This window comes from Dendropsophus ebraccatus, chromosome 10, assembly GCF_027789765.1.
Source record: "Dendropsophus ebraccatus isolate aDenEbr1 chromosome 10, aDenEbr1.pat, whole genome shotgun sequence".
Lineage (NCBI taxonomy): Eukaryota > Metazoa > Chordata > Amphibia > Anura > Hylidae > Dendropsophus > Dendropsophus ebraccatus.
In genome coordinates, this window is record NC_091463.1 from 68812829 (window position 1) to 69101186 (window position 288358).

Genomic DNA, 288358 nt, shown 5'->3' on the forward strand with positions numbered 1-288358 from the left:
AACTTGAGGAAGCAGTATGATCATAAACAAACACTAAGTATACAAACAACTATGAAAGGAGAGAAAATCGGTCCCATAAGAACTAATACAGTGTACAATTATATAGTTAGGGCCCATTCAAACTATGGAATCGGCTCCGAAATTCCACTCAGAACCTCCGTCCGCGGACTCCACGCCGAATTCCACCTGTTATCTCTTTGAATGGGAGGCCTCGCATCCCTCCTCTCTCCCCGCCTCTCTGATCAAAGAATTCACTTCACTGGAATTTTGGCGCCAATTCCGTAGAGTGAACAGGCCCTTACAGCTTGTAAATGCAGGAAGATTTCTCCCTGGGAACTAGTTACTGATCTGTATATACAGTACTCAATATATTAATACAGAGTGGCATTTTTAGCAATTTTCTATATCATCCTGTCATCTGACTTGCTCTTTTATTGCTGTTCCCTCCTGTTGCCTAAAGCTTTTGAACTCTAATGCAAGGCTAGAATATGCCATGTATAATACTGATGTCTTCTTAGTTGGCCGAGGGGCCATCTCAGGTACCAGGACCATGAAGAGGCCAGGGCTGTACAGAGGTAACCAAACAGACTAAAAAGGGGGGAATGGAACCTGTTCAGATTGATAGGGTTAAGGTAGTGGTGTGTATTTCTTTATTCTTTTTCCTATTTCATAGGATAAAAACACATCAGGACCTTCTATTAATCACATATCTGGGGAGATTACCCCAGCATGTACATAAAACAATATAACTAAATGTGAATTTAGTGGTATTTACTAAGTGTTCTTTGGCTCTCCTCAGCTTCTAGGGATCAGGTTCGGGTATGACTACAGCTATTACACACTTTATAGTCTATCTAGTCATACCTCAGCTATAGCTATACTCTTTTGAGACCAGGGCAGTGGCTTGAAACTTTGTGGTCCTAATGCGACCAGTCACAGTACACAGCTAATGAGAGAGAACACATAGGAGAGAGAGATACTTTTGGACTTCTAGAAAGAGACAATAAACTGTGGTCAGGGCCGGATTGGGGCTGAAAAGCAGCCCTGGCACACAAACCCCACCAGCCCACATATATATCCCCCACACAGTATATGAGCAGAGGGGCACAGTATAAGGGGACAGTACCACAGGATAGTGGGACACCATGCATTACCCCCATAGTAAGAGTCCCCCAGCATTGCCTCAACACAAAAGAAGGCGAAGCGTGTGTGTGTGTCCGCCGATAGTGCCGCCCGCCGATAGTGCCGCAGGCTGTCTGCTCCCTCCAGCAGGCGCAGTGATATGACGTCATTGCGCCTGCAGGAGGATTCGGCCTGCGAATACACACACACACTTTGCCTCCTTTTATGTTGAGGCAATGCAGGGGGACTCTTACTATGGGGGTAATGCATGGTGTCCCATTATACTGTGCTACTGTGCCCATATACTGTGCCCCTCTGCTCATATACTGTCCCTATGTGCTTGTATACTGTGCCACTGTCCCCTATACTGTGCTCCTGTTCCCATATACTGTGCCCTTGTCCCCATATACTGTGCCCCTGTTCTTATATACTGTGCCCTTGTCCCCATATACTGTGCCACTGTCCCTTATACTGTGCCCTTGTACTATGCAGCCCGGGCGGCCCAGCTGGCATTTGCCTGGCTTGCCAGATTACCAGTCCGGGCCTGATTGTGGTACAGTCACAATGAAGCTATTTTCTATAGGGAAAGAAATTAAATCTAATTGTGATAGTCACAAGTTTGCTTGCAGCCTTATTTCCCTTGAATTGGTGCTGCTCTCTGGAAGGCATAGTAAGGTGAGGTGCACCACAATGCAAAATAAGTCCAGAGAGTCGGAGTTCACAGTAAAGAGTGTGCATCTTTACTAAAGAAATTTCAGGTGCAAAACCATACGGGCAAAGCAGTGAGCTGGCTTCTCCAGTCTCCGACCCATAGTAGTAGAAGGTTTTTTGTGCAAGGGAAAGGCCTAAGCTAGCGGTCTTCTTCTGGGTCTCTGCAGGCCTATGCTCTGGTAAAAGGGCTGGAGACCCAGGGTCTGTAGAGTCAGTGTCTTCTTCCTTGTCTTCCGTGCAGTCTACCTTCTGTGCATAGTCTCTTTACTTCTCTAGTCTATCTGCAGAACAACAGGCTACTGACTGACTAAACTAAAATAGAGATGAGCGAACCGGGTTCGGGTTCGAGTCCATCCGAACCTGAACGATCGGCATTTGATTAGCTGGGGCTGCTGAACTTGGATAAAGCTGTAAGGTTGTCTGGAAAACATGGATACAGCCAATGACTATATCCATGATTTCCACATAGCCTTAGGGCTTTATCCAACTTCAGCAGCCACCGCTAATCTAATGCCGAAAGTTCGGGTTCGGATGGGCTCGAGCATGCTCGAGGTTCGCTCATCTCTAAACTAAAACCTTCTAGTGGGTGGGGTGGAGTGGAGAAGCACAGCCTTAACAGATACAATGTTTCAACTTTAGTCTGCCATATTGTCATTTTAAACGGAGCGATAATTCGCCCGATCGCACGATTAACGATTTTGAATGAATAATGTGTTTTTTATAACGATCAGCGTTTAGGCCGAATAATACATCGTACGGAAAAATCGTTTTTGGATCGTTTTGCGATCACTTAAGCCTATCTCACACATAGGTGAAATCAGTGAAAGACTGTTTACACAGAACGATCTGCGAATTTTTTGCGAACAAACAACGATGATTTGAGAACATGTTGAAAGATCAAAATGAACGATTTCCGGCTTGTCGTTTGATCGTTCGCTGTGTTTACAACGATTATCGTTCGAATTCGATCGTTATCGTGCAAATTCGAACGATAATCGTTCTGTGTAAAAGTACCAATAAACTTGTATTAGGTTTCCTTACAGGTCCATACCTCCCAAGTGTCCCTCTTTTGGAGGGACAGTACCTACTTTTGATCCTTGTCCCTCTGTCCCTCACTGCCGCTTACATGTCCCTCTTTCTGACCTAGCAATTAGATTGGTATTAATAAACTTTTTATGTTGCTCCAGAAAGTGTCTGGTGTCTTCCTGTATAATCGACCCAAAACCTGCAGTTAGTTCCCCCATGTGCTGCATGATGGATCCTAAACATTGTTATATCCAGAGGAATCATGTGACAATATGGCCGCTGTCACACATCATTTCACAGAATCAGACTCATTGATTTCTATGGCCCCATACACACATCTGTAGCTGTTACCAATCCTTATGGGGGCATGATCTGTGCTGCAAAACAATGATTAAGTCATTGTGCGTCTTTGTCACCTATATGACAGTGGTCCCTACAACTGTGGACACTTAGGGCCCTATTACACTGGACGATTATCGTGCGAAAAATCGTTAAATCGTTCATTTTTTTTAAATAATCATTCTGTGCGATTGCAGGCAACGATTGAAAAATCGTTCGTATGTAGTTAATTGTTGAATTAGATCAGAACCTAAAATTATTGTTAATCGTTCGCTAATCGTTCGCTGAAATTCCACATTCGTTCGCCCAAGTTCTGCGTTTTTCCACTAACTTCGTTTTTTCAGTGTAATTGCACATTGCCCATGGATTTGCTGGGATCAGAAGGAGTAAACGATCATAGTAACGATTATCGTTCTGTGTAATATGGTGAACGATTTCAGGTTAAAAATAAACAATCTCGTTTTGCGATCGTTTATCGTTAGTTGTTTATCGTAAAAAATCGCTCTGTGTAATAGGACCCTTACTGACACACATAGTAATCCTGTCTGCAGTTGCGGGTCCATAATCACATACAGAGTTACTGATGTGTGAATGAGACGTAAGGATGTATCACACATACAGGATCTGCTGCAGATTGATGCAGTCACACATACAGGATCTGCTGCAGATTTACAGATATCAATGTAACTAAATGCATCAATCTGCAGCAGATCCTGGATGTGTGACTGCGTCCTTGAATTAAACAGTATAGAAATGTTGGTAAAATTTTCCTAGACTGAACCACAAGTGTCCCTCTTCAGACGTCCGAAAAGTTGGGAGGTATGCAGGTTAATGGGAATGACAAAGCATTCTTTTATATATAAATAGCTTCATTATACTGTATATAAATAGTGTCATAGCTTGGCTTTATATTAACCCCTTCAGAGTATGGTTCAGGTACAATGCAATTATAGTGAACATAACAAAAACACAGTACATACCAAGCAAAGTTCAATACTACAACACAGTACAAGTGTGCACAGCAGAACAGCACAGTGCAAGTTAACCCTTGAAAGTACAATAAAGTGAGATGGTGATGACCTTCCATTATAGCAAATGCCCATGATCAATGGTACCCATACTCATGGGCACTATATTGGCATTGCACCATTGACTTTATGAGTCTGAAAATAGTAGCATAAACTACAATACCACACATGGTCAGGCTGCAGCATCCTGCATACTGTGAACAAGGCCTGCAGTATAGGGCCAGTGACATGAAGCAGCCATCAGGTGTAGAGCTCTTTACAGACAATGGCTCGGATGGCTGCAGTCTCATATTTGTATCTTGCTGAGGATGTCATAAAGCTGACAGCACACAATTCCCAGGGATGTCTTAGTAGTGCAGTGGCAATGAAAGACTGGTTGACCTCACTTTGCATTTAGCTCAAGTTACTGCCAGCAGGATGCAAACCATCTTCCTGTCAGCTGTTTTGACCCATTCTTCACTCAGAAGTTGCCTCTTGCTGATCTTTGCTGGAATCTATGCCTGCAATGCAGGGAATCTTTTTATGAAAGTCTTAGCAAACAACGTCAATCTGGAGCAGGAACTTTACTGATAAGAAACCATGGTTCTTCATAATAATATAAAGCTCCATTAGGACTTGTTCACACTTGTTTTGTTGTTGTATTTTTAGCCTCAGTCAGAAGCTAAACTAAAAGAGAGAAAAATTATCATGGAAAGATTTGTACCATCTGTGTTCAAATTTTTAGGTAAAAATTCTGACCAAATACTGACCAAACACTGCCCATCCAGCCCTACTCTAGTACTGTCAACTACAGAAAATGTCAGTACTAAACTGAATATTGATTATATGTCTTACTATAAAGATGATGAAGCTACATTTGTCACATAAAGAGCCCCAATTCCCTATGTTTCCTGTAGAAACAACAGCACAAAAAGTAAAAACTTGGGGAGGCCCATGGCCGCCACTAGGGGGCGCAGGGTGAAGACAGATTTAAACAGATTGTACTGGAATAAATAAATTGATCATGTAATGCTGTATGGGATTTGTTTGTAAAATAAATCTCTCTTTAGTGTACATTTACTATAATACATAACTGTATTACTGCAGCCGAGGCTTAAGCCCAAACTAGACTTACATTGCAGCCCCAGCTCAGTCCTTTCACTGGGCAATGAGCTGCAGTATCAGGCATAGTTTTAGCGAACACTGTAACCATTTGTTACGGTTAACTATTAAAAAAAAAAGTATTTATGTATACATATGTGATCAATAGAAAGACCTATAATTTTATTTTTATTTCTAAGGCTGGGTTCACGCTGCATTTTTGCTGCCCTATAAGGGTAGTTTGACACACACCGTAGCAGCAGATCCGCAGCAGATTTGATCTAAATAACTGAACACAGCATCAAATCTGCACCATCAAATCTGCTGCGGATCTGCTGCAGATCCGGCGTGTGTGAAGGCACCCTTAGGGCCCTATTCCACCGGACTATTATCGTTCGCATAATCGTTAATGATTAACGATCTCAAAGACCACTATTGAAAAAGACCTGAAAACGTTCACTTATTTCCATGGAACGATAATCGTTACTTATGATCGTATTTGCGATCGTTTTTTCTTCGCTATTTCTTCGCTATTGTGTTCGTATCTACTGCGAACGACGTCTTATTCAATGCGAACGTTTTGCAAACGAGCAATGATAAAAATAGGTCCAGGTCCTATAAAGCGATCAATGATTTCTTGTTCGGTCGTTAATCGTTAACTGCATTTCAACCGAACGATTATCGTTTAGATTTGAACAATTTAACGATAGTTTGAACGATAATCGTCCGGTTGAATAGGGCCCTTAGGGTACGTTCACACTTATCGGATCCGCAGCTGATCTTCTGCTGTGGATCCGTAGCGGATCTGCAGCAGATCAGCAGCAGATTTCATTTAAATAACTGAACACAGCATCAAATCTGCACCAACAAATCTGCTGCGGATCTGCTGCAGATCTGCTGCGGATCCTGTAGGTGTGAACGCACCCTTAATGGGAAAAAATGGATGCATGTGTGTGACTTCCATTATAGAAAAAAAGATCAAAACCAGTCAGTTTTTTTAGCATACACAAAAACATGATCAACCACAATTTATTGTACGATAAAAAAAGGATGCATTTTGATCCCTTTTTTTGTATAATACAAGTCAATGGAAAAACGGATACGCACACACACACACATCCGTTTTTTTCCCAGTAAACAGATGTCAGGCAGGGAGGTAGGGACAAGACACGACAGTGAGCCCTGATACTGAGCCCACCCACTGTCCCTACCTACTTGCCTCAAACAGCCCTAGGTAGCCGTGGACAACCACGAAGGCGGTCCCTGCACTATTATAGGTGCAAACACGGAACAAGACAGATGAACAAACACAATGGAAAAGTCGACATGCCAAAGTCCAAACCAAAAGGGTAACGTGGTACAAAGTCAGGTAACAATCGGATAGTCAGAGGTCAGACAAAGGGTCAGATAACAGGTCAAAACGAGCAGAGGAATTAGGTACGGGGAATGCAGGAATAGACAGGGGGTGCTGGGATCAGTGTATGAGCCTAAATAGCCAGCAGGGAAAGACTGGCTTCAGTTTTCATTTATGAGGATCAAGAGCCCGGTCTGGATCCCCATTGGACCGGCGCTCTGATCCTCCAGGTACAGAGAGGCAGAGAAGAACATCAATCAAACAAACTTTGCTCAGCTGCAGCAATGAAGGCTGGGAGAGTTCAGTGGTAACTCTTGCATTGCCAGAAGCAGAGAAGTAATCAGGTGTGTCACACAGAAGCAAAAACCCAGCCCAGTTCACACCAGGCTACTGCACATTCCTGACAACAGATCCATTAAACGGACAACAAAAATGCAGTGTGAACCTAGAACTAGTTTGTTTTGTGCCTGCTTCTGTATTGTTATGAGCACTAATGTAATTTTATATTTACAGCAGCCCTAATGCCAACAAATCCCAACCCGAAGGTTTATAAAGTGAAGATGAAGTAGACATAGTAGGCCATTGAGTATATACTGTGAAGGTAGTGAAACTGCACACGTAAATGGCAGACCATCTCAGATTAGCCCTATGTACCTCTCAAATTATAGCAATTAAAGGGGTTGTCCAGGGTTATCTTCTTTCTTTCACAAAAAGCGCCACACCTACCCACAGGTTGTGTGTGGTATTGTAACATGGCCCCATTCACTTTAATGTAGCTGACCTGCAATAGCAGAAATAAGACATTACAACCAGGGAGCATTTTCGTATGTGCTGTGGGGCTTCTTTTCTCCATGTCATTGTGTCATATAATTGAATCTCCAGGCTTAAGGCTTTGTCTTAGAATCAATGAAATGCTGGTAGATTAGCAAATGCATTTACAACACTGTACAAAACACTCTGGCATCAGCAAGGCCAGACACAGATGGCGGAGGCACCTAACCCATAACAGTATATAGGCCCCTTGCTTCCCCAAGAAGTGTGGTGCTGATCATATGGTTACCAAATGTTCTCAAGTCTTGTGCCTCAGAGCTGCGCTCAGTAAGAGCCGGGTCACACTTGTAAATACTTTTCCCATTTGCCTGTTGAAAGCTTTTTAGCACCACTTTTATGCTGTGCAGCCCTTGCTGTTAGTTATGAGGGAGTGTGCTGATGGTGTACAGCTCATGTTGTATGGGGCTTTTGGAAGAAAACATTTTTCTGACAAATCAAACTGATTTTGAGATGAGTTTTGCTGCTGGTGGTCACGCTTCAGATCTCACCCATTTAGAAGTAGATAGCAGAATAGTAATCACAGATGTGTGGACAGGTTGCAGGGGAAATATTTGCTGTATACATTGTGACATCTAGGGATTTTATGTTGCCCGTGCCCAGGGAAAAATGATCCCTCCGTTTCAACCTCCTCCAACCATTAACCCACCCCCAAAGTAAATAAAGTTACCGACCCAAGTCTTTGAAAAAATTTGGCCCCAGTAGACAATTTTATTAAAATAAATAACATACAAGATAATAAAGATCATATAAATAGCAATAAATATGCTACCTGCAAAAAACTATCCTGAACGGGAGGGGTCCTTGAAGATTAAAGGGGGGTGCACCGGTGGTGTCCCACCACGGGTGTTGCTAGTCTGTACTCTAAGTAAAGTGGTAATGAAGTTATGCCTAAGTTTTGCCGCTAGATGTTGCTAGTATGTTTCTTGTATATCGCACAGCTGTAGAAAACAAGGGGTTATTGTTTATTTGTGATCTGTGCACCAATAAGAGCTCTTCCTCTTCTCCACCTATCTCTAACCTCTTCTTTTTCTACACTTTCTTCTCCACCACTCACAGGAGTTATTACATACCCTGGAGGAAGTTGTCACATGGGGAGAGGAAGTACACACCCACACTTAGTGAGTCATATCCAAGTCTTGATAGAGAGAGAACGCAAGACAGGACAGTCCCAGTTATAGTCAAGCTGGGTCCTGGCTCTGCCAGGTCCCTTGTCAGGGACAGAAGAACAAGTCTAGTGTAGTCTAGTCTAGAGTGTGGTAGTAGACGGACACACATGGGAGATGCAGAGACTCTTTTCTTAAAAGCAACACTTCTAACCATGCAGTGCTAAACCACTCAAGAGAGCACAAGTCAGAGATCACCCCAACCCAATCTGTTGAACATCTTCAGGACAGTACCCTAAAAGCTAGAGGAACTGATCCAGATAGAGTACATAGGCATCTAGCAACTTTGCTCTATCTTGCAGAGCAGGTGTAACCAGGTAATCTTAGCCCCCTTGCTTAACTCAGGTAACAAGGACTGGGGCTTGTGTCACCTTGTTAGGACGGGTCACCCGACACTGCAGGGCAATAGGTAGTATCACGACAGAGGTCAAAACACAGGCACAAGTATACTTCTACTCTTAAGTACACTTAAAGCGTAACTGTCATGTTTTTTTTTATTGCAGAAATCAGTAGTATAAGCGATTTTAAGAAACTCTGTAATAGGTTTCATCAGCCAAAAAAGCCTCCTTCTGTACTCAAGAAGCAATTTCCCAGCCTCCCCCCCTGACTTCTTATCTGTGCATTATCAGGCAAACACGTCTTCATTACAGAGAAGCCAGTGAAGACGGGCTCTGCTCTCTCCATTGTAAGCCTATGAAGGGGGGAGGGGCTGAGGGAGATGAGGGAGCAGGAAGAGGTGACATGAAGGTCAGCTGTTTGTAGACTCTCTGGGCACCTAAAACGCTAAATTCAGGTGTCAGAAAGGTCAGTGCTTATCTATGAACTTACTGAGAGAAGATTGCAGGGTGTTGTGCTGTGCAGAAATCCTCCGTGCTTATTCACTCCTCTCAGCCCCCTCCCCCTCCATAGCCACATAATGGACACAGAAATCCTGCTTCTTGTGATGTGAGGGGGGAGGCTGGGAGATTTTTCAGTACAGAAGGAAACTCTTTTAGTACATAAAACCTATTACAAAGTTTCTTAAAATCGCTTGTACTGTTGATATTTAATGTTTTCAGAAAAATGACCCTGAAATGACAGTTACACTTTAAGTATTCTCCTTCTCACGGCAAACTCCTCTCCACTACTCTGAACTCTCTACTCTTCTCAGCACTATTAGTCTACCTATAAAGCTCTCAGTACAGATTTTGTCCAGTCAAGTCAAAAGTCTATTGTCAGCTGGTGTACTAAAGTGTCCCTTCAGTAAAGAAGAGTTTATTTATGCTAACAGGACTCAGTGGTTATTACTCAAGCACCTACACATTAGTTACACTGTCCTTGAGTCATCTCCCCTTTCTGTGGGTGGCGGTGCTGACAGTCCGGGTGGGTCATAGCTCCACTCCAGAGCACCGTGATAAGTACCCAAGGGACACCCTCATAGCCTGGCAGTTCACCGACCACAGGGGAAAGGGTATAGCCAGCCATCTTAAACTAAAAGCAGGTTTGCCTTCATACCTGTGTGCCCAAACGGGACTGGAGTCACAACAATCTACCATCTATCTACCATGTGGCTGAGCCATACTCCAACCAACCACCATAAGAGTGGCGTCACACAGCACCATCTGGCAAGTGATCAGTCGAGCACAGACCACACACCTCTTCTTGTGTACCCCTTCCTTTTCTTTTTTAGCTGCTATAACAATAACACCCCCCCCCCTCCCAACACACACTTTACTCAAGAAAATGACAGGTAAGCGCAAACTCAAATGACAGGGTGTCAGGGCTGCAGCGGCGTCCCGTGCTCCGGGGCGCCGCCGCACCCCCTCTCTGTCCTATGCAGCCGTCGGTGTCCCGCTGCAGGGACCCGGCGCTGCTGCTAGTTCGGCCCCCGGGGGCGTCTCACCTCGCCCCGCTCCTGTCTCCCTCTGTCTCGGCCGGCGCGCGCGTGTCACAGATTTAAAGGGCCAGTACACTCCTAATTGGTGTATGCACACAATCACTCCCTATAAATCCCAGCATGTCCTGTCCCTCGTGTTGGAGCCTCTACATGCTTCCCTTAGTGTTTTTGGCCCAGCTCCCTGTTGTTCCTGTCCCTTGCCCGTGTCCGTTTTTTCCTGTCTGCTGCCCGTGTCCGTTGTTCCTGTCCATTGCCTCTGCCACCTGCGGTTACGCCTAAGACCACCATCTGCACAGTCACCTGCCTACTGCTCCTGCTACACCTTGCCCGCCGTCACTAGCAAACCAAGCCAGGGGTAGTGACCTGGGGGTCGCCTGCCGCAGCAAGCCCATCCCGCCTTGCGGCGGGCTCTGGGGAAAACCAGCGGCCCCTTAGACTCCGCTCCCTGGTGCGGTTTATGCCATCGCTAGTGACGGTACAGGGGATCCACGACTCCCATCGTTACACAGGGAGGGCGCTACTCTTTGGCTGCTGCTCCACGTCTGGCTGTCTGTCCCCTACCAGAAGAAGCTTTTTTCTCCCCCGCACACACCCTTCCAGCTCTACCGCCTAACCAGTCTCCTGCTTAAAGGAAAAGTCCGGCCAAAATTAATTTTTGATATGTTGTTACTTATGAAAAGTTATACAAATTTCTAATGTACATTAATTATGGGAAATGCACATATAGGGCTATTTCCCTTAATTTAGTAGATCAGGAAGTGTTAGAATTCTCTCAGATCCAGTGACGTCACGAATAAAGGTGTAATTCCTATGGAGTGTCCAGCAGGGGGCGCTCTCTATATAGACGTCTATAGGACTTTATTGTTTCTATGGATTTCTATGTAATGTAATGTAATGTAGTATAGTGTACAGTGCTTTATTGAATGAATACATCTATGGAATACTTTGGGGAGCAAGTGTCCCTGCTCCCCAAAGTATTGCTTAAATGTATTCATTCAGTACATTAGGATATCACAGTAAGCCCGCCGATCCACCGCATTCCTGCCGCACTCCCGCAGATCCGCCGCATATACACTAAACTACGGCTCCCATCATCTGCTTATAGTATGAACAGGTGATGGGAGCTGTAGCTGGGTAATGGATATCACTTGCCTGCGGTGCCACTGCTTATGCCGCCGGGTGCAGCTGCTCAGTACACAGGAGCGCTCCCCCCTCCTCCTCCTCCTCCTTCCGGGAACCTTCTCCCTATAGCACTGCTGACTCCCCGCCTGGCCGCCGCTCTCCAATCTCATATACCGGCTCCCGATGCTTCCTGGTGTCCGCACTGAAGCATCGGGAGCCGGTATATGAGAGCGGCGGCCAGGCGGGGAGTCAGCAGTGGTATAGGGGGAAGGTTCCCGGATGGAGGAGGAGGAGGGGGGAGCGCTCCTGTGTACTGAGCGGCTCCCCCCTGCGCCCGGCGGCATAAGCAGTGGCATCGCAGGCAAGTGATATCCATTACCCAGCTACAGCTCCCATCACCTTTTCATACTATAAGCAGATGATGGGAGCTGTAGTTCAGTGTATATGCGGCGGATCGGCGGGAGTGCGGCGGGAATGCGGCGGATCGACGGGAGTGCGGCGGCAATGCGGCGGATCGGCGGGCTTACTGCGATATCCTAATGTATTGAATAAATACATTTATGCAATACTTTGGGGAGCAGGGACACTTGCTCCCCAAAGTATTCCATAGATGTAGTCATTCAATAAAGCACTGTACACTACACTACATTACATTACATTACATAGAAATCCATAGAAACAATAAAGTCCTATAGACGTCTATATAGAGAGCGCCCCCTGCTGGACACTCCATAGGAATTACACCTTTATTCGTGACGTCACTGGATCTGAGAGAATTCTAACACTTCCTGATCTACTAAATTAAGGGAAATAGCCCTATATGTGCATTTCCCATAATTAATGTACATTAGAAATTTGTATAACTTTTCATAAGTAACAACATATCAAAAATTTATTTTGGCCGGACTTCTCCTTTAAACTAACTGTCCTGTTTAACCCCCTAAGCTCCATTTTTCCTGTCATGCCAGCCTCCCGTAAACTGATGTGGCCTCTCTTTTTTTAAACGCAATGGTGTGTGTGTGTGAAACTTACACCTAGACACAAAGGTGCATTCTAGATGAATAGAGATGTGCAGTTGCAGTTTGAGCATGCTCAGGTCTGACTGAATTCTGAGTGTGCGTCATTTGATTAGCGGTGGCTGAGGAAGTTGGATGCAGCCCTAGGTCCTGAAAAACATGGATACAGCCTATAGCCTATGGCCTATTTTCCAGGCAGCCTTAATGCTGACCTCCTAAAGAATTTACATGTCATTCCTTTGGGCGGACGACGGAATCTGCCCAAGCATATAATGGAGCCTATGTGATGGGCGGGACTTTGAGTGGGAGCTAGGGGGAGCAAGCGGCGGATTCCCCACTGAGTTATCCACGATAATTACTCTGTGTGCATATACCCTAATAGAGCCCTTAGTGTACTCCTCCCCATGCCTTATATATGTCATTTAGGCTATATTCCCACACAATATTGTGGTTTCTTTTTAAGGTATAAATTGCTAAAGAAAACTGTGGGAAGGCCATGTTCTAATATTTGCGGCCAGAATACATCTCTTCACCAATAGCCACACAATGTTGCCGTGGTGCAGCTATTCGTGAAGATATGAGCCGTGGTTTTCGAACTATTCTTAACACATATGGGAACATGGGCTGTGGGAATAAATCTGAGCCAAATGCTGCTCCTAGCAACCAATCAGAGCTCAGGGAAAATGACTATTAGGGTGCCTTTACTGAGAGAGATTTATCTGACAAATTTTTGAAGCCAAAGCCATGAACAGTTTATAAACAGAGAACAGATCATAAAGAAACGACTAAGATTTCTCCTCCTCTCAAATCCATTCCTGGCTTTGGCTTCAAAAATCTGTCAGGTAAATCTCTCCGAGTAAAGGCCTGGGTCCGGGCTCTCCAGCTGTTACACAACTCCCATCATTGCCCTGACAGCAGACATATGCTGGGAGTTGTAGTCTTGCAGCAGCTGGTCAGTCACAGGTCGGAGAGCGCAGCTTTGAGGTAAATTCAAGCCAATTCCAGAACACAAAGGGTGAACGCAATCTCAGACTTCTCCCTAGCAACAGCAGCAGCAACAGCCGCCGTGCGCGACTCCCTCCGGCGCATGCGCAGCCCCGGGCGGACAGCGCGAGAGAGCGGCAACACCGGGGGAAGGGGAAGATGGCGGACGGCAGCGGTAAACTGAAGGGGCTGCGGGAGCAGATGGGTAAGTGAGTGCCCCGCTTCTCCGGGGGGTACAGAGGAGGCGGTGTGCGGGGCTGAGGACGGACATAAGGCGGCGGGAGGACAGGGAGTCACTTTGGTGGGCTGGAGTGTCTGGGAGGACGTGGCCTGTCATGGAGGGAGAGCTCAGGAGGGGCAGCGCTGGCCTGTTAGCCGGGGGTCCTGCGGGGAGGTGGGTCACCCCTAGTCCTCGGCCCCCTGCCCATTGTCTGTGTCCTCAGTCACCACAACTGATTGGAGCATCATGTCCCTGCTGGGTGCTGCTGTGCAACTGGTGGCTGCCCAGATGTTGTAGAACTACATGTCCCAGCATGCTCTGGGCCAGCTGTGCATTACAGCCCGGGTCACGTGGTACAGTGTGCTCCTGTGTCTGCTATATAGAGGCTTGTGGGCACAGTGCAGGGTTACACCACCACAGATACAGTAACAGTCCAGGTGATGTATACAGACTGTATCACACAGGGTAAGGGGTGGCAGAGGCCTGGCACATGGTGGGCAGCATAGAGGTGATGTATACAGACTGTATCACACAGGGTAAGGGGTGGCAGAGGCCTGGCACATGGTGGGCAGCATAGAGGTGATGTATACAGACTGTATCACACAGGGTAAGGGGTGGCAGAGGCCTGGGACATGGTGGGCAGCTATACAGACTGTATCACACAGGGTAAGGGGTGGCAAAGGCCTGGGACATGGTGGGCAGCATAGAGGTGATGTATACAGACTGTATCACACAGGGTAAGGGGTGGCAGAGGCCTGGGACATGGTGGGCAGCATCGAGGTGATGTATACAGACTGTATCACACAGGGTAAGGGGTGGCAGAGGCCTGGGACATGGTGGGCAGCTATACAGACTGTATCACACAGGTTAAGGGGTGGCGGAGGCCTGGCACATGGTGGGCGGCATAGAGGTGATGTATACAGACTGTATCACATAGGGTAAGGCATGGCGGAGGCCTGGCACATGGTGGGCAGTAGAGGTGATGTATACAGACTGTATCACACAGGGTAAGGGATGGCAGAGGCCTGGGACATGGTGGGCAGCATAGAGGGGATGTATACAGACTGTATCACACAGGGTAAGGGGTGGCAGAGGCCTGGGACATGGGCAGCATAGAGGGGATGTATACAGACTGTATCACATAGGGTTGGGGATGGCAGAGGCCTGGCACATGGTGGGCAGCATAGAGGTGATGTATACAGACTGTATCACACAGGGTTGGGGATGGCAGAGGCCTGGCACATGGTGGGCAGCATAGAGGTGATGTATACAGACTGTATCACACAGGGTTGGCAGAGGCCTGGCACATGGTGGACACAGTGCAGGCTTACACCACTGCAGACACAGTAACAGTCCAGGTGATGTATACAGACACACAGGGTAAGGGGTGGCGGAGGCCTGGCACTTGGGGGGCAGCATAGAGGTGATGTATACAGACTGTATCACACAGCGTAAGGGATGGCAGAGGCCTGGCACTTGGGGGGCACAGTGTAGGGTTATACCACTGCAGATACAGTAACAGTCCAGGTGATGTATACAGACTGTAACACACAGGGTAAGGGGTGGCGGAGGCCTGGCACATGGTGGGCAGCATAGAGGTGATGTATACAGACTGTATCACACAGCGTAAGGGATGGCAGAGGCCTGGCACTTGGGGGGCACAGTGTAGGGTTATACCACTGCAGATACAGTAACAGTCCAGGTGATGTATACAGACTGTAACACACAGGGTAAGGGGTGGCGGAGGCCTGGCACATGGTGGGCAGCGTAGAGATCAGTGCCAGCTGAAGTCAGGAAAACTTTCAACCAATCAGATTGACTCCAGTAGAGACCACCCCTCTTTATCCACATAAGAAAAAGTAGGGTGTCAAAGTTGCGGCACTACAAATCCCATCATGCCCGGAGAGCTACAGTTTTTCCTGTCCAGGCATGATGGCATTTGTTGTTTTCTTACAGCTGAAGGGCCGTAAGTTAGACACCTGTGTCTTTGGACATGTTGACATGATGCAGATTTCTGAGTTGCACACAGGTATACACCTAGAAATGGAGTAAACAGACATTGTAAGGGATCATGTGTTGTTTAATCTGCAGCATAATGTGAACATACCCTGAGTGTGCGCTCACATGTACAGGATCGGATATCACAGGTATCAATGTAACTAATCAGATCTGCTGCGGATCCTGAAGCTCCATTCAGTCTGATTAACTCACTGGATACACCACAGTATATGTTGGCATACCGTTCTGCTGGGGTATATGTTATAGGTGTGAACATGCTCCTAGTGGTGTAGTCGCTTATTATTGAAATTTACTCCTCCAAACATAAGCTGTCCTAGACATCTGTGCAGATCTGAAGCTCCAGTCAGTAGAACCACCGGGTCCTGCCCTCCAGGAAAGCTGGGTGCCGCCTGTTATCTGCCGCCATTGCTGCTCCCCGCTGAGTCCTCATCCATGTTTCCCTGACCTCTAATAGGACACATCTAGTTATCTATTCCTATACATTAGACTAATTCATTCAGGAGTCTAGTAATGGCTGCTATATTATCAGGGGCAGATATATAGCAGTCTAGTACAGAGCTGTGACTAGTCCAGGGCCTGCACTTCCTGTGTGTATGATGCGTGCAGCTCACAGTATTGTAGGTCTGTGCAGTGTGTCCGGGGTGTGCTCCTGGGACAGTCATATGAGTGCACACCAGGGACTTGTCCTGTGACGTCTCTGCAGCTTCCTCCTATAACTGGGAGCCTTAGTTCTGCATACTGCCCGGCCGACTTCCTTTCCATCACTGTGTGAAGCACAAATGTGACAGTCATTATATTTCTGGGGCTTTTATGGGCTTCCTATGGCATCCAATAACAGCACTCACTCCTCCGCCGCTTCCTCCATGGTTGTTTAGGTGGCAGACACTCTGTATTGTATAATAGGATGTTGTTGTGCTATAATAGAACAAAAGCTTCTATTACTTATAGGCAATTACAGCCAAGACACTGTGCACACTGGCGTCACTGCTTCTTCTATTACAGATTAATATTGATTTGTGGTGGATCTATCAGGTTTCTGTATTTTTTTTTTTTATTCAAGCGGGTTCAGATATTTGGGCATCTCAGAATTTCCTGTAATACGTGCATATTGAGGATTTGTATAACATTTGGGGGGCAATACAATACTTTAATAAAATATTTTGCTGGACTTATCCATTAATGAAAAGAATTGCACTTCTTGCAGTAATGTTTATTCTGCCAGTATGACTGATCCAAATGAACTCCATTATATTCTATGGGGTCTGTTTGGCGCCTTTGGTGCACATCATTTAAAGCTGAAACCACCCTCCAGGTGCGAGCAGAGCAGAAGGTGTATGGAAATACAAGGGTGCACATATTTTTTGCACTCACAATTGATTTGCTTTGTCATTTTAGACTTATTTCTATGTACGATATGTTTGGGGAAGTAAGTTGTTAATTATGTTTTGCAGCATGAATAGGAATCTGTGTGACTGATGTCCCTGTATGTGCATACAGTGTCATCCATTAGAGGTAAATGGATGTTAATTCACCATAAGAAGAGATACTCCAGAGTTGCTATTTCATCTTGTATACAGATTTTGTGTACAAAGTCCCAGAACGTGTTTCCCCATTAAAGATTTCCCCACCTCATGGGGATCAGAGGCTCAGTTGCTGGGATCTGCAGTCTCATGCTCAGTACCATGGAAGGAACCATATTTATAGTCTTTGCATTTCATAGAATTACAGCATTTTCCATTACTAGTAAGTGCTGCTTCAGAATACTGTTCTCAAGGGGAAAGATGGTTTTGTGTCTAATGACTTGAATGGTTGGTCCAGGAATACTCCTGCCTGATATGAAGATTACATCTGCATTACATGTGAACATACCCTGAGGGTGTAAACACAAGTAATGAATGGTCCAAAACTACCAACCACAGATCAGGGCTTGTCCGCAATGCTCATTCACAATGCTGGCACTGTAGCACTTTGCAGATTTTCCACAGTCAGAACCAGTGCGGAAACTCTGTGGCATATACAACCTATGTGTAGTGACCCTAACACAACTTTTATTTAAATTCCGTTTGAAAGCGACGCTGACTCACATGTCATGGAAGTGTGAACCCGGCCTTATGGTTATCGGGTTGTGTAACTACTTCTATTTGAAGTTACCTTCGCTCAAATATTTGCTTAGCACTTTGCTTGGAACACGTTATAACAAGTGCTGATCAGCTGTGGAGGAAAAGCGTTATAGTATTTTTGCAGTAAGATGTGTCCACAAAAAATGAAAATAAACTTTCTAATAATACTTGCTTTTCAAGTTCTTCCCTAACATTTATGAAGGCTTACTTGTACTTCTTTCTTTAATTAGGCCCCCAAATACCCTGCCAGATGCACACACCTCATTGTGAAACCGGCCTGACCTGGGCTGCCGGACGGCGGGCGCAGAAATGTACACCTGCTCCTAAGCAGCTGTAGATTTCTGCTGTGATTTATGTAAATCAAGGTAAATCTGGCATGGGAGGAGGCCACACCACCACTGGAGGCCACTGAGTGACAGCTGCTTCCAAATCTCGTACCTACACACAATTTCTATGCAGTGCACAGGAACAGGAGCAGGGCTCAACTGTGAAAGCTGATTTATTAAGCATGGAAGGGGAAGCGTTACAGCCCTTGGTACTTGGGATTTGGGAGTGCATCGTTGACACATTGCTCCAGAGAATAAGGCTGATTTCACACATGGCTGTTTTTTTGGAAACTACAATTGCAGTCTAAACTAAAAGTGGAATCAAAGTAATGGGTAAAATAAAAGAAACACTTATATATCTTCTTCCTGCCATCTCCACTCCTGGCTTTGGCTCAAAAAAAACTGTCATATGTGATTCCAGCCTTAGCGTAAAAATCTGCTGCGGATACCTGCCCATTCTCTTCAATGGAATGATATAGTATGTCAAAGTCAGCGCCCTTAACCCCTTAACGACATCGGGCGTAAATTTACGCCCTCGCGCCCTGGTACTTAACGCATCAGGGCGTAAATTTACGCCCGATGTTTCCCCGATCGCTGTGTGTTCGCACACAGCGATCGGGGAAGATGGCCTGCTATAAATCATAGCAGGCCATCTTAGCTTCTCAGCACAGGGGGTGGTTAACACCCCCCGTGCTTACGATCGCCGCTATTGGCTGATCAATTCAGATCAGCCAATAGCGGCGATCTGAACCTTTCCAGGTCATCGATGACCCGGAAAAAATGGCGGTCGGTGCTGTCCGAGCACCGACCGCCATTACTGTAAAAAGTAATGGTGGTCACGGTGCCACCGGCCCGTTCACGGCAATCAGAGTCCACAAAAATAGTAAATACCTGCTCTGGACCCCTCAGCTAGGTAGCTGAGGGGTCCAGAGCAGGTATTTGTACATTACTCACCTGTCCCGGGGTCCTGATCGGCGTCTTCCGGGTTCGCGGCGTCCTCCGTCTTTCTGTCGGGTCTTCGGCTATTTCCGGCGGTCCCCATTGGCTTTTTTCGGCTACAGCCTCGTCTTTTTCCGGATTTTGCGCTCTGCTGCCCTCTAGCGGCTGATATGTATAATACACTTATCAGCAGCTACAGGGATGTTCAGAATGTAGAAAAAGTTTTGGTTTTTTTTTCCAAATTTTTTTTTTCTATTTTCCGCACCCTATCGCCGCTGAGTGTTGATCAGCATTGCACGAAAGTGCGCTGCTAATCAGCAACTCCTCCTTTTTGGCGTAGGGTGTTTTTTTCCTATATTCTACTGCCACGGCCTGCTGATAAGTGCCGCACATAAGTGCGGCATTTATCAGCAACTCCTTTGTTGGCGTAGGTTTTTTTTTATACTAACTGTAAAAAAACACGTAAAAAACACTACATTACACCACACTACACTACATTGAATAAAGTTTGACACTACACCACTACATACCCCATATACCAATCCCCGTATAAAGATGGCCCCCAGGGTGTTTTCGGCGTCGGACGCATACGTTATTATTGCCTCCGACACCGAAACAGCCAGTGAGGATGAATGGGGGATCCTTCTTTCCTCCATTCATCCTCATCATCCGGTGACGTGTCTGGGGGTAGCATAGCGTACGCTGCCCCCCAGACACGTCTTTTCCGCTAGTACCGTCCCAATAAGAGATAACGGTATGAAATTCTCCAAACTCTGTGAAATTACCCCAGGGTACACTTACAGATTTAGGGTACGTGCACACTGTGGAATGGCGAAGGATAACACTTTGTGCATTCCGCAGCTGGCACCCGCCGGCGGACTAATGCGGGCGCGTGTCTCCACCCGTGTCATAGACTCCAGTGTATGGAGAGAATGGAGTCTATGACACGGATGGAGACGTGCGCCTGCATCACTCCGCCGGTGGGTGCCAGCTGTGGAATGCACGAAGGGTTATCTGTCGCGATTCCGCAGTGTGCACGTACCCTTAGAGTGTATGTAGGAAGGGACACCCGAATCCAGCCCCAGATGACCCCTCCCTCCCATCCTCGGAACAAGTGGGAAGATCGTCCGGGAACTGATCTTCCCACTGCTGGATAAAGGTTACCACCTGTACGGGGATAACTTTTATACCAGCACCCCCTCTTCCGGTCCCTCGCTGCCCGAGCTACTATAGCTTGCGGCACGATCCGAACATATCAGAGGCAGTAATAGAGCCCTAATATTTAGCAGCCATGGAGCGGACCCAGCGCTTCTGGATATGAAGGACCCCGTATCACACCAGGACAACATTTTCCAGGTGACGTCCCCCACACTCGAGAACGGGAGACCCCAGAAGAAGTGCAGAGTGTGGTGTAACAGGGGGATCAGGAAGGACGCCATTTTCCAGTGTGACGCCTGTCCTGATCCCCCCGGCCTCTGCATACTGGATCGCTCTAAGGCGCACCACACGTCATTGGGCTTCTACATTATCTAAATTCTGTCCCTTATTCCTATTTCAGGGGTCACGTTGATCCAGGGATTATTCTGATTGCCAATATGGAGTCGGGAAGGAATTTTTCCCCTGTGATGAGGCTACTGTCGTCTGCCTCACGAGGATTTTTTGCCTTCCTCTGGATCAACACAGATTGAGTTTGATGGACACCTGTCATTTTCAACCTTATAAACCAATAATTGGCCTAATACCCCCAAATAAATTAGAATTGTCCCTTTTCCCCAGCTAAATAAATATGGCCGCCATTCCCATTAGAGACTTGCCATGATGCAATTACAAAGCTTCTGTGCTGCCAGGACAGTATAAACCCCCCACAAGTGACCCCATTCTGGAAACTACACCCCATAAGGAATCTAACAAGGGGGGCAGCGGGGATATGGCCCCCTGGTGACGGCCACATTTGGGACGTGAAAATGAAAAAAATTGTATTTTTTATTTTCTCGGCACATGTTCTACGTAAGTGCCCGTCACCAGTGGGGTCCATATGCTCACTGCACCCCTTGTTAGATTCCTTATGGGGTGTAGTTTCCAGAATGGGGTCACTTGTCGGGGGTTTCTACTGTCCTGGCAGCACAGGAGCTTTGTAATTGCGACATGGCCTCCATCCTCCATTCCAGCCTCTAAATGGCGCTCTGTCCCTTTGGTGGCTTGCCCTGTGCCCATATGGCACATTATATCCACATGTGGGGTATTTTCGTACTCAGGGGAAACTACCCTACACGTTTTGTGTTCGTTTTCTTTTTTAACCCCTTGTGGAAATGGAAAAAATCAATGCTAGACCAACATTTAGTGTAATTTTTGTAAAATTTTTACTATTAATCATTAATCTTGTCATGATTTTTTCAATTTCACAAGGGGCTAAAAGATAAAAAAAAAACACTAAATGTGTAGCGCAATTTCCCCCGAGTACGAAAATACCCCACATGTGGACATAAAGCGCCATGCGGGTGCAGGGTAAGCCTCCGAAGGGAAGGAGCGCCATTTGGTTTTTGAAGGCTGGATTTGGATGGAATGGATTTCGAGGGGCCATGTTGCATTCAAAAGGCCTCTGTGTTGCCAAGACAGTTGAAACCCCCCACAAGTGACCCCATTATGGAAACTACACCCCTCAGGGAATGTAACAAGGGGTGTAGTGAGCATATGGACCCCACTGGTGACGGGCACAAATGTGGAACAATGTGGCGTGAAAATGAAATATTACATTTTTTACACTATAATGTTGGTTTAGCCTTGAATTTATCATTTTCACAAGGGGTTAAAAGAGGGGGAAAAAAAACAAAATGTGTAGAGCAATTCCCCCTGAGTCCGTAAATACCCCACATGTGGACATAAAGCGCCATGTGGGCGCAGGGCAAGCCTCCGAAGGTAAGGAGCGCCATTTGGATTTTGGAGGTTGGATTTGGCTAGAATGGATGATGAACGCCATGTCGCATTTACAGAACCCTCGTGCTGCCAAAACACTGGAAACCCCCCACAAGTGACCCCATTCTGGAAACTATACCCCTCAAGGAATCTAACAAGGGGTGCAGTGAGGATATGGACCCCTGGATGACGGGCACATTTGTGCCATGAAAGTGAAAAAATGAAAATATTCCCTTTCACGTCACATTGTTCCACATTTGTGCCCGTCACCAGTGGGGTCCATATGCTCACTGAACCCCTTGCTAGATTTCTTGAGGGGTGTAGTTTCCAGAATGGGGTCACTTGTGGGGGGTTTCCAGTGTCTTGGCAGCACAAGGGCTCTGTAAATGCGACATGGCCCTTGAAATCCTTTCCAGTGAAATTCAGCTTCCAAAAGCCAATTGGCGCTCCTTCCCTTTGGAGGATCGTCCTGCGCCCCCTTGGCGCTTTATCGCCACATGTGGGTATTTCCGTACTCGGGAGAAACTGCGCTAGACATTTTGTGTCTTTTTTTTCCCCTCTTATCCCTTTAAAGGGAACGGGGGGTGACAGGCTCCCGACCCCCCGTTAGAGCCCCATATACTTACCTAATCCCGCCGGGTCCCGCTTCTGGAGGTGGTCGGGTGACGGAGATCTCAGCCGCTGCAGCCCGGCGCGCGCGCTGAGAGATGAGTCCAACACCCATAGAGAATGACAGGAGAGTCCAGCGCTCCGTCATTCTCTATGAGCGTTGGACTCATCTCTCAGCGCGCGCGCCGGGCTGCAGCGGCTGAGATCTCCGTCACCCGACCACCTCCAGAAGCGGGACCCGGCGGGATTAGGTAAGTATATGGGGCTCTAACGGGGGGTCGGGAGCCTGTCACCCCGGCACGGGGGGTGACAGGTTCCCTTTAAGAAAATGAAAAATTGAAGGCTAGAACAATGTTTTAGTGTAAGAAATTAATTTTTCTTTTTTCACGCCATATTGTTCGGAAAATTTGTGAAGCACCTGTGGGGTCCAGATGCTCACCGCACCCCTTGTTACATTCCTTGAAGGGTGTAGTTTTCTAAATGGTGTCCCTTTAGGGGTGTTTTTTAGGTTTTGGCACCCCAGAGCCTCTGCCAACCTGAAGTGGTACGGTCAAAAATGACCAAATATAACGGAGGCGTTGAAATTCACTAGGCGCTCCTTTATATCTGAGGCTTGTGGTTGCGTCAAATAGCGCAATAGGGCCACATATGGGGTATTTCTATAAACTGCAGAAACGGAGCAATCAATCTTGGGGTGCATTTCTCTGGTAATAGGTTTATAATTATGAAAAATATTGGATTACAATAAAATCTCTGCACAGAAAATTAAAATTTTCAAATTTCTTACACACTTAGCTTTTATTTCTGTGACTCCCCTAAAGGGTTAAAAAACTTTCTGGATATGCTTTTGCAGAGTGTGGGGGGTGCAGTTTCTGAAATGGGGTGCTTTGTGGGGCTTTCTAACATACAGGCCCCTCAAATACACTTTAAACCTGAACAGGTCCCTAAAAATATCTGATTTTGAAATTTTGCTGAAAATTTGGAAATTTGCTGCTAATGTTTTAAAGGACAACTCCGGCGAAAAATTTTTTTGGCTTATTTAACACACATTACAAAGTTATATAACTTTGTAATGTGGTTAAATACCCGGCCTGGCCCCCTTCCCCCACTTTCCGACCCCCGACCCCCCACCCCGGAAGTTAAAGAATATATACATTACCTATTACGGTCGTCACGGTCCTCTTCTCTGGTGTCGGGTGACGTCAGAGCTGGGGGGCGGTCCGGGTCTTCTTCCTCCTCGGCGTCTTCATTGAGAGTGAATGGGAGAGAAAAGGCTGCTGGTGCACATGCGCACCAGCAGCCTTTTCATTGGCTGGAGCGCATCACATGGCTTCCAGCTTGCTCAGCCCTGATTGGCTGAGCTTGCTGGAAGCCATGTGATGTGCTCCAGCCAATGAAAAGGCTGCCGGTGCGCAAGCGCGCTGGCAGCCTTTTCTCTCTCATGGACCCGGAAGAAGGAGACATCGCTGGACGGCGGGTGAATGGAGTGGCGATCGTCACCGGAGGGATGGTGAGTATGGTGTCTGTGTGTGTCTGTGGTTTTTTTTTTTTGGGGGGGGTCCCGCCGGAGTTGTCCTTTAAGTTTCCTATTGTCTAAAAAAAATTAAAAATCGTTTAATAAATGCCGCCAACATAAAGTAGACATGTTGCTAATGCTATTTAATATATAATTTATGTGGTATAACCACTTTCTGTATAAGCAAAAAAGTTTCAAAGTTGGAAAAATGCAGTTTTTCACATTATTTGGGGTTTTTTCATAAAGATTCGTTATAAGTATCGACTCCAATATACCAGAAATGTAAAGTACAATATGTCACGAGAAAACAATCTCAGAATCAGCCGGATAGGTAAAAGCATCCCGAAGTTATTAATGAATAAAGTGACACTGGTCATATTTATAAAATTTGTCTGTCATTAAGGCCATTTCAGGCTCTGTCCTTAAGGGGTTAAAGGGGTTATCCAGCTCTCCAAAAACATTGGCCACTTTCTTCCAGAGACAGCCCCACTCTTGACAAAGACCTCAGTGGAGGTCGAAACGTATCTATGTGACTTGGACACCAATACAGTTTTGGAAATATACCCGTGGATGTTGTTGGACTTCACTTGCAGTATCACGTTATACCCACCTGGGGATCATGGGTTTCCCAGCGTGCATCCAGAAGAGAACCAAGGACTGGAATTAAAGGGACTATTGGTGCTGCTGAACCTACTAGTTTGTACAGCTCCACTCTTGTCTCCAGCTTGGGTGCAGGTTTTGCTGCTCAGTTCCTTTGAAGTGAATGGAGCTTAATTGCAAACAGCACCTGAACTGGAGACAAGAGTCGTGTCCTCTATTAACCCTTTGAGGACCAGGCCCAAAATGACCCAGTGGACCGCGCAAATTTTGATCTTAGTGTTTCCGTTTTTCCCTCCTCCCCTTCTAAGAGCTCTAGCACTCTCAGTTTTCTATCTACAAGCCATGTAAGTGCTTGTTTTTTACAGGAATAGTTGTACTGTGTAATGGCGTCATTCATTTTACCATAACATGTATGATGGAATTCCAAATATATTATTTATGAAGATATAAATTGGTGAAATCGCAAATAAGAATGCAATATGGTAACGTTTGGGGGGTTCCTGTGTCTACGTAATGCACTATATGGTAACAGCGACATGACACTATTATTCTATAGGTCAGTCCGAACACAACCATATGCAGGTTACACAGATTCTCTAATGTTATATATTTTTTTTTTTATGAAATCCGTTTTTTTGCCAATTAAATATTAATAAAATGGCCCTATTGTGACGCTTATAACGGTTTTATTTTTTCACCTACGGGGCTGTATGGGGTGTCATTTTTTCCGCCATGATCTCTAGTTTTTATTAATACCATATTTGTGAAGCTCGGACGTTTTGATCACTTTTTATAAATTTTTTTTAATATATAATGTAACATAAAATCGGTAATCTGCGCACTTTTTCCCCTCTTTTCGTGTACGCCGTTTACCGGTCGCAATGACGCTTGTTATATTTTAATAGATCGGACAATTACGCACGCTACGGTATATTATATGTTTATCTATTTATTCATTTTTATATGTTTTATTTATATAATGGGAAAGGGGGGTGATTTAGACTTTTATTGGGGGAGGGGTTTTGGGGTAGTGTGTGTGTGTTTTGAACTTTTTTTTTTTTACACATTTGAAGTCCCTTTGGGGGACTTCTACATTCACTAGTTTGATTTTTACACTGATGAATGCTATGCCATAGGCATAGCATTGATCAGTGTTATCGGCGCTCTGCTCATTGAGCCTGCCTGTGCAGGCTCAGTGCAGCAGAGCGCCGATCGGACCGCACGGAGGCAGGTAAGAGACCTCCAGCAGTCCGTTTTACCGATCGGGACCCCCGCAGTCACACTGCGGGGGTCCCGATCGGTAAGTGACAGGGGACTCCCCCTGTCACTTACACTTAAACGCTGCGGTCCGCGCCGCGATCGCGGCGTTTAAGGGGTTAATGACACGCGGCAGCGCGATCGCTGCAGCGTGTCATTACCGGTGAGGTCCCGGCTGCTCACTGCAGCCGGCCCCCACCTCCTATGAAGCGCGCTCCGCTCCGGAGCGCGCTTCATAGCGGGAATAACACCCATGACGTAAGGTTACGTCATGGGTCGTCTGGGGACAGACTTCCATGACGTAACCCTACGTCCAGGGTCGTCTAGGGGTTAAGAAAGTGGCCATGTTTTTGTAGCACTGGATAACCCCTGTGACCTGGGCACATACTTTACCCGGGTCCCTGCTCCGGTGTCCTGGCACTCAGCCAATCAGTGCACAGCCCCGCCGCAGCACACTGAGTGGCTGAGCACCGGGAGTTCGGTAAAGTATGTATCCGGGCCCCACCTGCCCTCAGGTTGTGTGTGCTGCTACACCGTGGCTCCATTCTCTTCAATAGAGCAGGACAATGTTTTTGGAAGAAAGCAGCTATGTTTTTCTAATGCTGGATAACCACTTTCACTTTGCAGTATTTTGCTTCAGAGTTTGCAAGTCAAAGCCAGGAGTGGAGCCTACATGTAAGAAACCAAAATGAAGCGTTCACTCGTGGCTTATTCACTGTGGAATTTTCCATGTAGAAATGATGCACTGTTTACCGTAGTGCATTAAAAAAGGACATTTGCATTCAAGATGGGTTCCAAACACTGATAAAACCACGCTTCCATTTCTTATCCAATAACCACACAATGTCTCCTATAAACCCGACCACATCTCTCAGCTATTGGAGAAGATATTGGGGTGGAGTTTTGACCACATTCGTAACCCATGTATATGGGTAAATGCTGTGGATTTGTATTGGGCCAGTCCTTTGTGTAAGTACCGATATGGAAATATTTGTTCTTGGAGACACTTCTGGTTTGGCTTACAAATACTGATGCAAACCGCTACCCCAAATATTACGGTCTGTTTCAGACAAGTGATATTCTTACTTCCGTATTACTTCTGCAAGTCCCAACCTTACTTCTGTTCTAATGACCAGAACTGACAGGGTGATAGTGAACTTAGATGCTGTCGCTTCTGTTCATTCCACCTGCGGACAGACGGCAACTTGCGGCCGTGCTAGAGCTTGTCCCTTTTCGTGCTTCATTCCTTTGTACCCTATTAAACTAAACAAGGTGTTTGTAATGTAAAACCTCTTTGCCTATGTCCTAGTCCTCATCTGTACACTCATGGCTCAGCAATGTGCATTGCAGTTATTTACTTTGCCTATTTTTACTATTAATCATCATAAAAGGGGGAGAGGGTGCCCTGGTCCCCATCTGCAATGACAATACAGAAGGTTGGGGGCCTCATACTAGTAATAGATGTGGTTTCCAGCTCTCAGATGTTTATGGCGTATCCTATGGATGTGAGATGGAAATACCCCTTTAATTGAGCAGCGTGTTTTAATTCCCTCTAATTTCCCATTATGTATACAGCAGGCCGCACATTACAGGCGGCAGGCGCGGGGAATATTTCATTAGCCTCATACTTTGTACTTTCAGTTCTTTCGGCTTACCTTGGGGAAGCTTGTTATCCTGACAATGGCAGTCACCATGGTGAAATGTCCTTCCTTCCTTCTGTGTGATTGCGTAGTTACTAGTAGTAATAGACTATTGAGGATAAAGTCTTGAGAGATTTGGCTGCTGCATGTAGGGACTGTATAACTGTGTCATAGAAAGCAGTGTCAGAAGCTGTGCAGTTCTTATGTCCTCTGTTCTGATTTACAAGCTTGTTTTAATTTTGTTCGGATTGGTAGGAATCTGTAGTGAAATTTTTGATGACGTTTCAGCCCATGTACTTATACATTGTTTATAGCCAACCTAATGTTGCACCCTTGTGTTTCTACCTATTAATTCTGCTCTCCATACTGACAGTGATTGTCGCTTTAAGCATGTTCTTTTTTGGGGGGTGTTCCTCATAAAGAGCATTTTGCTAAATGCTCCAGGATGTGTTGAAGCTAGAAAAAAAAAATAGGCACAGTCCCAGCACCAAGAAAGATGGTCTGGGATGAGACACATGGAGGGAAAGGAGCAAACAAGTGCTCAGAACACACATGAGCTCTCCTTCGAGACTGGGAAAGCATCTCTAGAGGCCATCTTTGTTGAGAATGCGAAGAGGTTTCCAAGTTGTTAATAAGATGGGAGGTGACTTTAAAGGAGAAGTCATGCTTATAAAGTGCTTTTTTCCCTGCACTTATTACTTGATGGCTTCACTTCCTGGATAACATGGTAATGTAACTTCCTGGATAAAATGGTGATGTCACGTCCCGACTCCCAGAGCTGTGCGGGCTGTGGCTGCTGGAGAGGATGATGGCAGAGGGATGCTCTTTGTCCCTCCAGTGCCCTTTGACCCTCAGTGTCCCCCTGGCATCATCCTCTCCAGCAGCCACAGCCCGCACAGCTCTGGGAGTCGGGACGTGACATCACATTTTTATCCAGGAAGTGACATCACCATGTTATCCAGGAAGTGACATCACCATGTTATCCAGGAAGTGACATCACCATGTTATCCAGAAAGTGACATCACCATTTTATCCAGGAAGTGACATCACCATGTTATCCAGGAAGTGAAGCCTTGATGCAGTAGTAAGTGCAGAGAAAAAAGCACTTTATAAGCATTTCCTGTAATAAGTGTATATTGGGGATTTGTATAACTTTTGGGGGGGGGGCAATACAATACTTTAATACAAATTTTCACCAGACTTCTCCTTTAAGAATTGTAAAATAAAAGGTAGTTTGAAATTTTCTAAGCTTTTTTGGTGACTGTACATTTCTATTTTTATCACTTTGTTTTATTGACTTGACTTATATTGTAAATTCTTTTTTAAAAAAGTGAAACTAGCTTAAACCCAACTATGAGTTGGTGCATCTCAAATTGTGACTGGTACTTAAAACCTCTACCTACCTATTGTATATCAATCTGTCTACAGCGATGTGGAACCTCAGGGCTGACTGTCTCCTTAGAGCTCTTTAGAAACACTTCCTGCCTGTATCTAATATTTCCTACTATGTAAAAACCTTCCATAAATGCATCTAGTGGCTCCATGTTATGCGTGAAAAAACTAACATAAAGAGGTTATATAGCGACCTTGTTCCTGGCTCCGCAGATGGGAGTTTCTATATATAACAGGCTCTTTGTAGATATTCTGTTGCCTGGGTGGACTCTTGTCATTTGCTTTCATAAACTAAATGGTCTTTTTGTTTGCCTTGCTTGTAAAGCTTATCCCAGCAATATAAGGAAGACATTTACTTATTCTGATGTCATTCTGACAGGACAAATACTGTGTAAGGGGATGAAAAAGCTGACAGTAAGCAAAGGCTACAAGGAGACTTTTTGTGGTGCTTCTGAATGATTTTAACTATCAAGTGGCAGCTGCAGTCTATGGGATTGCATACAGTTCAGCTATATTTTGTTAATTAAAATCCATCAGTCGGTTTCCAAAAAAGCTCGAAATTTAGTCTCCAGAAAGCTAAAATGGGAACATTTGCTCTTTTTTTTTTTTTTTTTTCTTTTTTTAGATCCATTCCTTATTTGGGATTTTTATTAAGTATTACATATGTATTTGGTGCCCCAAGGTGAGCCATGTATTATTCCTTTAATTAGGGTTTACATTGTGTTTTTTTTGTTTGTTTTTTTAAATATTTTATTTAGTGGCAGCAGCACAAGCAATAGCCGATGAGCGCAGAAGCCAGTCCGGATCCAGCCCCGTTCCCGTCAGTTCCTCAGTAACCATAAAGACGACTAAGCCAGGTAATCTTTATTTCCTTGTAACACGTTTGTGAGACTTTGTCGTTGTGCAGTAAAGTGATCATGTCATGTCTGTCTTTATATAGTAATTGATGGCTCAGCTTTAAGAACAGATGAGAGGCAAAGATTAGCTCGGGAACGCAGAGAAGAGAGAGAGAGGCTAAATGGTAAGCTCTTAGTCTGTGTCATTTGGGAAGTATCAGCTCGGTAATAAGATGTACGGTACATCCTGTGTCTGATATTGCATTTAATGGCCAGATACATCAGTATTAAATGACTTCATCTCATCGGCATTGTCTTTATGTAGCTCTTGGTTAACAGGTATTCTCTCGTGTTTTAACAATGCAGCTGCCAAAGAAAAAGAATTACTTGAAAAGGAAAAAAAGGCTAAACTTCAGTATGAGAAGCAAATGGAAGAAAAACAGAAGAAACTGGAGGAACAGAAGCTGAAGGATGAGCAAAAGAGAATAGCGGCAGAAGAAAAAAGAAAACAAAGATTACTGGAAGACAAGGTTGTTGTATTCCTGGAAGAGACAAGCATAAGTGCAAAGGATATGAAAACTAACCAGTCACCCTCCTGTCCATGCGGCAGCTCAGAACTGGCCTAGATTTCCACTACACTTTATGCCTTCTAGAACCTTGGGCATCCTGTAAAAAATACTTTAATATGGCACAATAAGTTTGACAAATGCTGCTGAGTTTACAAACTTACAAACCTTGAGTATGCAAGGAAGCATTTTGCCAGCAGGAAACTGATTTATTCAACATGGGCAAAAAAACACACTGCATTGTAATTACCAGTGAAACACATTCAAACAAGTTTCCCTGGTAATTAATGTGTAGAGCAGTGCTTCTCAATTCCAGTCCTCAGGCTTCACCTACAGGTTGTGTTTTGAGGATTTCCCATACAAAGAACGCCTGTGATACTACCTGATGCACTGAGTATAATATATATCACCTGTGAAATACTAAGAAAATCCTCAAAACATGACCTGTTGGTGAGGCCTGAGGACTGGAATTGAGAAGCACTGGTGTAGACTGAAAAAAAAAACACATAAATAAAAGTTATTTTCATTAAAACACACCTAATCCTCCGTGTTTTTGCCTGTGCAGCACACTTTCAGTGCCTACCACACACAAGCATTTTGTTGCCAAGAAGTAAGTTTAGAAACACTTAATCACCTGTGTAGATAATCTCTGTAGTGTTGTAGTTTCCCATTATGGCTACGTACATAGCCTATATATTGTGACTTTGTGGACTAAGCGTACACATTGCTATCTCGAGACATACATTGTGTGTCATGCAAAAAATTTTTGAGATTTTTGTGAGTCTGTTCTGCATTAAGTATATCTAAGTGAAGGATATTGCAGGTTGCTCTGAAATTGTATTCACATTTAAAAGCTTAACTTGACAAACCTAGATCTGATTGATGGCTGTAGACTTCCCATGTAAACTTGGGGTACTATTACACAGCCCGATGACGGCCCGATCAATACTGTTAACTTGTTTACTGGGCCTGTTGCATTACCTATTCATGTTCTCAGTGTTCTTCTGCGGTCTGCATGCTTCCTCCCTGATCCCGCACGATGCAGCTTTAGAGCAGCCCGTCGCAGCTGGCAGGCCACGCAGACAGGCCGAGCGGCCTGTCTGTTAAGACAAGCCTCTCTGAAGCTGCAGTGCACAGAATCGGGGAGGAAGCATGAAGAACGCAGTAGAACACCGGGAACATGGACAGGTAATGTAAAAACTGTTGAAACGTCAGCTGCCAGCTGTGCACGCAGAGATGCGCAGTCGGTGCCTGATGATTTTAGGTCTGGGCCTAAAGAAACAAGTAGCCAATGATCGGTTCATCGGCCAATCTTTGTTGCTATTACACAGAGCAATAATTGAATCGACAGATTATTGCTCCGTGTAATAGGTCCATTAGTCTGGCCTAGCTAATGCCGTTTACTGCCCCCCTTTAGACAGAGAGAACACACACAAGCAGTCTGATGAAAGTGTTTTTTTGCCTTCATCAACCTCTGTTAATAAAAAGAACTGATTGATTGTACTTCCTCTGATTCTCCTGGGGCACAATGTGTGACAGCTAAATGTTTGTTTGTTTGGTTTTTTTTTTCTTTAGGAACGCAGAGAAGCAAATGTTAGGCGAACTCTTGAGCGCAGCAGTCTATTGGACCAGAGGCAGAAACGATGGTCCTGGGGAGGATCAGCTGAAGGAGAGAAACAATGTATGTTTTCTTGTAAAGGTTTACTTAACTCATTGGTCTTAGTCGCTTTATCGCCAGGACAAAAAATTAAACCAGACTGGCTGCTGTATGGTAATACGTAAATATATATACTTATAACAGTTTCCCATATCCCTTTATAGCTATCACAATACTTACAGGTTAACAGTTACGATGACACAAGTGTACTTGACTTATTTATCACTGGCCTCTGAGATAGAGAGCACTGCACATGCACTCAGTGTATTTCTCCAAAGCAATGCACTGAGCACGGAGATGGTGATCTGGGACTGGCTAGTGTGCATGCAGATGCTACTGAAAGCCAAGCCCCGGACATTATATAAATGAATTGCTTGTCTCAGGTTGCGGGGGGGGGGGGGGGGGGGTTAGAGGACATTGCCACAATACAGATCTTGGGGTGGAAGCAAATGTGAAAAATATATTGTATATGTGTTATCGAAATAATGGGAATATAAAGTGACAGTATAAACACCCTGTTGATTTTGAATACAAAATAAGCAGTATTGTGCTTAAAGTGGTTTTAGTGTCTCTTTACTCAGGTCTGACCACTGTGACCTCCACCAATCATGAGAACAGGATCTCTGTGCCCCCTCTGGTTAAATGGAGCGGTATTGAAACATGTGCGCTGCAGTTCCATTCAATCTATGATCTGGACAAAGATAGCTGAATGGTGTCAGTATGCCAGTCTGACCACTGCTTCATTTAATGTTGGGGGTATGGGTCCCCCATTGTCATGATTGATGGGTATCCCAGCGATCAGACAGCAGGTGATTCTCTTTCATTGGTAAACCACTTTAAGCAAATGTATCATCTCACTTTGTTAATTATCTCATCTGAGAGCTACCTTTTAAAAGGTTTATAGCAGGGATGGGTAACCTTTGGCCCTCTAACTGTTGCAAAACTACAATTCCCATTATGCATGGAAAGCCAACGCTAAAGCTCAAGGCATGATGGGAATTGTAGTTTTGCAACCGCTGGAGGGCCAAAGGCTCCCCGTCCCTGCTTTATAGCCTATTGGCCTCAGTCAGACTCCATTGTTTAATTTCTCTCCAGTGCTCTTGGTAAATGGGTGCCTTTTGATGTGAGGCCAAGTACCAATTATTTGATTGTAATTCAGCTGAGATGAGATCGATACTAGTTATGTGCACTTTGTTAAAGGGGTTATCCAGTGCTACAAAAACATGGCCACTTTCTTTCAGAGACAACACGACTCTGTCTCCAGTTTAGTTGCGGTTTGCATTTAAGCTCCATTCACTTCAATGGAACTGAGCAGCAAAACCCCGCCCAAGCTGGAGACAAGAGTGGGGCTGTCTCTGGATGAAAGTGGCCATGTTTTTGTAGCCCTGGATAACCCCTAGGGTCTAAGGCTGAGTTCACACTGCGTTTTTGCAATCGGTTTAACGGATCCGTTTTTTTTAACGGACAAAAAAAATGTCAGCAACGTTTTTGTGTCCGTCAAAAAAAACGGATCTGCTTTGATCCGTTTTTTTTTTATAATGGAAGTCAATGGAAAAACGGATGCACACAACTGCATCCGTTTTTGCAATCTGTTTTTCATCCGTTTTTTTTTTTTTTTTCTTTTCAAAAATGGATGAAAAAAACGGATTGCAAAAACGCAGTGTGAACCCAGCCTAAGCTGTCAATTATGATTCCGAAGTGAATAAAGAAAAGTATTAATGTGTGCACTGGCCGAAGCAGACATATAAAATGTAACTTGTGAAAAGTCTATTACAGTTTTGTGTGCCCCTTCATATTGATACAGCGATGGTTGTATGGTGTTGTATGGTTTTCATTTATTTTGTTCTTGCATAGGTGCTTCGGGAAGTAGTTCTCCCAGCCATGTAGATTTATTAGGCAAAAATGCTTCCACCACAGAACCACAGCCTGAAGATGAAATTGGATCTGGCGGTATATATTCAGCAGTCCCTTGTATACTAACCTTCTGGCTGCATTATGACGTAGTGTACGATATCACACTAAGATAACCTATTATTGCATGGGTGTGATAATCACGTTGTGGAGCCCTGGGCTTTAAAGGGGTTATCCAGCGCTACAAAAACATGGCCGCTTTCTTCCTACTGTTTTCTCCAGATTGGGTGGGGTTTTGAAACTTAGTTCCATTAAATTAAATGGAGATTAATTGCAAACCGCACCTGAACTGGAGACAACAGTAGGGGGAAAAATGGGCATGTTTTTGTAGCGCTGGATAACCCCTTTAACACAAGGAACAGCATGCTTATAATGACTAATGCAATTATTTATCACACACCTTTATTGAAGTATTAACAATGGTGAATCTAGAACGCATGACACACTACTGCTTTTCTGCATGGTTTTAAAACCCTATTTATTGCCTGCCGCAGTGAATTCTTTCCTATGGTCTGCTAAAAGTGCTAGCATTTTATGTGCACTGAACAAAGTTCTGTATTTCTTTGCAACTGCTTATGTGTTTTTTATAGCCTACATGTGTGCTGAAAGAATACATGTGGGATGCACTGAGGAAAGGTTTCCAATGTAGGAAGTCACATAAACAAGTGAGAACATTTTTCAAGATAAGAATACATTGAAAAAAAAACAAAAACTAAAAAATCTGAAAGTTTATTGTAAGCCGTTATACTCTTGTTGGTATTTTATGAATGTCTGAATATTTAAACAGCCCACAAATAATGAATATTTGATATGTGGATTACTTTGGGGTGAGCTGAAACAGACTTACAGATGTGTCAGGATCCTGAGGGTCTCTTGACACTACTGTGCTTCAGTTTAAAATGCATCAAAAACACCAGAAATACCACCTCTTGTGAGCTATATTGTCACTGTCATTCTAAGGCTCTGTTCCCACTTCATATAAACAGCTGTTATTTGGCACGCAAAACCACTGTCGTTTTGAGTATGAAACAGCAGCCGTTGTTTTAAATAAAAAATAGCATTGAAGTCTATGGACAATGGCCAGCAATAAATGACATGATTATTATTCAACGGCCGTTGTTCAATACATTGTGTGAAACAGCCGTTTTTTTGCATTGACTTTAATGCAAATCATTGCATTATGAGAAGAATGGCCATTGTTTTAACTGAAAGCAACGTTCTTTTCATAAAAAGTAAGGCGTGTGAACATAGCCTAAATAAAACTTCTTACACATCACAGAGACATGTTGTTGTTCAGACCTCCACCAATCTTTAGACATAGCCAGGAGAAGTACAATTATGTTTTCCCCTGCTTTGCTTTCTTCCTTTTCCACCTTACTGCATCAGACAAGCTCTACGGGTTTATAATGGAGCTTGTCTCATGCAGTGACACTGAGATTACAGAGAGCCAGGGAAAGCAGCACTTGGCCATGTGCTTCTCCTGGATATATATCCTGAAACACTCAGACACCGACTGATCAAAACCTTTGACATGTCTCTGTGACAAGTAATGTAAAGTAAAAGATTTTTTTTTCCTTGGAAAAATGGGGCATTTTTTTTTCAACATTTCCTTAGGTTGTATCTGCTAAATGTGCACAGTTGCGGTACTGTTTCCTCCTATCCTGGATAGACCTTACAAGTCTGTACGGACATATTTTAAAAGCATTCTAAGCACATCATTTCCTGTGAGCTCACAGTCTAGCTTGATTGTTCTTTATGTTTATATATAGTTATGTTGACAAAAATAGGATTTGTAAATATTGGAGCCAAAGTGTTTTGTTTTTGTCATCCTGATCATCACATACACTGTGATGTGGAGCTTTGCTACCTCTATATAAGACTAGTTCCTATAATGCCCTTAGTCTTCTTACAGGGTCAGACTCCAGTGTTTTCTAGATTCAATTCATTTACAGGGCATATATAATTGCAGAATAGCATATTATTTCTGTTGGGTTTTATCATAAAACATTCTTATACCTTTTATGTCATCCATACAGAATGCCCTGTAATTTTCCCTTGTTAACACTGGGGATTAGAAGAGGCAGTAGGCTGTTTTCTGCAGCTCACTGGTCAGTTTTTCTGTGTAGACTGGGGCAGAGGGCAGCAGTGCAGCTCACACCGTGGTTCCCATTACACACAACCTATGGACTTGGATGCTTCACTTGCTGCTTTCATTATCCACCATCTGCAGAACTATTTTTGTTGAGAGCAACTCAGTACTGTACAGAAATCTGATCTCTGTGGGTCAGTAAAGCAGATTCATCAGCTGTTTTTTAGGAAGCTGTGTACTGGTTAGTAAATGATGGTCAGTTTCCTTTCATTGAGCATGTCTGCTTTTACTTTTGCTATGGCATGCTTCATATTTCTTGAAAGTCTTCTGTTAAGTCTGCAATGCTTAGAATTTCCACAAAAAATGGCCATACCTTATGGTGCGTTTACACACAGAGATTTATCTGACAGATTTTGGAAGCCAAAGCCAGGAATGGATTTGAAAAGGAGAAATCTGTCTTTCTTTTGAGACCTCTTCCCTGTTTATAGTCTGTTCCTGGCTTTGGCTTCAAAAATCTGTCAGATAAATCTGTCTGTGTAAACGCACCATAACCAATTCAGGAGCCAGAGCAGCAGCAGAAATTGTCTTTCGGTGCATCTCATTTAATTATAGAGATAGTAGCACTTGTCTGCTGCTCAGACTCCAGACTATACAAGTGTATGGCTTTTGTAGGAATCCTCCTTAACATGTACTTACTTGAACAAGGACTAACAACTTGATTAACACCTAACATAAAAATGCTGTATAGGCAAAGAATTCATTTTTGTATATAATTATTATTATTTTTTTTTTATTATAGCAGCAAATATACGTTCCACATCGGCATCGAATCTCAAGCAGGCAGAAAACACCATTCACAAGCGTCTATCGTCTTCATCTGCCACACTTGAAAAAGGTAAGTTTGTGTGGGTGACTAAGAGTTGGATGTTCCTTCTGAAAGCTAAAAAAGTGCAATATGTAATTTTCTAACATTCATTGAGGAATAAAAAATATCCACTCTGGGACATTGGATAGAAACAATCATTGTCTTCTTCCTGTGATGAGGTCCTGTGATGTGCGGACAGACACACTGCTCACAATAGAACAGTTATCAGAACTGTCTCTTGTATTGAGCCAGGAACCTATGTGATCGGCACATGACCAGTGCCAACAAGCACAGATCTTAATGAGGAAATTGAATGTGAGCTATAAGGGTCCATTTACACAGAAAGATTATCTACCAAAGCCAGGAACAGACTATAAACAGAGATCAGGTCATAAAGGAAACCCTGAGATTTCTCCTCTTTTCAGATCCATTCCTGGCTTTGGCTTCAAATCTTTGGCAGATAAGCTGTCAGATAATCTTTCTGAGTAAATGGACCCTTACAAAGTGCAATGAATAAACTTTAAACTTTATTTGCTATAATGTGGACACTACTTATATGAGGCTCGTTTTGCCTGATAACATAGGGCCCTGTTGTAGAAGCTTATTTGATTCCATTGCTTTTGATCTTGGTAGCGTATCCTGGAGTACAACTGCTAATGGCCTTTGTTCAAAAGCAGTCAAGACTGTCCTCACTCATGAGTAACCTAGAAATCTGCATCTGCAATCCTCATGTAATTGTATTGGAGGTTACTATTGTCACAAAGCACCTGATGCTTGTGCAGACCAAGAATACTAGCGAGTGAATACAATATTAATACTTCATACAACAAGGAAACGTACAGTTTCCTGCGATTCTTTTATTTTGGTATCTAATGCTCTTACTCTTCTTGTTTATTTTGGGTGTAACATACAAACTTCAATGAAGAAATAATGCCCTTAATTTATTATGTTTTATTGTTAGTTAAATTTAATCTGGCATTTGGTTGATTCTTTGTTATGAAATGTGCAGGATTATAAAAGTGTGCAGAAATTGCCATCTCATATGTGTGCAATGTTCCTGGTCTAGTATCTACATTAATTATACTGCGGTTTTCTTCAAGCATCAAAATATACAACTTTTGAATTATCAGACACCAAATTAAATGGATTTATAACCATCACTAGTTAAGGGGTAATTATGTTTACAAATATCCTGATTATTAGATATTTATATTATTCACTTAAATTGGTCTGTGGTGCAATAACAGATCACCTGCAAAGGGGCTTCATTGGCTCATCACAATCAAACATAGATGGACTCTGCGTTGCCTGTCACCAGACGACCCTGGACGTAACTCTACGTCCTAGGTGTTTCTCCCACTATGAAGCGCGCTCCGGAGCGGAGCGCGCTTCATAGGAGGTGGGGGCCGGCTGCAATGAGTGTAAGTTAAAGTGACAGGGGGAGTTTAAGTGTAAGTGACAGGGGGAGTCCCCTGTCACTTACCGATCGGGACCCCCGCAGTGTTACTGCAGGGGGCCCGATCGTTGAAACGGACCGCCGGAGGTCTCTCACCTGCCTCCGTGCGGTCCGATCGTCGATCTGCTTTACTGAGCCTGCACAGGCAGGCTCAATGAGCAGAGCGCCGATAACACTGATCAATGCTATGCCTATGGCATAGCATTCATCAGTGTAGAAATCAAACTAATGTATGTACAAGTCCCCCAAAGGGACTTCAAATGTGTAAAAAAAAAAAAAAGTTAAACACCAATACACTACCCCAAAGCCCCTCCCCCAATAAAAGTTGAAATCACCCCCCTATCCCATTATATAAATAAAACATATAAAAATAAATAAATAGATAAACATATAATATACCGTAGCGTGCGTAATTGTCCGATCTAATAAAATATAACAAGCGTCATTGTGATCGGTGAACGGCGTACACGAAAAGAGGGAAAAAAGTGCGCACATTACCGATTTTATGTTACATTATATATAAAAAAAACAATAAAAAGTGATCAAAACGTCCGATCTTCACAAATAAGGTGAAAAAATAAAACCGTTATAAGGGTCACAATAGGCCCATTTTATTAATATTTAATTGCAAAAAAAAAGGATTTCATTAAAAAAATATATATATAACATTAGAGAATCTGTGTAACCTGCATATGGTTGTGTTCGGGCTGACCTATAGAATAATAGTATCACATCGCTGTTACCATATAGTGTATTACGTAGACCCAGGAACCTCCCAAACGTTACCATATTGCATTCTTTTTTACGATTTCACCTATTTATATCTTCATAAATAATATATTTGGAATTCCATCATACATGTTATGGTAAAATGAATGACGCCATTACACAGTACAACTATTCCTGTAAAAAACAAGCACTTACATGGCTTGTAGATAGAAAACTGAGAGTGCTAGAGCTCTTAGAAGGGGAGGAGGGAAAAACGAAAACACTAAGATCAAAATTTGCGCGGTCCACTGGGTCATTTTGGGCCTGGTCCTCAAAGGGTTAAAGCTTGTAATGTAAGATGTTTAGTAATTTGGTCCTAACATTGAACAACTCACACTGTCCATGTATCCGAGGTGCTGGGGCTTTGTTCCCAGGGTTAGAGGAGAAGCAACACAACCTCCCCTGGACTAGCCAGTTAGTATGTCCGTATAAATAAGGCCACCTCCAGCCCACATAGACAGTGTAATAAAAGAAAACACAGATGCCGCACTATATATCCTCTGCTGATTCTTACTTAAATAAGCTACTGTTACCATGCAATATTTGAAGAAGGTAAATAGTGTGGCATCCATATTTCTTTTATTAAGCCTTTCTTCCTGGGACTGGATTATAAGGCATTATATAGGTGGTTATCGTTATTATTTGTAAACGTGCCATACTGACTGGAAGTAGGTATATATGTGTTATGTGTTCTTAGTGATAACATTCAGATTTTCATCATTTTTACAACTACACAGAATATTTTTTATTTTATTATTATAATATATATATATATTGTACTGACAGCTATTTTCCCTCTCTGTGTATTAAATTACCATGTACATTTACTTCTGTTTTGGGGCTTGTATTTGTTGGCGTTAACTTTGCACATTTTCCAGGTACCAAGCAGAGGAGCTCCTCCTTAAGCAGGCTGAGTAACAAAACTCCTCTCAGTCCACAGCCATTCTCGCCTAGGGTTTCAAACCAGGAGCAGAAAGGTGCAGCTTGTGAATAACGTGTTTTCTTTTTCTTTTTTATACTGCTTTGATGGAACTATATAGATTGAAATTATGTACTGCTTACTCAGTGGTATTTGCTTATTTCACATTGCAAAACATTTTATGTTGTAAAGCACATCCAATGAATGAAACACTACAAAGTTATGTATGTAAAAAAAATAATTACAACAAACTCATCTAGTAATGATGTGGGTTTCCATACCCTGGCACTGCTCTCCTGTCACTGCAGTATAATCTGAATTGTGTACATAGCACTGAACTGCAAATGTTTCCGTTGGGATCCATTGACAGCTATGGCTTTATTGTAGTCATATATGTTGGATTAGACATCAGAGGTATATGTCAGGAAATACTCCTAACATAATTGGCTGTTACCACTGGCGTAAGACTATATTAAAAAAGTAAAAAAGAAAATTAATTGCTAGCATTGTCTAGGGGATCTGTTCAGTGTCATATCTTCTTTATTGGTGCTAGCGGAATGTGCGCTGAAAATGGTGAAAATAAAAGAGCATGTAGTCATTTGCCGCAATCCCTCACTGCTCCCATTCTGATGCCACCTAGTCCCTGCTGCTCTACCCTGTTACATGTTTCCCCTTCAGGAACTACCCATTAAGGGTCGATGCTGTGACCAGTGACTAGCTGAGTGGGTAGTTTTAGGAAGCTTTAGGGATTGGAACAAATGAGTATGCTGTTGTGTTTTGTTTTTTTTATTTGACTGCTGGAATACCTTTTTAAGTCTGGGTTCACACTACGTTTTTGCAATCCGTTTTTTGCAAAAATAAAAAAAAAACGGATAAAAAAACGAATGGAGAAAACAGATGCATGTGTGTGCATTCGTTTTGATCCCTTTTTCTATTGAATTACATTATAAAAAAAGGAACAGTTTCTTTTTTTACTTACACAAAAAACGTAGTCAACCTCATTTTTGTGTTCGTTAAAAAAAAAGGATCCGTTTTTAACGGGTTTCCAAAACGTAGTGTGAACCCAGCCTAAGAGACACCTAGATGAATAAAGGATGGCTTATTGTAAATTGTTTTGCAATTGTTGAATACTTACAGGACTAAATCCTAAACGTGAAACTTTAAGCCAAAGTTGTTTGCTTCCTGCATGAAGCGGCTTCCTTTCAGCAGTGGCTGATAATACTAAACAGTAGCCTGCGCCCTGCACGTATTCATATAATGTCACATTTCTCTATGTCACCATAGTTCAGTATTCATTTTTTGTGAAAGTCATATTATCAGCTTTTTTTTTTAACTTGTAACCTTTCACGTAAATGTCATCTTGTAGACAATGGCATAATAGTACATAGTATAAACAGCTTGTTGTATTTTGGTCCCTTTTCACTTTGATAAGTTGTGTTCTGTTGGTTTAACATTTAGGCGGAACAGGCCACAAGAGAAGCTCCTCCCTCTCTAGACTGAGTAGTAAAAAATCACCACCTGCACATCTAGAGGGCGTGAAAAAGGAAGAAAAATCAGGTGTCTGTTCAATCTGCTTTATATGTGCCAGGCAGGACTCCGTCATAATAATTGCTTGCAGTATATGTATATCCATAGCTGCAATTCACTATATACATGGATTACATATTGCTGATCAAAGGGGGGAACAGGGTTCATATCGGAGTGTGTTCACACTGTTGCAGAACTGCAGTATTCCTTGCTACAGCTTTTAGCTTATATTTCACCTTGACATCAGTAGATGTCTGATGCAAGTGATTATAATGTGTCTGCAGTTTTTCTACTCTGAATCAATTTCAGAGCAAAAATGTGATTTCAGCCATATGGTTATGTTCATCACTAACAGCATCTCATGCATGCAATAAGCCTGCATTCTGCTATGTCATATATTAACTAAGCCGGACACTTCCATTAAAAATGTGTGATAAACTGCTTCGGTCACAGAACACCCCCTAAATAAGGTCTGCTATGTCACACAGGAACATATACCTAAAGGAACAGATCTAAAAATAAGTTGCAGTTATAAAAATAATGTCCACTCCTGTATACCGCATTTTTTTAATGAAATAGTGGTAAAATTCTGTACACCGTGCCAAATCCCCCTGCATACACATTAATCTGAAGTGGTTTCCTGGCTCTTTGAACTAAAGGTCTATCCTTAGAGTAAAAGTCTTTTACATGAGCTGACTTCTTGGCCACGCAGGGCTGCATGAACGATCCACATATTGTCAGTCATGCAGCCATGGAAACTGACAGCACGGATATAAATATATGCGTGCTGTCTGTTTTCCGATCATGCATTATACAGAAAGATGTGCGGTCAATGACTATAAAATTTTTAAGCATGTTCTAAACAGACAAGGGTCAGGTGATTTACCAGACCTCAGCCGATTAAAGTGTACCTATCCTTATAACTTTCAAAATCTAAATCAACAGTACATGTAAAATAAAGTTTGCAATTTAATTTTTTTTAGTTACAATGGAAAACGCTGGGCTTTCTATGTTTAGTGTTTTTTTTTTGTTTGTTTTTTTTTTAGTCCAAATACAGGAAGTCCCAGTCCTCTGATCACTTACTGGCCGATACTTCATGTGTTTAGTCTTTACACTGCTGATGGGATAGATCACCAGAAAACCCCTTAAGGGTGCGTTCACACCTACAGGATCCGCAGCTGATTTTTTGCTGCGGATCCCCAGCAGATCTGCAGCAGATTTCATTCTTCAGCGCGTACAGAGCAGGAGCGCGCGCCTCCCATAGACTCCCATTATGAGCGGGAGGCTAACGGCATTCCGCGGCGGACAATTCCGTTGCGGAATTCCGCTACCTTTGCTCAGTGGGAACGGGGCCTAAGGAGGACAAGTTCCTTTATCATAAATATACACTGTGACATTAGCTTAAGGCTGCTTTTAAGTGCGCTGGTAATATAGACTGTGGCTATGGCATGTCTTTAATCGCTGAAGTCTGTATCCAGAGTAGCACAGAGGCTAGTCCGGGGACCGTTGCAATTATGAGGGAATCTTGAGCACTATCTTCAGCTAGCCACTAGAATCCGTGATTCCCCAATAGTCACAGCTGGCACCTAGAACCACTGCCACTTAAACGACAACTCCATGTGCCACCTGTAATGATCAAACGTGTACAGCACCTGCAGACTATTACCACCACATCTAGGAGCAGCCTAAAGGATTATATTTACTATATGTACTAGTTTGGCACATGTGCTGTAACCCAACTAAACAAACCTGAACCAATTCCAGCAAAGTAATAAACGCCAAAGTCTGTTCTCCTTACTAAGGCTTTTCTGCACAGTAATAACCAGAAGCTGGTCTCTGCTGCCTCTTGTTATGCCCGAAGCTAATCCTTTGTCCTCGTTTCCTGTACAGGATGCTAACCATTTATTGTTCCTAACATGCAGTCCTGCTGTGTATCTCTTCTTAACCTTCTCACCTAACCGTCCAATATTGTAAAGTTGTTGGTTTTTTCTTTAGCCGTATCCTGACCGGAATATTATCTGTGTGCCTTAATGTTTTCTTTTTCTTACATGCACGTATAACGCTCCTATAGGTGTCACTACTGAACATAATGCTATAATAATTAATGAAATGTATTTAATGTGAAAAAGTGTTGACTCTGAAATGCCTAACAAAGTCTGCCTTTTTGGATGATGTGCCTTACCCTATTTTCTACTCACATCTAATACCCTTCCTTTCGGTGCCTTTTGCTTGTAATGTGGTTTCTGCACTTGTTTTTTCTGTATTGCAGTAGTCATAACGCAACCCATTTCATTTATCCATTTAGCTCATCGCCCCCCAAGCAGCCCCCTGGACAGTAGTATAATCAGTCGTCTCCTCGCCCCCACTCAGTCTTCCCTAGCTAGGAGTAAGAGTGCTGCCACATTGTCAGCCGATGGAAAAGAATTGCCAGGTAACACCAAGTGCTACAACCTGCACGTGAATCCGCAAAGTGGAGTGCTCTACGTCATGCAAATAATAAGTCAGTTTGTCATGTAATGTATAGCATCATGGAGAATTGACCCCAATTGTTTGATACATAAATAAAACTACAAAGGGCGTTGTAGTATGTAGATGCTTTTAGTTAAACAGGTTGTCGGAGTAGAAAAAAAAAGTCAGATTTTTTTTCTCTCCAGAAACCGCACCACTGAGTATTGCGGCATAACCCATGTGAAGAGAATGAGATTAAGTTGCCTAGGGGCAAGCAGACCAGTTTTTCTAATCTAAGACCAGGCCTGTTGTAGCACAAACATTTATATACAAATTGTGCTAGAAATAAAACCTTAATGAAGATTAGCTTCATGTAACAGATTTATATGTAATGTAAGGAATGGCATTATGTAAATCCTCTGACCTGTAGCTTTTCAGTGTTTCCTCATTTCTAGTAGGTACAGTTTAAGAAAGTATAGTTACCACGAAATCAGTGACAATGGGTAAAATTGACTAAACTGAGGAAATCACATGAATCCATTAAAAAAATAGGGGCCTTTCCTCCTGGTGCTATTGCTTCTGTACACTTTATATCGGGTGGTGGTGGTGGTTGTGTGATCTGCTGCACTGCACACTACCATTGGTGAGCTTCCTTGCTGTTTCTAACACACAGTCTCTTTCTCTCTCTTTCTCCTTTTCCTCTGTTATGCTCTGCACTTGGCTCTCTGTTTTGTCCTGTCAAATTCTTAACTTTATAGAATCTCACCTCTGTCCTCGTTCAGCTTCAGCCACTACCACCAGTACCCCACCCTCCATCTCTAAAGGTCCAATGCGCAGCCGCAGCATTGACAGAGGGAAGACTCCTAGCACGGCTGCATCTGCTTCCACCACTTCAGAAGCGAGCCAGGTAGGAATGCCCTTTTTGATTCATTCATCTCCTGCTCTAGTTTTTTTGGATTGTTTCTGAGGCAACATAATATAAGGTTTAACGTAAGTAGTGGATAGAGCTGGCAATATATCTCCTGGTATCTGTGAAAGCGATGAAGGGCACAGTTGATTTATCTGTGGTATTGTGTGTACATTTTGCACTTTGAAGTTAAGTTTGATAGACTCGCAGCCCATTCACTGCTGCTATTCCTCACCCTTGGTACACATGCATGCCCAGGGAGGTGTGTATATGTTTTTAAAGGGTATAGAGGGGTAAGCCACGGCCAGACCATTGTGGCAGACATTTATCTCCCTAGAGAACAAAAATATCAGGTGCTGAAAGTCAACATGCCAAACACATACCTGAAAGTAAACATCCCTATACACAGGATAAGCAGTCAGTATCAGATTGTCAGGCACCCTTGCTGATCATCTGTTAAAGTCAGTGGTAGCTGCACAATATTAACCCAGCATTGCAACTATATTGACTATGGAGCCAACAACTTCCGGTCCCGTTCACTGTGTAGTTGGGGTACCAATATGATAAGCCATTGGTTTTCCCTGCAAACCCCCGTTCAAGGAAGTTAGGTGACTTTCAGAATAGTTAAAAAAAAGTTTTTTTTACACTTACACTTTATACAATGTGTATAATACATTTATATTGCTTATAGAAGTTAGGCCTCGAAAAGTCTTCACCGCCATCTGTGGGGAAACGTCCACCATCTCCTACGGCAACTTCCCGGCGAAGATCTCCTTCACCTGCTGGTGTAACAAAGCGTGCTCCATCACCAACGCTAGAAAAGTAAATTTTTTGTTTTGCCTCTTTCCTAATAAATTTTTAAGTTACATTTTTTGCAAACTTATAATCGTGTGTGATGGATTTTTATTTTAATTATTGTATTGTCCCCAAAAAGTTATACAAATTACCATTATACACTTATTACAGGAAATGCTTACTACTTACTACTGCATCAAGGCTTCATTTCTTGGATAAAATGGTGATGTCATGAGCCAACTCCCAGAGCTGTGCAGGCTGTGGCTGCTGGAGAGGATGATGGCAGAGGGATGCTCAGTGTCCCTCCAGTGCCATGTGTCCCTCAGTGTCCCCCTGCCATCATCCTCTCCAGCAGCCACAGCCCGCACAGCTCTAGGAGTCAGGTCGTGACATCACCATTTTATCCAGGAAGTGAAACCTTGATGCAGTAGTAAGTGCAGGGAAAAAAGCACTCTATAAGCATTTCCCGTAATAAGTGTATATTGGTCATTTGTATAACTTTTGGGGGACAATACAATACTTAAATAAAAATTTTCGCCGGACTTCTCCTTTAATATTTTATGTTCTTTCCTTTTGCTGTAATGGAATTTCAGAAAGAACACTAGTTCATCGACACAAAGGAACCGTCCGCCATCTCCAAGCTTATTGAAGCAGAGACCTCCTTCACCAACTTTGACTCCAAAACCTGCTCCAATCCAGCGTCCCTCACTCACACCGACTGTCTTAAGCACTATTAAAAAGACTGCTGAACCAGAAACCAAACCAAAGGAGAAATCTACGGATGGAGCAAGCTCTGAGCCCAAAACCCAGCAGACCTCGGAAAAAGAGGCCGCAAGTTTAAAGACCAAAGATGGTAAATTTGTGTGTTTAATAATGAACTTTTCAATCTTTTTATTTCTTTTGTCACCAGTTTTGTGCATTTTGAACCATGGGCGGTATTAAACGCTGACAGATTTACTTTACAGTACAGTGATACAATATTCTATGCAAAGTGGTGTTTCTGAGGCATCATAGATATAAAGTTGGACATGAACATGTCTTACCAGGCAGGCTTCAGCAGCTTCTCCACCCCAGCACCATTGATTCATTGACTTATTTATTTATTTTTTCCCATTTTGAAAAATTTTTTTATTAGTCTGGGCCAATTGGGTTTGTAAAAGGTGCTGCGGACGACTTCCGTGTTCTCATTCCTGGGCACCATTATAACTATGATTCTTCTGAAAAAGCATTGAAAAATCAATCATAAAACAATGTACAGTGTGAGTATGTTAAAAAAAATAATTTTATTTTATTTATTTAAGGGTATTTTTTGCTATGTTAAAAGAGAAGTCAAGCACAATTTAACATTTTCAAGCACAGGCAGGGACAGGGAGGAACATAATAAATAAGTTTAACTTGCCTCTCCCCTTGCTCCCAAAGCACTAGGACCCCCGCCGGGCTTAGAGATCCCATGTTCCAGCAACGTCACAACCTGACTGATGGATTGCCCACTCAGCCAATTAGTGACGCGGGACACTGCTGCAGTCATCGACATCGGAAATCTCTCCAAGCACAGAAGCTGCTAGCCAGTAACAGATCATTTTTCTAGCTGGAGCACATAGTGAAGTAGTTACACCTCATATCCCTCCCCACTGCAGCAATGCTAAAAGGCAATGCTGCAGACTGAGGACCTACCATCCCAAAAGATGGTGTCCAGTTGGTAAAGGGAGTCAGACAGGGGATTTGTGCTGCCTGAATCCGGGATTGGATTTAAAAGGAATAGGAACTATAAAGGAGGCACTTATACTTCTTCCTCCTGCCGGGTCCACCTCAGTTTGGAATGAAAAACTGACATAAAAATATGTGCCTGAAACCCTCTAATGGAACCTGGAATGTCTCCAACGTAACATTATCATTGGTTTGATAATTTAATTTGTGCATGACCTGGTATCTAAGAACACAGTAATAGTGGTTATAGTCTTATCTCTTCCCATAAACAGTTAGAAATTATGTCTTTTGAAGAATCATTACAAATCAAGGAAAAATTTATTTTATTCCCAGAACCTAGTAACAAGACAATATCAGGGAGCACTACTGCTGAGGAAGCTGCTAAAATATTAGCTGAAAAGCGGCGTCTTGCACGGGAACAAAGGGAGCGTGAGGAGCAAGAGAGAATTCAGAGACAACAAGAAGAAAGGTAATTGGTTTAGTTTTTATAAAATTTTCAGACTGTGAATTGGAGTAGACAAAGGTATATTAAAAGAATTGATAATTATGGAGTCTTACCTTCACAGAGAAACACTTACTGCCATTTTATTTAGTAATGTATCCATCATATACCTTTTCCCATAATAGACTGCCCTTAACCCCCTGCCGCAAAATGACGTTGCCGGAACGTCAGGGAAAGCAGGTAGTTCCTGCAATATGACATTCCAGGAACGTCATGCTTTCACTGCGCCCCCCCCCCCTGCTGTCCCTAGTGGCAATCGGGTAGCAGGGGGAGGCTGTGTCACACAGCCTCCTCCTGCTGCCCCTGCCCAGAGGGGAGCCATGCTACCTGTAAGGCTAGGTTCACACTGCATTTTTGCAATCCGTTCTTTAAAAAAAAAAAACGGACTCAGCTGAGCAGTCTGAGTCATCTGTCAAAGGGAAGCTGGACTAACAGGGCTTAGACCTGCCTCTTGTTGATGTCATTGTCACAAAATGGCTTCCACAGAGCAGCCTGGGCTCAACAGTCATTAAGTAAGAATGAGTTTACTTCACTTCCTGGTGGGGGATGAGGGGGGAAAAGATGGGAGGGGGGGCAGAAAGGTGATTGAAGCATATTATAAAGTTATATCACTTTGTAATGTGTTTCAATTACTGGGAAAAAGCTTTTCGCTGGAGTACCCCTTTAAAGAGGCAGCACAGCTTGTTGACAGATCCTTCTTTAGGATTAGAAGGATGGAAGCGTTAAAGTGGCAGTATGGTTCACAATAGGCAAGTAGGGAGAAATTAATGATTGATAGATTTTTTTTTTTTTTTTTTTTTAAATGTAAAGGCTGTTGTCTAATTTTCCAATTGATATTACTCAGTAGAAGAAGCTAGGCTTTCTCTTGAGCACTGTGCAAGACACTGATTTCAGTTGCCATTTGGCAGGATAAGACAGGAAGAAATGGCTCGTAAAGCGGAAGAGGAGAGACTAAGACAAGAAGAGGAGTCAAAGCTGTTAGAGGAGAAGAGAAAGCTGGAAAAGGAGGAAGAAGAAAGACTTGCTCAAGAGGAGAAGATCCGCAGAGACCAAGAAGAACAAGAGCGCCTGGCTGAACTTCAACAACAGGTATGTAAAATGTTTGTGTGCTTGTAGGGACCAGTCTATCACATTGGTTAGGTTTTTACTAAATGTAATGCATTTTCTCACCATTTTCAAGATTGCTGTGTGTGAATAAAACCCTTCATGTTAAAATTTAACTTATTTCTGCCCAGCACGTGATTGGAGGCGCAGCTTTTCAAGAACTAAAACAGAGACCACAGTCTCTTTGTTGATGTGATCAGCAGAGGTTCCAAAATTCAAACCCCTATTAGTAATTATAAAATAACACCACAATGATATGCCATAACAGTATTTAATACAGTGCTTTAACAGTGTTTATATAAGTTGCTGTCTTTTTTACTGTAAGAGAGAAGAAGCAGAAGCCAAAGCTCTTGAAGAAGCTGAGAAGCAAAGACAAGAAAGGGAAAAAATCATGCAGCAAAACATGCAGGAAAGAATGCAAAGGAAAAAGGTATACAAGTTTGCTTTTTTTAAGGAAACATATTATATTATATATTTCGATACAATCCAGTAAAGGACCAGGATAACATTCAACAATGTTTTAGTGACTATGATCAAAATGTTTTATTTTATAACTAGTGAACTTTCATTATTTTACATTTCAGAAGCTGGTTTAACAGAACAGGCGTGTGTGTGTGTGTGTGTGTGTGTGTGTGTGTTACAACAAGAAATGTTTTTGTGTTCAGATTCGGGAAAGGCTGTCATTTATGGCCATATCATATCTGTTTGACATGTAAATCTTTTTATAGAGAATTCAAGAAATAATGAAGAGAACTAGGAAGAATGATGCTAAGGTAGGTGCCTCTGTTTCTAGATAATCTACTACTCTTATTAAACCACACAACAAATAATGCTGTGACAAACCCACCCCTTTGCTGCATAAATCTGCTGATCCAATGGCATACCTTGTCTGGGGCTATAATAATGGACATTTTGGTTGTCACCGCTGTCCACCGAGGATAGCCTCCTTTCCTATTTGAGAAATCATCCGTACTCTCTCCATGATTGACTGTTATCACTGGGTTTTTTGAGTAAATAAATAGCTGTTCTCCTTTTCAGTACCCTGTTCTTTTAGTGGAGAAAGGCTGCATAGAACATCCGCTGCTCAGTAGTACTTGGGGTTATCTGTGCTTTACATGGCCATTGGTCTCAGTGTCGTCGTGTAATGCTTCATTGAATAGTAGGAGAACTGAACACTTAGTGCCTGTGATCAGTGTACCATCAAAAGACAGGTCACACAGGATTGTTCTAAGTTGAGACACAAGAGTAATGCAACACCTATTGCATAAATAAATCTGCACTGTTTTAGGGTATGTTCACACTGAGTAAATCCCCGGCGGAAAGGTGGGACATGTCACTTCTCTGAGCGCTGCAGCGAAGGAGTGCAATCTCTCCCATAGACAGGCTATGGCACACTGAGGCAGACAGGATTCCGCGGTAGAAAGTTCCGCCGTGGAATTCCGCCTGATTCTCAGTGTTAACATACCCTTACAATGTAAAGAAAGAACATATCATTGTATCAACATTTAAAATAAATCATTTGTTCTCATTGATTGGAAGGGTGGAGACAAATCTGAAGAAGACGATGACACTGGTGATTTAGAGAAAAATCTGCAAGGTTGGTCACGTTTGAGTCCATCACATTAGAATGCATTTAGGTGCTATTTAAAATAGGAGTTTTGTAGGGTATTGGAGAAAACATAAAAATACAGAAGGATCATAGACTATGTATGTCAGCTTCACCAAATTCAGTTTATTAAGAAATAGTTACTGGATGCAGATACAGACCCCCAGCTATAGTGACATACCAAAAGTTGTGATTGGTGGGTGTCTGGGTGCTAAGACAAAGGGGCCGAAGCACCGAGCTGGGTGCTTAGATTTAGAACCTCTTATATATTAAATGTTTGTAGACACAATAGGTATTCAGGTGGATTTCTGGGTGAAGTATATTTGTTAATAAGGTGATGCTGAGAATTTGCCAACATTTACTGTGGAAACATTAGATATAAAATTCCAGGAGTAAAACCCCCATTATTCATTGCAGAATGAAAATAGGTTGCTTTCAAAGCAGTGTTTATCTAGTGGAAAAAGAGGATTTGTCATTGAAAACCAGATTCTGACACAGATGTAATTACTGTGCCACTTTTTTTTTGTACTCCATGCTGCTGTATTTTAGGAACAGTCAATGATGATGAGATGTGCGAGGATGCAGATATACCCAGCGAAATGGGAGAAGAAATCCTGAGCAGTAATTCTTTGCCTCAGAATGCTGAAGTGCTGGAAAACAATGAATTATTTATTAATGGAGACAGGCCAGACATTGAGAGGAATCTTAATGGTCACTCATCAGAAACTGCATCTGTATTACAGTCAAGGTCAGTGGGAAATGTATTTACGTATTACCATACCTTTCTGACACCTCTTCAGAACATGAGCCACTGGCTGTTACAACTAGGCAGGGGAACGAGATTTGGCATTGCTTATGTGCTTCTTTCTTCATCCATTTCTTTGGGACCAATACCTACCTGACCTTTATGTGCATACTTGCTTGTAATGGGAATAATCCTTTCCAAACACACTTTTTTTATGGCATGGACATGGAAAAAAGTACAGCAGACATTCAGATGACTTGAAGGCTAAAAACAGAAGGGGCAATTTTTACATTGCTCATGAACTCCATGTTTATTGTGCATGTCAGAAACTGGTACCATTGCATACACTGATGTGGCTATATGCTGAAAGAGACAGTGATAGACCAGCAGTTATGTGAGACCTACATGACAGGAACATATGTCACTTATAGCAAAAAATTATGGTAATTCTTCATAAATGGCTATGGGACACTAGACTTTGTAGAGCAAATCCGGATAACACACATGGTAGTTGTATGTTTTATAGAGGCTGCAAAATATAGTGTTCCACTTTCTGATCCTTGGTTTCTCCAGGTCGTCACAGTTGGTTCTTGTGTGGTGGCTTTCCGCTTGCGCAGAAGACAATCAGTGGCTGATCCTGTGTAGCATGTAACCCTTTATTAGCTAAATAAGCTGAAAGCAGATATTTGGAAAGAATTGCTATCTTTTTTTTTTTTTTTTTTTTTTTTTTTTTTTTAAGTCTAATAAACACATTTCATATAATTCCAGACAAGTAACAGATGACACGGCTGTTCTGAGTAAAGATGAAGTGCATCGTAATGAAGATGATAACACAGACGATAGCATACCAAAGCTGAATGGAAAATCTGCAACATGGACATTTGAGGAAATAATTGACTTGGGAATCCATTCCAAGACTAGCAATTTGTCGGTTGATTCCATTGCTATGGACAGCTGTAATCCGGACCTCATTGAAGCTGCTACAATTCCCCCAAAGTTAGCTTTTGAAGAAGGACAAATGAATTCTTTGTCAGCAACCATTGAAACTGTTGCAGGTATGTTGTTAGCAAGCACTAAGGATGCATAGAGTAATAAAACATCTATAGATTGGTCTCCAGGTTAATGCATTTCACTAATACATAAAAAAAATCCACAAAACAGTATAGATTTGTGCTCTTAAGGTCAGCTCACCTAGGAATAAGGAGTGTGAGGTTTGCATATTTTTTTCTATGGTAATAAGGCTCTTTTTAGACCCCTGTTATTTTTGCTCTGTGTTTTCGTATCTCACACCCTGATGGACCCTGTTAAAGTTGATGGTGTCTATTGGGATTTGCTGGCATCAGTTTAAAAACAGATTGGGCAGAGTTTCTGAGTTTCAGAGCTTTAAAACTTTGTGAACAGAGCATCAAAGGGCTTATCCAGGCTTACAAAGTCATGGCTGCTTTCTGCCCAAAAAGAGCACTATTCTTGCCCTATGTTTCGATGTTGTTTTGCAACTCCGTTCCATTTTATTTATTTTTTTATTTTTTTATAATTCTGGATAACCTCTTTAATTTTATGATACATGTTTGAAGGTTTTAGAGCACAGGCTTTCTGTAGCTGTAGTTGATCCCATGGGTATCTAAAGAAAACCAAGACATTTGTTCTAAAACATGGGTCTCCAAACTGCGGCCCTCCAGCTGTTGCAAAACCAAAATTCCCATCATGCCTGGACAGCTAAAGCTTTGAATTTGGCTGTCCAGGCATGATGGGGAATGTAGTATTGCAACAACTGGAGGGCCGCAGTGTGGAGACCCTTGTTCTAAAAGCTCATATTTTTTGGAAGTTGTCTTATAGAAACCATATACACATCCAGTGTCTATTCTAGCAATATTCTTTAATAACAGTCTTGTGTGTTTGGTCAGTAAACTAATTAAAGTCATTGTTTCCTCTGTCCCCAGAGATGTGACATCTGTGCAGCTTCCGTCCTGTTATTGCACTTCGCTCTCCAGTATTTAATAAAGCGCTGAAGCCTTGTCGTGAAAAGCTGCTACATTAACATATTACTTAAAGTTGAAAAAGTCATCTAGTAAAGAAGACACAAAGGTCATACGTTGGCACTTCTTCAGGGAGACTGGGCAGTTACACAGGGTCTCAAATGTTAGCCTTTATTTTCTCTAATGTTGACATAATTTGACTTTTACTCCTTATCTAGTAAGTTATTGTACCCTCATTTGTGTCGAAATCTCAACATGTCCATTAATGTCATTAGGTTTTCAGTTCTAGCACTTACAATGGAGAAGTCAAATGAATGGCTGCAACAATGCCCTTTACTAAAGCATGTTAGGACTAACCCTTCAAGAGCTGAAATCTGTTACACTTCCACCATCCCATTGGGGTTTTATTTCTCCAATACAGTCAGCACTCTGTAAGCTTACACCATTACTAATGTCATGTTATCCAGTTTTCTGCATCAGCTTATAGAGCAGGATAAGCCGATATTTTTAGTAGGAGAAGATTCGGTATATCTTGTACCTTTTTGTATTAAAATCCCTGCTTATTCTGGTATTATAAGTCCAGTGGGCGGTGTTTCTTAATAATTGACAGCTCTCTCTTTATGAGAACACATACAGCTGCCAGTCACTGAGTCGGAGTGCCCACTTGACTCCAAAGCAAAGAACAAGCAGGGATTTTAATCCGTAGGTCATACTGAAGTTTTTCCATGTTTAAAGGGGTTGTCCAGCGCTACAAAAACATGGCCACTTTTCCCCCTCTCATCTCCAGATTGGGTGGGGTTTGTAACTCAGTTCCATTGAAGTAAATGGAGCTTAATTGCAAACCACATATGAACTGGAGAAAAGAGAGGGGGAAAAGTGGCCATGTTTTTGTAGCGCTTATTAACCACTTTAAGTCTGCACTACTACCATGCTCTGTAACCTGTTGCTGACAGATCCACCTGTATGTTAAGTGTGACAGATTCCATTGAAGTCATTCTGAATTCATGCTACAGGTATAATGAAAGATCTAGTGATATCAATATGGGCAGTGCATGGATGGGCTGATTTGTAGAATAATAGTTTGGTTTCACAATGTTTGCCACTGTGTAAAAGTGATGAGGCTCCAACCAGTGTCCCTCAACTTTACTTTTTTTTTTTTTATTTTAAACATTTCATTTTTTTCCTATTGTTATGTATTGCTGATATATTTGTAAGTATTATTTTATTGTGTACATACGTATCAGTATTAGGCAACTACTTGATTATTTTGAGGTTTTTGTTGGTATTTTACAGTGATTTAGTCATAAGCGCTGCAAATCCCATTCAGTTTATGGGGCTTTACATGCAGCAGACCTTTTACATTTCAGAATACCTGACAACAGGCTCAACATCAGACATATCCGTATGAGATTTAAGTATGACTGCTCCACTGATTGACGTCTCTGTTAAGTCAGTGGTGTCTTCGAGGATTGTGGCTAAACCTCTCTTAAGTTCCTTATGAGACACACACTGCTTAATACCAGGTGACGCTGCCAGGTGCTGGTCGAGAAGAGTTGTTTGGTAGCAGAATAAGGATCTATTTAATTTACTAGTATAAGGACTGTTGGGTTATTATTGGTTACCCTTTTGGTTGGGCAATGGTTAGGAATTATCAGTCCTCGTATAATTTAAGCTACTTGACTAGGCAAAGGTGCTCCAGAGCCAAATATGTTTATCAATGCACAATGAATATACATGAATTGAAAATTTGCAAACCTAGTGTGGCAGGGGTTAAGGATTTCCAGCCCACTAGCTGTACACAGGGTTTCCATATGAATGTAGCAGGTCTCAGGGTTATATGTTCTCCAAACCATTACCTGTTTGTAGCAAAGGAATATGTACGATTGGCTTCAGGTTTACCATCTCCTTCCGCATAATGCCGGTAGTCACTTTCCAGATTCATCACAGTCAGTTATAAAGCAATTCCCTTACCAATTCATCCAGTGTCAATTCAGTCATATCCAAGTATCTGTGATGACAACTGCTTCTGACAGAAGGATTGGATGTGCTGCATTATGGGTATGTGACAGGTAAGCTTAGTAAGAGCCAGGAGACACTTTATTTAATGACATTGTGGAACTTATAGACTCATAGTCATAGTAGGTTTTGGATTATATGTTTGGTCTTGAATGGAATGGTTTCATCTGCTGAAATCCTAGTTAGTCTTAATCTTGTCATTGGCGTCCGCTTGCTAGCAGTTGTTGTTCAGACAGAGCAGTGCCTTAGGTAAACTATATATATGTATATGTATTTTTGTATAAACACTGTTTAATTCTAGCAGAGACAATCTAACCAGTAAAATGCTTATTTTTTTGCATACGAGTTACTTGTTAATTTCCTAGTTACAGCTACTTCTGTAAATATATGTGCACTGTTAATAAACTTTATAAATGATAAAGGGTGATTTCTTGTGCTGAATCGGGCTTTGTGCCATCACAGCCCTTACCTATTGAGACAATGATCAAAAAGCTTAGGAAAAGAGGAGCTTTACCTATATACCCAATTGCACAAGCATGGGCTCACATGTAATGATCACCAGCACCATGATATTCTACAACCAAGACTTGTCATTCACTAGTAGTGATATCCTGCACATTTGAAAGGTCTATTTATTAATTATGTTGCTTTTATTTTCTTACATTTATCCTGTGAATATCTAAGACTTTCCTGCCTATACCTAACATATACTGTAAACATGGCCACTTTGACCACTAGGTGGCGTGTGTGTATTAAAAACTAAATACAAATGTCAAGCAGAAAGTCCAGAAGCCTTCATGTGTATGTTGACACAGTTTGAGATCAGTTTGGTGGTAAGCAGTGTTTCTCACTTTAGGTTACAGGAAATCCCAGGTTCTTGGTAAAGTTTTTCCAAGATGTAAATGGATATTAGCTCATGCATGGAGCTGACACTATCTGAAACAGTTGTAGCGTCAACTTTTGCAACTGCATATCAGTTAGACAATGCTTTAGCACCTTCTACCCGTTAACAGCATTGCTTCATGGTGATTAAACCCGCAAGAACTGGCATTAGGTTTATGGCAATTCTTCAATTATCTGTACACCATTGTCTGGTACGCAAGAAATGATCCCATCCCCTGTTCTGTCTACATAAAATGTTGTATCACAAGTAATAGCAGCACAGTAGATGCAATATATAAGTTCATAGGGTGCTCACCTCACCCGACTGGACCAACCATCTGCTCACATTATCCAGATAAATATAAGGAGACAGCACTCCCAAAGTCTTTAATGCACACAGCAGAGCAACATTTTGGCATGAGCCGAAACGTCACTATGCTGTGTGGATTAAAGACTGGCGTTACTTTGGAAAAGCTGTCTCTTTGTGTTTATCTGGATACATAAAAGAATTAAAGAGACACCACTTTATCAGTCCATGTATATACTGCACTTATAGTGTATATAATACAAACCTAAAATATGTAGCATATGGGATAAGTATCTGATCAAGGGGAGTCTTACTGCTGGGAGCCCCAAGTACCTCTTGGGCCCTTAAATTGACACTGTTCCCCCCCCCCTTTTTTTGCATTCTGACATCTCTACACAGGTGTAGAGGGTAAATTTAGCAGTTTTCATACCTTATTTTATATCATACGTCATGGTGCTTGTTCAAGTAAAAAGTGATCTTTTATCAACTGCAGATTGTGTTAAGTGGGTGGGGCCTCGTGGCATTAACGCCTCTTGGCCCCGCCCACTGCGCCAAAATTGACCACACACCCTCGTCGGCCATTGGAACAGGCTGGCCTAAAGGTCTAGGCCCCACACCCTCTAGGTCAGCCCACCAATGGTCAAGGGGGCGGGGCCAACGGTGATGCCCACTCAACACAATCTGCAGTTGATAAAAGATGACTTTTTACTTGAACAAGCACCATGACGTATGATATAAAATAAGGTATGAAAACTGCTAAATTTACCCTCTACGCCTGTGTAGAGATGTCAGAATGCAAAAAGGGGGGCGACAGTGTCACTTTAAGTGAATGACGCAGCAGTGTTTATTCTTGGCTGCTACACCACCCAAGCTGTGCTGCTTAATTCCCTTGCAGATAAAAGATCTCCGCTCTCATGATCTGTGGTGGTCCCAGCGGTCGTCTTTCCACTAACCCATATACACTCACCGGCCACTTTATTAGGTACACCTGTCCAACTGCACGTTACCACTTAATTTCTAATCAGCCAATCACATGGCGGCAACTCGGATTTTCCCGCACAACCATCTCTAGGGTTTACACAGAATGGTCCGAAAAAGAAAAAACATCCAGTGAGCAGCAGTTCTGTGGGCGGAAATGCCTTGTTGATGTCAGAGGAGAATGGGCAGACTCGTTCGAGCTGATAGAAAGGCAACAGTGACTCAAATAGCCAACCGTTACAACCAAGGTAGGCAGAAGAGCATCTCTGAACGCACAGTACGTCCAACTTTGAGGCAGATGGGCTACAGCAGCAGAAGACCACCCGTTACTAGCATGGTGTACCTAATAAAGTGGCCGGTAAGTGTATGTACTACCTATCTTGTAGATTTTTGTAGGGTACATGTGTTAAAACTGTTGGGGGTTGTAGTAACCCTAATTGGCCGAGGAACACATTCAGAATGTAATGTAAAATGATACGGAATATGTTGACGCTATAGCAATTTTGTGCAAAAATGTTAATGTGAGTAGCTCCAAAGGAAAATTAGGAAAAGCTTAGCAGTGACAGAGTTGTACTACTTCTGTTTTGAAGAATAAGTTAGTCTGCTTTTTTAGGACTATGATGGTCTCCAGAAGTGACCAGTACACAATATCCTTTTTATTGAACTTGAAGACTTCTATAAAACATATGTACGGTATATTTAACATTGTTGCAACACATCTAAAATGTAAGTTATGCAATGTTACAAATAGTAATAGTAAACAAGTCTAATCCTTTTTAGTATACAGCTCCTATATGTCTCCATGATTACTTAACACATAACATCTTTGTGTAGGCTGATCCCACAAGCATGTTACTCCATTCCTCCTCCACTTTCTGTATACACAGGGTTTCTCTGTATTACGTAACCACAGAGATAAATTTATCTGTGTACACTAAACTATCATTTTTTAATCAAGGCTATTTGCAAAGTTGGTTCATACTTCATTTTAGATGCATAAACCAATAAAATAACACCAAACCTTAATTGCAGGCCTATTGGCTCAGCTGACATGTCTGTTTTAGTACATACTGTCACCAGGAATCTGTCACTAGGTTTCTTTCACCTTAAATGAGGGCAGCATAAACTAGTGACAGAAATGCTGAACAGATTGGTGTATTACTTACATCATTCTGTTCAGCTGTTCTCCTAATATGCAGGAGAATAGGATTCTTGCCACACCCCTGCCCTCCAGCTGCTGATTGACAGTTGAATGTGTATACCCAGCATAGATAGATAACTGCCAATCAGCAGCTGGTGGGCGGAGTTTTTTTTTTTGCTTCTCATGAATATCCAGAACTACCAGGCTCACCCACATAATGGAGAGAACTACTTATTGTCCATGTTATTCAGGAGAATATGTCCGAATCAGCTGCACAGAACAATGTAAGAGATACATCATTCTGTTCAGCTTCTCTGTCACTAGTTTATGCTACCCTGAGATAGGACACCATAAACCTACTGACTGAGTCTCTTTTAAAATTCCCCACCAGAAAACAGTTAGAGTACCTATTCTCATAACAGGTTTCTCTTATTCCTCCTGAATATTTTTTAATAACTCGACAACTGGGTGTTACCATTCCCCTTTTCAGAGTCCGCTCTGATCGGACAATGAACACACCCCAAATGTCAATTTATTCATACGTTTCCATGAGGAATGACAAAGTTCTAAGAAAAAAGTTGTTGCAGAATTATTATTTCATGGACAGTACAAGTAAAACAGACTATAAATTTAATAAAACAGACAGGCAAAAGGCATCAGTGGCGGTTTTATTGTTTATTCATACATATATATGTTCATAGCAGACATGCTAGTAAGAGATGTATAGCTGTCACAATCATCATAGAACTTTTTATAAACTTATGTTTATTTATTCTACAGGTTTGACATCAAACCTTCTACTTTGCTGTAATACATTGATTATAGTGCCAGTAATATAAAGTGTTGATACAGTTATTGAACAGGACAGTAGTCTGTAACCTGTGTCCCTCCAGCTGTTGCGAAAAAGGGGTTTTCTAGGATTATAAAAAGTGTCTTTTTTTATCTTAAATAATGCTATGGGTCAGGTCTGCCGTTCAGCTCTTCCAGCTTATTACAGCCTCACATCTTGGCCTGAAATAAAAGCAGCCTTGGTTGAATGAGGATGCAATACCAGACCTAGCTCTTGGATAAAGTGGTGTGTTTTTATTTTCCTAATCCTGTGTCCCAACAGCTGGAGAGCCACAAGTTTCACACAACCAGCACAAAACATTTCATATTTTTTTTACTGAAGCTAGAACAGATTTCGGCATGCATATATTGCGTATAGATAGTGATTGGCATATACATTGTCGGTTCGCTTATTGCATAAAGAGCTCATATAACAATGTCAAATGTCATGCATAGTCATACTAGTAATTTACTGATTTGTAAATCATATTCAGTGCAGATGAGGGTATCCGGAGCGCCCTCTTAGAGCTTCTTGGCACAGTCGGGGCAGTAGATCTGCTCATTTTGACATACAAAACGCTTGTTAGCCAAGGACAGAGAGCACTTCTTACAAGTGAAGCAATACTCATGCCAAGATTGCCCTTCATAATTCACCACATTGGATCCCTTTCCAAATCCTGTGAAAGAAGAGACTTTTATTAACATGTCACTGTCTCACTATATTCTCAACAATGTTGATCGTTTTGCACTTTCTTTTGGTGGTATAAAGTGTCATTTCAGGCTAAACAGATATAGATGGCCTATTTAGCAATACCCCATGGTTAGACCAATACGGCAAACAAATCCCTGATCTCAGGGAAACCACATAAAAAAAGAAAAAACTGTTTGCTGCTGGTTAAAGGGCTCAACACAGTGGAATCTTAGGTGCATTGCCCCCTGGGAAATATGAAAATGAAAAAAAAGTCAGCGGAGCCTCAGTTATGAGTCTCAAAACGGGACAAGCCAGATATCCCTCCAGGGAAGGACTTAGCAAAGGGATGGCTCCTTTACTGAGACCACCAAAACCAACATATTAAGTGGCCCCTTTCAGTCAACATCTGACTCGGTTACGAGTCTGATGATATGACAAAGGGAAATACCAAAGCCAGGTATCCATCCATAGACAGCTGTTTCAGGGTGTTGCCCCTCATCATTGTGGAGTAAGATTCTGGCTCGGTTGGAGCAATGCTTAATAGACTAATACAAAACAGCTGTCTGTGAATGGATACCTGATTTTGGTATTTCCCTGGTCATATCCTCTGACCCGTAATGGAGTCAGATATTGATCGAGAGGGCCACTTAATATGGTGGTTTTGGTGGTCTTACAGGAGCCACTCCTTGGCCAAGTCCGTACCTGGAGGGATATCTGGCTAGTCCCATTTTAGACTCATAACTGAAGCTCCACAGACTCTCTTCTATGGTTAGAACAGCATAGGTCTTTTAAAGATTTAAATAGTAGGTTTGTAAAGGGCAGATACACTGTGAATTTTGCTAGTTCTGCTATTTACAGCTGATTTTATGCCTGGGCAGTGAACTTTAGAGATGACTTCTGTAAAAAAAATGCATGAAATCCTCACAGGAGATTAATCTGGGGTGCAAAGTGTCCCTGTCTTTAAAAAATAAAAATCATTTGACACCATGTGAAGAATGTTCAAAATGAGTAATAAATGTGGTGCAAGTCACACCACACCCCAAAGTAAATTCCCGGATTTTGGACTCCTGCAGATTATGAATTTATGGTATAGCCTAACAAGATACAGTCGCTTACTAGGAAACCTCACTTAATATTTGCAGGATATTCTATATTTTTAATAAATAATTTAGTAAAGAAATTTGAACTTAAAGGGGTACTCCAGCGGGGGGGGGGACTTTTTTGCTGGGATCGGGGAGGAGATGGCTGATGGAAAAGACGTCCACTCACCTCGCCGGTTACAGCGGCGAGTCCCGCATCGTGGCGCTCTGGTCTCTCCGGTTCCCGGCCTCTTCCTGGTGTCTGCCGCGGGCCCGAGACGTGACGTCTCAGGTCCGCTCAGCCAGTCCGTGAAGGAGGCGGGATCCGTTTCAAGTCCGCTCAGATCCCGCCTCCTTCTCAGGTCCGCTCAGCCAGTCCGTGAAGGAGGCGGGATCCGTTTCAAGTCCGCTCAGTCCTTCGCTGAGCGGACCTGAGACGTATTGCCTCAGGCCCGCTTCAGACACCAGGAAGTGGCCGGGGACTGGAGCGCCGTGATGCGGGACCCGCCGCTGGAACCGGAGAGGTGAGTGGACCTCTTTTCCCTCAGCCGGTCCCAGCAAAAAAGTGCCCCCCCGCTGGAGTACCCCTTTAAACTTAAAAAAACAGAATCAGCATGTGTGCATGGCGCATGCATATAGTTCCTACCTGTTATAGGGTTCTTACAGCTAGAACACTTCTTGGCTACAAAGGTCTTGTAGCAATCCACACAATAGTAGTGATCCTCAACAGCAGTGAAACGCTGGCCAGCGAGTTTTTTGTGACAAGTTTCACACACAAAACAGTCACCGTGCCATGGCTGGTCTTGGTAGGTTATCCCTCCAGATGTTATTGGCTGGAAAAGAACACCCACACTGTTAGAATGCTGGGCAATGGATGAGAGGACATTTCATGGTAACAAGCTGCATTACTGATATGTCATCATGACTTTACGTCATTAAAGCTATTGGTTGTAATGCTGATAAATTTTGCCACAGCTAAAATACTGACATTCAGAGCCCTGCTTTTCCACAGTTTGTGTCCGGTATTGCAGCTCACCTCCAGTTTATTTCAATGGTGCTGAGCTGCAAGACCAGACAACCCACGAATGCGTCCTTCTATTTTTTGAGAAGAATGAAGAATTTTTGATATGCCACAGAAACATGTCAAAGGTTTTGATCGGTCCTGGTGTGAGTGTTCATCCTGCACCAATTAGAACAAGTCGGGAGCAGTTCGCACTTTAGGTGCTCTCTCTCTTAGCTCACAGGGGGGCTATATACTACTGGGGGGAACGCACCAGGGGGGCTGTAAACTACTGGGGGGAACACACTAGGGGGGGGGCGCACAGGGGGGCTGTATACCACTGGGGGGGGGGAGCGCACAGGGGGGCTGTATACCACTGGGGGGGGGGAGCGCACAGGGGGGGCTGTATACCACTGGGGGGAGCGCACAGGGGGGCTGTATACCACTGGGGGGGAGCGCAGAGGGGGGCTGTATACCGCTGGGGGAGTGCACAGGGGGGCTGTATACCACTGGGGGGAGCGCACAGGGGGGCTGTATACCACTGGGGGAGCAACAGGGGGCTATATACTACTGGGGGACTGCACAGGGGGGCTGTATACCACTGGGGGGAGCGCACAGGGGGGCTGTATACCACTGGGGGAGCAACAGGGGGCTATATACTACTGTGGGACTGCACAGGGGGGCTGTATACCACTGGGGGGAGCGCACAGGGGGGCTGTATACCACTGGGGGAGCAACAGGGGGCTATATACTACTGGGGGAGTGCACAGGGGGACTATATAAGGGCTGGTGAGAGAGAAAAAATGCTAGTTTTCCCACTAATAAGCATCAATTGTGTACGTAAATAGTTCAACAACGTTTGTGAAAAGTTAACAAAACAAACACGTTTACTACTGATGTTCAGCTTGGACCTTCACCTGACAATAGACCCCGGTAAGTGGACCTTCACTAAAAGTTGTTGAGTACCCCTGCATTAAGGTGTTTTTCAGGTAGGATTACTCACGTTCTTACACTTTACACAGTGTTTCGCAAACTTTTGCTCATGGCAGTTGACACAGAAGACATCAGTTCCTTTGGGGAAGAAGCTTCCTGCCCCTATGGATTCCTTGCAGTTGCTGCATTTAAAGCATTCCTCATGCCAGACGCTGCCCTTATACTCCACATTGCGTCCACCTGAAACATATAAAGATTTTATGAACCCTTCTTAATGATTTCTGGAGAAGGACATTTTAAGCACTGGCCTATTTTTTAGTTTTCAAGAACCATAATTTTTTTCCCCCTCTTATTTTTCTGTTGATTTAGCCATCTATAGCTGATCGCTACAGCTGAGGTGCCATAAGCTGTAGCTCAATGTATTGTGTAGTGGTGCTGCAGTAAACTGGCACCTCTATTGCACAATGTACAGAGCCAAGACATCTGCCTCACATACATTGCTTATTTCTGGCATTGTGGCTCTGACTGGTGGTGGGGGGTCTGGTAGTGAATCCCACCAGTCTGCTCTTGATGGTCTGTCCTTACTGCCTGTGCTGTATGTAAATTATGTACCGGGAGTCATTGGGGGGGTTAAACATCAGCTTTGAGTCAAGGAGTCATCTCTTCCCTTGCTGCAAGCACGCCTATTGTATTTATGATTGACAGCTCCCGCTTCATTTTAGCTTGTGCTGATGTCACAGCAAGGAAGGGCTGTCAATCATCCTGCAGGAGGCTTGCTTGCAGCAGGGGGAGGGATGATTGAAGAGAGTCTTCTCCTTGACTCCGATCTGTGTGACATTATAATTCCAGCTACTTCATTTCCATACAACACAGGCAGCAGTGTTTTATATTTAAAAATATAACTCACATGTCATGCAACATGTACAGAATGAATAATAAATTACATACATCATGGCAGCTTTATCATAGTGAAGCAGAAGGCACTGCCAGGTTCCCTTTGTATACGTCAGGAGCTTTGTTAGGCCCCAAGCTGCCATAGTAATCCTTTAGCACACCACAGTCTCATCCCAGGGTGTCAATGGGCTAACAGCCTGATGTAAGGGTCATTAGTGAACTAACCAGATTACACAGCATAACGTCAGATCCTGTATCCAATAGATAGCATTGTGCTGTGTGCTGTCGTCTTACCTGCCTGGATCAGCTTGTGGCACGCATTGCAGCGCAGGCCGTCCTCTCGGGTGGTGCACTTGGCACACATAATTTTATTGTCCTTGTAAATGAACTGTTCATTGGCCAAAGGATGGTAGCACTTGGCACAGCGGAAGCAAGAATCGTGCCAGTAGCGGTTCTTATAATGCAGCTCCTACAAATGAGCAGAATTTCTTTAGTGAGACATATGCAGAGATCTTATAATGCTTAATGTCACCATAAGAGGTCCAGACACAGGCCAAATGTGCTTCTGAGCATAGGTGACCAGCAATGGATATACAACAAATGTCTCATAGATGATGGTCATATCCCAAGGGGCATCATCCAGCCCTATAGAGCTTGGCTGTTTTCCACTGAATATTCAATTTCATGGGTGTTAATGAAAGTTGCCTATTAGAGATGAGTGAACCTGGAGCATGCTCGAGTCCATCCAAACCCGAACTTTCGGCATTTGATTAGCGGTGGCTGCTGAAGTTGGATAAAGCCCTAAGGCTATGTGGAAATCATGGATATAGTCATTGGCTGTATCCATGTTTTCCAGACAACCTTAGAGCTTTATCCAAATTCAGCAGCCCCAGCTAATCAAATGCCGATCGTTCGGGTTCGGATGGACTCAAACCCGAACCCGGTTCGCTCATCTCTATTGCCTATACAAGATGCCAAGGGGATTTACAGACGCAGCCTAGCTCTTAGGGCCCTATTCCACCAGACGATTATCGTTCGTATAATCGTTAACGATTAACGATCTCAAACGACCGCTATTGCGAAAGACCTGAAAACGTTCACTTATTTCCATGGAACGATAATCGCTACTTATGATCGTATTTGCGATCGTTTTTTCTTCGCTATTTATTCGCTATTGCGTTCATACCTACTACGAACGACCGAACGACGTCTTATTCAATATGAACAATTTGCGAACGAGCAACAATAAAAATAGGTCAAGGTCTTATAAAGCGATCAACGATTATCGTTTAGATTCGAACGATTTAACGATAATCTGAACGATAATCGTCCAGTGGAATAGGGCCCTTAGTGCTAAGCGGTTCACACATCCATAATAATGAGCTGTTATTCCACCACTAGGTGGCAGTATTTAATCATTGAATTGCTAAAAAAAAAAAAAAAACAACACCTCATGAATGAATGAAAACTTATGGAAACCAAACTAGTATTGCAGTCCTTGTGCCCTGTTTGGACTGTCTAGACTTACAAAAGCAGCTACTTGTCTTATAGTTAAAGGGGTTGTCCAGCGAAAATCTTTTTCTTTTTAATCAACTGGTTTCAGAAAGTTATATAGATTTGTTATTTACTTCTATTGAAAAATCTCAAGTCGTTCCATACTTATCAGCTGCTGTATGTCCTGCAAGAAATGTTTTCTTTTCAGTCTGACACGGTGCTCTCTGCTGCCAGAACAGAAGAGGTTTTCTATGGGATTTGCTGCTGCTCTGGACAGTTTCTGTCTCCGACAGAGGTGGCAGCAGAGAGCACTGTGTCAGGCTGAAAAGTAAACAATCTGCAAATTACTAATCTATATAACCTCAGTATATAATCTGTACTGAAAAGAAAAAAGAAGTAAATTACAAATCTATATAACTTTCTGAAACCAGTTGATTTGGAAGAAAAAGATTTTCGCTGGAGTACCCCTTTAAGTTTTGAAACAAATTTTTTAAACCAAAACTAAGACTGCACCCAAAAAATAACAGGAGACGTACAAGGCTTTCCTTTATAGTTGCCTAGCATAAACAAAGGGAAAAAATCCTAAACTGCACTGTGTGAACCAGACCTTATGAGTAACTGCAGAAAGGTTCCAGAAATTAGTTTGGAAACCAATTTATGGTACAAGGTCTAAGATGGGAATACCTGTGGTTCATACCCCAACATAGAGGTGCCTTCCTTGAATACCTATCTGACAAGACAAGATTATGGGAATTAGATAACTACGGTTGTTCATCTCAGATAGTTGTCGGCTGAGCGCTCATTTGGTAGTCAGCTTTTTCTTTCATTCACCCATACTAGAGATGAGTGAAGTGAATCCAGCAAAAATGTACTTTGTTGACAAAGCAATTTCTTTGCTAAATTCATTAGCAAAATTTGCAAAAAATAAAAAATTGTTTTATTCACCAGTCCAAATTTCTCTGGTGTGTTCAGCCGCCTCCAGCCCCCTAAGAAAATCACTGGCTGACTAAGGGCCCTATTACACGGAACAATAATCGGCCGAATTGGCCCGATTCGGCAGATTATCGCTCCGTGTAATAAATGCAACGATCAGCCGATGACAACGATCATCGGCTGATCGTTGATATAGGTTAGAACCTATTTTTGTCGGGCGCCGACCGGGCACCACTGCGTGTAATAGCGGTGCACGAGCGGCAACTAACAATATACATTACCCATCCACGTTCCAGGGCTGCTCCTGCCGTCCGCTTCTCCCGGGGTCCCGCGCGCGCTCTAGCTTCACATTGGCCTGTCAGCTGATAGGCCGCTCAGCCAATCACAGGCCGGGACCGCCGCGGCCTGTGATTGGCTGAGCGGCCTATCAGCTGACAGGCCGATGTGAAGTTAGAGCGCGCGCGGGACCCCGGGAGAAGCGGACGGCAGGAGCAGCCCTGGAACGTGGATGGGTAATGTATGCCAGTTTAGCAAGGGCTGTAAGGACATCGGTAACGATGTCCTTGCAGCTCTTGCTAAACGATTATCGGGCTGTGTAATAGGCCCAGTAAACGAGCGACGATCTAGCAGATCGGCGCTCGTTTACAGGTATTATCGGGCCCTGCTCGGCCCATGTAATACCACCCTAAGGGTACTATTACACCAACAGATCTGACGAAAGATTATCTGCCAAAGATTTGAAGCCAAAGCCAGGAATGGATTTGAAAAGAGGAGAAATCTCAGGCTTTCCTATATGACCTGATCTCTGTTTACAGTCTGTTTCTGGCTTTGGCTTCAAATCTTTGGCAGATAATCTGTCAGATAATCTTTCTGTGTAAATGGACCCTTAGAAAGGAGTTTCCAGGCCAGTGATTGGCTGAGTTGGCTGTCACTCTTGTATCTCAAAAGTGACAGCCCGCTCAGCCAATCACTGGCCGTGGCACTGTCCCTTAGGGCCCTATTCCACCAAACGATTATCGCTCAGATTATCGTTAAATCGTTCGAATCTAAACGATAATCGTTCGTTTGAATAGCAGTTAACGACTAACGACCGAACGAGAAATCGCTGATCGCTTAATAAGACCTGGACCTATTTTTATCGTTGCTCGTTCGCAAATCATTTGCATTGAATAAGACATCGTTCGGTCGTTTGCAGTAGAAACTAACGCAATAGCGAAGAAAAAACAATCGCAAATACGATCATGAGTGACGATTATCGTTCCATGGAAATGAGTGAACGATTTCAGGTCTTTCGCAATAGCGGTCGTTTCAGATCATTTATCGTTAACGGTTATGCGAACGATAATCATCCTGTGGAATAGGGCCCTTAGTCAGTAATTGCCTATTCGGACTGGAAGAAAAAACAAAGAGAAGAGCGCTCCTTGTGCAATATTGCAAAAGTCTTATGAGTGAGATAGAGTGGACTAACTTAAAAGACCAAAGCCCACACTCACCTACTAGGGTTGTGCAAGTAGGCACAAAGCTAGTGAAGGCATCCATAATGTCACCACAGCACGCTAGGGAGGCTTTAACAATCAGATGTCTAGTAACAACAACCAAAGGACCAAAACTTCGCCGGGATCCAGCAGTAGGCACAGTATGCGCCAATATGGGCGCTGGGGATATCACCATAAGAGGGTGTCAAAAACGCATAGTGTGATCACGAGTCAGTGATCACAAACTAGCCAACTTCTTATTGCTGAATGAGTAATTTATTACTTACAACGCGTTTCAGCCCTCAAATAGGAGAAGGCCTTTCTCAAGCTCTGGTCAGAAAGGTGTCTATTGTGTGCATAGACACATAAAACAGGCTATACAAAATAACAAAGGTAATAGAGATGATGTGTTTTGGCATGTAACAGATCATCTGTATTACCTTTCATTTGTACAAACAGCTTTTTAAGCTTTGTTCACACTGGCATAGCCCAAACTCCTCCCTTTCCCTGCTAACCTTAGCATCCACTCCAATGGGTTTCCTGCACTCGGCACAGGTGTTGGCACAGATTTTCTCGAAGCACTTTACACAGCAGTTGTGCCCATCCTTCTCTACATACTTTTTGCCTTGAAGGGGAGCTCTGCAGTAGTGGCAATCAAAGCGTTCGGACATTGTGCCCACAGTATAGTGGCGTGGACCTATCAAAACAAAGGAAATTCAGGGAATTTATAAGAATAAAAATAAGAACAGAATATTGATAACAGCATAAATCATAATCACATGGTATATGCGTCATAAACACAGTAATTCATATCGACCAATCACCCTCTAAGCAGAGATTAGTGCTCGAGTGTGACTGCGCCATCATTATTGGTGATGCCCAGCACACCCTTCTTTATTCTAAAAAGTGGATATGCGTTATACTTTTTAATACATTTTAAAACATTTGCGTTCTAATTGATGGGGAAACTCAACATAAAATGTAAAAAGAAAAAGTAAAGGACTTTACAAGTGGATTGTACACTATAATACATACTTTGGCTTATTTCATATGTACTGTGACCTATGAGCGTGCCACTGATATCAGAGATGCTGGAGGAATCCAACTCAGATGTGGCCAGAACATATCAGTCCAGGGAGCCCCTGCTACAATCTAACACTATGCCAATGAGAAGAAGTGCGCACATAGGCTGGCAGTGGTCTTGCTCCTAGTATATGGCTCAGCTCCAGTTATTTCTGGAATATTATCAGCAGCCCATATTAAACATCTCATGCTCCCATAGCTATGACAGCTCTATTATACTTTCACCTCTATACATCTGTAGCTAACACATCACTCTATATAATGTACTTTATAGTTCATACTTGTATATGGAGTAGTAATATCTGTGGACTAGGTATGAATGTGGCATTCACTATATAGCTTTTTTTTGTTGTTTTTTTTATATACTTAAACAGTTAGAGATGAGCGAACCGGGTTCGGGTTTGAGTCGATCCGAACCCGAACGATCAGCATTTGATTAGCTGGGGCTGCTGAAGTTGGATAAAGCTCTAAGGTTGTCTGGAAAACATGGATACAGCCAATGACTATATCCATGATTTCCACATAGCCTTAGGTCTTTATCCAACTTCAGCAGCCACCGCTAATCAAATGCTGAACGATCGGGTTCGGATGGACTTGAACCCAAACCCAGTTAGCTCATCTCTATTAAAGGGAACCAAACACACTAAAATTGGGCATAAAGGTAAGGAAACGTGCTGGTACATCAGCCAGCACGCTTCCTAACCATCCCCCTGTCCCCCCCGTCCCATGAACATTCAGCCCACAAAGTTAGCTTAATCGTGTCCCGCGCTCTATGCAAATTACCATACAAGTAGTCATGGTGGGCGGGACGGCTGTTCGAGTAGTCACAGTGGGCGGGGTCTTCGTCAAGTAGTCACTGGGTCCTGGGCTGTAATCACGCCCCTCCGGGCGTGTTGTAAAGGGGCGCCTGGTGACGTCACTCGGGGGGGGCCGGCATTGCACGTCGGCCACGCTGACGTGTTTACTAGGCTGCGCATGGGCAGTGCAGCCTGAGAAGACGCTGCAGTACTTTGCTTGCGCGGCATAGTACAGCAGCGGCTTCACCCACTGTACTGCGCATGCGCAGCTTAGTAAAGAAGTCGGCGTGGCCGACGTGCAATGCCGGCCCCCCCGAGTGACGTCACCAGGCGCCCCTTTACAACACGCCCGGAGGGGCGTGATTACAGCGCCGGAGCCGGCCCAGGACCCAGTGACTACTTGACGAAGACCTCGCCCACCGTGACTACTCGAACAGCCGTCCCGCCCACCGTGACTACTTGTATGGTAATTTGCATAGAGCACAGGACACGATTAAACTAACTTTGTGGGCTGAATGTTGATGGGACGGGGGGGACGGGGGATGGTTAGGAAGCGTGCTGGCTGATGTACCAGCACGTTTCCTTACCTTTATGCCCAATTTTAGTGTGATTGGTTCCCTTTAAACAGTAACCTAAGGGCCATGGACACCTTTGAAAAAAAATGCAATTCGTATTTCCGGCTCTTACCTCCTTTCTAAGGGTATGTGCACACTACGGAATCTGACCAGATCAACCGCTGCGGATTGTGCTGCTCACCCGCGTGCATCTCCACCAGTGCTGTAGACTCCATTCTATGCACAGGTGCATTCCGCTGTCCACCCAAGGAATAAACCTATTTATTGTTTGGGCGCAAGGCACAATCTGCCTGTGCATAGAAGGTAGTCTACAGCACAGGGGGAGATGCGAGCAGCAGAAACCGCAGCAGATCTGCCAAGATTCTATAGTGTGCACATACTCTTATAGTGTGTTTAGACAGAGAGATTTATCATACAGATTTTTGAAGCCAAAGCCAGGAACAGACTATAAACAGAGAACAGGTCATAAAGAAAAGACTGAGATTTCTCCTCTTCTCAAATCCATTCCTGGCTTTAGCTTAAAAAAAAATCTGATAAATCTCTCTGTGTAAACGCATCATTAGAGAGGATTTAATGAACAGGGTACAGCTGGGGGCCGTTCTCACTAAGGACCCTATTCCACCGGACGATTATTGTTCGCATAATCGTTAACAATAAACGATCCAAACGACCGCTATTACGAAAGACCTGAAATCGTTCGCCCATTTACATGGAAAGATAATCGTTACTTATGATCGTTCTTGCGGTCGTCTTGTCGTCGCTATTGCGTTCGTCACTACTGCAAACGACCGAACGACGTCTGCGAACGAGCAACGATAAAAATTGGTCCAGGTCTTATTAAACGATCAACGATTTCTCGTTCGGTTGTTAGTCATTAACTGCTATTCAAACGAACGATTATCGTTTAGATTCGAACGATTTAACGATAATCTGAACAATAATCTTCCAGAGGAATAGGGCCCTTAGGAATTTGGGCGCTTGAAGTTCGCTTGTTCCATTGATTCAATAGGACGTCTCACGTGCGCTCTGCCATCCACGGCACGGTTTTGATCAGTCGGGGTCTGAGTATTTAGAACGAGCTAGGAGAAGACCACACTAAGCACATTCTCTCCCAGCTGTGCCAGGTGACTGAGACAGCTTGGATAGATAGGACATATGTATGTTGTATATCTATCTATCAATCTATCTGTGGCATATAAGGGTGAAAACATTGTGACTTGTGTGCCAGAAGACTTGCATACAAGTACAATACATTCTCCCCTATGTGTCCGTGTCTTATAATACACAGCTAAAGGAAGAAATACCACCTCCAGCTTGTAGCTGCATTACCACAATGGACTCCATCCTTCACTATAAAGCTAAACAGCTTGGACAGGGGAATGTGTAATAGGTCAGTAAGAAGGACTGCTATTTGCAATGCTTGGTCTGTTATGATGTGTTTATCAACAGTGAATCATCCACAGCAAGTACCAAAGGGGCATTCTCATCCCAGAGACTCAGCTCAAGATCTGGACATTTATATCCAAGACAGATTATAACATTATCACCGAACATGGCCCACTTTCTAGTAATTTTCTGTTAGGCTGGGTTCACACTGCGTTTTTCCTATCCGTTTAATGGAAAAAAAACGGATGCATTTGTGTGCCATCTATTTGGATCCGTTTTTTTTCCACTGACTTCCATTATAAAAAAAAAAAAGGATCAAATGGTTGAGGTTTTTTTAACATACACAAAAATAGTGTTGACTACGTTTTTCTGTCTGTTAAAAGTAACCAATTAAAAATGGATACGTTGAAACGGATAGGTAAAAACGCAGTGTGAACACAGCCTTATCTTGTACTAGTTTTCATTATATGTAAAGCTCTGCTGTGGGACTAATTACTTTGTCATTTCAGAAAACTACTGTCATTGTCACAGATGCCTGATGAAGAGGGTGGTTAACCCTTGAAACGCGTAGCAATAAAGAACACATCTAGTTTGCAAAAATACTGGAAATCTCTGCATCTTGATTGAAGTGGAGTGACTGTGCCTGGAGGTTTGAGCGCCAAGGAATCCACCATTGTTGCAAGGTCATTTGGATTACAAATGTGTATAACTTTTTGACACCAGTTGACTTTAGAAAAAGAAACTTTGAGTGATCCTTTAAAGGGAATATGTCTATAGGGCTATAAAGAACCATTCCGTATGGGTACATAACGGAATCCTGTCACTTAAAGGGGTTGTTCACCAATTTTTTTTTTCTTTCATATCAACTGGTGCCATAAAGTGCCAGAGATTTGTAATTCACTTCTATTAAAAAATCTTAAGTCTTCCAGTACTTATCAGCTGCAGTGTGTCCTGCATGAAGTGGTGTTTTCTTTCCTGTCTGTGACAGTGTGCTCTTTTGCCTCCTCTGTCCATGTCAGGAACTGTCCAGAGCAGCAGCAAATTCCCATAGAAAACCTCTCCTGCTCTCCAGACTGGAAATAATACAACTTCCTGTTGGGCATACAGCAGCTGATAAGAACTGGAAGGCTTGAGATTTTTTAATAGAAGTAAATTAGAAATCTCTGGCACTTTATGGCAGCAGTTGATTTGATAGAAAAAAAAAATTGGTGTACAACCCCTTTAAGGACCCATGCCATACCCGTACGTCATGGAGTCCGGCGTTGCTTTGAAGTGAGCTCAGGAGCTGAGCTCACTTCAAAGCACATGGGGACCGGTTGCTATATGCAGTGGCGGTCTTTGGCACCAAGCACCCCAAGCGATCGCTTGGGGCCCCCAACATCCAGGGGGGCCCCCACGCCCTGCTCTTGTGCTCAAGACCGCTGGACAGGGCCGCTGCCCCGCTCGCTGCTGCCATCTGAACTGTAACTATGAGCACTCGTAATGAGCGCTTATAGTTACATGCAGCAGCACTGACAGGGCGGGAGACATTGGCTCCCTTCCTGTCAGTCACTCTTGTGGCCGCAGGAAGGGTTTTCCCTGCGGTCACAAGTGGCAGCTTTGTCCTTGTGGTGCCGGCGCTCCAGTGTCACTGGAGCATCGGCGCCAGGACAAGGGGAGAGCGGCCTCTTGTGATCGTGAAGAGATTGTGAGTGAAGAGAAGAGGAGACGCCCAGACCCAGGTGAGTATAAGTGTTTGTTTTATTGTGTTATATACTATATGGGAGGGGGAGCACACAGGGGTCTGTTTAACTGGGGGAGCGCACATCGGGGGTCTATATAAATGGGGGGAGTACACAGGGGGCTATATAACAGGGGGAGCACACAGGGGGGCTATAGACTACTGGGGCTTCACAGAGGGGTCTATATACTACTGGGGCAGCACACAGGGGGTCTATATACAGCTTTGAGAGCACACAGGAGGTCTATATCCAAGTGGGGGAGCACACAGGGGGGCTATATACTACTGGGGGAGCACACAGGGGTCTATATACTACTGGTGGGGCACACAGGGGGTCTATATATTACTGGGGGAACATACAGGGGGTCTATATACTACTTGTGAGGCACACAGGTGATCTATATATAACTGGGGGAGCACACAGGGGTCTGTATACTACTGGGGCAGCACACAAGGGGTCTATATAATACTGGTGGGGCACACAGGGGGTCTATATACTACTGGGGGAACCACACAGGGGGTTTATATACTTCTGGAGGAGCACACAGGGGTCTATATCCAAGTGGGGGAGCACACAGGAGGTCTATATCCAAGTGGGGGAGCACACAGGGGGGCTAAATACCCCTGAGGGAGCACACAGGGGGCCTATATACTAGTGGGGGAGCACACAGGGGGTATATACAACTGGGGGCAGCACACAGGAGGTCTATATACTTCTGGGGGAGCACACAGGGGGGCTATATGTAACTGTGGGAACACACAGGGGTCTATATACTACTGGGGGAAGCAAACAAGGGGTATATACTACTGGGGGCAGGACACAAGGGGTATATACTATTGGGGGCAGCACACAAGGAGTATATATTACTGGCGGTAGCGCACAAGGGGTATATACTACTGGGGGCAACACACAGCGGTCTATTGTTTTGGAACTAGTGTTGAGGGGGGGCCCCAGACATAACTTCGCTTGGGGCCCCAGAAATGCCAAGACCGCCCCTGGCTATATGCAGCCAGGTCCTCACTGTCAATGATGGGCCGCTGCTATTGTGCCACGGCCCGCCATTAACCACTGTGCTTCTGTCACTGACCGATCGGGACCCCCGCAGCGTGACTGCAGGGGTTCCGATCGTTGTATCTGACTGCCAGAGGTCTCTTACCTTCCTCCCGGCAGTCAGATCGGCGATCCATGAATAGAGTCTGCACAGGCAGGCTCTATGCAATGATGGCAGATAACACTGATCAATGCTATGCTATAGCATAGCAATGATCAGTGTATGTAATGTAATGTGAAAATGTTAAAGTCCCCTAAGGGAACATAAAAAGTGTAAAAAAAAAAAAAGTTTTAAAAAACATGACATAGCCCCTCCCCCAATAAAAGTTTAAATCACCCCCCTTTCCCATTTTACAAATAAAACCCATAAAAATAAATAAGCATATTATATATCGTAGTGTGTAAATTTTACTGTTAATACAAATAATAAAACATTAGAAAAGCTATATAACATGCATATCGCTGTATTCATACTGACCTATAGAAAAAAGATAAAATGTCAGTTTGACTGTAAAGTGCATTACGTAAACAGGGAACACCCCCACAATTTGCAGAATTGTATTTTTTCCCCCGATTTCACCCCATAAATGATATTGGGTTTCCATCATACATGGAATGGTAGATCAAAAGGCGCCTTTACAAAGTACACCTATTCCTGAAAAAAACAAGCCCTTACGTGGCCCTGTAGCTGGAAAAATAAAAGAGTTATAGCTCTTTAAATAAAAAAAAGGGGGCAATGAAGGCAGCATAAACTAGTGACAGAATGCTAATCAGTATATTACTTACATCATTCTGTCTGACATTTTCCTAATATGCAGGACAATGGAATTCTTGCCATACCCCTCCTCCAGCTGCTGATTGACAGCTGACTGCCTATACACAGCATGGATAGATAACTGCCAGCAGCTGATGAATATCCAGGACTACTGAGCTCATGCACATAATGGGACTACTTATTTTTCATGTTATTCCGGAGGATATCTACGAATCAGCTGCACAGGACAATGTAAGTGATACATTATTCTGTTCAGCTTCTCTGTCACTGGTTTATGCTACCACTAGATAGGACAGTACAAACCTACTGACAGAGTCTCTTTAACATCTAACCTGGACTGGACACTCCTCTTTTCAGGTTGCATGCTATTTACTGTAACTAATGGAGCAGTAAGATTCTACAAAGCCTTCTCTTTAAGGCAGGTAGATGTATCATCTTTAGTTTTAATAGCCCAGGCTTGCCAAGAGTCACATATATGTATGTAAGTGAAGAACCTGCTAGATATCCTCTAAAACATGATTCTTCATAATCATCCGCATGGGAAATGGTGCTTTATAAAAGAGTGTGGATCATTCTTCATAGTAGGCGTCTTCTCAGTGCAGTTTTATTGTAATAATACCAGGGTTGCTTTAGAAAAAGGGGCTATTTTCCCCCAAAAAAAACTGCGCCCCTCTAGTCAATAGGCTATGTCTGGAATTGCAAGTCAGATCACTAAAATGGCATTAGGCTGCAATGCCAGACATCCTGTCCATAAGAGTAGTGTTGTTTCTAGGGGGGAAAAACAGACCCTTTCTGTAATTCTATACAACCCCTTTAAAGGCAGAACATAGTGGGGCTTATAAACCAATGTCTCTGGCATGTATCATGGTGGTATTTAAAACTGACATAGGTTTTAGCAATACTGTTGACATATTCAATAATATATTGCATGGCTCATAATAGATGTCAAGAGTCTGCTATAAAACAGGGACGAGCTCCGTGCCAGGTCTGACTTCTGCTCTAATTGTATAAAAAATACTTAGATATTCTACAGAAGAGATTTTATTTAGCTACACTGGTAGGTTGTATGAGTGCATGATCCCTAAATGAGAGAGCCCCTGGTTAGAGAAATATTATGAGCACAAAACCTAGACCTCCAGCTGTTCTACTGAGCTAACCTTGGATCACTATAAAATTCTGATTTTGATGTCAAAGACTGACTGATCAGTAGAATGATCCGGGAGAACCATCTCAGGGGGTCCCCATACACATTAGAGCCAGCCAGTCCTGGTGATATCTGCGAGGGTCAGATGACTTTTCACTAATGTGTATGGGGGCCTTTAGACCAGTTTCACTTGGTATGGGTACATTTTAGCATCCCCTTGGTTCCCCAGGCAATTCTAGTAAACGGAACTTATCACGTAACTGAGGAGGTGTGGAATCAGTGACAACTCATTTATGAAGAGACCAGATTTCCTGTAAGAACTTCAAAGGAACTGCAGACCTCTTTAGCCTAAATTTCTATGTTTTCTCAGGGTCCTAAACGTCGTGTTATGTAAATTAAGATTGACCATTGAGGCTGGAAACACACAAACAACCAAAAAAAACAAACCACCACTGCAGTATTTGTACCAAAACCAGAGGAGGATCCAACAGAAAAGAGAAGTACAAGTCCCCTCTTTATATTGTCCATTCCATTTAAGTCCACTTCTGGTTTTGGCACAAAAACGGCAGTGGCAATTTTCCAGAAGACTGCGACGCCAGCCCCCCCCCCCCCCCCCCCCCCCCAAACTTGTGACGTCTCCTGCCTTCCCAGCCACAATCTGAAGCCAGCCTATGGAGAAAATACACATGACACATATGACTTGCCCATTCGCTTTCCCTACATGGCTCCAGGATATACTCTCTCTGCTTTTAAAGGGGAACTCCAGATACGAAAAACTTATTTTCTATTAAAACTACATTAAAAGTTATATAGATGCGTCTATACAATGTATTACCGTATCTGTGCAGTTCTGCCACACTGGTAGCTGATAGAAATCCAGGAAGTGAAGAAAAATGGCCTCTGTGCCAATCCACATTGTCTCCTGCTCCCACTGCTCTCCCTCCTTAGGAGACAAATATTCCATGCCTCTGTCTTACATTGTGTGTGTTTGCTGAGATCAGGCTGATGATGCAGACAGGGGGCAGAGCGTGATCTTACAGGAGGCTTGGCTGGATTCCCTAATCCCCTGAGTGATTCACCATCTCTGACTGGCCAGAAGCAGGTGCTGAACTGATTTCACTGATTGGGATGGGTGGGGGACTGTGATGATCAGCTGAGAAAAAGCATTGCATTCTGGGAACTGCTCAACCAGGAAGGACAGAAACACAATACAGAACAAAAAAACAAACAAACAAATGGATTTTTGGGTTTCAAAACTGGAATAGATAGGTAAGTAATGCTTTATGCTTCTGTAGAAGTTTCTTTTTTTTTAACCTCTACCTGGAGTTCCCCTTTAAGGCCCCATCCAGCTTACACGCACATGATTATGATGATGTAATAGTGCGGTGCGTTGGTCCCTCTGCCTCTCGTCACAGGGATTTGAGAAGCTGTCTACCCTGCCCAATTGGAAAGACAGCTGTGCCCACCCCCACCACCACTGTGTACTGTATAAAGGAATACAGTGGTACCTCGGTTCTCAAACTGCTTGGAACTCAAACTGTATTATCAAGGAATGTTTGCTTTGGTTCTCATACTCTTGCTCGGTTCTCAAACACTTTTTGGGCCCCCAGTCTTGAAGTACTCGCTATCTGAACGTTTTTGCAAATGTCGATGATGGGTACGTGGTGAGTTTAGCAATGGTGAGGCTTCACATACAGACAGCACTGTATAATACTGCTGGAGTGCATATACAGTACAGTAGTAGTACAGCCAGTGCACCGCCATCTCCCATCCTGTACTGTATAATACTGCTGGAGTGCATATACAGTACAGTAGTAGTACCAGTGGAGTAGCCACCGTGGTCGCCACAAAGGGGGGCCCGCGGGGCCCTCAGGGCCCCGCAAGGCCCTCCCTTTCAATCACTCTTGTGACCGCAAGCATTGTTTTGCTTGCGGTCACAAGAGTCCGACTCTGTCTACCCCCGGCTGCTGCGCAGCTGCCGGGGATGTCGCGTCTTATCCCCGGCAGCGCACACATCCCAGAGCTCCCTGCGCGCCCTGACTTCTGGTTCCGGCGCGCAGGGAGCTCTGGGATGCGCGCGCTGCCAGGGATAAGACGCGACACCCCCGGCAGCCGCGCAGCAGCCGGGGACAGACCGAAGGAGTGAGGATCAACGTGGGAGCGCGTTGTCAGGTGAGTTAAGTTTTGTTTTTATCAGCCTGTACGGGTGGGGGGAAAGAGGGGGGCATCTATGAGGGTGGGGGGAAAGGGGACCATCTATAAGGGAGGAGGAGGGGGGGGTGAAGGGGACCATCTATAAGGGAGGAGGGGGGGTGAAGGGGACCATCTATAAGGGAGGAGGGGGGGGGGGGTGAAGGGGACCATCTATAAGGGAGGAGGGGGGGTGAAGGGGACCATCTATAAGGGAGGAGGGGGGGGGGGTGAAGGGGACCATCTATAAGGGAGGAGGGGGGGTGAAGGGGACCATCTATAAGGGAGGAGGGGGGGGTGAAGGGGACCATCTATAAGGGAGGGGGGGTGAAGGGGACCATCTATAAGGGAGGGGGGGTGAAGGGGACCATCTATAAGGGAGGGGGGGTGAAGGGAGCCATCTATAAGGGAGGGGGGGTGAAGGGGACAATCTATAAGGGAGGGGGGGTGAAGGGGGCCATCTATAAGGGAGGGGGGGTGAAGGGGGCCATCTATAAGGGAGGGGGGGTGAAGGGGACCATCTATAAGGGAGGGGGGGTGAAAGGGACCATCTATAAGGGAGGGGGGTGAAGGGGACCATCTATAAGGCAGGGGGGGTGAAGGGGACCATCTATAAGGGAGGGGGGGTGAAGGGGACCATCTATAAGGGAGGGGGGGTGAAGGGGACCATCTATAAAGGAGGGGGGGGTGAAGGGGACCATCTATAAGGGAGGGGGGGAAGGGGACCATCTATAAGGGAGGGGGGGGGGAAGGGGACCATCTATAAGGGAGGGGGGAGAGGGGGCCATCTATAAGGGAGGGTGGGGGAGAGGGGGCCATCCATAAGGGAGGGTGAGGAGAGAGGGGGCCATCTATAAGGGAGGGGGTAAAGGGGGCCATCTATATGGAGGGGGGAGAGGAGGCCATCTATAAGGGAGGGTGGGGGGAGAGGGGGCCATCTATAAGGAGGGCAACATGGGGGGAGAGGGGCCATCTATTTGGGGGGGCAACATAGGGGGAGAGGGAATACACAGAGGGGGGCATATATTATTAGGGGGTCACATAGAGTCAGGCTACCCACTAAAGGAGTGTGTAAAGGGGACAATACAGATGTGCAGTGTGTATATAGATGAGGATGGTGCCAGAGTGAGGAGACTAATATGTCTGTCTGGCAGATTCTGTGGATTCGTGGCTCGGAGAAGTTCTCATAGCGGCCCAGGGCAGATGGAGAAGAAGATGAAAAGGGAAGAACTCTGATCAGAGAAGACGTCTCCTGTGAGTCACCTGATATAACTGCACTGTAATGTATATGGTGTATAGAACCTGTGTAGAGCTGGGGCCACCTCTATATGACTGGATGAGGTGATTTAGTATACTGGATTTGGTCAGTAACAATATGGTGGTGATGGTAGTGGTTGTGGTGTGGCAGTAATGTTTCCTTCCTATATACTGGTATTACTGGTAATATAGGTCTCAGTATACAGGATTTGGTCGGTAACAGTATGGCAGTAATATGTACGGTGATAATACTTCCTCTTCCAATATGCTGGTGTTAGTGGTAATATCTGTCTTGGTGTGTGTGTATATATATATATATATATATACACACACCAATAGCATCACTTGGTCGTGAAAGGAGGGGGGGGGGCAAGTTGGCCTCTCGCACCAGGGCCCAGGAGACATTAGCTACGCCCCTGAGTAGTACAGTGAGTGCACCACCATCTCCCATCCTGTACTGTATAATACTGCTGGAGTGCATATACAGTACAGTAGTAGTACAGTCAGTGCACCGACATCTCCCATCCTGTACTGTATAATACTGCTGGAGTGCATATACAGTACAGTAGTAGTACAGTCAGTGCACCGCCATCTCCCATCCTGTACTGTATAATACTGCTGGAGTGCATATACAGTACAGTAGTAGTACAGTCAGTGCACCGCCATCTCCCATCCTGTACTGTATAATACTGCTGGAGTGCATATACAGTACAGTAGTAGTACAGTCAGTGCACCGCCATCTCCCATCCTGTACTGTATAATACTGCTGGAGTGCATATACAGTACAGTAGTAGTACAGTCAGTGCACCACCATCTCCCATCCTGTACTGAATAATACTGCTGGAGTGCATATACAGTACAGTAGTAGTACAGTCAGTGTACCACCATCTCCCATCCGTTACAGTGCTGGGGTGGGGCACTATACAGTAGAGGATGAGTGAGGAGTCCTATAATTGCAGGTTTTGTTGAATGTTTCTTGTATATAATGTACTGTACAGTATATAGTGCTGTTCTGTAATTTACCGTAGAGATTAAACTGGGCACTATACAATGTAATATATGTGTACTGAAGGTAATTATTGGCTGGTGCTGGAACCAATTAAGCACATTTACATTATTTCCTATGGGAAGACACTGCTCGGTTCTCAGACTGCTCAGTTTTCAAACTGTATACAGTATACGGGGGAAAGGGACTCTGCTCTGTAGAGCGGCAGCACTTGTTCAGAACAGGGGATCGGAGACAGCAGAACTTAGCCCTGCAGTTCCCAACAAAAATGTTGATGGCAACAGAGAGGCCCATGACTTACATTTATTTTACTGACGTTATACTACAAAGTGATATAACTGTATTAAAGCAGGAGGGAAAATATATATTTTTTTTGTCTCCGGAGTTCCCCCTTAACCTATTGCTACTCACACTGCAGCAGTGTGTTACAATGTATGTAAGTAGGTAAGTGCTATAAGCCTAGGACTAGATGAGGATAAGTGTCTGTATTCTTGATGGAAAAGTTTTCATCCAGAGAACCTGAAAATAAAATAAAACTAAATGCACATTGTATGAGATGTGAGTGGGAAATGTTGCCCTGTGCTAATTCCCTTTTAATAACAAATAAGACAATGTAACCTGGCACCATAGTAAATCATTCACCACCCTGTACATGTAGCTGCCAAAATAACTGCTGTCATCAGATGCTAAATAAAGTGGCCTAGAGCATCATGAAACGCTGGAAGTATCACTAAGGAAGGGTTAAAAGATAAAGGCTGGAGACAGAGGCAATCGGTGACCTTTCCTAATGTCAGCCGCCAACAATCTGGAGGAATCCATAAGGATGCCAGCTACAGCGCTAGTCATCATCCATTTATACAGCATATAGGCCACTGCTGGGAACATGATGTGTCTGTCCTCTACACTACAGGGATTTAAGTCACTAGAAATGTCAAGCTATTACTTACAACGTCATACAGATGGAAGAGGTTGTCAGGTCCCATGGAAGTATACAACGATCAATGTATAGTAAAAACTCCACTACTTCTGCTTCATGTAATGTACTAGGAATTGAACGATGTTTGGTTAAGTTTCAGTTACATAAAACTGGAAAATTCCTTTAACTAAACAATATTTTTGGATAAGTAAACATAGCTATAAATGACATTCTGGATAAGCCAGGTCGGGTTAGGGAAAGTTCTAGTAGATATTGAGTTTCTGTTTTAATGTCATTGCCCCCTAGTCCCATTGCCTTGGCCAAGACGCACAGGTAAATTGAGCTTTATAAGACTTTTATTGCCAGGATTACAGATCTCTATACACCATGGGTGGGAGATCAGCACTAGGACGCCAGCTCCGTGATACCAGGATATGATGCCGCTCACAGCTCATATAATCCTTTATAGGTCACAATAATCCTTTTGATAATTGCTAGAATTAGGAAACAATCCTAAGGATCGGTTTATAGTATAGGATAGTCCTGGTGAATGCTCTGGGGTCAGATATGTCGATTATAGGTCTACTAGAAATAGCATAACTACAATCAGGAAACCCAGGTCATTTCACAATGTATCAGTAACTATTTCTCCGGTGGCTCAGTGGTTAGCAGTGTTACTCTGCAGCCCAGGGGTCCTGGATGGAATCCGTCCAAAAATGTATTACAGTCTACACTGCAAAGATTAGAGCTTCCTAGGAAATTAGTGCTAGTATGTGTAGGAAAAGCAGATTATAAACCCCAATCATTTGGAACCTGTGTACAGAGTTAAAGCAAAAGTACCATCAGGTACATCGATTTGGTTTTTTTACGTTAATGGATTGGCGCTGGCTCGGGGATGCTGTGGAGAGGGCAGATCGTCACACTAGGGGTTGAGGTGCCTGCCCCCAGTGCTCTGTGCCAGTGCTCGGAGTAGACGGACCTCATGTGCAGGAACCCGGCGGCAGTTCAAAAAAAGGACTGCTCCACTTGCATTCCTGCACTGGCACCCATTTCTTAACATAAAAACCCTGAAAGGAATGTACCTAATGGTACATTCACTTTAAAGTGTCACTGTCGGTTTTTGGTTTGTTTGTATTTTTTTTGCAGAAATCTATAGTACAGGCGATTTTAAGAAATTTTGTAATTGGGTTTATTAGGCAAATATGCCATTATCTGCATTCAAAAAGTCTTTTCCCAGGTCTACCCCCCCCCCTCTCTCTCATTCACTGCTCATTATCAGGAAACCACGTCTTGTTGCATCAGAAATGCTCCTGTCTGTTCTATGGAGAGGGAAGGGGGGAGGAGGGAGATTAGAGAGCAGAGAACAAAGGATTACACAGCGGGAACTGTGTTGAAGATGTATTCATAGGTAAGAGAGGTCAGTGCTGACTTCAGAGGAGATAGCCCAGTGATGTAGCTGTAAATTAACTCTTTGTTGTCCTGTTTGGTGCCTCATCTCCCTCCACCCCTCCCCTCTCCATAGAGAACAATGAAGATGGGGGGAGAGCTTCAAACTGCTTTCTCATGATAAAAATGCATTTTTCAGCTAATAACCCAATTACAAAGTTTCTTAAAATCGCCTGTACTATTGACTTCTGCAAAAAAAATTTAAATGACAGGTACACTTTAAGGAATATGTGGACTCCATATAAATAATATGAAGTTGAGTGCGAAATGATATGCGAAAGGTATCATATCTGAGGGCAGCCATTTCTCAACGTCCATATTGTAACACCCATAGAGGGAACATTAAAAGTGACCAGTGACTCGGTGCTCTCTACTACCATCTCTGTTCGTGACAAAAACTGCCCAGAGTAGTAGAGATTTTATATGGTTATTTGCTGCTGCTCTGTTTTCTGTCACGGACAGAGGTGGCAGCAGAGAGCACTGTGTCAGACTTAAAATAATACACCACATCCTGCAGGATGTACAGCAACTGATAAATACTGTAAGACTTAAAGCGTAACTATAATTTCAGTAGCCAAAAAATGAAATTTCTCAAATAAAAAGCCCATGTGTTACCCTTTAAAAAGAGCCCTAAACTGCGTTGATAGCATGTACGCTCACTGAGATATCACCAGTTGTTTGGCTCAGAAGAATAAATGAATTTTTCTTCTAGCTGCATGAAAGTGGGCGTGGCCTATCCCTCATCTCCCTGGCTGGGTCCCTCCATCCACCAGCACCTTAGCAGATGTATCACACACAGTGGGATCAGATAGAGCCCCAGCATACAGTATCACAATGTAAGATTAGATACAAAGCACCAGCCGATGGTATCACACACAGTGGGATTAGATACAGTCATCTGCTCTCATTACACTGTAGAATAATGTCAGCCATGGAGGTGGGGGCACCTGCTGCAGACATCTGATAGTGAATGTTATATGTACTATGGAAGGACTAAAGCTGTGTTGTGCTGGGACTTGTAGTCCTCCCCTCAGTGACTCACCCACTCTCCCTCATGCAGTACATTGGAGTCATGGCTTTGATGTCCCTCCTTGTTGAAGCACTGAGTACTTGTCCCTCCATCCATCTCCTCCCCTGCGCTGCTCCTCACACACAACACCCTCAGCTCTGCTATGTGATCTCTGTGAGGGGAGGGGGGAGAGCATGCTGCTAGGAGGGGGGGGGGGGAGGGTTTGTTTATGTGTGTGTCAGGACTGTTATCTGATCCTCCTATCAGAGTCCGTACACTCAGGACGGATCTCCAGGAGGGGGCGTGTCCAGCAGGAATGCAGAAATAAGTCAGAGCCAGAGAGGGCTGTAAGGGCATAATCAGCCTTATGTATTTAAAAAACTGTTCATTTTAGGTTATTAATGTATATTGCAAAAATTGTTATCATGCCCTAAGCTAACTAAAACTGAAAGGTCAAAATATTTTATAGTTACGCTTTAAGATTTCTAAATAGAAGTAAATTACAAATCTATATAACTTTCTGAAACCAGTTGAATTTAAAAATCACCAGAACACCCCTTTAATTACAGTAGCTGTTAGGTCAATACATGGTACTTTTCATTTATCTGTCTGTGCTTCCATATTAGAACAATGCTTTTTAATCTCCTGTGCAAAGTGTGAAGGAGACTTTTCAAAGTACCTGAAATTCTGCAAGCTGGAAAGCTTCCTCACTCCCCCTTCTATCCCTATATTTGCTGTGATTCAAGCAGAGACAGGGATGGTAGGGGTAGTTAGGAGGCATGGCAGCTTGCTGGTATTCAGGAGCTCGGAACTTTGCACAGAAGAATAAAATGATTTAATAATCCCAACAAAGTAAGTACCGAACCAAGGCGGAGAGAAGGGGGACCAATGATGATGAGACCAATGATTAAAACCATTTTTAGAGCTAAGGAAGCCACTACCATCGCTAACCAAGGTAGTGGTGGAGACTAAGGACAGAGGTGCAGTACAATGGACAGCACATAGCACACTGTACACATCATCAGAGTTTTTATTGCTGACATGACATAAACATATCTGGGACTCTTGTATATGGGACGGTTTATCTCTTACATGCAAGTCACCAATGAATAAAAGAATTCTCAGGTGTTGTATTGTAAGTATTATTATTAGGAGTCACTCTGTCTTCTCCTTATGCACCGTCCTGCTCTTATAAACAGTGATCCCGACACTTGGAGCTTCACTACTGCCAGACAATGTACAGAAATATGTGACGGAAATAATATTATACACAGGGAAGCGGCTGCCGGGGATGATAAAGCTGCACTGTAGAATTTCTAGTGCTCTGCTTGTGGTTTGGAGCTGTTTACAGCCCTGACAACAGTTGCCAATCATCCGACATTCTTACACAATATAGTAATGGACGTGAAGTTTATACACTCATTTATCTTGTGAAGTCTGTAGATGATCACACAGAGAATGGAAGCGACATGCAGAAGCTTTCCTATTGTGAGATGTAGATGTGTTCCAAATATTAGGACTACATAGTTCCTATTGAGCTACCATTCATGTGTCAATCATAGCATGTTCTGGTCGTCTCTCCACAAAGATCTATAGATCTCCAGGTCATGATTTAGAAGATTTTTCTAATCCTACACTTATATGGTCACATAAATGTCTGATATATTGAGGTCCCACCTTTGTGTTCCCATCTATTAGGATTAGGTCATGGGACCCATTTATACTTTATTCTGTATATGTAATAAGAGTCTATAGTAAGGGCCCTATTCCACCGGACGATTATCGTTCAGATTATCGTTAAATCGTTTGAATCTAAACGATAATCGTTCGGTTGAAATGCAGTTAACGATTAACGACCGAACGAGAAATCGTTGATCGCTTTATAAGACCTGGACCTATTTTTATCGTTGCTCGTTCGCAAAACGTTCGCAAATCGTTCGCATTGAATAAGACATCGTTCGGTCGTTCGCAATAGATACGAACGCAATAGCGAAGAAATACGGAAGAAGAAACGATCGCAATTACGATCATAAGTAACGATTATCGTTCCATGGAAATGAGTGAACGTTTTCAGGTCTTTCGCAATAGCGGTCGTTTGAGATCGTTAATCGTTAACGATTATGCTAACGATAATCGTCCGGTGGAATAGGGCCCTAGAGACGACCCTCTATAAGATCTCTAACTAGTCAACCCAACGATCACATAAAAACATACACTATACTAGTATAAACCAACAGAACAGTCAACAGAGAAGGAGGAGCAAAATACCAGTAGGACGCGCCTAATATATTGTATCCTTGTAAATGACATTGTATAAATGAAACAATGTACAACTTTCTAACCAACATTACTTTCATTTTTCACCATTATCTATTTGCTGTGAGTGAATGTGAACAATTGTTTGCATTTAAAGGCTTCAATCTGTACATAGCCCAATAGCATTGTCTACACTTGATAAAGCAAGACTAGGAGAGAACATAGCCCAAGAGCATTGTCTACACTGGATACAGCTGGACTAGGAGAGTACATAGCCCAATAGCATTGTCTACACTGGATACAGCAGGACTAGGAGAGTACATAGCCCAATAGCATTGTCTACACTGGATACAGCTGGACTAGGAGAGTACATAGCCCAATAGCATTGTCTACACTGGATACAGCAGGACTAGGAGAGTACATAGCCCAATAGCATTGTCTACACTGGATACAGCAGGACTAGGAGAGTACATAGCCCAAGAGCATTGTCTACACTGGATACAGCAGGACTAGGAGAGTACATAGCCCAATAGCATTGTCTACACTGGATACAGCAGGACTAGGAGAGTACATAGCCCAATAGCATTGTCTACACTGGATACAGCAGGACTAGGAGAGTACATAGCCCAATAGCATTGTCTACACTGGATACAGCAGGACTAGGAGAGTACATAGCCCAAGAGCATTGTCTACACTGGATACAGCAGGACTAGGAGAGTACATAGCCCAATAGCATTGTCTACACTTGATAAAGCAGGACTAGGAGAGTACATAGCCCGAGAGCATTGTCTACACTGGATACAGCAGGACTAGGAGAGTACATAGCCCAAGAGCATTGTCTACACTGGATACAGCAGGACTAGGAGAGTACATAGCCCAAGAGCATTGTCTACACTGGATACAGCAGGACTAGGAGAGTACATAGCCCGAGAGCATTGTCTGCACTGGATACAGCAGGACTAGGAGAGTACATAGCCCAAGAGCATTGTCTGCACTGGATACAGCAGGACTAGGAGAGTACATAGCCCGAGAGCATTGTCTACACTGGATACAGCAGGACTAGGAGAGTACATAGCCCAAGAGCATTGTCTGCACTGGATACAGCAGGACTAGGAGAGTACATAGCCCAAGAGCATTGTCTGCACTGGATACAGCAGGACTAGGAGAGTACATAGCCCAAGAGCATTGTCTACACTGGATACAGCAGGACTAGGAGAGTACATAGCCCGAGAGCATTGTCTACACTGGTTACAGCAGGACTAGGAGAGTACATAGCCCAAGAGCATTGTCTACACTGGATACAGCAAGCCTAGGAGAGTACATAGCCCAAGAGCATTGTTTGCACTGGATACAGCAAGCCTAGGAGAGTACATAGCCCAAGAGCATTGTCTACACTGGCTACAATTGTATCCACATCTAAGGTAACAGCAGGACTAGGAGTATACACCTTTGCTACCTCTGAATGTAAAAACAGTTTTCATTTACAAACAACAAAAAAATCTAATTGAAAGCAGAAACTAACTATTGCAATGTTTTGCAGTGATGAAGCTTTATATACATCCAACTGGTTGTTCCTATAGAGCAGTGCATTGTCAGTGGATGTCACTGAGCCATTACATCAGTTCTGTAAGATGCAGACAACACATCCAGACAGATGCTCTATATTATGCAATTTATACATTTATCTCACAGTTTTAGGAAAAAACTACCTAATTTCCACATCATTCCAGGCTGACATCAAGCCCAAACTATGCTCGCTGCTTTCTATTATACAAACACACTGTTGTGTACTGTATACACAGAGCATTCTCATAGCACTTTGCGTAATCTTTAATCCTACAATTTGGTTTCACTTATCATGAAATGTACAATTCAAAAAGTGAAAAACATATAAAAATTGCTAAATGAAAAAAGAAAAAACTACAACGGCAGCATAGATAAATGGCTGAACTTTTTCTAACCCCTCAAAGTTAACTTCCTATAAGTTTAAGAATTCTGTAGTATATGCGTCTATTCTATTAAAGATCTGCATCCGCACGGCATACCCAATGCTAGACATGAGAAGTATTCCACTAAAGCAAACAGCTCCACAGTCCAATAGCTGTATGAAATATACCAGACACAAGTCCTACAAACTACACATTATAGCAGCTCTTCCATTCAGCCTGTAATCTCCAGCAATTCTAGCTGTTATTTACCTGAGTGCCTTTCGAAAGCCATTGTAACAAGTGGTCACTTAGACAATGGTCCCGTCCTGAGCAGATACAACCCCACTGTTTGATAACATACATTTACAGCAGCTATTAATAAGGAGCCACAGCCACAAGTTCACACCCCTCTCAAGGGATTTCATGTATAATCCTGCCTGAAAAGCAAGACCATTTTTGGTTATCTTTTGGGAGAAGAATAGGGTCCAAAAAAAGTGTACACATAAAATGCCCACACAACTACTCCAATTTCTAAATTAGCATCCAAGTCTGTGTAGTTACATAGAAGCCCTTCCCCTTAATGAAACTCAATATCCTACTCATGGATCAAAGAAAAGATGTGCTGCATGGTTCATCAATGGAAACTATAGGTCAGACTATTCCTAGTGCCCCCTGCCCTATAGCTAGCATCATCATCTGACAATGTAATTTACTTGCCATTGCTTAAATAGCATCAACATATACCATAGTGCTGTACACACATTTTCTCTCACTCCAATAGGTCTTACTGCCTCTTTTTTCCCCCCACAAAATCTAAGGCTATGTACTGTAACTATCAATATATTGACCATTTATATAAAAACCTGACTGCTATCCTGAACATGTTTAGGTCAATAACAAAGGGGGGGGGGGGGCAAGCTGCTGACTGAAATAGATTTTAAGAGGCTGTCTGAAAATGGAAAATGGGACATAGTGATCGAGCTGTATAGAGCACGAGGGAGACTAGTTCCGACCAGTTCTGACTGGAGATCTCACCTACAAAAAGTTATTGATTAATTGTAACAGGTCCAAAGATGGGCTACAAAAATGGTGGAAGGTGTGAGGCATGAAACCTTTAAAAAAAAAAAAATTAAAGTGGAACTATCAGTAGGTTAGATGAGTCTAACCTGCTCATAGCCCCCTATAGCGCCCAGGACACTGAGGAGGATGGTATGTCTCTTACCTTCCTCCTCAGTGCCAGTCCCGCGCTGTTACTCGGTGGAATCTTTAGCTGGGAGCACTGTTAGGAGCATTGCCCCGCCCCCACAGCATCATTCGGCCCGCCCATTCCATTGATGATGGATCAATGGAGAGGACGGGCTGGATGACGCTGTGGAATGGGGTAGTGCTCCTAACAGTGCTCCCAGCTAAAGATTACTCTGAGTAAGGCTGGGTTCACAGTATATTTCAGGCAGTATTTGGTCCTCATGTCAGGTCCTCATTGCAACCAAAACCAGGAGTGGATTAAAAACACAGAAAGGATCTGTTCACACAATGTTGAAATTGAGTGGCTGGCCGCCATATAACAGTAAATAACGGCCATTATTTCAATATAACAGCCGTTGTATTGAAATAATGGCAGTTACTTACAGTTATATGGCGGCCAGCCACTCAATTTCAACATTGTGTGAACAGATCCTTTCTGTGTTTTCAATCCACTCCTGGTTTTGGTTGCAATGAGGACCTGACATGAGGACCGAAAACTGCCTGAAATATACTGTGTGTGAACCCAGCCTAACAGCGCGGGACTGGCACCAAGGTAAGAGACATACCATCCTGCTCAGTGTCCTGGGCGCTATAGGGGGCTATCAGCAGGTTAGACTTGTGTAACCTGCTGATAGTTCCCCTTTAAGGATTTGAATCTGTATAGTCTGGACATGTCAAACCCCTAAATAAAAAACTTATACTCACCTACCCCTATCTCCTACTGCATCCATCCCACAGTGTTTTATCACAGTTTAGCAACACTTCATGTTATTTTTTTTTCTGTTGATACAGGAAGAGCCCATTCTGCCACTCAGTAACTCTAGCAGAGACCATCCTCAGCTTGTGATTGGCATATTGGGTGCTTCCTGAGGGTCAAATTAAAAGCAGGAGGGGTTGCTAAGCTGGGAATGGGCACTATGGAACAGATGTAGCAGGGAATCAGGTTGAGTCCTTTCTCCTTTTTAGCCCATCCTCAGCCTGACTCCTTGCATTTTATTTTCCTGTTTAAGGTTTATGGGCAAGTCATAGGCAGTTTAAAAGAAATCATAATTTAATAACTTTGGCGCTATAAAATGGTCTAGAAGAGGAGGAAGTGTCAGTCAGCAAAGCTCATAACAGGGTGCTTTGAATCTGACTGAGCAGTGGACTTTCCAGAGTGCTGCAACACTTATACATATATGAATTTACCTATATGGCTTTTACTCCTCAGGGCAGTGTGTGTGCAGCCAGTGTATGACTGATGGGGACCTGACGCATGATAAGGAGGTGCTTGTTTGTTTATTTGTTTGTTTTGCAAGGAAGCCAGTGGTTATTTATTGTCTAGCGCATCAATGAAGTTTCAGCAGGAAGACTAGTAATCCTGTGGCCTAGCACAGACCTGCATAGTGACACACAGACAGAGAGAGTGTGTACGGAACGGAAGAAGAAGGGATTGTATCTACAGGTTTACGTGCCAGTAAGAGTGATACAAGAACCCAAGTCTGTAGTAATCCTCCATCTGCTGGTGTGGAATGGTGCAAGTGGCACCAGAGACCAGGGTGTAAGGATAAAGTTACTCTCAAGTTTAACTGTGTCTCATTGAGCTCCTACTTTAAAGGAGGTGATGTCCCATTCAGAGGCTGTGGTGGACCTGGAGAGCGTTGAAGAGACTGGGAACTGCATACAGTTATATGGAACTGCAATTGTTCTTTTGTTCAGGAGAGGAATCTGAGAAGCTGTGAAGCCCTTCTAGAGTCAGTAACCGCTACACTTGTATCCCACTTGAGTTGACAGTAACAACCAGGAGTGTTGCATCCCTACTGGAAAAAGTAAAAATTTCTTGTTTGTAACATTCCAGATGGTGGGAATGGGCTGGGGAGTCAGTGCCCCTTACATAATCCTATTGTGGATAGGAACTGATGCACACGTGCATTCAATAATACACTGTAAGGCCCCGTTCCCACTGAGCAAAGGTAGCGGAATTCCGCGACGGAATTGTCCGCCGTGGAATGCCGTTAGCCTCCCGCTCATAATGGGAGTCTATGGGAGGCGCGCGCTCCTGCTCTGTACGCGCTGAAGAATGAACATGTTCAGTGGGAACGGGGCCTAAGGCTGGGTTCACGCTACGTATATTTCAGTCAGTATTGTGGTCCTCATATTGCAACCAAAACCAGGAGTGGATTGAAAACACAGAAAGGTTCTGTTCACACAATGTTGTAATTGAGTGGATGGCCGCCATATAACAGTAAATAACTGCCATTATTTCAATATAACAGCCGTTGTTTTAAAATAACAGCAAATATTTGCCATTAAATGGCGGCCATCCACTCAATTTCAACATTGTGTGAACAGAGCCTTTCTGTGTTTTTAATCCACTCCTGGTTTTGGTTGCAATATGAGGACCACAATACTGACTGAAATATACGTAGTGTGAACCCAGCCTTACAGTGCATAAGATCAAGTCACCCACTACCGGAGTATCCTACAGTTACAGAGGTATTCAGGTGTCCCCAAAAACATCATAAACTGCTGGAACTGCAGAAAAAATAGCTATACCCACCTATAGCCAAGTATTGTGTAATGATGCTTTTAGTATTAGCAAGAGTATAACTAGGGGATTATTACTTTGGCATGTGTCGAGGGTGCTGACTGCCTGGACCAGATATTTGGATACTGGACCATGGCAGAGAATACAATATGCCCTAGTTTGATTGCTTAATTGAAGCCTATGACTCTCTTTCTCTCTCTCTCTCTCTCTCTGTTTTGGTATTAGTATTATTAATAATTAACACAAAGATATAGTGATTGGGGTAATATTTCTGCAAAGGAAACTCAACAGGGTCTGTCTTGTAGCCCTGGCTAAAAGGAATGCTGTTCTCTAAGGGCAACCATTAGCGTTAGTGGAAGCTATCAAGGCGGTGGATCTCCCTATCTATTTAGTACTAGTGATAAGCTTGTCAACTGGGCAGGAAATCATGACACATGAGCTGAATGTGTGTGGGGGAGTAAAGGCCCTGTTCCACGAAACAATTATCGGCGTTACTTGCCCGATTACCGCCTGTTCAGGCCCATAATCGTTTAGTGTAAAAGCGCATGTTGAAAGGAAATGATCAACCAACATGCTGATCGGCCGACTGATTGTAGTCTTTCAACATGCTGAAACATCACGATTATGTCAGCAAAATCAGTGGCGGTCTGCTGCCGCTGCTCCTGTTGCACGGTATTGGGATTTTTTAACCTGTTGAAAGACTCCCCCCTACAATCAGCTGCCTCCCCCCAATGAGGAATTTTGTAACCCTTTAAATATAATAAATCTGATTTGTGATGTAAAGGAGAAGTCCCACAAAATCCAAAAATGACAAAAAGGCAGGGGGGTTCGGGAAAATAATAAACAAAGTAAACCTACTTATCCTTGTGCCCCATATCGCTGCCCGCAGGTCCAGCTGACAGCCGTCTGTGTCCTGCAGCTCTTCTAGCTGCAATGTCACATGCTCGGCTGAGTGATAGCCTGCTCAGCCAATTAGTGACACCGCCCCAGTCACTGACTGGCTGGGCGGCCAATTGCTCAGCTGGGCCAAGACATTGCAGCTAGAAAAGCGGGTACATGACATACCCGGATTCCAGCCAATGATGACATCCAGCGGCTGTCAGTGTGTGGTGCTGTCAAGGTGCCACTGATTGGTGGATGTTATCAGTATTGCTGTACAGCTCAGCCAGAGATGGTATTGTCGTGATGCCAGTGCTAGTCCAGCACACAGGTGTGATGTTGGTACCTACTTTATGTTGTGGCTGGCTGTACTCCCCAAAAATAGTTGGTGACCTGCCGGGTTGTGATGGGTCCCTTGGGCTCTTGTCACGGTAGTCCTGAATGGCAATTGACCCACCCGGACTATCAGTAGCGCCACCCACAGAAAGGGGAAAAATAACCAAAGGAGAGCGGTTAGTGTGTATAGGTGCTGGTGCGGAGGAAAGGATGACTGAGTCCCAATGATATAAAAATATAACAGCTTTACTGTACAGTCTCTTAGTAGTATAAAACACTTTGGCAGGAAATAGATGAATCTTTACAAGGACTGTAGTGCTTGAACTTGTCTGCGCTGAGGAGATGCTTGAAGAAGTAGAGCAGAGCAGAGGTAGTAGTAGCGGTGCTTGAAGAGTTGAAAGCAAAGTAGAGTAGCGTAGAGGAGAGGAGTTTGTCAAGGGAGTCCCAACCCAATGTAGCAATGTACTCTGCCGGAACTTGAGAGAATACTCGTGAGTGAGAAGTTTACTTGCACCCGTGTATAGACTGTAGTCTGCCCACCTTCTGCCCTACAGTGTGGAGTGACTTGTCCTCCTAGAGTGATACAAGTACCAGCCTTGGTTACCTGGGTGAAGCTAAGTTCCAGGGGCGTGGAGGGGGCGGAACGGGGGCGCGGACTCATAGTCCGCACGATTCATTATCTTTTTCTCTAAAAGTTACGCCGAAAACCTACTCAACCCCTCAGCCGGCGTAGGTTTTTGGCTATGCGCACCAGAGCGCACGGGATTTATGTAGAGGCAGTCTGCCTCAACATAAATCTTGGTAGTGCCGGAGATGCGGGGCCATTTTTAAGTCCGGTGTAAAAAACGTCGGACTTAATAAATGTCCCCCATAGTGTCTCTAGTTGCATCTGACCAGGCCCTGGCTTGGCTACAGCAAGGACATTGGCTGTGTGTCCTTCTCCAACGAGAATCTGGATCAGAACTGACGCAATACGCCTTCTACCAAGTAACCTCCTACAGAGGCTAAGTATGGTACCCTGTGAGATGGGCTAGAGATAAAGGTCATAGGTCAGCAAAAATGCATGGTACACATAAAACAGTAACCCTTTCCTTACTTCAGCTGTGTAATACATATAAAACACTGACATCTAGTGGTAAAACTTTAAAGTGCGCTACAACACCACCTAATCTGGAGTAAGAAATTTTTGCGACAGCTGTATGAGAGAAGAGAACAACTGTGGTGGGACACCACAAGTGGAACCTGGGAGTAGCGCTACGGAGGCATGAGGATGGGTGAGTGTACGTTGTTTATTCATTTACCACACTCCTCCATTTTTTTTATATTGGTGGGACTTCTCTTTTAAAGGTGAGGTCAACATTATTTGCACCCTTTATTGTTTATTATATAAAGCTAGTATCTGTAGCGGGTCTGTTCAAAAGTTTTATCTGTGGTTAATAGCATGTCTAAATACATTAGGGGATGTTGACCTGTAAACATACATGCAGTCTGTTCTGAAGAGAAATACATAGTACATGACATGAACAGGATTAAAGGCAGCCTTTCCTAATGCAGCAATGACAGTCTCAATGACCATCAGAAGCATACTTCTCAATAACATTTTGAACTGTTGTTGAATCTGGGATGCCAAGAGTTTTGGCGATAGTCCTGTACCCTTTAGACTGCTTGGTGATCATTGCATTTCTGATTTGCCCACATAGCCGTCTTGCCTTTGCTATTGTGAGCAAGTAGATGGAAATAAACCTGTCTTTTTTAAAGTGAATCTGTCACCGCCTACCTAGATAGCAGCATCTCTGGATACATATCAATAAAATCATTCAGAACATACAGTACTTTTATTGCCTGTATCTGTGTTTTTATTATCATAAAAAAAAAAACATTTGGGTACTTGGTTCGTGAACAGTGTTCCCTGGGCCCTAGCACTGCTACACCTTACTGTGCTGTATGCCCATTGCTTTGCATTGTGCAGTGTGCATATGGCACAGTAAGGCATAGCAGTGCCTGGGCCGGAGGAACTTTAGGCTCCACCTCTTTGACACTATTTAGTTCAAAAACAAAAGATTTTTGTTTATGAAAATAAAAACACAGACACTGACAGCAAATGTATGTTCTGAATACTTTCATTTATATCTATCCAGCTGTGCCAATAGCTTGGTAAGCAGTCAGTTGATTGAAGATTCACTTTAAGTATCAAAGCCATCATTTATTGGCAACTGAAAGTCACATGATCACAGACAAGATAGGAGCACATCAGTCTCATTTTATACTTCATAAAAGGTTAGTCTGATGTCCTTTCAAACTGTCCGCCTCCAGTCCTGTGTGCTGTGTGATGATGCCTCCTGCTCCTGGCTCTGCTCCCCTGTCCACCTCCAGTCCTGTGTGCTGTGTGATGCTGCCTCCTGCTCCCGGCTCTGCTCCCCTGACCGCCTCTGGTCCCGTGTGCTGTGTGATGCTGCCTCCTGCTCCCGGCTCTGCTCCCCTGACCGCCTCTGGTCCCGTGTTCTGTGTGATGCTGCCTCCTGCTCCTGGCTCATCTCCCCTGTCCGCCTCTGGTCCCGTGTTCTGTGTGATGCTGCCTCCTGCTCCTGGCTCATCTCCCCTGTCCGCCTCTGGTCCCGTGTGCTGTGTGATGCTGCCTCCTGCTCCTGGCTCTGCTCCCCTGACCGCCTCTGGTCCCGTGTGCTGTGTGATGATGCCTCCTGCTCCTGGCTCATCTCCCCTGTCCGCCTCTGGTCCCGTGTGCTGTGTGGTGATGCCTCCTGCTTCTGGCTCTGCTCCCCTGTCCGCCTCCAGTCCTGTGTGCTGTGTGATGATGCCTCCTGCTCCCCTGTCTGCCTCCGGTCCCGTGTGTTGTGTGATGATGCCTCCTTCTCAGTAAAGGTTGTGGTGAATAAAATAATTTTGCTTTGCAGGATTGCAGAGCGCTCAGAAGGACAGCATTGGGACGCTGTTGTCATGTCCCAAGGCCGGTTTATGAGGCTCTGGGGACCTGCTGGTTCCCTTTAATGTGAAAGTAACACCCATATGCATGCCAGGACCTATAGTGTCACCAGGGCCGGCCTTAGGGTAGATAGTGCCCTGTGCAGAATTTGTTTTCCAACAAAGATAAGAGTGTTGCTGTCTCTGGAAGAAAGTACCTGTGTTTTTCTAACAGATAACCCCTTTAAGGAAAGGTGTCTGTTTTTGTATCACAATTTTAGGCTTCGTTCACACTATGGGGGACATTTATTAAGTCCGCTGTTTTCTGCGATGGACTTAAAAATGTCCCCGCAGCTCCGGCACTACGGAGATTTATGTAGAGGCGGACTGCCTATACATAAATCCCATGCGTGCCGGTGCGCACAGCAGAAAACCTACGCCAGCTGAGGACTGGAGTAGGTTTCCTGTGTATTTTTTGGCGAAACTAAAGATGAACTCAGAGTCCGCGCCCCCCCCCCCCCGTTCCACCCCCTCCACACCTTCTCCCCGCCCCCCTGGCGTACCCAGCGGAAAGTGTCGATTTGCGAATATTTTATTCACAAAACGGCCATTTACTAATAAAATATTCGCAAATTGGCACTTTCCGCCCAAAAAATAAAATACGCCGCTTGATACATGTCCTCCTATATATTTTTTTTAATTGAACAACGGCTGTTTAATTACATTAACTACTATTAAATCCCAGCCAAAGTATATACATACTGTATACACTCCAGCCGGCCATGCGGCTACACAGAAAACTGACATGTCTATTTTGTGCGGCCGCTATTCAGTGAACAGCGGCCACACTAAATAGACAGTGCAGACAATGTAAAGTACGGTTCCGGTCGTACTTTACATTGTCTTCTATGGCTAATTGGAGTACGGGTGCACCTGAATGGGCCTTTATTTAAATTAAAAAGGAGAGATGTTCACCCAGCCAGTATGAACACCACAGTATGTTTTGCTATGTGTAAACATGGCCTAAATCTGTATGTGTTACAAAGAGTATATACAGTATATGTCCTTTATCCAAGACTGTAAAGCCCCTTTAGTGATACAAGAGGTTAACGGCCAGCCAGATCATCATCATGCCAGCAGACGCATAACCTAAGGTCAATATAAATCCTTCATTATTAATAGCAGATCCCTTACAATCATTTCTGATCTCTGGAGTTATGAAGACAGGGGACATATTTACCACACACACCGCAGCCATTTGATGATAGGGTTTTGGAGAAATCCTGTAAATCATCCAACTAATTTAATGTTTAGGGTAGGAGAGTATCATAATTATTACAGGAATTACACGTGAAAACATAGAGAAAATACAGGGTGAACATTACTGGCCCAATCCTATCCATAAAAAGTCATCAGCTGTCATTGGCATTTTACTACGTGGTGAAAGATCCTGCATTCTGAATTTAGACGTGCATGCCAGAATCCCCGGATCTCTAGTGTAGACTGCTTCCTTCATCCCTGTACATCACTGTTGTTTGTTAACATTGCTGGGTGTCTGCTAGCAACAGAGAACAAAGCTTATCCTGGTATCTGCCAACACTGGCTGCCAAGCTTATAGCACGACACAGGATCAATAGAGGTAGGAAGATACATGATAGATGGAGAGGACATAAGCCATAATATACAGTATAAACATGTTTGGACTTTACATGTTCTTTAACCTAACAATAATTTTTGCATTTTTTTTGTTGTACAACACCTGGGCTTCATAGTCCTAGTCACTTGGCAGGATGTGCGGCAATATAAATAGCACCATGTAATCCGCAGCCAAGGTACAGTATGATGTGCATGCAGCCGGCAGTGTGGAAAGACAGACATGCAGGATGGAAGAGTTTGTGAATAAATGCCAGTTCTATTGGAGAGCAGTGAGTCAGCATCCTGACATTAAACTATCATGCTTGGAAGGGAACATAAGCCAAGGCTCTGGCACCGGGGATGTCCACAGTAGCCATCATAGTCATGGCGTTACAGAGGATTTCTGCCCAAATCTAAAACTTTTTTGCATAAGATATAAGTGAAATGCTATTGGTTTTTGTCACTTTTTGTTTGTATTGACACCAATGTTCTTGAGAGTAAGCCTGTAAAGATTCCAGTATAATGTGCCATGTGTACCTTCTTCTGGGCCTACCACACTCCACAGATGCCCTTAAATCCCTCTATAAATCCCTTCCCATGTATACCACTTGTGCTGAGCTAGGACTAGCCTTTTAAGTGTTGTAACCCAAAGCTGCATGTAAGATAAATGATAGATAGATAAACCTTCAATAACGGCCAGCCAAATGTTCGGCCAACAGTTATCTCTCCCATACACATAAATGTTTGACGTAGCTGTATGTTTATATGTTTTCTATAGGGAAAGAAGAGGTAAGCTGCAGCCTGAGCTTTGGCACCAGCCTATCCTTCCTAGAACAAAAGGGTCAGGCAGTGAAAATCTACCACGCTTGACCCCTATCTCCACAGACATCACCTGTCAATAGAGAGTCGGAAGACCCCCATACACTATATACTGTAAGCTGAACCTGCTGCCAATCGCAGGATTGGCCATCTGTAGTATAAAGTGTATGGGGACCAGTGCAGTCCTAGGAAAGGAGGTAGTCAGAAACTGTGCTGACACTAATGGTGGTTTTACACGGAGCGATTATCGTTCGAATTTGAGCTATAGTCGTTCCGTGTAAACACAGCGAACGATCAAGCGACAAGCGAGAAATCATTCATTTTGATCTTTCAACACGTTCTCTAATCATCGTTGGTCATTCGCAAAAAATTCGCAGATCGTTCCGTGTAAACAGTCTTTCACCGATTTAAGCTATGTGTGAGATAGGCTTAAACGATCGCAAAACGACCGCAAAACGATTTTTCCGTACGATATATAGTTCCGTCTTAATGCTGATCGTTATAAAAAACACATCGGTTATTCGGAATCGTTAATCGGGACAATTATCGCTCCGTGTAAAAGTACCACTAGGGTTCTAATAGACATCGTTTTCTCTGATTAACGATTGCAAACGAGACCCTTTGTGAACAACCACAAAATCATTTACCATCGTACACGGAACGATAGTCGTCAGTTACGATCGCAATTATGATCATTCCTATACTCTAGTATACAGACGGTTGTAATAACTTATAAACGAGGTGTACATACACAGAAAGATTTGCAAACGATTAACAATTATTTCACAGTTAGCTGAAAAGATGTGATCAACAACACACAAACAAATTTTCGTTAATTATTTATCGTTGCCTGCATACACACGGAAAGATTAACGCTTAAAGTCAACAGCTGCACAATGAATAATGTCAGTCGTGTCTGGAAATTATATATGCAGGAAGAAAATAGGATTGGGACTTAAAAGGGTTATCCAGTGCTACAAAAAAATGGCCACTTTGTTCTAGAGACAAAAGAAAGTGGCCATGTTTTTGTAGCACTGGATAACCCCTTTTATATCCAATATGCAAAAGCATAAAGTTAATCTTAAAGGAGAAGCCCGGCGAAAAATTTTATTAAAGTATTGTATTGGCCCCCAAAAGTTATACAAATCACCAATATACACTTATTATGGGAAATGCTTATAAAGTGCTTTTTTCCTGCACTTACTACTGCATCAAGGCTTCACTTCCTGGATAACATGGTGATGTCACGACCAGACTCCCAGAGCTGTGCGGGCTGTGGCTGCTGGAGAGGATGATGGCAGGGGGACACTGAGGGACACAGGGTACTGGAGGGACACTGAGCATCCCTCTGCCGTCATCCTCTCCAGCAGCCACAGCCCACACAGCTCTGGGAGTCGGGGCATGACATCACTATGTTATTCAGGAAGTGACATCACCATGTTATCCAGGAAGTGACATGACTATGTTATTCAGGAAGTGACATGACTATGTTATTCAGGAAGTGAAGCCTTGATGCAGTAGTAAGTGCAGGAAAAAAAGCACTTTATAAGCATTTCCCGTAATAAGTGTATATTGGGGATTTGTATAACTTTGGGGGGCAATACAATACTTTAATAACAATTTTCACCTGACTTCTCCTTTAACTCTTATTCATAGTACAGATCCCCCTCTTCTCCAGGGACTTTTCCACCACCTACACATATGCCTCGGGGGATGTCTATTCGTCCTACAGTCAGTAATAATATACACAATAAAAAGTGAACAGTGTAAAAATGTATTTTATATGGAAAGTCAGGAAAGCTTCTCACTGTTCTGCTCCTTATTCACAAGTTGGATTTCAGTCAAAGTAACCCGAGATCTATTGCAGTAATGAATATGCGCACATTTAGCAGAAAAATATTAGAATGACTCAATTTAGCAGTCCAGCAATGAGCCGGCATTACTACCACTCAGCGCTTGTTTCAAAACCCCAAATCCATAGAAAAATATTTGGAGACGGTAAGGTCCGCTTACAACATAAACATATTAGATGGGATTGTAAAATGACAGGTTATATTTGGCAGTGATCAGACTTGGGCTGTCATACAGCCAATGCACAAAGAACAATGTTTGTTTTGTGGATGTGGACCTGGAACTTAGGGGATAAGGGGTCAAGCAAGCAGCAACCATGGAAAGTCAATGGCAACTAAACCAACACTTACTGGGGAGTGTATAACATTAAATTGTGCCCTCTATGAATCATAAGGGAAAGTGAAGATAAGAAACTGTGTACTTTATTTTATTTTAGAACTTTCTGGACACATTAGACTTCCAGTGAATCTATTATGAGAATTATGTGCTCTGTTGCTCCTCCAGGAAGTTTATGAATAAATTGACAATGGGAAGCTGCCATACCTTTTTTCAGTGGAGCATGTGCCTATATACTTTACATACAGTGTAAAGCCGGTCATATACGCTAAATAAATGTTGGCCAAATTCTCTAATTCTAAGTCTTATTTTGGCAGAAATGTCTGACCATCTTATGTGTACAGTCTACGGACTCATCTGATGGTAGACATCAGTGGAGGTAAGGATTAAGGGCCCTATTACACCAACAGATTATCTTACAAATTTTTGTAAGCCAAAGCCAGGAGTGGATTTGAAAAGACAAGGAATCTCAAGGCCCTATTCCACCAACAGATCTGACGACAGATTATCTGCCAAAGATTTGAAGCCAAACCCAGGAACAGACTATAAACAGAGAACAGGTCATAAAGAAAAGACTGGATTTCTCCTCTTTTCAAATCCACTCCTGGGTTTGGCTTCAAATCTTTGGCAGATAATCTGCCATCAGATCTGTTGGTGTAATAGGGCCTTCAGTCTTTGCATTGTTACCTGTTCCCTGTTTATAGTCCACTCCTGGCTTTGGCTCAAAAAAATCTGTCAGAAAATCTGTTGGTGTAATAGGGCCCTAAGTCCTTGGATTTCCACCAGGACTGGCCATCTCGGCCAGTGATTGGCTGAGCAGCCTGTCACTTCAGAGACTGGCTCTGAAGTTGCCCCAGCAGCTGCGGAAAGCAGGAGGTAGGCAGGAAGATCCCGGGGAGGGTGGAGAAGTAATGTATGAACTTTACAATTTTACAGATTTATCAGCCGTTGGCCGTGCATCACTATTACAAGTAGTGATGTATGGTCGGCGGACAATGATTTTAGGTCAGGACCAAAAGACACCACCAGCCGATGATTGTTGTCATCGGCAGATTGTTGTCTTTATTACACGGAGCAATAATCTGCAGAATCGGCCTATATTGGTAGATTACTGCTCAGTGTAATAGAGCCCTAAGGGCCCTATTACACCAAGGGATTATCAGGCGTATTTGGTTGATTAGCGACCATTCTGGCTGATAATCATTTGATGCATGTTAAAAGACCACAACCATCGACATGTCGGCTTATCGTGGTCTTTGAACAAGTTGAAAAATCCTGATCATGAAAGCGATGTGTAATAGCAGCAGTGGCAGCAGACCACTACTCTTTTCAATGGGCAGCCCCTCCTGCAGCCCCCTACCTCCTCCTGCTCACTGTCTGTGTGTGTAATAGCACAGGCAGCTAGCACTGACCTGACAGGTCGGCACTTGCTTCCTCCTCTAGATCTTTACGTATAATATGGCCCTAACACAGGCGAGTAAGTTAGCAAGTTCTCTTTAAGACACATCTCTGTATCCTGATCGCTGACCATAGTTGGCGCTATGATGCTGAATGCTTCTCAGTGAGCGGCATAACACAGCAATGTAATCCCCCTATGCAGGTAACCGTGGTGTCTGATGTTTGGGTTGGGAACATGCCATTGCTATTAAAGCTGAAACTTGTTCCATACAATATCTGAAGCCCATTTGCCATTTGTTAGTTTAAGAACCTGAAGCAATGTGACATTTGACTGGCGGAGTCTGCCCGCTTTAATTCGTGCCCCAATAAAAGAATTTACAATCAATTTGGGAAAGTTTTCTTTCACTTCCATTGTAAGAGACGTTAAAAGCTCACTATTTATATCCAAATATGGGGATTTATACTGTTCTCTAACACTGCCGTCCAACAATGAATCAACCTTGTTTAGTTTTATTTTCTTTCTTTTAAAAAAAATTTTTTGGTTGCCAAGCTTCTCAGGGAAAGCGCCTCGTACTTTGAGATACTTTCACTGCAGATATTTACAGACAGGGATTTCATCTGCTTAAATAACTTAGTTATGAACTGCTTTTAGTAGAAATCCTTTTTAGTAATAGAGTCTCAATGTAATTCTACGCTATCATTGGATCCCCTAGCTCAAAAAGAAATCATATTTGCAAATGTCATCAGAAAAAAAAAATTGGTGCAGAGACCTAACGCTACACTGCTTTGGGTCTATGCAATGCACTGGGGAGAAAGAAAGTGGTTTCTACTGTTAAGGCAGTGGTGGGGAACCTGTGGCCCTCCAGCCATTGCAAAACGACAGTTCCAAATCAAGCTTTGCCTGTCCAGGCATGATGGGTATTCAGTAGCGGATTATAATAGGTCTGTTTTGGGCGGTAGCCCGGGGCCCTGAGCTCCTGGGGGCCCATGGTCACCCAAACAGAACTATACTTCAGTGGCGTATTATCTCCTGGCTACAGTTCTGCTATGACTTGAAAAAAAAAAATCACTTCTTTTTTACCACAATTTTGCACAAATCAGTGCAAAACTGCAGCCAGCAGCCATACTGAAGGACCCTAATATGTGACTATGATGTCACCACAGGTCCTGAACAGTCTACACTATGGAGGAGCAATACTAAAGAACAGCCCAGGGCCTATGGTAAAGTTAATCTGCCCCTGTGGGTATTGAAGTTTTACAACGCTGAAAGGCTGCAGGTTCCCCAAGACTACATTCACGTCTGCTCTCTGTTATAAGGGTTTCGGTTCCATCATAGGAAGAGAAAAACAAATGCAGTGGTACCAGCTCCTTACATGGTGGATACCCAATAGCAACCATTCATTATAATGGGATCTTTCAGGTTTCTGCTATCATCTCCAACATTTCACTGGGCAAATATAACAGTGCAGACTACACTATTTATCCAGCACTCAATGAGCTACAGTGCATGGACTGGGAATATGTGAGTATATTTTACTCCTATTCTTAGGTGCACAGCATATTGGGAGGGGGCACAGTATATGGGGGCACTATCTCAGAGGAGCACAGCATGTTAGAGGACACAGTATCTCAGGGGGGCATACAATATCAGGGAGAGTACAGTCAGGGATGTATTTATCACTAGTCACCCGTGGTCTGGTGCCTAGGGCAGCATCTTGCAGGGGGGAAGCACCAGGGAGCAGGGGGAAGGAAACAACTTTTAGTTTTTATTTTTTTAGTCTGGTATGGCTGTGTTATCCAGTCACAATATGGCGGTATTGTTCAGGTCTGGTATGGCGGTATTAGTCAAGTCTGGTGTGGTAGTGTTATCCAGTCACAGTATGGCGGTATTGTTCAGGTCTGGTATGGTGGTGTTATTTAGGTCTGGTGTGGTGGTGCTATCCAATCAGAATATGGCGGTACTGGTCAGGTCTGGTATGGCAGTTATTCAGTCAGAGCATGGCGTGGTTCGTCAGGTCTGGTGTGGCGGTGTTGTCCAGTCACAGTATGGCGGTGTTGTTCAGGTCTGGTGTGGAGGTCTTATGCAGTCACAGTATGGCGGTATTTGTCAGGTCTGGTATGGCGGTGTTATGCAGTATCAGTATGGTGGTATTGGTCAGGTCTGGTGTGGCGGTGGTAAATGTGATGCCTGGAGCTATTACCTACCAATCTACTAAACCTGTGGTGAGAATTCCCTCAGACAATATGCAGACGGCTCTAATCATTGATTCAATGTGGAAATTTGCTTATGTTTTAAGCAGTTAAAGACCATGAAAAACGTGATTCAGACAATTGGGGGAGATTTATCAAACATGGTGTAAAGTGAAACTGTCTCAGTTGAAGCTACCATCAAATCATATTCCACCTTTCATTTTCCAAAGAGTCTGTGAGAAATGAAAGGTGGAATCTGATTGGTTGCTAGGGGCAAATGAGACAGTTTCACTTTACACCATGTTTCATAAATCTCCCCCAATGTTTCTACATGTAGAGAAATGCATGTGGCCAAAACCAGACTCCCATTTCTTCCCCAGTAGCCATGTGCTGTTACCAGGATTATGGGCCATACGCCTATTGGCTTTTTTTGTTACCACAAGGTCTGGTTTCGGCTGCAAGTGGTGACGTACAGTAAATGTGGGAATGTGGTCTAAGACTGATCATGTCATGATGGTAATTGGTGAGTGAGATGGTAATTGGTGAGTGAACATGGGACGTCTGCAGGTTTAGAGCATAGGGCAGCAGCAGCTGGTATCTCTGGAGGGCACATTGTTTTGTGCAGTACAGTATCTTGGCAGAGAACAGTATATCAGGGAGGGCACAGTATATTATGGGTACAGTATCTCTGGAGGGCACTGTATATTATGGGTACAGTATCTCTGGAGGGCACAGTATATTATGGGTACAGTATCTCCGGAGGGCACAGTATATTATGGGTACAGTATCTCTGGAGGGCACTGTATATTATGGGTACAGTATCTCTGGAGGGCACTGTATATTATGGGTACAGTATCTCTGGAGGGCACAGTATATTATGGGTACAGTATCTCCGGAGGGCACAGTATATTATGGGTATAGTATCTCTGAAGGGCACAGTATATTATGGATACAGTATCTCTGGAGGGCACTGTATATTATGGGTACAGTATCTCTGGAGGGCACTGTATATTATGGGTACAGTGTCTCCGGAGGGCACAGTATATTATGGGTACAGTATCTCCGGAGGGCACAGCAGCATCTCATGCAGTACAGTATCTTGGCAGAGAACAGTATATCAGGGAGGGCACAGTATATTATGGGTACAGTATCTCTGGAGGGCACAGTATATTATGGGCACAGTATCTCTGGAGGGCACAGTATATTATGGGATCTCTGGAGGGCACAGTATATTATGGGTACAGTATCTCCGGAGGGCACAGTATATTATGGGTATAGTATCTCTGGAGGGCACTGTATATTATGGGTACAGTATCTCTGGAGGGCACTGTATATTATGGGTACAGTATCTCCGGAGGGCACAGTATATTATGGGTATAGTATCTCTGGAGGGCACAGTATATTATGGGTACAGTATCTCTGGAGGGCACTGTATATTATGGGTACAGTATCTCTGGAGGGCACTGTATATTATGGGTACAGTATCTCTGGAGGGCACTGTATATTATGGGTACAGTATCTCCGGAGGGCACTGTATATTATGGGTACAGTATCTCCGGAGGGCACAGTATATTATGGGTACAGTATCTCCGGAGGGCACAGTATATTATGGGTACAGTATCTCCGGAGGGCACAGTATATTATGGGTATAGTATCTCTGGAGGGCACTGTATATTATGGGTACAGTATCTCTGGAGGGCACTGTATATTATGGGTACAGTATCTCTGGAGGGCACTGTATATTATGGGTACAGTGTCTCCGGAGGGCACAGTATATTATGGGTACAGTATCTCCGGAGGGCACAGTATATTATGGGTACAGTATCTCCGGAGGGCACAGCAGCATCTCATGCAGTACAGTATCTTGGCAGAGAACAGTATATCAGGGAGGGCACAGTATCTCTGGAGGGCACAGTATATTATGGGTACAGTATCTCTGGAGGGCACAGCATATTATGGGTACAGTGTCTCCGGAGGGCACAGTATATTATGGGTACAGTATCTCTGGAGGGCACAGTATATTATGGGTACAGTATCTCTGGAGGGCACAGTATACTAAGGGTACAGTATCTCCGGAGGGCACAGTATATTATGGGTACAGTATCTCCGGAGGGCACAGTATATTATGGGTACAGTATCTCCAGAGGGCACAGTATATTATGGGTACAGTATCTCCGGAGGGCACAGTATATTATGGGTACAGTATCTCTGGAGGGCACAGTATACTAAGGGTACAGTATCTCCGGAGGGCACAGTATATTATGGGTACAGTATCTCCGGAGGGCACAGTATATTATGGGTACAGTATCTCCGGAGGGCACAGTATATTATGGGTACAGTATCTCCCTAGGGCACAGCAGCATCTTATGCAGTACAGTATCCTGGCAGAGAACAGTATATCAGGAAAGGCACAGTAAATCAGGGGCACAAGGTATTAAAATAAAATTAGGGGGCACAATATATCTTATAATTATTTCAGGGCCAAAAGTATATTACTCATTTTAGGGCACATATGTGTATTATCAGTGTGTATATTATAATTCATTTCAAGGGGCCAAAATAGGGAACCAGTGAATAACAATTTGAATCCCACCCCACTACCCCTCCTACTCACTAACCTCAGCAAAATGTGTTAATGTTGTTAGTGAAACACAACAATTGATATCTTTAGATTATACAATCTAGATACATTAGATTTTATGGACATTTATTCCCAAACCCTCTTTAATCTTAACTGAATCATTTTGCTAAGGATGCCGCATTGCACAAGAATACAGAGAGAACACACCATTGCCATGAACACTGATATTTTCACAGGTCCATTTAAGGTGGAACTTTCTTACTGTCTATATCAGAAAATAAACGATGACAAATATACACACAAAGGCAGTACCAAAGAAGCAGATTACACTGACCAGTCATAGTCATGAAAACAGAGTCCTAAAAGGTCATCTGGCAAGGTCAAGGACTTTTATTTGCCAGATCTAAATTAGGGCACTTGGCTGTAAGAAATAAAAAAAACAATATAACTTTTATTTAACTCTTAGGTTGTACGTATGCAGGCAGAATCAGCAAGCTATCTAATGTGTATAAGGAGCAACCCCATAGTCCTTGATGTCAGGATTACAACATACCTCATGTATGGCAGGCCTTAATGATCTCACTCCACAGCATCTCATGGAGTACAGTATCGGAGCTGTGTATGTTTGGGTATATAGTAGCTGCTTACTGTGATTTAACAATGCTGCTGAGAAATTAATAAACTGATAGCAATGTACCAGGTTTATCCTTCTCAGAAGGATTATTTTTAATGTTAATCATGTTTTTTCAAATGTTAGGACTCTTTCCTGGGTGTATTTTGAAAGTTACTAAAATATAGTTTTAAAATGTCACGCTTCAAGGTGTATTAGTTATATTTCTTTACTACGTTTCATCTCTTAGAGATGAGCGCAAAGTCTGATCGTTGTGCATTTGAATACTGGTGGCTTAAAGAATTGGATCCAGCCTTAGGAAGACTCCTTAGAGCTGCATGCAACTTCTTCAGTCACCAGTATTCAAATGCACAACGATCGGACTCGAGCATGCTCCAGTGGCGCTTATCTCTATGGCGCTTCTTTTCTCTGTTTTCTATGTTACTAAATTTTCTATGTAACTAAATTTTTTGTTTGTTCTCATAAAGAAGGTCCAAGGAGGTGGCATTGAATATTTCTTTACTGAAAAGAGTGCAAAAGACCAAATAAGTTTGGGAACCTCTGGTAAAGAGGTTTATTTTTCTATTGTCATCTATGTCCATGAGGCTTGCCATACAGTGATGTCACAATGCTGTTAAAACAGCTCAGGCAAGATAGCTGCCCCCATAACAATGTACAAAAATGTAAACAAAGGAAAATTACAATCAGATTAGAGAAAAAGAACATATTTCTGTATCTGGCTCAAATCAGGAAATACATTCCATTTCTTTAACCCCACCACCACCACCACCAAGCTGGCTAGTTTTGATGTATATATGTTATACAGTAGCATCCAAGTCTGTCTGGGTTTAAAAATAGTAGCTGCATCTTATGCAGTAAAGGACTTCAGCAAAGCCTTAAAAAGAGTTCCCCGTAAAGAGCTGATAGAGAAGTTAGTGAAAGTTGGACTTAATCCCTGGATAGTTCAGTAGTTTTGCAGTTGGCTCAAAGGGGGTTGTTGGTAAAGGGGTATTTCACTCAAAATTAAAGGGGTAGTGTGGCGGTAAAGAATTATTCACAGACTAACATACATTACAAAGTTATACAGCTTTGTAATGTATGTTATGTCTGTGAATGGCCCCCTTCCCCGTGTCCTACCACCCCCAATCGCGGCTGAGCACAGTTGTGACGCGGCGGAGGGGGGACAGGCGGCAGCGACTCGGCCGTCTGTCCAAAGATGACGTTTGGCACAAGATGGCGGACGGCCCTCGACACGGATCAGGTAATGTATAATGCACCACACTTCCGGGTACACGGGGTGGGGGTGGGGCAATACGGGGAACGGGGCGATTCACAGACATAACATACATTACAAAGTTGTATAACTTTGTAATGTGTATTATTCTGTAGTGCCGCACTACCCCATATGTTGCTGCCCTGATGCAGAACATAATAAACAGCATATTTTTACCCCTCTGTGCTCTACAGTGTCCTCCTGTGTCATCTTTGGCCCCTAGCTGAACAATCCCGCCTCCACTTCTGAGACTAACTTGTCTGGCAGTGACAGCCCGCTCAGCCAATTATAGACTGAGATGGGACATCGCCGCAGCTAGTGATTGGCTGAGCAGGCTGTCACTGCTAAACAGGTCCGTCTCGGAAGTGGAGGCGGGATCATCGGGAACCGAAGATGACGTAGGAGGACACTGGGGGGCTGTGGAGCTGTAAGCATAGGTTGTTTGTAATATTCTGGGCAGAAAAATGTAAAAAATTAATTCTAAGTGGAATACCCCTTTAATGGGATGCATTCTGAGCAGAGACTGGTTACAAGTGGTGGCCTCAAAGGTCTATTCTGGGTCCTCTTCTTTTTAATATGTTTGTAAGTGACATAGGAGAAGGTTTGGTAGGTAAGGTTTGTCTGCTGAAGAAACAAAGGTGCACTAGGGTTGATATTCCTGGAGGTGTTTGTAATACAGAAAGGGGTTTACTTTTGCAAGATAAGTGATCAAAACTGTGGAAACTGCAGTTCAATACTTCCAAATGTAAAATAATGCATTTGGGGAGGAGGAATCCTTTATCTGAGTAATATATTGGTTGTTTTGTGTTAGCAATGACTTCAGAAGAGAAGGATTTAGGGGTAATGATTTCTGACAGCCTTAAAATGATTCACCACACAATCAGGCGGTGGGAAAAGCAAATCGTATGCTGGGCTGTATAGCTAGAGGTATAACCGGTAGGAAGAGGGAGATTGTGATCCCGCTGTATAGACATGGTCGCGGAGGAACGAACCCCGCATCTCATACCAGCTGGGGTCTACTCCATAATGGAGCTAATCCCAGCTCGGCACTCTATTGTTTTCGGCTGCAGCAGCCGAAAGCAATAGAGTGCCTATCTCATCGATCTATGCAGTATTACTATACTGCATAGATCTCAATGATAGATCAGTGTGGCTATACTAGAAGTTCCCCAGGGGGGCTTCTAGTATATGTGTAAAAAAAAAAAAGTATAGTTTATTATTAATAAACAACCCCCTCCCCTAATAAAAGTTTGAATCACCCCCCTTTTCCCATTTTATAAATAAATAAATAAATAAATAAACATGTTTTGTATCGCCGCGTGCGTAATCGTCCAAACTATTAATTAATCACATTCCTGATCTCGCATGGTAAATGGCGTCAGCGTAAAAAATTCCCAAAGTGCAAAATTGTGCTTTTTTGGTTGCATCAAATCCAGAAAAATTGTAATAAGAAGCGATCAAAAAGTTGCATATGCGCAATCAAGGTACCGATAGAAAGTACACATCATGGCGCAAAAAATGACACCTCAGACAGCCCCCTAGACCAAAGGATAAAAGCGCTATAAGCCTGGGAATAGAGCGATTTTAGGGAACATATATTTCATAAAAATGATTTGAATTTTTTAAAAGCCATCAAATAAAATAAAAGTTATACAAGTTACATATCGTTGTAATCGTACCGTCCTGAGGAACATATATAGCAAGATAGTTTTACCCCAGGGCGTAAATACAACAAAAAAAAACAAATAAAAAAAGTGTTTGTTTGTTTTTTCAATTTCACCACACATTTAATTTTTTTCTGGTTTTGCAGTGTAATTTATGCTAAAATTCAGCCTGTCATTGCAAAGTACAATTAGCGGCGCAAAAAATAAGGGCTCATGTGGGTTTCTATGTAAAAAAAAATGCAACAGCTATGGCCTTTTAAGCACAAGGAGGAAAAAGCGAAAATGTAAAAATTTAAATTGGCCCGGTCCTCTAAGGGTTAAATATGTTAAAGGGCTAACTAAGGTTCAGGAGGGAAGTGTTTGCAACAATAAACTGAACAAGAAAAAGGGGGCACAACCTGAGATTAGTAGGAGGAAATATCAGGAGCAGCACGGGAAAGTAACTGAATGTGAATCTGCCTGAAATAAACATATATCTATCATAAGATTATAATGAAGGACATAATAAAATGGCAGCATAGATGGCCTAGGTGGCACACAATGTTCTTTGGGGTCTGTAATATGGTGCTGTAGGGACTTTATTAGGCCTAAATGCTTAACTTTCTACATATTAAATGGGTTAAAATCTGTGAATTTGTAGAAACATCTGGAAAGACTAATTTGATCTCTGAACCTAGAAAATATTTGCACTCTGGTTTCCCAATGTCAATGCAGCAATTCTACTTATAGAGAAATTAATAATCTGACTCCACCTGACATTCCACTTACATACCTCCCTATTATGCTGATCTCAACCAGTCTGTGTACTACTGAAGGTTTCAGGTTTACAGGAAATTGAATTTTAAAGTTGGGGCTTAAAGGGAATGTATCACCTATATTTTTTTTCAGATCAGAGGCAGTTATTGAAAACTTTTCTTCTTTAAATAATATGTCTCTATTATATTACAGTGGTGCCTTGGATTACGAGCATAATTCGCTCCGGGACCGCGCTTGTAATCCAAATCCACTCTTAAACCAAAGCAAATTTTCCCATAAGAAATCATAGAAATGCAGACCATTGGTTCCACACCCCAAGAATAATGATTTATTATTCTGAATAACACGTAAAACAGATGAAATAAACATTCAGAAACAGCAGAATATGTGATATTATAAGTTACTGTACAGTAATGGAGAGGATGGGAAACACAAAGGCGGACAGAGACTGCAGGGAGCATGAAGGAATGAGCAGGGCAGATGTGGGCACATACATGCAGCACTCTGTCTGGGGAGAGGTCTGGGGAGAGAGGGGTTACAGCTATGGAGAGATTACCTCCACAGTCCTGTCCCCTGATGTAAGCCCCAGCCTGAAGTGGATCTGCTATGATTTGAAAGGTGAGGGACACTTCCTGGGTCAGAGTACAGTGCTGTAGACTCCGCTAAGCAGACCATGTCCCTCCTCGACTCGCGCTCCCACCCAGCACAGTGAGCTCTTAAACTTAGTCACAATTTTGAAAAACTAAAACTGTGAGCTCTTAAACCAAAATGCTCTTAAACCAAGGTACCACTTGTATATGCATTTGCTTTTGTTTTTTTACTTCTTCTTTGCTTTTTTTTTTTTTTACATTTCATTACACATTAGGAAATCTTGCATGAATTGAATTTTTTCTCGATCCTCTCTTTTTTTTAGCTGAATTTAAAGGGGTTATCCAGCGCTACAAAAACATAGCCACTTTTGCCCCACTCTTGTCTCCAGTTCAGGTGTGGTTTGCAATTAAGCTCCATTTACTTCAATGTAACTGAGTTTCAAATCCCACCCAATCTAGAGACAAGGGTGGTGCAAAAGTGGCCATGTTTTTGTAGCACTGGATAACCCCTTTAGGGTGCCTTCACACCTACCAGATCCACAGCGGATCTCACTTCTGCGGATTCGAAGCGAGAACCGCTGCGGATCCGGTATCAATTCACCCCTATGATAGCACATATTCGCAGCGGGATTGACATCCCGCTGTGAATATGTGCTTTAACTCCCTGGTGCCCGCAGCCCCGCCGTCGCATCCCCCATCCCCGGCCCGCCGCCACGAGCATACATTACCTACTTGGCGGCGCGGCTGCAGTGAGGCTCCCGGCTCCGGTCCCGCTCAGATCAGCTGAGCGGGACCGGAGCCGGCAGCCTCACTGCAGCAGCGCCGCCGAGCAGGTACTGTATGCTCTCGGCGGTGGGATGCGGGCGGCGGCGGGCTGGGGGTGGGCTGATGGGGGGGATGTGGCCGGGATGGGGGGATGCGCCGGCGGGGCTGCGAGCACCAGGGAGTTAAAGCACATATTCACAGCGGGATGTCAATCCCGCTGCGAATATGTGCTATCATAGGGGTGAATTGATACCGGATCCGCAGCGGTTCTCGCTTCGAATCCGCAGAAGTGAGATCCGCTGTGGATCCGGTAGGTGTGAAGGCACCCTTAAAGACATTTAGTGATATGCTTTACTCCATGCCCATATTAGACTGGAGGGGGCTCTATTGAATTTTCAAGGCATACGGCGTGACCTGTGAAAAGGTCATAATGCAGTGAGGGGAGAGGCTAGGCACTGAGTATCACCTATTGTGAATGGCCTGATCGTGTAATATCTATACAATGGTGTCACCTTTCACTGCAACTGTGCATGTGATAAGGAGGGGACAACTGGAAAGTGTCAACTTATTATTAGGCTTGGTGTCCAAAATGGAAGCTGCAAAATTTTGGGATTATTTTATAATAAGGGTAGAAAAATGTAAAATTAGGATAAATACAACAAAAAATTCTGAAAAATATGTTTACCTTAAAAGCTTAAAGGAGAAGTCCAGCGAAAATTTTTATTAAAGTACTGTATTGCCCCCCAAAAGTTATACAAATCCCCAATATACACTTATTACAGGAAATGCTTATAAAGTGCTTTTTTTCCCTGCACTTACTATTGCATCAAGGCTTCACTTCCTGGATAAAATGGTGATGTCACGACCTGACTCCCAGAGCTGTGCGGGCTGTGGCTGCTGGAGAGGATGATGGCAGGGGAACACTGAGGGACACAGGGCACTGGAGGGACACTGAGCATCCCCCTGCCATCATCCTCTCCAGCAGCCACAGCCCGCACAGCTCTGGGAGTCGGGTCGTGACATCACCATTTTATCCAGGAAGTGAAGACTTGATGCGGTAGTAAGTGAAGAGAAAAAAGCACTTTATAATCATTTCCCGTAATAAGTGTGTATTGGGGATTTGTATAACTTTTGGGGGGCAATACAATACTTTAATAAAAATTTTCGCCAGACTTCTCCTTCTAATTTAACCAAAAACGTTGTTTGGTGACGATACATTCCCTTTAAATGCGCACAAGAACAGTCCTCTGGTTTGCAAAGCAAATATCTACTTTACAATGGGGTCTCTAGTCTTTGCATTGTAAAATCATAGCTCTATAGGGTTAAGGCTACTATTTGGGGTTAAGACTACTAAATGGGGCTATGAATGAGAGCTGTAGACACAAAACCACAAGATACGTGTAATCACAACCTATGCAGATCTGCTTCATTTAATACTTTAGATGCATCAGAACAATGGGACTGGCTGCTCATGTAGATATCCTATAATGTATATTACACACTGTAAGAACTTTAATGTTGTGCCAAATGTAATATTAGGATATTTACTTACTATTTGGCCATGTCCACACACTGGTGGTGATTCCATGCCTGAATTTTCATGTAATCTATAAGCATTCTACCAGCAATGCAAGTGAATGCAGTATTATATTGTATACCCTATCCACACACCTTAGAGAATTTCCATGCACAACCACAGATTCTGAGCTGTAAATCCTAATTCCAACCAAGACCTTTAGGAGTGAACATGGCTTTATGTATAGAACACCTTTAGACGGATATCTGTATTCTAGCCCATAAACTATATGTCAGTCTGCTTTATGAGTATACTGGATCTGATCAGGATTTTCAAGCTTTTGTTTTATTCTGCTGCTGGTTTGGCACAGAATAATTTGAGGATTGTGGTGAGGAAAGCGCGCTTCTCTTTCACACAAACATTAGCGCCTTACATGTTAAGAAACTACTCAAGCAGCATTGTTACAGTCCCTAAATTCTGGCACTAATAAAAACCATACCCCTTTCCCAATCGGGACCCTCATGAGCAGCTCTGGAGGACTTGAACTTTTGTGCATTATAAAAATCCACAGAATATAGTAGGAGTTATGTAATGCCTAATTTCCCCTGGGGTGGCGCTGCTGGGGAATTGAACACTTGCTCCTGGGATCCTCTTAAGAATGATCTTCCAGATCAGCAGTGCTTTTTCTCCTTGCTGTTTATCAGGACTGTGGTTATCGCCGTGACCTTCTCATTATCTGGATAGATTAACTGGAGAACTCCACATTGTTGAACCAGTGAGATCATTGCTTATTTCTGCTCCTGCATTAATACCAGTGAGTGATATTCAGCCACACAGGCGGTGAATCATAATCTAAACCCTACTTACATACCAAGTTCTATAAATAACCCATACGTGCTGACATAGACTATTCACTATATAGCAGCATCAGACCTTGCGGCCATATACATCTGGAGAACATTTCTGGAATTGGTATTCTATACACAGATTTTTGGTAATCAGTTCATTAGTGAGGACCCCATTCCATACATGTCTGTAGAATGTTTATCAAGTCGCAATATAAGTCATCATTATATAGTTCATATTTTCTAAATGTAACCACTAAGCAAAATACAGGGGGGTTCTCATCTCAAAAATTTATTGGCTATCTTATCTTTTAAGAACACGGCCCTTAGCTCCATCCAGCCTTATTGGTTGTCAGAACTAGAGATGGGCGAGTCTCAAACACACTCGGGTCCGTCCAAGCCCAAACGCTCTGCATTTGATTACCGATGGCTGCAGAAGTTGGATGCAACCCTAAGAAGTCCTGGAAAAAATGGATACAGCCTTAGGGATGCATCAAACTTCTGCAGCCACTGGTAATCAAAAGCAGAGACCACAGAGTGCCCAACATTTGCTCATCTCTAGTCAGAACTTTTTGGAATGCCAAAAATGGCCAAGTAGGTTGTTTTTTTTGCAGTTTACATAACTCCCATAGAGGATAAAGGGAGTTGAGTAAACATTATAACATCACTACAGCTCATTGCAACTTTCCAGTGTTCTTGGTGCATGCCTATAAGGGAAACATTTGTAAGCGACTTTTGACTGTCACCAGTTTTCCAACCATGCTAGGATTCTTATGAGGGTCACAAAACTTATTGTTGCATGGGGCAACACCAAAATTGTTTCATGGTAATGGTCAAAATTTTACCGCGACCATGTGGAGCTTTACCTTGAGGGGTTGTCCAGGATCCTCTGATCAGGCAGATGCTGTGCATAGAGGTTCCTGAGCTTGTAACTCAGCCCAACTAGTGCCTACCTACTGTTCTCTAACTATAGAGAGTTCCTCAGTACCATGTTTGCAATATTAGCTCTAAACTTTATGAAAACACAGACAATCCAGACTTAAGTAATGGCGACACTATGGCTGCTTTAGGTGGTGTTTTGGTCTCACTTAACATATCTGTCGAGTCGTGTTGGATTTTAGAATTGGATGTTGATTCAGGGAATGGGAGGGGGCATCAGCCATATATAATGTTTTGGGTTGGTTCTTTTGTTCCCTTACCACAAATACAAACAGGGTCTGAGGAGTCTGCCAGCCATTCCTACTGACAATTGTTATAAGTATTGTAATAAGTATCAGTCTTCTTGGTCCCTATACACCATAAGTATCAGTCTTCTTGGTCCCTATACACTTTAGTCAAAAGTAGCCAAACCAGCCAACTTCAGGAGGAATTGCCAACCCCCATATGTGTCTGAGGGCCTTCGACCTACCCGGGTTTGGGCATGTTGATTTTCAACTGGCCAATACTTTGTTTTTTAAAGAGCGGAGCTGTCTGGCATCAGCAGCCCCCTTATGTTTCCACTGAGAACACACAAATGTTCAGCCGACAGCTATTGAAAGTGCACGGCTTCTTTAACACCAGAAGGCAGACATTCTGACAGTATATGGTCCAAATGTCCATCATCTCTGACCTAGAAGAGCAGAATGAAAAGTATCTGAATGCCTTACTGTATCCAGGAAGGAAACAGACACAACACTTATTTGTTATGGCTCCGCTATGCTAAATTGCTTAATGGCTGGACATTCTGGATTAAGTTCAAAAAACACATTGTATAAATATGACACAGTTTACTTAGCAAAGCTAAAGAAAAAAAAACACAAAAAACACAATCCAGTAATTATGCAATTTTAAAAAAAGACTGTCTATTGCAGGGGTGTACCCAGTAATTTAATTTGAGGGTAGGAGAATCCTGATGCAGTTGCCTTCCTCCAATCCGGGAGATCCCCAGTCCAGCACTGGTAGCCAAGGCCCATGTCCTTTACTATATCTAATAAGGTGTAGGGCTGCATCTGACTTTTTCAGCAACCGGTAATCAGATGCCCAGAGTTCGGGTTCTGACAAACCCAAGTGTGCTCGAGGTTCACTCATCTCTAGTGTGTGAGGTTTCAGCTGTGTACTACAGAAAAATATTCATACTTCTTTAACCAAATATATGTTAAAAGAGTGGAGTTGTGCCTAATAGAGATAAACAAACCTGTGATTACCGGTGGCTGAAGAAGTTGGATGCAGCCTTAGGGAGTCCTAGAAAACATGGATACAGATTTAGGCTGTTTTTCAGTATTCCCTAAGGCTGCATCCAACTTTTTCAGCCACCTGTAATCATATACCATATGACGTACCCGAGTGCACTGGCGGTTCACTCATCTCTATTACATAACACACTGGGGGAAATCTCCCAGCCTTTCAACACCCATAGACACAAAAGCTGAGGGTACACTTACAGTATCAGAATCAAACTTAATGTGCCAAAACCAAGCTCATAAGTATGGCACCAGAACCAAGCTTATAATATAAATACAGCACCAGAACCAAGTTTATAATATAAATACAGCACCAGAACCAAGCATATAATATAAATACAGCACTACAACCAAGATTATAATATAAATACAGCATCTGAACCAAGCATATATTAAAAATACAGCAACAGAACCAAGCATATAACATAAATAAGGCACCAGAACCAAGCTAGGGACATACATATAGCACCAGAGCCAAGCAAATTTTACAGAAAGGCTAATAACATGTCAGCAACATATGCTACCAACGCTGTGACCACTGATTGTGACTAAACTGGTGTCCAAAAGGGCAAAGATGCATTATGGAGACTAGTAGACTAGTCACAACATACACAATGAAAGAGGAAGTTTCCTGTTTACTGTGATTGTCTTATATACTGATACTGGGAATTGTGTCTGCATTGTGGACATAGGTTATATACATATAATCATCTATTAAGCTATGTTCAAATGCCATCTATATTTTATCTGTTAGACACCCGTCATATAGTTACACCCATCATTATGAAATAATGGCCGTTATTTCGCCCCAAAAAGTCCAAAAAAATGACTGTGCCTTAGGCCATGTTCCCACTATGAGATTTTAGTACCAAAAGACGCCCACAAATAATGACCATGATTGACTGCCCGTTCAGAAAGACAGTTGTGAAATCTCATTGTGGGAACATAGCCTGAGGCTATGTTTCCACTACGTAAAAATGACGACCGGTTTTATCGGACGGCCGTCATTTAATGCCCAAAAAACACGGTTATATTTGTATTACTACAGCCGTTGTTATAAAATAACATCAGTTATATGTTGTGTTGATGTCCGTCTGATAAAAATGGCCGTCATTTTTAAGTAGTGGAAATATAGACTATGGCTAGATTAACCATATAAAATACATTTGTCAAGGTATAGCATAAAACCCTTCACAGAAATGGCGAGCATGAGATTAGAAAGAAGAAGCGGTTCTCATAGAAGGTTTCACACTGTTGCTGTAATATTATTCACTATCGCCCTCTGCTGGATACTTTGTATAATGTACAAAACGCTAAGATAAAAACTTTCCAAAGCCACAGTGATCAAGTATATAGCAGCACACTCTTTCTGAGAAAACCCCAGCACTGTGATAATCGCTGCTATATATTTTATGACTTGGGTCACTGTGACACATTTGGTGAAACAATACTAACAGGATCAGATTGTGATGTGTATTTAGCTCCTCTTCTTGTCTATACGTATGACCTGGTACAAATGTGTGCTGGCAAAGGTTCCTCCTATGGAAAATAATAGAAACTTAAAGGGGTAGTGCGGCGGTAAACAATTATTCACAGAATAACACACATTACAAAGTTATACAACTTTGTAATGTATGTTATGTCTGTGAATGGCCCCCTTCCCGTGTCCCACCACCCCCACCAGTGTACCCGGAAGTGTGGCGCGCTATACATACCTGTCACATGCCGACTCGTCTCCGATCTTCAGTCAGCGATGTTGTCTTTGGACGGCCGGGCCGAATCCCTCCGAGCGTCCTGAGTGCCGGCCGCCCTCTTCAGCGTCATCAGATGCTCAGCCGCGATTGGGGCCATTCACATACATAACATACATTACAAAGTTGTATAACTTTGTAATGTGTGTTATTTTGTGAATAAATGTTTAGCGCCGCACTACCCCTTTAATCTTCAGAGGGTTAATTTAAACTCCTGGGGGCCAGACTGTCACTAAAAAAACACCACACACCCCTAAAAAGTGCCATGCACATGGCTTTTTTTAGACAAACAGAAGAAATTCCATTAAAGCTTCTCTGTACCCACAATCTGACCCCCCCAAACCGCTTGTACCTTCGGATAGCTGCTTTTAATCCAAGATCTGTCCTGGGGTCCGTTCGGCAGGTAATGCAGTTATTGTCCTAAAAATACTTTATGGGTGCCTTCACACCTACCGTATCGCAGTAGAAAATCCGCTGCGGATCCGCAGCAGATCCGCAGCAGATTTAACTAAATGAATGAACACAGCATTAAATACGCACTGTCAAATCCGCTGCGGATCCGCAGCAGATTTGTAAGTGCGGATTTGATGTTGTGTTCATTCATTTAGTTAAATCTGCTGCGGATCTGCTGCGGATCCGCAGCGGATTTTCTACTGCGATACGGTAGGTGTGAAGGCACTCTAAAACCTGAAGCCCGTGCCAAACGGGAGTATCTGTGCCCTAACTTTGCACCACCCCTCCGTCCCTCCTCCCCAGCCTCTTCATCATTAGGAATGCCACTGAAACATTTTCTCCATGCTGAACATTGCACAGGTCCTTAACGATCCAGCCCATGTGTCGGGCTGCCACAGGTGGGGAATAGGAGGCAATCTGTCTGGAGCATTCCTAATGATGAAGAGGGTGGGGAGGAGGGACGGAGGGGTGGTGCAAAGTTAGGGCACAGATACACCCGTTTGGCACAGGCTTCAAGTTTAAAAGTATTTTTTTAGGACAATAACTGCATCACCTGCCGAACGGACCCCACGACAGATCTTGGAATAAAAGCAGCTATCCGAAGGTAAAAGTGGTTTGGGAGGGGGGGCAGATTGTGGGTACAGAGTCACTTTAAACACTATGGGAGACAGACAGCACAGTTTGTAGAAAAAAGACGCCACACCCTCAGCATGCTGCATTTTGGTCGATCTGCCACAGAGCCTCAAGAGCACCAGAGAGGAGAGAAAATCCCCACACCAAAACACCACGCCAATTATGGGTACGTTCAGACTGAGGAAAACTGTCGGAAATTCCGAGCGGAATCCCTGCTGCGGACTCTGCTCGGAAACCCTGCCTGCCTCATTGCCTCAGTGTCTCAATGTTATGTATAGGGCGCCTCCGCTCTCCGCGACTCTCTGCTGATAGAATTGACATGGAGCTGTAGGGATTCTGTTTCCCCATCCCCTTCTCTGACCTAGCACTGCTGGGAAACAATTGCTATTGATGCTAGGTACAGTGGTGTAAAGTTTTTATTTTTATTTTTTTTTTCTATTTTATTCCCCTACCTTCTGCCAACTCCAGTCTATACACAAAGCCGACTATTGATATGCAGAGACAGGGTGTATTTTGGCTGCTTCTGTTGCTAGTGACAATAAAATGTTATAATATGATTATAATGGGCAAGATTTATCAAACATGGTGTAAAGTGAAACTGGCTCAGTTGCCCCTAGCAACCAATCAGATTCCACCTTTCATTTCCTAAGAGTCTGTGAGGAATGAAAGGTGGAATCTGATTGGTTGCTAGGGGCAACTGAGCCAGTTTCACTTTACACCATGTTTGATAAATCTCCCCCAATATGTCTATTTCTGATAATAAACTCCCTTTATGATAGATATGAATTATGCGGCAGACACTTGTACTTCTAACAGGACTTAGTACAGTGTATTATTGTACTGCTCATGGTTGTTTGGAAAAATACATGACATCACATGACTGGCTCCTTTCCAGCTGCTGATATCACGCAGATCTATTGGAATGGGTGTATGCAAAGGAAAACATGCATATTGTCTAAACAGCGGAGAGACCTCAGGAGCGCCTGTGCAGCCATCTGGTAAAATTCCTTCCCAAGCGAATGTAATCTAAATGGAACACGAGGTGCCTTTTCCTGCCACAGATTCTCTGCCAACAAAATTGTCAGCCTTCAGCAGTTTTTCCCATCACCCTCCCCCACTTTCACCAAGTAGGTAAACCCTGACTTATCATCAACCAAACAAACATGCCAGGCCTAGTTTGGTAAAGAAAAGCATGAAACAAGGCACAAGCATATATATATATATATATATATATATATATATATATATATATATATATATATATATACAGTGGTACTTTGGTTTAAGAGTAACTTGGTTAAAGAGCGTTATGGTTTAAGAGCTCACAGTTTTTCAAAATTGTGACTTGGTTTAAGAGCATTGCTTTGGTTTAAGAGCTCCCTGCACTGGGTGGGAGCACGAGTGGAGGAGGGGCATGGTCTGCAAGGTGGGGTCTACAGCCCTGTACTCTGACCCAGGAAGTCTCCCTCACCTTCTAAATAAAAGCAGATTCACTTCAGGCTGGGGCTTACATCAGAGGACAGGACTGTGGTGGTAATCTCTTCATAGCTGTAACCCCTCTCTCCCAAGACAGAGAGTGCTGCATTTATGTGCCCACATCTGTCCTGCTCATTCCTTCATGCCCCCTGCAGTGTCTATTAGCCCTTGTGTTTCCCATCCTCTCCATTACTGTACAGTAACTCATAATATGACATATTCAGCTGCTTCTAAATGTTTTTTTCATTATTTTTTGGGGGGTGTGGAACCAATTGTCTGCATTTCTATGATTTCTTATGGGAAAATTTGCTTTGGTTTAAGAGTGGATTTGGATTACAAGCACGGACCCGGAACGAATTATGCTCGTAATCCAAGGCACCACTGTATATATATATATATATATATATATATATATATATATATAAGTGGAGCCTTGGATTACGAGTATAATTCGTTCCGGGATTATGCTTGTAATCCAAATCACTCTTAAACCAAAGCAAATTTTTCCCATAAGAAATTATAGAAATGCAGACAATTGTTCCACACCCCAAAAATAATGATTTTTTATTCTGAATAACATGTAAAACAAATAAAACAAACAACGAGAAATGGCTAAATATGTCATATTATAAGTGACTGTACAGTATAGCAATCAGCATGTGGAGTATAATGTATAGTAAGTGCATAAACCTGACAAAACAGCAGCAGTTTGTAGATACAGGATGGAGCTGCAGATCCCCATAATGCAGTAGCGTAGTACAACAGGCTAGAATAGAGAAGCAGGGCTGCTGTCAGAGGTCTGTGTGGTCACATGGCAGCAATGGGGAAGGGGTGTGTGTTCAGCATGGACCAATCAGGAAGTGAGAATCACAGAGCTGTGCAGGAGGACAGTGACAGAAGCTTTATATACAGCAGTATGAATGCTGAGTGTAAGTGCAGGTACATTACAGCAGCAATGGAGAGGCTGTAAAACACATGGACTGACAGACACTGCAGGGAGTATAAGGAATAGAGCAATATAGTGGCACATGTATAGCAGCACTCTCTGTCCAGGGAGAGAGGGGTTACAGCTATGAGAGACTACCTCCACAGTCCTGTCCCCAATGCAAGCCCCAGCCTGAAGTGGATCTGCTATGATTTGGAAGGTGAGGTAGACTTCCTGGGTCAGAGTACAGGGCTGTAGACCACCCTGTGCAGGCCATGCCCCTCCCCCACTCCTGCTCCCACCCAGTACAGGGAGCTCTTAAACCAAAGCAATGCTCTTAATCCGAGCTTAAATTTTAAAAAAGCATGAGCTTTTCTTGCAAAACGCTCCTAATCCAAGTTACTCTTATATATATATCCCCCCCCTCTATGTTCTCAGAAATGACCAGGGAGATAACAGGTCCCCTGCCGTTTCCTCCACTGACCCTCCCCAAAGAAGGCCATCTTCCAGACTTATCTCATGGCAATATGTTATAACAAGGTGGCCACAGTGACTGTGTAATGCAGGGAGGGGGAACCTTCGGCCCTTCAGCTGTTGCAAAATACAATTCTCATCATGATTGGAATTGCAGTTTTGCAACAGCTGGAGGGCCGATGGTTCCGCATCCCTTGTGTAATGCATGGGCTTCCAGAGTGAGAACCAATCTCGCGATGTGGCTCCACGTTCTTTGTCATATAGAAGAGTCCTAATAGGGAGACCCCCCCCCCCCCCACACACACACACACACACACACACTAACACGCCTTTATGCCCTAATAGGACATATGGAAAGGTTCCGCTGCCATTAGACAACAGCTGCAGAACATGCTGTATAAACTATGACTTATATGTTTATAGCACGCACGTCCAGATAAATGAAGTGTAAGGTTTATTAGTCAGTGTTTAAACCTATCAGTCTAGTTACACTACACTAGTCTACACTTATAGGTCACTTTTTGACTATAAAAACATATAGTGCATTTCTCCAGACATTTTTGCTATTTCATCTACCTACTTAGACGCCAGTGTACAGCACATTGGGAAAGTATTCACCACCCACCCCTCATATATTTTCCTATTTTGCCTCAGAACATTAAAGAGGCACTGGCACAAAAAAAACGGACACGTCAAAAGTTTTGATCAGTCCAGGTCTGAGCGTTCAGGCCCTGGCTGATCCTGAGGGGGAACTCGCCCTCGCCGCATTTCTGTGTCATATGACACAGCCTCATAATAAAAGTCTATGGGACAGCTCATTCTATAAATCGGTCAGGCTCTGAACATTCAGGCCCTGACTGATAAAAAAAACATTTGAGATGTCTCTCTTTTTGGTGACCGGTATCCTTTAAATTTAAATAGATATTGGGGTTTTGTACTATTTCATATACATTACATAAATATTAAAGGGAACCTGTCACCCCCCGTACCGGGGTGACAGGCTCCCGACCCCCCGTTAGAGACCCCTATACTTACCTCATCCCGCCGGGTCCCGCTTCTGGATTCGGTCGGGTCCCGGAGATCTCAGCCGCTGCAGCCCGGCGCGCGCGCTGAGAGATGAGTCCAACACCCATAGAGAATGACAGGAGAGTCCAGCGCTCCGTCATTCTCTATGAGCGTTGGACTCATCTGTCAGCGCGCGCGCCGGGCTGCAGCGGCTGAGATCTCCGGGACCCGACCGAATCCAGAAGCGGGACCCGGCGGGATGAGGTAAGTATAGGGGTCTCTAACGGGGGGTCGGGAGCCTGTCACCCCGGCACGGGGGGTGACAGGTTCACTTTAATGTGAAGGTGCACAATATTTTTTAGGCTGAGTTCACATGTCCAAAGCATTATGTGGCCGTATTACACTTTTTGTAGTGAAAAGTTTAGAACTAGATAGGAAAACACTGCAGGACACACTCTCCTTTCCACCATCTGGATTGGTGTAGCGAGACAGTCGACATGCCGGATGCCAGGAATGACCCTATTGATAACAATAGAATTGGTTTTGGCATCAAATTCCTTCTGGTGTGTTTCCGCCCCGCTGGAGGGGAACTGAGCCCGATATATGGGAATGAGCCTTACTGTGATACAAAGAAAGATGGAGCCAAAAAGAAAAGAGAACATGAATGGGCATAAGTATTTATCACCTGAAAGTCAATTTTTTTGTGCAGCCATCTTTTACCACAATCGGAGATTTAAAGGCTTAGGCTATGTTCACACAACATACTATTTTTGAAAAGAACAGCCGTTGGTTTCCATTAAAACAAAGGTAATTCTTTTCATACTGCAATGATATGCATTGAAGTTAATACAACAAGGGCCGTCGTTTTACGTGCCAAACAATGGCCGTTGTTCAATGTATTGTGTGAAAACAACGACTGCTGTTGCATTAACTTCATATCATTGCAGTATGAAAGGAACGGCCATTGTTTTAATGGAAACAAATGGCCGATCTTTCCAAAACTAGTTAGTTATGTGAACATAGTCTAAGAAAACAATGGCAGCTTTCTTCCAGAAACAGGATGCCAAGTGTTAGCCTTTAACTGCTGCTGTGAAGTGATCACAGAGCCCTGATGGTAGCCATGGCTACGGAGGTCGGTGGGGGGAGGAAAGGCACGGTGCGCCGGGCACGCGGCCGTGCGCTCTGCCCCCTCCCCTCTCTCCCCTGCTGCTGTCACAAGATTGTAACAGCAGCAGGGGACAGAGGAGAAGGGGCAGACATTGGGACATCAGCTTATGGGGATCATTATGATGCATCAATGTCCCCCGGTCGTGAAAGGGTTGACTCATTTTGAAAGCTCATGTTTGTACCATCTTCAAGTTATTATTTTTCGTACCTCTGTAACAAGTTTAACTATTTAGTGAGTTCTGTTACATATTATCTAAATAAAAAATAATTTTACAGCACAGCTGGTAATGGTACATAACAGGAAAATCCCCTTTGTAAGGTGCCATTAGTTCATTTCTTACATTTTTGATAAATATACATTTTTAGGCTATGTTCACACTGCGTACGAATCCATACGCAGGTCTTACGCTGCCGTACATGTGCGGCTGAAACTACGGGTGTGCGAAAAATCGACATGTGGCCGGATGCGTACGCACCGCGAACATACGCCCGTAGTACAGTTATGCTTCCCTAGCTTGTTTCGAAGCGATCTGAGGCAGGTCATTTACTTGGAAATCTTCGCCCAGCCCCGTAAACCACACAGAACCTTTTGGATCGAAAAATCAAGTTCAATTTGGCTGAAATAAGTACTTTGTACGGGACCGCATGGAAATCCACGGCCGTGAGTTTCAACATTTCTGTCCTCAAACAATGGTCTTGTTCATTTTTCACGGCGCCGTATACGATCCGGCCGTGAGCATTGTGCGGGCGTATATCGTATACTTTCAAGCGAACGCATCAACCTCAAAACTACGTGCGTATATTCGCGGTTCGCACTACGGACGGATTCATACGCACTAAGATGACATAACTAGGTCTAGCAGGGGCAATATTATATTTTTTATTTATTTCATTAAAGGAGAACCTACAGGGCATTAATACGTGTCCCTAGGAGCCGTGATGCCTCGCATTCTCAATGGCTGTAAAACAGTTAATGTACAATACGGCCAATGTTATATACTCTGTTTGGTTTGTCTGATCACTGAGCTCAGTACACAGATGATGTCACTCTGGAATGCTCCATCTACAGTATTAGGACTTTGAACACCATGTATGCTTTCATGAATCACAAGGAATTTTCAGCCGAATTAGTTGAAAATCTTAGAATCCATATTTGGTTATAGTTGAACCTGAGGTATGAGCGTTTTACAGGTCAGAATGATTTTAGAATAATGAGAAACGTCTCCTTTATAGCTCCTCAGATACCAAGCACACCTAACTGAATAGACCAGAAAGTCTGGCCACTAAGCCTAATAAGCCAGGCCTCCTGTTCTGTAGAGATAACTTCCCAGCAGTATCCTCATTCTCATTACAGACAGGATTTCAATTAATGTTGATACCAGTATATAGATAACACAGGAACTATAGGTTGCTGAATATGCTTAGAGCACACTCCTATAGAAGTAAATGGGTCTTCTCCAGACTACAGGATCTCACAGCATCTCTGATAACAGCCACTCAGGCAAGATGGCCGCCCCCCCATAATGGTGTTGATAAAATGAAATACAAGCACTAGGTATTCTGGCCTACAATGTCCAATATAGAGTTGTCCCACATTAAAACACAGTGTTTCAGATACCCTATTCCTTTATATAACATATTGGGGTAGTAGATATAGGATAGGCACGAAAGTACTCTCCAGCTCGCTTGATTACTTTTAAACCTTTATTGTATAATGTTTAAAAGGCCTTTTAAACATTATACAATAAAGGTTTAAAAGTAATCAAGCGAGCTGGAGAGTACTTTCGTGCTTATACCTTGTTGGATGCCCTTGGGTCCGGGGTTTTTTTCTCGCGTGCTCGTGGAGAGGCATACAGCCATAATAAGAACACCACATTCCATCTAAAGGGACTTTTATGTTGTGAGTGCTGACCACTCTTTGTTTTTTGCATAGATATAGGATAGTCTAAAAGCAACCAGCAAAACAGCACTGTTTTGTTTTTTTTTCAGAAACGTTCTAAGAACTCTGTTATTGGTTTTCTATCAGACATTTTGAGTTTGTTCAGGACAAATATGATAATGCTGCACAGGCTATATTAAAGTCTATTATAATGGTCAATTCAAACACAGATATTCAGATTGTCAGTCAAGCTTAAAGAGTAACTGTCATGTTTTTTTTATTGCAGAAATCAGTAGTATAAGCGATTTTAAGAAACTCTGTAATAGGTTTCATCAGCCAAAAAAGCCTCCTTCTGTACTCAAGAAGCAATCTCCCAGCCTCCCCCCTGACTTCTTATCTGTGCATTATCAGGCAAACACGTCTTCATTACAGAGAAGCCAGTGAAGACGGGCTCTGCTCTCTCCATTGTAAGCCTATGAAGGGGGGAGGGGCTGAGGAAGATGGGGGAGCAGGAAGAGGTGACATGAAGGTCAGCTGTTTGTAGACTCTCTGGGCACCTAAAACGCTAAAATCAGGTGTCAGAAAGGTCAGTGCTTATCTATGAACTTACTGAGAGAAGATTGCAGGGTGTTGTGCTGTGCAGGACTGCTCTGTGCTCAGTCACTCCTAACAGCCCCTCCCCTCTCCATAGCCACATAATGGAGACAGAAATCCTGCTTCATTTGATGTGAGGGGGGAGGCTGGGAGATTGCTTTTTCAGTCCAGAAGGAAACTCTTTTAGTACATAAAACCTATTACAGAGTTTCTTAAAATCGCTTGTACTATAGATATTTAATGTTTTCAGAAAAATGACCCTGAAATGACAGTTACACTTTAAGGTGTCCATACACCTTAGACTTATGTCAGCTGAACCCGCCACTGTGGTGTGTATGTGTATGATGGTGTATAGGAACCCCATGATCAACCACCCTCAGATGCTTTGGGAGGTGATAGGGGTCGGCCATGATGGGAAAATGTAAATAGGGAAGTCAAAACCTGCAACAAATCTGCAGCATATCCGCCATGTCAGCATACCCTTACAATAAAACATTACTAGAAGTAAATGCTAGAATGAAGCACTACAAGGTTCCCACTGGCAGTCCATCGATCTACACTTAGGTATTAATTTATCATTTGCGACAATACACACTTTTTTTTAAAGCCTGAATCTTCTCCTAAATGTCATTTCAGATGAGCAAACGTTATATCAATTGTCACATTATATATAATGAATTTGCTAATTAGTTTATTGTAGTTTTTGTTGTGCAGTGTGTACATCACTCCAATCCACACCTTCACTGAAACATTTCTTAACTCCTGAATAATGGGATTTCCATAACAGAGCCCTCCTACGTAAAAACGTTAGCTCATTGTGCAGCTGCAAACACACCCATAGTTCTGTATCAAAACTTTCTTCAAATTGTCCTCTGTGGACGAATTAGCTTTATGCTGCTTTTATCTGTAAAGCAGCTGTGGGGAGATGATCATGCCAGCCTGAAGCCATCGGTTGGGGTTTCCTAGGGATGGAGACCTACCTATTTCCCGTTTGTAGAGTCCCTATTAAAGTTGGAAACAATGCTAATTCTTGGCTTTTCAGTATTCGGTTTATTATCATTGTATTATTTTCATCTCTATAACAATTGTCTTTTGTGCTTTTGGAATAATCTTCACAATACACCCACTCCCAGGGAGAATAGCGGCTGTCCTGAATTTTCTGTAATTGTCGAGAATTTTTAAATATCCAGGCTATCCAGTACCTGTCACATTGTAAATGCAGTCTAATGCAGTCCAATCTGAAGGCAGCATGTTATAGAGCAGGAGGAGCTGAAAAGATTGATGTATAGTATATGTATATGGATGTATATGGAAAGTTCCAGGATAACTTGTCACTTATTCGTTGTGAACCTCTGCTCATTCTGAGCTACGTTCTACATAGTGGTTGAAAGCCATCTGTATTCACACATACACAGATAGCTATCAGTCGCTCAGTAGGACCTCCCACTTGACTACTTTGCCCGGAATAAACAGAGATTTACATAAATAAATTAGAAGTTATCCTGGGACTTTCCTACAAAACTACATATAAATCTCGTCTCCACCAGCTCTATAACATGATGGCTGCAGATTGGACTGCACTTTCAATGTAATGGTTTCCTTTATTAATCGATGCACCAAAAGTTACCCACACTAACAATCTATGAGATTAAAAGGGAACTCCACATAAGGAAAACTGTTTTTCTATTAAAAGTTATATATATGTGTCTATATAATGTATTACCGTATTTGTACAGTTCTGCCACACTGGTAGCTAATAGAAATCCAGGAAGTGAAGAAAAATGGCCTCTGTGCCAATCCACATTGTCTTCTGCTCCCACTGCTCTCCCACCTTAGGAGACAAATATTCCATGCTTCTGTCTCATATTTTGTTTGCTGAGCACAGGCTGATGATGCAGACAGGGCATGATGTCACAGGAGGCTTTGCTGGATCCCCCAATCCCCTGAGTGATTAACCATCTCTGACCAGCCGGAAGCAACTGCTGCAACTTCACTGATTGTGCAAAACTCTGCAGTGAAATTAGGGCTGTGTTCACACATGCTGGAGTTTCATTGCAGTACTGCTGCGTCTTTACAAAAATGATGCAGTAACATAATTAAATGATGCTCAACGGCAGAGAGGATCAGAGCCGGCACTGCCAATCCCACCTGGACAAAAAATGAGACATATACAGTATGTCCCATGTAATATCCCAAAATAATATTGGATAAAGTCCTTATTGTGGGGCTCAACCTCAAAGATATAAGATGCTTGATCATAATATGTGCGTGCAGATAAAAAGAAAAAATTTTTTTCAAAAAGTTAATCACTTTATTCCAATATCAGTGTTACAGGTAGTGACTGTGGTGACCTCCCGCCGGTGAGCAGGGACGAACGGACGGTAACAGGTTAGCTGGAACACGGTGACGCCACTTCTGTGGTGGTTGGCCGTGATATAGCCTCGCCCATTGGTGTTATGTTGTGACGTCTGTGCCGGTTGGGCACACAGGTATGATGGTACACCTGTTTTTATTTTAGTGGGCTGGCTACACCTTTTTCCCCTGTGGACAGTAACCTGCCAGGTTCTTTTGGGGGTCCCTTGGGCAAATATCATGGTGGTCCGGAGTAGAGTATTGACTCATCCATACTATTGGCACTGCCACCCACAGAAAGGGGAGATAACCCAAGGAAGTGGTTACTGTGTCGGTGCTTAGTGAAGAACTACAGAGTCCCATTAGAATAAATATAATCTTGTTTACTGTGAAGATACTTGATACAGAAGAAGACAGTGTGCTGTAGTCTTGATAAGTTACTTTCCACTTAATAAACCAGATCTGTACTGAGAGTAGAAGGAGTGATTCAGCTGTGCTGACTAATTTGCGTGATGAGAGGTAGAAGAAGGATCAGAAGAGTACAGAGGAGGATGTCGAGAGAGTCCCAACCCAATGTAGCATTGTGCTCTGCCAGAACTTCAGAGGTAGAATAAGTAGAATACTTGAGAGTAGAGAGAATACTTGTGCCCGTGTTTTGACTCTTTGGTCTTTGTACCACTCATTGCCCACCAGTGTTGGGTGACCCATCCTAGAGGGTGACACAAGCCCCAGACCTTGTTATCTGGGATGAGCAGAGTGGTCAGAGTTCTCTGATGACACCTGCGCTGCGAGATAGAGTGCATAGGTTTCTAGCAACTTTGTTCTATCCGGATCAGTTCCTTTACTTTGTGTGGATACTGTCCTGCACTGTGTTCCCCTTTGTCCATGGTGTAGGTTGAGATGATCCCCGACTTGTCCTCTCTAGTAGTGACTTAACACTGCATTGTGCTTAATACGGTTGCTTGAAGAGAAACTGTGTCTAGGTACATGTGCTCTACGTCTAGGCTGCACACTTGACTGGTGTAGGGAGTGTCCTAGTCTGTGTCCTTCCACTACAGAATCCAAGGCAAACGACACACCACACTTTCTCTACCCATGTGACTTCCTTCCTACAGCCTGTGTAAACTGTGCTGAGAGCGGGTGAGGAGTGCATACAAAAAAGTAAAGAGAAAGATAAGTTAGGAAAAGAAAGAACTATCATTGGTGTACAGACCCATGTAATACATAAAACATTAACCCTTTCGTTCCTACAGCTGTGCAATATCTGGATATACATACTGGTAACAACGACATCTTGTGCTAAAACTCTGGTATTGCTACATTACCACTTACACTTAAAAGTGCAGGCTTTTGCGAAGGGTGTAAAAAAGGAAGTACCTCCACACAGTACCTACAGAACAAAGACCCCCAAAACAAATGGATTTTTGGTAGTTTCAGAACTGGGTAAGAAAGTTTAGGAATGCTATATGCTTCTTCTTCTCTTTTTACCTCTACCTGGAGTTCCCCTTTAATGCAAATTCACATCTTTACTTCTCCCTGCTCTGTGGATGTTCATGTGCTCAATAAGACTATCTTTATAATGGTATTTGTATTGTGTCACTCCACAGTGGTGATTTATATCTGACCAGTGATCTTTTATCTGACCACTTTTTTTATAGTGATCAATGCAGAAATCCTGTTAATTCTGAAGGGACTCCTACAAAACACGATATGACTTCCAAATGTTCTTAAAGGAATAGTTCAGCAAAATAAAAATCTTTTAAATCAACTGGTGCCAAAAAATGCCAGAGATTTGAAATTTATGTCTAGTAAAATATCTCAGGTTTTCAAGTACTTATCAGCTGCTGTATGTACCTGTCACAGACAGAGGTGGCAGCAAAGAGCACTGTCAGACTGAAAAGAATACACCACTTCCTGTAGGACATGCAGCAGCAGATGCTGGAAGATTTTTAAGTCAAAGTAAATTACAAATCTCTGGCACTAGTTGATTTGAAATATTTTTTTTATGTTGCTTTTTGTTAAAAGAGAGTTTAGTGGATTTTTAACAGATTGTGCCTGGTATTGAAATTCATCCCATTCAAGTAAATGTTTTGTTGATCAGTGGGGTCCCAAAGGTTGTACCCTTAATATCCGATGGAAAGGAGGAAAGCAGAGATTACCACCCCCACCACCATTAATTAAAGAGGTTCTGCAGCAGTAAGTGCAGTTTATCACCCCTATAAAACGCACAGATTTGACATGTAATTTTTTTTATTCTACAAGGTTCTTTAGCATCTGTTGGGACTATTAACTGGTTTAGTACAGTGCCAACCTCAATTTGTCAAAAAGACAATGAATGAGTCCTCACAATGACATTTCTGACATATCCATGAATATATACAAATTATTCCTGCCATTGTAAGCCTACAATGCTCTGCTGAACTTATTAGGAACTTGTACCCACAAGTACAGAACAGAGCGTTCACTGCCAGACAGCCAGAATTGTGCAAAAGTCAATTTGTTTATAGTCATTTTAAGCACAATTCCCTGTGGCCATTTAAAATGTTGGCTCCAATACAGAACTCCTACAGTAAAAACCGTAACTAGTTAATGCTGTGTCATAAAAAAGCACTTACCTCCCCCAGATCTGTTTACTGTTCAGTACAAATGGTTTTATAATTTGATTCCACTATTTAACCCAATGTGTTAAGAATGTACAGTATATAGATTTAAAGCGTAGCTGTCGTTTTAGGTGACTATTCAGGAGTATATATGGTGTTTTCACCAGTTTTCTTTAGCTGTCCTTAGGCTAGTGGATAAAGACTAGCTGCTATAATGCTTCCTATACACTCCACACAGAGAATAAGGGATCCTGCCCCCTATATCTCTATATGATACCCAGGACAGCATTGAGTACATTACCGAGCAGTAATGTGGAGTGTAAGTTCTGAATCCGGCACTGGGATGAGATAAAAGACTTACTCGACCTTTTAGCTAAGTCCCTGAATCTTTCCTCCCGCTGGATCCACCCGCTGCACGGAGCGGCCAGACAGCGGAAATCATTACCGAGAGTTCGGGTTCGTACGAACCGGACCATCCCTACCACCAACTTTTCCCCTATTCATAGACTTCTATAAGCAGGTGTACCCTGATACTGCTTTGCGCTGAACTGTCTCCGGAGGGATTTCAGCAGCAGTAAATGATATTGTTGTAAAAGCGGCACTCAGTAGCGGATTATAATAGGTCAGTTTTCTGCGGTAGCCTGAGGCCCTGATGCTTTTTTACCGCAACTTTGCACAAATCAGGGCATCATGACATTATCTATGCTGTACTATGAACATCACGCTAGTGCTGCCATAGTTACAGTGGGGTGGGGGGCCCAGGATTGGTGAACAACCCGGGCCTATGGTAAAGTTAATCCGCCCCTGGCGGCACTACATGGGTTGTGGAGACTAAGCTCAATGCTGAAAATCAGGCCTCAATATACTGATAAACCTAAAATTGTACTAATGGGTGACTCATATAGGGATGCCCCTATCAGGGGTTTCTCCTCCATGATGTCCATGTGATAAGGCATATGGAAAGGAGCCGACCCCTTTTCTACACTCCATGACTGTCTGAACTGTGCTGGGACTTTTTATAAAGGTACAGTGCTGTTCCTATGTGATAGTATGCTGGCACTACTGCTTTTTACAGGAACTTTGTTGCCATTATCAAGAAGTGCTTTATTGGTAGAGGGCTCTCAGGTAGCACTATAGTCATGCTGATAGTGTTGCTGAGGACTGCCATCAGAGCACTGCAAGTGGTCCTACAGTCTAGGGGACCCACACTCACCTGTGTGCCACCTTACTCAACATTGAAATCAGTATTGGTTGGGTGGATAAAATACCGCACATTGAATGTACAGGCACAACAGTTATCAATGTTTCTATGTGCCTATTCACACACAATTTTTACAGGTCCAAATATGCAGTGATCTGTGCCGCAAAAAAAAAAGGACATGTTGCATTGCAGATCTACAACTGTGGCATGGGTGACTGTGTAGAATGCAGTGGTCTATGAACTGCGAACCACTAAGGAGGCACACAAAGTGCTATCTGCAGTTGCGGACAGCACTTGCGAACATGTGAATGTAGCCTAGTTGATTGTGTTCTAGCAGTTGTGATTGTATTACATCATTCTGTTCCGCCACTCTCATCATATGGAGGAGAATGGACTTTGACACACAACACTCCACCCGCCTGCTGCCTGAAAGCCTCTGCCTATACACAGTATAGACAGAAAACTTCCAATTAGTGGCCAGTGGGAAGAGGTAGCTGGTACTCATGAATATTGAGGACTACTGTGCACACACATAATGTAAAAGACTAGTGTCAGAGTCCTCATTATTCAGGAGAATATCTCCAAATCAGCTGCACAGAACAATGTCAGTTATACATCATTCTGTTTAGCTTCTCTGTCACTAGTTTATGCTACCCTTAGATAGGACAGCATAAACCTACTGACGGAGTCTTTTTAGGTAAACCCCTACCAATGTACTCTCATGCTGGATTTATCACGAGTACATCTGAGGCTACCCGTGTGACATCCTGAGCTGGCATAGAATTCAACTACAACTTACATCAGCTAGCATGCATGAATGTAGTAAAGTATCCTGGATAACTATAAACCATACTATAAACCGTAGAACAGCAAATCCGAATAATGGAATGAGAACCCATGAATGTTGGCTACAGCTTTATTAAATGTCCTTTCCAACACATAAATGTACCTGTTGCTGTATAAATGTTGATACTATTATTCTATACTGTACTGTTCCTATCACTACCACCTAGCAGGCATGTAACAACAAGCTGGATGTAGGTGCAATCTGACCAGCCATTTGTGTTATCATTTTAGCACTATTTGTGTAGTCTACGCCTATTTGTACTTGTTAATGATGACTAGCTCGCTAACAATCCTGATTTACTCTAGAGATATAATTTCCCATCGCAACCTGTGAACTATGATTTCTAAAATGAGAGTGATCACATACTTCCCTTGTTATTGGTAGGGTTGTCTTGGAGCAATAACCTTAACCCCTTCCCGTCAGTAATACATATATATACGTTCTTACTGCACATGCCCTGTCTTGACTTCAGTGGCTTACTGATGTGTGCAGGACCGCTGCAGTGAGAGCGGCCCGCACATATCAGTGTGTCCAGAGCCGGAGGTAATGAGAGGCAGCTGCAATCCCACAGCTGCGTCTCATTAACCCCTAAATGCCGCGATCTATAGCAATCGCAGTGTTTAAGGTACTCAGTGACAGAACAAGCTTCTGTCACTGAGTGATCCGAACCCCTGCATCCATGCTGCAGGGGTCCCGATCGCATGTACCAACGGGCGGGGGTAAGCCTCTTACCTCCGTCCTGTCCGTTCGGCCATCTATGTATAGAGTCTGCTCTCAGGCAGGCTCTATGCATAGATCGCCAATAACACTGATCTATGCTATGCTATGACATAGCATAGATCAGTATATGTAATCTAATGATTGCATCTTTTACAGTGAAAAAAAGTGTTAAAAAAGCGTAATAAAAAGTTTTTAAAAGTATTGAAAAACCCCTTATAAACCCCCTCCCAATAAAAGTTTAAAATACCCCCTTGCCCATTATAAAAATAAAAATATTAAAAATAAATAAACATATAACATATTGTAGCGTGCGGACTTATTTATTAAAAAATAACATTATTGTTCACGCACGGTGAACGACATAAACGGAAAAAAAAACACACACACATCAGGATTGCTGATTTCATTAAATTATATATGAGAAAAAAAATAACAAAAAGTGATCAAAATTTTTCTGTTACACCAATGTGATATTAATAAAAACTAGAGATCATGGCACAAAAAATGACACCCCAACCAGCCCTGTAGGTGGAAAAACAAAAGCGCTATGGCTCTTAGAAGGCAGGAAGGAACATTGCATTAATCTAACCCGGACATTCGGGCATCAAAAGGCTCTGTCTTTAAGGGGTCAAAGGAGAAGTCCGGTAAAAAATTTTATTTAAGTATTGTATTGTCCCCCCAAAAGTTATACAAATCCCAATATACACTTATTACGGGAAATGCGCATAAAGTGCTTTTTTTCCCTGCACTTACTACTGTATCAAGGCTTCACTTCCTGAATAACATGGTGATGTCACTTTCTGAATATAATGGTGATGTCACGACCCGACACCCAGAGCTGTGTGGGCTTTGGCTGCTGGAGAGGATGATGGCAGGGGGACACAGGGCACTGGAGAGACACTGAGCATCCCTCTGCCATCATCCTCTCCAGCAGCCAAAGCCTGCACAGCTCTGGGAGTCGGGTCGTGACATCACCATTTTATCCAGGAAGTGAAGCCTTGATGCAGTAGTAAGTGCAGGGAAAAAAGCACTTTATAAGCATTTTCCGTAGTAAGTGTATATTGGGGATTTGTATAACTTTTGGGGGACAATACAATACTTAAATAAAAAAATTTAACGGACTTCTCCTTTAATAATAAGAAGATTGTGGAAGATCTCCTCTATTTTAGTTTGTAGGTTAATCTTGGAATAGATTGCACAGTAGTAAAAGTAGAAAACTTAAATTTTGCCTAAAGGTTTTGGATCCAAAGTTGATCAGATACCAGTATATTTGGTGGATGCACCTGAGAGATGATTGGCCTAAACACCTATTTCTCGGTCCATGAACTCAAATTACATATTATATTAATGGCGGAAGCCAAGATAATGAAGAGAAATATGTTATAGTAGAGGTAAGTGAGACATGGTTGGATGGTGGATTAGGTGGCTAATCTGTGGGGTTTTGGTCTGTTCAGGAATGACTGTACAAATAACAAAAGGAATAAGTAATAACATCTAGAAATACATCTAGCCTAAAGTCCATCCAGCATGGTGATATATATGAAGGAAATTAATATGTGGATTCCAAATGGGTGGAAATAAGGAAAAGAGGAATAATAATAAAATACTGATCAAGGTTTGTAATAAATCTCTGTATAATAGAAGGGGAAAAAACTACTAATAAGGCAGATATATAAAGCATCAAAGTATAGCTAAATAGGAAGAAGGGACTGCAGAGTTATAGAGAAAGATACATTGTGCAAGAGACAAATGAAAGGCATCAAAGACTGAGACAAAGAGGATCATTGCTGAATAAAGTGAAAATAACTGAAAAGTAATTGGAAAAACACTAATGACTATTACCTTAAAAGAAACCTTAAAGCAGAGGTGTTGGCCCCCTCAGAAATAATCTGTGTAATGGTGGAGGAAGATGAGTATAGGCCAATCTACTAAATCTCTTCTTTTCAATTGTATGTAATCCAATGGTAGATGGCATGGTTGGGATAGCATAATGTCTCCATTAAATGTCACCTGCTTAAAGGGGTTATCCAGCGCTATTAAAACATGGCCACTTTTCCCCCTACTGTTGTCTCCAGTTCAGGTGCAGTTTGCAATTAAGCTCCATTTACTTCAATGGAACTGAGTTTCAAAACCCCGCCCAAACTGGAGACAACAGTAGGGGGAAACTGGCCATGTTTTTGTAGCGCTGGATAAACCCTTTAACCCAGCATTTAGTGTGGTGTTGTTTGTCATAACACAGAAAGGTTTTTTCCTTAATTTCCTAAGGTATCTAAAAAAAAATGCCCTTATTACAACACAATATCACCATGGGTTTAGGAGGGATACAAACAAGTAAAGTGGGACCCCAATGTTATTGGACCCTGTAGCAGATGCCTAGCTTGCTGCAATAGGTACACAATAATATTCCCCCAGAGGGTAGTGATATTGCCAGGAATAAAAGGTATATAATAATGATAAAGATGATGGTGATAATTGCAACCTATGAGCCTGATTCTGCAGTGTATACCCACATTACAAAACTGCTGTATGTTTTTGAATATACCAACAGAAAGGTATACCAATGTCTACTACTGCATACCCATGGAGGGCCTATAGAGTTTAATAAATAGAACATAAACCTACTGCACTTTGGTCTCCTGCAAAAAAAGATACCTGCAGAAATAGAGTGAACATAGTCCCTAATAGAAGACATTCAGTCCTGCTTATATATGTCATGGTATAGATCTGCATACCTTTCTGCTGGTATCCTAACATATACCACCTGTGTAGTGAAGTTTTTAGTTGAACATAGCCTGAAAAAAATTCAGTAGACACCGACACCTGTGCACAATGTGGCGGTAATATTTAAAGATCAGTTCTTTAGTGAATACATAAAAATAGCTGAAATGCACAACATGAAATCAGCAGCAGATTCAGTACATATGTATAGAGCCACAGGAATGTAGATCTGCGCTGTAGTGGAGGTGTGGGGAGTTAATGGTTCACCTATTACACAGAAGACGACTTATTGTTTCCTATATTTACTCAAAAAGTTTGACTCTTCAAACCACATGAAAAAAAAAACTTGAAAAAAAATAAAGTAACGACAGTGATCCGCTGTGTACGGCAATCTTTGTACACTTTAAGGGTTAAAAGTCTCTGCAAATTGCTTAATTCAATTCAGTAAGAGTATAAAGAGGCAAACTTACTGTGTGCTGTCCGCTCCACGGAGAGGGATGAAGTCAGTGACAGGCGAGCTTTGTAACTGGATGACAGAGTGAATTACATCAACGCCCCCTGCTGGATACCGAGGGGCACTGTAACAACATCTGCATTCTTCTACAGTCACAGAGGGAAGGCTCAGTAGTAAACATCCTATAAATGAATTATTATTCCACAGTGTAAAGCCATGTATTTCATTTACAATTATTACTATTATATTTTTATGCATTTTATTATAGTTCTTTCTAGTATTAGAAAGAAAGAAAAAATCTTATTTGTTAGATCAGGTAGAACAGCTGTCAGGGGCTCAGACAGAGAAGAGGCTCAAACTTACCTATAGGTTGATACTAACCTGCTACATGTCACTCACTGGTTAGGAGCTATAGCATTTTAATAGGCAATAAGGTGCAAACTTGGGTCCCAGCATGGTGCCCTTCAGTGGCTTAGCTACCATAGAGGCAGAGTAGGCAGTTGCTATGGGGCCCGTGGGGGGAGAAGGTAAGAGCTGTCCTGTGTCCTTCTGCTTAACCCCTTATGTACTGCATTGTGTAAGTGACCCAATGTTTACTTACATGCTGCAACACAAAAAGGAGTTAACAGGCAAAAGACAAAGAGATCTCTGCTCCACTGCACTGATAACCCTTGACATCTGTCCTCATCTGCCTGCCAATCAAGTAGGAACATGTGCAGAGGTCAGGGGTTACCAGTGCACCAGCAGTAAAGCAGAGATCTCCTTGTCTTCTGAACATTGGGTCACTGACACACTGCAGTACATAAGTAGTCTGCTCCTGCACCTTTGTATTTAACCATTACGGCTCCTAATGGGCCCTTATTGTTAGATACAGTGGACTGACAAAACAAGCAGCCATTGGCTCTCTGCTCTGTCGGTCACTCTTGTGCCTGCAGGCAGGATTCTGCCTCTGGCCACAAGACTGTGGATAGGCTGTAGATAACCTGTACAGCTAACCATGGAGAGAATGAGCTGTTTGATGCCAGAAGACTTTTGGTACAGGGATAGACCATCAGACACAACCTTATGAGCAGCTCTTAAGCAGCGCTTGACTGCAGAGTATCGCACCCTACAGTACACAGACTGTATTACTAAGTAGCACAGAAACAACGTTTGACTGCAGAGTAGAAGGATATGCACAGCAGCTCTCTGACACAATCCAAAAACAGATCAGTAGGTGAATTTTAGATTGTGAGCCCTAATTGGGACAGGGATCGATTTGAGCAATGACAAGTTATCAGCAAGAACTGTGTCTCTCAAGTTATTAAAGGGGTTTCAGAACTGATTTCAGAAAGTTATACAGATTTGTCATTTACTTCTGTTAAAATAAAAAAAAAAAACAAGACTTCCAGTACTTATCAGCTGCTGTTTGTCCTGCAGGAAGTGGTGTATGCTTTCCAGTGTGACATGTTGCTCTCTGCTGCCACCCCTGACCATATCAGGGACTGTCCAGAGCTGTAACGGTTTTCTATAGAAAATTGACTCCATGGGAATCAGACTAAAAAGAATACACCACTTATTACAGGGCATACAGCAGCTGATAAGTACTGGACGTCTTGAGATTTCTTTTTTAAATAGATGTAATGTACAACATTTTTTTTTCACTATCACACAAATAATTGAAAATTGCTAGTACATATAATCTACAATATAATCTGCTATACTGCGTAATACGCAGAGCCACAAGCAAGAGTCTATAGCACTGGGCTCCCTGTTTACTTTATACTCCCGTCAAGTATTTTAAGAATAACGTCCTGCTCCTCTGGATTAAATGAGATTCTGTGGCGGCTGTTTTGGATTAACATACCCAACAAAACTCGATTTCCCATTTCTTTCCTGCTCTTGTTTATTCAGAGAGGAAGCAGGCTACATTATGTATCGGACAATATTTGATAAATGAGATTTGCTAGACAAAAGCACATTCCATCAGAAGAATAAGACCGTGTACACACAGGAGACGACCCGTGCTCCACTGGAAATGGAGTCTAAAGGATTATGCTGCAACCAGACTGAAAATACTAATGGTTCCAAATTCCTTCATGTAAGTTATATTTTAATCATGGCCGGTTACGCTGTATGTATCACATTTAATAGAGACCCAATGTCCTGCAGTGGAGAACCATGTTTTAAGGTGACTTTGGGGTCTATTTTTTATGCATTAATTTACAACTAACCTTTTAGATCTTAAAGGGGTACTCCAGAGAAAAAAAAATCAACTGGTGTCAGTATACTGATTTGTAATTTACTTCTATTTTAATTTCTAATTTACTTCCAGTATTTATCAGCTTCTGTATGTCTTGCAGGCAGTGGTGTTTTTTCTTTCCAGTCTGACACAGTGCTCTCTGCTGCCACCTCTGTCCATCTCAGGAACTGTCTAGAGCAGGAGAGGTTTTCTAGGGGGATTTGCTGCTGATCTGGTCAGTTCCTGACACAGACAGAGGTGGCAGCAGAGAGCACTGTGTCAGACTGGAAAGATAACACCACTTCCTGTAGGACATACAGCAGCTGATAAGTAAGGGAAGACCTGATTTAAAACTTCTTTGGAGTACGCCTTTAATAATATGTGTGCTCCATGATAAGAGCAAAGTTTACTCTGATCTTTAAGCAAACCCGAGTCCGATACTGTATGTAGATATGCATTGCTTATGTGTATAGAGAAGTCATAGCTTAGCATCAGGAAATAAAGGGACACAAAAGGAAAGCAATCTCCTCCCGCCTTCTGTGTCCATAGATATGCCAGGATACCAAACAACAACATTGCTGCACCTTTCCCACTTCCCTCTTGACCCTGAGCCACATTCTATTCTACCTCTTTCACGTTTGTATTATTGTTATACTGCATCAGGGCAGTACACGTGTCACACACTTATGGGATGGTTGTGTCTTGTGTTGACATTGAGTTATGTTTTCTTGGATAATACAAAAAAAGGAAGAACAAGAATACAGGATACAATTTAGTAACATGTGTATATCCCTTATAGAAATGAGTGACATTATGGTTTCATTATACACAGATTCGCCCTGACATATCCTGTACCTCCCTTAGAACTCCCTTGGCAGGGTAATACCAGCACCTCCTGGTAAGCACCAGCACCAGCTTTGAGCACATTTGGCGTTCGGATCCAACCAGAAGGGGCAGAATCTCTGGGCTGTTCTCCACGTTCTATCCCCCTTCCTTGCAAACTAAATTCCTCTTCATGGACAAGTGAAAAACCAACCTAGCCATCACACTCCTAGCCATCTCCCAAACGTTTGCAGCATTGTGGCGAACTGATCACCAAAGGTAGTCATCATGAAATCCTCGATCAAAGTTCTTCATACAGTCCACTAATATTCCAAGCTTACTTCCCAAATTCTATCCCCACATACCTCCTCCTTTTCTCAACTGCCCAAATACTGGTGCGCTGGGGCTTCCCGCTGAGGGTAGTAGTAGGTGGTAGTACTGGGTAGGACCCGGGTAGCCACTTGCCAGATGTTAGGTCACGATTATGGCACGAGGGGAGCTGACTAACCCACGGGGGCCTGACCATGCGGGCCCGAGCAATTCTTCGTTGCTCTTAGTCAAGGCACCAATAACTAGACCAATGCCAGGGTTCAGAAACAACGGTAGTTGTGCGTTTATTATAAAGGTGGTAGTCAATAGCAACAGTGTCTCTGGATGCAACCAGGATTGAGGCAGATTTGAATATAACTTGAGTATAACTGAGGAATGGGTGATGCTGCAATAGGCTGTGATGGTAGCATTACTTGAAGTAAGGAGTCTGAATGATGGGAGTAGTAGTGCCAGAAGTGATACTGGGCGGAATAGACTGAACTGAATACTTGCTGTTGATGAGAATGGAGGATGAGAGGAGTAGTGACTGAAGAATGACACCCAGATCTGTACTGAATAGGAGAATCTTGAGAATTAAGAAGGTCCCGACTGGACCGGAACACTGGTGGACGGCACTGGAGCGGATACCGCGGGGTTGCGGCCTTGTACCGCAGCAGCAGCGGAGCACACGTCCTTCTCCCCTGAAGGTGGAGAGAAGGTCTCTGATGAGCAGCAGAGAAACACACCATTCCCTCTTGAAGGTAGAGGGAGGACTAAGGTAGACAGGAAGTGACATAGCATCCCCAGAAACATACAAATAAGAACAAATCCCCTGTTCTGGGACACTGCACTGGTACTACCTACAACACCTGGTGGACATGCCCAGTGGCTCCAGACATACTGGCCATGCTTTCCTCATTGATTCACGCACACTTGCTCAAGAGATATACTCATATCTGTCTACCATGGATTGAGTTTACAGCTACCCATTCTATACTACCCTTACTCCATCTCTCCTCTTGAGAACTTGCCACCCTATAAGTAAGTTGAACCCCACACGCATATTTCCACATAATGGACCTGACTAATCCCTCAGGTTATACCGCCTTAGCATACTGGTGACAACTTCCATCGGATTTGTACTACTTCCTCAGTTTCTCATATCTAAAAATGATATTTCCAAATTTTGTTCTAGGAGCAGATCGTTATGCCTTTACTCTATTGTATGCCCGCTCCCGCACCCGCCGCTGAAGCGTCTACACCAGTCTCTGAAGTGACCGACTGCTCAGCCAATCACTGGCTGAGACAGGACAGTGCTGCGGCCAGTCATTGGCTGAGCGGCCTGCCACTTCAGGGACCAGGGCAGAAGCTTCAGCATCAGCGGACAGAAGAAAAAACAACATCGGGAAGGGTGGAACGATATGAATAAAGTTTTTTTTTTGTTTTTTTTTACACAATCATTAGCCAATTTGCCGATTATTGTGGTCATTGGCTGATCATTGTCTTTATTACACAAACTGCTAATCTGTTGAACCGCCATGATTCGGCAGATTATCGCTCCATGTGATAGGGCCCTTAGAAATACTGGAGCCAGAGCCAATGGATCAGTGCTCTACAGAAGGTAGCGATCAATGAAATATATTCTGCGCTGGGCCAGCTCTGCTTGATGTTTCCTTTATAAAGTGGGAGGTAAACTGTCATCAGGTTTAGGCAGAGCTCCAAACCATGGGATCATCCTTTACATTTTTATACCATTTTTACTTATTGTCTTGCATTTCTGACTACCTTCTAGCTGCTTCTTTCATAACCTTTCTCTCTGTTTACACGTCAAACTGAATTCCTTGCCCCCATCTCCTCAGCGATAATAGTACTCAAGTGCATTCTTGCATTTTCCATCCGTTTCTTCTTCTTACTTTCCATGACATTATAAAAGTATTTCCACCCAGACTCATTATATCATGGCTATTGCGATACCTTTCACTACAACCTTCCAGCCTCCCATAGTTGACACTACCCGCCATAGCTCTGGTGCTCTAGTCTTCGCCATCACTGGTTGGTATTCACACTAAGGGTCCTATTACCTGGAGCCATAATTGGCCAAATCGGGCCGATTCGGACGATTACCACTTTGTGAAATATGGACAACGATCAACGGCTGATTGTTGGTTTTGGTTTGGACCTAAAATCGTTGAGCGCTGACCACGCATCGCTACATGTAATAGTGATGTGCGGCTAAAGGCTGACGATTGTCCAAATACCTGATACCTTATCTCTCCCGGTCTTCGGTCCTGGCGGCTGCAGCATCTGAGCGGCCTGTCAGCTGACAGGCCACTCAACCAATCAAAGGTCCAACTCTGTGATTGGCTGAGCAGCCTGTCAGCTGACAGTCCACTCAGACGCTGCAGACTCCGGGACCAGGAAGCTGCGGAGCACAGGAGAAAAAAGCGGGAGCATGGAGAGGCAGGGATAAGGTGTTTGGGCAACGGCTGCATGGACATTGCAGATCGGCGCTCGTTTACTAAATTGGGCAGTGTAATGGTGCGTTAACAAAGAGAGATTTATCTGACTGATTTTTTTAAGCCAAAGCCAGGAATGTATTTAAGAAGAGGAGACATTTCAGTCTTCCCTTTATGACCTGTTCCCTGTTTATAGTCTGTTCCTGGCTTTGGCTTCAAAAATCAGATAAATCTCTCTTTGTAATAGCACCCTAATAGGACCCTAAGTGTGCCTTCACACAGACAGATTTATCTGACAGATTTTTGAAGCCAAAGCCAGCAGCAGACTATACACAGAGAACAGGTCATGAAGGAAAGACTGAGATTTCTCCTCTTTTCAAATCCATTCCTGGATTTGGCTTCAAAAATCTGTCAGATAAATCTCTCTGTGTAAAGGCACAGTAAGGCTAGGTTCACACTGCGTTTTTGCAAAAAAACGGATGCATTCGTGTGCATCTGTTTTGATGCGTTTTTCCGTTGACTTTCATTATAAAAAAAAAAAAGATCTGTTTTATTTTAACGGACACAAAAGTAGTGTTGACACTACTTTTGTGTACGTTAACAAAAACGGATCCGTTTTGATCCGTTATTTTTTATAATGGAAGTCAATGGAAAAACGGATCAAAACGGATGCACACAAATGCATTAGCTTTTTAAATCCGTTTTTTGCAAGAAAAAAACGTATTGCAAAAAGGCAGTGTGAACCCAGCCTAAGACTACAGTTCAAAATGGTTAAATTAACATGCAAGGAAAATGATGACTGAAGTGTTATCGGTGACTCTGGGCAACGTTTCCTTACTTTACAATGGTTTTGGAAACATCCCCTCCCTCCTCCCCATAATGGTTAATTCTGCTCACATTATAACTACTTCCGTAATTAGCATCCTGCCTTTTACATTACATCACTCTAAAAGTATTGTGTAAATATTCTTCCAAATAAGAACATGTCTCTTCATAAATCCCTCCCAAGAATTCATCGGAACCTACATTGTGTTATATTAGTTCCTGGCGCAGATGAAAAGCTTAAGTCAGACACTTGGCCGTTGCACAAGCAGGAGCGAGCCGTGCAGCCACCATCAAAGGTTTCATTATTTGTAGCTGCCGTTCATCACAAATCAAGCGTAATAAAAATATTTAATAGAGACAATTTCCATAACCCGGGAGATTGTTGCTATAGACAAATACTTTAGGATCAGCAGCTTTTCTTATGGACTGATCTGGTGTATACAGTGCTTTTATTTATGGAGCAATAGCTGCAGATTTATCCGTTACAGGGAAAGGCTGTGAATAAAAATATTACAAGGAAACGTGTAAAGCAATGGTAATAAAGAAGAAATACAGCAGGTTCACTTACATCCAGTAATCCCGCAAAATTGGTCTCCTCTGTGGTTAAGCGAGATCAGGATACATAACAATACAGTGAAATCACGCTAGATCATAACTATACCAAATACAGAGGTGCCTTGGATTATGAGCATAATTCGTTCCGGGACCGCGCTTGTAATCCAAATCTACTTTTAAACCAAAGCAAATTTTCCCATAAGAAATCATTGAAATGCAGTCAATTGGTTTCACAACCCAAAAATGTGATTTTTTTTTTTTATTCTGAATAATATGCAGAACAGACCAAACAAACATTTATAAACATCTGAATATGTGATATTATAAGTAACTGTACAGTATAGCAATCAGCATGTGGAGTATAATGTATAGTAAGCAAATAAGAATTATAAAACAGCAGCGGTTTGCAGATACAGGATGGGACTGCAGATCCCCATAATGCAGTAGCGTAGTACAACAGGCTAGAATAGAGAAGCAGGGCTGCTGTCAGAGGTCTGTGTGGTCACATGACAGCAATGGGGAAGGGGTGTGTGTTCAGCATGGACCAATCAGGAAGTGAGAATCAGTGAGTGACAGAAACTGATTGCACATTATAGCAGCAGTGTGTATAGCTGAGAGTAAGAGTAAGTTTATTACCCCAGTATCCACCGCTACAGGGGTACTGAAAAGAGCTGGATACCAGTACTCCCACAGCATCAACAAATGGCGCTCCTAGATTGGATGGTGGTAGGCTAGGAAGGGCCAAAATAAATGGCCCTTCCATCCCTGGTATTACTAGGCTGCTGTTTGTTTTTTACCTGTCTGATTATGGAAATGAGGGGAACCCTACACACTTTTTTTTTAAATATTTAAATAAAATTAAAAAAAAAGAGGGTGGGTACTGGTTCCCAATACCCCACGTGTCAGTGGGTGATGGGGTGGTTAGTATTAGCTATTTTAAAATCTGATTATTCAGAGCTAAGAGTCCTATTAAATGATGCAATTTTCAACAATACAATTTTTAATGAAATCGTTCGCCATACTACACAGAACAATAGTCGTTAGTTACGATCGTTTACTCCATCTGATCCCAGCAAAAGACCAAACAATGTGGAATTACACTGAACGATTAGCGAAGACTAACAATGATTTTGGTGTCAGACCAAAATCAATGATCAACGCCACATTTCTTGTTGGTCACTTGATCGTTGCCTGCATTTACAAAAAACGATAGAACGATTTTTCCCACAATAATCACCCTGTGTAATAGGGTCCGTATAGAGAATGCAAAGGGAATAATTCTCCTGTTCCTTCAGCCACAGGACATGGGCATTTGAAATGTTATTTGTGCAGCGGAGATATGGGATAGAACTTATATTGGAATGGGGAGGGGGGGGGGTTGTTGTCAGGGGAAGCCTCAATTCCCTATATGTGACCCAGAGATTTCTGCAGGGACTGAAACTGGGACTCCAGCATGGTCTCAATTCTCTTCAGGATCCTGTGAAGCAATACGGACAAGTATAAGAAGATAGGGTATTAAGTAATACTGAACCACAAAGCTACAAACAGTTGTCAGAGTAATTTGTCACCTCCAATTTCTGTCTAGACAATTCTTGTGATTTTGAGGACAAGGGGCAAAAAAAGACAATGGGGAATCTAGATGTCATTTCTATGAAAGCAATCCACCAGATAAATAGCAGCCATAGGAATCCCCTGGAGTCCCTAAGAGATAATATATGGCCATACATTCAGGATGTGTCTGCACACAGAAACCAGTGGAGAGTCCACACCACTGTAATAAGACTGCGGCAAACACAAACCAGATGTGCTCCGAAAAAGACACAGAGCTGTTTGTGTGTTATTTTAGCCAAGCTTTGTACATTTCATATTCACTGTCATTCTGTGGTATGGAACAACTCAGCAACAAAGAAAAACACATCTTGATTTTAACTCTTTTGCCTATAAACGGTCGTAGGACGATGAAGCACAGTGTAGACCAGAGAGAGAGCTGTAACCTCTAGCAATGCTTCATGAGGATTCTGCGTATAGCAGCGAAACATGTTGGAGGGGCTATACTTATTTTAAAATGCAACTTCCGGTGCTCCAACTTACCATACTAAATCATCAATGATGACAACTGGTGTATTACTACTGAGCACTTACATTGGCTGGGTACAGAAGTATGTGTTTTTAACTTTGTTGTTGTTGTTGAACGCATAACCACCTATTTTAGAGGATTTATCAAAAGTATTTTTTTTGTCAGGTCCCTAAGGGGGCTCTATTCAACAGGTTTTTTTAACCTATGGGACTGGTGAAAGTGATGTGATATGTGTACATAAGAAAGCAGATACATTATTGAGTTTCCTCAAGAGCTGTTTGGTAATATGAAGTACTTAAAACTTAAAGGGGTTGGCCACTTTATAGTATAATAGATGAGTACAAAGTATTAGTAAGTGTGCTCAATGTATATACTGACAGCAGCTTCCTGTGTACCTCACAGAGCTAAAATCAGACTCCCCTTCACCAGGCTGTGCTGTCCTGCTCTGTGGTGAGTCTGTCCATAAGATGGCTGACATGGAGGAGCATGTGACCATGCCCTGTCCACTGTGTCCTCCATAGACATATACAGTCTCAGTGGTGGACACTGGGGGGCGGGGCCTGGTCACATGCTCCTCCATGTCAGCCATCTTATGGACCAAAACACCACAGAGCAGGGCAGCCCAGCCTGGAGGAGGGGAGTCTGATATGAGCTCTATGAGGTACACAGGGAGCTGCAGTGAATACACTCCTAATACTGTACACTGAGCAATTTTATTATAAAGTGGCCAACCCCTTTAATGGTGTAACATGGTGTAAAGTGAAACTGGCTCAGATGCCCCTAGCAACCAATCAGATTACACTTTTCATTCCTCACAGACTCGTTGGAAAATGAAAGGTGGAATCTGATTGGTTGCTAGGGGCAACTGCGCTAGTTTCACTTTACACCATGTTTGATAAACCTCCCCCTAAGTGTATATAATTGGGATACTGTTTTGATTTAGATTTGGCATATGCAGCAAATATACACTAAAGTTTATATATTTAAGCAGACTTATTGTTGCAGCTAGCGACCTCTGTGCATAGTAAAATACTCCACCCGCAGACCTAATTGATGTTACACAAGGCTTACCTATGGCACCTATGTGCTGGTCTCACTGTTGGGACACCCCATATATGAACAGAAGAAGTTAACTTAAAGTGTTAAAATTAAAATTTTTATTGCAGAAATTGATTTTAAGAAACTCTGTAAAAGGTTTTAATAGGCTTTAAAAGTCCCGCAGGCACGCACACACACACACACACACACACACACACACTTATCTGCTCATTATCAGGCAAATCTGTCTTTATTACTGAGAAGCAAAATAAAGGCGGGTTTTCTGAGTACATTATAACCTATGGAGGGGGAGGGGCTAAGGGGGATGAGTAAGCAGGGAGAGCAGAGAAGCAGCTGTACAGTTTGCAGACTGTGTGGGAACATAAAATGCTGGATTCAAAGGTCAAAAAGGTCAGTGCTTATCTGGGAGCTTGGTGAGAGAAGATTGCAGGATGTTGCCCTGCTTTTCTCTTCTCCTTGCTCACCCATTACCCCTCAACCCCTCCCCTCTCCATAGAGCATAATGGACACAGAAATCCAGCTTCTTCTGAAGTAAGGGGGGGGGGACACTTTTTGAGTACAGAAGGAAACTCTTTTGCTTAATAAAACCTATTACAGAGTTTCTTAAAAAATGCTTATACATTTATTGATATCTGAGAAATGACATTTAAATTACAGTTACGCTTTAACAAATGTTTTCTACAATGTTTAGTATCAATCATGCTTTTATACTGGTTATCACAGTACACAGTAATGTACTTAGATGACTCACCTAATAAATGCGTATGCCACTTTAATTTTGATCTATCGTTTCCTTGTATAGAGGAAGCTTGTGATTTCTAGGTATGCCCCCGTCTGAATTAAACTGGATGTATTCTCACTACAAACCAGGGCACAGAAATATGAGCTGCCATGGCTTGGACTCAAGCTGCTTCTGGCCTTCCAACATGGCAATTATTTATACATTGTATTGTCTTCCTGGCAAAACTTGTGAAATTAGAGAAATGCAGTTATAAAGAAAGAAATGTTACACAGAGCCTGCAAAGATGATTCACCAGCACGTGTCAGGCAATGGTATGACCCTACATAGACTCCATCTGGCAGGACTCGTAGAAGCTGGTCACAGAGGTAGCTCCCTAAAGGAACGTTTTCCATACACGATTCAACTTCAGTGCAAAATATGCAGAACTTAGGGAGGATCCAGTGGAATGAAAACTTAAACCCATGTGGTCAGATTCCCCAAACACTTGTGGAAAGAAAGACCTGATGAACCGTTTAGAAAGGACAGACGAGATTAACATATCTGGGAGCCTGGGCAAATGATTTGAAACTTCTGCCGTGAGGAGATTGCGACACAACTGGTCTGAAATATTGTTTTTTTTCTGATTTCTGATTAATCCTTGTGCTATCCTCATGACCGTAGATCTACAAAAACAAATGTAGCTTCTTTTTGTGAGGCTCTATGCACATTACTATTAGAGCCTACCAGAGTTTCCAGCGGTAGTTCCATCGGAATTGATGGAAAGATAAAGAGCACCATACTGCACTAATCTTTCTATCAAAACAGCGGAACCCGACTGACCCTATTGTATGTTATCGGGGATTTTCAGGTTTCATTGGTGTCCATTGTTTTATGACTGCACCACTGCCATCACACTTTCCGATGTGATAGAAACCATGACGGCAGTGAGTCAAGTGTTTGTTTTGCAAAACAGACAATGTCATAAAATGATACATTATTAGGCCGGGTTCACACTACGTAAAAAACGCGGCCATATTTCATAAAACCGTCCATAATTGCGCAAACAATGGCCGTTATTTCACAAATACGGCCGTGTTTTTTACCTAGTGTGAACCCGGCCTTATACTATATTTGTTGCCTGTGATTTGGTCTCCCCTTTAAAGGGCCCTTTTATAGAGGCCAATTATCAGTAAAATAGGCTGAAATCTCCCCATATAATAGGCAGGCCCGGACTGGTAATCTGGCAAGCCGGGCAAATGCCCGCTGGGCTGGCCGGATTACCAGTCCGTGGGCCGCCCGGGCTACATAATAATTTAAAAAAAAAAAATTACCGCTGCGGCCCGCCACGGCAGCCCGCTTCTCTCTGCCCAGCCGCTTGGCCCGCCCCTGCCCGCTGCCATGCTCCTCCAATCCAATCAACGTGGAGCAGCAGCATGGGGCCGATGCGGCCGACCGCAGCAGCCCCTCGTTGGTTGGAGGAGCATGTCAGGAGCGAGCAGGGGCGGGCCATCCGGGCCGAAGTGAGCGGGCTGTGGTGGCGGGAGGGGGTTGCGGTGGCGTGTCTCAGCCCCGACTGATCCTCCCCCAAATGCCTAGGCCGCAGACATGCCGCGCGCAGGCACGTCTGCAGCCACCTCCATCAGGCCCCCCAGCGGTGACGTCACTTCCCTGACGCGCCGCTGAGGACCTGGAGGAGAGAGAAGAGAGGAGCCGCTGCCGCCGTGGACCGAAGACGAGGAGGACGATACTGCTGGGGAGCGAGGTGAGGTGAGAAAGTTTTTGTTTTTTTTAACCCCCCTCACATGTGGCTAGAAATGCAGGGGAGATGCAAGGGGGGAGGGGGGATGCAGGGGGTCTAATCTGTATGGGGAGATGGGGGGGGGGGCTATTCTTTATGGGGGGGGGATGCAGGGGGCAATTCTATATGGGGGGATGCAGGGGGCTATTCTATATGGGGGGGGAAGCAGGGGGCTATTCTATATGGGGGGGGATGCAGGGGGCTATTCTATATGGGGGGTGCAGGGGGGCTATTCAATATGGGGGGATGCAGGATGCTATTCTATATGGGGGGGTGCAGGGGGGCTATTCTATATGGGGGATGCAGGAGGCTATTCTATATGGGGGGGATGCAGGGGGCTATTCTATATGGGGGGGATGCAGGAGGCTATTCTATATGGGGGCGGATGCAGGGGGCTATTCTATATGGGGGGATGCAGGGGGCTATTCTATATGGGGGGATGCAGGGGGCTAATCTATATGGGGGGGTGTAGGGGGGCTATTCTATATGGGACAGATGTACATGTACAGCGGGGGGGGGGCTATTCTATATGGGGGGTGCAGGGGGCTATTCTATATGGGGGATGCAGGAGGCTATTCTATATGGGGGGGATGCAGGGGGCTATTCTATATGGGGGGGGATGCAGGAGGCTATTCTATATGGGGGGGATGCAGGGGGCTATTCTATATGGGGGGATGCAGGGGGCTATTCTATATGGGGGGATGCAGGGGGCTAATCTATAAGGGGGGATGTAGGGGGGCTATTCTATATGGGACAGATGTACATGTACAGCGGGGGGGGCTATTCTATATGGGGGGGATGTACAGCAGGGGGGGCTATTCTATATGGGACAGATGTACATGTACAGCAGGGAGGCTATTCTATATGGGAGAGATGTACATGTACAGCAGGGGGGGGCTATTCTATATCGGAGAGATGTACATGTACAGCAGGGGGGGCTATTCTATATGGAGGAATGTACAATGGGAAACTATTCTATATGGGGGGGGGATGTACAGCAGGGGGGGGCTATTCTATATGGGAGAGATGTACATGTACAGCAGGGGGGGCTATTCTATATGGGAGAGATGTACATGTACAGCAGGGGGGGGGGCTATTCTATATGGAGGAATGTACAATGGGAAACTATTCTATATGGGGGGGATGTACAGCAGGGGGGGCTATTCTTCTCTATGGGGGGATGTAAATCAGCAGTAGGTTATTCTATATAGGGGGGGGGGGGGCATTCTATATGGAAAGATGTGCAGCGGGGGGCTATTCTATATGGAGGGATATATAGATGAGGATGTTGCTGGAGCATGAAGCCTAAAATGTCTGTCTGCCAGATCCCGTGGAGAGGAGTCATAGCCAGAGAAGCCTTCATGATGGCCGGAGCCAGATGGAGAAGAAAAGGAAAAGTGGACGTCTCTTCATGCACTATAATCACTTATAAGGTCCGCAGAACATTTATACAGCTGGGATCTACCTCTGTATCAGGGGTGTCAATCTCTGGCCCTCCAGGTGTTGCAAAACTACAATTCCCATCATGCTTTAGCTGTCCAGGCATGATGGGGATTGTAGTGATGTAACAGCTGGAGGGCCGGAGTGTGACACCTGTGTTCTCTGGTCACTGCTTTGGGAGAATATTGGTCTTTTATAGTGGCTGTTATTTGGTGACAGTATAGTGGTATCCAGTCACTGTATGGTGAGGGTAGTGAGCATGGTGTGATGGTATTACTCGTATTATTGGTAATCTTAGTGTTTTATATAGTGAGTCACAGTATAGTGGTGTTAGTCATTATGTGGTGATAATGGGCGTGCTCATGGGGTGGTGATATTATTTGTTACTTATATACTGGTAGTATTGGTGTGTTTGCTTAGTAACAGTATGGTGATAATATTTGCTTACTGGTGTTATTAGCTATGACAGTATTATCATGCACAGAAAATTCTTAACTTTGTTACCATTATATATGCCTAAAATTTTTCCTGGGGCCCTACTTATACGATAGATAGATAGATAGATTAGATAGATTAGATAGATAGATAGATAGATAGATAGATAGTGTAGATAGATAGATAGATAGATAGATAGATAGATAGATAGATAGATAGATAGATAGTGTAGATAGATAGATATTTAGTAGGAAATGTCTATCTAGCAGCTCATGTATCTTTGATTACACATGAGATCACAACCAGCTGACACATTATAAATAAAACCTTACTACTTATACCGCCATTATATGGAGACATAGTCAGGATAAAAGGGATTTAAAAAATATAGTAACTTTTGTCCAAAAACAGCACCACCCTGTCCTCAGACTGTGTGTGGTATTACAACTTGGCTCCATTCACTTCAATGGAACTGAGCTGCAATACCTCACACAAACTAAAGAAGAGTGTGTCACTGTTTCTGGAAGAAAGTGGCCATGTTTTTCCTCCTTTAAAGGGAATCTGTGAGGTCCGTACCAGGTCTAGGGTTTTAGACAGACAGGTGTGAGGGAAATATCACTGACAGGACCTTTAGTCCAGTGTAAACTTATATAATTGTCCTTTTCATTTCCAACTAAAGTTTCACAACAGCAGCGGCAGCAGCAGCACCCTATACGTCCATTAGTCAGAGCAGGAAGGGACGGGGGCAGAAGGTGCTGCTGTGGCTCCACCTCTCTGACACTTCAGCTGGTAATGAAAAGAATGATTATAGAGGTTTACACTGGACTAAAGATCCAGTCCCTGATCTGTACGCTGGGATCTACAGCTGTGTACCTGGTATAGACTCCACAGGTTCCCTTTAAGGGCACGTTCATACCTAATCCAATGCAGATTTGATGCTTCTGATTTAATCAGTTGAAATGATTGCATAAATATGCCGCATCAAATCCGCAGCAGATCATGTTATAGCATTATTTTTAGGTGCTGATGGTGGGGTTCACATGTTTAAGGGAGTAGTGGGGACATGGCTAAATGAAGCAGAATTTTCTACAGCTCGTATTTTCCACAGCTATCCATGATATGGTGTGTGGGCTGCTGGGCTTTGACTGCCAGGGCTGACTTTAAGTCCCAGTCCGGCCCTGATAATAGGGCTAGTGATCAGCCAACAAACAAGCAAATGGTAATACGTCAGCTGATTGGGTCGTTTTGACCTGTCAGGTAAACGATCGGCAGTGGGCCAAGCATCTCACTCCTCCATGTAATAGAGGATGTGTGGTCAATATCTAATCGCAGCCACAAGATTACAGCGCCATGTAATAGCCACCAATCTACAAGGTTGGCGCTCGTTTACTCAGTGGCTTGGGCAATGTAATAATACCCTTAGTAAGAGATGCCCCCCAGTCTGATGTAATTGGCCAGACATCACTCCCAGCTGTGACTTCCGCTGATTAACAGAATGTCTTGATGAGGTTAAAGGCCTTTTTACACGGGCTGATTATCGGAAGGAGTGTCGCAGGCAGTAAAATTCATCGCTATCAGCCGCACATCTCTCTTTGTAAACAGGGAGTGTGTGGCCAATAGCAATACATCTAAATTGTCACACGAACGATCATGGTATCCACCAACACAATTAGCCACACCATTTAAAGGCAAATGTAAAGAAACGCCAATCTTGCTGATCGCTTGTGTCCTTATGGGGTGTCTCACCACTGGTGTTTTCTTCTCTCCTGTGCACCTGTCAAAAAGCTCTCTTTCTCAGTTTAAGTGGTGGATGAAGGATATTAAGTTTTCCCACTAAGAAAATTATGAAGATGGACGGCACTGTGCTGGCTTCAAGTCAGGATAGCTTCAAGCTGGTGGGTGCACGTCCCAACAAAAGTCGACCCCCGACTTCACTGGATAACGAATTTGTATAGAAGAGGACGGCACTCCAATAGTGTAAAGTGATGATTTAGTCACCCAATCACATACAGAGACATTTCGACTGTAACCTGAAAAAGACTCAGGTTAGAGTCGAAACGTCGCTGTATGAGATTGGTTGAATAAATCATCACTTTACACTATTGGAGTGCCGTCCTCTTCTCTACAAATAAGTTTTCCCACTAGGTGTCAGTATTTTCTATGTATTACTACTATTGCACAGCTGAAGTCAGTATTGGGTTAATGTCTGTTTTACCATGGGTTCTGTGCTGATCTATTACAGGTGCTCTTTTCTTCTTAACCTATCCTCTCTTTTCTTTCTCGTGCGCTCACTCATCCCCACCACTCACAGGCAGGCATACAGAGGGCCCCTGAAGGAATAGTCACTAGTGGAGGAAGTGCAGGGCAGTTCTTACTAGGTTTCCAGTGAGAGAGGTCACACAAGACAACAGTTCCTGCTGTAGTTAAGCCAGGGCCTGGCTTATGCCAGGAACCTTGTCAGGGACAGAAGTCAGTTGAGTCTAGCCACAAGTGTGATCAGATGCAGTTAGAGACCAACACCTCCTACAACTACTACTATATCTACTATGCAGTGCTAAGCACACAACAGGGAGAGTAGTCACCATGAAGCACCCTAGTCCACACCAGGAACACGTCTAAAAGGTGCAGGACAGACTCCTGGAGTAAGAGGATCCGATCCCGATAGGACAAAACAGCCAGTAAAAGAGGGCCTACGTATCCTATCGCGCAGTGCAGGTAACCGGGAAGACTTGGACACCTAGCTACACCCAGATAACCATGGCTGGGGCTCATGCCACCCTACTGGGACAGGTTCTATGATACCAGGGGGCATCAGGTGGTCAGACTTAACCTAAACGTGAATATGAGGAACACTTCACTACTAAATATATCACAAAGTTCCGGCAGAGTACACCGCTACACTGTGTTTGGGCTCCTCTGGCATACTCCTCTCCTCTTTTTACTCTCAACTCTATAAGCACTGCTACAACTCTTTTCAAGCACCTACCTTCAGCACTAAGGTCAAGCAGTAAAGTTTGTAAAGATTTACTACTGTCTACAACTGTGTACTGTGAAACTACCAAGCCTTGCAGTAAAGCTGTTATATTTTTCTACTAAAGTACGGGACTCTGTCATCTTTATCCGTACTTGCACCTGTTCACACACTCCCGCACACCTTGGGTTATTTTCCCCCCTTCTGTGGGTGGTGGTACCAACAGTCCGGGTGGGCCAGTTGCCACTCAGGACTGCCATAACAAGAGCCCAAGGGACCCACAACAACCCAGCAGGTTACTGACCATTTGGGGAACACAGCCAGCCATACTATAAAAACAGGTATCAACATCACATCTGTGTTCTGGACTAGCACTGGCATCACGACAACTAACACCTTCGGCTGAGCTGTTAACACCAGTACTTACACCATACCTGGTGGCACACCACACTTGCATGGCCCCATATCGGGACATTAAAAAGGAGCCTAGGGCTACATGGTAACCTCGGTCACTCAATACATAGATAGTAGTTTCATACTCTGATATTAACCATAACATTAGCGAATGTTGTGGCATTGCAACATAGTGTAATTGTGGGAAGACAGTCGCAAAAAGATCCATCCATCCTCTCGGTGACATTTTCTAAATACGCTAGAAAACCTCTTTTAAAATTTGCAGACATACAGTACAGGTAGGTAGTGGGACTTAACAAATACATCTATGTAATTATACTGAATGCTACCATCACTTGCAGATCTGTCCTCTTTGCATTCCCACTAGTTTCTAGTTACCTCATTTGAATAAAAATGGATAAAATATTTTACAGAAAGCTCTGGCCAAAAATGCATCTGTGGACTTGCCAGGAAGAGAAGAATCAGTCCAAACTTGGGATCCAGCATTTTAGAGTTATCGAATGGAAAAACGTCTGCTGCAGTAGAAGAAAGCAGCTGCACCAGGAGACGGTGGGAGTGAAGAGTCAGAGGGCTGTATAGTCAATGCTTCCTGATCCATATAGCATTCTCCTTTATCTGCTATAAGAAAATTACCCACCATACTACATATACATGGTATAACTTTGGCTCCCGAATACTACTTTGGCAACGCAAATACTATGGCATGGTAGAGCATTGAAAAACAGAAGTTCATGCTTCATCGCGAACAAGTCAGGGTGCCTATACACAGATTTATTTGACAGATTTTTGAAGCCAAAGCCAGGAAAAGACTATAAGCAGAGATCAGGTCATAAAGGAAAGACAGATTTTTCCTTTTTTGGAACCCATTCCTGGCTTTGGCTACAAAAATCTGTCAGATAAATCTCTCCGTGTAAAGGCACAATTAGTTAGGACTTCAGAAGAGAGGGATTTAGGGGTAGTGATTTCTGACAGCCTTAAAATGTGGTTGGTAAGTCCATTGTCATAAACATATCTCTGATAAGATAAAAAAAGAAAGCAAATTATATAAGGACAGACGAGATGGAGCAGGTGGTCTTTTTCTGCCATCAATTTTCTGTTTCTAAATAGTTCAATAAAAGTTCAGCTCCTTATTTGTATTGGCACATCACTGTATATCTCTGTTACAGCTACAAATGGCACAAGCTCTGGAATTACAAGAGAGCGCCAAACTGTAACACAGACATTACAATAATTCACTAAATAGAATGACACATTCTTGCCAGAGGGGAAAACAACAAATAACAGAGTACAAATAATACTTTTCTTGGCTGTGTGGCATCATAACATTGCAGGCTCTCCATTCCAACAAGCATTTTTAATTGCTGTATTCCCTTGCAAAAACATCACATCAAGCCATAGATTATATTCCTACTTTACGTCTGGCTAAACCAATACTGGGTACTGTAATGTCAGACAAGCATGGCTTAGTGAATAGCTTCACTTTAGTTGCACCCTAACTTCATGTAAGGCCACCTAACAGCATTGTAAGGTTGATGTGTGCGATTGCAGAAGTTCACACCAGCCTATGGGTGGAGCTAGAGAGTATTTTTGTAGTTGCACTGACAGCTCTGTGTATAGATCATCCTCTTACCGTTTAAACGGCTCTCTATAGCTTTATCATGTTTATGCTGATTTTTAGAATGTGAGGAGGAGATCCTGCAAGTCTGTATAGATGCCAAGGGAGAGCTAAAACTTAGATTGAACTTTGTGCACACAGGACAGCTCATCCTGAAGTCATCTGAACAGGTAGGCTCTAAAGCACTGATGTCAAAATCAGGCCCTCCAGCTGTTAAAAAACTACAATTCCCATCATGCCTGGACAGCTAAAGCTTTGTCTGTCCAAGCATGATGGGAATTTTAGTTTTACAAGAGCTGGAGGGCCTGTTTGACACCCCTACAACAAAAACCCAGCAACTATTTAGTTCAGTGCTTCTCAAACTATTTCTTCTGGAGCCTCACCCAACAGACCAAGGCAATGCCTGGGCCTCACCAGACTGACCAAGAGGGTGCCTGGGCCTCACTATCTGTGGTGAAAGTCCATTCAAAAGCTGAAAATAATGCTAGGACTACCTTTCACCCATCTCCCAAGCTCTAGATACTAATAAAGCAAGTACTAAATAAATTAATAATGTTGCTAAAATGGAGCTTTTGGAGGACTGTGCAGATCATAGTCACTTTTGTGAAAACTGGCTCGCCAGCTGGGCCTCACCAACAGCTAGGGGGCGCCTCACAGTTTGAGAAGCACTGATTTAGTTAATGCTTGCCTTATGTATGCTGTGAGTTTTGATTTGAATATTGTAGCCCCAATGATCTATTTGCCACTCTGTTGTACTGCTCATGCTTCTGCATTTCACAGCAGTCAGTGGGTGGGCCTTTTTTTTTTTTAAAGACATATGCCTTAAGCTGGAAGATCAGTTAGATTCCACAGCTGCAGCAAAGCACATGGACGTGTATGGCTACTAGCCAATCAACATTAATCTTCCCTAGGCCAGTCTGTGCAGAGCAGAGGGACAACTGACATCACTTCCTGCATTTGGTCTCTTTTCTGCTATTACTAAAGACCAAATGGCCTCAGTGATGGAGACTCGGCTGCAGTTTTCCAGAAAGTGAGACACCTTGCGGTTGAATTTATGGTATTGGATTTTATATAGAAAACAGGCAAAAATAAATGAAATAAATTGCAAAGATGTAGTGTATCACCTCCACTGTGGATTTAACATTATTTAATTGGTTATGACAGTGCCCATTTAAGCCTATTGCACAGGCTTATAATGTTGGTGATAACTAAATCACTGTTATACACTACCCCCTAAGCATATGAAACAGTCTTCAAAGGGTTGCCCAAGACTAGACAAACATGGTTGCTTTCTTCCACAAACCACACCTGTCCAGGGGTTTCATCTGGTATTGCAGTTCAACTCCAATGAAGTTAACGGGCTAAGCTGCCACTCCAGGCACAGCTCATTGACAGATGTGGCACTGCTTTTAGAAGCAGCCATGTTTTTTTTAATACTGGACAAGCACTTTATGTCCATTCAGTATTATGGCACTAACATGTTTTTTTTCTATTTTGCTCTTTAGTATTCCTGTAGAAAATTAAACCACAAGCATTATATTTACATACCGCAGTACCGGCCAGATGAACTTAATTTCTTTTGAATTGAAATGAGGTCACATTTGGGTGTGCCCGCATTCCAATTAACCATTGCAGACAATGTAAAGTGCATCCGGAGCTGCACTTTACATTGCTCAATGAATAGCAGCTGCACAAAATTGACATCAGTTTTGATTGAAGCCGCATGTATACACTCCAGGATTCCATAGAACACAATGTAATTTGTTTTTTCACTAAATAGCGGCCGTTGTTGCAATCCTGCAACATCAGCCATTATGTAGTGAAAAAATATGTTGTGTAAACGTGGCCTTTATGTGCAAAAATAAATAAATAAATTACAAAGTATACAGAATAAGCTTTTCTGTAAGAGCACATTTATTTACAAAAAAAAAAAACCACAATGCAATAATTGGCAATAAGAATTATTAATTTAACAAACAACTTCACTGTACACAATACAACAACACACCAGAAAAGACTTTATACAGCTTCAAAAACCTTTAGAAAAGAGGTGATTAAGAAGACAGTAAAAAGAAATGTACAAGATATGGCGAACAAGCGCTTGGCCAGAATGTTAACGCATGGATCGGCATTTACAAAAAACTTACAAAATGCGATTTATGGGAATTATAAATGACTGGGATTTTCCTGCATAGTAAGACGTGGACAGGCATGTGAAGCAGAAGAACCTGCAGACTGTGGGGTCTGTACATAGAAGCATTCATTCTACACCCGTAACAAAGAAAAAACATACAGTGAGGTGAAAGGCAGCAAAACTCAAAGCCCACATGCTGCACAAGGTTACAACAAAAGGTGAAGCTCAAGGTTTTCCGGGACTTTTTTTTAGACCATCAATATGTGATCAGTGAGTCTGACAACTGCACCCCCTACAAATTGGGGCTGATATAATACATTGTGTAGTGGCTATTAGTGCAATTCAATCTGCTATTAATTACTGACTGCTGAGCTGCAGTACCCTAGCATGGCCACAACACAATGTACAGCGCTGTCAGCTTCTGGCTTCTTTCACGCCAGTGTGCATCATAGCTTTGTCAAACAGCTGATCAGTGGATGCTGGGTGTTAAACCTCCATTGATCAGATATTGATGGCCTAAAGCGAGTATAGGACATGAAAAAGGTCCCTGAAAACCCATTTACATTCTATAGGTATATATGTAGATGGAACAGATTTAGCTATATATACATAGTCTGGAACGGATTTACCTATACATATACAATCTATGACAGTACAGATAGGCTTACCTGAAATATGGGGTTATTTAGCCAGCACTTATAACCTCATATTAACGGAGTATTACATGCATATATTGTTTCAGTACAGTGATTATATGGACACCAGTAATCCTTCAGTTTTCCAATGCTCATATATGCACTACAATATTTAAAGGGGGTTATATAGAATTAGAAAAACATTGATGCTTACTTGTGTTCCATTGCTGTACAATACCATTGAAGTGAATGGGGCTAGGCCAATATATCTCATACAACCTGTGGATATGTGTGGTACTTGATTTTGTAACCCTGTACAATCCCTTTAAACTATGGACATCAGATAACAGTTTATTAATATGACTGCTTAACAATGTTTAACAATTCGCTTAATAGACATAAGCAGAAATTCACAGGGAATTCCACCTTCATGCAACTTTAATTATTTGATCTCTTGTTCCAACCTCCAGTTAATTGAAATGGACAATGATCTGACATCAGTGTGTTTATCCAAAAGGTGGTTACCAGAATGCTCAGGCATCAGTGGCCGTAAAGGATGAATGTCTGGTTTCTACACACATTAGGTCTCGTGGAGGGAGATAAAAGCAAGAGCATATGGAGTCTTTGAGGGAGGATAATTTAACTCCCAACCAGAGGCTGGACACATGCTAAAGTTTTGGATCTGTTAGAAAAGTAGAAGAGATTGAATGCAGAGTCCTCAGTCATGCACAGCAGAGTCGGAGACCTGAGGAGGATCTGATGTGTGTAATAGTTTCCAGGCATAGTTTATATGGCATTTTTCGTTTTCTCTCTATTACAGTACCTTACAGATGACACAATTTACATTTTTATTTGCAACACATTCTCTATGAAAGGTTCCTCTATGCTGAATAACCCTTGTTGTAATGCTCCAATTAAGAGACCAAGGATCCAATTCCACGGGCCGATAGCGTCCCAATCAATACTATTACACAGTCCTATAAATGTTTATCAAGAGCTACATGAACATAGTTAGCGATGTCCGTGCAGCCCTTGCTCAAACAGTTTACATTACCTGTCCACACTGACAGGCAGCTCAGCCAATCCCCCTATGGCCCCCTAAGATAAGGGTGTGGGAAAGTTTTAAAGAAACCCTTCCGATTCACTGTATAGTTCCACTTTGTACGAACAACTGAACATTAAAAGCAATCCACAAGATATGGGGGCTGGATCACCAAGACTCCCCCCAATGGAGGTTCTTGACTGTCCTTTGTAAATTGAGTCACACAATCCCCCCCCCCCCCCCCCAAAAAAAAAAAAAAAAAACAAACAACAACAAATCACACATTTATCCTGTGAAAACGCTTTTAGTGCTAAATGGCCTTTTACATAACAGATTGTATTTGCTAGGCCACGGCTCTAGTGAGGAACTGAATGGCACAGATGTGTGCAAAATCAATAATGAGTAATTATAAGATAGTCCCACCTCCCACAGGAAGCCCTGGCAGCATCAAAACAAATGTGCTATGAGGAGCTGGGCAAGATAATAGAAAATAACTACCGCTGATGTATAATGGCATGAGAGGGTTTATACACATATATAGGTACTTAATATATATATTTTTTTTTCAAAGAGCTTGCCCCTTCTCTGGAATAAACAGCACAATTTACTTTCACAATTGTTACATAGCAAATAAAATGAGTACTATTTACACTGTATCTATATACACCAGTCAGACCACTGTTTCTATAGCAGAGTGGTGGTCTGTAACCTAGACAATGAGCTGTCAACAATGGAAGGGAAAGAGCAGCATATCAGGAGGAGGCGGCGGCAAGTTTGCTTAATGAATGTATTTGCAAAAATATTTAATCTGACGAGCCTTACAACTATAACTTTGTATCACTTTCAAGCTACCTGCACCATAAGTCATTGGGGAGGTCCCTGATAGCTTCTCCACTCCCCACTGGCTTTACTAATAGTTGATAGATCTCTTTCTATAACCAACACTGGCGGGGCAGGCAGAAGCCACCAGGGACAGCTCTGATGACTTGTGGTTCATGCAGTGATAACCGGTTCCCTTTAAAAATCTGGGACGCAAACTATTGAAACAATAAGGTCTACAGAGGCCGACACAACCTCTTTTTCTACTTCCTATAGATCAGCAATAAACACAGCGTCCAGTGCCTCTCACCAATTCTCTGGACACAGATCATGTGCTCTGAATGGAGGTTTATAGGGATCTGTTGAGTCCCTTTAATTATTTCTGCATCATCAGTGGCAGCAGTAGGAGGTGACATGGGCCTCTCTGCTGTCACCAATGTTCATGTCTGCACATCACTACTGATACAGAGCAGGGTCACCCCCTGTGTACTGTATATTCTTATTAAAATACTCAATACACAGGGGGAAGCTACAGGAGACCTGAACATAGTTAAAAAATATACATTTATTTTAATTAAGGTATATTACAAAGTAATATTGCGTTATTAAATCAATGTATTTAAAAACTTACTTTCCGGAGTACCCCTTTCAAGACAGTTTGTATCCAGCACAAATCACATAGATGACAAGTTTTTTTTTTTTTTTTTATGAGTTACAGTCTCACTTCTTACAGTGTATTTGTTCAGTAGCTTATAAACCCTTTAGAGGTGAAAAAAAATATTTATTTTGTTCAGTAAATTACAATAAATAAAATATAGCTCAAACCATGTAAACAATAGTCATGTGTATGAACACCAAGAGACGGGAGCTAAGTGGTAAAGCAGAGATATTCAGATACCGTTCTACATCTGTCGGAGGGAGTTAGGTGAACCAGCGGCAGATACGGAAAAATGACAAGAACAGTTAATATTGTCTTATGATGAACACAAGGCTGAATGGGCCATTGTACTTGCTCACACCCCCTCGCTACTTCATTCTCCACCCTGTCTGGCTCCCGACTCTGGTGCTGGTGTCCCCTCTGCTCATACTGAAGGGAGCACACCTGCAAATAGTGGCCAAGCTGTGCGGACTACACCGGAGTCACATGATCTGCCACTATCATACGTACGTCCTTGACCACACTTATTTTGTTAACCTGTATCCAGTTTGGGCTATGCCTGCTATATAGCTATAAACACATGTATGTACCCAGACTGTCATACATACCAATAGCTGGGTAGGACCACAACTATTCCACTCCACATTGCAGCCTGTCACTACACAAACATTTATTCTTGTTACTAGGATTGCTGTTGCTAACAGCAGAGACCTTCCCAGGTAGATAGGGCTTCTGCGTACTTCTACTATAAATGTGGCTACATGAAGACAATGGCACTTTACACGCTTCAGCAAAAATGAACAGCAAAGTGATTAATGGAAGGAAGCAGGAACAAATGCCTCATGTGATGAACATGATGTACCTGGCTGATATAATACATGTATACTATGAAACACTGCTAACAGCTCTTTAAACCGTACCTGTTGGATGAATGCCACTATATAGTACATTACTATACTATACATTGCTTGTTCTGGGTACCTGTTGTTCCTGAAAGTAAAGCTGATCACATAAAAGCAAATCATGCTCAAAATTTCACAGGCTAAAAATTAGAGCATTCTCTGGATAACTGGCCAGCAAATACAATGGTACCATAAGGATATATGCAAAGATATATATATATATATATATATATATATATATTTTATTTTTATTTTTTTAATTATTTTTTTTTTAATCTCCGGCAATCCCTTCATAAGTCACAAATATGGTACCTGTCTTTAGAGAGGTTATCCCGTTATGACACACCTAAGGCTGTGTAGTATGGAGCCACAGGACCTGTATGGAGTTCTCCAAAATTAGAAAAAGGTTTGCTTTCTTTAAGGACAATGCCACACCGGTCCACGGGTTGTGTCTGCCTGCAATACCACATGCAACCAATGAACAGGTGTGGCAATGTTTTTAAAAAAAAGGTGGCCAAGTTTTTCTTATTCTGTACAACCCCTTTATGCCCTAAAAGTACAAAACGGAGTGACTTTATTCTAACTTTATATTATGGCAAGACCGAATGGCACATGCGTTAGCTTTCACTAGAAAGGCACAGGGATACAAGCATGACAAGCAAACCTGGCGAATCTGGTAACAATACTTTGGGTTCTTCTCTTCACTACACAAGTGACATCATGTTAACAATACATTTTATAGCAATCAGCTTCAATGCAGTGTAAAAAAAAAATGAATCTGAGGCTGGGTTCACACTACGTATATTAGTCAGTATTGTGGTCCTCATATTGCAACCAAAATCAGGAGTAGATTAAAAACACAGAAAGGATCTGTTCACACAAAGGTGAAATTGAGTGGATGGCCGCCATATAACAGTAAATAACGGCCATTATTTCAATACAATAGCCGTTGTTTTAAAATAACAGCAAATATTTGCCATCCACTCAATTTCAACATTGTGTGAACAGATCCTTTCTGTGTTTTCAATCCACTCCTGGTTTTGGTTGCAATATGAGGACCACAATACTGACTGAAATATACGTAGTGTGAACCCAGCCTAAAAATGTTGTGTCAAAGGGAAAAAAAAAAATTGGGGGCTACATCTAAAGAATCACCAGCCGCAAAGTTTTATTTTATCCACATCTGGTGAGAAGTTGAATGTGTGATGTCAGGATGGACAAGGGCTGACAGTAAGTCCTGAAAAATGTCTGCCCCCATGATCATTCCTGAATACCCAGAAACATTTCCATGCCTCTTTTTGAAGCAGTGGATTTTGTGTTTTTTTGAAGAGTACACATAAAGAATTCCTTGGAATATATCATATAAAATATGTCCACTTTCTCCACTTACCCATATCCTCTTAATCACTCAGAATTCATAGATACATTTTTTACAGCATAAATAATATAGATCTTTCATTTTACTGAGAGATAAGTTTACAGCTGCCAATAAAAGACTGATGAGAGAGAAGTAGGGAAAAGGAAGCACAAGCAAGAGGTTAGCTATTATGTCATCTCCCATACACAGCACACAGAGAAGAGGAGAACCTGCTCCCCCATACCTCACATACACACACACACAGATATATAAAAGTGTCAGGAAAGACATTATATAGCAGGAAAGCTGTGAATCCAGCATTGGAGTGAGACACGTATTGAGCCTACAGAATCTGTGTGTCACTCCCTCTCTCTGCAGATGCTTCCACCTCATCTTCCTTTTTCATTGAATATCATAGGCAGCTGTAATCTGATCTCTCAGTGAAGTAAAAATCCATCTCCTCTTTGCCATACAGATATTTATCATAGGTTATATTAGAATATGTTTACACAGTCTATTTTGACCAATTTACATATAGGGGGAGATTTATCAACCATGGTGTAAAGTGAAACTGGCTCAGTTGCCCCTAGCAACCAATCAGATTCCACTTTCCATCCCTCACAGAGTCTTTGGAAAATGAAAGGTGGAATCTGATTGGTTGCTAGGGGCAACCTGAGCCAGTTTCACTTTACACCATGTTTGATAAATCTCTTTTTCTCATTGAATTGCACAAAAATATGGGTACTAATAAGTGGAGAAAGGGGCATTTTCCTGCAATATGACATATTACCAATGTGGAAAGTAGGTTATAATTGGAGGTATACAGTAAAGTAACTGCTATATACAAGCCTACTTTCTATCAGTATAAAACAATAAGAGTTTCATAATGGTTGTGCTGGGTTTCAACAATCTCCTGTGGAATGTGCACTTAAAAATAAACTTTGGCTTGGAAAGTCTCTTTTCCTAAAACTAGGTTTTGGCTGGAAAAAAAAACCAAAAAAATTTGCTCTTTTAACTTCTAAAAGGAACAAACAATACGTAAGAAGAAAAAGGAAAGATCGAAGCATAGATAATTCTGGGTGAAATTTAGTTACAGCCGAAACCAAGCTACGATTACTATACGTATAGACCGCTGTAGAGAAATAATAAAAAAAATAAAATGGAAGGGTGGTAAAGAACTGGAACTTGGCTCGAATTATTAGAGATGGATAACCCGTTGCTGCCAGCAGGACATTGGATTATAATATACAACAAATTTCACGATTTGGCAGTACAACAGTGATCTTACAAAAAAAACGAAAAAAAAAAAAAAATCCACCCCCTATTATTATTTCAAGTAACAAAGGAAAAACATTGGCAACTATCTGGGCCGCCGTATCCGCCATAGCGCAGTGTGCAACCACCAGGCATTGTTGGATGGCTTCACTTAAAGTGCAATCAAACAAACTTTCCCAACAGAAAACAAAATGGAACTTGATCTTCACAAGCAACACGAAGAATAGCAGTTCCTTCTAATGCTGTATAAATACAGCTCAAACAATGGGAGCCATGCAGTAGGTAGTACAACATATCGTCATGATTAGAAAACACACAAAATGTTATTATTGGCAAAATACACAACTCCTCTCCCCCATAAAAAAAAGAAACTACATGGGGCTCGGCTTCCTGGTGGCTTGCAGGTTGCCTGGGGCTTCACATTCATCCATGACAAGTCGGGTTCCTCTTAAAACAAACTCATGATCCCCGCAGGTAAGCTCCTGATCAATGGCATCCTCAGAGTTGTTTCCAACTCCCCTCCGGGATAATACAGGTTCTGTACTGACAGTCGTGTCACCGTAGGTTAAGCTTATGTCGCCGTCGTTTAGTATGAGATCAGAGTCGTCATCTTTTAGCTGCTCCTGGTTCTAAAATAGGGAACAAATACAAAACAATTGTATGGTGAGAATGACCTTAAAGTGAAATACCAGTGTCATATAACATATCATCATTCTGTCACTCAAATGATCGTCTCGACATTGTTCTATACAATATAGGACAACAACACCACAAATTATAAAATGGCTGCATGTTGCTAGGCAGGCCAAAACAATATCACTAATTTCTCATCACTTCCTGCTCTGCAGCTGCACCACACCGACCTCCTGCTCTAAAGCTGCACCACACCGACCTCCTGCTCTAAAGCTGCACCACACCGACCTCCTGCTCTAAAGCTGCACCACACCGACCTCCTGCTCTAAAGCTGCACCACACCGACCTCCTGCTCTAAAGCTGCACCACACCGACCTCCTGCTCTAAAGCTGCACCACACCGACCTCCTGCTCTGAAGCTGCACCACACCGACCTCCTGCTCTGAAGCTGCACCACACCGACCTCCTGCTCCGAAGCTGCACCACACCAACCTCCTGCTCTGAAGCTGCACCACACCGACCTCCTGCTCTGAAGCTGCACCACACCGACCTCCTGCTCTGAAGCTGCACCACACCGACCTCCTGCTCTGAAGGTGCACCACACCGACCTCCTGCTCTGAAGGTGCACCACACCGACCTCCTGCTCTGAAGCTGCACCACACTGACCTCCTGCTCTGAAGCTGCACCACACTGACCTCCTGCTCTGAAGCTGCACCACACTGACCTCCTGCTCTGAAGCTGCACCACACTGACCTCCTGCTCTGAAGCTGCACCACACTGACCTCCTGCTCTGAAGCTGCACCACACTGACCTCCTGCTCTGAAGCTGCACCACACTGACCTCCTGCTCTGAAGCTGCACCACACTGACCTCCTGCTCTGAAGCTGCACCACACTGACCTCCTGCTCTGAAGCTGCACCACACTGACCTCCTGCTCTGAAGCTGCACCACACTGACCTCCTGCTCTGAAGCTGCACCACACTGACCTCCTGCTCTGAAGCTGCACCACACTGACCTCCTGCTCTGAAACTGCACCGCACTGACCTCCTGCTTTTCCTGCCCCTTGCAGGCACTCTGCACAGAATATTGGTAAATACGACTGGTAATTAGCAATACTGACAGGTCCTGCTACTTGCCAACGGGAGATGGGGGGGGGGGGCAGCAAAATGAATGATAAGTACGTAAAATAATATCTTGTGATCTAAATATGAGAAGACGACTCTTTTCATTGTAATAAAGTGTAGTTGGTGGTTTGATAGGAGAAAGAAGTGTCCTAATAAAACTGAGGTGGACTGTACTAGAAAATGTCTATATGCACAAACCTTAAAGTGTACCTGTCATGACGGCCCGCTGCAAATCAAATGAGATTTCCTCTCTTAATCCAGAAGTTCGGGTATCCATGGATACAAATATGCAATGAACCCTTAATGTGCGTGACCCCTATTGAATCAGAATAGGGGTCACACGCATTACGGTCTCATTGTGTGTTCGCATCCATGGATACGACCTTCCGGATTCAGCCAGGAGATCGCCGATGCCGGGCCGTCACTACAGGTACACTTTCACATAAGAGATCTGATGACTATTCTCTCTCTATCTTCTCACAGGTCACCATCTTACCTCATAGGCTTGAGGACTTGTCAGGCATCGTGCAACTGGGCCACAACAACTGGGAAGTGTAGCCGTGAGAGGAGGACCGCTGTGTGTTAGCAAAGGTTTCAGATAGCTACAAATGTTAAGAGAAACTGCAGAGAGATATATTATGGAAGACAAAAGAACAACAATGGAACTGCACTGGTACATTATGGGTCATCTCCTCAAAATCAATCTTAAAAGTTTTGATTGGTCGGAGTCTGATTGTTTAGACCCCAGCCCGGGGGGGTAAGCTTGAGGCAATTTGCTTCTCTCCTAGGCTCCTTGTGATCCCCATCCTGCTGCACTAGACACACTCCATTATAAGTCTGTGGAGCCCAACGAGTGCAACTGGATGGTGAGCGGATAAAGTGAAGCACACAGACGTGCACTTCTCCCAGCTCGTACTAATGATCAGTCAGGGTCAGATCATTCAAAGCTTTTACCATGCGTCTGTGACATGTCACATTTGTTAAAGGGGTCTTTGCAAATGCAATGCATTAGCAAAATTTCTTTTTAAAGTCTGGTCCCTTTTTCTCATGTTAACAGCGGTCGCCTAAGATCCCGACCACCCCCATCAGCTATGCAGCGGGACTGGCCGATGGGACCAGGTAAGTATGTTTTTACCACTTAGGTCTCCCTCTGACATCCCACAAGTCTTCAGGCTTGGATTATCCCCGGAGTCATGGGTAATGCCAGAGGGAGACAGAGCAGTGCTGAGTCTCGACCTTGCTCCCTCCACGCTGAACCATTAAGAGAAAAGGCGTACCTGAGCAGAATGTAGAGAGATGGGACAACCCCTTTAAGTGACAAATACATGCTATTTATGTTTGTAGGGTTAATATAGGGAGTGCCAACTATTAATAGTGCCCCACAACTAAGCAGGTCCCCAAAACGCAGCTCACTTGTAGTCTAATAGAAGCCCCTTTTTATTAACACTATGAATCCTGACAAGATGTGTGAAGAGCAATTATATAAAGAGTTCTATATGACCATAATATAAGTAAGAAATAAATCAGTGAAAGCAAACCACAAAACAAAGGATACTTGTGATCAAAGTTGTACCAGAGTCTAAAAATCCAGGCACTCTCCGCTTTGGTACTCCTCCGCTCATTCTCCGGAACTCCCTGGAGAGACAAAAGGGTTAAAATAACCTCAAACCCGCGTTGTGGTGCTTCATGCAAAAGAAAGACACCCGCCATAAATCCTTATGGACTCTGCTCCAGCTTATCATACATGATGGCTGTAACATATATATACAGATTAGACACCGATACGCTTTTTTTTAAGCTTCAGATTCCTATATTTAAAGTTTTAAACATTTTTAGGATTCTTCTAGAGACATGTTTCCACTTTACACAGACGGAGCAGTCTGCCCCCCTTCCTACAGCTGTTGGCTGGAAGTTTCCAGGAATCTGCAGATAAATTGATATGTACGATGGTAATCCCTATCAGATTACACTGTTTTTCTTCTCCCATGTTATTTGATCATAAAGGAACATGGGGGCGCAATGTCGGTCAATCAGGAGAGCCGCCTACGCAAACACATGAAGCCGCGTGGTCTGTTTGCATTGCTGCGGCATTACATCACAAACAATGGTGATTTTGGTTTACAGTAGCATTCTATGCTTTCTGTAATCTTCTCTTGTATATTATTACTATTCCTTTCAGCTTGATACACTACAAAAAAAGTTAATTTACAGCTACATCACTAGGCTAATCTCCTCTGAAGTCAGCACTGACCTTTCTGACCTCTGAACACTGGCCTTCACACAGCTCCAACTGTGTAATCCTTTGTTCTCTGCACTCTGCTGCCGACTAATCTCCCTCCTCCCCCCTCCCCTCTCCATAGAACAGACAGGGGCATGTCTGCTACAACAAGACGTGATTTCCTGATAATGAGCAGTGAATGAGAGAGGAGGGGAGGGGGGGGGGGGGGGAAATGGGAAAAGTCTTTTTAAATGCAGATAATGGCATATTTGCCTAATAAACCCAATGACAAAGTTTCTTAAAATCGCCTGTATTATTGATTTCTGCAAAAATTTAAAATCTAAGTCTTCCCATACTTATCAGCTGCTGTATGTTCTGCATAAAGTGGTGTTTTCTTTTTAGTCCGACACAGTGCTCTCTGCTGCCACCTCTGTCCAAGACAGTTACTGTCTCAGACAGAGGTGGCAGCAGAGTGCACTGTGTCGGACTGAAAAGAAAACACCACTTCATGTAGGACATACAGCAGCTGATAAGTACTCGAAGATTGGAGTGTGATAGCTTGGGTGGAAATGAGAGAGTGTAGTGATGCTGCGGGAGGATCCATTATAGCTGACTGTGCTGCATTGCCGGGGACCCTGACAGGACACCGCAGGGCTGCTAAGGAGCAGACACCTAGTGACAGTACCACCACAAGGCATCCAGAGCAGCAACCAAGCTACCCCCACTATGGTAACCTCTGCTCCTGGTACTACCAGAGGGGAAAAAGTCTGATGTTTTCATGGAAGCAATATGTCACTATCCAAAATATCTACTTCTACATATTACTTTATTGGCTTTTTTTTAATATAACCTTTAACTGTGTCACTTTTTCAGCGTTAAATACATTCAGACATTGTAGAACATTATAAGTCACACACCTATGATCACAGATCCCAGTAGACATGGCAATGGATGTCACTATGATTTTTAGACTTCTGCTTCCAGAATGGACATGAGGAGCAATGGGGGGGGAAGGGTGTTCATACTAGTAGCAAGGCTTCTGTATTATTCCCTACAGACCTAGAGAAAAGCATACTAGATCCTACTGATTTAGCGCTATGCTTATATGTGTTGGATCTGGCACAGATTTCAAACCTAAGGACAGTCTGTATCTCCTGCTTTGATATTCTGGAACCTTCTACAGATCTCTGGCACACTGGGCATGCTGAGCAGACACCAGAGGGGTAAAAAGCCTTTATGTAGCAATTTGTGTAAAATTCTGTATATGCAGAAGTGTACCAAAAATAATATATACTGTACATCCAATAGACGTCATTCCAAGGATATGAAAAAAAAACTCCCACACTTAAGATTTTAAGTAACATGAAAAATGATATTTACCATTTGGTCGAGGTCTGTGTCCACTCCCACTCTGCAAATGAGAATAAGGCATAGTTATATAGGTATAATAAAGACCACCCCCAGGCCAGCATCAGACAAACATCCTACCCTACCTCCAACCTGACATAGTCATAGTTATAAGAAACATCTTAGGGACAGCGGCTAAAGCAATGCGTATAGGCTCGTACATGCAGCACCTGTCTCAAGGAACACGGATCGGGCAGTCTGCAAGTATTAGGACTACTTTATTGGGGGATCCAGTAAGGGATCCCATCTGTTCCTGGTTTTGTTATAAGAGTACAGATATGCTGGTGAAAGCGGTGAAGTGACATCTAGTGGTTGATTCATAAAAATACATTATTCACGTTATTTAGCACCTAGATCCCTACATTTATGTAATCATGGCTTATAAACAGTATGGCGGTGAATTAAATAATAGAAATAATTCTTTTCCATCATGGAGAATCAATCTTGTTTATGGTAGTGAAAAAAAAGAAGGAAGGTCATATGGATAGTTGTGTGCTCGCATGGGTACAATTAGAAACATATTGTCGGCACAAAAAGACCACTTGGTCCATCTAGTCTGCCCTTTTACTACTCTTTCAGTAAAGTAATATGTTGTCATGTTGCTTCTTATCCTTTCCCAAACTAATCTCTCACTGTGTACTCTTGTTCTTAAGTTCAGTTTTATATTAAATACACTTTCCTTTGAATCTTATTAAGTTATTTAACATATTAAAGGTTTGGATCATGTCCCCCCTTTCCCTTCTTTCCTGATATGGTTTATGCCTGACATCCTCCACCATTTTGTGGACTGTCTTTGGACCTGTTCTATTTTATAAATATCTTTTTGTAGGTGAGGTCTCCAGAAGTGGACACATTATTCCAGACGTGATCTCACCAGAGCTCTATACAGCGGGATCACAATCTCCTTCTTCTATTTGCCTTCCCCACCACCTGGTTGCACTGGTGACTCATTTTAAGGCTGTTAGAAATCACTTCCCCTAAATCCTTCTCTCCTGAAGTCTTCACCAACACAGAACTGGCAATGTGAAACTTAGAGGATTCCTCCTGCGAAAGTGCTTTATTTTACATTCGGAAACATCGGATAATACACCATTAACAATAACCTACTGATATCTATCCTTCAGCCAACCACAAATCCACTAAGCTATCTAGGGAATAAGTCCACTTTTCACTAACTCCTCCATCAGTTCTTTATAGGGAACTGTGTCAAAGTTCTTAGTCATATTGTCACAATTACTATAAATGCTAGTCAGCACCTAGTTTTATGATACTCATATGCTCTTCAAACACCAGCCCGTACGTAGGACCACTGACTACCACACAACTGTAGAGACTGCCCAACAGCTGTATTCACTGGACTGTCTTAGGCTACAAGATATGTTACGTTAGCACTCTCTCTAACTGTGCCTGCAGCTGACATCAGCAGGGAGTTAGTAAAGGACTGCAGTAGTTCTAGTTACCTCCTAGCATCTCATATTCAAATGTACAGTCTGCAAGTAAATTAAACTAATATACAGACACACTGACACTGGGGCACAGAACCCATTACCAAATGCCAGGAAGTACAGAAATGTTTGTTAAAGGGGTTATCCAGCGCTACAAAAACATGGCCACTTTCCCCCTACTGTTGTCTCCAGTTTGGGTGGGGTTTTGAAACTCAGTTCCATTGAAGTAAATGGAGCTTAATTGCAAACCGCACCTGAACTGGAGACAACAGTAGGGGGAAAAGTGGCCATGTTTTTGTAGCGCTGGATAACCCCTTTAAAGACAATCAAATCTCCATACCTGATATGTAAGCATGATAACATTGCAGTCGTTCCTCCTCCAAACACCCACACAGTGAAAAACACTATAAGAAGGGTGGTTGAGAACATTGTCTGTCTAGCATAGGTGGCAGTGTCTCGAATAGCCAGGGCAAAGGCCATTGCTCCACGTAAACCTGAAAAATGGGGGAGGGGGGGGGAACAAATGAAAAAACAACAACTACCAATTCATATCACATGTGTCCAGTGTGTAAAGAGCATGTCATTCTAAAGTTAAAGGAGAAGTCCGGAAATTTTGACAATCCACCAGCCAGCAGATAATGAGTAGGCACTTACCTCTTGCCGTGCCAGCAGTCAGTGGCGGGACCGGCCTTGGGACCCCCATCGGAAGGCGTTTTCCCGCAAGTTGTGATGACACCATGTCTCGGAGGAAAAGGCCTGTCTCGGCTGATGGACTGACTGCTCAGCCAGTGACTGAAGCAGCGTCTTGCCCCAGTCACTGACTGGCTGAGCGGCCAGTCATTCAGCCGGGTCATGAAGTGTACACCCCAGCGATCCCAGAGCCCAAAGGGGGTTCCGAGGCTGCTCCCACCACACAGGGAGAGGCAAGTTCATACTTGCTGTCGAATTCCCCTCCGCCCCAGAAGGATTTTCAAAATCCCCGGACTCCTCCTTTAAATGAATGAAAGCAATGGGATAATATGGGTCTGTAGGATTTACTTTTGAGAGGCTACAGAAAATTAACCCTTTTCTTTGCTTTATTAATACTGTCTAAGTAAGCCGCCATACCTGCAAACATCATCATGTGCTGGAAGTTGGGGCTAATCTTGTTTCTTCTCCCCAGGTTTAGTAAGAATGAAAGTGGATAAATATTAGCTGCTCTTCCAAGGAACACTGCAATCTGTATGGTTACCATTAAGGACATTGGAGCTAGAGTCTACAGATAAACTGGTCCCAGTATTATAAAAGTGCAGTAGTGGTCTTATAAATGATAAGAAATCCTTTATATATCCTTTGGATGATGTTTCGCTGAGTCTTATTTTGTTTTCACTTCTAAGAATTTCACAAGGGGATAACTCTTCAAGTGTTTTATATACAATAAAGTAGTATTTCCTTCACTCCATTAACAGTGCCTCACACTGGGTAACAGCTGTACCTGGTGTCACAGCTCATCCTGTTTACTTCAACACCAGAAGCAGCCGCTACCCAGTGAATGGCAGTGTATAGTAGGATATATAGAGGCCACACTGATCACACATTTGCCGAGGACCCTCCAATCAGCTGATGAGCCGGAGTGCAGGAAGCCAGATATTGATGGCCATCAAGAAATAAGAATCCAATCTGTATCATTTCGATGTATATTTTAGGAAAGGATACAAAAGTTCCCAATATAAATGTGGCATTGAAGCTGTGATTCTGAAACGTGAAGAGTGTGAGACCCATGTAGGAGAAAATGAAATTTTCTGCCAAAAAATTCAAAAGCTCAAACAGCTGAGAAGAAAAACAAGAGAAAGCGATTAGTGTGGAACAAGAACAACATTCTCCTCATGTAATGTTTCTATAGAACAGAACAAATCCAGAAGAGGCCTGTGACTGTCCAGAAGATGAGGGAATATCAGAGCCACCTAGCCGAACATTAAAATCTAGACAGTCAGTCTTGGTGGTATCTGCTTACCATCTTATGTCTATGGACTGTTAGAAGAGAACTAGAAGAAGAAAGAGAACTAAAAGGGACGGTTTACCAAAGAGGGCTGTAAGACAGTGAGCTCTCAGAAGGCTTTCCATACACTGGAAAATATGCACTAGAACCTTGCACATTTTTGACACACCTTAAAGGGGAACTATCAGCAGGTTAGACAAACCTTACCTGCTGATAGCCCACTATAGCACCGGGGACGCTGAGGAGGAAGGTATGTGTCTTACCCTACTCCTCGTCACCGGTCCCGCACTGTAAGTCGGTGTACTCTTCGGCCAGGTGCACTGCCCCACCCCCACAGCACCATCCAGCCTGTGGGACAGTGCTCCTGGCCAACTAACAGCAATTGAACGCTGCTGAGAAGGAAGGTAAGACACATACCTTCCTCTTAAGCAGGGATGCCAAATTTAGGTCCTCCAGCTGTTGCAAAACTACAAGTCCCATCATGCCTGGACAGTCAAAGCTTTAGCTTATGCTGTCCAGGCATGATGGGAATTGTAGTTTTAAAACAGCTGAAGGGCCTGAGTTTGACACGTCTGCTCTTAAGTGTGCTGGGCACTATAAGGGGCTATCACCAGGTTAAATTCATCTAACCTGCTGATTGTTCCCCTTCAAGACACATGCCTTCTGTTAGACAATGGGGAAAGGTGCCTAAAGTAGTAAGTAAAATGTAAAATTATTATCATTTTTTTATGCAAATCATGCCAGAATTCTGGACCATTTATAACATCATTTAAAGGGAACCAATCACCTCAAAAATGCATATATAGCTTTTCAAATGTGCTGTTAGAGCACACAGCACACTTTTCATACATGTTTCTATATACTCCCTGCGTCCCTGTGTAATCCATAAAGTAACTTTATAAAACTGGCGCCCGGTATGCAAATTACATCAGGTAGTCACCTGGGCGGTGTTCGGCTAGATGGTAGTCACAGTCACTCCGGGTCCCCTGGGCGTTCTGCGGCGGTAATCATGCCCCTTTGGGCGTGATTCAAATCACCCAGTAGCTCTGACATCACTCGGGAGTGCGCCGTGCATGACGTTGGCGCGCCTACGTTCTTACGCCGCCGCGCCTGTGCAGTACAGCCGCTCCCATTCTGGCTGTACTGCGCCTGTGCAGAATAGCCTTGAACTCCGGCTCACACTGAGTTCGAGGCTATTCTGCACAGGCGCAGTACAGCCTGAATGGAAGCAGCTGTACTGCGCATGCGCGGCGGCATAAAAACGTAGGTGCGCAAACGTAGTGCTCCCGAGTGACGTCGGAGCTACTGGGTGATTTGAATCACGCCCGAAGAACACCCTGGGGACCCGGACTGACCTTGACTACCATCTAGCCGAACACAGCCCAGGTGACTACCTGAGGTAAATTGCATACCGGGCGCCAGTTTTATAAAGTTACTTTATGGATTACACAAGGGAGGCAGGGAGTATATAGAAACATGTATGGAAAGTGTGCTGTGGGCTCTAACAGCACATTTAAAAAGCTATATATGCGTGTTTGAGGTGATTGGTTCCCTTTAAACATCTGCCCATATATATATATATTTTTTTTTTTTTTTTTTCAAACAAAAAAGGTAATTTAAAAATAAAATCTAATTAACACACAAAAATACAGATTTTACAATATAACATGGCGGAATACCTGTTTTGTACGAATCTGTGATTCTGTGGACAGATTATTATAGGTGTAATGTGCCTGAGTAATGCCACAAAACAGCACCGCCACAACTCCTGCAATAAAATCAGAAATGAAATCCATTAAGCCTATGACATGAAGCATTATACAAGGGTAAATGATTACAATGACCAAACTAAGACCAATGAAACATGATCAGAGGGAAAAAACAAAGACAGCAGGGCAGCTTGCATCATAATTTCAAGCTTTTTTACACCAAAACTTATTTTAAAAAAAATAAATAAAAAACAAGCTGTGTGAATAAGATAAATCTCCTTCACACTTTTTATATACGCTAAGGAACCTTTTCATTATTTCCATCATAGATGTGACATCTATGCTACAGACATATTGAACCATCACCATGAATGGCCATCATTGAATAAGGTATCCTGACAATATGAAAATCAGCCACCAAACCTGTGTAACCGCACGCTTCAGCAAGGAGGAATGTGCTCCAAGACATCAAGAAGAACAGGCCAGTCTCCAGCAGAGGGAACTCCCGCAGCTTGGTGAACTTTGTCACGTGCAAAATGGTTAAGGAACATTTCTAGGTCATGTACATCACTACCAATACACACTGCACAAGTAAATGATGGTGTATAGGAGATAAGGTGCTATTTAAAAATGATATTACAGAGAGCTATACTTGTCCTTTTTTTTTTTTTTAGGTTAGACTGTAAGAACCCCCATAGTGTAAGGTGAGCTGCCCTAAACAGACAAGGATATTATTGCAGTGAGCAGTCCTGTGGCTGCGCCCATAGCAAATGATCCACTGAAAACTCCCAGAAACATTCCCACAGACTTTAACATGGCGGTGATGTCAAACGTATGGCTGTTGTCTCCAGCTGGCTGGTATGCCACGATTGACCTGAAAAATAAATTAATAAAAAATAAATAAATATATACAGAATTAGATGTTAATAACTACCTGTTATGGTATAGAGACATATAGTACAAGTGCAGTGTATACAGCTCAGCACTGCTGAAAACAGTCTAAATATTAAAGAGTTACTATTACTTAAACTTGACTTGTTCAAAGTTTTGAACAGGCGGATTCTGGGTGCTGAGGTGTCTACTGATCTCTAGAACAATCAGGGAGAAGTGCTTGACTGAGCGCTTCTCCCTCAACCTCTCTCCTCGAGACTGGTTGCAATGATTTTCTATAGCATTAGGGCCATATTAGATGGCCTGATGTCTCCTGTAAGCAAGCCTAATAAACGGCTCGATAATAGTTTAGCAAGGGCATGCAGCCCTTGCCCTTAAACTGTATACATATCTCTCCACAGTCTCTTGTCTTCTAAACTCTGCTCACTTCCCAGACCTGCCGCTGTGGCTTCAGAGCGGGTCTCTGAACTGACAAGCTACTCAGCCAATGGACGGCCAGAACCACTGAGGCGGCCTGACGGTTCAGAGACCCGCTCTGAATCTACAGCAGCAGCTCCAGAAAGTGAGCAGAACGAAGAAGAGCAGGGACTGTGGAGAAGTATGTATATAGTTTTTCTTTTTACACAGTCATCAGCCATTGGCCGTGCATCGGTATTACACGTTGATCTCCTATAGCGAAGGGAGAGAAGCACTCAGTTGCGAACTTCTAACCAGTTCTAGTGATCAGCTGGGATCTGAACCCAGTCTAAGTTGACCAGTCACACTACTGAGTGACTGGTCATAAAATGCTTTGGTAGAAAACCCTTCAATAAAACAACAACCAATTAACTCCGGAAAAAAGTGAAGAACTTACGATGACAGGACTATGGCCACGGCATCATTTAGGACACTTTCACCAAAGAGAAGAGCGTACAGTTCCACATCTACTTGCAATTCGTGAAATATGGCTAGTACAGTCACTAAAACATAAAAAAAATTACATTCTCAGTAAGTCATCTGACCAAAAAAAAACATCAGATTTGCAATAAAACAAAAGCATGACCTTATCCAACTTGTAATTATGACTGGCAGACATACAGATGGAAGAATAAAGAGCCTTTCATAAGTGAGGAAGATGGAGCCAAACCGAAATTACAGGCTGGTGTCTCAGGCAGACCTCAGACTTCATACAGAAACAGCAAGTAAGCAAGTTTAGGGCTATGCCCCATGGTCACCAATGTATGACTATTTCCTCCGTGTTTAGGCTTCCTGCAGGCCTTACCAAGGGTAAGCTGGCTGAGTGTATAACCTTTAGCAGACAACCAGCTGGCTACATTAGGTAAGGGTCCTTTTTCACAGGCCAATTATCACTAATGAACCAGCGATCAGCAGATGAATGAGCAAACTTGTTCATTGGCCGATTAGATTTTTTGTTTTGCCATATAAACCATCATTATCGGTCACACATCTCCCTGTCTAAACAGGACAAGAGCGGCGGATAACAATGCATTTTAAATAGCTGCACAAATGGAGACGGAGTGAACCGTGCTAGGTGACTACTATAAGAAGTTATCTGGATACAGAACATTAAGATTTTAGGGCTATGTTCAAAGGACATACATACAACGGTCAATGTTTGCCATTGTGTTGAGTGTCAAACAATGGCCATTCGTGTATTAAAAATTATATTGAAATCAATGCACAATGGGCGAAAATAATTTACGTCAATGCAAACCATTAAGAACGTCCGTTGTTTTAATTGAAAACGGCCGTTCTTGTCATAAAATGTACGTTGCATAAACATAGCCTATGGGTGCGTTCACACGTACAGGATCGGCAGCAGATTTGATGGCTCAGATTTTATTTGCTTTGAATCTGTGCCGTCAAATCTGCTGCCGATCCTGTACGTGTAAATACACCTTAAGGGTAACTTCACACGTACCGCATCGCAGCAGATCTGTAGCAGATTTGACTAAATGAATGAACACAGCATCAAATCTGCACAGTCAAATCTGCTGCCGATCCTGTACGTGTGAATGCACCCTTAGGGTAGCTTCACACGTACCGTATCACTGCTTTTTAAATGCTGCGTTTTTATTGCTGCGTTTTTTACATGCGAGTTTTGATTTTCATATGAAAATCATGTGAAAATCAAAACGCGCATGTTAAAAACGCAGCGATATGGTACGTGTGAAGGTACCCTTAAAGTGAAAAAATTGTCTTGGCTTTCAGAGGTGGAAAATGCCCCAAAAGTCCTGGCAGCTGAAGTATTAAAGTGAATGAACCCCCTCATAATAATTTTTTTTCCCATTACCTTGTCGGTGCCGGCTCAGAGATTCCAGTGGCGCGGCCCACTTTTCAAAACACCACCAGGTTCCTGCGCTCAGCACTGGTTTTTTCATGTGCACCGGCTCGCTGGATGCAGTGGAGGTGGGGGCCCAGCACCCCCAGGGTAATGATATTTCCCATGCCTTCAGTGACGCACTTTCATTAGAATCAAGCCTGACTGCATCACCGAGGGGAGGGGATATTGTTACACAGGGGGTGCTGGACCCACCTCTAGTGCATAGAGCAAGCTGGTGCACATTTAAAAGCTGGTGCCAAGTGTGGGAACATTGTCATCTTCAAAAAGGGACTTTGCCTCCGGGATCTCTGTGCTGGTGCCAAAAAGGTAATTAAAAAAAAATAATGAGACGGTACACTCACTTTAAAGTAGTTCTGTGGGTGACAACATAAAACAGCCAATTATTTAATATTCTCATGTAATGTGGCCATATTTTACACTTCTGATATTTTGGTGCTATCCAAGTACCAACCATAAGACAAGACTGTGTACAGTATACACAGCGCATGGGTTCACCTGGATCAGTTGCAGAAATGATAGCTCCAAAAAAAAGGCAGTCTGTAAAGTAGAAGTCACCATCTAATGTTCCAATTACTTTCATTAGCTTGACACATCCATACATCAGAGACCTAAAGAAATAATCAATAAGAATATAATTAGGCTAATACACAGACCATTATGCCTTGAGGAAACACCCACAGGGCAGGGAGAAATTGTAGTGACCCCCTTGAGTATAATAATTAGTAGATTTTCCTGTAGCTACAAAAAAAAAAAAAAAAAAGTTGCAGAAGTTGTGGAGGAATTATGGACCATTCCTTTAAAACTGCCTCACAAAAGCTGATCAAAACCTGTATGTATGAGTGCCAATAAAAAAAAAAGGCAGGTAGTCGTTGAAACTTTTTGCAGTTAGCCCTTGGAAGAGACATTAAGGATGGGTTTACACTGCGTTTTTGCAATCCGTTTAACGTATGTTTTTTTGGGGGAAAAAAATGGATGCAAAAACAGAGGCAATTGTGTGTCATGCGTTTGGATCCGTTTTTCCATTGACTTCCATAAAAAAAATTTTTTTAAAAACGGATCAAAACGGATGTGTGTTTTTTTTAATGGACACAAAAGTAGTGTTGACTATGTTTTTCTGCCCGTTAAAAGTAACCAATAAAAAACGGATATGCTAAACGGATTGCAAAAACGCAGTGTGAACACAGATTTTTCTTCCTGCATGGTGGATGTTTACTCAATGTATTCTTTAACACACAAACACTACAACTCAGAATCAGGCGCCATTTTCTTTTCAATACTGAAATATACTGTAATCAATACTGAAATACAGGCAAGTTCAAAGGGTAGCTAGACAGATGGAGAGACAGAGATAAAAGATCGATAGATATAGGATGGATATAAGATAGATTGATACATAGTTATAAAAATCTTATTTTACTATCCTAGTATTACTAGGCAACATGTCATTGATGCAGTCATATAAAACGATACATACCCAATCATAAAGCAGGAAATGACGGTCCCTAGAAAGGCATAAGCAAGTATCGAGCCCAGATTTCGGAAGAAATGCCTCTATAAAATAAGACAATAAAAAGGGGTCGTTTAGGTTATAGTGAGATATTCTATAACTAAACATGAGCTACACTCAATAATACTCAATGCACTCATTATAAATAGTTTTTCATCGCTCACAGAGAGCTCCTTCCTGCTAGCATTTTCTCTAAGTGCTATTGCTTTCAACCAGTCTGTGCATAAAGAACTGTTACTCCTTACATGTGAACAGGACGGGCTGCAGTCCTCTGCACAGCTGGGTGGTCGGGAGTGTCAGTAATGAAGCCACAATGCTGCATCAGTGCTGTGTACCCTTCTATCCCAGTTTAGACCCTTACCAATCATAATCAATAACAGCATATTTTTACATACATACATATATATCACACACACACATATACATATATACACACAATCCCTTTATGAGAGATTATACCAGCTGGCCATACACTGTCCAATATACCCAAGGACAGCAAGGTGTGTCTAATGGATGTAAAATTCAATGGCCATATAGCTACTATCCACAGCTACATGATGGATCAGCAGAAAAGCAAGCAGGGGTGACACGGGGAAGACTGAGGTCCACATGCACGGTGTGCTGTCTGTGCTCAATCCTTGTGTCCCTTTCAACTATTTACATCCATAGGAAGCAGATGTAGTTAAACACTATGGCAGAGAAGGGATGTAGTGCCCTTCAGGGGAACATCTGCTGTATGAAGAAACCTCAGGTGGTAAGGGGGCATCACTACTGTGAGAAGGGTCTGCATGAGGGAACTATTACTGTAAGGAATACAAGTCAGGATGACCATCTGGAGCAATGTTTTAACCTATTACTATAGTTATGGGGACACCACTGGGCACCATACTGGGGGAAGAAGCAGCTAGGTATTGTTAAAACAGGATGCTGACAAGAGAGGAGCCAATGGAGTATTCCACAGGCCAATTGTGAGGAGCAAATGAGCGATATCAGCGCTCATTCACTCCTCGTTCACCGCTCTCTGGCACTGCTATTCCACGCGGGCGGCGAGCAGGTGAGTGCAGGAGGGGCAACGGGGGGCTGCCCGGGTGATCACTAGATCGTCCGGGCAGCCCATAGTGGATAGAGGCGGTCTGCTACCGCCGTTCCTATTCCACGGAGCGAAGGCAGCAGATCGCTGCTATCACAGTTGTTTGTTTTTTCAACATGGTTGAAAGACAAAAGACTGCAACGATCAGCCGACATGGACAATGTCAGCTGATCGTTGCCTTCTATTCCACGGGACAGGGCGAATACGGTCGATAATCGTTCCGTGGGATAGGGCCTTAAGTTGTGGCTGGAAGATATCATGCCAGTCAGGGTCAGATAGAGAAGAAGAAGCAACGTGAACAGCTCCTAACAAAGAAGATGTGCCTGTGTGGTTGTAAGTATGTGTTACCCTGGCTGGAATCTACTCAGGCGTCAGACATGTTTTGCCTCTCAATACTGAACCTCTAGCTACCCTTCTGGTATTGTTAGGAAAGCACAACTTATATGAGCTGATAAAACAAAGGACTAATCCACAGTGTGTGATACGCTGCTCATAGCCAGGATGACGGGTGGAGAGGTAACACTATCGCTGGGTGGCGGTAGTTGTAGATACTTACTCTTTTCAAGCTGTATCCTGCATAAAATATAATTGGAGGAAGAAGAATATTGAAGAAAACTTCAGGGTCAAACGTAACCTGCAAGTAAAGCAAAGGAACGCCGTTTATACATACACTTTATGCTTTAAAAAATATATCTATTTGGATGTGCGGTCCCTAAGTGACATCTATGGCCAATATGATGCCTCTGAAAGGGACAGGGGATAGGGATGCACCTACCAGACAATGAAAGCAGAGGCGTCCTCCAGACAATGTTATGCTGGGCTTGTTATATAAATTAGTCTGGCTATACAATTACGCTTGCAAAAGGAGACCACTTTATAAGCCAATCTTAACAAATACTTATGGTTCGTTCTTCAGTTGCATTGGGTTCGGTTAGACTCAATGGAAGGGACAGGGAGGCATGCTATGACAGAAACCAAGACTGAACCTATAGGGACCCCAATGGAGTTTGCATGGTGGCACTGGTATCTTTTATATGACTTCATAAAGAGAAGCCATAGCCCAGTGTGAACAGAGCCTACTCCTTATTTGACTCAGGTATGACTGCATTCAAGGCCTTGTCATCCATGTTGTAAATGGCAAATCTGCTTAGTGATACAAACAATACATGCATCACTAGGAATACCTGCCATTCAGGACCCCAAGAAAGTTGAGTCACAAGCACTAGGTAGTGCTGACAGCTGCACATTGGCAAGAAATGCTTTACTACCAGAAAACTGTGAAAACCTCTGGGGCATGTGTATTGGTGGTCATCCCATCTATCACCATGTTAAGAAAGTCTATGAATAGCATTTGTAATGATATGACAGAAAGACATTTCAACCTAATTTTTTTTACTCTACAGGATATACTATTCATAGTGAAACTAGAAATCTTCCAGCCGCATACGAGCTCTTATCTGCTGTGTATATCTGCAGCATGCTATGCAGGTTATGTCACGGTTCCTGACTGCGGCCACTCTGAGCAGGCTGCAGCCAGAGCCGGCTGGCCTATGAACTCAATGACGCCTCTGGCATTGACACAAGCATGGCCGGTAAGCTGATCTACTTGGTAGTCCTATAGCGACACAATGTATTATAAGAAGTCTTCATGTGCAATAAGCTGGCTGCATTATATAAGGGGAGATCCTCACCTTCCTGAGCATCTCATTGTCTTGCACGTTGTTGACCTCCTTGTCGCTGATTTCCCCTTTAAGGGTGTACTCGTAGAAGGCGCCACTGACGTTTACCACAAGCGTGGCCGGAGTCACTTGTTGCTCGCAGCTTATAGTTATGTTATTCACGTCGCTGGGAATGTGCACTCCGTATCGCAACACCACACCGACAATAACACCTGCAAGACAACAACATGGCTGCTTCAGAAATGGATAAGCCAGACTCTATACCGTCTCCATACTGGATTCTAATATAAATCCCATCTTTATATACATCTTTAGAGTATTATTATTGGATGCACAGTAGCATGGCAGAAGTTCATGACAGACCCCCTGTAACATAAGGGCAATTGAGCTGCAAGAAATTCTGATCATTTAAGTGAAATGAAAGGGAACCTGTCATCACTTTCATTCTGCCCGACCCACACGTCACAGGGGTGGTCCTGGCATCTCCTCCCCACCAGCTTGTGATGATAGGGTCACATTTTTTTTTTTCTGATAAACCTTTATTAAAACAAAATTTAGGTGTAATTAACAAAGTACAGAATGATAATAATGTCATCATAATAGAAGTCCTAGAAGTGGCATGAAAATTATTCAGTGGGCGGGGGGGGGGGGGGGGGTCCTTTACAAAATAGAAAGAATAAAAATCTGCAACTGTATAATAAACGCAGGGACAAAATAACATCCAATAGTCTTAGGTGGAACAACACCCTGTATGCTAGAAAACATTCAGCATTCATTATAGGAAGTAGTAGGACCAAGTAGGTGGCTCAGACTGTAATAGAAGACAGGAACAGGATAGGAAGGAGGAGAGGACAAAGTACACTAAGATATCATCAGTGGTTGTGCATAATTAGGAAAGTACACCATATATATATATATATATATATATATATATATATATATATACATACATATACACATACACATGCATACATACACAGACATACCTACAGCCCTCAAGGCTCAATCAGTCGTGCAGCTGGATTTGGCCGCGAGGACGTTTCTGGCTGTTTTTAATGGCTGGCAGCGACATCCCGTTACATGGGCAGATATGAAGCCAACAACTGACACTTTCAATTGAGAACAGCTGATCAGCCAATGAACAAGCTTGCTTGTTGGCTGATCACCCTACCATAGTTCTCTGGGATACCTGTATGCAAATAGATATGTTTTTGTAGGACAGGGAGCCAATAACACAAGCCACCCACTGGGATAGTAATGGGAGAAAATCTAACATCCAGTTACACTGCCCCAATATCTGTATTCGGATAAGGGATCCCTACAGTATAGGTTGCTGATTGGGGGAGGAATGGGGAAGAAGGCAATAGTCCCAGTGGCTAGACTAGTGAGGTCAAAGGGATGGGGGTCCCTATTATATCATAAATTAAATTATAACACAGTAGTTCTAAATGTCCCCACATTGACACTGCCGTAACCTTATAAACTTGGTCTCATGTTATGAAGGCAAGATTAATAATCTGGTGCCAAGCAATAATAAGTGATTGGCCGGGATCTGACTGCCAAGAAGAGCCGAGATAAGGAGGAAGGTCCCCGAGACCAGAGATCTAATGCATGTCATTGTCTTCATATTACTCACAGTTGTAGTGCTATATCAATATTAAGTGAAGCCTAACGTAAATGTATGGACAGTAGGCAGGAGGTTAGCCTGGTGTCGGGGTATAAATATACAGGGACTTTCTATAGGTTTCTCTTTCCCATAGAGGTAGCTGTAATGTGAGCAGCCATAAATATAGAGATCCCACCTTCCCCTCCTGATGCTCCCTGACATCACAGGGCCATAGGTTTTATTGAGCCGTCTCTCCCAGAACTTGTACAATGCATGACCGCACTTGTGACTCTCCCTGTCTCTGCCAGATCTACAGTTCCCCCAGATATATGTAGTTGGGGTCCATGTATGGATTAAGGTTTGTGGAAACATCAGACAAGCTAATGGTTAGGACTTGATGAGTGAATTTGCTGAACGTTTGCTCCCCACAGCTGGAGAAGTTGGATGCAGCCCTAGGGCGTCCTGGAAAACAGGGATACAGCATTATAGGCCATACAGTGTATCCATGTTATGTTTTCCTAGCAGCCCTAAGGCTGCATCCACCTTCTCCAGCCACCAGGAGCCAAATGACTGAACATTCAACAAGATCTCTGATCACTAGGAGGAATCCTCATATAGATTATATTTGGTATAATGTGCTCAAACATTAGCATATATTTGGTATAAACAACTCGCAAAACATCCCCCAAAGAAAATGAAGGGTCCCAACACTTTTCCCCAGTGTTCACACAAGTTACCAATGCCAACACCTATACCCACATGGTCAATAACCAAAGCATTATGCCGCACCTTACAGGGACCACACACCTGTGTATAGGAGGGGGACCCCAAACTTCAGGAAGAGCTGTCCACCCCTAGTGCTGAGGCTGTATACTCCCTGCTAGAACAGTCATGGAGTCGCTACATCATGGAGGGGAAGTCATATTCATTATGAATATTAGAAGTGGAAAATATTAGCACAGGAGATGAAGAGGAAAAACAACTCCTACTGAGACAACACAGTTCCAGCACATAATAAAACACAATGGGATCAGCTGTCAGCAGGTGCAGCCAACAGGGACATTGCCTCCGCAGGACACAGCAAACATGGGAGCTGGTGCACGATCCAGCAAGAGAAGAAGCAATGTCTGCCCCAAAACAGGCAGCTAAACATAGCGTATACTCACTACTGTCTATTATATAAGCCGGTGCCTATGGTCATAGTTACAGAACAACACAACCACAGGGCACAGTGTTCATGCTGTATATAACTCCTTATAGTAAACAGGTAGGAAGCACAAGACGCTGCACCTAATATCACAGTGTGGTGGGAGTGTTACCCTATGGAGGTTTCTGTTTGTACATTCTGCAATGGTAGAAAGAAAATTGTATATAATTTATTATATATCGATATATACACACAGTGGAGAAAATAAGTACAGTGGTGCCTTCGATTACGCGCATAATTCGATCCGGGACCGTGCTTGTAATCCAAATCCACTCTTAAACCAAAGCAAATTTCCCCATAAGAAATCATAGAAATGCAGACAATTGGTTCCACACCCCAAAAATAATGATTTATTATTCTGAATAACATGTAAAACAAATGAAGCAAACATTAAGAAACGGCAGAATATACTCTACAGTATAGCAATTAGCATGTGGTGTATAATGTATAGTAAGTGCATAAACCTGAAAAATAGCCGCAACAAGCTAGAGTAGAGAAGCAGGGCTGCTGTCAAAGGTCTGTGTGGTCACATGACAGCAATGGGGAAGGGGTGTGTGTTCAGCACAGACCAATTAGGACTGACAGAGACTGCAGGGAGCATGAAGGAATGAGCAGGACATATGTGGGTACACACATGCAGCACTCTCTGTCCGGGGAGAGATTACCTCCAGAGTCCTGTCCCCGATGCAAGCCCCAGCCTGAAGTGGATCTGCTATGATTTGGAAGGTGAGGGAGACTTCTTCGGTCAGAATACAGGGCTGTAGACCCCGCTATGCAGACCATGCCCCTCCTTCACTCGCCCTCCCACCCAGCACAGGGAGCATTTAAACCAAAACAATGCTCTTAAACCAAGTCACAATTTTTAAAATCTGTGAGCTCTTAAACCAAAAGGCTCTAGTTACTCCTAAACCAAGGTACCACTGTATTTGATAAACTGACAATTTTGCAAGTTTTCCCACCGACAAAGCATGGATGGGTGTACAATCTTTATGGTAGGTACACTTCCACTGAATCTTTAAAAATATTCCAGAAAAATCAGATTGTAAGAGCTTTAAATAAATAATTTGCATTTGTCGGCATGATATAAGGGTCCATTTACACAGAAAGATTATCTGACAGAGTATGTGCCAAAGATTTGAAGCCAAAGCCAGGAATGGATTAGAAAAGAGGAGAATTCTCAGGCTTTCCTTTATGACCTGATGTCTTTTTATAGTCTGTTTCTGGCTTTGGCTTCAAATCTTTGGCAGATAATCTTACTGTGTAAATGGACCCAATGGGGGAGATTTACCAAACATGGTGTAAAGTGAAACTGGCTCAGTTGCCCCTAGCAACCAATCAGATTCCACCTTTCATTTTCCAAAGAGTCTGTGAGGAATGAAAGGTGGAATCTGATTGGTTGCTAGGGACAACTGAGCCAGTTTCACTTTACACCATGTTTGATAAATCTCCCCCTATGTGTTTTGATCACCCACCAGCCAGCAAGAATTCGGCTGTTACCGGTATGAAAAACGCCTGTCCACACACTGAATTACACGCCAACCTCTCCACTATGGCCAAGACCAAAGAGCTTTCTAACGTGTTTACACAAACAGATCTGACAGATTTTGAAGCCAAAGCCAAGGATGGATTTGAAAAGAGGAGAAATTTATGACCTGTTCTCTGTTCATAGTCTTTTCCTGGCTTTGTCTTAAAAAATCTGTCAGATAAATCTGTGAGTAAACACGCCATTAAGACAAAATTATAGACCTGTACAAGGCCGGTATGGGCTACAGGACAATAGGCAAGCACCTTGGTGAGAATGCAACAACTGTTGACCCAATTATTAGAAGAAAAGGTGACAGTCAATCTTCCTTAATCTGCGGCTTCATGGAAGATCTTGCCTTGTGAGGTTACGATTAGGGATGGTCCGAACCTGCCGAGGTTTGGGTTCATACGAACCTGAACTTTTGACAATGATTCCCGCTGTCTTCCACCTCCGTGGAGAGGGTGGATACAGCCGGAGGACCGCCTGGAAAACTGGGATACAGCCTATGGCTATGGCTGTATCCCAGTTTTCCAGGCAGTCCTCCGGCTGTATCCACCCTCTCCACGGAGGTGGAAGACAGTGGGAATCATAGCCGAGAGTTTAGGTTCGTATGAACCCGAACCTCGGCAGGTTCAGACCATCCCTAGTTACGATGATTCTGTAAAAGGTCAAGAATTCAGCCCCGAAGTACACAGGAAGACTTGGTCAATGACCTCAAGAGAGCTGGGACCAGAGTCTCAAAGATTACCACTAGTAACACACTACACCATCATAGATTAAAATCCTGCAGGGCACACAAGACACCCCCCAGCACACGTCTGGGCCACGAACATCTGGTTGAGGAAGCATGGGAGAAGGTCATGTGGTCAGATAAGACCAAAATGGAACTTTTTGGTATTAACTCGCTGTGTTTGGAGGAATAATAAGAAGGAACATATAATAAAGGGACAAACAATAAAAGGGACATACAAGGGAGATTTCGGACAAGATGATTTCCTATCTCTATCACCGTTCTGTGACCTAAAAAAGTCAACACCACAATCTTTTGGTAGTTTCCATTACAACTATTTACTTTCAGTCTCCTGGATGATGATTCACCACAAAGCTTCTTGGTGCCTCATTCACACACGTTTTTTTTCACTTGAATTGTAACATGCTAGAATCCCCATCCCATTGTTTTTCATGGGGGATGCCCCCAACAAGGGGGGTGTTAAAGTAAGACAAAAGCCCTTTCAGCAGGTTTAATAAACTTCCTTTATTAGGCCATGTTCACACTACGTGAGTTACGTAATAATCAAGGCTGTTGTTTAGGTTCTGATTGGTGAGCTCACGAACCAAAGCAGAACATGCGCATTACAAATGCAACGACAATGCAGAAAATGACCACAGCCTAAGAATCCACCATAAGACCTATCACATGATGTAAAGTTCTTCCACATTAGACCGAGGCCTCATTTACATATTCCATATTTTTGTCCATAACTGCGGATCTGCAATTATGGGTACAGTAATACGGTTTCTATGGCCCTATTCACACAATTTTACGGCTCCGTCATTCTAGCTAGTGATATCATTTTGACTATTTCACAGTGGAAAGACCAAGGCTAGGTATCCACCCACAGACAGCTGTTTTGGGGCGTTGCCAGAATTCTGCTCCACACTGATGAAGGGCAACACCCCGAAACAGCTGTCGGTGGATGGATGCCTAGCCTTGGTTCTTCCCTTGTCATTACATTGACTTATAGAGCCACTTAATATGGCAGTTTTGGTGGTTTCCTTACAGGAGCCACCCCTTGGCTGGGTCCTTCCCAGAGGGATATCTGGCTAGTCCTGTGTTTTGAGACTCTTCAATGAGGCTCCACTGGCTCTTCTTTTGCATATTCATGTTTCCCAGGGGTCAATGCACCTAGGACTTCACTGCATTGAGCGCTTTCACTAGCAGCCAGCAGTGTTATCGTTTGGCTGGTCTCCCAGAGGTCAGCGATCTGTTTCTCTTATGCCTGTCACAGCGGCAGCACAGCGGACGTGAGGTTAAGAAGTCTCATCCCCACCAATCAGCTGGAATAGGACGTCAATATGGAGAGTTCGAATTTTTTTTCTGAAAGGTTTTCCCCTGAAGAGGTTTAGCTGATCAGTGCTGCACCGGCCTCAGTACCAGCCGTCAATTAGCGTCTGTCCTCAAGTCTAGGCTGCTGCATGGTGAATGGACATCTATATGCCGTAATAAAGCATGACTCCAGCTTCCTCCAGCTATGGGGGTGTATGGAGGATGTGTATCAAGGCTACAATGACACAGAACGTATCTGCTGTGGAGAGTAGAGCACAGCACAAAGTCTGCAGTGGATATGAATGTGCCCATTACAGTGGATACGGTAGATATAAACGTACCGCAGGCTATAAAGTATCCAAATAAGACTATCACCATGTGATAAAACAATCCAAATCACATGATGGAATACTGAAAAGCTAAACTAATCCGGCCAAATCTACGCAGTGTTCATTCCTACAGCGAAACTCCCAGAAATCCATGAGCGTTCAGGATACACAAGCGGACGGGGGCAGCGGGAGACAGGCAGGCGGGAGGGGACGGGGGCAGCGGGAGACAGGCAGGCGGGAGGGGACGGGGGCAGCGGGAGACAGGCAGGCGGGAGGGGACGGGGGCAGCGGGAGACAGGCAGGTGCATAAAGGGACAGTGGGAGACAGGCAGGCGGGAGCAGGCGGGGACAGCGGGAGACATGCAGGCTGGAGGGGACGGGGACAGCGGGAGACAGGCAGGCGGGAGGGAGGGGACGGGGGCAGCGGGAGACAGGCAGGCGGGAGGGGACAAGGACAGCGGGAGACAGGCAGGCGGGAGGGGACGGGGGCAGCGGGAGACAGGGAGGCGGACGGGGACAGCGGGAGACAGGCAGGTGCATAAAGGGACAGCGGGAGAAAGGCAGGCGGGAGCAGGCGGGGACAGTGGGAGACATGCAGGCTGGAGGGGACGGGGACAGCGGGAGACAGGCAGGCGGGAGGGGACGGGGGCAGCGGGAGACAGGCAGGCGGGGACAGCGGGAGACAGGAAGCCGGGAGCATAAAGGAACAGCGGGAGACAGGCAGGCAGGTGCATATGGGGACAGCAGGATGAAGATCAGGAGGGTGGTGCTGTCCAGGCAGGAGAGCGCAGGCACAGCCGGGACACGTGGGCGCACAGGCACAGCCGGGACACGGGGGCCGCCAGGCACAGCCGGGACACGGGGGCCGCCAGGCACAGCCGGGACACGGGGGCCGCCAGGCACAGCCGGGACACGGGGGCCGCCAGGCACAGCCGGGACACGGGGGCCGCCAGGCACAGCCGGGACACGGGGGCGCACAGGCAGTGGCGGATTATAATATGGGCGGTTGAGGCTCCGGGGGGGGCCCACGCCACGCCGCCCACATTATAATCCGCCACTGACTCTCTGATGTGCGGCTGCCGGGGTGTCCCGTCCCTTCCGGCGCACGGGGAGCTCTCTGATGCGCGCGCTGCCGAGGATAGGATGGGACACCCCCGGCAGCCGCACATCAGCCGGAGGCTGCAGAAGGAGAGAGGCTCGACGGGGGAATGGACGGCAGGTGAGTTGTGTTGTTTTTTGGGGGGTTTTGCGTTATCTGCTGGCAAGAGGGGGACCATCTAGAAGGAGGGGGGGGGAAGGGGGACCATCTATAAGGGGGGGGGGGAAGAGGGGGGGCCATCTATAGGGGGGGGAAGAGGGGGGGACCATCTATAAGGGGGGGGGGGAGAAGAGGGGGGACCATCTATAAGGGGGGGGGAAGAGGGGGACCATCTATAGGGGGGGAAAGAGGGGGAACCATCTATAGGGGGAACCATCTATAGGGGGGGGAAAGAGGGGGAACATCTATAAGGGGGGGGGGGGGGGAGAGGGGGACCATATCCTATAGGATTAGCACCCTCCTCTCCTGACATCCTGTGCTGCTGTGACTTCCCCTATAAGATCTGCACCCTCCTTTCCTGACATCCTCTGTGCTGCTGGGACCCTGCGACCTCACCTATAAGATCAGCACCCTCCTCTCCCGACATCCTCTGTGCAGCAAGGGACCAAACATTATTTTTATTGGGGCCAGCAGGGAGGGGAGGCAGGCAGTGTTTATTGGGGACAGCGTGGGGGGGGGGGGGCAGTAGTGGATTATAATGTGGGCGGATTGACCGGGGGGGGGGCCAGGTTGCACATCCGGGACACGGGGGAGCGCAGGCACAGCCTGGTGTCCAGGGCTCAGACCCGTTCCCTAGATAGAGCTGTACACAGGCTGTGTGTCACTACTGTCCTTACACACACAGTAATGGTGCTCAGCAGCAGGGCTCAGCTCACACCTTCATCACAGGTTTTGTTCAAAATGCTAAAAGCCAACAGACCCCAGAAGAGTCAACGAGACACCGGTATATAACAGATATATATATATATATATATAAGAGATAACAGATAAATATATAAGAGATGTCAGCGCTGTTTTTTTTCTCAATTGATGATGCAGAACAACAGAATGAACAGCGCAGGTGTGAACCCGGCCCGAGCAATAGGTTGCAAAGTTACAGACATATGGGGGGTTTCTTCTCGGCTTGTTAATCCATAAGGGAAGCCCCGCAATGCGTATTAAAGGGGTACTCTGCCAACATCAAAAGGTATCCCCAATCCACAGGATAAGGGATAACAAGCTGATAAGTGGGGGTCCAGCTCAGCGCCAAACACATGAGGATGATGGTACAGAATCATCAAATCCTAAATGTGTGAACACTGCATTACTGGGCTACCTGCGGCTGGCACCTCTACCCACGGGGGGCACCTGCGGCTGGCACCTCTACCCACGGCGGCACCTGCGGCTGGCACCTCTACCCACGGCGGCACCTGCGGCTGGCACCTCTACCCACGGCGGCACCTGCGGCTGGCACCTCTACCCACGGCGGCACCTGCGGCTGGCACCTCTACCCACGGCGGCACCTGCGGCTGGCACCTCTACCCACGGCGGCACCTGCGGCTGGCACATCTACCCACGGCGACACCTGCGGCTGGCACCTCTACCCACGGCGGCACCTGCGGCTGGCACCTCTACCCACGGGGGCACCTGCGGCTGGCACCTCTACCCACGGCGGCACCTGCGGCTGGCACCTCTACCCACGGCGGCACCTGCGGCTGGCACCTCTACCCACGGCGGCACCTGCGGCTGGCACCTCTACCCACGGCGGCACCTGCGGCTGGCACCTCTACCCACGGCGGCACCTGCGGCTGGCACCTCTACCCACGGCGGCACCTGCGGCTGGCACCTCTACCCACGGGGGCACCTGCGGCAGGTATGTATATACACAGGGGCACCTGCGGCTGGCACCTCTACACACAGGGGCACCTGCGGCTGGCACCTCTACACACAGGGGCACCTGCGGCTGGCACCTCTACACACAGGGGCACCTGCGGCTGGCACCTCTACACACAGGGGCACCTGCGGCTGGCACCTCTACACACAGGGGCACCTGCGGCTGCCATGTATATACACAGTGGCACCTGCAGCTGGCATGTATATACACAGGGCACCTGCAGCTGGCATGTATATACACAGGGCACCTGCAGCTGGTATGTATATATACAGGGCACCTGCAGCTGGCATGTATATACACAGGGGCACCTGCGGCTGCCATGTATACACACAGGGGCACCTGCCATGTATATACACAGGGACACCTGGGGCTGCCATGTATATACACAGGGACACCTGCGGCTGCCATGTATATACACAGGGTCACCTGCGGCTGCCATGTATATACAAGGGGACACCTGCGGCTGCCATGTATATACACGGGGGCACCTGCGGCTGCCATGTATATACACGGGGGCACCTGCCATGTATACACACAGGGGCACCTGCCATGTATATACACAGGGACACCTGCGGCTGCCATGTATACACACAGGGGCACCTGCCATGTATATACACAGTGGCACCTGCGGCTGCCATGTATATACACAGGGGCACCTGCGGCTGCCATGTATATACACAGGGGCACCTGCGGCTGCCATGTATACACACAGGGGCACCTGCCATGTATATACGCAGGGACACCTGCGGCTGCCATGTATACACACAGGGGCACCTGCCATGTATATACACAGTGGCACCTGCGGCTGCCATGTATATACACAGGGGCACCTGCGGCTGCCATGTATATACACAGGGGCACCTGCGGCTGCCATGTATACACACAGGGGCACCTGCGGCTGCCATGTATACACACAGGGGCACCTGCCATGTATATACACAGTGGCACCTGCGGCTGCCATGTATATACACAGGGTCACCTGCGGCTGCCATGTATATACAAGGGGACACCTGCGGCTGCCATGTATATACACGGGGGCACCTGCGGCTGCCATGTATATACACGGGGGCACCTGCCATGTATATACACAGTGGCACCTGCGGCTGCCATGTATATACACAGGGGCACCTGCCATGTATATACACAGGGACACCTGCGGCTGCCATGTATACACACAGGGGCACCTGCCATGTATATACACAGTGGCACCTGCGGCTGCCATGTATATACACAGGGGCACCTGCGGCTGCCATGTATATACACAGGGGCACCTGCGGCTGCCATGTATACACACAGGGGCACCTGCCATGTATATACACAGGGACACCTGCGGCTGCCATGTATACACACAGGGGCACCTGCCATGTATATACACAGTGGCACCTGCGGCTGCCATGTATATACACAGGGGCACCTGCGGCTGCCATGTATATACACAGGGGCACCTGCGGCTGCCATGTATACACACGGGGGCACCTGCGGCTGCCATGTATACACACGGGGGCACCTGCGGCTGCCATGTATACACACGGGGGCACCTGCGGCTGCCATGTATATACAAGGGGGCACCTGCGGCTGCCATGTATATACACAGGGGGCACCTGCAGCTGCCATGTATATACACAGGGGCACCTGCGGCTGCCATGTATATACACAGGGGCACCTGCGGCTGCCATGTATATACACAGGGGCACCTGCGGCTGCCATGTATATACACAGGGGCACCTGCGGCTGCCATGTATATACACAGGGGCACCTGCGGCTGCCATGTATATACACAGGGGCACCTGCGGCTGCCATGTATATACACAGGGGCACCTGCGGCTGCCATGTATACACACAGGGGCACCTGCGGCTGCCATGTATACACACAGGGGCACCTGCGGCTGCCATGTATACACACAGGGGCACCTGCAGCTGCCATGTATATACAAGGGGACACCTGCGGCTGGTATGTATACACACAGGGGCACCTGCGGCTGACATGTATATACACAGGGGCACCTGCGGCTGGTATGTATACACACAAGGGGCACCTGCGGCTGCCATGTACAGTGCCCATCTGTGACATACATGCATATATGGCCATTGAAGTCTCGGCATCATACAGTACATGTTTTCTTGTCTGGTGTGGGTAATGCAGAAAGGGTCGTGTAACTACAATCGCATGGAAACCGCATCCTAACTGGCATCAGGTGACAGCCGTCTCCAGGATTGTAGGGCACCGTTCACACAGGGAGCAGATGACACTAAGTTTGTGGAGTTACACAATGAGGAGTGCCGCCAGCCCCGCCCCGGTACTGACCGTAGATCATGGCCAGACCGGTCTCGTGGAGGAAACGGAACCTGCGATGCTTGAAGAGCCAGATGGTGAGGATGGTGAGGGTGAGCAGCAGGATGAAGATCAGCAGGTTGGTGCTGTCCAGGCGGTGTATGGCCTCCACCTGCTTCTCTGTCACGATCTCCTCCAGGGCGCTGTCCTCTGCCCAGCACAGGCTTATCGCGATAATCACCAGGAAGGGCACTGCCAGCCCGGGACCCGTGCCCGGGGAGCCCGGCATTACCCGACCGCACGGCGCCATGACAGGGGCCGGTCTGCCAGGGAAGGTCCTCCCAGGGAATGAGACAGGGAGCAGCGACGACTCCGCCCCCTAGTGGAGAGGAGGCTCAAAGCCCCACCCCGGGGAGAAGAGGGAGGAGCTAGCCTGTAGCGTCACTGAGATATGTGCTCCGGCCAACTGACGCCCAGTAACAGCCCGGCAGCTGCAGCTACACTGACAGTCACGTGATGAGGGGGATCTCCGTCTCCTGCAGCAATTATATGGCTACAACCAGGCTACTTGTTCTATACAGCTCTCATCTCCAACCAGTGGCGGATTAAATGTACCCTGGGCCCCGGGCTGTCCACCCAACCTGGGCCCCCCACCCCAGTCAATCCGCCCACATTATGATCCACTACTCCCCCCTCCACCCCCCCCCCCCCCACACACACACACGCTGTCCCAAATAAACACTGCCTGCCTCCCCGCTGACCCCAATAAACATAATGTTTGGTCCCTTGCTGCTACCCCCCAGTAAGCATTGTCCACCCCACCTCCACTGCCCCCCCCCCCCAAGGTCACAGCAGCACAGAGGATGTCAGGAGAGGAGGGGGCTGATCTTATAGAGGAGGTCACAGCAGCACAGAGGATGTCAGGAGAGGAGGGGCTTATCTTATAGGAGAGGTCAAAGCAGCACAGAGGATGTCAGGAGAGGAGGGTGCTAATCCTATAGGAGATGGTCCCCCTTTTCCCCCCTTATAGATGGTCCACCTCTTTCCCCCTCTATAGATGGTCCACCTCTGTCCCCCTCTATAGATGCCCCCCCTCTTTTCCCCTCTATAGATGGTCCCCCTCTTTTCCCCTCTATAGATGGTCCCCCTTTTTTCCCCTCTATAGATGGTCCCCCTCTTTCCCCCCCTTATAGATGGTCCCCCTCTTTCCCCCTCTATAGATGGTCCCTCTTTCCCCCTCTATAGATGGTCCCCCTTTCCCTCTTTATAGATGGCCCCCTCTATAGATGGTCCCCCTCTTTCCCCCTTTATAGATGGTCCCTCTTTCCCCCTCTATAGATGGTCCCCCCTTTCCCTCTTTATAGATGGCCCCCTCTATAGATGGTCCCCCTCTTTTCCCCCTTATAGATGGTCCCCCTCTTTCCCCCCTTATAGATGGTCCTCCTTTCCCCCCTTATAGATGGTCCCTCTCTTTTCCCCTCTATAGATGGTCCCCCTTTTCCCCTCTATAGATGGTCCCCCTCTTTTCCCCCCTTATAGATGGTCCCCCTCTTTCCCCCCTTATAGATGGTCCCCTTCTTTTCCCCCCTTATAGATGGTCCCTCTCTTTTCCCCTCTATAGATGGTCCCCCTTTTCCCCTCTATAGATGGCCACCCTCTTTTCCCCTCTATAGATGGTCCCCCTCTTTTCCCCCCTTATAGATGGTCCTCCTCTTCCCCCCCTTATAGATGGTCCCCCTTTCCCCCTCTTTTGATGGTCCCCCTCTTTTCCCCTCTATAGATGGTCCCCCCCTTTCCCCCCTTATAGATGGTCCCCCTCTTTCCCCCTCTATAGATGGTCCCTCTTTCCCCCTCTATAGATGGTCCCCCTTTCCCTCTTTATAGATGGCCCCCTCTATAGATGGTCCCCCTCTTTCCCCCTCTATAGATGGTCCCTCTTTCCCCCTCTATAGATGGTCCCCCTTTCCCTCTTTATAGATGGCCCCCTCTATAGATGGTCCCCCTCTTTTCCCCCCTTATAGATGGTCCCCCTCTTTCCCCCCTTATAGATGGTCCTCCTTTCCCCCCTTATAGATGGTCCCTCTCTTTTCCCCTCTATAGATGGTCCCCCTTTTCCCCTCTATAGATGGTCCCCCTCTTTTCCCCCCTTATAGATGGTCCCCCTCTTTCCCCCCTTATAGATGGTCCCCTTCTTTTCCCCCCTTATAGATGGTCCCTCTCTTTTCCCCTCTATAGATGGTCCCCCTTTTCCCCTCTATAGATGGCCACCCTCTTTTACCCTCTATAGATGGTCCCCCTCTTTTCCCCCCTTATAGATGGTCCTCCTCTTTCCCCCCTTATAGATGGTCCCCCTTTCCCCCTCTTTTGATGGTCCCCCTCTTTTCCCCTCTATAGATGGTCCCCCTCTCTCCCCCTCTATAGATGGTCCCCCTCTTTCCCCCTCTATAGATGGTCCCCCTCTTTCCCCCTCTATAGATGGTCCCCCTCTTTTCCCCTCTATAGATGGCCCCCCTCTTTCCCCCTCTATAGATGGTCCCTCTTTCCCCCTCTATAGATGGTCCCCCTCTTCCCCCCTTATAGATGGTCCCCCTCTTTTCCCCCCTTATAGATGGTCCCCCTCTTTTCCCCCCTTATAGATGGTCCCCCTCTTTCCCCCTCTATAGATGGTCCCCCTCTTTTCCCCTCTATAGATGGTCCCCCTCTTTTCCCCCCTTATAGATGGTCCCCCTCTTTCCCCCTCTATAGATGGTCCCTCTTTCCCCCTCTATAGATGGTCCCTCTTTCCCTCTCTATAGATGGTCCCCCTCGTCCCCCCTTATAGATGGTCCCCCTCTTTTCCCCCCTTATAGATGGTCCCCCTCTTTCCCCCTCTATAGATGGTCCCCCCTCTTTCCCCCTTATAGATGGTCCCCCTCTTACTCCCCCTTATAGATGGTCCCCCTCTTTCCCCCTCTATAGATGGTCCCCTCTTTCCCCCTCTATAGATGGTCCCCCTCTATAGATGTTCCCCCTTTTCCCCCCTTATAGATGGTCCCCCTCTTTTTTTCCCTTATAGATGGTCCCCCTCTTTAGATGGTCCCCCTCTTTCCCCCTCTATAGATGGTCCCCCTCTTTTCCCCTCTATAGATGGTCCCCCTCTTTCCCCCTCTATAGATGGTCCCCCTCTTTTCCCCTCTATAGATGGTCCCCCTCTTTTCCCCCTCTATAGATGGTCCCCCTCTTTTCCCCTCTATAGATGGTCCCCCTCTTTCCCCCTCTATAGATGGTCCCCCTCTTTTCCCCTCTATAGATGGTCCCCCTTTCCCTCTTTATAGATGGCCCCCTCTATAGATGGTCCCCTTCTTTCCCCCTCTATAGATTGTCCACCTCTTTCCCTCTTTATAGATGGCCCCCCTCTTTCCCCCTCTATAGATGGTCCCCCTCTTTTCCCCCCTTATAGATGGTCCCCCTCTTTTCCCCCCTTATAGATGGTCCCCCTCTTTCCCCCTCTATAGATGGTCCCCCTCTTTTCCCCCCTTATAGATGGTCCCCCTCTTTTCCCCTCTATAGATGGTCCCCCTCTTTTCCCTCTATAGATGGTCCCCCTCTTTTCCCCCCTTATAGATGGTCCCCCTCTTTCCCCCCTTATAGATGGCCCCCCCTCTTTTCCCCCCTTATAGATGGTCCCCCTCTTTTCCCCTCTATAGATGGTCCCCCTCTTTTCCCCTCTATAGATGGTCCCCCTCTTTTCCCCTCTATAGATGGTCCCCCTCTTTCCCCCCTTATAGATGGCCCCCCTCTTTCCCCCTCTATAGATGGTCCCCCTCTTTTCCCCTCTATAGATGGTCCCCCTCTATTGATGGTCCCCCTCTTTCCCCCTCTATTGATGGTCCCCCTCTTTCCCCCTCTATAGATGGTCCCCCTCTTTCCCCCCTCTATAGATGGTCCCCCTCTTTCCCCCCCTTATAGATGGTCCCCCTCTTTCCCCCCTTATAGATGGTCCCCCTCTTTTCCCCCCTTATAGATGGTCCCCCTCTTTTCCCCTCTATAGATGGTCCCCCTCTTTTCCCCTCTATAGATGGTCCCCCTCTTTCCCCCTCTATAGATGGTCCCCCTCTTTCCCCCTCTATAGATGGTCCCCCTCTTTCCCCCTCTATAGATGGCCCCCCTCTTTTCCCCTCTATAGATGGTCCCCCTCTATAGTTGGCCCCCCTCTTTCCCCCCTCTATAGATGGTCCCCCTCTTTCCCCCTCTATAGATGGCCCCCCTCTTTTCCCCTCTATAGATGGTCCCCCCTCTATAGATGGCCCCCCTCTTTCCCCCTCTATAGATGGTCCCCCTCTTTCCCCCCCTTATAGATGGTCCCCCTCTTTCCCCCCTTATAGATGGTCCCCCTCTTTTCCCCCCTTATAGATGGTCCCCTCTTTCCCCCTCTATAGATGGTCCCCCTCTTTCCCCCTTTATAGATGGTCCCCCTCTTTCCCCCTCTATAGATGGCCCCCCTCTTTTCCCCTCTATAGATGGTCCCCCTCTATAGATGGCCCCCCTCTTTCCCCCTCTATAGATGGTCCCCCTCTTTCCCCCTCTATAGATGGTACCCCTCTTTTCCCCTCTATAGATGGTCCCCCTCTTTTCCCCTCTATAGATGGTCCCCCTCTTTCCCCCTCTAGAGATGGTCCCCCTCTTTCCCCCTGTAGAGATGGTCCCCCTCTTTCCCCCTCTATAGATGGTCCCCCTCTTTCCCCCTCTATAGATGGTCCCCTCTTTTCCCCTCTATAGATGGTCCCCCTCTTTCCCCCTCTATAGATGGTCCCACTCTTTCCCCCTCTATAGATGGTCCCCCTCTTTTCCCCTCTATAGATGGTCCCCCTCTTTCCCCCTCTAGAGATGGTCCCCCTCTTTCCCCCTCTATAGATGGTCCCCCTCTTTCCCCCTCTATAGATGGTCCCCCTCTTTCCCCCTCTATAGATGGTCCCCCTCTTTCCCCCTCTATAGATGGTCCCCCTCTTTCCCCCTCTATAGATGGTACCACTCTTTCCCCCTCTATAGATGGTCCCCCTCTTTCCCCCCTTATAGATGGTCCCCCTCTTTCCCCCCTTATAGATGGTCCCCCTCTTTTCCCCCCTTATAGATGGTCCCCCTCTTTCCCCCTCTATAGATGGTCCCCCTCTTTCCCCCCCTTATAGATGGTCCCCCTCTTTCCTCCTCTATAGATGGTCCCCCTCTTTTCCCCTCTATAGATGGTCCCCCTCTTTCCCCCTCTAGAGATAGTCCCCCTCTTTCCCCCTCTATAGATGGTCCCCCTCTTTCCTCCTCTATAGATGGTCCCCCTCTTTTCCCCTCTATAGATGGTCCCCCTCTTTTTCCCTCTATAGATGGTCCCCCTCTTTCCCCCTCTATAGATGGTCCCCCTCTTCCCTTATAGATGGTCCCCCTTTTTCCCCCTCTATAGATGTCCCCCTCTTTTCCCTCCTTATAGATGGCCCCCCTCTTTTCCCCTCTATAGATGGTCCCCCTCTTTTCCCCTCTATAGATGGTCCCCCTCTTTTCCCCCCTTATAGATGGTCCCCCTCTTTTCCCCACTTATAGATGGTCCCCCTCTATAGATAGTCCCCTTCTTTCCCCTCTATAGATGGTCCCCCTCTTTTCCCCTCTATAGATGGTCCCCCTCTTTTCCCCCCTTATAGATGGTCCCCCTCTTTTCCCCTCTATAGATGGTCCCCCTCTTTCCCCCTCTATAGATGGTCCCCCTCTTTCCCCCTCTATAGATGGTCCCCCTCTTTATAGATGCCCCCCCCTTGCACAGCATTCAGTAAATAATAAAAAAACACAACTCACCTGCCATCCGTTCCCCCGTCGATCCTCTCGGCTCCTGGTCTGTCCCCGGCTGCCTCCGGCTGATGCGCGGCTGCCGGGGATGTCTCGTCCTCTCCCCGGCAGCGCGCACATCACACAGCTCCTAGTGCCGCCTGGGCCCTGACTTCCGGTATTGGGAGCGCACGTTAGAGACGCTCAGTACCGGAAGTCAGGGCCCAGGCGGCACTAGGAGCTGTGTGATGCGCGCGCTGCTGGGGAGAGGAGGAGACACCCCCAGCAGCCGCACATCAGCCGGGGACTCTTGTGACCGCAAGCGAAATAATGCTTGCGGTCACAAGAGTGCAGTGGGGGGCCGGGCCGCAGCAGCGTGGGCAAATTATAATGTGGGCAGCGCGGCATGGGCCCCCCCGGAGCCTCGGGCCCCGGGCGGCCGCCCAAACCGCCCACATTATAATCCGCCACTGTCTCCAATCTGTGGCAGATTTATCTGACAGATTTTGGAAGCCAAAACCAGGAATGGATTTGAAAAGAGGAGAAATCTCAGTCTTTCCTTTATGACCTGATCCCTGTTTAAAGTCTGTTCCTGGTTTTGGCTTCAAAGATCTGTCAGATAAATCTGCCTGTGTAAACGCACCATTAGGGCCCTATTCCACGGAACGACTGTCGTTCATAAACTCGCTCCAACAACCGCACGTTAACGATAATTGCTTCGTGGAATTGGTGTAAACGACAGGCGAAATCGTTATATTGTCGTTCAAAATGTCGAAAAATCGTTGGTCTTCGAAAGATAATTCGATAATCGGTTTGTAAAATTAAAAATCTTTCAGTTGTTTGTAAAAAGGTTTAAAAAAAGTAGATGTGTCATATGGTCATGACCACCCCAGCGAGTCTATGAACGATAAACGTTCCCTGGAATAGGGCTTTTAGGGTCCTATTACACTGGACGATTATCGTGCGAAAAATCGTTATATTGTTCGAATTTAAAGGATAATCGTTCTGTGTAATTGCAGGCAACGATCGAAAAATCGTTCGGATGTCGTTGCACGTTAATTTAGATCTGAACCTAAAATTATCTTCAATCGTTCGCTGTAATTCCACATTCGTTCGCCTAATGGTGTGTTTACACAGAAAGATTATCTGACAGATTATCTGCCAAAGATTTGAAGCCAAAGCCAGGAGTGGATTTGAAAAGAGGAGAAATCTCAGGCTTTCCTTTATGACCTGATCTCTGTTTATAGTCTGTTCCTGGTTTTGGCTTCAAATCTTTGTCAGATAATCTGTCAGATAATCTTTCTGTGTAAACGCACCATAAATTCCGCATTTGTTCACTAATCGTTTAGTGTAATGGTGCGTTTACACAGACAGATTTATCTGACAGATTTTTTAAGCCACAGCCAGAAATAGATTTGAAAAGATAAGAGATTCCAGTCTTTCCTTTATTACCCGTTCCCTGATTATAGTCTGTTCCTGGCTTTGGCTTCAAAGATCTGTCAGATAAATCTCTCTGTGTAAACACACCATTAGGGTCCATTTACACAAATATTATCTAATAATTTATCTGCCAAAGATTTGAAGCCAAAGCCAGGAACAGACTATAAACATAGATCATGTCTCTTTTCAAATCCATTCTTGGTTTTGGCTTCAAATCTTTGGCAGATAATCTATCAGATAATCTTTCTGTGTAAATGGACCCTGATATGGTGAACGATTTCAGGTTAACGATAAACAATCTCATTTGTGATGGTTTATTGTTAGTCATTAACAATCGCTCCGTGTAAAAGGACCCTTACAGGATCTGCGGCAAATTTGACGACTGGGGTGGGCACTGATCCAGAGAAGGCAGAAAAGGGGGGAGGGGCTGAGGGTTATTTAATACCTGTGGTCTTCTACCTAATATAGGTGAGAATTTGCTACCAGCTGGGGACTTCCTGAGCACCTACTTTTTTAAATCCTTGAGAAAGTCCTTAGTGCGGCCCTGATAAGCAGCACTGCATATACTGTATGCATCACCACATGCTTGGCTGGGTGGGGATGGGTGCAGTACTGTACCTTGCCTCCATGTGCTGCTGATTTTATATAGAGGTTATATGTGACTATCTCCATCAGTCCAATATGCCCAGATGATGTAGGATAAAAAGAGTCAAAAATACAGGACATTACCTCGTGTGTTATTGTAGATGCCAGCGTCTCCTGTCGGTATGTCGGGACCCAACCTGAATGGACTGGGGGCGGGGCTACTGCCCCCGAGCACCGATCCTGCCCACCCCTGGCCGACACCCTCTATTGATGATCATTAGAAGGGGCAGGCCAGCAATCCGCCTCCGCCGGCCTACACCTTCTAATGATCATCAATGAGAGGGGGGCAGATCACCACTTGGGAGGCGGGGCCGAATCCGTGCTCAGGGATGGTAGCCCCACCCCCAGTGCTCCTAAGGGCTTATCAGCCAGAGGATTTCACAGCTAACAGCGCAGAGGATCAAGGTACAACACATGCCTTCCTCCTCAGCCCTGCGTCCACTAGGAAGCTGTCAGCAGGTTAAATTCAGGGAATTCAACTCGGCACCACTCACTTCCTGGTTCGGCGAAGGGGGAGCAAGGATGGGAGGCAGCGGTGCTTTGTCTCCCACTGAGCCAAGTTCTTGCAATGTGTGTAAGTTTAGTGGGAGACAGTGGAAGGGAGTGAAACTATACTTACTGCAACTAAGGATCCTGGCCACCTGAGTGCATCACAGCTCGGCCACTGATCTCAGAGCAGAGAGCAGTGATCAGGAACCTAGCCAACAAGCTGACAACACTACAGGGAGAGAAAGGGGCCAAAGTTTAAAAGAATGTGCAACATTGCTTTCTTTTCCATTCTCTATCACAGTCATGTCAAACTCTGGCCCGTGGTGCCATTATTTTTGGCCCGCCAGGCAATTCAGACTTTGAATTACATCTGGCCCACCATGGTTGATATATAAGAAACTATTGGGGAGGGCTGGCTACTATATAAGAGACTATGGGGAGGGCTGGCTACTACATGAGACTATTGGGGAGGGCTGGCTACTATATAAGAGACTACAGGGGAGGACTGGCTAATATAAGAGACTATGGGGAGGCCTGGCTACTATATAAGAGACTATAGGGGAGGGCTGGCTACTACATGAGACTAATGGGGAGGGCTGGCTACTATATAAGAGACTACAGGGGAGGACTGGCTACTATATAAGAGACTATGGGGAGGCCTGGCTACTATATGGGACACTTGGGGAGGCCTGGCTACTATGTAAGAGACTATGGGGGAGGCCTGGCTACTATATAAGAGACTATTGGAGAGGGCTGGCTACTATATAAGAGACTATGGGAGAGGGCTGGCTACTATATGGGACTACTGGGGAGGACTGGCTACTATATAAGAGACTATGGGAGAGGGCTGGCTACTATATAAGAGATAGGGGAGGGCTGGCTACTATATAAGAGACTATAGAGGAAGGGCTGACTACTATATAAGAGACTATGGGGAGGACTGGCTACTATATAAGAGACTATAGGGCAGGGCTGGATACTATATAGGACACTTGGGGGGCTGGCTATTATTTGGGCACTACTGGGAGGGCTGGCTAATATGTGGGAAAATTTTGGTTGGGTTGGCTACATGGGGCAATATTCAGGGAGTTGGCTATTACATGGGTTGGGGTTTAATCATATCATAGCAATTTATCATGTAATTTATCATAGTGCACAGTGCTGGGAGATGCACATCACTAGCAGTGCCAGGAACACCGCATGCTTCTCTGACAGTGCCAGGACCGCTGCATTCACGCTTCAATAATTATCAAGGTTGGCCCATGACTTTGTCCCATTTTTTTAATTTTGGCCCACTGTGTATTTGAGTTTGACACCCCTGTTCTATCACTTTCCAATAGTTTAGGCAATGGGAATACCCCACCCCACCAAGGGAGTCTGGCAGCTGCGGTAAGGGGTAACCTACTATCTCTAGGTATATTTAGGGCACATGACGATCAGGAGATCTATTACATATGTACAGTGGTCCCTCAACATACAATATTATTTGGTTCCAGGACGACCATTGTATGTTAAAACCATGTTGAGTCCATTATAGAGATGAGCGAACCTCGAGCATGCTCGAGTCGATCGGAACCCGAAATTTCGGCATTTGATTAGCGGTGGCTGCTGAAGTTGGATAAAGCCCTAAGGCTATGTGGAAATCATGGATATAGTCATTGGCTGTATCCACGTTTTCCAGACAACCTTAGAGCTTTATCCAAGTTCAGCAGCCCCAGCTAATCAAATACCAAACGTTTGGATTCGGATCGACTTGAACCCGAACTCGGTTCGCTCATCTCTAGTCCATAACCCTATGGAAAACTGGTAATTGGTTTTGAAGCCGCAAAATATCACCCCAATAGACAGATAAAGCAAGTCCTTACATACAACAGTCAGAAAGGTCTACTGGAAGCTGTAAATTACTTCACATGTCCTGCAGAACCTGACTGTAGCATTGTATGTTGTATGTTGAGTCTGGTCTCAAGTTACGATGGTCCAAATAGGACCATTGCATGTTGAAAATATTGTATCCTGAGGCCTAAGTTGAGGAACCACTGTATAGGCAACCACCTTGTCTGAAGGTATCTATACTTTTAATTCAAACCCTCAAATTTGTATGGGGGTGTCCTATTTCCTGTCTTTATTTCAGATTTTCTGGCAGCAGCCTATTCCCCATGAGAACACATGGATGCTAGCATGTGTGGGTTGGATGGGAAAGACATGATGGGAGTTGTTGTTTGTCAGGGCTGGAGAGCCACAAGTTGGGGAAAGCTGGTTTAAAGTATTAAAAAAAAACTTTAAAGAGCTTGTAGAGGATCAGAAAAACATGCTGCTCTCTCTACCCATAACTACATCAATCTCATCCATAGGTGGTTCCATTGAAGTGAGTGGAGATGAGCTGCAATGCCAGCCACAGCCTGTGGACAATTGTGGCGCTGTTTTAGGGGGAAGGCAGCCATTTTTTCCTGTGCTCAGTTATTTATCTGCTCTTTGGGGATTATAAGTAACCCTGACATAGGCGAGTCATTTTTCCCCCCAATTATCAGTCAGGTGAAGAATCTGCCAGCCACAACATGGCGCCCGCACGTAGGTGGTTGGCCGGCAGAGCGTCACACACGTCACAGTACGCCGTCTCAGCAGTGTGACGTCACTGACAGCGACCGCCGGCTATTTGCGGTAGTATCTGGAAGTGGAGGCGCTCCGGGAACATGGCGTCTTCAATCTGGAAAGGGCTGGTCGGGGTCGGGCTCTTTGCGCTGGCACATGCGGCTTTTTCAGCGGCTCAGCGTAAGTCGTGGGCCCGGAGGATGAGGGTTGTCACGGGTGGGGCGGAGGGGATAAGCAGCTGCGGTAGGACAGGCCCAGGAGGCCGGGGGGAGGGGAGAGGCCAGCTGGAGTCAATGGGGGAAGTGCACGGAGAATAGACGGGAGGAGGAGGATTGTGTTCTATGGAGGGGCAGCTGGTCACCTGCTATATAGGATACAGAGTGTCAGGTGACCTCTGGGCGTCAGGTCATGGCTGCCACCCCCTGCCCTGTGTGTGATGTTATGGGATGTGTCCCCCCCTGCCCTGTGTGTGATGTTATGGGATGTGTCCCCCCCTGCCCTGTGTGTGATGTTATGGGATGCGTCCCCCCCTGCCCTGTGTGTGATGTTATGGGATGCGTCCCCCCCTGCCCTGTGTGTGATGTTATGGGATGTGTCCCCCGTGCCCTGTGTGATATTATGGGATGTGTCCCCCGTGCCCTGTGTGTGATATTATGGGATGTGTCCCCCCCTGCCCTGTGTGTGATATTATGGGATGTGTCCCCCCCTGCCCTGTGTGTGATATTATGGGATGTGTCCCCCCCCTGCCCTGTGTGTGATGTTATGGGATGTGTCCCCCCCCTGCCCTGTGTGTGATATTATGGGATGTGTGTCCCCCTGCCCTGTGTGATATTATGGGATGTGTCCCCCCCTGCCCTGTGTGTGATGTTATGGGATGTGTCCCCCCCTGCCCTGTGTGTGATGTTATGGGATGTGTGTCCCCCTGCCCTGTGTGTGATGTTATGGGATGTGTGTCCCCCTGCCCTGTGTGTGATGTTATGGGATGTGTGTCCCCCTGCCCTGTGTGTGATGTTATGGGATGTGTGTCCCCCTGCCCTGTGTGTGACATCATGGGATGTGTCCCCCTGCCCTGTGTGTGACATCATGGGATGCCCCCCCCCCCCCCGCCCTGTGTGTGACATCATGGGATGCCCCCCCCCCCTGCCCTGTGTGTGATATTATGGGATGTGCCCCCCCCCTGCCCTGTGTGTGACATCATGGGATGTGTCCCCCCCTGCCCTGTGTGTGACATCATGGGATGTGTCCCCCCCTGCCCTGTGTGTGACATCATGGGATGTGTCCCCCCCTGCCCTGTGTGTGACATCATGGGATGCGTCCCCCCCCTGCCCTGTGTGTGACATCATGGGATGCGTCCCCTGCCCTGTGTGTGACATCATGGGATGCGTCCCCCCCCCCCCCTGCCCTGTGTGTGACATCATGGGATGCGTCCTTCCCCCCCCCTGCCCTGTGTGTGACATCATGGGATGCGTCCTCCCCCCCCCCTGCCCTGTGTGTGACATCATGGGATGCGTCCCCCCCCCTGCCCTGTGTGTGACATCATGGGATGCGTCCCCCCCCCTGCCCTGTGTGTGACATCATGGGATGCGTCCCCCCCCCTGCCCTGTGTGTGACATCATGGGATGCGTCCCCCCCCCTGCCCTGTGTGTGACATCATGGGATGCGTTCCCCCCTGCCCTGTGTGTGACATCATGGGATGCGTTCCCCCCTGCCCTGTGTGTGACATCATGGGGTGTTCGTGCAGAACTGTAGATAAAGCTTGTGCCGATTTCTAATATCACTCTTCTAAAGACATCTGCTTGCTGTCAGTGAATGGGAACCTTGCTGATGTAAGTGCAGAGCTGGGTGAAGGGTTATGACCACAGGGACCCCCAGAATAGAGGTCAGATGTGTCCTAAATGAATGCAGTATGACCATGTCACCAGTGCTGGGTGTTGTACGGAAGCCCCATAGCAAAGCAATGGACCCAACACGTGCATTACTGCTCCATTCATTGGGGGAGACACATGGGCTCCATTCTCAGGGTAGTCTGCACTCATACACCCATATAACCAGCTGGGCTCCCGTGTCAGTTCACTATAATCAGGACAGGGGTGTAAACACTGGATGTTTCCATTCACTGACATCAAGCAGTGATCCACTTGAGTGAATAGATAACCCTATAATTGGGAGCAGTGGTTATGTGGCATCAGGGCGGCCCTCTTACCTATTGCAGACTGCCACAGAGGTGCCTCGCTATAGGAGGAGCCGTCTCATCTGGACTTTGGGCGTGGGTTGGGCGTCAGTCGCAGGTCACGTGACTTGAATCACACAATGCACAGCACTGTAGTGTACGTTGCATTGCATATTTTTTATCTTGCTTAAAGGAGATTTCCGCACATTAATAGCCTGTTCTCATTCGTATGGGCAAAAAGCTCCAGTACTGTGCAGCGTCCAAGTATCTGGAGCAATAAATAGTTTCCTATTCCTTTTGATTCCACTGTTAGTGTTGGCCCAAAAACTGCATGTGTGATGCCAGCCTAATCCATACTTCCATAGAGAATTGGAGAAATGTCCTAAGATTCACCCTGTGCCCTGTTCACACGTGTAACGGGGAGCTACTGTAATCTCTAGGGCTAATCCCGTAGGCATATACAATACTCAGCTTATTTTAAAAATTCAGAATGTGCTACTTATGTGTCTGTAGATGGAATACGCCAGTAAGGATCTGCATAATGGATGTATATAGATAGGACTAGTGTCAGCTGATCACTGGGCCTATACGTTTCATAATCGACCTGTGTAATGGGGTCCCCAAATTTGCACTGGAACAGCTTATGCATGGGTCCCATACGAGGTTGTGAAATACTATGCATGTAACAATAGAAACGGGGCATTGCACTTGTGAGACGTCAATAGGCAGAATGCACACAGCACTGAATCATCCCCAATGTAAAGACGCAGCTCTCCTTAGTATGCAGAAAATAATCGGGTCATAGTGTATTCACCCATCAGTCACAGCAACATTTCTGGCCCTATTTGGGATGTTCTTAGATAATCCCAGTTTCGGCTATTGGTGAAGAATAGGTATGGTTTCATGTAACCATGCAGGTGTATAGTTATGTATACCACAGAGGATATGTTTGCCTGCGTGGATGGCAGGGCTGACATGATGGGAGTTGTGGCTTTCCAGCTGGGACAAAACTAAAGATTGGGAAGAGCTAGTTTAAAGTAATAAAAAAAAAACAACTTTAAAAGACTTGTAGAGAATTAGAAAAACATGGCTGCTCTCTACCCCAAACTGAATTAATCCCGTCCATAGGTTGTGGCTTTTAGATTGATGCAGCTCAGCTTCATTGAAGTGGGTGGAGAGGAGCTGTAATGCCAGCCACAAGCTGTGGACAAGTGTGGCGCTGTTTGCAGTGTGCTATGTTGTCTAATCCTAGACAGAGTTGTGCTCATTTATTTTGAGCTCTTTGGGAATGATAGACATTCCTCTATACGTAATCCCGACACATGTCACTCAATAAAATTCCTTTCCTCCCAACCAGTAGTCGGATAAAGAACCTGCCAGCCACAATATGCCACCTGCATGTTAGTGGTAAGCCAGCAGTGTGTCAGACGTCGCTGTACGCCATCTCAGCAGTGTGATATCACTGATAACAGCTGCCGGCTATTTGCGGTACTATCTGGAAGTGGTGGAGGTTTTCCAGGAACTTGGCGTCTTCAATTCATTCTACAAATCTTGTTACCTTCTGGTTATGGGATACAAAGTAACATTGCATAAAGTTATATCACATTCATATTATACTAGTGCAAACCTATATCTAATGTAAGTGTTACATGGGTGTATTATACAGCCAGACACTTACCCGTTAACCACGTTGAAAAGAATCCATGCCGGTACAACTGCGGACTCATTGTATACACAGCTAGTGCTAGAGATGACACATGTACTGTAAGTGGCCCTAGTGCACATGACCCCTCGGTGTCATTATGCGCAGGTGTAACTAAACACAACCTGGCGTCTTCTCAAATATATGCAAATTATCCAAAAATAAATAAAATAACTTCTGCAACCAGTGTATAGAGTTTTACTGCAGCAGCGATGCATATACTCGACTTTAGCTCTATTCAAGGGGAGAGGGCAGAGGACCCCCAATGTTATATAAAGTGGTCCTAAAGGTTGGATCCCCACAAGCTGCACCTTGTCCTATGCAATCCATTCTCACATGGTCTATGGGGCCAATGGAGCTAGCCTAGCACTGTATGTGCTGTGGAATCTGTTGGCGGTATACAAATAAATATTATCATCTTTGTGCAGCCCATAGAATTGAATAGAGCAGCAGTGCACATGTTTTTCCTCCTCCCAAGTGTTTCAGTTTCCCAGAGAAGTCAGGGGTGAAACTCCGAACACATTGAAAGCAGAACAACATTTGCAGGAATAAATGAATGAGTATCTGATTCATTTAGCCAGTGTTTTTGCAGATTTGCTAAACTCCAGGTTTTCGGTGTAGCTTATGTGTAGGTATCTGTGATGCATGTGTGCAGTTCTCTTTCAGTGGTCACCAGTGGGCAGATCACAGACTGCTCTTCATACACCTGTAATGTTCTTGGGTGGGTACATTGCACAAAAAAGAAATTATGGTACAAAGTGTTCCAGCGCTGCCACTGAATATCATCCAAGGACTCCGATATTGTGGGAAAAAAGGATTAATACTTTATTACAAAGCATATAATTAGCACAAGGTTGGGGAAACTCTCCCTTCCTCAGAACAGATGTGCATCTCTCCCGAAACATGTCAACCGCGTGCTAATTATATACAATTGAGAACATGACAGTTTAATATTTTATGTTTCTATTTTCAGATCGTTCCTACATGAGATTAACTGAAAAAGAAGATGAAACGTTACCAATAGATGTAAGTAGCACCACAAGCACCCAGGTCCAGTTGCCATGTCTTAGGCCACTTACTGTATCTGGAAAAAGACCGCTCTCTTCCTGACTGCACACTATATACACTGAATTTTTACCCTCCTATCAGTACACTACTTGATTAGAGTCCCCATTGTGGTGCTGTGACCTGCCATCTCTCTGGACAGGTCTTTAGACTGGGTCATTGTGTGTGCAGGATAGCCTTTGACTCTGCCCCGGGCACCAAGAGGAAGAGGTGCTTGGTCTGGTTATGGTGTCATGGATAAATGGTGTGGTTGTCTCCACAGAATAATTCCTGTTCATTCATCCCGCCATGAAGCTGATGTAGTCCTAATAATGTGTAATTTTATTCCTTTGCAGATAGTCCTACAGACTTTACTGGCGTTTGTAGTCGCGTGCTACGGCATAGTACATATTGCTGGAGAATTTAAAGACATGGATGCCACTTCAGAACTGAGGAATAAGTATGCACGTTTACTTCAGTCAGGTTTGGGTGGAACAGAAGCTCTAAGGGGTCCATGTTGGGCCTGATCGGGAATAGGGAAAGATCTATCAATGCTGGCGGGGGAAGAAGTTGGGGTCTACCCTGATGTGTTAGGTAGCATAAGAGTGTCTCCTCTAAGACTGCCATTATCCATCACTATTCCGTTCTACATTATTTTTCTTGGAGGACACTTGGAGGAGGCTGAGTGACATTGCACAGTAACATGCTACTCCATAGGCCGCCATGATAGGACCTTCCTCTAGCCAAATCATAAAAATGTCATATAAGTAACTAATCCCTTTAATCTCCCTTGGTTTTAGCAAGTATAGAGATGCCTTTGTATCTTCACAGAGAATAATAAAGCTCTTCTAGTTTTCTTTAAGGGTTTGCCACCTGTGCTTATGTTTACCAGTAGGTTTCAATAGAGTGATTAGAACTAAGGGCCTGTTTACACTGCAGAAAACAGGCAGAAATTCCAAGCAGAATCCCCGCCGTGGACTCCACTTGGAATTCTGCCTGCCACACTGTCTCAATGTTATGTATAAGGCGTCTCCGCTCAAAGAAATGACATGTCTGCAGCGGGGATTGCGCCCAGTTTCTTCAGTGTGAACGGGCCCTAAGAGTGCTATCTGCCATCTTTTGCTGTAGTAACAATACTAACATGGGGTTACTAGGAATGTGCTTGGTTGCTATTAGAATAGGTTGCGGCCTTTGACGGCAGTATATATGCTGGGGTAGTGCTGTATAGAAGTTATTTATTTTTTTAATTATTTTTTTCCCCCTTCCCTAAGGACATTTGATACTTTAAGGAACCACCCGTCATTCTATATTTTCAATCACCGGGGACGAGTAATGTTCCAATCCCCAGAAACAGAAGAATCCCATCAAAATCAACCAGGCTTCATATCCAACGCATCACTGAAGTTACGAAAACTAGAAGCAATGCAACGCTGAAAACAAACAGATTTTTACAGATGACTATAGAACAGAACATTGTGGTAACATCAGAATCCGGGGGGTGGAAACTTTTTTTTGTTCGTTTTTTTTTCTTTTTCTGGAGCAGTATTTATATTGATCTTCCAGACTTTATAACATGGGAAATAAAGGACTTTGTACACTTCTAAAGGAGGACTGTGTGGTGGACGAGCAATGCACTGTAACTTATTGCTGCAATTATACTGTAAAATTGTCTTATCTCAGAAACAATACCCAACGCTGCAGCTCAATTAAATTGGCTTGAATAAGAGGGAAACTGTGAGTTGTGTTCAGAATATGTACATGGTTTATCTAGGAAGCTGTAGTGCAAATGTCCCTGCATCCAGAGAGCCTCAGTACTTGTTGCTGCTGTGTGATAGTCATTCACCCGCATGTAATCATTAACCGCCTGCTCCCGTCAGCGAGCGGGGGTGTGGGGGGTCATTCACTGACGCCAACAGCAGAGGCCTGCAGGCTGTGGAACTACAACTCTCAGCATGTGGATGTCGGCATACTGGGAGTTATAGTTTCACACTAGCCGGAGATCCATAGTTGTAGGTGACTTAGGTTTATTTAGGATTTTTCCTCATATCATTGCGCGGAATGAGATCTTTCCGGTTAAGTTGTTTAATGGTTTTCCTTCTAATGATTTGTGATTAGACATTATTGCATTACGCCTGGATATACTCCAGTATGCCGGCGTTATTTGTGCTTTTCCTTAAAACATGAACTCGGAACCAGACGGATCTAAATAAAGGAACAGTCACTGACCCAGATCTTGTTGTCTAAAGCGTTTTTTATGTATATGGAAAACTGAGAGGGCACAAAAAGTAAAGTATGGTGGCGATGTATCTCACTAGATGAATGAGATGTGGTGGTGGGGAGATGCCAATAGGTATTCTTGGGCACCAAAGAGAGGTTGGACTTAAGTTTCTCCTCTGATGTTGTGGGGTTGTCTGTATTGAAGAGACCATGTAATATTGCTCTTGGTGTTGAGGCTGTGGTTGCTGTTTGAAAGAGGCGGTGCTTAGGGTGCATTTAAAGAGATTTATCTGACAGATTTTTGAAGCCAAAGCTAGAAACAGACTATAAACAGAGAACAGGTCATAAAGGAAAGACTGAGGTTTCTCCTCTTTTCAAATCCATTCCTGGCTTTGGGTTCAAAAATCTGTCAGATAAATCTGTGTAAACACACAAGTTGCTGGGCTTTTGAAAGATCTATTAGTCGAGGACAATTGGAAGTCTTCAGAACTGCTCTAGTGACTCAACTCGGGCAGCATGATGACGAGTTCCCTTTAAAAAGAGAGAGAACACATTTAAAGGGGTTGTCTGAAGTTAATCAAGTTTTAATATACTGCTGCTGTTTATAGAATACAAAAAAAGAGCCTGTGCTTACCTCTCTGCACTCCCCCATTGTCTCCGGAGTTACAGCCCGCTCAGCCAATCACTGGCTGCGGCACTGTTACGTGTCAGTCAATGATTGGCTGAGCAGGCTGTCACTGCTGAGATGAGTCTGTCTCGGAAATGGAGGTGGCTGTGATCAGCGGGTGATACCAGAGACCCATAGGAGGACACGGCAGGGATTGCGGAGAGGTAAGCATAAGCTCTTTTTTTGTTGACTATACAACAGCAGCACCGTATTTTCCGGTGTATAAGACGACTCGCAACTATAAAATATAAAGTGTGGGATATATTCGCTGTATAAGATTACCTCTCTTCCAACAAACACCAAACAAATACTAGATTTGCATTTCCAGGGAAATACATAGTGCTTGAAAAGAGTGCCCTTTTAACAGTGACTTCCCTTTAAGAGAAACTTTAACCCTTGATACCCTCTCTTTAAAAGCGACTTGGGTACCGTCCCTTTGAGAGACTTGCTACACGGCTGCCTCAGCTCTGCTACATAGTGCGTGTGTCGGCTCTGCTACACGGCTGGCGCAGCTCTGCTACACGGCTGGCTCAGCTTTGCTACTTTCCTGAGTGAACTCTGCTACTTATAAGGGGAAAGATCATTGCTCGGTTACCATGACAATCTTACTCATGTCCGTGAGACAAAATAGTTAAAGGGAACCTGTCACTGGGGGACGCAAGCGCAGAGTCCGCCCAACCCCCTGGTGCAGCCCCCGGATACTTACCCTTTCCGACAAGTCTCGTTCCTGGAGCCGGTCCCAGGACGAAGATATCAGCGCCTGAAGACATGTGACTGTTGTGATACATTGACTGAAGAGACCTTAGAATTTCTATTGGCTGCTATATTTCAGCTATTTGCATATGTTCTGTGAGTGGCAGAGTTTACAGTGTGGCCATTATTTTCTATGGGAAATTAGGGGTCTTTAAATGTAAATTTCTGAGATGACAAATCCGTTCAGAACCAAAAGTAGTGCACCTGTCAGCGCCAAGGGCTTCGAAACGCAGTTTGAACAGTGTTTTTGTGCAAAGTGGTTCGGGCTGTATTAATCGCAGAAGAATGGCTGGAAGAAAAATACTGACTACAATATAGGGCATTTTCAAGCGCTATAATAAAAAAAAAAAAAAAAAATCTGAGAGGAAGAGGAGATACAGTAATATTGGTAGGATAAAGGGTAAAAGGTGTGTTTCTGGGCATAGCGCCACTCTGCCATATCTCTTTTTCCATAGCTTGGGCGCCTGCAGCATGCTGTTCCCTTCATACGGGCACTGTATACGGCCAGGATGCGTCCATCTTTTTTAGCTCAGCCTACCCTATGTAGCGACCACAGATCCAGTCTGGTTCTGACGTTTTTCATCACCTGGTGTATAAGACGACCCCTGACTTTTGAGAAGATTTTCCTGGGTTAAAAAGTAGTCTTATACACAGGAAAATACAGTATATGAAGTGTCAATGTTAGACAACCCCCTAAGGTCTTTCACTTTAAATTTGTTATGGAGCGTAGCACTTTAAAGGGGTTATAGAACAGTAGAGAGGCTACCGACACCTTTATCAGAGCTCTCTATCTCGTGTCAGTTCACCATCATGAGACTTGTGTGTTACTAGTGATGGAGTTCATTGTTCATGATCTTACTGCCGAGCCTGGATCTAAGAATACTATCATTGTGACAGTGACCTCATTCTCCTGATGGAGCTATTATTTCCTCCTATTATACCCCTGCTCTAAGTGGTCAAAAGTGCATTAAAATTAAAGGGCTTATCCAGTGCTTCAAAAACATGGCCACTTTCTTTCAAAGACTCTTGTCTCCAGGTCAGGTGCGGTTTGCAATTAAGCTCCATTCACTTCAATGGAACTGAGCAGCAAAACCTCGCCCAAACTAGAGACAATGTCAATTCAAAATATTTGCCACCATTTCTTGGCTAGGTCCCACCTCTGTCCCTCCTCCCCACACTCTTCATTAGGAATGCCCCTGGAACATTTTCTCCTGTGTGAACATTGCACAGGTGCCCTGACGATCCAGCCCATGTTCAGTATTCACACAGGTGAGGAGTAGAAGACAATCTGCCTGGAGCATTCCTAATAATGAGGGCGGGGAGGAGGGACAGAGGGTGTGCCAGACTTATGCATACACAATCTAAGCCCTGGCCGTTGGGCACAGGGCTGCAAGTTTAAAAGTTGTTTTTAGGACAATAACTGCATTACCTGCCGAATGGACTCCAGGACAGATCTTGGATTAAATGCAGCTATCCGAAGGTACAAGTGGTTTTGGGGGGTCAGATTGTGGGTACAGAGTTGCTTTAACACAGCCCAGATTTCCTTGTTTTTTTGCCAAACAATATTTTGCCAGAACTGACACTCAACATCTTTGTAAAAGTTTCAAGTTAAAAGGGGAAATTCCAGCTATTTTTTTCCTTTGAAATCAACTAGTGTCAGAAAGTGCCAGAGATTTACAATTTACTTTTCTTTTTAATATATCAGCTGCTGCACGTACCACAGGAAGTGGTATATTCTTTTTAGTCTGACACAGTGCTCTCTGTCAGTATTTTTTTCTGGGGTACCCATTTAAAGGGAATCCGTAAGCAGCAATTTACATACCAAACTGCAGACGCCGTTAACAGGCGGAACTCTGCAGTGGAGTTTTCCAATGCGGAATCCCGCCTGTCTCAGTGTGCCATAGCCAGTCTATAGGAGAGCGCATGCTCCTCCGCAGCCGCCGCTCTCTGCTCAAAGAAGTGACATGTCAAAAAATGCATTTTTATCATGAAAAGCAGTTTGAAGCTCTCCCCCCTGTCTTCATGGTTCTCTTATGGAGAGGGGACGGGTGGATGGAGATGAGGCACCAAAACAGGACAGAGTAAATTTACAGCTACATCAACGGGCTATCCACTCTAAAGTCAGCACTGACCTCTCTGAATACACTTTCACACAGGTCCCGCTGTGTAATCCTTTGTTATCTGCTAATGACTAATCTCCCCCCTCCCCTCCCCATAGAACAGACAGGGCTCGACTGATGTATATGAGTCGAGATTTCCTGATAATGAGCAGTGAATGAGAGAGTGGAGGGACAGACCTTGGGAAAGTCTTTTTAAATGCAGATCATGACATATTTGCCTAATAACCCCAATTACAAAGCTTCTTAAAATCTTTGATTTCTGCAAAAAAAAAAATACAACAGTGACACTTTAAGCCCCATCCAGATCTGAGGGCTGAAACATGCCAACTGCAATTTAGACAGTTTATGAGTAGCATTACTGTTAGCAAAGCCAAGCCAAAATACCTTCTATAGTCCCTACTGTCAAACACAATGGTACAAAGGTCCTGATGGGCAACAGATTGTTTATCTTGTCCTGCAGCAATTATGAAGTTATACAAAGTAAATATATAATACCTGCTATATAAATAGAGATAAGCACATTCCCCTATGTTCTGCAACAAGCGCCAGGAGCTGAGAACGAAAGGACAAAACTAGCCGTCTGCCTTGCTGAAAGCCCACAGTTCTTATATGCTTTGTTTAAAGTTAAAAATCTACAATTTATTTTTCACCCACATTGCTAACAATGGTTTAGTCCCACAAAACAAAAAATTGGAAAAGCGGTTATAAAAATCTCAATATATTTGCAAGAGGAATGTACGTCTGCCTGTATGAGTGTATAACTCAGGACAGCACTGAGGCAAGGAAAGCCAAGACCCCAGATGGCAGTGAAAATCCTCAATGCAAGTGAACAGGAAAAGGCATTTATGTCCTGTGTAAGGAGTGTTTATATGGCTAGGAAGTCATGGGGTTAATGTCATTCTGTTTCTGTATAAAAATAAGGAGTAAACACCAACTTTACAAGGAATCGCATCGACAATAGTGGGATAAGCAGATTTTTAGTTTGAAATATAACCAATTATAAAGTATGTTTCTGAGCATGAGATTACAAGATGTTCCTGTGTCAGTTGATAAAATCCTGTGATTACAGCAGCATCTGCATTGATTCAGAAACAATAAAGGAAAGTACTACAGGAAACTGGGGGGAGGTTTGCATGTTGGAGTATCAAGTGTAATGCGAGATGACTGGTTTAAATAGAGACTGTATCCAAACTGCAGGACCATTGTTTCTTTAACAGAGCGGGCAATGTTAACTTTCAAAGAATTAAGATGGGGGCCTTGCAAAAAGCACTACACTGTAATGCCCCTATTCCACAGGTCGTTTAGAGGAGCAAACGAGCGCTCTCAGCGCTCGTTTGCTCCTCGTTCCCCGCTCGCTGCCACCGCTATTCAACGCGGCTGCAGCGAGCCGGTGAGTGCGGGAGGGGGCGGCGGGGATCTGCGGGGGGGCTGCCCAGGGGATCGCTGATCGTCCGGGCAGCCCATAGGATATAGCAGCGTCTGCTGCCGATGCTCCTATTCAACGGAGCGACGGCAACAGATCGCTGCTATATCAGTCGCTTGTTTTTCAACATGTTGAAAAACAAGCGACTGCAACGATCAGCCGACATGAACGATGTTGGCTGATCGTTGCACTCTATTCCACCGGACGATTATCGTCCCTAGCGGCCGATATCGGCCGAATACGAACGATAATCGTTCCGTGGAATAGGGCCTTAACATTTTCATTTTCCACTGGAAGTATACCAAATGAAATGTGATTAGATTAGAAGACAAATTGTTTAAAGGTGTTGCCCACCGAAATTTTTCTTTCAAATAAACTGGTGCCAGAAAGTTATATAGATTTGTAATTTACTTCTATTAAAAAAATCTCGTCTTCGCATACTTATCAGCTGCTGTAAGTCCTGCAAGAAATGTTGTTTTATTTTTAGTCCGACACTGCTCTCTGCTGACATCTCTGGAACTGTGTCTCTGTTTTCTATGAATCCCCATAGAAAACCTCTGCTGATCTGGACAGTTCCTGTCTCAGCCAGAGGTAGCAGCGGACAGCACTGTGTAAGACTGAAAATAAAACAACATTTCCTACATGACATACAGCAGCTAAGTAGTATGGGAAGACTTGAGATTTTTTTTTTTTTTTATAGAAAATTACAAATCTATATAACTTTCTAGCACCAGTTGATTTGAAAGAAAAATATTTTCGCTGGACAACCCCTTTAAGGTTGTATATTGATTATAAATGAGCGCAACTGGAGCATGCTTCAGTCTAGAAATGAGCAAATCCACAGTAGGAACTTGAGTCCCATCATTTGGCATTTGAATACCGCTGGCTGAAAAGTTGGATGCAGCCCTAGGGAGGAAAACAGCTTCCAGCCTATGGCTGTATCATTACAGGACAGTAGGACTAATGATACCGGTCTTTCAGCTGAGGGCCCTATTGGGTTGCAGCCTGCATGACTCACATAGATGGTTTGCCTTCCAGCACCAAGCCTGTACATATACATCTGGCCTCACTAGTGTAAAATATACAATTTTACTTCCTTTACACATTACCTGAACCGATCCTATACATAGGTTACAGTCATATCAAACCACAATTACAATTTAATAAAAAAATTTATTATATATATTTATGTATATAATTTTATATACAAGACAAAAACTTCTATATACAGTTAAAATATCACAAATTACAGAGCTAATAACAATACTGTCCAAAATAGTTCTTCTGTATGAACATTAAAATTAAGTAAACGTTAAAAAAAAAGAAAAGAAAAAGAAACAAAGGAGTTCTCCTTTTCTAGTGCTTCCAAAGCACAGCGAGTGCAAGGCCACCTGACGAGTCTCCGTCCTGCTCACAGGATGAAAGAAGTCGGGGACCTGGGGAGTCTCAGGTGCACTTTCTTAACGTCTGCAGACAAAACAGAAGAGAGTCTGAGGTAGTTTGTTTAGTGACTCATAAGATGTATACAGTCACAGGGCTGTCTTTAATGTCCCTCAATACAAAACGGCAGCCTATTCTGAAAACGGGACAAGCTACCTCATGTACTCATAAATGCGTCATGCAGAGATTATCACCAGGATCGCAGTCAGGCAACTGCTGGTTCCCCCAGTTGTCAGAGTACAACTCTCAGTCTGCCTATAACCAACCACCAGTTGCTTGCTTCTGATCAAAGTGATGGCCTGTGCTAGAGCATTGTTTTGCCTCTCACTCCCTCAAGTGCTTTCTACAGCGTGAGCATTGTGTTATTAGTGCCAAATGAGTACATTCATCACCTGTTGGAGGGCCACCAGTGGTTATCATCTCCAGCCTGCTCACCGGGCGGCCCCTCCATACAGAAAAAGCCTCACAGTTCATTGTAAGTCCTGATGCCTACATCAACTTGTCACTCCGTCGCTTGTCTTCTGTCTCTGGCCAGAAAGTGTCCCGAGATGCAAGGTGTTGAAGGAGGTCACCATGTCCTCTTTCTTCTGCGACAGCAAGCTCAACCCTGGTCCTCAGTCTTCTGAGCCCACTGCTATCTGCTGTTCACATGGTTGACAATGTTTGGAACACCGCTGGAGTCCAGTTCAGATAGAAATCTTTCCAAGTGCTGTATTAACACTCTCTTTTTAAACCTGATTAGTAAAAATACACAATATAGATGTAGGTTTAATATAGTTAATTCCAATGTAATGCTTCACTGCTCCCCAAGAAAAAATAAAAGGGGAACTGATCTACATCCTATTAAACTATACATTAGGGATTTATTAGGGGGTGGCATATACTGATGATGCACCCCCATCTTCTGAAGAAGTGGCTACTGGTTTCCAGAGCTGACCAGAGGACAATAAAGTAAGAGCTTCTATATAAAAATATATATATATTTTTTTTTTAATTATCTCCTGCTGGAATTTTTCTTTGACATAATCTCCCATCACAACTCACTTCGGCACAGTTTTCTCTAAAGTGGCACCTATTTCTGTACAAGGAACAATAAGTGGCGTGCCTGGTCTCCTATAGAAGGCAGAGAATTGGGGGAGGGCTCCTGCTGCAGCCAGTTGCCTTCAGCCAGAGACAGATCTGAGGTTTGTGAAAGAGGGTGGGCATAATAGATGAGCTTCTGGTACACAGGATTCTTTATATATTTCTTGGCGTTTTGATTACAATAAAAGAAAGAATGAGATCAAAAGCAGCGGACGATACCGAGAGGCTTGGATTACATGTTGGGTAGTGTTCCTAGCACTTACCGTGCAGCTTCCTTGATTGTAAATTCTATGAAGGTTTTCTGTACTTCAGAGGGTCCTTGCACTTCTTCAAGCAGGGCGAAGATTTTTTCATAATCTGAAGATACAAATAGATAAATGTCAACTGGAATCCATGGAAAATCTAGTACTGACGCCAACAGATGAATCAGCAAACCACAATGAGGTCATTACTGGATAATGTCATCAAAAATGAGGAAAAGAATAAATTATGTAAAACGGATGAAGCTGGAAACAGGCTCGCTGCCAAAGAAAGAAAAAAAACACTGAAATGTTATTCAATTATATGAATAGTAAAAAAGGTTAAAGTTTAAAAGTATTAGTCTATAAAGAGTAATGAGGGGGGATTTTACAGGGTGATGAGGGGAACCAATATATCAGGTGAAGTGCAGAGGAATAGGGCAAACTATAAATGTCAACTAAATGTCACTCCGCAATGCTATCATGTGGTCCCGATGTGTGTCAGGGCCTCTAGGTCTGCAAGCCTTAGGCTGGGGCCCAGACTTGGGGGAACATTTCTTATCTGGTTAAGATACAGCAGATGGAACCGATGTGCATAAATATATTCGCAAACACTGGTTTTGTGAATCCTTTATTCGCATTAGGTCCCTCTGTGCCACATTTAGCATTTTTCTGCCAAAAAACAATGTCAGTGAAACCTACGCCAGCTCCGAGCGTTCAGATCTGCCCAACACTAGTTACATGTCCTCAAAAACATGTGGGGTCTAAATGCTCAGTTTACTCCTAGATGATTCTCTGAGGGGTTTAGTTTAAAAACTGGGGTTCTCTCTGGGGGGTTTCCACCATACTAGTACCAAGGGGCGCTAAAGGTCTACATAGCACCCTAAATCCATTCCAGCAAAATTTGCACTAAAAACCGCGTTCCTTCCCTTCTGAGCCCTGCCGTGTGCCCAAACATCAGTTTATGGTCACAATGTATTGCTGTAGTCAGAAAAAAAAACTGCGTAACACACTGTGTTCTTTGTAAAAATGAGAAATTTTGGGCCAAAATTGTATTATTTTTTTTTTTAATTCAAATTGTGATTTTCATGGCATAATGCTAAAAACTTTCCTGTGAGGTCTATTTGATCATTACAGCCCTAGATGAACTCTTTTGGAAAAGTAGTTTTCAAAATGGGATGACTTTGCTGTACTAGTATAGCACATAATCCCCAAAAATGGTTCCAGCAAAATCTCTGCTAAATATGCAAAACAGGCATCCTTCCCTTCTGAGCCCTGCTGTGTGCCCAAACAATGAGACTGGGAACTCTTTCCTTACATGTGCACCACCGTATTATCACAGAGTGCTGTCTAATCTTCCACAAACAAAAAAATTATAACCCAATATGAGGTACTGCCATACTCAGGAGAAAAACAATGGAAACTGCAGTTCAATGTTTCCAAATGTAATATAATGCACCTGGGGAGGAGGAATCCTCTATCTGAGTATCATATTGTCAGTTTTGTGTTGAAGACTTAGAAGAGAGGGATTTAGGGGTAGTGATTTCTGACTGACTTAAATTAATCCCAAGTGTAACCAGGCGGTGGGGAAAGCAAATTGTATGCTGGGGTGTATAGCTAGAGGTATAACCAGTAGGAAGATGGAAATTGTGATCCCGCTGTATAGAGCTCTGGTGAGGCCACATCTGGAATACTGTGTCCAGTTCTGGAGACCTCATCTAAAAATAAGTTATTTATAAAATAGAACGGGTCCAAAGACGGGCTACAAAAATGGAGGGTGGAGGGTGTGAGGCATAAACCATATCAGGAAAGTTGAATCTGTATAGTTTGAAGGAAAGAGGGGACATGAGTGAAATAAAATAAGGTTCAGGAGGGAAGTTTTGTTAATAAGAAAAACTAAGCATTAGTTGGGAGAGAGATCAGAAACTTGAGAAAATATTACTTTACTAAAAGAGTAGTAGATGCTTGGAACAAACTTCCAGCAGATGTGGTTGGTAAATCTACAATAACAGAATTTAAACATGCCTGGGATAAACATATATCTATCCTACGATAATAAGAAAGAGGATACTATTCCTTTCCCTATATATCCCTTGAGGGATATAGTTTCCATAATATCATTGGAGCTGGTATTTGTGATGGTTTGGCATTTCAATTCTTTAGCAAACCCAACAGGGTGCATGTAAACACCCTGATAAAAAGAAGGGGGGGTCCTTCATTTCTGAGGGCCTGTGCAGCACACAAGGGCGGTGGAAACACAACTTGTCGTGTTTGGAGGAAAAAGAATACTAAGTTGCATCCATCAAACACCATACATACTGTAAAGCATGGGGGTGGAAACATCATGCTTTGGGGCTGTTTCTCTGCAAAGGGGCCAGGACGACTGATCCAGGTACATGAAAGAATGAATGGGGCCATGTATCGTGAGATTTGAGTGCAAACCTCCTTCCATCAGCAAGGGCATTGAAGATGAAACGTGGCTGGGTCTTCAAACATGACAATGATCCAAAGCACACCGCCAGGGCAACGAAGGAGTGGCTTCGTAAGAAGCATTTCAAGGTCCTGGAGTGGCCTAGCCAGTGTCCAGATCTCAACCCTATAGAAAACCTTTGGAGGGAGTTGAAAGTCCGTGTTGCCAGAGCGACAGCCCCAAAACTCACTGCTCTAGAGGAGATCTGCATGGAGGAATGGGCCAACATACCAACAACAGTGTGTGCCAACCTTGTGAAAACTTACAGAAAACGTTTGACCTCTGTCATTGCCAACAAAGGATATATAACAAAGTATTGAGATGAAATTTTGTTACTGACCAAATACTTATTTTCCACCATAATTTGCAAATAAATTCTTACAAAATCAGACAATGTGATTTTCTGGATTTGTTTTCTCATTTTGTCTCCCATAGTTGAGGTCTACATATGGTGTCAATTACAGGCCTCTCTTATCTTTTTAAGTGGTGGAACTTGCACTATTGGTGACTGACTAAATACTTTTTTTCCCCACTGTAAATATTCTGCTTACAGAGCCGGGACTCAGTGACGCCCTGACGCTGATCCCGGCTCGGCATTTGATTCCTCTGGTTTGCTGCAGACCAGAGTAATACAACAATAATCTCATCGATCATTGCTGTATAAAGTATACTGCAGTGATCTCTATGAAAGATCACTGCAGTAATACTGAAAGTCCACCAGAAGGACTGAAAGTATAAAATAAAAAAAAAATAAATAAATGTTTTTATTAATATAAAAAATCCCCTTCCTTAATAAGTCTGAATCACAGTATTTTCCCATTTTATAAATAATAATAAACAAACATGCAAAAATATTTGGTATCGTCGCGTGTGTACTCGTCCGAACTATCAAATTATCACATTCCCGATCTCGCATGGAAAATGGCATAAGCGCAAAAACCTGCCAAAGTGCCAAAATTGCGCATTTTTAGTCACATCAAATCCAGAAAAATTGTAAATAAAAGTGATCAAAAAGTCACATATGCGCAAGTAAGGTACCAATAGAAAGTACAGATCATGGCGCAAAAAATTACACCTCACACAGCCCCATAGACCAAAGAATAAAAGTGCCATAAGCATGGTAATAAAATTTATGTTCCTTAAAATTACTCTTTTAAAAAAAGGTTCTAATTTTTAAAAGCCATCAAATAAAATAAATGCAAAGCGCTATGGCCTTTTAAACACTAGGAGGAAAAAAATGGAAGCGCAAAAACGAAAATTTGCCTGATCCTGAAGTGGTTAACTGATCCCGATTTCCAGACAAAAAACCCCCAAAAACTGATGTGTTGATGACAGAGGACCTATTTAGTTCAATGTGGCCATCCCCCACATCTGTTTTGAAATCAAATCTGATTTTAGCTGCTGATCCATTCCACAAAAAAATTAGGACCTGCAGTCCATTTCTGCAGAATGGAGGCTTCGATAGTAGTCAACCGCTCCGGGTGCCGCTCCTCCAATGCTGCCATCAGCCGCTGCTTGCGGGACCTCGGGGCATCAGTCATGTGCCTGCCGTGCAGTCCTGGCTACTGTGCCCGGGCATTTCCGTGGAGTTCGGGTAAGTATGTCTGGGCTTCTGACGGTCGCTGCTCGTGGAGTTGTGATTCCAGACAGAAGATCAGCCCCCCCAGACCCGCCCCCTAGCAGAGCACATGGCCGGGCGCAGGGAGAGGGCAACTGCAGCAGCCACAACTACAGGCGCTCTGTGCAACTCCTGCCCCCGGTGTGCTATACTATGCAGTGCGCAGACAGTGTGTACTGAAGGACTGCAGTCCCATGCAACACTAAGAGCAGACAGTCCTATGTAATGACTGCATAGTACACTCTCCCCCTGATATTTTGCAAGTATATTAACAGCTCTGCTACATCTGTTGGGTATCCTGTCAGACTTCTGCCTATTCCCTGTGCAGCTGGCGTGTATAGAGCCCACTATGCAGTTATGAATATGCATAGTGGGAGGGGGCGGGGTAGGCAGGTCGCAGCAATGCTCTCCAGCCCTGAGCAACGCCCTAAATGCTCTTAACCCCTTAAGGACAGAGCCTGAAATGGCCTTAATGACAGAGACAAATTTTATGAATATGACCTGTGTCACTTTATTCATTAATAACTTCGGGATGCTTTTACCTATCCAGCCGATTCTGAGATTGTTTTCTCGTGACATATTGTACTTTACATTTCTGGTAAAACGGAGTTGATACTTATAACAAATCTTTATGAAAAACACCAAAATAACGTGAAAAAATGCATTTTTCCAACTTTGAAACCTTTCTGCTTATACAGAAAATGGTTATGCCACATAAATTATATATTAAATAGCATTAGCAACATGTCTACTTTATGTTGGCGGCTTTTATTAAACTATATTTCATTTTTTTTGGACAATAGAAAGCTTAAAACATTAGCAGCAATTTTCCAAATTTTCAGTAAAATTTCTAAATCAGATATTTTTAGGGACCTGTTCAGGTTGAAAGTGTATTTGAGGGGCCTGTATGTTAGAAAGCCCCACAAAGCACCCCATTTCAGAAACTGCACCCCCCCCCCCCCCAAACTCTGCAAACGCACATCCAGAAAGTTTTTTAACCCTTTAGGGGAGTCACAGAAATAAAAGCTAAGTGTGTAAGAAATTTGAAAATTTTTATTTTCTGTGCAGAGATTTTATTGTAATCCAATATCTTTTATAATGATAAACCTATTAGCAGAGAAATTCACCCCAATACTGATTGCCCCGTTTCTGCAGTTTATAGAAATAGCGCAATAGGGCCACATATGGGGTATTTGACGCAACCACAAGCCTCAGATATAAGGGAGCGCCTAGTGAATTTCAACGCCTCCGTTATATTTGGTCATTTTTGACTGTACCACTTCAGGTTGGCAGAGGCTCTGGGGTGCCAAAACCTAAAACACACCCCTAAAAGGACACCATTTAGAAAACTGCACCCCTCAAGGAACGTAACAAGGGGTGCGGTGAGCATTTGGACCCCACAGGTGCTTCACAGATTTTCAGAACAATGTGGTGTAAAAAAGGAAAAATTCTATTTTTTACACTAAAATGTTGTTCTAGCCTTCAATTTTTCATTTTTACAAGGGGATAAAAGAAAAAAAAAAAAACACAAAACATGTAGCGCAGATTCTCCCGAGTACGGAAATACCCCACATGTGCACATAAAGTGCCAAGCGGGCGCAGGACGAGCGTCCAAAGGGAAGGAGCGCCAATTGGCTTTTGGAAGCTGGATTTTACTGGAATGGATTTCAAGGGTCATGTCGCATTTACAGAGCCCTCGTGCTGCCAAGACACTGGAAACCCCCCACAAGTGACCCCATTCTGGAAACTACACCCCTCAAGGAATCTAACAAGGGGTTCAGTGAGCATATGGACCCCACTGGTGACGGGCACAAATGTGGAACAATGTGACGTGAAAGGGAATATTTTCATTTTTTCACTTTCATGGCACAAATGTGCCCGTCATCAAGGGGTCCATATCCTCACTGCACCCCTTGTTAGATTCCTTGAGGGGTGCAGTTTCCAGAATGGGGTCACTTGTGGGGGGTTTCCAGTGTTTTGGCAGCACGAGTGCTCTGTAAATGCGACATGGCGTTCATCATCCATTCTAGCCAAATCCAACCTCCAAAATCCAAATGGCGCTCCTTCCCTTCGGAGGCTTGCCCTGAACCCACATGGCGCTTTATGTCCACATGTGGGGTATTTACGGGCTCGGGGGAAATTGCTCTACACATTATGTGTTTTTCTCTTTTAACCTCTTGTGAAAATGAAAAATTTAAGGCTAAACCAACATTCTAGTGTAAAATTTTATTTTCACGCCATATTGTTCCACATTTGTGCCCGTCACCAGTGGGGTCCATATGCTCACTACACCCCTTGTTACATTCCCTGAGGGGTGTAGTTTCCATAATGGGGTCACTTGTGGGGGGGTTCAACTGTCTTGGCAACACAGGGACCTTTTGAATGCATCATGGCCCCTTGAAATCCATTCCAGCCAAATCCAGCCTCCAAAAACCAAATGGCGCTCCTTCCTTTTGGAGGCTTACCCTGCACCCGCATGGCGCTTTATGTCCACATGTGGGGTATTTCCGTACTCAGGTGAAATTGCTCTACACATTTAGTGTTTTTTTTTTTATCTTTTAACCCCTTGTGAAAATGAAAAAAATCAAGACAAGATCAATAATTTAGTGTAAAAATTAAACATTTTTTACACTATATGTTAGTCTAGCCTTGATTTTTTTCCTTTTCCACAAGGGGTTTAAAAAGAAAGTGAACACAAAACATGTAGGGTAATTTCCCCTGAGTACGAAAATACCCCACATGTGGACATAATGTGCCATATGGGCACAGGGCAAGCCACCAAAGGGACAGGGCGCCATTTAGAGGCTGGAATGGAGGATGGAGGCCATGTCGCAATTAAAAAGCTCCTGTGCTGCCAGGACAGTAGAAACCCCCCACAAGTGACCCCATTCTGGAAATTACTCCCCATAAGGAATCTAACAAGGGGTGCAGTGAGCATATGGACCCCACTGGTGACGGGCACATATGTGGAACATGTACCGTGAAAATAAAAAATAAATTTTTTTCATTTTCACGTCCCAAATGTGGCCGTCCCCAGGGGGCCATATCCCGGCTGCCCCCCTTGTTAGATTCCTTATCGGGTGTAGTTTCCAGAATGTGGTCACTTGTGGGGGGTTTCTACTGTCCTGGCCGCACAGAGGCATTGTAATTGCATCATGGCATCCTCTAATGGGAATGGCGGCTATACCTATTTAGTTGGGGAAAAGGGACCATTCTAATTTATTTGGGGGTATTAGGCCAATTATTGGTTTATAAGGTTGAAAATGACAGGTGTCCATCAAATTCAACCTGTGTTGATCCAGAGGAAGGCAAAAAAAACCCTCGTAAGGCAGACGACAGTAGCCTCATCACAGGGGAAAAATTCCTTCCCGACTCCATAATGGTGATCAGAATAATCCCTGGATCAACGTGACCCCTGAAATAGGAATAAGGGACGGAATTTAGATAATGTAGATCTCCAATGACGTGTGGTACGTCTTGAAGCGATCCAGTATGCAGAGGCCGGGGGGATCAGGACAGGTGTCGCACTGGAAAATGGTGTCCTTCCTAATCCCCCTGTTACGCCACACTCTGCACTTCTTCTGGGGTCTCCTGTTCTCCAGTGTGGGGGACGTCACCTGGAAAATGTTGTCCTGGTGCGATACGGGGTCCTTCATATCCAGAAGCGCTGGGTCCGCTCCATGGCTGCTAAATATTAGGGCTCTGTTACTGCTTATGATATTTTCGGATCGTGCTGCAAGCTACAGTAGCTCGGGCAGCGAGGGACCAGAAGAGGGGGTGCTGGTATAAAAGTTATCCCCGTACAGGTGGTATCCTATATCCAGCAGTGGGAAGATCAGTTCCCAAACAATCTTCCCACTAACTCCGAGGATTTGGGGGGGGGGGGGAGTGGGCATCTGGGGGCTGGATTCGGGTGTCCCTTCCTTCATACACTGTAATGGTACCTGTACACTGCGGAATGGAGAAGGATAACCCTTTGTGCATTCCGCAGCTGGCACCCACCGGCGGAGTGATGGAGGCGCGTGTCTCAGCTCGTGTCACACTCCATTCTATGTACTGGCGGATTCCGCCCTCTGTCCAAAGAATGAACGTGTTCATTCTTTGGACGGACAACGGAATCTGCCCGTGCATAGAATGGAATCTATGACACGGGCGGAGACGCGCGCCTCCATCAGTCCGCCGGTGGGTGCCAGCTGCGGAATGCACAAAGGGCTATCCTTCTCCATTCCGCAGTGTGCACGTACCCTAAATCTGTAAGTGTACCCTGAGGTACTCTCACAGAGTTTGTAGAATTTCACGCCATACCGTGATCTCTTATTGGGACGGTTCTGGCGGAAAAGACGTGTCTGGGGGGGCAGCGTACGCTACGCTACCCCCCAGACACGTCCCTGGATGATGAGGATGAATGGAGGAAAGAAGGATCCCCCCATTCATCCTCACTGGCTGTTTCGGTGTCGGAGGCAATAATAACGTATGCCTCTGACGCCGAAAACACCCTGGGGGCCATCTTTATACGGGGATTGGTATATGGGGTATGTAAATGTGTAATGTAGTGTAGTGTAAAACTTTATTCCATGTAGTGTGGTGTAGTGTAGTGTTTTTTACGTTTTTTTTGACAGTAAGAAAAAAATATCCCTACACCAGAAAGGAGCTTATCAGCAGGACAGTGGCGGTAGGATATAGGGGGGAAAAAACGCCCCTATGCCAAAATGGAGGAGTTGCTGATCAGCGGCGCACTTATGTGCGATGCTGATCAGCACTCAGCGGCGTTAGGGCGCAAAAAAACAAAAAAAAAAACTAAAAGAATCTTTTTAAACCAAAGCAACTGATCAGTGAATGATATGCACTGATCAGCCGCTAGGGGGCAGTAGAGCGACGCTGCCGGAGATTGCCGAGACCCGCCGAACCCGAGCGTTTCCGACGCTGGACGACCGAACCCGGAAGTGAAGCGAAGACGACGCGAGGACGGTGCGGACCGCAGATCGTCGCTCCGGACGCCCAGATCAGGTGAGTATGGTACACCTGCACCACACACACCTGTTCTGCACCCCTCAGCTACCTAGCTGAGGGGTGCAGAACCCGGCAAAACTGTGTTTTTACAGTATGATCGCCGTGATAGGCCGGCCGGTACTGGCATCGGCGCCATCTTTGGTGGGGACACTTATGGCGATTGGTGCTATCTCGGACAGCACCAATAACCATTGCTTTCCGGGTCACCGATGACCCGGAAAGCTGAATTTAGCTGCTATATGCTGATCTGTATTGATCAGCATATAGCAGCGATCGTCGGCAAGGGAGGGGTTAACTAACTGCAATATACTGCTGAGGGGGACAACTACTGCGGCATATCAGCAGGTTCTGATAGTGCCGCTCTAAATGGAAGGACATACGGATGAACCATCCATGTGCCGTCCGTCTGAAGAATTGCCTGGCAACCTCTAGGCAGGTCCTTCCCAGTGGCCATTTATTACCCACCAATCAATTTTTGTAGATCTAAAAAAAAAAAAAAAAAAAAAACAGATGCATTACTGGTCCCAGAAAAAAAACCTGAGGTGTGGATGAGGGCTAGAACACAGAAGACCATCTAATTTTCTGATGCTCCGACTGCTGGTCACATGGGGGGGGGGGGGGATAAAGAAAAAAAATCTGGAGTGCTTCTTTAACACTGTCCAGTTACTTGTTTTTTACAGCTTTCCTGTCAAGAACCCTGTATGGACAACCTCCTTAGTCCAGAACGTCTATGAAATGGGTAATATGTGCTTTCTACTTACTTCTTCCTGGCTTTCGCACTTCCTTCATGACTCTAATCTTAATATCTGCGTTTGTTCCATTGATGATACTTTGCATTTCCTTCAGTGAGTTTGGCACAGTCATTCCCGATGTACACTCCCGAGTCCCAAGAGAATCTTCTATAGGCAGATAGTTATCTAAAGGCGCCTTTATAAGCGTGTTATTAACCGGCTTGTGGTCCAGGTTATCCTCATTCAAGCAATTCAGTTCATCAGTAACAGAATCAAAGTTATTAGGCAGCATATCCTCATCCCCCAAAGCAGCAGAAACACCTAATGGAGACAGTCCATCCATTTGTTTTTCCACAGCCTGGCCATTGTCTGTCCTTTCTCCATTCCCTTCTGTAGTTAGACTGTTATTGCCATCTGCACAAAGAGAAAAATAAATCAATGTCATTTTTATCTAATGTACACATAATTATACACATATAATATAATATATGCACACAAGACACTCTACAGCTGTAAAGTAGTGTTCCCAACCTGTGGCTCTACAGCTACTATTGTGTATAAACGGCAGCACACCTTGAACAGATTTCTAACATGGCTAAACGTACAGACACAGCAGAGGTTTCAGAAGTGGAGCCCCAAATAATCCTCATGCATGTATAGGGGAATAACTTTGCACCTCTAAATGTTCCGCAGTATGTGCATAGGGTTCTTATTTAGTAAACCCTTAAAGCTGTTTCTTGGTATAACAGGGGTGTCAAAGTTGCAGCCCTCCAGCTGTTGCAAAACTACAATTCCCGTCATGCCTTGAAAGCCAAATCTTTGGCTCTCAAGGCAGAGAATTATAATTTTTTAAACAGTTGGAGGGCCGCAGTTTGACACCTGTGTGGTAAAAGCTTTCTATTTGCACACAGGCCAAATAAGCAACAGGAACTATTTTGATACAACCCAAAAACCCTGCAGCAAGTGTGGTTCTCACATTCCCTTTCATTACCTTACTTTGCATGATCTCTCCATGGCTGCTCTTTTAATGTATAACATGTCACCTTTTGCCATTAAATGTAAATCTAGCCATAATAGCTGTATACTGATATCTTACCTTTGTGTATGGGAATTGGCTTTATTAGGTTGTGTGGAGCAGGGCTCCCAGGCACTGCAGGGGTCCCCTTCCCTCCTACATGATTGTGATGATCGGAGGGGTTTGAGGTCTTCTTAGCAGCAGAGGAGACATACTACGCCTTCTCTTCAGGGAGGCTGGAGTGTTGGCCTCTCCAGGACGTTTTACTTTATTCTGGGGTCCAGCAACAAACTCGTCAGCCTCATCAATCATCATACCCTATAGTTGAAGACAAACAAAGAAAATTATTAAAATATGGCATAAACTTCATAACTGGTTAATAACTGTTAGCTGTAGTCATGTCCTGTGCTATTTTAGGTTTACATGAAAAGGTATTAATTTTAGGAAAATGACACTATAAAATCCAATAGTAAATTGTATGCTAAAGGGGTAGTGCGGCGCTAAGAAATTATTCACAGAATAACACATACATGACAAAGTTGTATAACTTTGTAATGTGTTATGTCTGTGAATCGCCCCCTTCCTTGTGTCCCCCCACCCCCGCACGTGTACCCGGAAGTGTTGGTGCATTATACATTACCTGATCCGTGTCAACGTCATCTTCGGCCGGCGTTCTCCGATCTTCCCGAGTGCCGGCCGCCCTCTGCCGCGTCATCAGATGCTCAGCCGCGATTGGCTGAGCACAGTTATGCTCAGCCAATCGCAGCTGAGCATCGGATGACGCTGCTGAGGGCGGCCGGCATTCGGGAGAGTCGTAGCTGTTCGCCGGCCGCCCGAAGAAGACGTCACTGACTGAAGATCGGAGACGGGGGTCAGCACATGACAGGTATGTATAGCGCACCACACTTCTGGGTACACGGGTGGGGGTGGTGGGACATGGGGAAGGGGGCCATTCACAGACATAACATACATTACAAAGTTGTATAACTATGTAATGTGAGTTATTCTGAGAATAATTATTTACCGCCGCACTACCCCTTTAAAAGGGGTTGTCTATATATAGTGGGGACCAGAGGCAGCCATGGCAAATCAGGGTAGGCAAGTATTGATGTTCATTTCTACACCTCCGCCAGCCATATATAAATGAGAGAAAAAAAATCCCCCACCTCCACCCCTGGATAATCCAAAAAAAAACAACAAAAAAAACAAACAATAGAAAAAGCATGAAAAGGGCCTAACTTGGGACAACTCATTAAACAAACCTTCGAACCCTTTCATATGCACTAAATTTTCCACAAAACAAATACTGAAAATTTTTGTCCAGCTGCATTATACTGCTTATATTTCATGTCCAATGACCGATCTGGTCTGGAAAACACCAAGGACTATGCTTAAGGTGCAAAGCTCTTTTTAAAGCTGCTATGAACTATTAGGGAAATGCTTACATGTTAATAGAACCTCTTTTCAATGTCATTTACAGAGTACAGATTGTTCTATGTCACCTGCATTCTGCTGACTTTCAGGGATTTCATCATTTTGCCCTGTATTCACAATTCACAAAACTATTCACTAATATGGTAGAGAAATGGCAGTTTTTGCTGTGAAGAACTAAAATACCTTTTTATCCTGTTTAAATGGATTTCCAAAGGTGTGAAGCCTCTTCGGTTGATCCGGATCAATCTCTCGGAGAGGGGAAGGCATAAGCTTCAAGTATTCTTGGTAGTTACCCATCTGAGCCACAGGAACACTATGCAGACAATCTAAAAACCCAAATGAAAATTATAAAATTATAAATTATGATTTCATATGTCTTTATATAATTCTGAAATTTTGAGGGGACATGCTAACTTTATATTATAATTTCAGATATTTGAATATTAGGTCGGACTATTATAGCATAAGCAAACAACAAAGTACCTTCATCCTGACCGACAATCAGTTTACTCGTCTTCAGTAAATTGGTCCTCATCCTCGTCAACTGATCTAACAGATTACTGCGTGGAATGTCGTAGGCATTTCTATACGTCTGGGGCTTGAGATCCTAAGAATACAAATATATACAAAAAGAAATTAAAATTATTCCCTAATCACAGCAGTATCATGAACTGTTATTAGTCTGTATGAACTGTATTACAGTGGGCAAAGCATTTTCTATCCATTGTAAAAATACAAGGGCATATTCACATTGCAAAAAAGACATATTGGAACTTGAAGAAAACTATGTTTACTCTGGGCAGTAAATCAATGTACATCAGACCATTATACGGGGAAAAAGTAGAGCAGTAGCAAAGGGAATGGGCGTTGTAGAAATACATGCTAGATAAAATCTGTACATGATCCAGACATTGATGGACCCATGCAGGGGTGTAGCTAGGATTCATAGGGCCCCACAGCAAAAACTGTACGAGGCTACATGGATCCTGTGTCACACATGGCTTACATACACTAGTATGAAAGTGCTAAAAATTTATTACCTCTACATAAACATTGGGGAAGTCAAATTCGGCAATAAATCTGCAATTCTTGTGGATATTGTGGAAAAATCAAATTTCAAACACATTCTCATTGCTTTCTTCTACAACATTAACATTTGCACCTTAATCCGCAGCAGCAAATCTAACAGACCGTGTCATCACGGCATAATCTGGCAGATGTCATTTAATTCATAAACATCACCTACAGACGCATGGGCCTGAAAACTCTGCTAGCAACAGTGCAGATTCACCATTCAGTCGGTCAAGAAAGCAACCAAAAGAAAAAAAAGAAAAAAAGAGGCCCTAGTACAGTTATAGCAGCAATATTAGTTACACAGAGCTTTCCAAGAAATAGATATCACTAAAATAGAGCTGAAGAGAGTACGACAGCGTTTTTTTCCTTTGAGGAAATACTGTGCTCTTTAAGCTGGGTTCACACTGTGTTTTTGCAATCCATTTAACGTATACATTTTATGGAAATAAAACTGATGCAATTGTGTGTCATCCGTTTGGATCCTTTCTCCATTGACTTCCCTTATTAAAAAAAAAAAAAAAAAACAGATTGAGACTGATGCGTTTTTTTAACATAAAAAAACGGAACACTACTTTTCTGTATGTTAAACGGACTGCAAAAACACAGTGTGAACCCAGCCTTACCTGGCCATTAGAACATGGCTTGAATACAGTGTGAATCAGGCTAGGCTTCCCGTTTTACCTTATTTAAGAGGCCAATCTGAAAACCAGGGAACTCCTTGACATTCATCTCCAGCAGTCGTATCGGGGCGTCTCCAGAGATTCCCTGCAGCAGCTGTTTGAAGTGCTTGTTGTGAACTAAAGACAGTCTTGTGGAGTTATTTTTCACTTTAATCCCTGTCTCCTGCGGGACCTTCTTTCCAACAGATGTAATTATTCTTTCAGACTCCATTTTAGTCTGGAACATACAAAGAATTATGAGTAAGGCAACCCTTTTGGAAGGAAGTCTATTACAAACAGCATTCATAGCCAGACATGAATGAAACGCATGCAATGTCAGCAACAACAAAGGATACAAGTGGCACAGAGGTTAAAAGGCAGTCTGTGTATAGAACGGGTACAGCCTCATATGTGCAAGTGTGAGGTGAGCTCTGATCAGATGCCTCCTTGCCTTACACATTCGTACAGAGCTAACAGGATAACGTGGTAAAATATGAAGGTGCCAAAGAGATCCACAATCCAGAATAGGAAAGAGTGTGTGTGTGTGTGTGTGTATGTGTATGTGTGTGTGTGTGTGTGTGTGTGTGTGTGTGTATTTATTTATTTTAAATTATGATAAGAGTGGCACAGTGTAAAATCTACAATGTATTGGTGATAGATGCCATCCATTGATACAAGTATTATCATACGATGTCACCAGTATGTCCACCCACCCCTTCACACTGGGGTTAGTTGCCCAACTATAAAGCTAGTTAACTCAATTCCAATGCTTCATCTTTTGCAGAGATAAAAAAAAAAAATGTGGGGAGGACATGCGGTCTTATAACAAGATTCTCAGAACTGGCTTTTATTTCACCAGAGCAATGAGAAAAATGAAAGCTGAGCTCCAATAGGTTGCTACATGGAAGAAAATCCTACTATAAAAGATTGTATGCTAAATCTTTAGCTGTATGTATGGAATGGTAATTTTGAGGACATGTCTTAAATCTATAAATCTATTCAGGGGAACCAAGGGGTTGGTGTTTTTCCGGACATTTGGTGCTCTTTAGGACACTTCTATAGAACTATGCAGATGTTTGTGTGGAAGACGACAGCTGGACGTGCAACCGTATTCGGAAGTCAACTAATCTCACTGTGGGTGTGCACTGTGCCCTCCCCTAGATAGCTGTATTCTTGACTTGTAACCAATCTTATTCTTGTTTTCGTCTTTCTATCCCGCTTTAGAGTAGACCAAAAGTCACAATAAAATTTTATATGGATATCTGCCATTACAATCTTTAAGTCATCTAGGTGGTCAGATTGTCAGTCTGATGTCGTTATTTAGCTGCAGCACTGTGTAGTTTAGTAGTGCCTATCACAGTGTGATCTGTTATAGGACCCATTCACACTGAGCAAAAACTGGGGAATCCCGTTGTGCTCAGTGTCCTGCAGTGAGTGAATGGGAGGGCGTGGGCGTCCACTCCTGCCGCTCTCCGCTCAAAGAAATGATAAGTCAATTCTTTGAGCCGAGAGGGGAGGAAGCTGACGCGTGTGCGCCCTCCCATTCACTCACTACAGGACACTGAGCACAGTGGAATTCTGCCATTTTTGCTCAGTGTGAACAGGGTCACATTGCGAGACATGTCCAGAAACTGTGTCACAGTCAGCCCCTAAAAATATCTTTCATGACAGTTTTCAAAGAGACTTAATCCAGCTACATGTACTGTATTGAGATAAAAGCAGGAGAGAATAGAAGAACTATGAATTCATAGACAAATTAAAGGTTACCTGTTGACTAAGCTTTTTCAGATATGAAATGACACTGTAACTAAGACCACAGTCCAAGTTGTCAGATATTAGGTTTGGTGCTCCCATCATTCTCAAAGCTTTCTTTAATGGCTAAAATAAAGGGAAAAAAATACTTAAAACAATTGTCAAAGTAAGAAAGAATATCCAAAGGCCTCATGCACACCTGCCATAAAGCCACACATGCCAACTGCCTTGCTGTATGGTGCCACAGAAGTTATAGCAGTGTCAGTGTTCCCACTGTGGTTCTTATGTATATTTTGGCATGTAATGTGTGTATTCTGTAACAAAATAAAAGTTAAAGGGTAACTCCAAACATTCAATTTTACTTTTTTTTTTACTAAATGGCTTGCAGAGTGAAAAATAAAACAACCCTTCCTGCCTAACACGCACCCCTGGAGGTCTTTCTGTATACTCTGGCTGCTTCTTCTGAGACAGTGACAACCTGCTCAGCCAATCACTGAGTGAAGCAAGACAGCACTGAAGCCAATGATTGGCCTAGTGTGCTTTAACTGTCCAGAAAAGTCTGTCTCAAGGGTAGCAGCCAAACCGCTTAGCAGGGGACCTGAAATACTCACAGGAGGACCCCCAGGGGAGCATGTTAGGAGAGTATGCGTTGTTTAATATTTTGTATGCAAACCAGCAACATATATATGTCTGAAAAACAAATATGCGCCCCACTGATTTCAATGGTAAATACGTGCTATGATTCAAAATGCATATTTTTATGCATGTGAATTGGAAAAAAAAATCCCCCAAAATCTCAAGATACATGGGTATTTTTCAGCCTTTTTTTGTGAATATATACCTATGATTGCTGTGTCCAGCAGACTCTGCACCTTGTTAATGTCATATATATCAATTGCCATGCGCTGTGCAGAGGCTGCCAGACACAGCAATCGTGCCAGGCAGCCTTCCCCCGGGTCCTGTATAAAAGAATATATAGTGCTTGGGGGAAACAGGACCCTACTCTGTATAACGCTTTGCAGCAGTTCTAGGTCAGAGCACAGGATCCAGGACAGCTGGACTTTGACGGCAGCAGAGGGGGTTGTGACGGAAATATATATGTGAATAAAAAACTATTGATTTATTTACAAAGTAATATAACTTTATTAAATCAATGTTTTAGAAATATTTTTGTCTCTGGAGTACCCCTTTAAATGGGATTGGTAAAAATCCAGGCATATGCTGTAGAAACAAATGGTATATGGAATGTTGCCACATAAACATATTTTAAATATGAAACGGTTCTGATTTTAAAGCATTAGTGTCATGTAAAAAAAATTCTACGTTGTCAAGACACATCAAAAGTTTAGATTGTAACAGGACTCGGGGGATTGAGGAGACAAGCTTATTACAGGAGACATGTCAAACATTTATACTTTAATGGCTGATTACAAAGAAATATCCTAGGTGGCTACCTGCACATGTATAGAACTATAAGGGGGGGAAAAAAAAATATTATAATATATATATATGTATATATGTATATATACACACACTGTACATTTATATATTTTACAGGGGCCACCCTGGTGTTTCCCTATTTAGGTCCCAAAGCTCGAAACAGAGTGAGGACCTGAGGGACTACGTATCAGGGAGGTTTGGTGCTCTCCCCACTAGGAGGCACCCCTTGGCAACGGGCTTCCCCGTGTTTTGAGACTCGTAACTGAGGCTCCACGGACCCTTTCTTTGCATGTATATATAATAAATGTAAATATATAAAAATATATATATATATATATATATATATATATATATATATATATATACACACACACACACACACACACACACACACACATATATATATATAAATGTAAATATATAAAAAAGGCTAAGACGCTTACCATTAAGAAATAGGGTGGCATTGTTTTCAAGTAGTTATCAAACGATTGGCGCCACTTCAGAGTTGGCTTTAGTTTGTGCACCTTGAATAAGTCATCTGTAAAAATAAAGATGCAATTAATGCTGCGGAATGCTATAAAACCAACATAAATAGTAAACTATGGCTGATCATGGCAATTAGAGTTAAGGATATTTACAACATGAAAAAAGTGAATCTAAGCCCTTTGTTAGTAACAGCCGGCATCTTGCCAAGCTGCTGGCTTTAAAGTCCATGCCGTTCCCTGCCTGGGAAATCCCTCCCAGTTTCCCAGGACTGGATGCAGCTTTTCCCAACACCTGAAGTGGCACAGACTTCAAATCCAGCAGCCTGACAAGCTGCCGGCCAATCCTAACAAAGCCCTTAGCTTCGTTCCTACTGTAGATGCCACCCGTAATGGCAATATAACAGTGACTCACCAAGTAAAGGAAGTAACACAGGATAATTGTATGGCATGACAAAGAGGTTCACACAGGTAAGAGTGGTACTAGCTTTCAAATAGCCAAATGGCTGTCCAATTTCACTGTATTTTCCACTACTGTTCACAAAAACCTGCAACAAGGGAAAAAAAAAAATTAATAAAATGTCATGAGAAACACAATTCTCCCTCCCACTGTTGACAGCTCTTTGTCTAGGTACAGACCACTACAATAAAAACAGTGGTCGGGCTGGTGTATACTACAAGACGCACAACAAGCTTTCAACTATGGGAGGGAAGGAGCAGCATATCAACAAGAGGAGACAAGTTTTGGTAATTGAATGTATTAGCAAAAATATTTAACTTGACAAGCCCTACAAGTATAATATGTTGGTTGAGATGAGAATACCCCTTTAAATGATGGTCAGACATGACAAATATCTGACTACAGTAAGTGTCACCATATTAAACCTTACTAATAAGCCTGTGGCTTATATGCCTTACAGCTATACAACATCACTGCAGTCATTCTAGTGATGCATCATCTAATAACGGTTATAGTCATACAGTAACCCAGATATAGGCATGTGGCACAGAGGCTTCATCCATTAAGTCACAAGATGTTACAGAGGGTGGCTTCAAAAGCTGGGCTAATGTAACCCCTTCCACCCTACGAGATTTTTGGCACGTTTGCCCCTAACATTCAGAGTCAAAACTGTAATTAAAAAAAAAAAAACACACACACACAGAATGCAGTTTTGCACCTATTAAGGGATTTTGTTTCTATATTAATCAATTTGCAACAAAACTGACATGTAATCTTTATTTTGTAGGTCAGTACGATTACAGTAATAGGCAGGTTACTGTATCTACTTTTTGTTTTTTGTTTTTTTGGGGGTTTTTTTATACACACTAACTTAAATTTAAACTTTTTAGAAAAAAAAACATGGTTTTGAATCGCCATATTCTGACTTCTATAACATCATCATCCAAGTACCAGACTTTGGTGGATGGGACATTTTATTAGCTTTTTATTCATACTTTACCTAATAGATGATATCACCAAAAAGCAGCAGGATCCATAACAGTTTATTTTATTATTTGAGACAATTCCACAATTTTTTCTTTTTTTTTTCTTTTTAATAATGGGAAAAGGGGGCGATTTAAACTTTTAATAGGATCAACTTTTAATACTGATCAATAGTATGCTTATGCATAGCATTGATCAGTCAGATGAGTGTCCTACTGATTAAAGTGACTCTGTACCCACAATCTGACCCCTCCAAATCGCTTGTACTCTCGGATAGCTGCTTTTAATCCAATATCTGTCCTGGTGTTCGGCAGGTGATGCAGTTATTGTCATAAAAAAACAACTTTTAAATTGGCAGCCCTGTGCCCTTTGGCTGTGGCTTACATTGTGTATGCATTAGGCTAGCACAACCTCTGTCCCTCCTCCCCACCCGCCTCATCATTAGGAATGCTCCGGGCAGATTGCCTCCTATTCATCAGCTGTAAGAGGACGGCACATGGGCTGGATCATTAAGGCACCTGTGTAGTTTTTACTGCAGAGGAAAAGGAAAATGGTGAAGAGGGCGGGGAGGAGGGACGGAGAGGTTGTGCTAGCCTAATGCATACACAAACTAAGCCACAGCCAAAGGGCACGGGGCTGCCAGTTTAAAAGTAGTTTTTTATGACAATATGTGCATCACCTGCCGAACGGACCACAGGACAAATCTTGGATTAAAAGCAGCTATCTGAAGGCAAAAGTGGTTTGGGGGGGGGGGTGAGATTGTGGGTACAGAGTCGCTTAAAGTCTCCCTTAGGCAGACTCAATTAGCAGAGAGACAGAGGATGCCATGGAAGATAAGTATAACGGGTCTGCTACCTGTCAGGGTTCTCTGCACATGCTGCGATCAATATTGATAGCGACATGCACAAGGTTAAATTCTAGGAGGCGTACTTCAGTTTGCTCCCGGTAATTACAGACACATGTCAGCTGTAACATACAGCTGAGTACCAATGCATATAGGATGGGCTCAGCTCCTGAGCCCACACTATACGCAAGGAGCAAAGGGTAGCTGTAAGGCTGTATTCCCACCTTCCGTGTTCCGCACGGAACACGGACAAGGAATGCCTGTAATGCAGTCTCCCCCGCCCGGACAGCGTCTGTGATAAGATGCTGAGAGCAGGGGAACTGTACTCTTATGCGCCACGCTGTAATGAATCAGCGGTGCAGTCATTACAGTGCGACGCATAAGAGTACAGTTCCCCCGCTCCCAGCATCTTATCACAGATGCTGTCCGGACGGGGGAGACTCCATTACAGGCATTCCTTGTCCGTGTTCCGTGAGGAACACAGAATGTGGGAATACAGCCTAAAAAGGAGTATCAGCAGTGGTTAAGAGGGCACACACTTAAAATAGTGGAGAGAAAAGAAAGTAATGTGAGCAGACTGGTTTTGTTAGATTGATAAAGGGTGAATTTTGCATTGGAATTATGCTCTGATTATATTGCTTTATAACAATCTGATCCACTGAAATGTCCAAGAATTGAGAACCATGGTAACAGAAAGGTGGGATTAAGTTTGCCAAGATCTTGCTATGGGCACTGCATGAAACAATCTCCTCTGCAAAATTCTTTGACATCTGGACAGTTATAGTGATTTAAGAGATGACACTCTAGGCTGTCACTGAGAGCTAGCTCACCCTTCATAACAGAATGAATGGAAAACTATATATCCGGTACGGGATCATTGAATCGTTAACAAAGTACTCAGTAGTTCTTAGCATTGTTATGTTAAAGGGAACCAATCACGCCGAAATTGCCCCCATTGGTAAGGAAACCAGCACGCTTCCCAAACATCCCCCTGTCCCCTCCGTCCCCTCTTTTGTTAGCCCGTAATCTTACTTTTGTGATGTCCCGCGCCGTATGCTAATCAGCCCCAAGTAGTCAAGGTGGGCTGAACTAGTCAAGGTGGGCTGTACTAGTCACGGTCCTGGGCGCTGTAATCACGCCCAGAGGGGCGTGATTCAAAGACCTTCGCTCCGCCGACGTCATCTCTGGCCCGCGCTCACGTCGTCGGCGCGCCGCGTCTTTCGCATGCGCAGTACGGCGGGAGAAGACGCTGACGTACTGCGCGTGCGTGGAAGACGTCGGCGTTGGAACGCAAGCGCCGCCGACGTCTTCCGCACGCCACACACGCGCAGTACGTCAGTGTCTTCTCCCGCCGTACTGCGCATGCGCGGCATGCGAAAGACGCGGCGCGCCGCCGACATGAACGCGGGCCAGAGATGACGTCGGCGGAGCGAAGGTCTTTGAATCACGCCCCTCTGGGCCCAGGACCATGACTAGTACAGCCCACCTTGACTAGTTCAGCCCACCTTGACTACTTGGGGCTGATTAGCATACGGCGCCGGACATCACAAAAGTAAGATTACGGGCTAACAAAAGAGGGGACGGAGGGGACAGGGGGATGTTTGGGAAGCGTGCTGGCTGATGTACCAGCACGCTTCCTTATCAATGGGGGCAATTTCGGCGTGATTGGTTCCCTTTAAGACAGTGTGTGTGTGGGGACATGAGCAGTTTTGCGAACTGACTCGGGTTACAGAGTTTGCACTGACTATTTTACCTATGTGTAATATAAGATTACCCCAATAGATTGCAGAGTAGTCTGTAAGCTGCTTGGGCAATTGGCGAGAATAATTAAAAAATCACCAACAATAGATTTACAAAGAGACGTGAAGGATTAACAGTTTAACTATATAGATATTAAACCATTTCCCTCTGCTTGCCCACTTAAAGGAGGAAGTCCGGCAAGAATTTTTATTAAAGTATTGTAGTGCCCCCCAAAAGTTATACAAATTCCCAATATACACTTTTTACAGGAAATGCTTATAAAGTGCTTTTTTCCATGCACTTACTACTGCATCAAGGCTTCACTTCCTGGATAACATGGTGATGTCACGACCAGACTCCCAGAGCTGTGTGGGCTGTGGCTGCTGGAGAGGATGATGGCAGAGGGACACTGAGGGACACTGAGCATGCCTCTGCCATCATACTCTCCAGCAGCCACAGCCCGCACAGCTCTGGGAGTCGGGTCGCGACATCACCATTTTATCCAGGAAGTGAAGCCTTGATGCAGTAGTAACTGCAGGGAAAAAAAAGCACTTTATAAGCATTTTCCGTAATAAATGTATGTTGGTGGTTTGTATAACTTTTGGGACAAAAATTTTCACCGGACTTCTCCTTTAAGCATCTCTCATATAGTCCTTCAGTAACGTATCACTGATGCACTGACCTGCCAGCAGGTATGAGGTGACTTTCGTTCTAGAATATACTGGGTTAGCGGAGAAGGCTCAAGCTCGTACTTGTCAAAAGGTAGTTTATCGATGACCATAGGTTCACAGTGAACACAGGAAAATTTCACCACAGGATGGGCAGAGCGTGGGGGCTAAAAAGAAAAAAGTTACATCAATACAAATGATAAGGTCTTATGTTAGGTGATGTATTTTACTACAAGGACTGCAGTAGAAATCAGAGGATTATATATGGTTCTCTGCCACAGATGTGCCATAATTCCATACACTGTCATTCAGTTATCTAATCACTGGCAATTCTCTGTCAATCCCAACTTGTGTGGGGTATTTGGGAAGCAAAGTGGCCATACGGGTAAGAAGCAAAGGTGACTGGCCATAGAACAAAATGTGACTATGATGAATTAAGAGGATCTGGTTTGCTGGTTGAGGGAAGAAGCAGGTCCAGGAGTTCCAGATACGCTTTTGGTTAACGATGTAACAACTTACTCTTCTCTCAACATATGGGAAGTCAAGGGTAAGTTTTTTCAAGCATGATCAAACATTTGCTTTGCTTCTGAACAGAAAGATATAAGCTTTTCACTTGGCCCTAATACTTCTCACAATTTAAAATTTGTGTCACAGTATACACATTGCCCATAGTGGAAACAATTCAAAGCAAATTTTCAACTGTAAGAAATTATAGCTACTAACATGGGCCTCTGAAAGTAAATTCAGTCCAAGAACTGGACAGCAACATAGCCATACCAGGTATACAGGAGATATGGGACTGTTCCTCATTTACAGGGTTGGGGGACAACAAGCTAATAGATGAGGGGGCTGCTGACACCTACCGATTTATCCCTAGTGTGGGAACACAACTGTCTCACAATGAACAGAGTGCATATCCCATGCATGGCCTGAACGCCATTTATTCTCTATGGGGCCACAAACATTGCCAAGTCCATTGGCCCAACAGAGAATGCAGAGCCCTGCCCATGCACACACAGTGCACTCTGTTCATTCTACATTTTCAGAGCAATTTTGTCCTCATTCTTTGAATTGGTGGGGTCCCAGAATTTGGAACCTCACAGATAAATAGGTCTGGTTTACTAATGTGCTTCTGGCAGAAGTGTGTCGTTTTTTTCCCTGCCGAATTTACTAACATCATGCAACACAAAAATGCCAGAAACCCCTACAAACTTGTCATTTTGTGTTTTAAACCCCAAAAAGTGGACATGTAATGGGTGTGTCCTTTAAGACCAGCCATAACTGTCCTATTTACTAAGCAAACAGTCATTTTTTGACGGGTTTTCCATTCTAAATATCAGCCACTTCTAGTGTGGTGGGAAGATCAGGTTTTACTCTTGCTAAGTGAAAAACCTGCCAGATTTACTAAGGGCAATGGGACACATTAGTAAATTAAGACAGAAAATACTACAACATAACTATGGCAAGAAGGGGGGGGGGAATGACATCTTAGTAAATAAGCCCAATGTCTCTTAATAGCAAAACCTCTTACATAAATGAACCTGCAAACTCCTGTGCTAAAGCTTATCAACTCCTTTGCAAACTATGCAACATTCTGGAAGTGTACTTACCAAGGTTGGAGAGTTCTGATCAGGCCAGAAGGACTCAGGAATTGGCCAGTGTCCAACAGGAACACCAGTCTTTGGATTAGGCCGCACATAGATCAGTTTATGACAACTATGCCATGCTTGTGGAGCAAAAGAATTAATGGGCCTGGGGGGATCTGGAAGAACATCTAGAGGAAAAAAAAAAAAAAGCAAGAAAACAAATGTGTTGATTAAAAGATGTAAAACAAATGACAGCTTATAAAAGCAGCTCACAGTCACGGTGGAGTGCTGCCATGAAGTGAGCTGTAGCCAATCTCTGTTCAGACGCAGGTTGTTGTTGTCTGGTTCTCCTGATGGATTGGGAATTTCATGTCCCTGCTCTATTATCTGATAATTTATACTAAAATCTTGCTCACACTCAGCAATATCCTGGAAGATGTCATGTGTCGAATACATCCCTAAAACAGCTTACTACAGTAAAAGCTTTGCAGATTAATTAGATCTAAAGACGGGAAGTGGCCCCTGGGTGACGTCTGTAAATTTCCCTTAAAGTTCAAAGAGTAAGAAGATTTTTTTACCTTCACCATTTGGCGTAGGGTCAGGACCGGTCTTCTCAAAGTTGATCACAACACCGCTCTGAACTTTTTGGACTAAAGACTCTAAGCACTGGTTCAACATCCTCTGTGTCCTGACACAGTATGATCGACCTGAAACGAGAACACAGACCAGGTAAAATTACCACGTTTTTACTTGAAATGACCCAAAATTATTAGCTACTATTGATTATTATTATTAAGTTTACACAAAAGGTTAACTCAAAAATTTAAGAAAAAGCATAACCATTAGTTTTAGGCTGAAGGAACACAGTAATTGTATAGGACGGTAGGGAAAATTGCAGTTTCAATAAGATTCCAAGCACTCCCATGGGATCGCTGCTAAATTCACGAACTAATATTATTGCAAATTGCTGCAACAATCTATACCTTCAGGTATGACTGTAGCCGCATCTCCTGTTAGAAGTATTAAGTGTTGGAGGGAGATATAGCTGGTTGCCAAAGCAACTGTACAAAGCTAAAGGGGAACCGCATCAGTAACAATTACAGTAGTGTCTGTGCTTGTTAGAAAGAAGCAGAAGCAGCATTGTACCTCCGGTGACTTCACACATCTGAGTAATAGCAGAATCATCAGAAGGTACACTCCCGACCTGCTCGGGCTCTACAGACAAAGCTCCTGGAAGCCGAAGTACAAGTGCAAACAGCCTTTGATCCCACCGGAATGGTTCTTTTGTCAGCTCGCTTCCAGGTAACGGAGAGTTTAAAGGAAGATGTAGCTAAAAAAAACATAACACATACAAGGGTTAAATCAATTGGCGCTAATCATTACAAAAACACATTTGTATGTAAGGCGCTGTGCCTGCAGAAAAATATTAAAAGGGACAGAACCCCTTCATCGTGCTAATGAATGAAACTAAGGGTTCATTCGAAGGATATCAGGCACAGTACAGAACACATCACCAAACTCGGATCTCAAGCATAAGTAGTCAATTTGTTTTGTCTAGAAAAATCATTGACACTCTCCAAGTGTTCCAATTCCCTGGAAGTCTGGAGTGACACTTCAGAGGAAACAAAGCACTTAGAAAGTGGAATCACTTTTTGCAGGCAGAACAAATCGGATGCTGATGCTCGACAAACAGATTTAGTGATTCATAATGAAAATGTGCTTATCCCTATTAAAGGGGTTGTCCGGGTTTATAACATTGATGGGCCTACCCACAGGATAGGGCATTAATGTCTGAACCAGAACTATGTCTGCACCAGAACTATACAGGTAGAACAGTGCCAGAAGCCCTGTGCAAGCTACCATGTAGAGGTGACGTGGGTTACTGCAGCTCAGCTTCTATTGAACTAAACAGAAGCTGAACTGGGGTAACCAGCACCACCACTATAATGACTTCCAGTACTGTTCTCTTTGTATGGGCATTGGTGCAGTGACTCCCCTCAAATAGGCCATCAGTTTTATAAACCCAGAAAGCTCTTTTAAAAGCACCTCAAAAACATCAAGGAACAACAACAAGATCTAGAGATGACCTAGTACACAATATGCACTTACCTCTTCTAAAACACCTGAAGGAATTGTAAGCTTATTTCCATCTGTGATTGTAATTAAAATGGAGGGTTCCAAAAAGAACGGATTTCTTCCCTATAAGACAGTAATAGTACAATGTTTATAATACCGCAGGCAGGCTTTATTGCTTTCATATGCATGTCTGATCAATGTACACTGATTGCCTAAAGTTGCCTTTGCACGTCCATTCCCTGGCAGCTCACCTGCAGTCTTTTGCTGGATCAGTTGGCCATGCAATATATAAGCTGGATGCCAGCTACACGCAGTCAGACTAAAGCTGCGTTATACTCATCATCTTCACAGCATCAGATGTCAATCTAAAGTCTATGGAGGGGCTGCCAGACAAGCAGGTGCTTCGTTTCAGAAGGCAATTAGAGCGGCCATGTTAGATTTCCACAGCGCTGATCCTCCTGTCTTAAATATGTATACCATTACTTGCTATAGTGGAAAAACTCCTTTAACATGTTAAAGGAATTAAAAGGGGTTGTATAGGGAGCAAAAGACAGCTAAAGCCTTCTGCTCCAATGCTGAAAGCGTTTCATACTACCCCCTCCTTGTCACACCTGGTAGGGCAGGTCTAAGTCCTGATCATTGCATTCGGACATCAGAGACAGTGTGTGCAGCTATTGGATATTGCTGCTATTCTTTGGCCATATAATGCAAACCTGTGAGCAATATTCCTGTAGAGTTGTTTTTTTCACCCCAATTCAGCTGTATTTATTCAGCTTTCATTACTGTAGGCGGGTCACGTGACCACCACTGGGACCCCTAGTAAATTATATGCTTTCACATGTATACAGAAGATCAGCCTCTCCTGTGTGGCTGACTTACTGTGAGCTACAGTATTGCATCACCATCTACTGGATCTCTCCTGGGCTTTCCCCTCCCCACAAAACTCTGCTCTCCTAGTTTCACCGGAGTAACAAGCTGATTCATCCCTACTCTCAGGATCGGATTGCATTCCAACTCTCGGGTCGGACCCCCAGAGATCAGCTTGTTATCCCCTATCCTATGTAATCTCCTAGGTGAAAATACCTCTTTAGTGAGGAGGAGAAAGAAAATTTAAAAAAAGAGAGACTTCCACAAACTTTTGTGATACACACCTGTCCATAGTTATCGATTCCAGACACCAACCTATTCAAATTGAGTAAATCAAAAGAGGATCTTAGTGCTTGGCCGAGAGTGGTGAGTCCAGAAGCCTGGAGGTTCTTCAGCTCATTCATGAACGTTGCATGATTTTCCTTCCAGCCAGCCTGTTTAAAAAAAAAATCTTATTGTTAAAAAGTGGTTCTTACAATTTCTTACAATGACATTCAAGAAAAACAATGGATGAGTCATCAATTATTAGACAACCGTGAGAGATATGAAGTCTAGATCAGTCCCTGAGCGTTTGTACTATGCCATCTGTCAAGAAAGTTACTGTGAGAACTGCTAATGCGAACATGGGGAAATCATCCACCTTCCCATTACCCTGGTATATACTGTATATCTGCATTAATAAGCCAGAGCTGTATCTTGTATACTGCAATGCCATAGACTTACATACTGAGAAATTAAAGTGTCACTGTCGTCGTTTTTTTGGTTTGTTTTTGGCAGAAATCAATAGTCCAGGCGATTTTAATAAACTTTGTAATTGGGTTTATTTGGCAAATATACCACTATCTGCATTCAAAAGGACTTTCCCCAGGTCCCCTCTCCCTCCTCTCTCATTCACTGCTCATTATCAGGAAATATCGACTCTTTTACATCAGTTGAGCCTTGTGTAACTTATGAAGAGGGGAGGGGGAGATTAGTTGCCAGCAGAGAACAAAGGATTACACAGTGGGAGCTGTATAAAAGCCAGTATTCAGAGGTCAGAGAGGTCAGTGCTGACTTCAGAGGAGATAGCCCGATGATGGGATGTAGCTGTAAATCAACTTTTGTTGTCCTGTTTTGGTGCCTCATCTCCCTCCACCCTCCCCCTCTCCATAGAAAACCATGAAGACAGGGTACTATTGATTTCTGAAAAAAAAAATGTAAACGACAGTGACACTTTAAGGAAATGGTTTCTTTAGGCATATAATGCAAACTCATGGGCAATATTCCTGCAGTGTCCTGGGTTTCATCGCAGTTCAGCTGCATAAGCCCATATTGAGCCCTTTCATTATGGTTGATAGAGGTTTATCTTATACTGCCATGCCATAGACTTTATTGAAGTTATAGTTTTTTCCACATGAACCAGGAAGCTCAGGATGAACACATTCAGTCTACAAGTAAAAAATCTTGATGTCGTCAGGTATTGCAGGTTGCTGCTTTCCCTGCAGACACATAATGAAGCGGCTGGCCAGGAACAAGCATAAATAATAAGACGTTGTGGGAGCAAAGCTTTCTGCCAAGAAAAGAACGAAATGCTGATGACAAAGTTCTGTCCTCAAGAACAGCCTTCTTAAGGAACATTGTCCTTTATTCTTTGTACATAATAAAAGGACAGGATGGTAAAGAAGACACAAGTGTCACATGTTACACTGGGAACAAAGATGGAAAACCATCTGAAATAGGCTGCCATCCATTATGTGCACATCAGGCAGCTCAGAAGTGTCTCCTGTACAGTATGAGGGGAGCAGCTGGGCCGGATGCGGCCTGTGATGGGAACAGTGTGCAGTCTTTCACCTACCGCCTCTTCTAAGAGCTACGAATAATTACGGCTGGAGCAGCAGATGAATACTAAACCTGGCAGCAGATCCCTCTTAGAAGCAAACTATCCTTGAAAAAACACACTAAGAAAAAAAAAAAAAAAAAAACAAGAGTCCTTGTGTGACCCAAAAAAAGCCATTCCATTAGTGGTATAGTGGTGCCTTAGATTACGAGCATAATTCATTCCGGGACTGAGCTTGTAATCCAAATCACTCTTAAACCAAAGCAAATTTTCCCATAAGAAATCACTGATATGCAGACAATTGGCCCCACCCCAAAAATAATGATTTTTTAAAAAAAATTCTGAACATGTAAAACAAATGAAACAAACAAACGTCATATTATAAGTTACTGTACAGTATAGCAATCAGCATGTGCAGTATAATGTATAGTAAAAAATAAAAGCAGTTAGTAGATACAGGATGGAACTGCAGATCCCCATAATACAGTAGCATAGTACAATAGAGTAGAGAAGCAGGTAGAATAGAGAAGCAGGGCTGCTGTTAGGGTCTGTGTGGTCACATGACAGCAATGGGGAAGGGAGGGGGGTTAAACATGGACCAATCAGGATGTGAGAATCACAGAGCTGTGCAGGAGGACCGTGAGAAATTTTTCTATACAGCAGTGTGAATGGCTGAGTGTAGGTGCAGCCACATTATAGCAGCATTGTGTATAGCTGAGTGGGAGTGCAAGCACATTATAGCAGCAGTGTGTATAGGCGAGTGTGAGTGAAGGCACATTATAGCAGGGATGGAGAGGATTGGAAACATAAGGGTGACAAAGACTGCAGGGAGTATGAAGGAATAAGCAGGACATATGTGGGCACATACATGCAGCATGGGGCGGTCCTCATCTCCTTCCTCTTTGCTGTCTTCCACAGCAGTGAATAGGAGAAGAAAAGGCTGCGCACCAGCAGCCTTTTCTCTGCCATTCACAGCACCCAGACCTGGAAGCGAGGACGGCGGCCGAAGATGGTCATGGCCGGAAGGAAATTCGAACGGCGATGGTCACCAGAGGATGGTAGTATTTTATGTGTGTGTTTTTTTATTTATTTTGTGTGTGGCCGCCGCACTACCCCATTAAGCGTCAGTCACACGGCGCATATTCAGTACACTATACCCTTATTATGCATATTCAGTGTGCACATACCCTTAGGGTCCTTTTAACCAAGCAAATAGCTGCTCAATATGACCATCAATGGTGTTCAAGTCAACTGGCCCTCTTTTTTAACGGACCCTTTAGTCTGCGTTCACACACTGCATTTTTGCAGCAAATTTCCCTGTTATTTTCCTACGAATTGTGATAAAACTGTTCCAAGATTCAAGAGGATGAGTGCCCCAAGTGGGAAAAAAGTGCACCTGCATCTCCATTCACTAGTTACTATATGGGATGGTAATAGCAAAGCCCACAAGCTACTAATTTCCTATTGCCTTGTGTGATCTCTCCCGTCTCACTCCCACAGCCAGTCTACCAAAACTGAGCATGTCCTTTATATAACTATTGATGAAAGTTCTCTGTTAAAGTGGTATTCCCCCAAAATTATTTTTAGCATTAACTACGCTGCCCACCCGTAGCTTTCCATCTTTCCAATATAAAGTTATTATGGATTCTGCACAGTTTTGCTGTTATCCAGCTGCATTCACCTCCATGGATTGCATAGAATCATCAGACCTCAGTCCAACCCGACACGCTCCCTGCTCCTGGCCCCCACCCTCCGAGACGGCATCACGTGTCCTCAGTCCCAGCACAGTGAAGTGACTGAGAACACTGATGGGGTGGCTGCTGTTAGAGAGGGAGACAGCAGCTAACTAACAGCAGCCACCCGGTCACCCCCAGCCCAGAGCTCACCCCCTGTGTCCAGAGCCTCCCGGCGCACCGTCCAGCACTCACCCGCAGCACACAACCCCCCACCCCCCATCACCCCCAAGCTCTGCCCCCACGACCGCCGGCGACAAGCTCCGCCCCCTGCAATCGCCTGCGTCACCGCCAACTCGGCCCTGCTACACCGCCCCCCCCAACTCGGCCCTGCCACACCGCCCCCCCCCCCCCACCTCGGCCCTGCTACACCGCCACCCCCCCCCCCCCCCCAACTCGGCCCCCCTGCTACACCGCCACCCCCCCCAACTCGGCCCCTGCTACACCGCCACCACCCCCCCCAACTCGGCCCTGCAACACCGCCACCCCCCCCCCCAACTCGGCCCCTGCTACACCGCCACCCACCCCCCCCCAACTCGGCCCCCTGCTACACCGCCCCCCCCCAACTCGGCCCTGCTACACCGCCACCCTCCCCCCAACTCGGCCCTGCTACACCGCCACCCCCCCCCCAACTCAGCCCTGCTACATACACCGCCACCCCCCCAACTCGGCCCTGCTACACCGCCCCCCCCCCCCCAACTCGGCCCTGCTACACCGTCCCCCCCCAACTTGGCCCGCTACACCGTCCCCCCCAACTCGGCCCTGCTACAACCGTCCCCCCCAACTCGGCCCTGCTACACCGTCCCCCCCAACTCGGCCCTGCTACAACCGTCCCCCCCAACTCGGCCCTGCTACAATCGTCCCCCCCAACTCGGCCCTGCTACACCGTCCCCCCCAACTCGGCCCCTGCTACACCGTCCCCCCCAACTCGGCCCTGCTACACCGTCCCCCCCAACTCGGCCCTGCTACACCGTCCCCCCCAACTCGGCCCTGCTACACCGTCCCCCCCAACTCGGCTCTGCTACACCATCCCCCCAACTCGGCTCTGCTACACCGTCCCCCCCAACTCGGCTTTGCTACACTCATCATCTCCTTCATTGTCTCAGCTCTGCTACTTCACCATCAGGCATAAGCATTGCATGATGGGAAATGTAGTTTCCTATCTTGGATATAGATCGGCTTTTAGAAAAACTTGTAACTCAGGAACGGCAGCAGCTAGAAAGATGGGAGACGTCTCAAAATACTCAGAGGGACTTGGTGAGTAAGAATAGCTAGGTTTGGGGGCATTACATTTTTTTTAGCTCTTGGGGGGAATACCCCTTTAAGTCCTCATTACGACATGGGAGTGACTGAGAATTATTTCCTATAGGAAACACCCCCCCCCCCAACCCCCCCATCGGAGCTCATGTTAAAAGATAAAATTGTTAACTACTTTTCCCATCCCAGATTACTCATAAATCATTATTCAGCGCATTCACACATTCAGCTTTTGCTCTCACCAATTTCTAAGATTATAAAGGACCTAAAATGTGCAAGATGACTTCACAGGTCCCCACGCAGTGAAGCGTCGTTCTCGAAATACTCTTCAGTAAAGAGATCTCCATAGTCTTAGGGCCCTATTCCACAGTAACGATAATCGGTCGAATCGGGCTGAATGGGGACGATTCGGCCGATTACCGCTCGGTGAAATAGAGAGAACGATCAGCCAATGATCGGCTGATCGTTCATTTAGGGCCAAACCTAAAATCATCGTTCCCCCACCTCGCATTGCTACGGTTGAATAGCGATGTGCGGCGGGCGACCAACGATTTGAGAAGCAGCAGCAGCAGCATACATTACCTGCAGGGCTTCTCCTCCGCTCCTGTCTTCCTCCTCGGGTCCCGCACGCTCTAGCTTCAGAATGGCCAGTCAGCTGACTGCGACCATTCTGAAGCTAGAGCGCGCAGGACCCAGCGAGGAAGACGGAGCAGAGCAGAAGACCTGACAGGTAATGTATGCTGCAAGGACATCGGTAACGATATCCCTGCAGCCCTCGCTCAGCGATCATCGGGCCGTGGAATAGGCCCAGTAAACGAGCGGCGATCTAGCAGATTGCCGCTCGTTTATATCGTTGATCGGGCCCTCCTCGGCCCGTGAAATAGTTCACTTAGGGTCCGATTAAAACAGCCAATGGCAGCCCGATCAATACTGTAAACGACCGCCAATCTGCAAGATCAGCACTTGTTTACTTGGCCTATTACACGGCCCGATAATCATGTAGTAAGGGCTGCACGGCCATCGTGCATCGTGTTCGTGCAGCACTTGCCTAAACAGTTTACATCACCTGTCCACGTTGCCAGCATTCTCTTGTGCCGATTCCTCCCGGATCCCACGCAGCAGCTTCAAAGCGGCCTGTCTGAGCTGACAGGCCGCTCAGCCAATCACTGGCCGGGACCACACTGACGGATCAGTGATTTGCTGAGTGGCCTGTCAGCTTAGACAGGCTGCTCTAAAGCTGCTGCGCGGGATTGGGGAGGAAGCAGAGCGCAGGAGAACGCCAGGAACGTGGACAGGTGATGTAAACTGTTTGTAGAACTGTCGGCCGTGCATCGCTATTACATGTAGCGATGCGCGGTTGGTGGCTGATGATTTTAGGTCTGGGCCTAAAGAAATGACCAGCCTATGAGCGTTTCATTGGTTGATCGCTGTCTTTATTATACAGAGAGATAATCGCCCGCATCGGGCCGATTATCGCTCGTGTAATTGGGCCTTTACACTGTACGCCATAAAACTGAACCCTGGTGATGGACATGCCTCTAGTGTAGAAGGCATACAGCTGCGGAAAGATAAAGTTTGATCCAAAGCTTAACTATTTCCCTTTATGATTACATTCACACACACAGCTTTTAATGTGCATTTAAAGGGGTAGAAGGGATGCCTCTACTAACTTGAAAAAGGGCACAGACCCTGAAATGCGTAGTTATATGAGACAACAAAAGCATTGCTATTTTATATTATCTGTGACTCGTGCCATTCAGCGCCACAATACGTCCAATATAACCCCAGATAGCTCTGTGGCGTTGACACTATCGCTTACTAGAGGTCCCTGATCTCATGGCTCAGAATCTCGGACGAACCTGGACTGGCTGCTGTGGCTTTTGTGCCTTTCTTCACTGATGGCGTTTTGAGGTGTTGTAGTCTGTACAACCTACAAAAGATGAGCATACCAATTTTATGGCTCCTTTTAGGTTTTGGTATCACCCTATGGCGCCTATCATGTCTTTTTAGCCTAGGTGTTCAGACTTTGTGACAGGTACAGTTCAAATATTTACGCAAATACAGTAATTTAGCAAACTTGCCTCCTTCTCCTGATATGTCTATTCTTTTCCTCCAATTGTTGACAGCTAGTTGTCTAGGTTACCAAACAGCACTCTACTCTAATAGCAGTGGTCTGTGTATGTATATAATGATTTATCAAGAATGGCATATGTGTATTGTATACCAAACACACAAAAACACAGAGGAATGCAATAGCTCACCGCAATGGCAAGATACAGACCCAATACAGTTATAAAAATCACTAAAAGCAGCCCCCCCCCCCCCAACTGCCCAAAATACTCCATAAAAATAATGATCATCAATTGTATATGATCATCAATTGTATATCAAACACCAAGCCACTCTAAAGTCAGTGGTGTGTGTATATACACATATATATCACATTTCTTAAGACTGGCGTATCTGTATTCCGGCCATTCATAAATCCCTGCCACCATGTTGGATTTATAGTGAGGTGCATGTCTCTCAGCCAATAAAGCGAAGACGTGTAGGACTCTCAGAAGCCTGTCCGCTGTGAGCCTGAGTAAATCTCGAGAGAGAGAGGGAGAGAGGGAGGCAGAGAGAGATGCAGAGAGGGGGTGTTGTGACTGCCATTCTCTTCTAGGCTATGTTAAGACTGCGTAAGAGACCGGCCGTTCCGTGACCCGGACGGTCTCTGAAAAGATCATCCCGGCCGGTACCGCAGTCTGATCTTTAGCGTCGCAGACTTCTGATGTGGGCGCATCCCTGCGTGCCCATATCAGAACTCCCCACGGCACACTATGAAGCGTGCAGCCGGAGCCACTCGCTCCATAGTGTGAACAGACAGGGTTTGCTGCGGCCGCTATTCAAGGAACAGCGGCCGCAGAAAACTGGCATGTCAGTTTTCTACGGTGCCGCTAGGGATCCTGGCCAGAGTGTATACCATGTGTATACACTCCGGCCGGGATCCCTTCAGCCTACAGCACTAGGTAAGTTCCATGGAAATCACGGCCGTTGAAACGACAGCCGTGATTTCCACGGAACTTACATAGTGTGAACATTGCTCTAATGATTACTTCAGCTGCGTGTGAACTCCAGGACTATGCAAAATATATGAGAAGCACTAGTTTAGAAAATTAGGTTGAAATTCCATCCTTATCACTACACCCCTACACAGTACACCTATCCACAGCTGCCCACCATGATACAGTGAGTCCAAGAAGTATTTGATCCCTTGCTGATTTTCTTTGTTTGACCACTAATAAAGACATGATCATTCTATACTTTTAATGGTAGATGTATTCTAACATGGAGAGACTGAATATCAAGAAAAAAATCCAGAATATAATTAAAGAATATATTTTAATTAATTTGTATTTCAATGAGGAAAATAAGTATTTGATCCCTCTTGCCAAACACACTCAATACTTAGTGGCAAAGCCTTAGTTTGCAAGCACAGCGGTGAGACGTTTGTTGTAGTTAACCACAAGTTTAGCACACACACCAGGGGGAATTTTGGCCCACTGTTTTTTGCAGATTCTCTCTAAATCATGAAGGTTGGTGGGCTGTCGCTTGGCAACTCTGACCTTCAGCTCCCTCCATAGATTTTCAATCGGATTGAGGTCTGGCGACTGGCTGGGCCACTCCATGACCTTAATGTGATTTTTCTTGAGCCAATCCTTTGTTGCCTTTTCTGTATGTTTAGGGTCGTTATCATGTTGGAAGACCCAACCACGGCCCATTTTCAGAACCCTGGCAGAGGGGAGGAGGTTGTCCCTCAGGATTGTGCGGTACATGGCTCCATCCATCTTCCCAGTGATGCGGTGAAGTAGCCCTGTACCCTTGGCAGAGAAACACCCCCAAAACATTATGCTTCCACCTCCATGCTTGACGGTGGGCACAGTGTTCTTGGGGTCATAGGCAGCATTTTTCTTCCTCCACACATGGCGGGTGGAGTTGAGGCCAAAAAGTTCAATTTTGGTCTCATCCGACCACAAAACCTTCTCCCAATAACTTTGTTCATCTTTAAATGATGATTGGCATACTTGAGGCGCGCCTCCACGTGTGCTCTCTTCAGCAGGGGTACCTTTCGGGCACTGCAGGATGTGAATCCATTGTTGCGCAAAGTGTTGCCAATTGTTTCCTTGCAAACTGTGGTCCCAGCTGCCTTCAGGTCATTTGCTAACTCCTGCCGAGTGGTTGCAGGACGATTTCTGACTGTTGCACCGGGCCGAGGTCTGTTGATTGTCATGTTATACTCTTTAAACTTTCTGATAATTGCACCAATAGTTGTTACTTTCACATCCAACACCTTACTAATCTTTTTGTAGCCCATTACAGCTTTGTGAAGGTCAACAATTCTGACTCTGAGGTCCTGTGACAGCTCTTTGGTTTTACCCATGTTGGAGACTTGAAATCTGTGTGATCTGTCTGATTCTGTGGACAGTTGTTTTTCACACAAGTGATTAGTGAGAACAGGTGGCTTCAGGTCAGGTAACAAGTTGATTGGGAGTGTCTAACTGGTCTGTAAAAGCCAGAACTGCTAATGAATACTAAGGGATCAAATACTTATTTCACTCCATGAAATACAAATCAATTAATATATATTCCTTAGATTTATTTTCTGGATTTTCTTTTTAATATTCTGTCTCTCCATGTAAGAATACATCTACCATTAAAAGTATAGAATGATCATGTCTTTATTAGTGGGCAAACAAAGAAAATCAGCAAGGGATCAAATACTTCTTGGACTCACTGTATATATATCACTACACAGTACACCTATCCACAGCTGCCCACCATGATATATATCACTACACAGTACACCTATCCACAGCTGCCCACCATGATATATATCACTACACAGTACACCTATCCACAGCTGCCCACCATGATATATATATCACTACACAGTACACCTATCCACAGCTGCCCACCATGATATATATCACTACACAGTACACCTATCCACAGCTGCCCACCATGATATATATATCACTACACAGTACACCTATCCACAGCTGCCCACCATGATATATATATCACTACACAGTACACCTATCCACAGCTGCCCACCATGATATATATATCACTACACAGTACACCTATCCACAGCTGCCCACCATGATATATATCACTACACAGTACACCTATCCACAGCTGCCCACCATGATATATATCACTACACAGTACACCTATCCACAGCTACCCACCATGATAGATTACGACACAGTACACCTATCCACAGCTGCCCACCATGATATATATCACTACACAGTACACCTATCCACAGCTGCCTATTCCATATTTTGCAGCCAACAAAATACATGTGCACAGTAGAGAGAACATTTGGGAAAAAAAATGTAATTAACATTTAGTTAACAGTATGTCTGGTCGGCTTTGACCAAACACAAGAGCTCTTCTATCATCATCTGTGGGCTGTAAAGTACGAGGTGTCCTCACCAATCAGGAGCCATTGATGGGCTAAGCCTATTAATCCAATGCACTGCTGATTATCAGCCAGCTTCACTATTACAGCAATTATGTTCTGCAAGTACAATGTATGAATATTCAGGAAGGGCTCCAGATCCCCCTTAGTGAGGCTCACCAAGCCCAGCGTATGTGTGGCGTCTACCTGATAATTGCCTTCTTATTGCTTGTAATTAATATTTATTCTATCCCAGCTGACAGCTGTCACATCAGGTCATCAGACTTGTGGTCATAATGTGGACGGGAAAAAAAAGAAAAAAGTTTAAAAAGGGAAATACAGGTATCATGTATTGACTTTGTCTGCTGTTCTTAGACAGAGCAGCCAATGAGAGCGCAGCTGCAGTGTAAAGCGATTTAGGATGCTTTAGACTTTCTTTGCAGCATAGATTACACTACAGTTACGGATCATAGTTATGCATACAGTATAAGCATATGGCAAGGACTTTTTATTTGTTAACATATCAGAATCAGACAACAACCTAATCTGTTCCGAGACCTTTACAAATAATGGACATTAGTAATGTCAGAAAGAAAGAACCCTCAAGATATTAAAGTGCTATCTTACAATCACAAGTAATACCCTATTAGTGGGGGTCTGACCCTCTGCCAGTCACCAGAACAGAGCCTAAATGCCCCACACAATAACTGCACGGGCGGCCCTCCAATCACTGCCTATAGTACATTGGCCACCTCTGAGTTCTGTAATACTGCCCTAAGCAATCAGCTAAGTTTGTGAAGATGAATTCACATGGACATCAGAGCAGAGTTCATGCAGACATCTGCACCAGTAAAAGAAAAATGATCAGCTCACCGGTTGTAGGCACTCTTCAGTGCTCCGGATCCACACCTGGCTGGTGTGTGCCAACGTATTCAAGGAAAACAATGATCCAGCACGTAGCGAAGAAAGTAGCCTTTATTTTCCAATTGCAGGTAAAAACATGTGAAACACCATAGTGCAGGGACCCCACAGAGATCAGATCAAATGAACACATGATGTGCCGTTACTATTACCGCAAAACCTCAGCACATGCATTTTACAAAATATATACAAAGAAAAACAATAAAAACACACGAGGACAACAAGTCAGAGAGATGAGAGGTGGACAAGATAATTGTAGATCACATATTTACACATCAGAAAACACCGAATAATGAACTCATGGGAAGATGAATAGCTGTAACTTACATACAATTTAAATTATAATAATATCTATTCATATATGTATATAGTCTGCATACCCATGTATTCCTCCTACACTCCTCCAAGAACACACATATACTTTACAAAAGAATATTATAACTAAATATGTGTGAAAATGGAAAAACAATAAGTTATAAAGTCACCAACTGCAAAAAATGTAAATAACACGCAATGTACAGCGTTTTGTTTTTTTTTCATTTACATTTTTTGCAGTTGGTGACTTTATAACTTATTGTTTTTAAGACCGCTTATCGTTAATCGTCGGAAAATTGCTTGGTGTAATAGTACCCTAAGGGTACTATTACACCAAGCAATTTTCCGACGACTAACGATTAACGATCTTAAACGACCGCTAAGGCAAACGACCCGAAATCGTTCGCCCAAGTACACGAAACGATGATCGTTATTTATGATCGTTCTTGCGGTCGTTTAGTCGTCGCTATTGCGTACGTTTCAGCTGTGAATTTTTATTCCACCGAACGATGTGCGAACGATGAGCGAACGATCAAACGATAAAAATAGGTCCGGATCCTATTAAACGATCAACGATTTCTCGTTGGTCGTTTAATTGTTGCCTGCTATTACACGAAATGATTATCGTTCAAATCTGAACGATTTAACGATTTTACGAACGATAATCGTTCTGTGTAATACCACCCTAAGAGTCTATACAAGTCAGATCTTCAATATTAATACAAAAGGCCAGAGTAGAGGTATCACGACTAACCCGCAGACTGCTCCAAGCCCTCACCCTGTACAGGTTATAACTTGATTTCCTTCCAATTGTTCCATAGCTGCCATTACAGTTCATGTCCAGGTGTGTAGAGCAGACATAGAAAGCTGCTCACATGCTTCTTCTCAGTATAGTTCATTGATCTAAACTAAATTAAAATCTGCAAACTCAGTCAGTCTTAGTTTAATAACTTATACTGTATCACTAACCTCAATGAAAGGGGGGGGGGGCAAGCAGAGGGTGGGGGGGGGGGGGGGTCGCTATTCACAATGCAAGTAAAATACCCTAGATTTCTATATATTTGCATTGTGTCAGTCTCTGCAGCCTCTCCATTCTGCTTAGCGTTCGTGAAAGCTGAATCTGAGCAGTCTGCTGCCATCTACTGAAAGCTTTGGGTTATGAGGATAGCTTTTAAGGCAAGCGTTAAAGGGGTTTTTCATCAAGCATTACACCCCTTTCCTTATTTACACAGGCAACTCAGCTTATCTGTGCAGGCGCATGCTGGAAAACCCCTTTAAACCCAGCTGATAATTTAGTGTGAGACTCTCTGAACATTGAGGTAGAGACTTTCCATCAGGGCATTAAAGGGGTGGTGTCGGGAAGAAAACCAGATCTATACTCATACAGTATGTAAAATGAAATATATTTACAATGTAAAAGTAATTCTTAAAATGTATCATTGAGTTATATACTTTAGATGTTTGTTAAAAAGGACTCCTGAAAAGACTTCCTCAGGATTGATGGGGACCCCAGATGTCAAATCCTAGCAAAACTACATTTAAAAAAAATATAAAAACAATGCTGCCACTGCAATCCAATGGGAATAACAGCTCTTCTCTAAGGCTGGGTTCACACTACGTTACGTCTTTTGCAAAAAAAAACTGATGAAAAATGAATGCATTTATGTGCATCTGGTTTTCCATTGACTTCTATTATGAAAAAACAGATGTTTTGTTTTAACATGCACAAAAATGTAGTCGACCTCATTTTTGTGTCTGTTAAAAAAAAAAAACACGTCCGTTTTGATCTTTTTTTTTTTTTTTTAAATAATGGAAGTCAATGGAAAACTGAAATAAAATGGAGGCACAGAAATGCATCCTTTTATATTTTATCAGTTTTTCGTACGTTTTTTGCAAAAACAGTGTGAACCCAGACAGAACCAGTGCCTTTATCTGCCATACATATGTATGTCACAAATATATACCTAAGACTTTGTATTTCCTATTAAGGATCCATAACTACGCCCCACCTCACCCTAAAAAGCCTAATAAAACCAATAGGGGTAAATTCCCACGCAGCATGTACTTGCTGCAAAAAGCTGTTTTGGGTTTTTTTGCCAAAGAAATACTATGACAAATCCAGTCCCCAAAAATAGTAAGTAAAATAAATAAGTCAAAAACTATACAAACAAAGTTGGGCCCTTAAGTTGCAATAAAACCAATTGCAGCTTGAAGGGCAGAACAAGTAATACTTCTCTCCAGTGAAGGGCAAGCAACCAATATTTCAGGACTGAATGCATTGGTAAACAACAATTTGTTATAGCAGCAAGATACTAATTGTCCGGACAAGAGCCGTCATTAACATTTCTCCTGAAAAATGCCAAAAGATTTATAAACGTCCATAGAGCCCGGTGAAATGGCGCACGACATCCAATCATCAAATCGCTGCAACATTCAATTAGTGTCCAAAGCCATAGGAAAATAACAGCGTGCTGACATTTACCCAGATCACCGCCTGTGTAGAGACGGCCACCATTACCACATGGAAAAAGCAGGAACAAATACAAACAGAGGAGGTAAAAGCCTTCTGAAAGGAAGTGTGGAATATATGCTTGCTGGTTACAGCGATATCACACAAACCAGACCAGACTGGTGTCACGTAAAGGAGCTGTGCAGTTTATGGCTATGTGCACACTTTGTAAGAGACCGTCCGTTCCGTGACCCGGAAAAGATCATCCCGGCCGATACTGTAGTACCCACCGGATGATCTTTAGGGCCGCAGGGTTCTGATGCGGGTGCATCCGTGCGCGCCCGCATCAGAACTCTCCACTGCACGCTCCGGCCGCTCGCTCCATAGTGTGCACTGACATGGTTTTCTGCCGTAGCTATTCAATGAATAGCGGCCGCAGAAAACTGACATGTCAGTTGTTTGCGGCGCTGCTAGGGATTCCGGCCGGAGCATATAATATGTGTATACGCTTAGGCTGGGATTCCATAGGCAGCAATGGAACATATATTTTCGTATAAGTCACGGCCGTGGTTTTACGAAAATATACGTTGTGTGAACATAGCCTATATCAGCATCATGTGACATTACTGACTTCTTACTCCAGTGGGGTCCCGTATACCCATCCTTGGGGCTGGAGTTGAGGTTATAATCCTGGTACCCAGGAAGACGAGTCAATGACATCAGAGGTCACGTGACAAGCTGGAGGTGAATCCTGGACTCATCTCCAGGAAAGTAAATGATAAATGCCAAAACGTGGGAACGGACAGGATTAATGCAGGCTGCTTTGAGACCTTCATAGGAATGTATTCGCCTATGTTTAATAGCCAGATACTCAGACATGTTCTTTTTTTTTTTTTTTTTTTTTTATAGAATGAATAGAGTCACTGTCACGTGCCGTACCTGCGGCTCTATTCAAAACAAAGGAGCGAGTGGGCTGATATGGAGATCGGCAGGGGGTATGGAGTTTGGACCCCCTGCGATCTTTTACTTGTACCCTATCCTGCAGATAGGGGACAAGTTAGTTTTACCTTGAAATATCCCTTTTTAAGGGAGCTGCCATCTTTTCTGAGCTGTTTATAAGAGCATTTAGTGGTCTGCTTTACAGCCAGCCCCATGGACATAGATGACAATAGACAGGACCTGCCTTGACATAAATGTCAAACATTACTTTCTGTGACCTTCGGAGAGGTCATTCCACAGAGAGTCTTAAGGCAGCTCATACACTTTACATTGATTACATTCAAACATCAATATAGGTTGAGTGTTATGGAATTCTACTGCCTGGTCCATATGTTCTCAGAAAGATAAGCCACTGCCACAGCTGTCTGGCTGCGGCTTACCCCTCCCCATTGAGAACACACAGCATCTGGCCATCGTGTATGGTGGGATGGGAGATAACTGAGATTATTGAAGGGTTATGGCCACCTTTATAATGATGCTATCTACTAGTGTTACCGGTCTCTGCAATGCTGTACAGATCAATTTACAGCAGTCGCATCTTACCACAGACAAATCAGGAAGTCTCAGCTTAGTTTTAGACCTAGTGGTGAGAATGAAAACTGCAAGATTTCAGGCTTATTTTATAACATAAATATTAAGATTGTGGGGGGGGGGGGGGGTCAAAAATTCTTAAAAATATGCTTACCATAAAAACTTGATTTAATTAATAAGTCTGATGACACATTCTTTTAAAGGGATATTCCCATCTCCATAGGGGGGATAACAAGCTGATTATTGGGGGTCGATTGCTAGGACCCCACCAATCCAGAGGGATGCAGTCATCTCCGCAGCGAATGAGGCGCTCATTGTGCCCGTGTGGCCTGGGCTCCATTCATTCTTTATAGGGCCACCAGCATTTCTAAGTGACAGATTCCCTTTGATTAAGCCCTCTAAGAGTTTTTTTTTTTATACAGTGCAACATAGACTATAAATAAAGGACTTTAGTACATGCCTCACGTGTCCTGATTTCAGTTAACCCCTTAGTGACCGCCGATACGGCTTTCTACGGCGGTCACTAATGGGCCTTATTCTGCTGCCATCAGCTTTTTACGGCGATGGCAGAGAATAAGGCTGCGGGGCCGGGACGGCCCCCACCCCATCCCCCCGGCTACCGGAGGTAGCTGAGGGGTTGGGGCAGTGTGTGCGGTCCGTCCCGGCCCCCCCCCTTACCGACGATCGCCGCTATTAACGTTATAGCGGCGACCGTCGGTAATGGAGATTACCGGTGCTGCCGCCACCTTTCATCTCCCCCCGCCGTGAATCTACGGCGGGGGGAGATGAAATAAGTGTATATCAGACCCCAGATCAGACCCCCCTAGTGCCCCGATCACTAACCCCCCTCCCCCGGCGGCCATCATTTCCAAGATGGCCGCCGCAATCGCTGTGAACCGACTAACGTCGGTTCACAGCGATTAAAAAGTAAAATGAATGAAAGCCCCATGCTCTCCGCCACCGGAGGTAGCGGAGAGCATGGGGCAGTCATCGGGGACCCCCCTGTGGGGTCCCGGTACAAGCGATCACGGTATATACTATATACCGCTGATCGCTTGTACCATGTGCTCCTGGCACTTTTTATCCCCTGTCACCATAAATGATTGGTGACAGGGGATAAAAAGTGATGTCCCCCCCACCCCCCAAGTCGCCCCCCCACCCCCCCTGTCACCCCCGTCCCCGAGTCACCCTCCCTTCCCCATATACTCACCGGATCCACGGAGCTCCTTCCTCTTCGGTGTCCTGGCTGGTTATGAAGTGCGCATGCGCTCCACAACCAGCCAAGCTCTGAAAATTTAAAGTGACAGAGACCAATTTGGTCTCTGTCACTGAACTATGATTACTGTGATAGAAAATATCACAGTAATCATAGTAATACAGTGAAAAATGAATGTGTAAAGTACAAAAAGTGACAAACATACAAAAAAATAAAACACACACTTTTTATTATAGTAATAATTGCAGTTTACTCCCAAATTACCCCTAACCCCCTCCCCAGATTACCCGTAACCACCGCACGTTGCCCGTAACCACCGCACGTTGCCCGTAACCACCGCACGTTGCCCGTAACCACCGCACGTTGCCCGTAACCACCGCACGTTGCCCGTAACCACCGCACGTTGCCCGTAACCACCGCAAATTGCCAGTGACCCCTCCAGATTGCCCGTAACCACCCCAAATTACATGTACCCACCCCAGATTACCTATAAGCACTTCAGTTTATCAGTAACAATCCCAGATTGTCTGTAACCCTTCCAGGTTGCACATAACCCCCCAAGGTTCCCCGTAATCATGCCAGATACATGTAACCCCCCCAGATTGCACGTAACCACCGCGCGTTGCCTCTGAACCACGCCACGATGCCTCTGACCACGCACGATGCCTCTGACCACGCCACGATGCCTCTGACCACGCCACGATGCCTCTGGACCACGCCACGATGCCTCTGACCACCGCACGTCGCCTCTGACCACCGCACGTCGCCTCTGACCACCGCACGTCGCCTCTGACCACCGCACGTCGCCTCTGACCACCGCACGTCGCCTCTGACCACCGCACGTCGCCTCTGACCACCGCACGTCGCCTCTGACCACCCCAAATTGCCAATGACCCCCCTCCAGATTGCGGTGCCCATGTCAGATTACAGGTACCCACCCCCAGATTGCCTATAAGAACTTCAGTTTATCCATAACCACCCCACATTGCCCGTAACCACCCCACGTTGCCCGTACCACCCCAGATTGTCTGTAAGCACTGCAGGTTGCCCGTAACCAGCCCACGTTGCCCGTTACCAGCCCACGTTGCCTGTAACCAGCCCACGTTGCCTGTAAACCAGCCCACGTTGCCTGTAGACCAGCCCACGTTGTCTGTAACCAGCCCACGTTGCCTGTAACACCCCACGTTGCCGTAACCACAGCAGGTTGCCCGTGACCACCACACGTTGCCCATAACCACCACACGTTGCCCGTAAACCACCCCAGCGTTGCCTGTAACCACCCCACGTTGCCTGTAACCACAGCAGGTTGCCCGTGACCACCACACGTTTGCCAATAACCACCACACGTTGCCCGTAACCACCCAGCGTTGCCTGTAACCACCCCACGTTGCCTGTAACCACAGCAGGTTGCCCGTTACCACCCCATGTTGTCCGTAACCACCCCAGATTACCTGTAACCACCTCAGGTTGCCCATAACCACCCCTGGTTGCCCGTAACCACCCCACATTACCTGTAATCTCATTTTTTTATTTATTTTAGTAACTGCGCTATTCTAATAACCATTACTAGCTGCGGTTTTGCTCCTGTAAATTGGCGCCTCCTTCCCTTCTGAGCCCTGCTGTGTGCCCATACAGTGGTTTATGCCCACATATGAGGTACCGTTTTACTCAGGAGAACCTGCGTTACAGATTTTGGGGTGAATTTTCTCTCCTGTTCCTCGTCAAATTGAGAAATTCAAACTAAACCAACATATTATTGGAAAAATTAGAGTTTTTCATTTTTACTGGCCAATTTTGAATACTTTTCCCTCTAATACCTGTGGGGTAAAAATGGTCACCACACACCAAGATGAATTCTTTGAGGGGTGTACTTTCCAAATGGGGTGACTTTTGGGGGAATCTATTCTGCTGACACTACAGGGGCTCAGCAAACGCACCTGGCGCTCAGAAACTTCTTCAGAAAAATCTGCACTGAAAATGCTAATTGGCGCTCCTTCCCTTCTGAGCCCGGGCTGTGTGCCCATGCAGTGGTTTATGCCCACATATGGGGTACTGTTCTACTCAGGAGAACCTGCTTTACATATATTGGGGTGACATTTCTCTCCTGTTCCTCGTGAAATTGAGAAATTTCAAACTAAAGGAACATATTATTGGAAAAATTCGAGTTTTTCATTTTTACTGTCTACTTTGAATATTTTCCTCAAACACCTGTGGGGTCAAAATGCTCACCACACCCCAAAATAATTCTTTGAGGGGTGCACTTTCCAAAATGGAGTGACTTATTGGGAGATTTTACTCTGTGGACACTACAGGGGAACTGCAAACGCACCTGGCACTCGGAAACTTCTTCAGCAAAATCTGCATTGAAAAAGCTAATTGGCGCTCCTTCCCTTTTGAGCCCTCCTGTGTGCCCATACAGTGGTTTACGCCCACATATGGGGTACCATTGTACTCAGGAGAACCTGCGTTACAAATTTTGTGGTACTTTTTTCCTCTGTTCCTCGTGAAATTGAGAAATTTCAAACTAAAGAACATAATATTGGAAAAAATTTGAGTTTTTCCTTTTTACTGTCTACTTTTGAATACTTTCCTCTAATACCTGTGGGGTCAAAATGGTCACCACACACCAAGATGAATACTTTGAGGGGTGCACTTTCCAAAATGGGGTGACTTATGGCGAGATTTTACTCCGCTGGCACTACAGGGGCACTGCAAACGCACCTGGCGCTCGGAAACTTCTGCAGCAAAATCTGCATTGAAAAAGCTAATTGGCGCTCCTTCCCTTCTGAGCCCTCCTGTGTGCCCATGCAGTGGTTTATGCCAGATATGTGGTACCATTGTACTCAGGAGAACCTGCGTTACAAATTTTGGGGTACTTTTTTCCTCTTGTTCCTCGTGAAATTGAGAAATTTCAAAACTAAACGAACATATTATTGGAAGAATTCGAGTTTTTCATTTTTACTGTCTTCTTTTGAATACTTTCCTGTAATACCTGTGGGGTCAAAATGGTCACCACACACCAAGATGAATTCTTTGAGGGGTGTACTTTCCAAATGGGGTGACTTATGGGGGGTTTTCTCTCTGCTGACACTACAGGGGCACTACAAACGCACCTGGCGCTCAGAAACTTCTTCAGCAAAATCTGCATTGGAAAAGCTAATTGGCGCTCCCTTCCTTCTGAGCCCTGCTGTGTGCCCATACAGTGGTTTACCGCCCACATATGGGGTACCGTTGTACTCAAGAGAACCTGCATTACAAATTTTGGGGTGCTTTTTGTCTCATATTCCTTTTGAAAATGAGAAACTTTAATCTAAACGTATATATTATTGGAAAATTAAAATTTTCAATTTTTTACTGCCTAATTGTGACTCTTTCCTCCAGCCCTGTAGGGTTAAAATGCTCATTATACCCTAGATTAATTCTTTAAGTGTGTAGTATTTCCAAAATGGGGTCATTTATGGGGGTTTCAGGATACCAGACTTCTAAATCCATTATAAAAAAAGAACTGGTCCTAAAAAAATCAGTTTCACGAAAATGTGATAATTTGCTGATAAATTTCTAAGCCCCATAACACCCTAAAAAAGTAAAATATGTTTACCAAATTATGCCAGAGAATAAAGAAGACATATTGGTAATGTGACTTAGTAACTAATTTATGTGCTAAGACGAACTTTTCTTTTTTTTTGAAGCAGAGAATTTCAAAGTTCATAAAATGCAAATTTTTTTACTTTTTCATGATATTTTGATGTTTTTCACAAAAAACACACAAAGTAGTGACCAAATTTTGCCACTAACCATAAAGTGCCATATGTCACGAAAAACAATCTCAGAATCGCTAGCATACGTTAAGCATCACTGAGCTATAAGAGCATAAACTGAGACAGGTCAGATTTTGAAAAATTAGCCTGGTCATTAAGGCCCAAACTAGCTGCAGCACAAAGGGGTTAATATGCCATGCCTTGGTTGTCTGCCATTCTGATTCCTATTTCCCATCTTATATAGTTTCCATATTCAGCCTAAATTTCCTATGGCTGGCTTTATAGACCCAGAGAGGGTTGTCTCCATCATGATCTGTGGCCCAGTTTGAACTTCTATTGAACGGCTGCAGATGTGTCATTCTGCGCGAACAACTTATCTACAGCCCCTCAAAATTACCAAAAAAACTGTCAGATCAACTTTGATAGCTATTTACCATTTGGTGACATCTGTTCATGTCACAAAAAAATGATTAGTCATCAGAAAAGTATCTAAATCAGCCATGAAATATCTGTTTTTATGACAGTGACAACTTATTTCCTTAAAGGAGTACTCCGGCGCCCCCGCTCCAAAAAAACAGACACACACAGCATTTATACTTCCCATCCCTCCGATGACAATCGCCGTTCGAATTTCTTGCCGGCCGCGTCCTTGTCATCTTCGTCCTCACTTCGAGGTTGCAGAGCAGTGAATGGGAGAGAAAAGGATGCTGGTGCACATGCGCAACGGCAGCCTTTTCATTGGCTGGAGCTGATTGGCTGAGCAAACTGGAAGCCATGTGATGCACTCCAGCCAATGAAAAGGCTAATGGTGCGCAAAAGCACCAGCAGCCTTTTTCCTCTCCCATTCACTGCTGTGGAAGACAGTGAAGGGAAAAGAGACCAGGACCGCCCCCTGCTGTGACGACATCGACCCAAGATTGCGCCCGGGAGAAGAGGACGGGGTCGACAGTGATTTGGTATGTATACTTTAACTTCTGGAGAACGGGGAGGAACAGGGCCAGACAGCTTATTAACACACATTACATATGTAATGTGTGTTAATTAAGCGTAAAAAGAATCACCGCACTACCCCTTTAACCATAGGGTCAGATGACAAGTATGGGGGATCCTAAGTGCACCTGTTTCAGTGGGGCAGTGGTGGGAGTGTATGTGCATGGCTGTTCCATTTAAACTCTATGGGACTGATGAAGATAGCCAAGACACTGAAAAACATAAAACACATCTGATATGATGATATAAACACATCTGAAATCTGATAGGATTTCTACTTAGGCAGGAAGTTGCTGCTTCTTGTAAACAGGGACTAGTATTTTCACAGAATGAGAAAAAAAAAAATCAGTTTGTCTCCATCCAAAATGCCACACCGCAACCTTTAGTCACCATTAGCTGGAGAGAACTTTACTGGTTCTAACCTAGACCCGGCCTGAAGAGAACATTTAAAAGTCAGCCGAAAGAGGACACCCATGCAGACGTGCCTGCATCTGATGAAACGACAATGCTAACATTTATTATGGAAGGGAAGATCACATTACAGCTGAAATGTCTCAGGGCTCACCCAATAATTATCTGTCATTATTTCCCAGTGAACTGTGCATGCGAGATTATCACAGAATATCAATACTATAGAGCGTCTCTGTAAGGTGCAGCTGTGATTCCCTACGAGAGACGCTGCACAGGAGTGCTGGAGGGGACACAGATCCACTGCACTGCTCTAGAACTTGCAAACACTCATTTGTAATGCGGATTCTGTGAGCTTCAATGCAGATTAGTCACTGTGATTGGTCGGGCAGTGCAGAGACCCCCATTAATCTTTACATAGAGCCAGGAGAAGTACACAGCTGTGGGCTTCACTCCCCAACTCATTGCTGAACTGACTGCAACAAAATGGACTGGGTGCAATGCTGTATTGGGCTATAGCTTAAGATTGTTAGGGTCAGCACTGAGACCCCAACTGAAGAAATCGTTCCATCTACCGAACTAGCTCTCAAAAAAAAAAAAAAAAAAAAAAACCCTGAAACCTGAGACCCTCCACCGATTGTTAGAACTGAGTGGGAAAAAGTGTTCAACTGTGCAATTCTTCACCCCCCTCCCCAACTGGGGCCATTCATTAGGTAGCACACCATCACAGCTAGGATGCCACACACTGGCGGATATGCACACTCACTCATTAGATGCTTTTGTTGTCCTCCGAGTGTCTCAAATATATAGAACTGGCTGAATCATTCTGCTGCAACTTCCACATTTACTTTCTAAATGAAACCTGTCACCTGGTGGGATAATTATGATTCACCAGGAAACACTGCTTAGCGTGGGCATCTGCACCCACTCACCATCTCCCATATTCTCTGACATAGGCAAGGGCTACACGGCAACTGGTGGCTCTGCATCATATCACCGCAATGCTGCCGACTTTTGAACTAAGGATAGTGGTTTTGTGGCCACCCAAAGGTTACTGAGACCACAAGAGTATTCTGGAATCCAGACATGATGCAGACTATGCCCCCTTATCCAATCATTTGCAGAGGGGAAAATAAGGGTCATTGCTGCACCTTGTGAATGGCTGGCCACTTTCTTTTCTAGGATAAAGTACAGAACTGTGAACCACTGACAGGTGTATGTTGTTTAAGACTTCCTGTTTGGCTAATGCAGCGGAGACCATTGCCCAATAGCGGTGTCATGTTGCCAATCACCCAAACATCCCCCAGGCTTCGGAGGAGAAATGGGGCTCTGGTTTGGAACACATGCCACGCATATATGTGGAACCCCAGCCTTAAGGAGTACCAGTCATTAAAAATAACTTCTGACATACCCGGCATGTCACAAGTTACTGAGTGCAGTGGTCTCATTGTGATCAAGAGATATAGCAGAGCACGGCAGCCTATAAGGGTACATTGTTGGAATTAGCCAGTGGCTGGGGAGTGGACTGCTCTCCCCCAGCTATATCTCTTGATCACAGTGGGTCTTAACCTCTTAAGGACGGAGCCAATTTTCATTTTTGCGTTTACGTTTCTTCCTCCTTGTGTTTAAAAGGCCATAGCACTTGCATTTTTCCACCTAGAAACCCACATGAGCTCCTTTTTTTTTGAGTCACTAATTGTACTTTGCAATGACAGGCTGAATTTTTGCATAAAATATGCTGCGAAACCAAAAAAAAAAAATATGCGCGGTGAAATCGGAACAAAACAAAAAAACACAATTCTTTTTCTTTGTTTTTGTTTTTTTTTTTTTTTTTTTACGCCATTTGTCCTACGGAAAAACTGACATGTTATATATGTTCCTCAGGTCTGTACGATTAAAACGATATGCAACTTGCATAACTTTTATATTATTTGATATAAAAAATTTGAGAAAAAAAAAACATTCCTTAAAATCGCTCTATTCCCAGCCTTATAACGCTTTTTTCCTCTGGTCTATGGGGCTGATTACGGTGTCATTTTGTGCACCATGATGTGTTCTTTCTATCAGTACCTTGATTGCGTATATGCGACTTTTTCATCACTTTTCATTACAATGTTTCTGGATTTAATGTGACCAAAAATGCACAATTTTTGCACTTTGGCGGGTCTTTGCGCTTACGCAGTTTACCCTGCAAGATCAGGAATGTAATAAATTAATAGGTCGCGCAATTACGCACGCGGCGATACCAAACATGTTTGTTTATTTATATAATGGGAAAAGGGGGGTGGATTCAGACTTTTATTAGGGGAGTTGTTTTTTTTTTAATTAAAAAGACACTTTTTTTTAACTTATACAGTCTCAGACATCAGTGTAGCTGTATAAAACAGCACTGATCCATGAGATCGGTGCTCTATTGCTTTGGTTAGCTGCAGACCATTGCAATAAAACACCGAGAAGGGATCAGCGTCATTCTGACGCTGAGGCCCAGCTCGGTGAGACCAAGCGATCCCCCCTCCACGATCGCATCGCCACTAGACACCAGGGATGAGCTGCAAATAACACTGTTAGATGCAGCAGTCGGGATCGTGGCAGTTCAGAGCGGGGTCGCAGCGCGGCCCCCCTCTCAACTCCTCTTCCGGACATATGCTGTACGGGTACTGCATATGTCCGTAAGAGGTTGAAGGAGAAGTCCGGTCACAATTTTTATTTAAGTATTGTATTGCCCCCCAAAAGTTATACAAATCTCCAATATACACTTTTTAGGGGAAATGCTTCTAAAATGCTTTTTCCCTGCACTTACTACTAGCATCAAGGCTTCACTTCCGGGATAACAAAGTGATGTCACTTCCTGAGTAAAATGGTAATGTTACGACCCGACTTGCAGAGCTGTGCAGGCTGTGGCTGCTGGAGAGGATGTTGGGGGGGGGGGGGGGGTGCTCAGCGTCCCCCTGCCATCATTCTCTCCAGCAGCCACAGCCGCACAGCTCTGTGAGATGGGTCGTTCACCGGACTTCTCCTTTAACCGTGATCAATAAATTTTGACATGCCTGATTACATGTTTATTTATTTTATGACAGTGATTCTTTAAAAGAGAGCTGTGAATAGCATAGCAGAAAGCCGATGTCAAAAGCAAACTAGCTGGAAAATAGCTCCCTCTATGTAAATAGGATGCAAAATTTTGAGAGAGTCTGGCACTAGTCAGTCCCAGTGGATAAAAGCATCAAAAAGAGCGATGGAGCAGGTGTGATTAAAAATGCATGTTATATTCTGACTACTGCAGCTCCCAACATGAGCAATTGTGGCTTTCTTTTGCCAGGGGCCCTTTCATTATAGAACAGCACCCAGAACTACAGGGTAGGGCTTCACCTACAGGTGCTATAGCATTAGCCGAATGAAATATTCAAGATGATCTAATGCATGTGCTTTGTATGAGATACTCTCACTATCTCCTCACTGTTTCCTCTGTAATTTGTGTGTTTTAACAAGATTACCTAGAGGCAGCTGTGCGTTTAACAGGCAACTCTTAACAATGTCACCCGGAGACAGATGTTTTTAGAAACATAACCTAAAAATTACAGGTAGGAAACAATAGGTGCTTGTTTACATGGCTATTAACAGGGATATAAATAGCTTATTATAAGACTTATTGATGCCCACAGCAACCAATCACATCTCTGCTTCCATTTTACCAGAGCACTACCAGAAACGAAAGCTGAGCGGTGACAGGTTGCTATGGACAACAAGGACACCTACCTCCATTTTAATACAAAACCGAATAAATTTCCACTTCATGGAATGAGAACTTGCATGAAAAATAAGTGACTTGTTTCAGTGAAGTTCTGCACTGAAGCTCCCCCTGCTGGCAGTGGCTCAAAGCTGCACATAAGTGAGGGGTCTTACTGTGTGGACATGGCCTAAGAATGCAAGAGCAATTTCTAGGCAGACATGATGGTGAGTTACTACAGGGCTTTATACTGTATACCTCCAGATCCTCAAACTCATACTATCCTGTTCCCATAACCGATCAGGTTCTCTCTGCAATGGTGTTCTTTATGGCATGTATATGCCAGCAACCTGTCAAACTGAATGCCAGTGTATATGTACACGGGCACCTTTGGCTTTACATGGCTTTATTTACAATGCTGTGCATTCAAGTCGGAACAGAAAATCACGTGTGTGGATGATCTGAGTGTAGTCACTAGCTGACAACAGCCGGGCTCGTGTACACTCATTTTGACAGGTTGTGGTATATGTGTGCCACATAGGGTACAAGTGTGGTGTAAACCCAGCCCTAGATCGAATGAGGGTTAAAGAGGTTATCCAAACTTAGAAAGATTTCTTCTTTATTACCAATGCATCGCCACACCTGTGCTCAGGCTGCATGTGATATAACTCACTTTTACAGGACAGAGTTGCAATACCTCACACAACAGAGGACAAGAAAGGTGCTGTTCCTTAAAGGGGTTATCCGGTGTTTAAAAAAAAAACAAAAAAACATGGCCCCTTTGCTTCAAAGGCCGCACAGTCTCCAGTTTGGGTGGGGTTTTCCATTAAAGTGAATGGAGCTCAACTGCACACCACACCTGAACTGGAGACAAGAGCGGTGCTGTCTCTGTAAGAAAGTGGCCAAGATTTTCTAAGGCTGGATAACCCCTTTAGCTATGGTACATAAATGTCTAAGGGCAATCACTTGACACGTCAGGTGGATCACATGACTGTCCAAGGTGAAACATGTGACATGTAAACTGGATCACATGACTGTCCAAGGGGATTAACATGTCAGGTGGATCACATGACTGTCCATGCAAATCATATGACATGTTAGGGGGATCACATGACTGTCCAAGGTGAAACATGTGACACGTCAGGTGGATCACATGACTGTCCAAGGTGAAACATGTGACATGTAAACTGGATCACATGACTGTCCAAGGAGATTAACATGTCAGGTGGATCACATGACTGTCCAGGCAAATCATATGACATGTTAGGGGGATCACATGACTGTCCAAGGTGAAACATGTGACACGTCAGGTGGATCACATGACTGTCCAAGGTGAAACATGTGACATGTAAACTGGATCACATGACTGTCCAAGGGGATTAACATGTCAGGTGGATCACATGACTGTCCAGGCAAATCATATGACATGTTAGGGGGATCACATGACTGTCCAAGGTGAAACATGTGACATGTAAGGTGGATCACATGACTGTCCAAGGGGATTAACATGTCAGGTGGATCACATGACTGTCCAGGCAAATCATATGACATGTTAGGGGGATCACATGACTGTCCAGGCAAATCATATGACATGTTAGGGGATCACATGACTGTCCAGGCAAATCATATGACATGTTAGGGGATCACATGACTGTCCAAGGTGAAACATGTGACATGTAAGGTGGATCACATGACTGTCCAGGCAACTCATGATATGTTAGGGGGATCACATGACTGTCCAAGGTGAAACACGTGACATGTAAGGTGGATCACATGACTGTCCAAGGTGAAACATGTGACATATAAAGAGAATCACATGACTGCCCATGCTATTGATTATTATGGACTAATCTGTGGGCTGTACCATTTATTTTGATAAGGAGGGGGAGGACAATGCAGTAAGAGGAAGGCATGTCAGCACAATTGTCTATAAATAGTAGAACACAGTGTACAGGCCGCACACGGAGCTGCTTATGTGTCTGTGTGACGTGACAGCATTTCCGTGGCTCCCGGTAACGTGTATAGCTGACAGCTCAGCACTATTCCGTGGCTCCCGGTAACGTGTATAGCTGACAGCTCAGCAGTATTCCGTGGCTCCCGGTAACGTGTATAGCTGACAGCTCAGCACTATTCCGTGGCTCCCGGTAACGTGTAAAGCTGACAGCTCAGCAGTATTCCGTGGCTCCCGGTAACGTGTATAGCTGACAGCTCAGCAGTATTCCGTGGCTCCCGGTAACGTGTAAAGCTGACAGCTCAGCACTATTCCCTCCCCGGGTCACCAGGGTACACAGGGGGCGCCCTCCCTCTGCATCACTGACCCCTCCTGCCAATCACCGTCCGGCGCAGCCACACAGGAAGGGGCGTGTCTGAGAGTCACCCTCCCACCAATCAGGAAGAGGAAAGGGTGACATCACTCGGCCACGCCCCTCCAGGATCTCTCTCCTCCCCACCTCCATCTCAAGCGCCTCAGTTCCATACAAAAGCAAGATGTCCGCCATCTTCAGTGGCTGCGACCCGGCTACTCCCGCCGAAATGCCCCCCTCAGCCCGCGGGCCTCCCTCCCCCCCCCCGGCGCGGGCCTCCTCCACCTCGTGCCCAGTCCCTGCTCGCGGGGCGGTATGCGGCTGGCGGCCTATGGGGTCCCCCCTGCTGCAACAAACCGCCACGGAGTCGGGTGGCAGCGGGGGGACGGGAGGGGGGAGCAGCCGTAAATGCGTTTACCTTGATGCAGTATGGAGGCTCGTCATATGTAACCAGCATGTACCTGTCGCCCCTACTAGCCGGATCCCGGGCGCGCAGCTGCGGGGACACAAACACAACAAGGGGGGAGTGAATAGCAGAGAACAGTCACAACAAGCAGCACATATAGTCCAAACAGCCGCACGGCTCCTGTTACCTTCATAAATATCTCAACCGCGCCTTTGGCAATATCCAAATAGGTCGTCCCCAAGTACGTCCGCTGGTTCATAGAGGCGGACGTGTCTATGAGGAACAGTAAAATAGGCATTTTTAGCGCATGCTAGGCGGTAACCCCCACCGAAGCGCCAGCCTAGAGCTGCTGCCCGTTATTGCCCCCGGGGTCGCTGCTCATCTATATGGAGTTATACGGGGAGGGGTACGGGGTAGTGCCCCCTTCTCTATGTGGTGTTGTGGTTCCCCCGGCCGCAGGACGGCCCTCCGCCCCGTGTGCTGCTCACTTGAGCTCTGAGTCTCTTCACCGTGTTCACTGATAGATAACTTCTCTTCCTAACCCCTCAGCCGCGCACCATGTGACCGCCCGCCGCCTCATTGGCCGCCCGCTATTTGCATATTCATGAGCGGCTCGCTCTCCAACCGTCACGTGGTCGCGAGACGCGCCATTGGCCGCCGGCTTGTTTGCATAGCAGAGATGATATATATTATTCAGGCGCTCGCGTTTGCAGAGGGCCGCAGTGCCTTGTGGGAGTTGTAGTCTAGGGGGGAGTGGCTTTTTTTTGTCGGTATCCATTTTTGGGGCTGTGGGACGGGGTCGTTCTCCTATTTTTTTTTATAGTTTTCCAGTAGCATTCCTGTGTGACAGGAGGAGGGCGCGCAGATGGGTGGGCATAGGCCTGTCATAGGGGCTTCCTTATAATAAAGAGGAAATCCAGGGCGAGGAGGCTAGTGTGTGAGGAGGCCTCATGGTGAGGTAGTGCCAGGGCATGGGCAGAGGATGGCTGCCATAGCTATACCTGGCCACCTACAATATTACAGGATAGAGATAGATAGATGGTGGCTTTCCAGTTGTTGAAGAACTACAACCCCCATCATGCACTGGCTGTCAGGACATGACAGGAGGTATAGTTTTGCAACAACTGGAAAGCCACAGGTTGGGGAATACTGCATTAGTGTAACAGACTGTCAAGGCATGATGGGAGTTGTAGTTTTGCCACAGGTTAGAGCAGGGGTAGGGAACCTTGGCTCTTCAGCTGCTGCAAAACTACAACTCCCATCATGAGCATGATGGGAGTTGTAGTTTTTCAGCAGCTGAAGAGCCAAGGTTCCCTATCCCTGGGTTAGGGAATGCAGCATAAGACCTAATTCACACATCCGTTGTTCTGTCCGCAATTGCAGGCAGATCATGAAACCAATGTTATCCTATGGCCCCGTTCACACGTCCGTATGTGTATACAGGGCCGCGATCCGCGCCGCAAAAAAAAAGGAAAAGTAATGCGGACCGTTGTTTTGCGACACGGGGTAATGATGTGTGAACGTAGTGCTCCGTGGATGCACATACGGTCCCCGGCCACGGACTGCACTACGGGTGTATGAATGTGGCCTTAGAGTGACACCTCGGGGCATGATGGGGGTTGTAGTTTTGCCACAGGTTAGGGAAAACTGCGTAAGAGTGACACTTTCCCAGGGCATGATGGGGGTTGTAGTTCTGCAATGCTTACAGAGCTACAAGTTGGGGAACACTGGTGTAGCTGGTACATAGAGGGAGGTACACTTGGTAAAACTCAGAGAGGAAACTGGGGTCCATGTCTTCAGGGGTATAGAGAAATATTTCACGCGTATTACACCTAACGATTATCGCGTAAAGATTCACTTTAAGGGTCCACTTACACAGAAAGATTATCTGACAGATTATCTGCCAAAGATTTAAAGCCAAAGCCAGAAACAGACTATAAACAGGGAAAAGGTCATAAAGGAAAGCCTGAGTTTCTTCCTCTTTTCAAATCCATTCCTGGCTTTGGCTTTAAATCTTTGGCAGATAATCTGTCAGATAATCTTTCTGTGTAAATGGACCCTATCAATCGATCGCTAGTGCCAACTAGGGACAATTCTGATGTTATTACATTCACCAATTACTGTTATGAACAATCGTTGTCGCGTTGTTATATGGCCGCTAACCGTCCCTTAGGACCACCCACACAGCACGTTTTATCTGTGAACGACTTATTGGACGAACAGATATGCGAACGATCAGCGAATTACCAACGATAATTTTTCAACATGTTGAAAGAAAACGGTTAACAACTTTTTGTTTGCCGTTTGATCTGTGGGTGTTATTACACAGGCAGAGAAGCGCTCATTTTCAGTCGTTACGGTAAATTTTAAACAATAATCGCTCCGTGTAATAGATCTCATATATGAGGCTAATCTCAGTACTCACTTATGAGTAACAAGTACAGTGGCCACATAAAGGCCAGTTATAGCCTCCATAGATTGTACACTACACCCTCTAGTGACCATAAGAAATATACATGTGACTAGTCAGCCAGTGGTCAGTCCTATATCCCATTCCATGTAATCAGGGGCGGTCTTGGCATTTCTGGGGCCCCAAACGAAGTTATGTCTTCCCCCCCCCCCGACACACGTTCCAAAACAATAGACCGCTGTGTGTTGCCCCCAGTAGTATATACCCCTTGTGCGCTACCGCCAGTAATATATAGACCCCTGTGTGTTCCCCCAGTTATATATAGCCCCCCGTGTGCTCCCCCAGAAGTATATAGACCTCCTGTGTGCTGCCCCAGTTGTATATAGACCCCCTGTGTGCTGCCCCCAGTTGTATATACCCCCTCTGTGCTCCCCCACTAGTATATAGGCCCCCTGTGTGCTCCCTCAGGGGTATTTAGCCCCCCTGTGTGCTCCCCCACTTGGATATAGACCTCCTGTGTGCTTCCCCACTTGGATATAGACCCCTGTGTGCTCCTCCAGTAGTATATAAACCCCCTGTGTGGTTCCCCCAGTAGTATATAGACCCCCTGTGTGCCCCACCAGTATTATATAGACCCTTTGTGTGCTGCCCCAGTAGTATACAGACCCCTGTATGTTCCCCAGTAGTATATAGACCCCCTGTGTGCCCCACCAGTAGTATATAGATCCCTGTGTGCTCCCCCAGTAGTATATAGCCCCCCTGTGTGCTCCCCCACTTGGATATAGACCTCCTGTGTGCTCTCCAAGTTGTATATAGACCTCATTCTGCTGCCCCAAGTAGTATATAGACCCCTGTGTGCTGCCCCCAGTAGTATATAGACCCCTCTGTGAAGCCCCACTAGTCTATAGCCCCCCTGTGTGCTCCCCCTGTTATATAGCCCCCCTGTGTGCTCCCCCCATTTATATAGACCCCTGATGTGCGCTCTCCCAGTTAAACAGACCCCTGTGTGCTCCCTCTCCCATATAGTATATAACACAATGAAACAAACACTTATACTCACCTGGGTCCCGGCGTCTCCTCTTCTGTTTACTCTTGTGACCGCAGGAAGGGTTTTCCCTGCGATCACAAGAGGCCGCACTCCCCTTGTCCTGGCGCCGATGCTCCAGTGTTGTCACTGGAGCATCGGCACCACAAGGACAAAGCTGCCGCTTGTGACCGCAGGGAAAACCCTTCCTGCGGCCACAAGAGTGACTGACAGGAAGGGGGCCAATGTCTCCCGCCCTGTCAGTGCTGCTGCATGTAACTATGAGCGCTCATTACAGTTCAGATGGCAGCAGCGAGCGGGGCAGGGGCCCTGTCCAGCAGTCTTGAGCACAAGATCGGGGCGTGGGGGCCCCCCTGGATGTTGGGGGCCCTAAGCGATCGCTTGGGGTGCTTGGTGCCAAAGACAGCCACTGCATGTAATCAAGGCAGAAATGAGGATTTACATCTCCCCTGTCCATGTTTAGAAGAATAAACTTTTATAAATAGCAATGGTCACTTTCACTGGCATCTGCCTCATAGGGGTTTTTGCCTTCCTCTGGATCAACACAGTAGGGTTTCTGTAGATTTAACTTGATGGACTCTTGTCTTCTTTCTACCCTATTAGCTATGTTACTGTGTAGCTGTATGACATGAATGATGTGAGTAGCAGAAATGTATAGTGACATTTATGTTCAGGAACTAAAAACACAAAGAGTGTGCAAAATCGCCCTAAAAAGGTTATTCACATCACATGTATATGAACTTTATTATCGTACACTTTTTAGAGCAAGGGCTGCATGGACATTGTTAACTTTAGTGATCAGGCCGTCTAATGCTGCGTTTACACGGAACGATTATTGTGCAAATTTGCATGATAACGTTTGAATTCGAACGATAATCGTACGTGTAAACGCAGCGAACGATAGAACGACGAGTGAGAAATCGTTGATTTTGATCTTTGAACATGTTCTTAAATCGTCGTTCGCAAAAAATTCGCAGATCGTTCCGTGTAAATAGTCGTTCACTGATTTTACTTATGTGCGAGATAGGCTTAAGCGATCGCAAAACGATTTTTCCATACGATATATCGTTCCGTCTAAACGCTGATCGTTATAAAAAAAAATCGTTACTTCGAAATCGTTATTCGTACGATCGGCCGAATTATCGCTGCGTGTAAACGCAGCATAATAAAACCCTTACAGAAAACTACAAAGTGCAAAAAAGGGCCCATTAGATGGCCTGATTGCTATAGTGATCAGGTTGTCTAATACTGCCCTTAGGGCCCTATCCCACGGGACGATTATCGTTCATATTATCGTTAAATCGTTCGAATCTAAACGATAATGGTTCGGTTGAATAGCAGTTAACGACTAATGGCAGAACGAGAAATCGTTGATCGTTTAAGAAGACCTGGACCTATTTTTATCGTTGCTCGTTCGCAAATCGTTCGCATTGAATAAGACGGCGTTCGCAGTAGTAACGAACGCAATAGCGATGACAACCGCAAGGACGATCATAAGTAACGATTATCGTTCCATGTAAATGGGTGAACGATTTCAGGTCTTTCGCAATAGCGGTCATTTGGATCGTTAACGATTATGGGACTGATAATCGTCCCGTGGAATAGGGCCCTTAGGGTACTATTACACGGAACGATAATTGCCCCGATTAGGCAGATTATCGCTCCGTGTAATAAATACAACAATCAGCCGATGAGAATGATCATCGGCTGATCGTTGATATAGGTTTGAACCTATAATTGTCGGGCGCTGACTGCGCATCGCTATGTGTAATAGCGGTGTGTGGCCGGCGGCTGACGATATACATTACCTATCCATGCTGCAGGGCTCCTCTTGCAGTCTTCTTCTCCCCGGGTCCTGTGCGCTCCAGCTTCAGAGTTGCCTGTCTGAGCTGACAGGCCGCTCAGCCAATCACTGGCCGGGACCGCCACGGCCAGTGATTGGCTGAGCGGTCTGTCAGCTCACACAGGCTGCTCTGAAGCTGGAGAACGCGGGACCCGGGGATAAGACCACAAGAGGAGCCCTGCAGCATGGATAGGTAATGTTTAAAGTTAAGCAAGGGCTGCAAGGACATCGGTAACAATGTCCCTGCAGCCCTTGTTAAACGATAATAATCGGGCCGTGTAATAGGCCCTGTAATCTGCTAGATCGGAGCTCGTTTACAGTTTCTATCAGGCCTTCACCAGCCCGTGTAATACTACCCTTACAGAAGACTAAAAAGTGCAATAAACTCAGTCCATGTGTCTGCTAGAAGAAAACACTGATGGTGGACATGAAAGGACACAACAAAGGAAGCTGCTGTCATCCAAAAACCACATTGCAGCCAGAATTTAAAGGTGTATGAAAACATGTAACAGAAGGATGAAAGAGCTGTAGTCCATGTCCTTCGGCTGAAATGATGATTAGTGATACAACAAGACAATGACCTAAGTGCACAAGTGAATTATCTAAAGAGTGGCTAAAAAGAAAGGTTTTTTTTGCTTTGGAATGGCCATATCAGAGTCCTGACCATAAAGGGAAACTTTGGTTAATTTTTTTTTTTCTTTTAAAATTGGTGATCTCAAGTCTTTCAATACTTATGAGCTGCTGTGTCTCCTGCAGGAAGTAGAGTTTTGTTTCCAATCTGACTCTGTCCCTAACAGGAACTGTCTAGAGCATTAGAAATTTTCTATTGAGATTTGCTACTGCTGTGGACAGTTCCAGTCATGAACAGAGGTGGCAGCAGAGAGCACTCTTTCAGACTGGAAAGAATACACCACTTTCTGCAGGGCTCACAGGAGCTGATAAGTACTGGAATAATTGAGTTTTTAAAATAAAAGTATTTTACAAATTTCGCAATGGAGAAAAAAGAGCTGTTGCACATCACACCAATGGCTGACACTAATGCCACTCAGCTTCATTTGAAAACCAACGCCAGGATGCTGGTATATAATTTGATCAAACCATATTGCCCCATGTACCACGTGCAGGTCCCCTGGTTCACATGGGTCCCTACACTATCTCCACACTGTGTCAGCGACCGCCAACCCTGCAAAGCGTGCACAAGCAGGGAAGGCAGGCCATATAATGGCCCTGCAACCCCAATGTCACAGGACCAAACCCAAAGGGCCCCACCAAAACCCAGCAGGCACCACCGGTGGAGCAATGGTCAGTGTTTTAGACCTTGTTCACACTGGTGTTACTTGGTGACAGCTTTCTCCGCAGACGGTGCCTGATGGTTTTTGGGGGGGCCTTGGGGATTGGTCCTGTGACAGTGGGGTTGCAGGGCCATTCTGTGGCCTCCCTTCCCTGTTTGTGCTCGCTTTGCGGGGTTGGCGGTCGCTGACTTACACGGTGTTGAGTAAGCGTACAGACTCATGTGAACCAGGGGACCTGCACGTGGTACATGAGGCAATATGGTTTGATCAAATTATATACCAACATCCTGGCATTGGTTTTTAAATGTAGCCAAGAGGCATTAGTGTCAGACATAGGTGTGAGGTGCAGCGCTCCTTTCTCTCTCCCTGTCCGTATTTTACAAATTTGCCTAACGTTCAAAACATGCATATTGTGCAAAAGAGTAAGGATGTTGCTTGAATAAATTCTTGCTCTTTTGTACTACTGGATGCTGTCGGACAACTTTTTTTCTGGATGTTATATGGTCTTCACTTGGGACTGGAGACCCTCTGGTGTGCTTCCCACATCTACTGACGTAAAGGCGAATTCCTACACTTTGTGCTCTTGGCCTACTCGTTTGATGGTATGTTTCTAGGACATGTCTTAAGTTTATTAAAGAGACATGCACACTTTTAATCCTATCAAGATGCTATGGCCTGACCCTAGGAGAGCTGCTATGTATGCAAGGCATCTCAGAAATCTTGCTCAACTAGAATACAAGAAGGAAAATCCTATTTGCAGCTACAGGAAATGCTTGGTGGAGGTGATCCGCGGGGGATCCAGATATTATTAAATTCATTTAAGATTTCACTTACTTTGTCACCCTCCTCTATGGGAGAAATTTTTTTTCTATTTTCTTCATTTCTTCAGTCTATGATTACAGAAGTCCAGGTGATTCCAATGGCTTCTCTTTCTTTCTCTTGCATCTGTATAGACAGCTGCATTCTAATATAAGTGTACAGTGAATGGCATATATAATACTGTATTTTAGTATACATTTATGTCATAGACGGTAACTACAACCATGTGACATCACTAAGATGACAACTAGGGATGGTCCGAAACTGCAGAGGTTCAGGTTTGTATGAACCCGAACGCTCGGCATCAGTTTCCCGCTGTCTGGCCGCTCCATGGAGCAGGTGGATACAGCAGGAGGACCGCCTGGAAAACTGGGATACAGCCTATGGCTATGGCTGTATCCCAGTTTTCCAGGCGGTCCTCCCGCTTTATCCACCCTCTCCACGGAGCGGGCAGACAGCGGGAATCATTACCGAGAGTTCGGGTTCGTACGAACCCGAACCAAACCCGGTTCGGACCATCCCTAATGACAGCTATTGCCCGAATCTGAAGATAATTGCCCGAATCTGGCTGATACGCTTGATTATTGCTCCATGTAATAAAGACAACGATCAGCCGGTGAAAAGATTATCGGCTGATCGTTGGTTTAGGTTTGGACCCAAATTCATCAGGACGTCGGGACGTGTAATAGCAATGCACAGCCGATGGCTGAAGATTGCCCAAACACCTGATACCTTACCTCTCCCCGCTCTTGGTCTTCTCTCCTGTGCTCTGCATCTTCCCGATCCTGGCGGCTGCAGCTTTTGAGCGGCTTTTCAGCTGACACGGCTCCCTCTGCTGCCATCAATATTTGTGTTGGGAACTGCAGGGCTGTCTAAGCGCGGCAGTTCCCGGTTCCCTACTCCGATTCAGCGTTGATGCACAGACAGGTCTACTATGGTTCCCCATATATTGTGTATTATTTTTAGAATATACAATACACGGGAAGGGGAAAGGGGGGAGCTGTCAGTCACTATCGCTGTGTGTGGGAGCCTCTGCACAGCGAGCGGTAATTACTAGAGATGAGCGAACCGGGTTCGAGTCGATCCGAACCCGAACGTTCGGTATTTGATTAGCTGGGGCTGCTGAACTTGGATAAAGCTCTAAGGTTGTCTGGAAAACATGGATACAGCCAATGACTATATCCATGATTTCCACATAACCTTAGGGCTTTATCCAACTTCAGCAGCCACCGCTAATCAAATGCCGAAAGTTCAGGTTCGGATCAACTCGAGCATGCTCCAGGTTCGCTCATCTCTAGTAATTACTAATCACTACTTGCTTTGCTAGAGCCACCTGATACCTACTGGGGCACCTATCTACCTATGGGAGGGCACTTGCTTACCTAAAGGGGAGCAAATACCCACTGGGAGGCAAATGCCTACTTACTGGGGGACACCTGGATACCTGTAAGCTGTCAACTCCCTACTGGGGGCACCAACTACCTACTGGGGTAACCTATCGACATATGGAGGGGAGACCTGGCTGCCTAATGATGGGTAACCATGTGCTGGGGGGAAATAACTAATGGGGGCAGCTGCTCACTGGTTGGTACCTAGCTTCCTTCAGTGGAGCAACTGCATGTTGTGGGAAGCACTGAGGGTCATACACATACTAAGGACATATATCTACCTACTGGGAGAGGAACTGGGGGCTTATACCTACTGCAGGCACATATTTGCCTACTGGGAGAGGAACTGGGGGCTTATACCTACTGCAGGCACATAGTTACCTACTTGGAGAGGAACAGGGGGCATATACCTACTGTAGGCACATATTTCCCTACTGGGAGAGGAACAGGGGGCAAATTCCTACTGTAGGCACATATTTCCCTACTGGGAGAGGAACAGGGGGCAAATACCTACTGTAGGCACATATTTACCTACTGGGAGAGGAACAGGGGGCATATACGTACTGCAGGCACATATTTACCTACTGGGAGAGGAACTGAGGGCATATACCTACTGCAGGCACATATTTACCTACTGGGAGAGAAACAGGGGGCATATACCGACTGCAGGCACATATTTACCTACTGGGGGGCAGCTACCTACTGACAGCTCCTATGTACCTACTATGTGCCTACCTCCTTAGCATGAGGGGCCTCCTACTATGAGTGACATTTCCACAGTTATGACAAGAATACCATTACTCCTTAACAACCTCTGACTACGAGCTGTCAGTTTACTATAATGTCAACTATCCTGTATAAACATCGCCAGTACTAACAGACAAATTGGCTATATTTCCTATATTGACCTTGTGAATATTTGCTCCTTATCCTGCACAGTATTATTTTCTTTCTCTGTATATTTCTATCTCTGTATATATTGTTCTGAAGGTGGAGTTTCCATACCTTGTTTGTCCGTCTGCTGCCTTTCCTGACCTCCTGACCATTTACTCCACCAGTCCTGACCT

At 44.2% G+C, this 288358-nt stretch overlaps 5 protein-coding genes across 13 annotated transcripts; 2 read left to right on the forward strand and 3 right to left on the reverse strand.

The window, feature by feature from the left end:
- Positions 1-13718: 13718 nt before the first annotated feature.
- MAP7D3 (MAP7 domain containing 3) lies at positions 13719-56024 on the forward strand. Of its 8 annotated transcripts, none has more exons than XM_069943123.1 (21): positions 13719-13857; positions 29962-30060; positions 30144-30224; positions 30406-30569; positions 32181-32286; positions 34117-34212; positions 37062-37157; positions 40230-40328; positions 41729-41827; positions 44103-44228; positions 45004-45152; positions 45844-45974; positions 46541-46800; positions 47988-48123; positions 49065-49245; positions 49586-49690; positions 49989-50033; positions 50800-50857; positions 51416-51614; positions 52380-52666; positions 53552-56024. In XM_069943123.1, exons 1-21 carry the CDS (start codon positions 13812-13814, stop codon positions 53557-53559), a joined length of 2571 nt encoding a protein of 856 aa, XP_069799224.1. In that variant the 5' UTR covers positions 13719-13811; the 3' UTR covers positions 53560-56024. The 8 variants fall into 8 exon arrangements, with proteins under 8 accessions (XP_069799224.1, XP_069799225.1, XP_069799228.1 ...); XM_069943124.1 differs by having other exon boundaries at positions 45028-45152; XM_069943127.1 differs by lacking the exon at positions 44103-44228 and having other exon boundaries at positions 45028-45152.
- Positions 56025-59560: 3536 nt separating this feature from the next.
- On the reverse strand, positions 59561-139067 carry FHL1 (four and a half LIM domains 1). Of its 2 annotated transcripts, none has more exons than XM_069943148.1 (6): positions 138997-139067; positions 68754-68935; positions 64631-64805; positions 63513-63682; positions 62156-62342; positions 59561-60416 (listed from the first exon to the last, which is right to left on the reverse strand). In XM_069943148.1, the coding sequence occupies exons 2-6, from the start codon at positions 68907-68909 to the stop codon at positions 60262-60264; spliced, it is 843 nt and encodes a 280-aa protein (XP_069799249.1). In that variant the 5' UTR covers positions 68910-68935; positions 138997-139067; the 3' UTR covers positions 59561-60261. The 2 variants fall into 2 exon arrangements, with proteins under 2 accessions (XP_069799249.1, XP_069799248.1); XM_069943147.1 differs by lacking the exon at positions 138997-139067 and adding an exon at positions 89048-89155.
- A 27874-nt stretch (positions 139068-166941) lies between these two features.
- Positions 166942-197951, reverse strand: SLC9A6 (solute carrier family 9 member A6). Its single transcript, XM_069943146.1, has 16 exons — positions 197535-197951; positions 185556-185755; positions 184421-184498; positions 182742-182818; positions 181763-181875; positions 179777-179882; positions 178765-178906; positions 178456-178561; positions 178003-178091; positions 176041-176154; positions 175453-175564; positions 174686-174839; positions 172874-172904; positions 170831-170910; positions 169772-169877; positions 166942-168149 (listed from the first exon to the last, which is right to left on the reverse strand). The coding sequence occupies exons 1-16, from the start codon at positions 197809-197811 to the stop codon at positions 167892-167894; spliced, it is 2043 nt and encodes a 680-aa protein (XP_069799247.1). The 5' UTR covers positions 197812-197951; the 3' UTR covers positions 166942-167891.
- A 10533-nt stretch (positions 197952-208484) lies between these two features.
- Positions 208485-215598, forward strand: MMGT1 (membrane magnesium transporter 1). Its single transcript, XM_069943150.1, has 4 exons — positions 208485-208631; positions 213297-213349; positions 213724-213827; positions 214639-215598. Exons 1-4 carry the CDS (start codon positions 208553-208555, stop codon positions 214799-214801), a joined length of 399 nt encoding a protein of 132 aa, XP_069799251.1. The 5' UTR covers positions 208485-208552; the 3' UTR covers positions 214802-215598.
- A 6172-nt stretch (positions 215599-221770) lies between these two features.
- LOC138765951 (integrator complex subunit 6-like) lies at positions 221771-279035 on the reverse strand. Its single transcript, XM_069943151.1, is given in 19 exon segments — positions 221771-222721; positions 223334-223427; positions 233169-233552; positions 234235-234321; positions 234324-234471; positions 235771-235913; positions 236071-236194; positions 237343-237558; positions 239088-239198; positions 240956-241050; positions 241410-241542; positions 245705-245857; positions 247301-247464; positions 247855-247983; positions 248423-248606; positions 249386-249475; positions 250504-250653; positions 278507-278584; positions 278682-279035. Coding segments are annotated over 19 exon segments (2694 nt in total). The 5' UTR covers positions 278793-279035; the 3' UTR covers positions 221771-222621.
- Positions 279036-288358: the final 9323 nt, after the last annotated feature.

Coding starts and splice junctions, on each gene's coding strand:
- MAP7D3 (XM_069943123.1), top strand. CDS start 13,812: ATGGCGGACGGCAGCGGTAAACTGAAGGGGCTGCGGGAGCAGATGG. Junction 34,213..37,061: donor AGATGAAATTGGATCTGGCG/GTATATATTCAG, acceptor TTTTTATTATAG/CAGCAAATATACGTTCCACA. Junction 37,158..40,229: donor ATCTGCCACACTTGAAAAAG/GTAAGTTTGTGT, acceptor CACATTTTCCAG/GTACCAAGCAGAGGAGCTCC.
- FHL1 (XM_069943147.1), bottom strand. CDS start 89,069: ATGGCTTTCGAAAGGCACTCAG. Junction 64,806..68,753: donor CCATTGGAGTGGATGCTAAG/GTTAGCAGGGAA, acceptor GCTCATTTGTAG/GAGCTGCATTATAAGAACCG. Junction 60,417..62,155: donor CTGTAAGAACCCTATAACAG/GTAGGAACTATA, acceptor CTTCTTTCACAG/GATTTGGAAAGGGATCCAAT.
- SLC9A6 (XM_069943146.1), bottom strand. CDS start 197,811: ATGGCGCCGTGCGGTCGGGTAATGCCGGGCTCCCCGGGCACGGGTCCC. Junction 185,756..197,534: donor CGGTCTGGCCATGATCTACG/GTCAGTACCGGG, acceptor GTTGTCTTGCAG/GTGTTATTGTCGGTGTGGTG. Junction 179,883..181,762: donor CATTTCTGCAACTGATCCAG/GTGAACCCATGC, acceptor TTTATGTTTTAG/TGACTGTACTAGCCATATTT.
- MMGT1 (XM_069943150.1), top strand. CDS start 208,553: ATGGCGTCTTCAATCTGGAAAGGGCTGGTCGGGGTCGGGCTCTTTGCG. Junction 208,632..213,296: donor GGCTTTTTCAGCGGCTCAGC/GTAAGTCGTGGG, acceptor TTCTATTTTCAG/ATCGTTCCTACATGAGATTA. Junction 213,350..213,723: donor ATGAAACGTTACCAATAGAT/GTAAGTAGCACC, acceptor ATTCCTTTGCAG/ATAGTCCTACAGACTTTACT.